The sequence below is a fragment of the Jaculus jaculus genome, chromosome 15 (assembly GCF_020740685.1).
Source record: "Jaculus jaculus isolate mJacJac1 chromosome 15, mJacJac1.mat.Y.cur, whole genome shotgun sequence".
Taxonomy (NCBI): domain Eukaryota; kingdom Metazoa; phylum Chordata; class Mammalia; order Rodentia; family Dipodidae; genus Jaculus; species Jaculus jaculus.
Window position 1 is genome coordinate 15,470,425 of NC_059116.1, and position 288,358 is coordinate 15,758,782.

General features: G+C 38.9%; 1 protein-coding gene and 1 non-coding gene across 14 annotated transcripts; one reads left to right on the forward strand and one right to left on the reverse strand.

The window, feature by feature from the left end:
• Positions 1-23,141: 23,141 nt before the first annotated feature.
• Positions 23,142-225,007, reverse strand: Neto1 (neuropilin and tolloid like 1). Of its 13 annotated transcripts, none has more exons than XM_045135136.1 (11): positions 224,572-225,006; positions 222,368-222,421; positions 221,952-222,089; positions 213,991-214,239; positions 144,753-144,794; positions 144,509-144,636; positions 132,305-132,533; positions 110,337-110,450; positions 104,507-105,065; positions 103,199-103,266; positions 23,142-23,160 (listed from the first exon to the last, which is right to left on the reverse strand). In XM_045135136.1, exons 1-10 carry the CDS (start codon positions 224,597-224,599, stop codon positions 103,206-103,208), a joined length of 1,602 nt encoding a protein of 533 aa, XP_044991071.1. In that variant the 5' UTR covers positions 224,600-225,006; the 3' UTR covers positions 23,142-23,160; positions 103,199-103,205. The 13 variants fall into 13 exon arrangements, 11 of the variants coding, with proteins under 11 accessions (XP_044991071.1, XP_044991070.1, XP_004654872.1 ...); XM_045135135.1 differs by lacking the exon at positions 23,142-23,160 and adding an exon at positions 100,066-101,688; XM_004654815.2 differs by lacking the exon at positions 23,142-23,160 and adding an exon at positions 100,066-102,112 and having other exon boundaries at positions 224,572-225,005.
• Positions 225,008-285,335: 60,328 nt separating this feature from the next.
• On the forward strand, positions 285,336-285,442 carry LOC123455250. Its single transcript, XR_006633787.1, has one exon. It is a non-coding gene; the product is annotated as a U6 spliceosomal RNA (small nuclear RNA).
• The last annotated feature ends 2,916 nt before the right edge of the window (positions 285,443-288,358 follow it).

Consider the following 288,358-nt stretch of genomic DNA (forward strand, 5'->3'; position numbering starts at 1 on the left):
TGATGACTGTGGTATAGTGTGTGTGAGTGTGTATGTGTGTGAGTGTGTGAGTTTGTGTGTGTGTGTGTGTGTGTGGTGACTGTGGTATAGTGTGTGTGTGTGTGTGTGTGTGAGTGTGTGGTGACTGTGGTATATGCACACGCTCACCTGCAGCAGGATGCCCTTGGCCTGCAGTGGCCCAGCAGAACATGGGGTGTCCAGCTCCATTGCTCTTCTGTTTTTATCAGAGCAGGAACCTTTCTTTTGTTAAATACATACATGTTTTAGAACCTGTAGGTATTTTGTAACATATATGGTGATAATGGGTTTGTTATCTTAAAATAAGTTCATTAAGTTTTTAGTTTTGTTTTTAAGGTTTTTTTTTTTTTTTTTTTTTTCCTGAGATAGGGTCTCACTGTAGTTCAGGCTGACCTGGAATTATTTCAGGGAGGGCTTCGAACTCTGAGCAATCCTCCCACCTCTGCCTCTAGAGTGCTGGAATTAAACCTGGCTGGCTGATTTTAAGTTTTGTTTATTTGTTTGTTTTTCAAGGTAGGTTCTCACTCTGGCCCAGGCTGACCTGAAATTAACAATGTAGTCACAGGGTAGCCTCAAACTCGAAGAGATCCTCCTACCTCTGCCTCCCAAGAGTGCTGGGATTAAAGGTGTGTGCCACCATGGCTGGCTTGGTTTTAAGTTTTAGTACAGCAATAGCAATGGACCACAAAAGCAGAGGCTCTTTGAGTTTCTCACTGACCACAGAGTTTACTTTCTTCCAGGAGCTCCAGCAATTCACCGATGCTCAGGTCTTTGTTTCCCACAGGACGGGAGTTACAGACATATGTGGCCACACTCAGCTGCTCATGGGCATCCTGCAGCTTGAAGGATGCAGGCGACTCTCAGGTCTCAGCCCTTATTTTTTCACAGGAAGTGATCTTACCTCTAAGCCATCTCTCTAGCCCCACATGCTCCTTTTTACATGGATGCTAGGGAATTGAACCTAGACCCTCAGCATCAAACACCTTTAACCTCTGAGCCATCAGCTCAACCCAACCTTCATGTTTATTTTTAAAAGTTCATAATATTGTAGTCTTTAATATTGGATCCCAGAAGCCAGGTGTGGTGGCACACGCCTTTAATCCCAGCACTCAGGAAGCAGAGGTAGGATTATCACCATGAGTTTGAGGCCACCCTGAGACTACATAGTGAATTCTAAGTCAGCCTGGACTAGAATGAAACCCTACCTTAGAAAAAAAAAAAAAAAAAAAAAGTGGAGCCCAGAACCAACCCACTTGTCTCTTAACAAAAAGACAGATAGGGAATTGTTAAACCAATGGTTAAGGTGCTATGATGTGAACAGGAAAAATGTGTAACATGATGTAGTTTTATGCATTTTTAATTGCTTAACCAATCTCAAAACTGAAACTATATGAATTTCATCAATGTGGGTTCATAATCTTTTCATTCCTGAGAAAATTTCCAGTACCTTAGAAAATGTTAAATGACAATGGACATCACTTTTAATGTCACAAGGTGAAATATCAGATGTTGTCTCAATAAAGGACTCAAGTGTGAAGAAGTGAGGCATTTAGGGTGGTGACTGGGCCCTGAAAGTCAGCTGTAGGAAAGTCTTGAGGCCTGCCATCTCCACTTTGCTAGACATCAGAGAAGAACTGGATTCTCATATGTCTTGCCTAATCTGTATTTTACATAAATAACCTGAGTCCCTCTCTGGAAGGGAGTTCCCCTTTCCTAAAATTAAGGTTTAAATCTGATCCTGGAATTCTGGTTGGTTAAACTCTGTCTTAAACTTGGCAGCATAGCTGGCCACATCTTGAGCCAGCCCCTAGACCAGACCAGTCAGTCTTCTCTAAGGCTCACCTGAGCCTGAAGGTCAAGCCCACCACAATAAGGTCACAGATAGATGCTGAAAGGTGGGCAAGCTCTCTTGGGCGGCTTTTCATCTCTCCTGAACTCCCAGGTTCCTATCCATGTAAGCCTCTCCTCAAGGGTAGATCCTGATTCCTACTCCTGCCTGGGCTCTTGACCTGATCCTGCCTCTTACCCAGCAGAAGCTCTGCACTTTCTTTTCTTTCCTCCCTGAATCCCTTGTAATGTTTCAGACCAGTGCTCACTCCCTGTATTGACTGTCAGATCACATGGGTGTATCTATTTCTTTTCCATACTGCCTTGAATAAATGTAATAATTTAATAATTATCCTCTTCAGTTTCGTTTTATCCTGGTTATTTGGTAAAACAGATTTGAGCTGAGAGTTTGGAGTTTAAGGGCTCTTCCTGAACCTCATAGGCACCATTACAGAAGGAAGAAGAATGTGAGGGGCTGAGAAGGATTAACACACAATCATGACTTGCTCTGTCCTTACTTCTACGACTCTATCTCCCAGTATTTTAACTGCCTGATTCTTCTGACCTCCCCATTATAGTGTTAACTTACCAAAATCAGAAATATTTTAACGCTAATTTTCCTAACAGAGGATAGAGGGAAAGAAAACAATTGATTGAGTGGTTATGGGCGAATGGGACAATGTTTATTGCATTGTCCCAACATGCAGACGTGCACACATACATACTTGCTGACTTTTTACTGTCCATCCAGGATATTTAGCTGAGTCATGGGAGGACATCCAGAATGGGGCAGATATGAGCATAACAGGTAATACCCCAACTTCGAGTCCCATGCTTTTCTGAAGGCGCTGCACTTTCCTCTGCTACCCCGTTAGTTAGTATCTCTTGAATTCATTTGCAATTTTTTTTTTTTTTTTTTTTTTACTGTGGACTCAGAAGACAACCCACATCCTCACACTAAAATTGTTTCTTCTAATTTATTCACGACCATGAGAATGAAATGGACGCAAGCCAGGTCCATGCTACGTGTAAACAGTCCTCGTTGTGTTCCCAGCCACAAAAAGGATGAGCATTTATGAAATGGCTGCTGCCTTGCTTCTGCCTGAAAACTTACTAAGAAAACATGTTACCTAACTAACCCTTTAATCCTTCCCCCTTCCCAGGAAACTCCATTAGTAAGCAGGAGAAGTGGGGCATCATGTTCTGGGGAAGATGTCTGGGACACAAACTATACTAAGGAGATTAAATACCGCAAACTTCTAGGAAGTGGCTGATTCATTTTTCTTTTAAAGCTAATATTTCTGGTCACTCCAAGTGGAATGTCCTAAAATAACTTACACTCCCATTCAGGACTGACGTGCTCACATACTACACAGGCCAGTTGTACTTTGGAGAAAGATGGGAGTAACAACCAGAAAGGGCTTTACTCTGTGTTTGTCCATACTGCTGATAAAATGATATGCCAGTTCCACATTCTTAGAGTTGCAAATTAAAACGTTGCAACCAGGCCTGATGTGGTGGTGTGGGCCTTTAATCTCTGCTCTTGGGAAGAAGAGGCAGGAGGATCGCCATGAGTTGAAGGCCACCTTGAGATTACATGGTGTATTTCAGGTCAGTTTGGGCTTGAGTGATACCCTACCTCAAACAGAGTCACTGCAACCAGATTGTATACGTACTAGGTACTAATTGGGAACTCCAGAGTATGTTTTTAAAATCTTTCCACAGTTTTTCTTATCTTAGCTGCAACTATGCTGAATATCCATTTCACTTCTAGAAGATGTCTTTGGAAACGTGTTCTTGGAGAGCATGACAAGGGGACATCAATGTCACTAACGGCGTCACAATATAGGACATGGAAGCAGCATATCCTAAAGGTTTATGAAAGTTAGGAGTAGAAAAAGTGGAATTCGAGTCTTAAAGGCATCATTTTCCCAAACCCACTCCATGCAAAAGCTCTTCAAAAAACCATGCTAGCAATAGAGTTGCCAATATCCCTCTGAATTTCTGTCATGGAACACAGAGCAAACTTAAACCAACTTAGAGCCCAACATGGTGGTGCATGCCTTAAATTCCAGCACTTGGGGGGCACAGATAGGAAGATGGCTATGAGTTTCAGGCCAGCCTGGGATTACAGAGTGAATTCCAGGTCATCCAGGGCTAAAGCAAAATCCTACCTAGATAACCCTCCCCCCTTAAAAAAAAATAAAAGTAATGGAGGCAGTTCCTATCAGCAGCTTTTAATCATTTATATGAATATTTTAAAGAAAATAATATCAATTGATAATTTTTTTTGATCAACTATAATACTACTTTCTGGATTAAATGTAGCCCTCTCAAGTTTACATGGCTTCATGATTTCTTACCATTATATCATATTAACACATTCCAAACCCAGACACCACTTTTTAATGAGTAAATGAAGAGAACCCCGTCTCTTCTCTTCCAAAGGTGTCTTTGACCAGGCAGGAAGGTCCTGAAAGACAGGCCTCATAGTCCCCATAACTGATACTGCATTTGCTATAAAATTTGAATGGATTAATAGATCGATAAACAAGAAAATGAATGCCATGTGATTTCAAACAACCCATTGACTGCTCTAGCACTCTCTTGTTCCATCTGTTAAGCAGGAAAGTAGTCTTCTGTTACATAATTTTAAATAATTGTATTCAGCTTGGCATATGGTAAGTATTCAAAAATCAATAGCTATTGTTACTTTTATCACTGATATATTATAATTACTTTTCCTCTCCTTGGAATGATTGTATCCATCTGGAAGAATCAGCTCATTTTACAGACTTGTCTAAATTTCATGAAGCAGACATAATTCTCTTAGCATCTGTGTTGTTGAAACATTATGGTCATACCTTTAAAATTGTTTTAGCACGTTTTGTTGCACATTTATATTCACATGACTTTTCTTTTACTGTGCTCTATTTCGAGGAAGAGAGGCTCTGGGTTACTCAACATTTCTGCCACACATGGCTACATTTGACACATCTGAAAGCATCCCACAGTACTTGACTACAAAGAGACAACAATAGCCGTGGGGCAGCTGGCACACAGAGCTCCTGCCTCTGTCCTGTGGCGCGGCCTTCCACTGTAGCTGGAGGACATACCTAGGACAGAAGGACTTGAATGAGAAGAAAGAGATTCCTGAATGCACGACTGAAATCGTTCATTCACTTAAAGTTGAATGTTGGAATGAAACCACTCAGAGTCATTAGTTCTTAAAGATAAAATTTTTGACACCCCTTACACTGTTTTGTTAATTCTAACTTGATAGTACACACTTTAAAATAATCTAAACAGGTCTATAGCAAGACATGTTAGTTGAATGGATCTAAACTGGAATCAAATTTTGTATACGGACTGTTGGCCTCTAAATTTATCACTTGTCATGAAGTGACAGATTAAAAATTATTATTAACTCTAAGAAATTATTATCGATTCTATTTGTGAATCTTGATGAGCATTAGGTAAAATATTTCAAGGTAATTCATATTAAAATACTAAAAAGTCATTAGCTTGGAAACTAACCCATAAATTTGCGACTTGGAGAAAATTTAATTTATTGTTATATGCAACCTTCTCATTAAAATATTGTGAATTTTTTTACTGACTTTAATTGTTTTGCTTTTAAAAAAAACATTTTTATTGACAACTTCCATAGTTATAACAATAAAATGTGATAATTCCCTCCTTTCCCATTCACAAATCCACACTCCATCGTATCCCTTTCCTCTCTCCGTTCGTCTCTTTTAGTTCGATGTCATCATCTTTTCTTCCTGTTATAAGGGTATTGTGAAGGCAGAGAAAGGCACTGTGAGGTCATGGATATCGATGCCAAGTTCTGTGTGGACAATTGCACTGTAATCCATCGTACCTTTACTTCAGCTCTCACATTCTTCCTGCCACTTCTTCCACAAGGCCTTGAATCTTGGAAGGCATGATAGAGATGTTTCAGTGCTGAGACCTCATCTGTCACTTGTAAGTATTATGGTGCATTTTGGGTCATCTCAGTGGCCTCTGCCATCTGAAAAGAGAAGCTTCTCTAACCAAAAGTGAGAGTAGCATTAGTGTTTGGGCATGAACTTTAAGAAAAGTCCTTACAGGGCAGTTTGGTGAGCACAATGTACACATTTAGCAAGGCAAGAACAGGAGTTACACTCCTAAGACTCATGGCATGCCTCACCATATGTTTTGATTAGGTTTTCAGTTCTAGGCATGTATTCCCTCCTATAGAGCATGCCTCCAGTCCAATTGGAAAGCACATGGTTTCTACCATACCACGCATGCCATTATTGCACATGTTCAGGCATTTGCCCTGACTGTTCAAATTTGAGGCATGCAGTGTCCACTATTTTCACTGCTGATGTCTTCTGTCTCCTATAGGGCTGCATGCATTTAAACTTTTTCCAGCTTTTTATCAGCTCATCTTCATGGAGGAAGTTGTCAGCTGAGTCCCAGCTTGATTTCTTAGTGTCCTTGCAGCCCAGGCATGTGGATCTTTCAGTAATATGGTCTTAGCATCTATTTTTGGTGGAAAGGCAAGAGCCTTGACAATAGCCTGTAATGTTTTTGGAGAATCAGGGGCTTCCCTGGCCAACAACTCACTGGAAGGTATCCCATCCCTAGCACTGAAATTTTTCTAGTAACATTCTACGGCTTCTGAGTGTGCAATTATCAGAAAAAAGTAAATTTTCATACGGCTTATTCACAATCTCTTGAAATTTGACCCCTCACCCTTATTATACTCAGTCTCTTCCCCTGACCTCACTTAGGCCATTACACCCCCAGAAATCTCCTTGTCTAATTATATATATAAATGCCATTCCCTTAAGTCCTCCCCTCTCCTCCCTTCCTTATAGCCCTTTTCTAGTGTACTGGCCTCTGCTACCAATGTTTTACTCCAACTCACACACAAGTCTAAACATTTGTATCTGGGATCCACATGTGAGAGATAACATGTGTCATTTGGGTTTCTGGGCCTGGGTTACCGCATGTAGTATAATCCTTTCCAGCCCCCTACATTTCCCTACAAACTTCATAATTTATGTTTTCTTTACTGCTGAAAAGAACCTCATTGTATAAATATACCACATTTTCATTATCCATTCATCAGTTGAGGGACATCTAGGCTGGTACCATTTCCTAGCTACTGTGAATAGAGTGGCAATAAACATGGCTGTGCAAGTTATCTCTAAGGTTGTGAGAACAATCCTGAGGATACATGCCTAGGAGAGCCATGGTTGGGTCATATGGTAAATCTATTTTTAGCTGTTTAAGGAAACTCCACAAATGATTTCCACAATGGCTGCATCAGAATACATTCCCACCAACAAAGTAGTAGGGTTCCTCTTTGTCCTCATCCTCACTAACATTTATTGTCATTTGTTTTCTAGACTATAGCCACGCTGCTAGGAGTGAGATGGAATCTCAAAGAACTTTTCATTTGCATTTCCCTGATAGCTAAGGATATAGATTTTTAGTTGTTTATATGCCATCTGTGTTTCTTCTTTTGACTATTTAGATCAGTAACTCATTTTATAATTGGGTTGTTTGATTTCTTCTTATTTAGTTTTGTGAGTTATTATATATTCTAGATTTGGTTCCACTGTCAGATATATAGCTGTCAAAGATTTTCTCCCATTCTGTAGGTTGCACCATTGCTCCATTCAGAGTCCTTTGCTGTAGAAAAACTTTGTAATTTCATAAGATGCCAGTGGTTGATTAGAGCAACTGGGGTTATATTCAGAAGGTCATTGCCTATCCAATATGTTGAAATGTTTCCCCTGCTTTTTCTTCTAGCAATTTTAGACTTTCAAGTATGATATTAAGGTCTTTGATCCATGTAGACTTGATTTTTGTGCAGGGAGAAAGATAAGGATCTATCTTCATCCTTCTACAAATATATATCTAGTTTTTCCAGCACCATTGGTTAAAGAGACTGTGTTTTTTCCAATGAATATTTTTTTGCATTTTTGTTGAAAATCCAATGGCTGTAGTTGTCTGGATTTACATCTGGGTGTTCTCTTCTGTTACATTGATCTACATGTCTGTCTTTGTGCCAGTACCAAGCTGTTTTTGTTACTATGGCTTTGTAATATAGTTTAAAATAAGTAAAGTGATACCAACAGCCTTATTTTTGTTGCTTAAAATTGTTTTGGAAATTCAAGGCTTTTTGTACTTCCAAATAAATTTTAAGATTATCTTTCTATTTATGTGAAGAATGCCATTGGAATTATAATAAGGATTGCTTTAAATGTGTAGATTGCTTTTAATAAGATTGCTATTTTCATAATATTGGTTCTTCCAACCCAGTAATATAGAAGATCTTTCCGCTTCCTAGTGTCTTTTGAAATTTATCTTTTCAGTGATTTAAAGTTTTCATCACAGAGATATTAAACTTCCTTGGTTAGGTTTATTCCAAGGTACTTTAGTTATTTATTTATTGAGGCAATTGTGAAAGGGAGTGATTCCCTGATTTTAGTCTCCTTGTGTTTGTTCTTAGTATATAAGATAGCTACTGATTTCTTTGTGTACATTTTATATCCTGGTACACGGCTAAATGTGTTTATCAACCCTAACAGTTTTCTGGTAGAGTCTTCAGAGTTCTCTATGCACAGAATAATATCATCTGCAAATAACGATAATTTTATCTCTTCATTTCCAATTTGTATCAGGTTTATGTTTACCTCTTGCCTTATTGCTATTGCTAATACTTCTAGTGCAATATTAAATAAAAGTGGGGACAGTGGTCACCTTTGTCTTGTTCCTGATTTTAGTAGAATGGCTTCAAGTTTTTCCCTACTTAGTGTATGTTCATTGTAGGTTTGTCATAAATAGTCTTCAGTATGTTCAGATATGATCCTTCTATTCCCAGTTTCTGTAGGATTTTTTCCTATGAAGGGATGTTGGATATTGTTAGATGTCTTTTCTACATCTACGTGGATGATCATGTGATTTTTGTCCTTCTGTTTATTTATATGGTGTACCATGTGTGTATGTGTGTATATATACATACATATATACATACATACATACATACATATATATATACATACATATATACATACATACATATATATATGTATATATATATGTATGTGTATATATATATATATATATATATATATGTATATATATACACATACACACATATATTCTTTTTTGGTATTTTGAGGTAGGGTCTCACTCTAGCTCAGGCTGACCTAGCATTCACTGTCATCTCAGGGTAGTCTTGAACTCACAGTGATCCTCCTACCTCTGCCTCCCAAGTGTTGGGATTAAAGGCATGCACCACTATGCCTGGCCTACATTTATTGATTTTCAGATTTTGAACAATCCTTCATCTCTGGGATAATGCCTACTTGGTTGGGGTGAATGATCTTTTAGATATATTCTTGTATTTTGTTTGCCAGTGTTTTGCTGAGAATGTTTGCATCTATGTTCATGTGGGAGATTGCGCTGTAATTTTCTTTTTATGTTCTGTCTTTGTCTGGTTTTGGTATCAGCGTGATGCTGGCTTAATAAAAGAAGTTTGGTAGCACTCCTTCATTTTCTGTTTTATGGAAAAGTTTGAGAAGCATTGGTGTTAGTTCTTCCATGAAAATCTGGTAAATTTTACCAGTGAACCTATTTGGGCCTGTATGGTTTTTAGTTGGAAGATTTATTTTTATTTTTTTTTTTACAGTGGTTTTGATCTCTGTACTTATAGGTCTACTTTATCTTGATTTAATTTTGGTAGGTCATATAATTCCAGGAAATGATCCATTTCTTTCAGATTTTCAAACGTAGAGGAGTTCTTAAAATATGTCCTTATGATTTTCTGAATTGCTTTGGTGGCTGTTGTAAAGGTGACTACTTCATCTCTAATTTTAGTAATTTGCATCTCTTTTCTCTTTCTTATGGTCAGGTTTGCTAAGGTTTTTTCAGGTTTTTTTTTTTATCCTTTCAAAAAACCAACTCTTTGTTTTATTGATTCTTTGCTGATTTTTTTTTTGGGGGGGGGGTGTTATTTCATTACTTTCTGCCCAAATCTTTATTTCTTCCCATCTACTGATTTTGGTTTGACCTGTTCTTCTTTGTCCAAGGCCTAAAGGTGAGTCATTAAGTTGTTTACTTATAGCCTTTCTAATTTCTTAATGCAGGCACTTAAAGCTGTAAATTTTCCTCTTAGGACTGCCTTCATTGTGTCCCAAAGATTTTGGTATGTTGTGTTCTCATTACCATTTCATTCTGTGAGCATTTTTTTTTATTTCCTTTTTGATTTCTTCAATGACTCATTCATCATTTGATAGTGTACTGTTTAGTCTCCATAATTTTGCATTTGTTCTGTAGTTTTTATTATTGCTGATTTGTAGTTTAATCCACTTTGAGATCAGATAGAGTACAAAGAATTATTTCAATTTTCCTGTATTTGTGAAGATTTGCTTTGTGACCTAATACATGCTCTATTTTAGAGAATATTCCATGTGCTGATGAAAAAAAATATGTATTCTGTAGCATTTGGATGGAATGTTCTATAGATATCTGCTAGGCCAATTTGTTTTAGGACATAATTTAATCCAGATTTCTCTCTATCTTTTGTGAGCATTGTCTGTGAATTAATAAGTGGGATGTTTAAGTTACCCACTAAAACTGTGATTGGTATTATATGTGACTTAAGTCTAGTAGTGTTTGTTTAATGAAATTGGGAGCACTGTGTTAGGTGAATGAATATATGTTTAGAATTATAATGTATTACTATTGAATTATTCTTTTAATCAATATAATGTAACCTTCTTTACCTTTCCTCACTAATGTTGGTTTGAAGTTTATTCTGTCAGATATTAGGATAGCAACACCTACTTATTTCCCAGGCCCATTTGCTTGAAATAATGTTTTTCATCTTCTCACTCTAGGATAGTGTCTGTCTCTTATGGAGAGGTGAGTTTCTTGGGGGCAACAAACAGTGGGATCCCGCCTTTTAATCCTATCTGCAAGCCTGTATGCCTGTGTCTTTTGGTTGTGGCATTGTGGCCATTGATATTAAGAGTTATTTTTGAAAGGTATATATTTATTCTTGCTATTCTTCTTGTTTTGTAGTGCTTCCTGTTTTCCCTTCACTGTCTTGTATTAACTATTACTTGAGTATGGTTACCTTTTTTTCCCTCCTTTTCCTCATGTGTATGCTTTGCTTTCTCTTCAGCATGAAGGATCCCTTCAAGTATTTCCTATAGTGGTCATATATTGCTTTTTAGGCTGCTTTTTTGTTGTAAAATGTCTTTCTTTTTCCATCATTTTGGATGGAAAGTTTTGCTGGATAAAGTAATCTTGGTTAACAGTTGTTATCTTCCAGAATTTGGAATACATCATTCCAAGCCTTTCTGGCTTTTAAAGGTTGTGTTGATGTCGTAGAGTCAACTGCTCTTATCCTAATGGGCTTGCCTTTAAAAGGGGCTTGCTTTTTCTCTCTGACTGCTTTCAATATATATATATATATATTTGGTTACCATGTTTGGTCATTTAATTATAATATGCTGAGGAGAGGTTCTTTTCAGGTTTTTGTCTGCTTGGTGTTCTAAAATCTTCCTCTATCTCCAATGGAGTCTTTTCCAATTTGGGTATTTTTTTTTCTATGATTTTGTTGAAAACACATGCTATGTCTTTGGAGTGAAATTCTTCCCCTTCTGCTATACACTGAATTCTTATGTTTGATCTTTCAATACTGTCTCAAGTACCTTGAAAGTCCCATTCATACCTTCCTGTTAACTTGTCTTTCTCTATGTTGAACTCTGTTAGATGTAACACCTGGTCTTCTAGTTCAGATATTCTGTTCTATCCTTCATCCATTCCATGGGTAATACTTTTTTTATTTGCCTTACTGTGTTTATCATTTCTAGTAGTTCTGATTGCTTTTTCTTCAGTAATTCTATTTCTTTACTTAGGTCTTATACTACTCTCCTTCTTTCATTAAATTGGTATGCTCCTATGTCTTCTTTGACTTCTTTGAACATATCTATAGTCATTCTTTTGAAATGGTTCTTAGGCATTTCATCTAAATCAGTCTCACTGGAGGCCATTTCTGATGGATTTATAACTTTTGGTAGGGTTGTATTGTCTTGATTTTTTTGTGCTTCTTGTATTATATTATAGAGATTTTTGCTTCTTTGGTTAATTTGACTTTAGTTTTCTAATTCTCTGCAGTATTCTTAGAGATTCAAATCCAATGTTAATTATCTTCAGGGTATGACCTTAAGGTGCCAGGTGTAGCTCTTAAATGACTCTCAGAGTAACAGCAGAAGTGTCCCTAGGTGTTGGGCTTGACTGCTATGTGAATATTTTTATAGGCTGGGTAGAACACAATATAGGCAAATTCCAAAACTTAACTGAATAATATACATATTCAATCAAAACAAGCATGGTGTATTTATGTAAGCTTAGGTATTAGAACAAACAGATCATCTAAAAAAGTAAAAGTCCCTTAGGATGCATGCTGTCCTACACACTTATTCCTGTCAACTGGTTGGCTGAGATCTCTGGTCTGTAAAGGAGTTTAGGTTGGCCTATGGCTGAGTGAGACCCTGCCCCTGTGAAATACAGAAGAAGAGACAAAGACAGAACAACAACAACAACAAAAACAAAAACAAACTAAAAACTAAACACTAAAATTACAGACCAATCCCTTACATAAACATAGACGCAAACATTCTCAGCAAAATACTGGCAAACAAATCAGACCATTCATCAGATTCAGCATGTAACCAGTCCTAGCATGGAAGGTGGACTTAGAACTTCCAAGTCACCTCACCTGGCTTCTCCTGTGGCTCAGGCAGAGCCTGGCTGCCCACGGACCAACTCTGCTGCTAGAGCCACTTCTGCCTGCCTCTGAGGTCTCTAGAAGCTCTGGGTTTCTCTTACTTCTTTACTGCGTTTGATAATTTCCTTACCCCTTCACATTTTGGTAAAAAAGTGTACTTTGCTGGTTTCCTGCTTATCCCCCAGCCCAGATTGCTATGGTATGGCTCCTATAACATCATATTACCTGCAAGTTCTTATTTTGTTTTTGTTTGCTTGATTTTGTTGTTGCTGCTAATTTTTCATTTTAAATTTTTAAAAATGTTATTTATTTATTTATTTATTTATTTATTTATTTATTTATTTATTTCAGAGAAAGAAAGAGGGATGGAGGGAAAGAGGTACAGAGAGAGAATAGACATGCCAGGCTACCAGCTACTGCAAATGGACTCAAGATGCATGCACCCCTTGTGGATCTGGCTTATGTGAGTCCTGGAGAGTCAAACTGGGATCCTTTGGCTTTGAAGGCAAATGCCTTAACTGCTAAACCATCTCTCCAGCCTATGTTGTTGCTGTCTTAAGATTGAGTCCTGTGTAACTCAGGCTGGCCTATGTAACTGAGTATACCCTTGGACTACAGATCCTTCTGCTTCTACCTTCTGAGTGCTGGCATTACAGACACGCACCACAACAGTTACCTAAATACTGTGAACTAGAAAGATAATTTTCAAAATAACAAATAATTTTAATAATCTGAACAACAGTGGACTGCATACATAATATGGATGTATATACAAACAGAATATAGCCTTTTGTGATTTAAGATCAGGTAACAACTTGACAGGTACCTCGTGCTCATTATCTCAAAATATGAGAAGGTCATTTGTTTATTTACTTATTTATTTACTTATTTATTTTTTAATTGACTTTCCTAAATTAGTTTTCCTGTATCCCAGGTTGATCTCAAACTCACTATGTAGCTGAGGATAACTTTGAACTGAAGACCCTCCTTTCTTCACCACTCAAGTTCTGGGATTCCACATGTGCCCCACAAGTCATCCAAAACATATGGTTTTAAAATATTTCTATATGCACTGATGTTATAGGAAAAAAAAACATGAAAAATGCTATAAATCTACTCAAATAGGTCAAAAAATATTTAACACATCTGCTTACATTTTCAGTCATTATCCTTATCTTCCATTATGGTAAACAATAGAATTAAATCAAATATCATTTACTCTTTATGTAATGTGCAAGGTTAGATTGACATGTATAATGAGGAATGGAGCTGGATAAGTTGGATACAATGTTGATAACTGAGAACATTATAAATCTGATTGAAGGTAATGTTTCAAATTCCCATTTCACACCCCTGTACATTCATTCACGCACGCATTTTTCTCCCTTCATATTGACTTAGAAGCATATAATATTTGTCCCTAGAGAACATAGAGAGAATGGGGCTTATAGTGATTGAGATGTAACATGCATGTAGTAATATATACATAGGTAGATAGAGCCTAACAGGAAGTGTGATATACAATAGACATAAATAAATAATTGATGAGACTATATAAGGGCCAACACAGCAATATACTAATGTTTTAAATTGGCACTACCTTTCATGGTAGGGATGCATAACTGCAACCACAGTGTCCTCCAGTGGCCATAAGGTAGTTCTGCAAAATAGTGACGTTTGCTTCTTTAATAAGATGTCACTGCTTCTTCATACACTTTGACAGCTCACTTTACCGTACAGAGAGTGACAGGTAAGTGACCTGGGATTGCTTCTATTTATTATGTTTCCTACACCAAATAGTTCCTGGGCGTGATGGCACTGGCCTGTCATCCTTGCATTTGGGAGGCAGAGACAGGATAAATACAGGTTCCAAGAGTATACAACATGAACCTGTCTCCCAACAAAGCATAAAATTAATAGAATTGCTTTTGGAGATTCAGTAATTCTAACTGAATAGAATGAAAAAAAGAAAAACTAGATCCAAAAGGCATTTATTTTCTGGACACATCAATTCCTCATTCATTATACTGACCAGATATGTTGGCTTCCTTTTCCTGTGTCTTCCATCCTTTGTTTGCTGCTGTGGGTTTCTGAAGCTTTGTGTCGCCTCTTTGTTGTGTGGGTAATCCCTTCCTACTCACCATATGTTCCTTAGCAGAGCTCCCAGCTGGGCAACTGTCAAATGAGTCAACTCAGCTCACTTGACATGGGATGAGCCAAATGATCTACTTGAGTGTGGGCCTCAGTGAGCATTAATGGCAAACTGAAAATAAAACCAATATAAGGACTCTGAATGTAATTCATTCACTTTGGGTATCTCATAGGCAAGGACCTCAACTTGTTCCCAATGCATTTATTCAATAATTTCTTTGGCCTCTATAAATTTTTCATCACTTAGTATGATACACACAGAAGGAACCAGGTTTCAAATCACTTTATTTTTCCTTTCATTCTAGACATTACACTGTGGTAAGCAATGACTGTGTGTCATAGCAAAGGCTGTGAAGAAAGAGACCCTGTTTGGGAATGTAGTCACATTTTATAAAGTATAGTGTGGGCAAGACACCATCTCATCACATGTTTTTCTCTCCATAAAGATGTATCTTCCTTTTTCCTTTTCTTTTAATTTTTATTTTTATTACTTTTCAAGGTAGGCTCTCACTCTAGCCCAGGCTGACCTGGAATACACAATGTAGTCTCAGAGTGGCCTCGGACTCTGCCTCCCAAGCACTGGGATTAAAAGCATGTGCCACCATGCCCAGTTACTATCGTCCTGTCTTTGAGGGTCAAGTAATACTAATGTTTTCTAGAAGATATGTGGCAGATGCTTTCAAAAAAAAATATCAGCCATAATTAATTTAAAGTCAAGTTAGAAGTTTAAAGAGGACAAGAAAACAAAATCACTCAAAATTCAATATTTGAGCCAGGAACTATAGTGCACAGTAATTCCATCACTTTGCATTAGAAGGAAGTGAGCCAGGGCTACATGCTCTACACAGCAATACCTGGTCACCTTCCCCCATCCCACCCCCGCACACGCCCTGCATGACTGGGGGGGGGGGGCGGGGGAAGGAGGGAGACAAACCAGATATATACAGAAATTTAAAATTCTTACTAGGTTGGGTGGAAAGGCACTAGGAAATGAACAGCTGAGTTAAAATTTAAAGACATAGTATTTCAATCCATATTTAACCTGTCACAACAGAAAGTAAAGTCTGAAGTAACAAAAGGAATGGTTGAAAGCTAAAGGACGAATATTCACCTTACATCACACATGGACAATTCATTTTAAAACCAACCTACAGAGAAAGATAAATGAATAGCTTTGCCTTAAGTCAAACAAGCTACTTAGTTTTTTTAAAATTCGATGTCCATTGTTTGTTTGTTTTTTAAAAATCATTTTATGCTGGGTGTGGTGTCTCATGCCTTTAATCCCAGCCCTCAGGAGGCTGAGGTAGGAGGATCGCTGTGAGTCTGAGCACAGCCTGAGACTACATAGTGATTTCCAGTACAGTTTAGGCTCGAGTGAGATGCTACTTTGAACCACCCCCCCCAAGAAAAAAAAATCATTTTATCCAGTTAGAAGATTCCAAATAAAAGAACCATGCCAAAATAAGTGGTAGTATATATTCTGCTTATCTTGGGAAAGATTCTAACATATTTAATTTTTGTTATAAGATAAAAGGCTATTCAAACATTCTAGAGGAGTCAGATGCTAAGAATATAGTTCTTAGGTACAGACCTTCACACTCTGTTATTTTTCATAAGCAGCCACTCCTTTTCTCTCTCTTATAATGTAACACACTGCACTGCAAAGCAGACCTAGTAATATAAAAAGTCACCGGGCAGTAAATGAATCACCAAAATCAATAAAATTCTGGGAAAAAATAACAAGTAGGCACTTGTGTCCCACAGGGCAGAATAGTATGCATGGACACTTTTCTGGGATGGAGAGATGGCTCAGTAGCTAAAGGTACTGCTTTAGCAAGCCTGAGGAGGTCTGAGAAACCACTTAAGTTAGATGCCCATTCCTTACATTACACTGGCCATGGGCATACGCATCTGAAACCCCAGTCCTGTGCAGAGCACAGACTGAAGCATCACTGGGCTTTATGAGAAGTCTGTAAGCTCCTAGGTCACTTGGAACCACTTACTCTGGTAACAACAGGTGGAAGAGCAATGGAGCTGGATACCTGATTGTCTCTGCCCACCACAAGGAGCACATTCTTCAACAGACAAGCACAGGCACACACGTGCATGCGACACACACACACACACACACACACACACACACACACACCACGAAGAAATAAGAACAAGCACTAAAAGAGAGAGCATAGTGTTTTTTTTAAAGATTTTTTTTCACTTCTTTATTTATTTATTAGAGACAGAGAAAGGGAGAGAGATAGAAATAGAGAGAGACAATGTGAGGGCCAGAGCCTCTAGCCACTGCAAACAAACTTCAGACACATATGCTGTCATGTGCATCTGGCTTAGGTGGGACCTGGAGAATCGAACCTAGGTCCTTAAGCTATACAAACATGCACCTTAACTGCTAAGCCATCTTTCCAGCCCAAGAAGAGAGCATTGTTTTGTTACTTCTCTTTCTGAGTCAGTATTTCTAAGCACACATGACACACAAATGTGCTTGTAGCAGACCCACTCTGATCCGAACTTTCCCTTTTCCTGTGACAAATAAGGATTCTTTAGGTGGTCTGCGTTCTTATTTCCTTAAAGGCCAATAAAAACTCAGACCCAGTGTGTATGAAGTCCAAATATTTTTTGAAGAAATAATCATCACGCAATAGGACAGTGCACATTGTTTTTTTTTTATGAAAAGTAGTCATAAGGAATAAAGACACATTTTAGAATCACTGACATGAAACATTTAAAAAGAGAATTTATTCCCTGATCATTCTTACTACTGATGCACTTTTTTTTTTCATTTCAAATTTGAGTTTCACACATGTAGAAGTGATTCCAGTGGAAAAATACCTTAAGCATTGATCCTATTTAGGTGGGTAAATTACGATTGTTCGTAACTGATTCATATTGGAAACAAAACTGTAACACACACAATTATAGTGTCAAAACAGTTGATGCAGCAAAGAGCTAAATATGAGTTAAAGGGAATTCTATCATTTCACGTGTATTTTGAATTTAGGCACTAATTCTAAATAACAAAAACAGATGCAGAAATATTTTATATTGTTGGTACAGTGCTAAATACTTGCAGACAGTACAAATGTAGGAGATCATACCACACAAGGAATGTAAAACAATATTGCACACTCTCTCTCTCTCTCACACACACACACATATACATACATACATACATATATATATATATACATACATACATACATATATATATATATGTATGTGTATGTGTGTGTGTATATATACACACACACACACACACACACACACATACACATACATATATATATGTCGGATGAAGTTGGTTACTATAAACCAGGCTGCACCAACCACTCATAATGCATCCAAGGACTGTGCAGCATTCAACTTGGTAAGAGCAAATAAGAATCCCAAAGCCTCTGGTTCCTGTCTCCAAGCAGAGTCAGAGCCCTGACACCCCCACTGCTGGTGTGTTGTGTTTTTTGTTTTTTTTTTTCCGGGGCACAGGCTGGTGTGAATAGAAAGTGACAGCAGTGTGCTCCCTGTCACATTTGAATGAACAGCTAGTGTGACAGGAAGACTTTTCCTGTCAACACAATAACGGTGGCTCTGTGAGAGCCCAAGTTATGTGTTATTTTTCCCCTGGAGGGTAATTGGTACCTGATAAGTAAAAACTTCCTTCAACTTATATTTAAGTGCCTCCTGTTGCCAGCCATGGCGAGAACACCCCGAGATTGACAGGCAAGGCAGATCCCCACTTCCCTGGCACTTTCAATCCCTGGGAGAAATCGGGAAGAAAGGCATATATACATCCGACACGCAAATACAGTGACTTCAAAGCGTGATGTGTGACGTGAATAGAGCCAGAGAGAAATGGGACAAGGAGGCCCCGGGATCCTAGGCGGCGTGGATCCTGGTGCACAAGGTTCTGATGCAGAGAGGGCAGCTGACACGCTTCTTCGATGCTTAGCAATGAGGCAGAGTGGTCCTGACCCAGGCGTGAACCTCTGAGGTCTTTGCAACAGAGGCTCTTGGAAGAAGATTTACAGAAAACTCATGTGCAGACAGAACCCTGCTGTTTCCTCCTGTGTGGTGTTCCGTAAACAAAAGAAACAGACTCTGCAACAATTGGGCTGGGTAAATGGTCTGGGACTGCCAGTAAGTTTTACAGGAATGTGTGGCACTAAGAAGGTATAGGGAAGTAAAGGTTTGGGGTGTTTATTCATCAGGGCTCTCTAGAGGAGCAGAAGTGATAAAATGAATGTGCAGCATAAAGGGGATTTATGATCAGCTTGTAGTAGAGGAGCATACAGCAGTTGTCTGAAGTCTGGAGAGTTGGAGAACCTAGTAGTTGCTCAGTCCATGAGGCTGGAGGGCTCAGCCATCCCAGTCTGACAGTGAAGCCCTGGAGAGGTCTCGGCGAGCCGCTGGTCTTCAGAGCACACTGGAAGGCTGCGAAGCTGGGTTCTCATGTCTGCTAAGAACTGCAGCAACAGCTTAGGTCCACTGACCAGCAGGTAGGACAGGAAGCTAGGCAAAAAAAAATATTCCGTGCTTTCTCAGAGATTCTTTCAGAGTTCTAAAATACTTTATTTATTTATTGGAGTAAGAGAGAGAGAATGGGCACAGCAGGGCCATCAGCCACTGCAAACGAATTCTAGATGCATGTGCCACCTTGTGTATCTGGCTTGCGTGGGGCCTAGAGAATCGAATCTAGGTCCTTAGGCTTCTCAGGCAAGTATATTAACCATTAAGTCATCTCTCCAGCCAAGAGAGATTCTTTATATACTTCCCAGCTCGAGGAAAAGGTCCCCCTCCTCCACCAATCTTTCCTGGAAATGCCCCCAGAAAGCCACCCCTATCGTGTCCTTGCCATATTCTAAAAGCTTACTTTTTTCTAGGCTCAAATGCCTAAATTCATTCTAGCTTGAAATATGATCATGTGGCCTGCCTCATTCCATTCCAGTCCTCTCCCCAGTTGAAAATCTATCCTAGCAGATGTGGACAAATGTCAAGTAAATCCAGCTTTCCCGTCTTGCTCCATTTAGTATCAGCACATGGCATTCTCGTTAAGTGCAAGCTTGCCCATGGACACGAAGCCCCCTCTCTGCACCATGTACATTTATGCTCATGATCACATTCCAAGTGGCCTGTGATTCATTGCTATTTCCCATATGTCTATTTTAGACTTGCCAAGGGGGGAGAAAAAAGTATTGCTGAAATATGGTGTTCAAGCACTATTCTTTGAAAATGACATGTGCCACCATGGAAAATCTGAGGCTCACTTCCTGTGCAAGTCATATCCACTACTGACGAAAACATCACTGGTGTACTATTTGGCCAGAAGAACTCACGCAGTCCATAAGGAAGCAGTGCTGGGAGAAGGTAATTAAGGCCTAGTGACAGTTTGGGGATGTTGAGAGAGGGCATGACACCATTCCCAGCATGCCACTGTTCAACGGGTGCTTCCCAGACACATCAAGGCATCAGATGCTTCCACAGCGCAATGCCAGACCATAGAGGCAGACAAGCTCTCAGATCAGACGGAAGGCACTGCAAGAGACTGTGTCTTGTTTGCAAGGTTCTGTCTCAAGCGTATCTTATCATTTTTGGAAGAACTGGCCAAGAAGCCAGGGAAGGACAGTATGATGGCATGAATCATGGCCCTGCCTTCACATGTCAATCAAATCTCTTCTCAACCTTGTTTAAAAGTGGATTCGGTTTAATTACGAGCTGAAGAGATGGTGCGATGGTAGACAGTTATTACATAAGCCCGAGGGCCTGAGTTTAGTCACCGACACCTTCTGGAAATAGCTAGATATGTCCATGCAAGTCTTTCAGCCCAGTCCTGCGGAGACTGGAGGAAGACTGGCCTCGTTGCTCAGCTAGTCAGACTAAAACCAGTAGCTTTAGGCTCAGTAAGAGACTGTGTCTCAAGGAAACAATATGGACCAGTGGTGGAAGAAAACACCACAGCACTCACAGCTGGCCTCAGACAGTATACAAATGGGGCTGCCCTGTGTCATCCAACATGTGCATATTTCACGCCACCACATGAGATGCGCACCACGCATAATATTCACACACCTTCAAAAATAAGTCTTATTAGCTGTCATCATCAAATTATTGAACTGAAATTGCTTGTTTGGTTTTGTCTGCTTATCTGAATTTTGGTGCTGGGTCTCACTTACTTGGCAAACATTCCAACACTTTGTCACATTCACAGCCTCATATAACTCTTTTAACAAATTATAGCTTGTTGACACATTGATCCTTGGAAAAATGGTACTATGACAGGATTGTGTGCATGTGCATCAGAAAGTGACATTCAAGGGCTGGAGAGATAGCTTAGTGGTTAAGCGCTTGCCTGTGAAGTGCTTAGGCTCTATTACCCAGGACCCATGTAAGCCAGATGCACAAGGTGGTACATGCATCTGGAGTTCATTTGCAGGAGCTGGAGGCCCTGATGTGCCCATTCTCTCTCTCTCTTTCTCTCTCTCTGCCCTTCCTCTTTCTCTCTCTGTCTGTCACTCTCAAATAAATTAAAATAAATAAATAAATAAGAAAGAAAGAAAGTGACATTCAACATGAAAATGATATTTGAGGAATCATATGCTTCCCCCAAAGGACATACGAATAAAAAAGTACACCTAGGCTGGAGATTTGGCTTAGCACTTAAGCTCTTGCCTGTGAGTCCTAAGGACTCCGGTGTGAGCTTCGATTCCCCAGAACTCACATTAGCCAGATGCACAAGGGGGCACATGCATCTGGAGTTCTTTTGCAGTGCCTGGAAGCCCTGGTGTGCCCATTCTCTCTCTGCCTCCTTCTCTCTGTCTGTCGATCTCAAATAAATAAATAAAAATAAACAAAAAAATTATTTTAATAAAAGTACACCATATAACAATGATTGACAATAAGATGAGCTTCTGAGGGAATGTGTTCAGAGAGGAATGAATAAATAGGCGAGATTGGCTACACCCAAAAGAGGGAAGAAGAATCTAAGGGGAGCACTTCAGAACAATTATGAGGGCCACTGGAATAGAAAGGAGAAGCAAGGTCACTAAGATGTGAGCCTGTCTCCGAGGAGGAGATAAGCAAGAAGACAGTCATGCAGAGTGCCAGAAACGCAGAGCTGTCAGGGGGAAAACAAAGACTGAGCAAAGGCACTATTTATAAAACCCTCTGCTGCTGCTCACACTATTCTAGTGCTTTCTTGATAAGCCCTAGTTAATGACTCTAGCTATCACCTGCAATACAACAGATCTATTCCAGAATCCCATTTAATACAGTTAAAGGGACTGACATTTATCACTCCATTCACCGGAATGCAGAATTTACTTAAATGAAATATCTTGACAGTGGGAAGAATAGGGAAACAGGGACACTAGCTATGAAAGTTTAAAATGTGACATTTATTCAGAAAGTTGTCATAGCATGGTATAGATACCTACCTTTTTTGTAAAGGTAGCTTCAAGAAGCTCTCTCCCTGAGTAAGGACACTTCCTACTGTAGCTCCAACTGTGCAAGGAGGTTTCTATTTATGGAAATAATGTGGATATTCACCCCAGGGGAAAGAATTATTCTGCTCTTTCTTATTTCTCTTCCTGAGCTGAGCACGCACTTGCCCCCACGGAGCAAAGGCACACAAAAAGCACTCATGCCACAAGCCATTGTCTAGTTATTTAAATCTAATTCTGCACTTCAAATTTCTGGAAAGCAGTGGACAGCCATCACCATTCTTTATGGTATTGATCTGTCACATGCCTTTAACATCAGTCTTATACCTCAGATCTGTCACCTTAGCCATGCTTTATGTTTATCCTAATTCTGTCTGTCGCCAAAACCAACATGTTTGCCTTCATTTATGAAATATTATTTTCTGTAGCACTTGATCTGAACCTATGTTTTGCCTATTACATCTTTCTTTTTAAATATTTTATTCATATTTATTTATTTGAGAGAGAGAGACAGACAAAGAAGTAGGGAGAGAGAGAAAGGCAGAGAGAGAGAGAGAAAAAAATGGGCATGCCAGGGCCTTCAACCACTGCAAATGAACTCCAGATGAGTGTGCCCCATTGTGCATCTGGTTTACATGGATCCTGGAGAATTGAACCTGGGTCCTTTGGCTTTGAAGGCAAATGCCTTAACCACCAAGCCATCTCTACAGCACCTCATTACCTCTTTCTTTTCTTCATCTCTGCTGCTCTTCTTAATGACTCCTCCTCTATTTCTGAATATTTACAGTAATTTCCAAACCGTGTCTTTAAGCTTCATTTAGTTGTTTTGTCTCCGTGTCTCTGTCTGCGTCTGTGTATGCTCCACTCCACAATGCGCACACTGGCTCCCTGTGTCCCATGCTGTGTCCTAAGAAAGGGCTGCAAAAAGCAATGGCTAGGTTTTAATTTACTTTAATTTTAGCTCTTTAGGACTTGTTCTAAGTGGTATCTAAATGTTGCTGTATTCATTCTGCATCCAGTAGCAAGTCTATTATGTTGACATTTTCTAAATTTGATTTTATCCATGTCCCAGAGATAGACTCAATCAAAGGAAGACCTTCCTTTGTGGGTTGATGAGAAGTTTGAGAGTTGAGTGTTTCCATTCTAGGAACAAACATCATCACAAGGTTTTTTAAGAGTAAAGAAAGAGGTTAATTATGGTTATGTCTCTACCAAGATATAAAATTGGATAATTTGCTCTCTTTAGTACAAAGTAATGTTTAAAAACACAGCACTAGTTTTAAGTAATAGAGAATCTCTTCTGTCATCAGCACTGGGATTTACTTTAGAATTCACACTGTGTTTTCTGTTAAAACGGTGTCCTGCAATTGCCTTGTGGGTCTAGGTCTCTACTGCAGCATAAGCCACACTTATCACATTTGAAAGTGAGATGCTCTCTTATTCTAAAGTCTAACCCCCATCTTCCAACTGACATTAGGGAGGAACATATTTCTGTCATTAGAAAATACAAAGATCAGGGCCTGGAGAGATAGGTTAGTGGTTAAGGCACTTGTCTGTGAAGCCTACGAACCCAGATTCAGTTCCCCAGTACCCCTGTAAGCCAGATGCACAAGGTGTACATGTGTCTGGAGTTCATTTGCACTGGCTGGAGGCCCTGGTACACCCATTATCTCTCTGTCTGTCTACTTCTTTTGGTCTCTCAAATAAATAAATAAATAAATAAACTATATTTAAAAAAAAAAAAAAAGAAAATAGAAGGATCACTTCCACAGTGGCTATCTTTGGGAAGTATTCCTGAAAATGGCTCATGTCATTCATATCTTCCCATGACAGTATTCATGTGAAGCTCCATATTTTCATGTTCTCTCAAATGCTGGCAGACAGATGTCCAAAACTCTGTGTAGAATGATCTCTAGATTTACCTGCCTCTTGCGCTCAAACCTTCATGAATCATTCATGGTTCATTGGTACCACCTTGCTGTACGTTACAATGTCAGGTAAGGCATATCCATAGCCAAGCTTATTGTTGATCCCTCACCCTTCTCCCACCTGGGTCTTTACAACCTTGAATTTCAAGTTTTAGATATTGCTATCACACTTTTACCCTGGTTTAGAATTTCACTCTTGTCTTTAGCTTATTGGTGCATTGGCTTATGCAATCCTTTGTTTATGTCTCCTTGGTACATATTCCTGAGATCAAGGCTTTCATCATGCTCAGTTCATCAGAACTTAAAGTTCAGTGGAGTCCAACTTCTAATTATTTTCAACTAAATTTATCGAATGCAACACAGGAGCAGAATCATCTACCCTTCGAGCCCTATTCATATAGCATTCTTGCTCCAAAGTCTTTATAGGCTTTCATTCGCTTTACAAGAGCCTGAACTGACATAAAAAAAGAATAAGTAAAATCCAGAAAATTCAGACCAAGTAAGTATACTTTGCAGGCAAATGCTTTAACCACTCAGCCAGCCCTCCAGCTCCAATTTCTGTTTTGAAGGTTAGTATTAATAGACTTACACTTTCTCTTAGACCTTAGCAGAACCTCAACTTTTAGGTTGGTTGTGCTTTCATTTTCATGTGATTATAGGATTTTTTTAAATCTTCTTACCTGATTCCTTAAATAATCAATTGTTCATTAAAAAGAATTATTTTTCCCTCTCCAAGTTTTTGTGTCATCTCTGTGGTTTTGAATGATACTAACACTACTGTCAGTATATAATGACTTGATAAAATTCAATGAATTATTCTAATCCTTCTGTATGTGTTAAGGCTTTCTCAATAGTCAAGGATGGGATGAATTGTAGAAAGGGTCCATAAGACTATGAGAAGGATATACTTGTTGGATAGCATTTTCTGTAGATAGCTGTTGAGTTCAGCCATTGATAGTATACTTTAGCTCTGGTTACTGAAGACCCCCGTAATTGCTGTATCAGGACTTATCTGACTTTGGTGCCTTTTAGTGTTTGCTTTGTATAATTTGGGCCCCAATATTCTGTGCATGTGTCAATATTCTGTGTGTGTGTGTGTGTGTGTGTGTGTGTGTGTGTGTGTTATATCTCCTTGAAGAATTGTACAACCTATTAATATGTAATGACCTTCTTTATCTCCTTTGCCTGAGCTTAGTATGAAGCCTACTTTATCAGACATCAGAATAGCTATAAAGTTTGTTTTGAAACTTAATTTTCTTTATAGGGGATTTCCACTTATTGGTTATTTTTTCTAATTGGTTGGTTCATCCTTGTTTATACTCTTTTCCCCTTTCCCTATTGGATTACAGGTTTGAAGACTGCCTGGGTTGGACATGACTCATTCCTTCCTTGATTTCCTTAATTTGGCAATCCCTGCCATGAAATTCATTTTTTTCCTTATGCTCTTATTGTCTGAAATTATTCAGATTATACTTATTACAATTGGCAGGTCTTGTCAGTGCACTGGTAGACTTTAAGAAGGAGAAATCTCAGGCAGACTTAGGAGAAGTTAGATCTCCCACCTAAGCCTTTATATTCAAGGTTGGCTGGATGAGAAAGTTCTCAGGAGGGAGGAGGGCCTGGAGCAGAGATCCTGTCCTCTTTCCTGGCTTAAAAGCTTGTTTCTATGACTAGGAAAATAGCTAGACCCTTAGGAGAGCTTTACTGTCCAGCTAGGCAAGCTTGCTTCACACTGTGTTGCTGAGGCAACTCTCCCTGAGACCCAGGACTATCTCAAATTCTTTCTCCATTTGTTCATCACAGTCACAAAGTTGTTTCCTAGGCTGGTAAAGGTGGTGAGCTAATGCTAGCCCAACAGGCACTCCTCGGGCATCTCCCTACCTACCCACCTTTCCCTTGATAAATTAAGGGGAAATGATTTTTTTTTTTCCCCATAGTAGCTAACTTCTGATGTATATAGAGAAAGAGAAGAATGTTCTGGCCAACCAGAAACTAACGTATCATTTTGGTAGGTTGGAGTTACTAAGAATTATCTCCAATTCTATGGAAGAGGCTTAACACCAGCTTATGGAAGGACTATCAAATAAACTGTACATATTCCTCAAAACCACCACAAGCAAGCCAAGCAGTCCATATGGACAGGGGGAAGTATGGAAATATCATTGACCATCTAGAACCTATAGAACAGGCCATGTCAAGCAGAACTGGTGCTGAGCTTGATGACTTGGCAACTATAGAAAGATGTTCTTGCAGGAGAGCTGGCAAGAGAAGAATCAACCTTAAATGCAGCCAGTTATCAGGAGCAAGGGGCATCTTTACTTCCTAGAAGCTATTCCACTGAGGCACCGTTAGTTGAAAAAGAGAAAACAAAGGCTCTGTGTTGTCCGAAGGTCGGATATCGTGAGAGCTATTCCATATGCTGTTACCTTTACCAACCACAGCTAAGCAGTGTAAGGAAAAAACAAGAGGAATTATCTGAGTTCCGAAGATGTGAGGGGATATGGAAAATTCTAGTCATTATCAGAGGATACAGGAAGATCCCTGGGAATGTATTGATTTATTCCACAGAGATTCATATCTGTCACCCATCCAGAATCATCAAGAGGTAGGAACCCTTCCTTCCTTTTGGGTGTCATGAGCCCACAAGAGCACCCATTTTCTAAGCCCAGACTAAGGATGAGAATGTTGAAAACCCTTGAAACACCTTTATGGAGTAACAAATCTTTGGTTTTCCATCAGGCTGAAGAGAAACTAAACTTAGACTAGTTGGATTGTGTGTGTGTGTGTGTATGTGTAAAAGAAACTGTCAAACAGGAAGCATCTTAAGCTTCCTAAATTCCCTGGTATCCAGTGGGACTGAGCTTGCAGGCTAGGACTAATCAAATACAGAGTATAAAAAGTTACATTGCATTTCCTCTGTACATGCTAATGTAAATTGCTTTTTGACACTGCTATGATGTATTCACATTATCATATGCTAGGAATGCCTTGCATATAGAATAGAATCAATAAATATGTATCAAGTTTATCCATGAAGGATTGCAGAAATGTGGAACAGTTATGAATATTCCAAGAGTGAATATATATTAAAAGTTACCCATACCAAGATGTGTTTAGACAGGTCAAGAGAGGAGCCCTTCCCTTTTCATAGTATAAAATGGCTCGGTATTGGCTAATTTATGTGACTGTGTGAATGGGTGTCTTTTGCCTACTTTGGCTTGTACATTCCCATCACTGTTCTTCCTGCTGCTGTGCATTTACTCTGCTCTGCCCTTAGTGACCCCAGCTGCAAATGCCAGTCCAAGATTCCCAACTGCTCCTACTTAAACTCTAACTGATCTGCTGGATGCTCTGATGACTTCATTGTCAGTGCACATTTTCTTTTACTCTCATAAAGAAATGTGCAACTTTTGCAGCAAAAAAAAAAAAAAATACTTCACATTACTTAGCTCCAAGAGATGATCTCTTGCAATGGAAAATTCTTAGAACTAAAATATAGATTTTTCTAGGTTGAAACTTTCAGCAGCCTTCCTTCCTTCCTCCTAATGAGATCGGCAATAGTCACACCCACTTCCTTCCTCCTAATCAGTTACCACCCCATTTCCTCCTCTAATAGGATTGACTAGATACAAAACTTTCCACTCCCCAAAAGCCTACTTCCTGATTCCTAAGGGCCCTATAAAGTCCCCAGTCTGTGAACAGGAATGTGGAGACTGGGGACTTGTATTCTGTTCCACAGATCTTTTCTGCAATGGTTCACCCAGAATAAACCCCATTCTGTGGTTGAGTGACTCTCCTTAGTTTTTCTTTCTTCCTCCTCAGTGCCAAACTTGTACCTTGCCCTTTGCAAAATCCCATTTCCAGTTTGGACACTGGATACTCTTGTGCATCAAAGTGGCAAAATCTTTTGTAATTTCTGGCCTCAGCAAGAGATCCTAGCTCTCTGTATATAGTTCTCTGTGTCTGTTGGGTATTGAGAACACCAGCTACTTTCTGTGCATCTGAATTTTTCCCCTTAAGTTTGTTTTCATCAGTTTAAGCTAGTACATACCCCTGCCTCAAATTTTATCATACAACATGTCAAGATAGAAGCGGTTCATTTTCAGCTACATAGACTTGTAAGTGGAGCCTATGGACGCAGTGCTTGCAGGTTTGAAGAACTGAAAAAAAAATGTGAATTGTTCTCAGGTAAATCCCTTCTACTTAAATTCACTTTCAATGACTTCAAATGGTGACAACACAGAGGTATTTGTCAGTGTAGTGGTGCTGACTCTGGGTGTTTATTCTTGAGCTGCAAAAGGAAAGGAAAGAACTCATTCAGGAGGAATGTAAATGCATTTTCTAGGTTGTGGAGGAAAGGTCAGTGTCAACACACCATTCAGACTTCCTCCGTGATCCATGTTTGGGTTCATTACTGTGGAAAGAGTTATAATTTAAAATGTCTCTTGCATTCTGTTTCACACAGTCAGCCTTTAGGACAGCCATGACAACACAGGATTTCTACCATGGGTATATGCTCAGAGTTAGTTCACTTGATTTTCTCAGTCTATGCTTGAAACGCCACAGTAAACATTAGGAATCAGTTCCATTTGCAAGATTATTTTCTCTAACTTTTGAAACTAAATAAACTAAACTAGATAGACATGGTAAACAGAGAGGAGAAAGAACTAAGGGTGGGTAGGACATCCTCTGAGATATCCTAGGCAACAAATGAATCCTCCAAAGGAAGCTAGAACAATCAGTGTGACCCACTCTCTGATAATAATATATGAAAAGAAGACAAGTGGACTTACGGAATCTCATGACACACACACAAGATCCAACGACAAATGGATCAAGTGTTTGTGCCCAGAGCTAGAGAGCGCCGTAGATAACAAAACTTTCTAACAGGGGAAAGGAGCTCGCTGACGTTTGAGCTAAAATCCGTGTTTGAGCAAGACTTTCTCACCCCAAACTGTATCCTATAAGACATCAAAGCTAGGGTGAGGAACCTCAAAACAGCAAGCCAATCTAAACTCACTGTGAGGAGGAAAGGGGACAGTGTTCTACACAATAATTTCTCCATTAGTTGGGCCCTAGAAAAGAACCTCACAGTTTTAAAATATACACATACAAACAAAAGGCATGACTCACTACAAATGTCAAGACCTGTCATCTTCCAAGTCACCTGCTTGTATTAATCTCAAACAAGATCTTTGATCTTAATTATGGTTATGTATCTTCAAATCAAAAATAAGCAAGGGCTGGAGGGATGACTTAGTGATTAAGGCATTTGCCTGCAAAGCCAAAGGTCCTAGGTCTGATTCCCCAGGACCTATGTTAGCCAGATGCACTAGGGGGAGCAAGCGTCTGGATTTTGTTTGCAGCGGCTGGAGGCCCTGGCACACCCATTCTCTTTCTCTCTCTCTCTCTCCCTCTCTCCCTCTTTCTCCGTCAAATAAATAAAAATAAAATAATATAAACAACAAGGGCTGGAAAGATTGTTCTGCGGTTGAGGCACTTGCACTTGAAGCCTAATGACCGAGTGTAATTCTCAAGTACCAGGTAAAGCCAGATGTACAAAGTGACATATGTCTGGAGTTTTGTTTTGTTTTTGTTTTTTTTCCCCCAGTGGCTAGAGGTCCTGGTGTGCCCATTCTCACTCTCTCCACCCCCAACACCCCATGGATTGGTAGCACATGCCTTTAACCTCAGCACTTAAGAGGCAGAGGTAGGAGGATCACTGTGAACTGTAGGCCATCCAGAGACTACATCGTGAATTCCAGGTCAGCCTGGGCTAGAGTGAGACCCTACCTCAAATAAAGAAACAAACAATCAAATCCCCAAACCACCATGAACAACAAAACAAGCTGCCTCATAGATCTATATGGATACTCTTTAATGGTGATAAAATATGATAACAGTTTTACTACCATTTAGAAGCAATGACATCTTTCTACACAGAAGTGAAGGTCTTTGAGAGCAGAGTTTCTAATTTATTTGCAACACCCATAGTATCAGAAAAGTGTCATAGAAATTTGTATAATAGCTGATTTTCTTCGAAGTAATACCATTAGGAAAAGTTTACTACCTGCCATGGTTGGGAAAATTGAAAGAACAACTGAACATAAAGAAGGTCGTTGCCCTAATACTTGTTCAGGGTAGAGAAGACAGACAGGACCAGACACTGCATACTTTTAACTCACATCACATTGCATAGCCTCCATCAATGTAATGCAGTTTAATGCAGAATCAGATTGGAGTTTGAACACTGAATAATTCATGTACAAGTTACATAAATTTATTCTCATTTGCGTTACATTGTGCACATTTTAGGTTAACTTGAGGTTTGGTTCTTAACCCTTAAAACAAGTCATTCACTAAATTAAGCATGAATGTGTTATTGAAAAATGGACATGGGATCTCATAGGTGAAGATTTGGTGCCTTGGTGTGACTGTGCATTTAGTCAGGTTGTTTAAAATATTTTATTATTTATTATTATTTATTTATTTATTCAACGGAGAAAGAGAAGAGAGAGAGAGAGAGAGAGAGAGAGCGAGAGAGAGAGAGAGAGAGAGGGAAAGACTGGGCACACCAGGGCCTCCAGCCACTGCAAACAAACTCCCAGTGCTTCTGCATTCTATTACTGTTGCTCACTTGTTCAGAATTGAGTGTCTCTCTTAGAGATGTGGTGGGTGAGTGGGTGAGTGGAAGGCGCTTGGGTGGGTTCTAGAAAATGAGAAACGCACTGAAAATTTATGAAAGGCTGCTTAGAATGGGATAAACCATTCATTTCATAACCACTATATAGGAAATTGGGGATATGACAAAAGCCAAGAAATGGGAGTAGAATATAATGGCAAATACAAAAGAAAGTATTTTGACCACACACATCACATAAATCTAGAAGTTGGTCATCTTGGCTAATGTTGAGGCTGCCCTCTATCCTCAACACTCAGGCAGTAATTATTGATTCAGCCAATCAGATCACTTTGCAACACACACATTTCCATCTGCATTCCAACCAGTGACAAGAAAGACGTTAATGGCAGGAAACAGCCCTTGTCAAACTGATCATGCCTATACTATCTCCTAAAGACCATTTGTTTAAATCTATCTCATGTATAAGTCTATGCTGAAAGAGGGAAATGTCAGCCTTGTTTCTTTATGCTCCCTACCTAGCAAAGACCTGCATGATGAATGGAGTCGTATCATTGTTTCTTCCATGCTTACGTTTTGACACCATTGGCAGGTACATTTCTATGCTTGAAATAATTGTCTCTGTCAATCAGTGAAAACCACTGTTACATGCACAGCCTCTCCACTCCCATCTGCCCCACATCCACACTTCCCAAGCATAGCCCTGCTTAGACAGCCCTTTATCCTGCAAAGGACAATTGCACTGAGCATTCCACCACAAAGGTCTACACCCCAAGAAAGCTGCCACTCTTTTTCTTAATTAATAAAATGATCATTTTTTTTAATCACCAGCTATTTCAGAGCTGATTAATATAGACTGCCCTGACATAGGAAATTCTTCATTATGTAAAGACACAATAAGTTGTTTGTCACTAAAAGATAGGAAGGCAGATCTATCTAATTTGAATCAAGTTAAGTTTCCTGGACAAAGGATGGAAAGGCATGTCTTGTAGCATCTCTCTGTTGGCCCCATCTAGGTTCAGAATGTTGTGCTTAGGCAAGACAGTTTATCTCTGTATTTCTAGAAAGTCACGCTGGCCACCGGTCATGGGCTATTGATTACGAACTGGAGATCCAGAATAAGCATAAGATCCCAAACATGATCTTTGAAAACTGTCTAGAAGAAAGCCTCTAAAAAGAAAAATATGCATTCCTGTGGAAAGGAAGCAACGTTCCTTCTTCCACTTCCATCCTTAATTTCCTTCTCTTTGCTGCCCTTTCTTGTTCTTGGGGTATGGTTTTGACATAAAATATTGTCCATCAGTCTCATGTGTTCAAACACTTGATTCCCAGATGTTGGCACTATTTTGGAGAGATTGTGGTAGCTTCTATTCTGTGTTGTATGTGTTGTGATGGGCTTGTGTGTGCATGTATATCTTTGTGGGGAGGGAAGCATGAGTGTGTTTGTGCATTCATATGGGAGCCATGAGTCAATATCAAGTGTCTTTCTCAATTATCCCACCTTGTTTTTTTCTTTTTTTAAGTATGGAGATTTTTTTTTATTTGTTTATTTGAGAGTGGCAGACAAAGAGAGAAAGAGGCAGAGAGAGAGAGAAAATATGGAGGCACCAGGGCCTCCAGCTACTACAAACAAACTCCAGATGCATGCGCCCCTTGTGCATTTGGCTAACGTGGGTCCTGGGGAATCAAGCCTTAAACCGGGGTCCTTCGGCTTTAGAGGCAAGGACCTAACCTCTAAGCCATCTCTCCAGCCCTCCCCTACCTTGCTTTTTAAAAAATAGATTTATTTATTTACTTGAGAGAGAGAAAAAGAAGCAGAGAGAAAGAGAGGCAGATAGAGAAAAATGGGTGTGTCAGGGCCTCCAGCTGTTGCAAACAAATTCCAGACACATGTGCCACCCTGTACATCTAGCATACATGGGTCCTGGAGAAACAAACCTACATCTTTTGGCCTTGCAGTACCTTAACCACTAAGCAATTTCTCCACCCTCCCTTTAAATATTTTATTTGCTTATTTGCATGCAGTGAGAGAGTAAATGGGAGCACCAAGGCCTCCAGCCCATCTTGTTGTTTATTTATTTATTTATTTATATTTGATACAGGATCTCTCCCAGAACCCTGGGCTCTCTGGTTCAGTTGATCAGTGAGACCTATCCCCATCTTGTTTCTCAGTTCCCAAATTGTAGGTACAACCACATCTTGCATGTTATGTGGGGGATGGAGATCCAAACTGGGGGCTTTTGTGTTTGCACAGCAAGCCATTCATCTTCAGTCATCTCAGCCCCAGGCTGTAGAACCTTTAAGAGGTGGAGCCTCAGTGAAGGGGCCATGAAGGAGGTAGGCTTTGGAGGTTATAATCAAGCCCCACTTCCCACCCCACGGCTTTCTCCTTCTTCTTCATAGTCACACAGCTAAAGCCACCGACTACCATTCCTTCCCAACCAACCTGGGCAACAGTGAGCCTGAATAAAACCATCCCCTCACCCTTATGTTGCTTATTTTGGGCATTTATAGTGATGAGAAAATCAGAAAAAAAAAATAATAAAGTGTCCTGCCTGACATGAAATGATTCAGCCCTTGTGGAAAGCAACCAGGCTTCAGAGAAATCTGGGGGAGGAGACCTCCCGGCAATCATGTGACTATTTTCCTCTCCCCCTCATTCTTCTCTCACTGCTTCTTTCAGTTGTGTGAGGTGGGTGGGAAAGTGGGGTCACTTAACAATCTTCATAGCAGGAATTGAAAGACACTATAGAGAATATTGTCCTTGCTTAGTACCCCTTTACGTCAGATTTGAATGCCAGCCATGATCAGCATTGCTTCTTTATGAATTTTTCAGAGAAGTGGTCAAGGGTTTTGGTGGTTGAATAGCAGTTTAGTCAAGTGGTTAAGCACAGTATTGATTTACTTTTAAATTCAATGGTGACCTCAAGAGAGTAAATGGGAGCTTCACTGAGAATTAAACATAAAGATCAAACTTACACTGACCCTCTGCCTGCATCCCCACTTCATTCTCTCCAGCGTAGGAATGAGCTGTAGCACGCAAACAGTGCGTGCACACACACGCATGTGCACACGCGCTCGCGCGCGTGCACATACACACAGACAATTAAATCAGCAGTAATAAGTATTTAGAGATACTTCAGCTTTCTAACTTATAGCTCAGTTTTTTTTCAGCAAGATAGCCTGAAGTTGCTTAGGAGGAAAAAAAAAATATTCTTTTGATTTTGGACTTCAGATGACCCATCTGAAGTTCAAAGATGACATTAAAAAAAAAAAAAAATTCTAGATACACTTTAAAGGGATGCCCTGAGGAAGAGCAATTACCTTGGAATTGATTTTGCTATTCAAGTGGCTTCTCACTTTGGAGAAACAATTAAAAGTTGTCCACTTCTGGGCCTCAGATACTGGCATAATTGGGTATCAACATTCTCTGAGATGTTCTTGCGGGATGAGGGCACGATGGTCCCGCAATGAGTGGCTGTACACACACATTTCATCTTTGTCACTCCGCACGGCCCTCGCAGTAAGGAGACTGAATTACAAGCTGGTTTGCAGCCACCGGAGTCCTGCTGGCTTTAATGGCAACACGCACATTTCAACACATTTCGTTCAGTGTTTCCTAAGGCTATGTAGGCTTGATATCTGCAAATCCATAAATACCTACCTCATGCTGAAGCCCTGGCAGAACTAACCGGAAGCAGAGAGTGAGTCCCCATTCTGAGAGATGCGGGGTGTCAGTTGACATAGAAATTGTTAAATACAAGGACTAGCAGGAGTCAGAATCAGAAATCAGACAGGGTTAGCCTTCTAGCCTTGCATTTTGGAAGTATCCGCCCATCAAATTCATTTTCTTTGGTCCCTAGAATATAGAGATAACATATCTAGGGCCAGAAAACCTTTATCAAGATAAATAGGTGAATTTCTGCATTATCTCACAACAATCAGGAGCTAGGTGTCATTGACAGACAATAGAGAGAAATATTCTGTCTACAAGATTATTTATTCCTCAATTGAAATTATCATGCATGAGTTACTGAAGGTAGTGGAATTAATCTTCCTCTCTGAGGTTTGGGGTAAATATTAGCATAAGCATTACTCTTTTTACAAAATTCTATTTATTTGTTTGCAAGCAGAGTGATACAGAAAGAGAGAGGAACGGAGCTGCAAACAAACTCCAGATGCATACACCACATTGTGCACCTTGCTCCTCATGCGTATTTTATTTTTTATTTATTTAATTATGTGAGAGGGAGAGGTGGACACACAGAGAGAATGGGCACACCAGAGCCTTCTGCTGCTGCAAATGAATTCTAGACGTATGCACCGCCTTGTGCATCTGGCAAATGTGGATCCTGGGGAATCAAACCTGGGTCCTTTGGTTTTGCAGGTAATCACCTTAATCACTAAGCTACCTGTTCAGCCCAAAACAATTCTTTTAAATATCAAAGGCCACACCATTGCTTTATCTTGTGCTAAACATAGCCTGTGCAGGAGCTATGTGTGTCCCTGCTAAGGTTCTGGTCTCCCCTGGTACTTAGCTCATCCCTCAGTCTTCCTGTATGTACCTGTTCTTCACACACACACATGCAGTTTCCTTCCCCTGGCTTCAGAGCCCTCTTCCCTCCAAATTCATGCCTGCTACAGAGATAAATATCATTCCTCCATGTGAACTATTTTCATTTCCTGTGCTAAACTTGAAACTGTCTTTCCGAATCCTCCTTAATCTGTGTTTTATTTTGTCAAAATACCTTATCTGCTTAATTACTTTCAATTTGGTTATTAATTAACCCTTAGTACCAATGTGTGTAATGCAGCAAGACATACAAAGACAGACCCCTCTGTTAGTGAAGTTTTGTAGGAATGTTCATGACCCCTGTTTGATCCTCACATGTGATCCGCATTGGAGTATCTGAAAGTAAATAAATGTTTACATGATGCCAGCAGATATGAGTCCCCAGAAGCCACATCAAGAAGGGAAGAAAGGAAGGAAGAAAACTCGGCTGATAGAGAAATTTTCAGAGAGTTGGAACTCATATCATTATACATAGAACATATGACAGAGGAGCACATTAGAGAAGGCAATAAATATTCAAAAATTGGAGTTATTGGAATTAAAGCTTTCTTCAGCCACTAAAAAAAGATTTTGAAACTATTTGCATTCTTGAACAATTAAGAGGGGGGATTCCTTGAATGTATAATATGGGCATTGTGGAACTGACGCCTCTAAGTGCTTGGATCACAGAACTGACTAAGGTAATTTAAGGGAGGAAGGTTATGTTGGCTTACAGTTGGAAGGGATGCAGCTCGCCACAGTGGGGATGGCAAAGCACCTATGCCCGGTACATCAACAGTCAGGAAGCAGAGAAAGATGAGTAGTGGTGACCAACTCGCTTTCTCCTTTTAATTCAGTCTAGGAAGCCAGCCAGCCCATGGGAAGGTGCTCCCCACACTGAAGATGTTTCTTTCTTTCCTCTTCAGTTAAGCCTCCCCAGACACCTCCTCACAGACACAACCTGAGGTTTGTTTCCATGGTGATTTTAAAGCCAGTGAATTTGATCATTAAAACTATCCATCAGAGTCTCAGCTTCTTTTGTGTGTGCACGTGTGTTTGTATCGAGCCTGTGTGGTGTGGCATGTCATATGTAGCATATGCATGTAAATGCATGTACATGGTGCCTGTGGGTTCAAAGACCAGAGAAGAACTTGGGGTGCCCTTCCCTAGTGCTTTTTTGCTCATCATCATTCTTCCTTGCTACCGGGCCTGTCCCTGAACCGAGAGCTTTCGTTTTTCAGTCAACAAACCCCACAATTTACTTGTCACTGCCTCCCCAGCTCCACACACTTCGGGTTACATATATGCATGATCATGTCTGGCTTTGTATGTGGGCTCTGGGGAGTGGAATTCAGGTGGTCTGATGCCTTCCAGAGCTTTTTCAGTTCTTTTTGCTCAAGAGGCTTGTGCTTTTTAATTGCAAGCCATCTCCCCAGACTACTCGTGGTTTTGGCTGTTGATTATTTATATGTTATAACCTTCTGCAAGATTTCCCTAAACTTAGAAAGATAATTTATAGGGCTGGAGAGATGGCCTAGTAGTTAAGGCATTTGCCTGTAAAGCCAAAGGACCTTGGTTAGATTCCCCAGGACCCACATAAGCCAGATGCCCAGCAGGGTGCATGTGTCTGGTGCTTCTTTGCAGTGGCTGGAGACCCTGGCCCTCCCATTCTCCCTCTCCCTCTCTCTGTCTCTTTCTCTCACAAATAAATAAATAATAACAAGGTAAAAAATTAAAAATATATATATAATTTAGAAATTACATATGTGAAAAATAAACTTAAAATATAGAAATAAATTATTGACCGCTATTATACATGTACATTTTCTTTTATTTATTTAGTTTTTTGAGGTAGGGTTTCACTGTAGTCCAGGCTGACCTGGAATTCGCTGTGTATACTCAGGGTGGCCGCAGACTCTTGGCAATCCTCCTACCTCTGCCTCCTGAGTGCTGGGATTAAAGATGTGTGCCACCATGCCGGGCTACATATGCATTTTCTTCTCTGAACTTCTGATAAATAGATAAAATGAGACAAATTCAAATAATTTCATCTCTATATTGCCAGAAGCTGGCTCATAAAATAGTTTGAAAATAAAAATAACAAATTCTTGGAAGGGCAACATTTGGTCTTGATTTGAAACTTTTTAATGTAAAGAATAAAGTGAGAGCTCACCTGGCTTGTGTTGCAACATGTCAAAGAGAACACCATGGTGTGATCAGAGAAGTGAGAGGCAGAAGGATCGAATATTGTCAGTTAGGATGAAATGAATAATAACCGATTTTTTTTTTTTCCTGACTGACAAGGCAAAAGTCTTGTCTTTTGTAAAAATAACAATATTTTTTTAAAGTATAATAGACCTTTTATTAAAGGAACTTACTTTGTTTCATGGTCACGTTATAGTCATCCTTAGATTTTAGTCGACATGTGAGTCTGGCTTCTTTCAATGACCGTCTGTGGCCTTTAGGGCATATTTAGAATATACTCTGATTCCAAAGCAGAGATAAAACCTCAAAATTTCAACAAAGATTTTCACAGACTTAGAAGGCACTTACACCCCCATTGATCCACGGATTTTTCCTAAATATACTGTTTTTTAAAATTATTTACTTTTAGATTTTATTTTATAGACTCTAGCATATTATATTCTTTTATCATGTTGCACTTTTTAATATTTATATTTACTATGTTTTCTCTTCCCTTTCTTCTTTTTCTGTCTCTCAGATTCTTAGGTTCCCTGTTGTGGCTATTTATTCAGTTTTGGGATTTGAGACAGAGTCTCTCTATGTAGCTCAGAGTAACCTAGAACCTCTGTGTAGCCTAACAAAGCCTCAAATTGTGATGATTCTCCTGCCTCACCTTCCTTGGTTCTGGGATTACAAGAGTAAACGAAGCCAGGCTATGTCTCAGATTCTTTAACCACAAACACCAGGCTCCTCCCTATATACCTTTCTAAAATCCTCTCCACTTTGCAAGAAGATGCTTAGGGCAAATTAAAAGTCTCTAAGTAGGGCTAGGACTGGCTCCTTTTGCCTTTTAAATCATTGGAGGACATTGATTTGTACCATGGAGTTAGAGTAAATTGAAATGGAACCATGGTATTCACAAACCTCACAAAATAATTTAGAACATGATGGGCTGGAGAGATGGCTTAGTGGTTAAGGGCTTGCCTATGAAGCCTGAGGACCCCAGTTTGGTCTGAGGCTCAATTCTCCAGGACCCACGTTAGCCAGATGCACAAGGGGGCACACGTGTCTGGAGTTCGTTTGCAGAGGCTAGAGGTACTGGCTCACCCATTCTGTCTCTCTCTCTCTCTCCACCTCTTTCTCTCTGTCTGTCACTCTCAAATAAATAAATAAAAATAATAATTTAGGTCATGACAATGAGACATTCTCATCTATTGATAAGGACAACTAACTGGCCTGGATCCAAGGCAGGAACTAAACTTCATCATCAGGTTAACACAGGAGGAAGGTTTATATACTTCTCAGTCACACCACACATCACAACCACAAAAAATGATTTGCAAACAAAAGGGAGGAAGCAAAAGCTAAATTAGAAAGACAAATGAGTGCTGGAACTGTGTTTGTTCTAGCTCCTTAGTCATTGTTCTCTAGATAAAAATGCCAATTAGGGCTGGAGGGATGGCTTAGCTTTTAAAGCACTTACCTGCAAAGCCAAAGGACTCAGGTTTGATTCCCCAGGACCCACAAGAGCCAGATATACAAGGGAGTACACGTGTTTGGAGTTCATTTACAGTGGCTGGAGACCCTGGCTCACCCACTCTGTCTGTCTGTTTCTCTCTGTAGCTGTTTCTGACTGTCTCTCAAATAAATAAATAAATATTTTAAAATACCAATTAAAAACACATCAATGATAACATTTCAACGTGACAATAGAAGGATTTAGAAGGCAAAAGATATTTCCCTTTAAATCAAATGTTATATATTACCAATAGAAATTTTATACATAATCTATCTACACCATCTACAAATCTATATCTATGTAAATATGTAAATATTTTATATTATGTATGTTAGAGAGATTGGCTATTAGAAATTAACTCCCATGATCATGGAAGCTGAGAAGTTCCACACTCTACATTGGTAAGATGGGGTGCTGGACAGCCAAGGTTTCATTCCAAGTCTAAAGGCACATAAACACCAATGTATGTATGTTATAACTTGAAGTCAACCACACAAGAGAGACTCCCCTTTAATTTTAGAGAGGATTGACCTTCCTAGAGTTCAGAAGAGTATGTAAAACCCAGTCATACTAGAGAGAAATTCTCTAAGCATGTAAGTGTAAATCTCATCTCTCAGCACCCTCTCAGGAAGCTTCAGGGTCATACTGGGCCAAATATCTTGAACGCTTGGGGCTCTACATCTTAACCCTTCACAGACAGGGAGATATTCTAGCTCCACTAGTATGCAGGCCACAAGTACTGAGCATCCCATACTACTGGGGCCTGCAGTGTCGGATATTATGAAGCCAAAATCTGTGTTTCATCAGGGACAGTGGGAACATGAGAGTGCAATGCGCATCTGTCAACAGCAATTTTAACACTGGGATTGAAGCAGTCTGAATTGCCCCGAGCCTTCTTTCAAAAACCCAGAACCTCTGGGCTCTAACACACAAAACACACTGGCATCCTCGTCCCAAATCCTAAGAAGTGTTTCATCTGTCAAAGAAGTCTGTGCCCTCTGCTTCCAGAAAGAAGAAAACCTGAGGATGGGGAAATGGCTCAGAAAGTAAGAGAAGCACTGCAGGCTGCACAGGAACGTCGGGAAAAATCTGGGTTTGTTCACACACACCAGTCAGTCTCGTGGGGAGCGGGCAGAGGAGAATCACTGGTGCTCATTGCTCTGCCCACTGACTGTAAATGGCAGCTCTGGGGTCAGTGTGACATGAGACAGAGATAAGCAATAGAGGAGGAGACTCGGTGTTCTCTGTCTCTGTATGTGTGTGTGCAGGGTCCATGCATCTTCATACGCATGCATGCCCCAGACACATATCACACCACACACACACACACACACACACACACACACACACACCTCACATGCCGCCACCACATATTCTCCACACACACATGAGCTTTAAAGAAAGAAGACATCCTTCTTGACTTGTGTCTTTTGCGAGAGGAAGAGTACATCAACTGTTCATAAACCTTCATTAAATGAATTCTCACCTCTCATCTAGTTGCTTGTTCTACATACATACACACGAAATTTTCCAGCTATACCACTGTATATTCTACATCTTAGTCTTGTTGTTGCTTTGATTTCCACACCAGTGACATTAAAGCCCGCAGCTCAAAACAGTTTTCTCATTGAATCGAGAAAGCTGACAGAAACTAGAAATGTGGAACCCACATTGGCTTAACTCTGTGTAGATGTGGTGATATTGTACATAACTCCTCTGGCTTGTATAGATGGAAATGGTAGTGAATGCATTAAGGAGAATCACGTGCAGAAAAGCCTAAAATTATATTAATTCAAATGAAATGAAATAAAGGGGTGCTTCACTGGATGGGTATTCATATTTGCCCCACATTTTCAGTTGCTGGACTCAATCACATCCTGCTGAAATATCTATCGATGAGTTACTGGGTCTTTTCTCTTTCGATTGACTGTGGAACACTCAGTTACTTACTGGATGATCAATCTCTACAGACAAACTGTAGCTAGTCTGTCTTCTGTTCTGCCATTGATTGGTTAGGGACAGGAATGATCTATTTAGTAGTATGTTATGGGTGATGAATTGGAAGTGCAATAAGGTTTTCCAGGTAGTTTTTTTTTCACTTGAGCCTAAGAGCCAGATGGACAGATGTTTGCAGTGTACTGGCACAAAGGAACCATTGCCGTTTCGTATTTAGTCTGCAAATTCTCAGGAGTCAGTGCTTTTGTTTAGGATTAGGGTTTGTGCAGTTCCCACTGTAAATCTAAAGGTATTTATTGGAACATAATAGTTGATCACTTTTTTTTTACCATTTCTAGAATGAAATAATGGAAGAAAGGTTGTTGGAACACAAGAAGGGATATTTATTTGAAACGTAGAAAGGAGATTCAGCCTCTTTGGGTAACAGAGCACATATACTCTTTCTAAGTCATAAACACTTTATGAGATATAAACTAATGCTTCCTCTCCTCATGTTCATTCCATCAGTTTTATATATTCTGAAATCCCTAAGTGGTATGCATTAGATATGGTATGGTCCCCAAGGCCTGTGCTAAAGGATTAGTCTCCATTTGCCATGTACGATTCTATTGGGATTTGGAATAATCTGTTGGCATGCCCAACCTGAGGTCCAGGAAAATGCAGCACAATACAAAAATCACAAAATTACTAGCAATATTATGAGGTATTTATTTAATTATTGTAAGTTCGTGGCATGGTCCTCAAACATGAATTTCATAGGTTATAGTATCTTCTCATGATGTCAAGAGGTCGGACAAGCCTGGAAGAAATGAATTCTGGTTGGAGATAAAATAGAGCAAAGAGAATGTGCCATGAAAGGCATATTGTGACTATAGCCTTTCTTTTGCTCTCTCTGCTCTCTGGCCATGATGATGTGAGCATCTTTGCAGTACTACATGCCCCCAGCCGCGATGTTGCACCACACCACTGTGCAGAAACAACAGAGACAGAATGAAACCTCTGAGACTGAGACAAAATATAACCTGCTCCTTTAACCTGGGTGTCTCAGATATCTGATCACAGCCATGGAAACCACATACCACATCACAAAAACCTCGGTGGCTTAAATAGATAGCTTGCTCTCCCAGAGTAAATTTAAAAAGTCAGTGCCTTCCTTATATAGGGGTCTGAGTACTGCAACATGGAGGCTCATGCAGCATGGATTTAATACCCACTTGTCCTTCACACTTCACATCTGTTTTCTTGGATCTTTTTTTTTGGGGGGGGGCTTTTATGAGGTAGGGTCTCACTCTATCCCAGGCTGACCAGGAATTCACTATGTCATCTCAGTGTGGCCTCGAACTCACAGTGATCCTCCTACCTCTGCCTCCCAAGAGTGCTGGGATTAAAGACATGTGCTTCCACACCCGGCTTGAATCTTTTTGACATTATTGCTTTCTGGGGTGAGGATCTGATGTTTCTGCAGGTGTCTCCCATCTCTGTCATTAAGCTACATGTCTGTCTGAAAGGTAATGCCTTGCTCAGGAAATACATATTTCTAGTCCACAACAGAGGGTGGCCAGTGGGATCTCTTTTGTGGGGTATCATTATCATCATCATCATCATTGTGATTTTTAATATTTTATACCTAGGGAGGTGGAGGAAGCACCTCAGATTGCTGACTCTGAAATGTAAACCTTGGGAGTTCTTGCTCACATTTCCAACCTGTGTTCACAGAGACACCAGGGAGAGAAAATCAGGAATGAGTTCTAGACAGGTATATTTTAAGATTAAGATCTTCATTTGTTCCAGGCGCAGGTACTCTCAATATTTTCTTTCCTTTTTCTTTTTTCTTTCTTCCTTTCTTTCCTTCTTTTAACCTTTGGGCAGTTCACAAATTTATCTAGTGTATTCCTATGTTTACTTTAATCCCACAGTCATGTTAACTCTAGTTATTGTTATATATATTGCTGTTCTCTCCACTAGAAAGTTTGAGACAATTTCAAAAAGACTTAACAGTGCCCATCTTTGAGCTATATTTCCAGGGAAAGTCTTCAGACAGCCACTATGTGTTTAGCACTTAGTATATACCAAAATCACAAGCATATTTTTATGTTTTATTTTTATTTTTTTATTTGAGAGAGACAGAGAGAGAATATGGATGCACCAGGGCCCCCAGATGCTACAAATGAACTCCAGATGCATGTGCCAACCTGTGCATCTAGGTTTGTGGGGACCTGAGGGATTGGAACTAGGTCATTTGGCTTTGTAGGCAAGCGCCCTAACTCTTAATCCATCTCTCCAGCCCACAAGCATATTTAAAAGTTAAAATCCTTGTTAAGTGTATTATCCTTTTGGCCTTATATATTATAAAACTGAAGCTCAGAAATGTAGGTAAATTTCCCAGGTCACTAAACAGGGCAATGAGGTTAATATAAAATTGCAGTTGAGGCTGAAAGTGGGGTTTCCAATGTGTTGCTATGAGGAACCTAGTAGACTACCTTCCTAATTCTAATCAGTCTCTTAACTTTTGTTTAGGACAGTCAATCTGAAGTGCTTTGCCTCCTGACACGAAGCTTACAGATCCTGTGAATATTCTGCCCAGTGGTCTGAGGAGCCAATCTCTCTCTTCCCCACCCAGCATGTGACGGTATTGGGGATGAAGCTTTATGAAGTCATAATGGTGGACCCTCACAAATGAGACTATAACCTTCATAAAAAGATGCCCCAGAGCTGTGTAGCTCCTTCTGCTCCCTGATGACGTAGCAAGAAGGTCCCACTTATGACCTTCCTTCAATACTGAACCCACCAGCACCTTCATTCCAGCTGTCCCTGCCGCCTAGGTTGTGAGAAATGCTTTTCTCTTGTTTATAGCTACCCAGTCAATGGCATTTTTGTTATGCAAGCCCAGATTAACTGTGGAATCTTTTCATAATAATTCATGGTAATTATATAGATGACAGCTATGACCAGAATTTTGAATTTCATTTAATTTTTACTTGTGGTAAGTTTACACATGTGTTAAATGTTCAAATAACAAGGGTCTACAAATACGTATTCAAATGAAACGTTTACATGCAGGCTGGTTAGTGTTTACTTGAAATCAAAATATATTTAGAAGGCCTGATAAGCACATCTGCTAGCATGTTCAAAAATAATTGTTGGCCACAGCAAGTCAGTACTATGTATAAATCCTGTAGTAATGACTTTCTAAGAAACATCACGTTTATTCATCTCATTGAATTGTGAACTTGATCCTTCTTTGGTCTCTCATTCTGAAATAGAAAAGTCAGTTTAAGATGTCGGGCTGTAGAGATGGTTTAGCATTTAAAGCACTTGTCTGTGAAGCTTAAGGACCCAGGCATGATTTCACAGTACCCAGGTAAGCCAGATGTACAAGGTGGTGCAGGTGTATGGAATTTGTTATCAATGACTATAAGCTCTGGCTACCCATTCTCTCTTTTCCTTTCTTTCTCTCTCTCTCTAATAAATAAGTAAATAAAGTATTTTTTTAAAGATGTCTGTCTAGTGGTAGTTGAGGGAATGGCTCATTGCAGAAAGCATTTGTCCCACAAGCAAGGGTATCTCAGTTTGGATCCTCAGGACCCACAGACACAGCCGGAATCTGTGCCTCTTTAAACCCAGCCAGCATGCTTACAGTGAAAGTGGAGGAGAAGCCAAGAGAATCTCCTGGAAGCTCACAGGTAGTTCACTTGATGAACAGGGCAGTCAACAAGAGACCCTGCCTCAAACAAGGCGGTGGGCGAGAATCAACATGTGAAAGTTATCACCTGACCTTGTCACGTGCACCGGCTCTCACACACATGCAGATGTGCACACATACATCCATGTATATTGACAACACACAGTAACTGTAATAAATGGTGCCTGCTTCATTCTCCGCCTCTGAATAGGTGAAGCCTGGGTCATGAACAAGGTTCTCTGACTCTGCCTCCTTCTCTAGGAATCTTCACCATCTCCTGAGGGACTCTCAGATTCAGGAACGCCTCTCTTGCTCATCCATCCTTCTCTGATTTGAGCAATGGGGTGAATCCTAACTACTTAGGTAAGATGCCTTTTCACTCTTTGTTGCTGTGGTTGGGCATGGTGGCAGACGCCTTTATGAGAGAACTGGTGCTCCAGCTACCGCAATTCAAGCTCCATGTGTGTGTGCCACTTTGTGCGCATGTGTGACCTTACACACTTGCATCACCTTGTGCATCTGGCTTATGTGGGACATTGGAGAGTTGAACATATGTCTTTGGGCTTGATGGACAAGCACCTTAACAGCTAAGCCATCACTGCAGCCCTACTTTTTATATATAATATACATATGTGAAACCTATTTTATTATATATATATATATATTTGCATATATATTTGTTATTCATTTTCTCCATTTTAAAGGTAGCTTAAAGAAATAACAGTATTTTTAATATTTTTTTTCCCAAAGTCCCATCATATAAACTCACTCACCCAGAAAAAGAACATTGCTATGAAAATCCATGGAACAATTTGGATAAATGAAGTGTAAATGTATAGATAATGATAGCAATGCCAAAAAGAGACAAATCAAAGTAGACATGATCCAGAGCTCATTTGATTTTGGGTGATTCACCCAAAAGACCAAGGAAATGTGCAAAACCCAATGATGACAAAAGTCAGAGAGGGCTGGAACTGGCAAGGAAACAATGGGTGGATATACCGGAGTATTACATAGACTCCCAGTGGCTAGTTGGAGAGGGTTTTATACTAGGTTATATGATAATAAGCATTTTTCTGATTATTTTGATGTTTCTTCATAGTTGAGAGAACTATCCTTAACAGAGAGGAATCACCCAGTGATTCAACTTTTGTGTGATCTGATGAAAGTGGTTTCTCCCCAGAAACAGCTGCACCTGCGTCATAAAAATTAAAGATCAATGTACTGATGATCATTTTTCCAAAACACATGCCAGGTTTTTTTGGGTTTTTTTTCCCCTTGAACATGACTCAGTCCCTGTTTTCCAGGTGTCTCAAGCTAATGGGCATGTCTGTTTTGATTACTGATAGTCCTTGGAGAACTTGACGCGAAATTGACAATCATTTTATGCATCTAGTTGAAAGGAATATGGTAATTGAACCACTAATCAAAAATCAGTTTTTTGGAATCTGACTAATTAAAAGTTGACATAGATATTAAAGACATCGTTTGAGCATGAAGCACTTCATTTCATGCGCACATGTGTTGGTGCAGGCCAGGGTCTTGAGTTTCATTTCAGTAACTGAACACTGATTCTGTCTGTTAGCCTAAAGTTTTATCATCTTTCATGAATTGCAGTGTCATTTTCTTTGATGTTGAAAAGAATTCTATACATTTGTGAAGAATTGGATTTCATGCTCAGTGTGGAATATTCCCATACTCTGAAAACTTAACCAGTATTTTTTTCCAATTACTTTTACCATAATTTTAAATCTCTGTGTCTCTGGGAGAAAAGAAGACGTTCTATATTTGTCTTCATGGTTGATCTTCTTAGATAATAATTGATTATATTGGGCTGGAGAGATGGCTTAGCAGTTAAGGCGTTTATCTTCAAAGGCAAAAGACTTTGGTTTGCTTCCCCAGGACCCAGATGCACAAGGTGGTGCATGTGTCTGCAATTCCTTTGCAGTGGCTGGAGGCTCTGGCGTGCCCATTCTCCCTCACTCTCCCATCCTGTGTCTTTCCCTTTCTCAAATAAATAAATAAATAAATAAATATTAAAAAAAATAATTGATAATATCATACCACCAGAATAACAAGTTCACTTTCCCAAGACTACAAATGTTGTCTTGAAGAAACAAAACCATATTTTGGTAAGCACACAAAATAAGCACAGGAGGTAGTAACTCTGCAATCTAGAAAATACTTCCTAACCAAGGGACATCATTAAGAAACATATGTTGAAAAATAAAATAAATAAAAATAATAAAAACAAAAATAATAAATAAATAAGTAAGTAAATAATAGAGGCAATCTAGGCTAAATGTTAATGTAGTAAAACGTCCTTTGTTTACTCCCATTATCATATGGCATAATTCCCTTCAGCTTTTCCAAGAGGCACAAAAGTAACTCACCTTCTGTAGGTCATACAGAGCGCATAAATGCACACATGGAAACAAGACCCACCTCCAGAGACCCAGGTTTCCTTCCTTATGTCAAGTCAGACACAAACCATTTCCTGAGTGTCTCACACTTGCCCAGTTCTGCACGCAAGCCGGCATAAGATGCATGTAAAACAATCAGCTGGCCATCTCTTGTCTACTCTCTCTTCCACCTCCTGCTCTCAAACAGGCAAGTCAATTATAAGTAAGTAGATTCTTTTTTTAATAACAAGAAGTTAATGCATCTACAAACCTGAAGTTAAGCATGAATTTTTAATCTGGCTTGGAAACAGGATGGCAAGATGTTTTTGCAGTAAGTGTTTTGCATTTTATTTTACTTCTGATCAATATCTTGTGGCAAATATGAGTGAATGTGGAAGGTAGGGAGCATTTCTATATGTTTGCGCATGTCTGGGCATTTTTCCCTTTAACACTCATCCTTATCTCTGCCTCAGTGGACACAGGAAAACAGGAACTGGTATCAAACAAGTTTACATTCAGCCATTAGTCAGAATTTTATAAAAATCAATTTCACTTAAAAATTTTACTTTACTGGATAATATCCAGCATTCAAAGATGTTGGAGCCTCTCCCTTTCAGAATTAAATCCATGTGAAATTCACTATCACCCTCTGGTGGCCTCTTGGAGTTATGACCACCATCCTCCAGAAAATTTTTGAGAGTACTAACTAGGGTTTCCATTAGTAGGAAGTTATTTGGAAGACGGCATCAAAAACACATTTTTGTTTCTACAACGTAACTTTATTTCAGAGGTTCATAAACAATTTACATTTGTACAAATCTAAAGAAAAATGGCAGGTGGCAGAAACTCCAATAAATTTGCTTTGTGTCAAAGAAGGCTATTATTTTTTTTCTTAATTTTATTTATTTGGCACAGAAGAGAGAGATGAGACAGAGATAGTCAGAGAGACATAGTGGGCACACCAGGGCCTCTTGCCATACAATCAAACTCCAGACACATGCACCACTTTGTGCATTTGGCTTCAGCTGGGAACTGGAGAATAGAATCCAGGCCTGTAGGCTTTGCAAGCAAGTGCCTTTAACCACTGAGCAATCCCTCTAGCCCCCTTGTGTGTGTATATATATATTTATCTTGTGAAAATCTGGGGACAAAAGCAAAAGTATGTCAGTAGCCATCTCAGACGCAGAGCTGACAATGCTGAGATGCTAAGACAGGATTCCCACTTTGTTGGTTCCAACCCGGTCAAGCAGAAGCTTATGTAAGTCACCCCCAAAAGCACTCAGATAGAAAGGGCATCAAAAAATGCACACTTCACGTGTTATGAAGAGCATAAGCACAAGTTTTAAGGAAACCTGAGGCCCCATGTGGCCTCATTCTCCCTAGCCTGCCAGTGAGGACTGGAGATGGACAATATTGAGAATGTCATAGCTATTACCTTGACATAACTGACGCTCACGCTGGGCACATGTGGGAAAACTGAAGAAACACTTGGCAGCTGAACTGTACGGGCATTATGCCAGGGTCAAAGGGCACAACTCATTCAAAGGTAGTCACAGAGCAATGACAGGATGAATGTAAGAACCTGTAACATTTGAACATTATTGTCAGGTCTTATCCATGTTTCTCATAGCAATAACAGGATTGAATCAGAGAAACATCCTCTAATAGAACCTTCAGTACTTGTAAAATAATGTTTTGCTATTTGAATCCAGTTCCACCATGTCATTGTAAGAGATAAGTTCACATCATTGGCTTTCATGTTCAAGCCATAGTGATTTTTCAATCACTAACTTGAAAGAATAGCTATGTTTGTAGCTGGGCATGGTGGCGCATGCCTTTAATCCCAGCACTCGGGAGGCAGAGGTAGGAGGATTGCCATGAGTTTGAGACTATGTAGCTAATTTCAGGTCAGCCTGGACCAGAGAGAGACACCCTACCTTGAAAAAACAACAACAACAACAAAAAAAAAAAGACAAAGACTAGCTACATTTGAGATGGTTCCCTGTTTGGGTTTTGTATTTCCCTAGTGGTCACTGAGTTTCAATTTTTGTTCTCCGTTTGCGACCAAGCATATCGCTCAAGCGTTGTACCAGTTTGCTAAGGGCCTGTTGCAGTCTGGTTCGCATTGCTGGCAGAAATCACCCAACCAAGAGCAGCTTGTGGGGAAAAAAAAAAAAAAAAAAACGGTTTATTTTCACTTACAGACTTGAGAGGAAGCTCCATGGTGACAGGGGAAAACGATGGCAAGAGCAGAGGATGGACATCACCTCCTGTCCAACAACAGATGGACCACAGCAACCGGACAGGGCGCCAACCACCAGCAAGGTGACACTGGCTGTAACACCCACAAGCCCGGCTCCAGCAATACACTGCCTCCAGGAGGTTTTAATTTCCAAATTTCCGTCAGCTGGGAACCTAGCATTAAGAACACCTAAGTTTATGGGGGACACCTGAATAAAATCACCACAGGGGCACTCCCAGCTCTATCAAAACTAATTTTTCGGGCTGGAGAGATGGCATAGCGGTTAAGCGCTTGCCTGTGAAGCCTAAGGACCCCGGTTCGAGGCTCGGTTCCCCAGGTCCCACGTTAGCCAGATGCACAAGGGGGCGCACGCGTCTGGAGTTCGTTTGCAGAGGCTGGAAGCCCTGGCGCGCCCATTCTCTCTCTCTCCCTCTGTCTTTCTCTCTATGTCTGTCGCTCTCAAATAAATAAATTAATTAAAAAAAAAAAACTAACTTTTCTAAGGGTAGAGAGATGGCTTCGCAGTTAGGTACTTGCCTGTGAAGTTTTAGGACCCAGAGTCGATTTGCCAGTACCCACATAAGCCTGATGCACAAGGTGGCACATGTGTCTGGCATTCATTTCAGTGGGTAGAGGTCTTGGTAGGTCCATTCTTTCTTTCGCTGTTTGTTTCTCTATCCCTCCCCTCCTCCTATGCCTCTGTCATTCTCTCAAATACATAAATATATGAAATATTTTTTAAAAGAAAAAAATAACTTTCTGGGCTGGACAGATGACTCAGCAATTAAAGGTACTAACTTGCAAACCTGCCGCTTCAATTCCCCAGTCCTCACCCAAAGCCAGATGTCCAAAGTGACACATGCATCTGGAGTATGTTTGCAGTGACAAAGGGTTTGGCATGCCTGTACTTATCCTTTCCCTCTCTGTTTGCAAATAAGTAAAAGAATACTTTTAAGACTATTTTCTTAAGAATTTGAACCTGGATTCACAGGTTTATGAAATAATTAAGACCTAGAGGATTTAGAAGGAAACGGTATATATTTCCCACGTACTTGTACACAGATCACACCACTTGTGCATGGAAACATAGAGCATGGGTTGGGAAGGTTCTCTTCATCTGTGAGCAACCTCATACACCTGCATCATCTATTCCTGATTATGTAGCCAGTGGTTCAAGTCCTTGATTTATTTAAAGTATGATGGTGAGGTGACAATAGCAGATTGTTGCGAATTTAATTAGTTTTGCTATTGGTGGTTCTGCAAATGCACATTTCTAAGGACGTCCCTGAGCCAACGGAGTCCTCTTGAGTTGGAAAAGGAACAGCGATTCGACTATACCTCACCCTCATGTGACCTATCTTTCCCCATTCAAGAGTGACCTACGGGAAAATCTGTTCTTTGGCATACACAAACTAGAGTGCTCCATTCCTTCAGTTAATCCAATATCAATAGCATGACATCTTCATGCAAAATCAGACACCAAGACAGTGAGCAAGAAACTTTCCTCCAGTGCCATGACATGAAAGGAGACTGCTCATTTAGCAGTGGTGCTTATGAGCTATGAAGTTTCAGAAATTGAAAGTTTTCTCAATTCCAAGTTTTTTTAGTCTCTTGGCTCCTCAGACATCACCATGAATTCTCCCAGGAGCATAGCATAGTTACTTTACCGAAAGGTTTTAATCTCTGGTTCTGTTTTTGTTTTCCTTCTCCCCTGTATCAGGCACCCTTACATCTTTTCACTTTGACAGCCTCTCAGCCTCAAAGGGTGCCATAGCTAAAGATCTGGCTCAAAGACAACATTCCCAGTAAGTGAACAAAAGCAAGAGAGCACAGACATGCGGCTTGTCATCTTTTGTAGAGCTCTCATCATTGCTTTCAAAGAAAATATGTTCTGTGATGCCTTGAGAGCCATTTATAATAATACATGCTATCTCATGTCATCTAAGGGGTTACTACAAATTTGACACTAGGATTTACTCATTAAAACTTGTACTTTGTTTGTAATAGGTGGAAAGATTCACCGAGGCCTGAAATTTTAAATGAAGATAGAATAACTCATTTCTCTCAGTCTCTTCCTCTTGCCAGTAGAATGCTTGGCATGTAACTAGTAATGATGGACGGCGTGTAGTTGAGCACTGAGCTGGTGTGCACTGTACTCAGTTACTCTGTCTCAGATGACTCACTGGCGCAGTAGAGAAGAACACACTTACAGGAGTACACGAACATCTGCACAAACATTCTGACACACCTCCCCCCACACGCACCCATTTTTATCACTTGAGGCCACAGAGAAAACCTACTCTTTGATTTTACAATGTCACCGAATCATAAAACCTGAAGGGACAGAGAACCTTCATCTGTCAACTAGCTGTCTGCCCTTCGATCGTGACAGGGTGATGTCAAACGTTTCGGCTTATCGCCCTCTTCTCTGACATTCAGTCAAGAGGACAGAGATGGCCCCATTTCCACAAGCTAGTAAATAAGTCTCTCTCTAAATCCCAGCAAAAAATAAAAATAAAAATAAAAATGTTTCCACATTGAATATTCGTTTGAAAATAGCTGCCTCCGTTTCAAATGGGAGAACGGGGAAAGTCGGCGGGACGAGGGCACATCCCTCAGCGGCACGTGCCAGGCTGAATTAACAGTTGGCTTCTAAAGTGTAGTTTGGGCTGTGCTTTTAATTAATTATGAAGACTTCTGGAACTAACACTTCTGGACTCAATACTGTCCAGTTGTGCATTGCTTAGGGTCTCACTGCAGAGGTTCTGGTTATACGTGCTCAGCCGGAGGCTCATTGTCTTCCCAGGATTGTTGCTGCTACCGGGAACCACACGTGCAGCACTCAGCCCACAGGAAGCGAGGCAGCTTATTCAGGCCAGTATCACAGGACCAAGAGAAGGCCCTCATGACAGCTATCACGTTCACATCCGTGCAAACACGTGTTAGGCAAGAACATTTGAGCCATTTTCTCACAACCTACCTTGTACTGTCTACAATAGCTAATCAGATCAGAGAAAAATCTGGAACTTTCCAGACAATATTCTCCTAGTCCTAACATTTTTTTTTTTTTTTTGTAAGTTGAATTTCCAAACATCGCTTCTGATTTTGTTTGCTTTGCGAATTGCTGGAAGCTGTATTCAATGCCTTCCTGATCCTGGCCCGTTTCTTCTGGTTAAGGATAATCCACTATATGTGCAAATGGACATTCGTGTCTTCAAAACCTTTGTCAGTCCCTGTCAGTGAGCTGTCACTTGTATTTTCTGTCTCGCGTATTCCTACTGGTAGGCAAAGCGTTTCCATGTCTGTTCGACCTCTACCCTTCCTCATGTATATCAACACTGTTATGCTGCTTTTTACTCGTGTTTTTTTTTTTGTTTTGTTTTGTTTTGTTTTGTTTTGTTTTTTATGGTTAGGACACAAAGATATTCCTATGCGTTTTGTTCTTGTTGATTCTCCTTCCTCTAGCTCCCTTCCATTCCTTCATCTGTGTCATCATTCACCCCTCTTCCTCTTTCATACCATACAGATTCTGTCACCCACTTTTCTTCTCGCAACCTCCATTAAGACTTCTTTTGCCCCTCTAATGCTCTCCTTTCTTGTTTGATGACCTATACTCACCCATTCTGCACCAACGCATACTGGAATCTCGGATCCATGTATGAGAGAAAAAGATGTTTATTTTGTGGATGTATGCTACATGACCTTTATGAAGAGCAAGTTAAACTCTCGCCCTTCTAATTTCATGGCCGTACACAGCTGACAGAAAAGAAAAAAAATGTTCCAGTAGTGAGTCTCTCAAGAGGGGAATGTAGCGGAATACCTTCTTAACTGACACGGCTTACCTGGTCACAGCTGTCTGTTCTCTGCACTCACTTCATTTTCTTCTGCTGCCAGATTCAGATTTGCCACAGAGTGTCTGAAGCAAGTAAAATTCTACTCCATTTTTTATGAGAGAGAGAGAGGTGAGTTGGTACACAAGGGCCCACAGCCATTGCAATCAAACTCCAGACACACGCACCACCTTGTGCACATGTGTGACCTTGCACTTGCATCAACTTGTGTGTCTGGCTTATGTGGGATCTGGAGAATTGAACATGGGTAAGGATCTTTTCAGGCAAGCACCTTAACTGCTAAGCCATCTCCCCCTTTAAACTGTTTTAAAAATGTATTCTCTCCTTCCCTGTACAAATTGTTTTGGAGATAATACTCATTTACTTGTAAGAAGTTGAGAACATACTATAATCTCTCCTCAATCACACAGACGTTTATATGCCAATATGTTTGATCCTTGCCATTATTATATTTATAGGCTACTGAGAGAATGAGTAGAAACATACCAGACATACACTTTCAATGATAAATTTTGAAAAGTGTTCAGAAGGTAAATATTTAGCGAGGAAGTCACATGGAGGCACCAGGTTTTGTTAATAAAGAATTCCTGAGCTGAAAACTTTTTAATTTTTATTTTATATAAACCATAACAGGCTATACTCTTTTAGTCCCATTGCCCTGGCACCCACTACATTGGTGAACCTCCTCAGTGTGTTTTGATATTCACTATGGGGCATAAAGGCCTCACTTAATTACTGTAGAGTAGCAGTGTGTGGGAATGGGGCATGAAAAACGTAGATATGAAATTTGAAGGGAAGATGTCAAACTTGAGCGAGAGGATAGGAAGGGGAGGGAAGGAAAGGAGACAGGGTGAAAATATAGGAAGAGAAAGAACATGCATGGTTTACCAATATTCTTCAGAGGACTCGAACCAATATGGGAGAATTGGAACAGACAGACAGGCCAAAGTAGCACTTTACTTTATTATTTTTTTTCACACTACATGCAGAGCAATAGATAATGAAAGCTAGGTCTATACAATCAAGAGGATGGACTGCATGATTATTTACAAAAGAATGAATTTCAAAAATTTATGTTTTATCTTGAAGTGTTGACTTACTCCCGAATATGAAGGATAGCAAACTATAAAATTTGAATAGATATACATTAGGAAGTGCTTTCAGGCTGTGAATTCATTAATCCTATTTTTTTTTTTTTAGTTTTTGTATTTTCATTGGTAACTTTAATATATGAACACACTATAAATTGGCTGTATTCCCATAAGGTTTTCTTCTTTTATTCTATCTTCACTGCCTGCATTCCACTAAGGGCCTTCCTTAGCTGAGCTATTGGTAATCACTATAAGGTCAAGAAGTAAACACTCTACATTAGAGTAGACATCTGACTCAAGATTGAGGATAACAAGGATAATTAAATAGAAGAGAATTTCTCAAAATTGAGAAGGTATTTATCATTAATTGCTTATAATATAATTTATTGATGTGGTAATCTTTCTATTTATATTTTAATATTTTATTTATTTGCAAGCAGGGAGAGAAAGAAAGAGAGAGAGAGAAAGCATTACAGGGAGAGAGTAAAAGAGAGAGAGAAATTGAGAGATAGAGAATGGGTGCACCAGGGCCTCCTGCAACTGCAAATGAACTCCAGATGCATAGCCACTTTGTGCTTATGGCTTTACCTGGGTACTGGGAAATAGAACCTGGGTCATTAAGTTTTTTAGGCAAGATCTAGCCCAGATCTTTCTTTTAATTTTAAGGAAGAATGTTTTATTTCTTTCTCACTTATCTGAAACAAAAAAATCCATTCTTTAGGCCCTTATTTCATAAATAGGAATTAAGCATTTTATATCATGTTGATTTTTAACTAAACCTCAGACCTTAAAAACCCATATTGGGCTGGGGAGATGTCTCAACAGTTAAGGATACTTGCTTGCAAATCTTTCTAGCCCAGGCTCAACTTCCCTGTATTTACAGAAAGCCAGATGTAAAATGGACAAAGTGCTGATGTTTCTAATGTGTTTAGAGTTCATTTGCAGTGACAAGGGGATCTGGTATGCCCATTCTCTCTCACTTTCTCTCCAGATAGATGAGAGATGATTGATAGATAGATAGATAGATAGATAGATAGATAGATAGATAGATAGATAATTGATAGATAAAAACATAGATAGATAGGTGATAGATAGATGATAGATAGATAGATATAAAAACCTGTACTGTTTCTCTGTATTTCTTTTTTTCTTAATTTTTTGTTCATTTTATTTGTTTAGTTGAGAGAAAGAGGCAGAGAGAGAGAGAATGGGTGTGCCAGGGCCTCCAGCCACTGCAAACGAATTTCAGATGTGTGCGCCCCCTTGTGCATCTGGCTAACGTGGGCCCTGGGGAATCGAGCCTTCAACCAGGGTCCTTAGGCTTCACAGGCAAGCGCTTAACTGCTAAACCATCTCTCCAGCCCTCTCTGTATTTCTTATGGCAAACTCATTACTTGTTCAGTAATATCTATATATTTGGCTAATAAATAGCTGAAACATACTAATTGTTCAACAGCATTCTTAGAGTTACATATTTGAGAATAAGTCTTCCCAAAACATATACAAACTGCTACTCTGTATATGAATCTGCCAGTGGTGTGCATCACCTGTCACGTAGGTAAAAGAAAGGGAACAGACCTGAAAAGTATGAAAATCGGCAGCTTCAGGGTCAGTGATCTGCTCTGTCTCAGGGAAACACCACAGTGAGCAGTGAAGTGTGAAACCCCTGTTCTTCCCTGGCCTCGACATGCACGTACATGGGGCAATGGGGCATGCTCATCTGCACACACACACCTCACATACTGTACCACCTGTATGCTACACACACACACACACACACACACACACACACACACACACATACACATATACACACACACACACACGGAAGAAGGGAAGGGCAACGGTGGACAACTAAGCCTGATACTACTTGAAGAGAATCTTTGAAAACATAATGAGTGTGTATCCTGAAAACAAAAAGGATAGCTGTATACAGAGGCTTATTCTGCATGTGAAGGAGAAAAAAAAATGTATGTGAATGCTCAGTGAATAGTCAGTGTTTGAAATCACTTCTGAAGTAGCCAGCAAAAGACAAAGGAATTTGGCAGACAGCATTTATCTAATAAATGTTTATTAATATCTATCATTCCTTAAAAAATTCTCACAAATTACAGAACCATACTATGTCTCAATAAGTCCAATTTCGGTTATTCTTCTAAGTATGCAAATTGATAATAACAGCTAATGCTTAGTGAATTTGATAGCTTGCTTTCTGCAGATTTTTTGATATTTATTTATTTATTTTAAATTTTTAAATCTTTATTAACATTTTCCATGATTATGAAAAAATAAACGTGCTTTCTGCAGATTCTTAAAAATTAATTTCATATTTTTTATTTTTATTTTTATTTGAAATATAGAAAGAAGAGAGAGAGAGAGAGAGGACATGCCAGGGTCTTTAGCTGCTGCAAACAAACTCCAGAAGCATGCACCACCTTCTGCCTCTGACTTAGGTGGGTCCTGGGAAATTGAACCTAGGTACTTTAGCTTTGTAAGCTGGTGCCTCAACCACTAAGCAATCCCTCCAGCCCCTCTCTGCAGATTTTCAATGCTTTCTGTGTACTGGTCAGTTCATCCACACAACTAGACTATGAGCATCTACTTCATCCCTGCTGGTTTTCTTTCCCCAGCAGTCCTGTCTCTCTTTGCTCACTTTGGGAAGAATGGTGTTGCACTTTTGGAATTCGGCATCTGTTTGGTAGCTGACCCTGACACAAGTGCTTCTGGGCCCTGAGTAAAATACTTCTCAAAATAATCTTAGTTCTGGGCTGGAGAGATGGCTTAGCGGTTAAGTGCTTGCCTGTGAAGCCTAAGGACCCCGGTTCGAGGCTCGGTTCCCCAGGTCCCACGTTAGCCAGATGCACAAGGGGGCGCACGCGTCTGGAGTTCGTTTGCAGAGGCTGGAAGCCCTGGCGCACCCATTCTCTCTCTCTCCCTCTATCTGTCTTTCTCTCTGTGTCTGTCGCTCTCAAATAAATTTTAAAAAAATAATAATAATAATCTTAGTTCTAAGGAGAGAGAGAGAGATAGGGAGAAACTGAATTGATTCTATGATTCAGTAATGACTCAATGTGACTTTCAGGTGGGTTCTATGTTGTTTTCAAAACATTGAAGGACTTCTACTGAAGACTTATTACAGGAAAATATATGATCATGGCTCTCATGCTATTACAGTAGTAAATGTGGACCAAAGGTTTTGAAAAGCAAGTTGTTAAAACTTGTTCAAAGGAAAATTCAAGGCAAACATATCTATAGGCAACCAGAAATGTTGAAGATAAGTAAACATGTCATGATTCACAGATCATAAAAGCTGTGATGTTAGAAATCATCTCCTCTAAAGAGTAAAAAAAAAAAAAAAAATTCAATTGATTTTTCCCCTTCATGAATTGTAGCTGCTTCTCTACATATAGGAATAAACTGTTCCTATTAGCCTTCTAGAAAGTCAATGAAAGACACAGATAACTCTAAATATCTGCAAAGTAGCAACTTGATTTTTGTTTAAAAAAATCCAGGAATAATTTTGACTAACTTATTTTTTTCATATTTGACTCAGTCAGTGTCCTTTTTCATTTGATTATAAAAATCCAAAAGAATATATCCTATTTTACACAGCAAAAGTAGTTCACTGGTTTATTTTAATCATTTACAAGCATGTGCCCAATCCCTCTGAACCTAGTGGTTTCAAGTTGCTCCTAGTTTATGTCACAGTCTCTCTCTCTGGGATTTGTAGCCTCAGGACTATGAGTTTTGATCCTCCACAGTAGAGTTCTCCACAAAGCTGCAATCAAGGGCTAAATGCTGAGGCCTCATCTGAGGACTGTGGCTGAGAAAACATGCTTCTAAACTCAGCATTTGTGCTCACAGTTCAATACTACTAGGCTTCTAAAACTGGACACTTCCCTTTCTACTTGTCTCCTTGCTAAAATTTGTCCACACTTCCTTGCCATGTGAGGATCTCCACATGTATGCTATTCATGCAAATGTGCATGTTATGAACACAAAACAGAATCTTCCATGACACTGGGTGCTACTGAGTCCCATACTGCAGTCACAGAGGGAATGTCCCAACATCTTTTCCCTAGCCTGTAAGTAGGAAGCCAATAAGCTCACAGGAAGGTGTGAAAACTAGATAGTGATCCTGATTAGGAGCAAGGAAGCTGCAAATGCACTTGGCCACTACTCGCTATTTACAAGGGGGCTAGGGAAATGAAACCCAGGGAAGCCCAGGTCCCCTCCGGCCCTCCCGCGAAGCCATGACCCAGACCTCTCTTACTACTTTTGCTAATGCGCCCTCTGCTCCACTGGGAGGCTTGCAGCATGGTTTGGACTGAACCAGGTACAGCATGAAGGATTACAGTATCCACAGGCCATGGTGATTCTGCTGTGTGTTCATTCCATCTACGGCTGCATTAGACGTTCTTGTAGATCTATGGTGCCGCAGGCTCATACAGAGACTGCTTGTTCAACACATCTGTTATATATCCACACCTTATTGATTCCCCTAATAAACCTGATATGTTCTACTGCCATCTCGATACCCATTACTCGTGCAACTCCTACCTGTGGGTCAGAGAACAGAGCCAGCATCAGTGAATGATGATGCCAGATGAAGCCAATAACTGTGACCCATACACGCAGATCATCCTACAAAATCATAAGACTGAATCAAGGACTGGACAGAAATGTCATAGTGGTAAAGGCACTTACATGCAAAGCCAAAGGACCCAGGTTTGATTCCTAAGTACCCATGTAGAGCCAGATGCACAAAGAGGTGCATGGATCTGGAGTCGGTTTGCAGTGGCTGGAGGCCCAGGAACATCCATTCTCTCTCTCTCTCTCTCTCTCTCTCTCTCTCTCCCTTCCCCCCTTGCAAATAAATAAATAAATAACTGAATCAAGTATCTTCACATATCTAAATACATTGTCTGTTACGTGCAGACTCAAATCCAGCCTTCTTAATCCAAGTAATATGGACATAAAGAAAAGTACAGATTCATGGGTATGCACATGAGAAATTGCCATCCAGCTGTCATCAAGTTCAAACAGTAAACTACTAGGAACTTTGCTGCTGCAGTTTTCTTTCCTCTCCAGGACTTTGAAAGTGGGGAAAAAAAGGTGTGAACCTAACACGATGAGGCAGGAACATGTGGATGTGAGCGTTTCCGTGTGTGTTAACAAGAGTCCAGTACTTAGATAACGGCCTGCAGAGATCAAACACTTATTGATCTGCACTGCCTGCTTGTTCAAAGTCGTACTGAGAGGACATGTTAGTTCATCCTGTCTTAATTATGAAGGTCACCTTTCTATTTAACTTCTATTAAATTATTCTTTTTGGAATATGAAACTTTATCATTGAGACCACATAACATTTCACATAATATTGCATGGTTTCTGTCACTTAGCATGATTTCCCTTTTGAGATAGTAACTCATTATATATCTCAGGATGGCTTAGAAGTCAAGTGCCTCCTGCTTCAGCATCCTGAGTGATGGCATTAGAAATGTGAACTACGGGCTGGAGAGATGGCTTAGCGATTAAGCACTTGCCTGTGAAGCCTAAGGACCCCGGTTCAAGGCTCGTTCCCCAGGTCCCACGTTAGCCAGATGCACAAGGGGGTGCACGCGTCTGGAGCTCGTTTGCAGAGGCTGGAAGCCCTGGCGCGCCCATTCTCTCTCTCTCCCTCTATCTGTCTTTCTCTCTGTGACTTTCGCTCTCAAATAAATAAATAAAAAAAAAAAAGAAATGTGAACTACCATACTTGTCTTAGCATAATTTTGAAAGTCATCTATTTTTTGTACATACAGTAATTTGTTCTTTTTATTTTTAAATATTTTTTTTTATTTGCAAGGGGAGAAAGAAACAAAGAGAGAGAGAGAGAGAGAGAAGGAAGGAAGGAACAAAGGAGGGAAACAAGGAGGGAGGAAATGAGCATGCTGGGGCCTTTGGCCTCAGCAAACGTGCAGGTCATAATCCATGTGTAGAGGTGAGAGTCAACTTCAGGGTATTGGTTCTCCTCCTCCATCTTCCTGGAAGCACAGTCTCTCGTAGTTTTCACTGCTGTGAAGGGTAGATTAATTGCCCTGTGTGATTACTGATTCTCCAACCTCTGGCTTCCACTGTATTAGGCTTGAGGCCTGTACCTTTGAATTTGGCCTTACTCAGTGCTGGGATTTCAAATTCTATTTGAAAAGCTTATGGAGCAAATGCTGTATTCACTTTTGGTGGACAATTGCTTAGTAGCATTAACACTGGAGTCCAAGGTAGGTCTATGCACAACTCAGAGGGGACTTTCAAACTTCTCATAGCTGCTGTGAATCCCCACTTAACAGTATTGAGAGATCCAGCAATTCTGTTACCAATACAATGGCTTGCCTTGCCTGCTATTTGTTTTCATCTTCCAAAGTGTTTCCTTGAGGTTTAAATTTGCATTTCACTTATGTTCTTATTTATAATGCACATAGGTACCATTTGCATTCAAATTTGATTAGCCAAGTAATGTTGAGCTCTAATGGTCTATGTTTTACTTTTTTTTTCTGGATTAGCTCTGGCTTTCTTAGGGGTTCATAGGAAATTATAAGGTTTTAATCTTAATAAGGTTATCAATTTTATGCATTTATTTGTCATATTTATTTGTCTGAATTAAGGTACACTTTTTTTTTCAAGATAAGCACCTTCATCACTGAGCTACATCCCTGATTAATGCACATTTTTCTATTCTTTTGTAAGCTGTATGATCATGCTTGTATTCTATTAGAAGTAATATGACCATTTCTCCATGTGTGTAAACACTTTTTGGGGGGGCAAGGACTCTGATCTATATCCTTTTCCCTAATGAAGGCACATTTTTGTTTATTTTTTTAGAAGCAGATTGGTCTTAGCTTTCACATTTAGGCAATTATTCATTTTGACCTAAATTGGTAAGTCAGATATGTTAAAGTAAAAACAAAATAGTTTTTTTTAATATATAAAATGAACTTTTTCTGGCATGATTTTTGGCAAATTCACTGAAGGTTTAGGGTAAGTCTGTATCTCAACCTAATGTCGAGACTCAAACTTTATCAGATTTATTGAGAAAGAGCTACTCTGTGAGGCTCAAGCATCAAGCAGTGAATTATGCCACTGTATTCCTTTGCGAATAAGAAGTTAGCTGGTTTATCTAATCTGCCTCAGAGGATTGATTCATGCCATTGCTGCTTCTGTAATTCCAATCTTTGAGAATCTCTCTGCTCCTTCAGCATTGCAAATCCTCCTTGCTAGTGATGGCCTTATATGACTTACAATACCCCTCAAAGTCTAAAGCAGCCCCTCACTGGGGATCAGGGTCAATAAATAGTTTCCTGTTCCAAGGATGCCAGGATGCTGCAAAGATTACTGAAAACATAAGAAAAAGAATGGCTTGGGGGAAAATCCTTTCCTTGTGTGTTGATATAGACTCTCCAAGCAAAGATTCTCTCTCTGGAGGGGCAGATGTGCCAGCTGGTACATCAGTTGAATTCAGTTTTAACTCCCCATTAATCTTCCAATCCATCCTGTCCATGTTAATTTGTGGGCATTAAAGAGCATGAACACCTCAGATTCTGCACAGTTTCTAACTCCCATAATATTTTATTAGGAAACATTGTAGCAAACTTTTCAGAAAAAGAAACATATTTATTTGTATTGTTTGAAATTAAGTCCTTGGTAGACAAAGTATATACAGACTCCTTTATAATCATGATCTAAAGAGTAATCTTAATCAGTATCATCATAACTTAAAAGCAATGCATAGGAGTTGTAAAGAAAGGTTGATTCCTAACAAACCTTTAAAAATAGCAAAATAATACATGTGTGCTTTCTATAGAGACATTTGGTCTAAACATTAATGCTGAATCCCCAAACTTATACAGATAATGGGATCATCTGCACATATCATGGAGAAATTAATACAAACATGAAATCAACTGGGACTAGAGAAATATGAATCAAACTGATGGATTATATCCACATCAGCATACTGACTGGGATATCAAAGTTTTGAATGTTTCCATTGGTGAAGGCAGGCAAGTTTACATATAAATTTACAAGAGATCTGTTACTATTTTCCTGTTAATTTCTTATAACTCTATAGTTAGTTTAATTTTTTTATATTTCAGAATGTGCAGATATACTTAATCAAGGTCTCTATATTTTTATCAATCATATGCCCTTTCATACTGAGATTATCAGATATAATTTGAATTTACATAACATACATTTTAAATACCCCAAATGTAGGTTCTACTATCATCATCCCAAATCAATTGGTACATGTTGTTCTATTCTATTCTATTATGTCATATTTACTCTATGTATAGTAAGGTTCAGAGAATGTGCCAATGACATTTGTTGGGGTTAGTTGACCAAAAAAAAGCACACAGTGAAGGGGAATATCTGTATCTTCTGCGTGTTGTAAACAAGGGGGGGGGGGATTGATAGTCACATGACCAACATATTGTCCCCCACTTACATTCAAGGACACATATATGAGGAACTATTCCCAGTTCATTTCTATTAAACATGATGTGGTAGTAGGTCTATTTCAACAAGTTTGATATTAACTGTTAGTCACTTAGAACTGTCCAGTCATAGTTGCTGCAGTTAGTAGAGAAAGCCCTGTTTGGAAAGTAGCTCCACTCTTAGCCATGCCTGCTGAATGCCTTTCTCATGCACCATTTAGAGAAGCAACACCTAGTTCCTGTGCCTGAGTGCATCTGTGTACAGCTCTCCGACCCAACTTCGACTTCTGATAACTGCTTGTGTGCTGCTCACTTTCATTCCTAAAGTGATTTCTTTAGCTATAGTGATATGCTCTGAGTTCTATGATATAATGTCTATTGCAGTCAGGTTCGCAATGCTGACAGAAATCACCAGACCAAGAATAGCTTTTGGCAAAAAAAAAAAAAAGAAAGAAAAAGTTTATTTTGGCTTACAAACTCGAGGGGAAGCTCCATGATGGCAGGGGTAAACAATGGCATGAGTAGAGGGTGGACATCACCCCCTGGAAAACATAAAGTGGACAATAGCAAAAGGAGAGTGTGCCAAATACTTGCAAGAGGAATTGATAATACCCATAAGTCCACCCACAACACACTGTATCCAGTAGGTGTTAATTCCCAAAACTCCACCAGCTGGGAGCCTAGCATTCAGAACACCTAAATTTATGGGAGACACCTGAATTAAGCCATCATATTCTGCCCCATTCCCCATAAATGGATAATCATATAGGATAAAAAATACAATGTACTCAGTCCAACTTTAAAAGTCACCATAGTTTGTTTTTTTTTTTTTTAATCAATCCCAATGATGTTCAAACATACCCATAATCCAAGGGCTTTAACTGAGCCATAATAACAAAAATAAACCAAAAAACCTATAATGACACAGAGTAGACATTCACACTGCAAAAGATGGCATTGGACATAGTAAAGAAATATTCAACCAGTACAAGATATAACCAAGGCAAACATCAAACTCCGTAGCTCCATCCAAGTCTAAGAACATTAGTCAGTGACAAATCTCCAAGTCCGATAATTCTAGCCACTTACTAATCTCTGGAGTTCCAATTCTGCCCCTCTAGCTAGGCTACTCATAGTCCTAAAAAAACTTTATCTGGGCTGGCAGGTCTCCATAGCAACCATCTTGTGGTACTGGCATCTCCACTGGGTCTCTACTGCAACCCGTGGTCCATCCTCACAGCTCCATTGGATCTCCATGCAGGCATCCAAAATACCTGCTTCACACTGACCATGGTTGATTCCAAAATACAAGACCATGTTGAAAATTCAATGACCCTCTCTTTCCTTCATTTCTTATACTCCATAATACCAGATAGGGTGCCAATTTGTTAGAACAGGAGTGGGGGAATAAAGCAGACTTTGAAGAACAGGATACTCCTTGAGCACTCAGGACCCCTAAGAAATCCTACATTTTTCATGTTGCCCTAGTGCAGATTAGCTGACCCACTGCCAAGGGTTGTAATCTAATATATAATTGTAATATAATTGCAGCTGAACAAGCAGAAGTTTCAGCCCAAAGATTTCATTTCTATACCATAACCCTCTGCTCACACCAGTCCATTTCTATGCAAAGTAACCCTGCACAAATTCTCACTACATGGGCATAACATCAATCCTCTCACACAAACTAGTTCTAGCCCAGTCCAAGCAAAGCTCTTTCCTACCCTCATAAGCCAAACTTCATAGTCTGTAGTTCTTACTGCATTCAGGTCTGAGTTTTACCAGAATAGTTCACCAAGCTGTACTTAACAGCATGACAAGGTGTCTCTTAAGCCAAGGTCTCAAATCTTTCCACATTTCTCTTGAAAATCAGCTCCAAAAGCCCAAAGCCACACAGTCAGGGGTCTATCAGCAACCTCACTCCGATGGTACCAACTTTACTATTGCTGACAGAAATCACCTGACCAAGAGTGGCTTTTGGGGAAAACAGGGTTTATTTTAGCTTTCAGCATTGAGGGGAACCTCTGTGATGGAAGAAGTGAGCAATGGCATAAGCAGAGGGTGGATATCACCCCTTAGCCCCCCATAAGGCAGACACCAGCAATAGGAGAATGGGCCAAACACTGGCAGGGGGAAACTGGCTATAACACCCATAAGCCCACCCCAATAATACACTGCCTCCAGGAAACGTTAATACACAAATCTCCATCAGCTGGGAACCTAGCATTCAGAACACCTAAGTTTATGGGGAACGCCTGAATCAAACCACCACAATATCTTAGAGCCATGGAAATATACCTATGTTATGTTCCGTGTAACTAAAAACCTATCTGATAATGAAGCATCCTCTGTTCTCCCAGCAGATGTCCCTCTTCTACTTCTGCAAGAACCTAGGAAACATATCTGGCAATGATTTTATTAAGCATAATTTTGTATAGATAGTGATATACTCCATGCTCTTTGTGCTTTTTGGAAATCAGTGTCAACAACTTTCTACTGTGTACACATGAATTTAAGCAACATTTGAGCATGAGTCTGGTCACTTCAAGCACTTGGAAGACCTTGTGGTTGTCATTAATGTTCACCAAAACTGGTATTCTGATGTCTGCTCTTTGTGAAGCTGTTATAGGGGTACAAGGCACCTAGCAGCAACTTGGGGGTCACACTGAGGGGTCATTGTTGTGACCTTTCTCCACTTGAGTCTTGTCTACTCTATTGGAAGTTGTTTCCCTTTTTTTTCCTTTTCTTCTTGACAAGTGTTGACTGAAATGATATAAAAAAAAAAATTCAAGGTGCTCTTATGACTACAGCCTATCACACACATCTGCCAACTTGATGATGGCATTCTCATCTTTTTACCACTCAGCCAGAAAATAGGATGAGTATTTACTGAGAGAACTAAAGTCACATATCTTTTATTTTAATATATTTTATTTATTTATTTAAGAGAGAGAAAGAGATAGAGAGAGTGTGTAAGAGAGAGGAGAGAGAATGGGCATGCCAGGGCCTCCAGCCCAGTGCAAACAAACTCCAAATGCATGTGCCTCCTTGTGCATTTGGCTTATGTGGGTCCCGGGGGAATTGAATTGGAGTCCTTAGGCTTTGCAGGCAAACGCCTTAATGAGCTAAGCCATCTGGTCCAGCCCTAAAGTCACATATCTTTGACTGGAAATTAAAAACCACTTCCATATCTCTTTGTAATCAAACTGTATATATTAAAAAAAACTCTGTTCAAAAACCCAAATCTATGATAGCTATAACTGTTTATCAAATCTATGTTTTTTATAGTAAGGTTCCACAGGGGCATGCATCACATATACTAAAGGAGACAAACACTGAGGTTCAGGGAACATTGCAGAAAGGGGAGCAAAAAGAATGTAAGAGCCATAGGGTGGGAATTGAGGCACTGTCCTCCCCCTATGGCCTGATTTGATTAGCACATTCATGACCTCACTGTGAATACTGATAACCCCACTGAGAAGGGTCCTCAGTGGTATGGGGATGGAGGAGAGGAGGCATAAGAGAATCAACAAATGGGACATTGACCAATTTGCAATATGTTCATGTATAATGCTCTCATTAGACATTTCTTAAAAATCAAACCATTTGTATGACTATCACTTAAATAATTTACCTAGGTTTTGTCAAGCCATGGTTACTGAAAAATGTGTGAATTAATCTTTTTCAAAATGTAAACGTGAAAATCAAAAAATGGCAATCTCCTTTATCTTCCAGGAAAAATTTGAATGCCATAAGAAACCTTCAAATCTAAAGCATTAAAACAGTGTTGTTTGAGTTTTAATATGTCTTTCAAGTTAGATAAATAGAATAAAATTCCTTTGAAAACCTCTTCAACTGCCAAATCTGCTCTGAAATGCTTTTATAAACAATGATAAAAGGGACAACAGGGAACCAAAGTGAATCAAATGCTTCTAGATAACGGAGGCTGAATCTTGATGTGTAAAATCCAGATACTCAATTCCCTTCTATAAAAGTGATATGCATCTAATATGAGATAAAGTTGTGGGAACCTACATCAATGTCCAAGGAGAAAAAATAAATGTTTAAGAAGTGAGCTGAATTTTTTCATGTTAAGTAAATTGTACAGTCCTGCTGTATTAAATAGTGTATATCAAGTTGTTACCTTAGCAAGAATAACACAATAAGCAGTGAGTCAGATCAGTTGTAAAAACAGGATAGAATGATTTTTGACTGGTGCTTTGGGAAGTTGTAGAAAGTAGTTCAAAGATAGATAGATAGGAAAAGTCACAATAATAAAACCTATAAAATATTGTGATCAAAAATATATTCAGGTTACATTTCTTTGTTTTCATTTCAGTCATATATATGCTCCTGAGTCATAACATAGGGGTACAGGCAGGGGCAGTTTTTTCTTACTAGCCTGTATGTAACCTGTCTTCCATTCATTTTCTTTTTTACATAGTCCTTAAATATTCTTGCTATCACTGAAAGACATTAATTGTAATACTATTCTTGGACTAGCCTCATGACCTATCTAAAATCTTGTCTGTGGGAACAACCCTATAATCATTTTAAACTGGTCAATGCATAGGACTTGTGGCCTTTCTAATATGTAAGAATTTTGTGACTTTCATATGTTTAAGGAAATGATAAATAGGTAGATGTAGATATAGATACAGATACAGATAGATGGACAGATAAATGAGCTAGAAGAACTTTGTGAGCTAAGTTTTAGTAAAATTTCTGGTGTGGGGGAGGAACTAACAGGATGGTATTATGAATATGTAAGTAGAAGAACAGATTAATGGGGATGAAAAGGCCTAAGTAAGGTCAGGGGAAGGGATTGAATAAATGAAAGGTAAAGGGAGGGCTAATACAAAATCTAAGAGGATATAAACAACTCATATGGAAACCTACTTTTTTGAACAATGGAACACACAGGAGTCATAGATTGTTACTAGAAAACTTTCAGTGCCAGAGATGTGATACCTTCCAGTAAGGTATTGGCCAATGAGGTCCCTGATATATCCAAAACATTACAGGCCATTGCTGAGGCCCTTGGTTTTCCACCAGGAATAGATGGTAAGACACTATTGCTGAAAACTCCACATCTTGGGCTGCAAGGTCACTGACAAATCCTGCTGGAACTCAGCTGAAAACCTCCCCCATGTAAACCAGCTGACAGAAAGCTAGAAAAAGCCATGCTGCATGCAGTTCAATGGGAGAGAGAACAATCACCAGTGACAATAATCAACAGTAGACACTGCAAGCCAGGCCAAATGAGCCAGTGGGTGCGATAGTGGCACAGCCGTTATGGGGGAAGCCACCTGCCCCCTAATTTGACCGGAGGCCCACTCCATGGGAAGAAATACATCCCTGATACTGAAAACCGACCACAGGGGTAGTCATGAGCCCAAGGGGTATAATGTCTGATGCTGTCTGGCTAAAAGTATATACTATGATCACTAAATTGCCCAGTAAGCACTTTGCTTAATGTTCATACCCATATATTAATGCTACTCTCATTTTTGGGTAGAGAACCTTCTCTTTTCGGATGGCAATCACCTTGGGATGACTCAAAAGGCACCATGGTGCTGAGAAGTGACAAACGAGTACTCATGACTGAAATACCTCAATCACCCCTTCCATGGATCAGGGTCTATTGCAGAAGAGGTGGCAGAAAGAATGTAAGAGCTAAAGGAAGGGTAGGACTTCTTACAACATGCTCCTCCAGAAACAAAATGGCCTGGAAAGCCATGACCTCACAGTGCCTGACACTACCTACATATGACCATCATAATAGGAAGAAAATATCATGATATCAAAATAAAAGAGAGACTGATTGAGAGAGGGAGGGGATATGATGGAGAGTGGGATTTCAAAGGGCAAAGTAGGGGGGAGGGAGGAAATTACCATGAAATGTTATTTACAATTGTGGAAGTTGTCAATAAAAATTTTTAAATTAAAAAAATAAGCATAAGAAGACTCCAATTGTAGAGAAGAAAACAGATCAGCTTATAACACTGAAGCCTAATGAAAGAGCCCGCAGTTAGCTCTTGAATATTATTTGGCTATGCATATCACACACATAAAGAATTCTACCAACTATCCCAAAACGTCAGTGAGCATTGGAAAGCAAAAGTCCCAATAAAAGTCAACTTCCTCTGGCCAAAGAAATAAGAATGTGATAGTTTGGGACTCTGGAAAATGTTAGTGTACCATATTTACTCAGATGAACTTCAAAGAAAAAAATATATCTATAAAAGAGAGACCTTAATTCCATTGCTACATCAGTTGAAAGAGGAAGCTTAGATTTTCACTTTTTTTTGTATGCTGTTGCAAGGAACCCCAGTGTCCAAGGCTGAAGTCTGCATGAACAGTAAGGAGGCACCCCATGTCAGCACCCTGTGAAAACACTGTAGACCTCCACATCCTCCCAGCAGTAATGAGATTGCCACCTACCTTCCTGCTGCATGGGGAACAGACTTAACTTGGAGAGAACTGTGACCATAACTAGCAGTCAAACAGAAGGTACAAGTGAGCCCAAATACTTTCCCCATTCCCCAGAGTCAACAGATGCCATGGGGAGCAGTGAAGAGGACTTCTGCTTCTCCAAGCTGTGGTTCCCATGAATGGCTAACAGAAAGTCCTAATTGTCATAGCACTCAACAGCCAGAGTAAAGTTCCTCCTCCACATTTCTTGCCTACACATCCTGAGAGGGAAAGAAGGACTTTAGACAATACTGCTCCCTGAGGACTGACAGGAGGTGAAGGCAGATAAAACAGAAGATGGAGGAAGGTCTAGAATGTTCTATCATGGCAATCACAGAAAACACCCTCTTCTTACCAAAAAGTTGGAAAGACATTCCATTCATCTAGGAACATCCAACTAACAGACTGTGAATTTCAAAATGATACAGATACTAGAATGCATTAAAAATATGTATTTATTTATTATTTGCAAGGACAGGGAGAAAGACAGGGGAGGAAGGAAGGGAGGGAGAAAGAGAAAGACAGAGAATGGGCACACCAGGGTCTTTTGCCACTGTATTACCAACTCCAGATGCACATTTCACTTTGTGCATCTGGCTTCAAATGGGTACTGGGGACTTGAACCTGGGTCATCAAGCTTTGCCAGCAAGTACCTTAGCCACTGAGTTATCTTTCTATTCCTTGTCTGATAAATTTTAAGAAGACCTAATAAAATGCTTCATTTTGAGTGTCCCTGAAGCAATATGGTGAAGGTAGACTTTCCCAAGAAAGCTACAGAGGTTACAATCCAGAACTAAGTGGAAGTGTTAGAACTGTAAAATAAAGCAAAGTAAAAGTCACAGTGGTTGAACTAAATAGTGAATGAGAAAACTGAAATCCCATGACCATGAAGATAGAAAAAATAGGGGTGTACCGTGCTTAGAGAGAGAAATGAACTAATCAAATGCACAGAGCAGCAGAGGCCTGGGTAATTGATTATAACTCAAGATCTAAAATGCCAGCCATTAGTCCTAGTTGGAGAAAAGATAGAGGAAAGGAATTAAAAAGTAATAAGAAAATCCATGTCTGAGTAGTATTCAAGCTTAGGAGAAAATTAATTCTAAGTATTTAAAAAACATTGCAAACCTATGGCAAGGAACATCATACTAAAATTTATGAAAACAGAATTGGGGGGAAATATGAAATCTGGATTAAATCATTTTACTTTTAAGGGGAAAAATTCTAATAGAAGGATATTTCTCATCAAAAATTAATATCTCCAGAGACGTTTCTTTTACTGAGGATATGTTTGGATATCCAAGGCCTGCTGCCATTTCATAAGAATTTTGAGATCATTTCTCTATCTCTGTAAAGAATGATGCCTGAATTTTTATTGGTATTGCTTTAAATTTGTATATTGCTTTTGGTTCAATTGCCATTTTTTACAATATTAAGTCTATTTATCCAGGAGCATAAGAGGTCTTCCCATCTTCTCAAGTCCTCTTCAATATCTTTCTGAAGAGTTTTTATATTTTCATTATATAGGTCTTCCATATCTTTGATTAGTGTCATTCCAAAGTATTAATTTTTTTTTATTGCTACTGAAAATGGGACAGCTTTACTGATTTCTTTCTCTGTGTATTTCTCCTTTGCATATAAAAGGACTCCTGATTTTTGTGTATTGATTTTTTTTATCCTGCTATATTACTGAAGAAAATAACCACCTTTAGAAGTTTGATATGGAGACTTTCAGGTCATTTATGTGCAGGATCATGTGATCTTCATACCTCATTTCTTTCTCCTGTCTTATTGCTTGGGCTAGGATGTCTAGTCCTATGTTGAAGAGCAGTGGTGAGAGTGGACACCCCTGTCTTGTTCGCAATCTCAATGGGAACTCCTTCAGTCTTTGCCCATTAAGTATTATTTGGGCTTTATGTGCTTTATATATAGCCCTTATTGTGTTGTGATATAAGTCCTCCATGACTATTCTTTGCAACATTTTGAATATACAGGGATATCACAAAGGGCTTTAAAACTCTAGATGAAAAGGACTGTTCACTGCAAATTCTATACCCCATAATAATCCCTCAGTAATAAATGGGAAGTCAAGACAGTCTCAGGTGGAGGAAATTGAAGAATATGTATTTGCAAACACATTCACCCTAAAAGGATGCTTGATGACTGCTATACAGACATGAAGTGAAGCATTAAGGGACTTTGAAATGCCAGAAGGAAAGGAAGAATACCTAAATGTGTATAAATTTGGTGAACTTCCCAACCCATTATAAATGGAGAAACTAAAAGGCAAAAACAACATAGTGTGATGCAGGATTCAATGAATGGATGTAAAATATTTAAGAAAATTATCTTATAGAGAATGGCAGAGGAATATAAAAGTAGCCAAGTTTCAACATTTCATTCAAGATAGAAAAGTACCGACACAGGTAAGCTGCCCAATCTATGACCCTAGCACAATCATGAAAAGGTGTGCAGAAAGCTTTATCGTCAATAGCGTAGGCAAATTAAATAAATTCTAAAATAACGTTCAAATAAACATAGGAAGACAGAGAAGTGGAAGTCACAATGAATGAAAGTTATAAAAAGAAAACCTAAATCCTAACATAAATAACTGCATTGCATTTAGATGGTCAGTTAAAACTCAGAGATTTGCATAATAAAACAACAATAAGAAGAAAAACATGAAACAAATCAGAATATAAAAGACTAAAAGCTTGAGGCTGGAGAGATGGCTTAGTGGTTAATGTGCTTGCCTATGAAGCCTAAATACTCATGTTTGACTCCCCAGGTCCCACATAGGCCAAATGCACATTGAGCCAAGTGTTGTAAGGTTGCACATGCTTACAAGGTGACACACACATCTGGAGTTCGATTTCAGTGGCTGGAGGCCCTAGCACACTAATATTCTCTCTCTCCCTCTCTCTCTCTCTCTTTATATCTCACACACATGCATACACTCTCACTCTTGCTCTCTCACGTACAAAAGTGCCAGTCTGTTGGGCTTGCCTCAAAAAGCAAACAACGACTAAAAGTTTATTTCAACTATAATAAAATGAGTAGGTTGATAATAAGAAATAGAAGATGGTAGCCAGCAAGTATTCATTGAGAAGAAGCAAAAGAAACTCTACTAAAGTTTAACTTCAGAACAACGAAAATTTCCTGAACAGGAAATGTAGAGCATCAGAGAAAGAGGCCCCTGGGCTGGGGATTGGACCAATACTGAGTGTGTATGCAGCAAGCACAGGCAACAAACAAAAATAGGCAAGGCAAAAGCAGACAAGGGAAAGGCGGAGTAGGCAAGTTGACCATCAGAGCTGGAGCCTCCAACAACCCCTTCCCACCAAGGGATTGAACTACTTACAGAAAACCAACAAGTGTTTAGAAGCCATCAACACCAATCAGCAGACAAGTTGTAAGTAATAACTACAGGTTACATCAAGCAGGTTCCTAATATATATTGTCTACAAGTACTCTGGTCCAGTACCCAAGGCTTACCATGACCTTGATGACCTTGGTTAAAGAATAAACCTCCATAAACTTCAAACAATTCACACACACACACACACACACAGTGTTCCTTTGACAGTGAAATCAATCTGAAATTAAACAAAAGAAAAATAAAAGGAAAAAAAAAATCTCCAAACACATGGTAACTAAATCAAATATCTAAAAAAAGTCTTTTGATTAAAAAGGAAACAAAGAAGTTAGAGAATTATTTAGCACTGAATGAAAACTCATAGAACTAAAGACATGCATAGGATATGGAACAAATCATTGTTAAAAATACTTTTAAAAAATAATTTGTTACAGAGATAGAAAATCATTGGGGCACGCCATGGCCTCTTGTTCTTACTTGCTACCCATGAACTCCATATGCATGCTTGGGTACTGAGGAATCAAATTCCAGCTCTCAGCTTTTGTAAGTAAGTGCTTTTAACCATGGATCCATCTCTCCAGCCACTACAGTTTTTATAATTAACATTATTTCCAGTTGTAAGTACTTGTTGCCAATAAGCTAATTTTTAGAAAATTTATGTTTTAGTTAATATTTGCATAAAGAAGAATTTAAATGATGAAAAAGAGGGCTGGACAGATTGCTCCGTGGTTAAGGCAGTTGCATGCAGAGCCTCACAACCTGGATTCGATTCCCCAGTACCCATGTAAAGCCAGATGCACAAAGTGGCACATTCATCTGTAGTTCATTTGCAGTTGCTGGATGCCCTGGCACACCCATTTTCTCTGTCTGCCTTGCATCTCTCTCTCTCTCCCCCTCTCTCTTACTCTCTTCTTGCAAATAAGTAAATAAATAAATATTAAAATGTGGTGAAGACCACATCACAAAAGCCATTCAACTGATACATCCCTGTGACGATGCATCTACCTTATGTTACTACCTTTTTTTTTTTTCAAGGTAAGGTTTCACTCTATCTCAGGCCATCCCGAAATTAACCATGTAGTCTCAGGGTGGCCTTGAACTCACAGCGATTCTCCTACCTCTGCCTCCCAAGTGCTGGGATTAAAGGTGTGCACCACCATGCCCGGCCATTGTTTTTGGACTCACTATCCTTCCAAGCAGTGATAAGGATCAATCAGCAGTCAATCCTTGATTATAAAAGAACAATTCAACCTCAGAGAAGTGAGAAAATTTTTTTATGTATTTTCAAATCATATATCAAGGCATCCCAACACACTGGGTCAACCTGTTGTGAGAGATATAAAGAAAGTGTCTGTTTTTCCTACAGTTTTGGGATTGAAGGAGGAGTTTATTTCAGTTTAGGAACAAAAGTCTATAATAAAAGTGATGGTGGAATGCTCTGAAATTTTGTCCTGGTCCATCTTCATTTACTAGTGTGGCAGACAACTTAAAATTCAGCAAGCATTTGTTATATAAGGAAAAAATAAAATCAAACTCCATCTGTTCTTTCTAATGACAAATGAACCACAGAGCTCTAGTTAATACTGTTGATATAAAATTTAAAGCACATGTTATAAACCTTCTCCTTGACAGGCAGAAACACACTTCAAACTATGTTTAAGATCAATCAATACGATGTGCAACTTTTGCCAGCCAGCTGCTCCCAGCAGATAAGATGAATGCAGAGAAGCAGCAAGATCAAGGCCAATAATAAAATGACTTTTCCTGGAGCCCTCTGCAAGGGAATAGGCAGCTGTTTTCCTCAACTGTGTCCACAGTCAACCTCCGACAGCGCAGCTCAAAGAAGAAAAGGAAACAGGGTAATGGAATAAGGACTGAGTTATGTACACAGGTAAGTCAGCAGTCAATTCAACAGATAGAATGATTAGTATAATATTGATCTGGATGAAGGGAATGGAAGAGAGAGAGAGGACAGAGACAGAAATAACAGGTGTTAAGTTGCCCTAGTTTATTGTTTAAAAGTAATTTATTGGGATAATGAACAATATATTAATGCTTTCAGGCAAGTAATTTAAATTTGAAATAGAAACTGGATCTTCACACTAGAGGTATTCCAGAAATCATTTAATTTCTTTGTTTTATGCATGGGGAAATTCTGAAAGGATCTTATTCGTTAAAGGTCCCAGCAAGTCAGCTGCGGATTTGGTCATAGAATTGTTTCCACTTTTGAACTGCTCTCCGTGTTCATAAGATACTGCTTTGTCTTCTGTCAGGAAATCACACTTATTCTCTGTGCCTCACTACACTGTGAATGATAATAGGACCATCACCCAGTGGTTTTTCTTGCTCATGACAATGCATTTCACATACTTACTTTCCTAATGTATTAAATGTCTGAGTATATTTTTAAGGAAGTTTTATATTACATTATATAAATTCACATAACAGCAGTCCTGTCATGTATAATCTCATAATGTGCTTTGATTTTTTTCTAATAGAAACTCAGGATGTAACAAAAGCAAATTTTTTTTTTTTTTTCGAAACGTTTTTTAAGGGAGGTTGTAACTTAGAAAGCAGTCAGCTACATTAAAAGAAAACACATCATTTGCTTCCCACAAACTCTGATTTCCCTGAGTGCTTTAAAATATCACTTGATGTATACTGAATGTTTTAGGGCTATGGCATTGCATATTTAGAGGTGAAAGTTCAGTTTGTAGGGGTGTCTGAAAGAAATCGAATTTCCTTAGAAACTACATCAGTCATAGTAAGTTGATAGTTCTGTAAAATTTACATGTTCCCAAAATTTTATTTTCAAATATTAATTCAGATATGTGACAAGTGGGTGGTCATATATATAATTTATAGCAAAAATAATTTCAGTAGATGGATTTATTGTGTTGGATTTTGTGCTTTAAAGGGAGAGAAATATTGCATTTTGTTTGGGTTTCTATATTGAGGTAGAGGGTAGCTGTTGTATACACACAAAGCAGAGCACTGATAATAGACAAAGAAACAGTTCTACATGACTCTAACTTGCTAAACCAATGACTTTGTTCGGTTTAATTACAGGAGTGTGCGTACTGCATAGGAAAAGCTGCATTGCTGGAACTCCCTAGTCAATGTGAAGGTGCAGGAGGCTGCGGGGGACAGCCTCCCTCTCCAGCAACTGGTACTGGTTTTGTAAGCATTGGAGGGATCTGGTAATTCTTGTAGATTGGTGATCATTTTGTGCTTTGTAATTATCATTAGCTTCCTGAGTCTTAAGAGCCTCCCTCCTACCTCCAGAAGTAAAAGTTTCAATTTGGAGGAAAAGCTACAAAACAGAGTCTTACTATGTAGCTCAAGCTGGACTTGAAGTCACAACCCTCCGGGATGCGAAAAATGGAAGGATAAGAGTTGAACATAGAGCTGGAGTGAATGAGTCGGCTGTGAGAGATGTCTTAGGCAAGAGCTGCCCAGGAAGCAGGACAGGGATTTTATGTTTTGAGTAATTACAAGAAGCCCACGGTTGTGGAAGAGAAAATGGTTAGGAGCTGAGAAAGATTGTGTAGCAGCTACTGTGATGGTGATAAAATACAAAATAATCATGGTCATTATTCAATGGCTATTTTTAAATTATTATGATCTGCTTTCCATTCTTCTTTATTTACACCAACAAATGCATAGTAGCATGGTTATCACAACACTTTAAAGATCATGTGATTAGAATAAGAACAATGAGTTCATTGCTGCAGAAGTTAAAGGGACCCTTAGCAGTTTCCCATGATTTTAATGACAAATTATTAATAACAGGTAATTCACAACCTCCCACTACAGTTTTATAAGTATTATACTTTCCATTTTTTAACTTTCTAAAATAATATTTATTTAGTTATTTATTTGTGTGTGTGTGTGTGTGAGAGAGAGAGAGAGAGAGAGAGAGAGAGAATGGGTGTACCAGGGCCTCCAGCCACTGCAATCGAACTCCAGACATGTGCATCCCTTTGTGCATCTGGCTAACATGGGTCCTGGGGAATCGAATCTGTGTTCTTTGGCTTTCCATGCAAGTGTCTTAACCACTAAGCCACCCCTCTAGCCTCATTTTTTAACTTTTATTTATGTTTTTATTTTAGATGCAGAAATTAAGTACATAGGAAAACTGAAGTTTCCTGAGAATTTTTTTTTTTTTTCCCAAAAAACTTGGCTTACGGTTTAGGTTTGCTTACTTGATGCCAAGTCAATAGGATGGAAAATCTTCATCCAGAACAAATGCAGTCCCTCAAGTGTCTCATCATACACAATGTCACGGTGCAGCTTGCAAATCATAGAGTGGCAATCACAGGCTTCGTCTCTTGAGATTTCCTGAAACATCAGATGGTTATATGTGGACTTCAGATAGAAGGCTCAGCTTCATCAAGCCAACATCAATGATGAGGCTCTTAGAGGATCATGGTATTTATATTAAGCAGAAGTATATAAAATGTCATGATATATTATCACCCGATCCTCAAAAAGTTGGCATATATGTAAAGAAAAGCATTACAGGGCATAGAGGTAAATGTCTTGTATATTTTAAATGTGAAAAAGAACCTAGTAGATTTTTTGTTTTAGGAAAACATTGTTGATGCTGAATCTATTAAGCATGGAATTTCACACAGATGGGACCAGTACCAACCAGACAATCCATGACAAAACATTTAAACCAATTCTGCCTCAGGGTCTTATCTTTAAAATGGGAAAATAATAAAGCTTATTTCCTAAGGCTGCAATAGACAACGGGGAAAATTTTGCTTGTAAAGTCCCCAGTTATACTAAGTATCTGACAATGTTTATTAAAATGTGTTTAAAAGATTATATATATATATATATATATATATATATATATATATATACATATATATATGTGTGTGTGTGTGTGTAATGCAATTTCAGTAATAATCTTTTTAGACTCAATTTATTTTTTTGAAATAATATTTATTTGTTTTAGTAAGAAAGAGTATTTATAGGCATAACAGGGCCTTCTGACCCTGCAAATGAACTGCAGATGCATGTGTCGCTTTGTGTGTCTTTCTTGACATGAATGCTGGGGAATCAAGCCTGGGCTATCAGGTTTTGCAAGAAAACATCTTTAACTGCTGTGCCATATCTCCAACCCTAAATTTAATTTGAACCTTTTTTTAAATAAATTGTTATATTTAAGATTTACACTTGAAATAGTAACACTCAATGACTTAGAGTTCTTGATAAATAATTCTGTATTTATATGTGATGCCAGAAGGTGTTCTTATTTATATATAATGTTGAAATCTGCTCCGTGTTGAAGCATTGGTCTCTACATAGCATTTCATCATGGAATATACCACATAGGGAAAACAAAACACATGAAATAATAAATGCTATGGCTATAAAAAACATTTATTGGGCCGGAGAGATGACTTAGTGGTTAAGCGCTTGCCTGTGAAGCTTAAGCACCCCAGTTCGAGGCTTGGTTCCCCACGACCCACGTTAGCCACATGCACAAGGGGGTACCCATGTCTGGAGTTCCTTTGCAGTGGCTGGAAGCCCTGGTGCACCCATTCTCTCTCTCTCTTTCTCTCTCTCTTTTTGCCTCTTTCTCTCTCTGTCTGCTGCTCTCAAATTAATAAGTAAATATAAACAAAATTTAAAAAAAATTTATCTACATGTTTTTCAATATTCTTTAGTAAAATGAAGAAAACACGATCCACACGATAGGAAGGATACTAACGTGACTGACTACAGACATCCATGTTATTTGTATGAAGAGCAATTTAAATCCAAAGTTATTTCCTAAGCAATGAATGCTCTTCAAATTATGACCAATTTTATAGCTAATAAAGAAAAACTGGTAAAAAAAAAAAATAGCAAAACAATAACTTACCTGTAGCATTTGACTTCTCATTTCTGGGACAGAATACCTGACGAGAAGCAGCTTACAGGAGAACAGGATTTATTTTGGCTTACAACTTTCAGAGGATGTTTCATCATGGCATTATGGCAGGCAAAGTATGACATGAGCAGGAAGCTGGCTCACATCATCACAGTTCAGCAGCAGGGAGGAGGCAACCTAAGACAAGCCTTAGAGCTGGGCCTCATCCACCCAAAGCGTGCTCCCAGTGACACACCTCCTCCAACCAAGCTTCACCCTCCCCAACACCCCACAACTCTCTATGTTGTTACCAGCTGTGGAAAAAGTAGTCAGAACACATGGTCCTGTGGGGAGAGGGGTATTTCATTCAAACTACCTGATCCAGGCAGCTTTACATTGCTCGGATGAAATGCCAGACACAGTTCTGGGAGGAAGGGAATTTACTGAAGCTTACAGATCCAGGGGAAGTTCCGTAGTGAAGAAGAAACCGGCACCGTTTCAGAAGTCCATGCAGTGAGAAATACTACCACCAGCACCATACGTAAGCACACTTCAGGAAGCCCACGCAGAGCCCAAGCACTCTACATATCTTTATACTGGAATTCCATCCCCATCCCCATACCTTAGGGCTAAACCCACAACCCACAGTGACACCAAGTTACAAGCTTAAAAAAAAAAAAAACTCCTGAATCTACTGGAGGACATCCACTCAAGCTACTTAATCAGAGGAAGGGAGAGGCTTGTTAGGATGGAGTTGGAGTCCACCTTCTTGCATAGATTAATGATTATGAGAATTTTATTTTATTTTACCTATTTATTTAGCTGTCTAATATTTTATGGAAAGTAGTAAGATAAAGCAAATACACTTTTCATCTATTCATGTTGATAAAATGAATATTGATACTGATTCTGAAACAGAATCTTGGGGGCCTAAATTTTAGTGGTATTTCACTCACATATATAGAATATGAGATCTATACAGGATGCTTCCTGCGTTTATTCTTGATGTTGCTTCTACGGACAAATCAAGACTAATTTAGCCTAAAAATTGTTAGCTGCTGTGGTAGTTTGAATATATGACCCTCATAGACTCAGGTGTTTTACTAAAGCTTGTGACGTTGATCTCCACTGCCTGGCTGGAGGAGGTGTCCCTGGGAGAGATCCTGGAGTCCAAACCAGAGGTCTATCTCCAGGTGGTTCTGAAATTCCAACCCGAGCTCGGGCAGGGTTCCTGCTGCTTGCTGCTGGCTCCTGCTTGCTGGTTTTGGTTTTCATGGACTGTTTGGTTGCTTCTCTCTTCTTGGACATATGGAAGCAGCTTTCCCTACCACTGATGGAACTTCCCCCTGGATCTGTAAGCTTGAAACAAACCCTTTCCTCCCACAAACTGTGTCTGGTTTGGATGTCCAGCCAAGTAATGTGAAGCTGTCTAGAACAGCTGTATTCCTGCTCCATCTTGAATGACTTCTTTTCATTTGCTTTCTTTCACTCTAACCATCTCCAGCTAATTTTCCTTGCAGGGAAAGGAACACTTTACAATGAGTTATCATGAAGCATCTCAGGGGCTGGTGAAGTACACAGTGTTATGAGATTAACATGTGAAAAAACTTTTGTTAGAGTACAATCCTGGTCTTTCTGTGCCATTCTCACACTCATATTCTGGAAAAGCATGGTATTTAATGGCATAGCTGCCACCTTGTGGAATAGAAAACTCATTTCCTGAATGAATTCACCACAAAGTAAAGGGAGAAAGCAGACATTTAAGACAGTATAAATATAGTTAAAAATAGGATCTAATTTTGCCTTAAATATACGGAGTACAAATTAAGATTTGTCATCTCTTAAAAAAAAAAAAAAAACAAAACACAATGCTTTCAACAACCAGCAGCTCTCTAATTGTGTCATTATTTGTTGTCTCAGAAGACTAAATTTATAATTTTATTGCTTCTTGACATTATATAATGACCTGAGTGTTATCATTTCTCTTCAGGAGGTAAAAGACTAGTGAGATAGAGAGACATTCACAAGTAAAATGCTTTCTGAAGCTATCTGATTTTCTCACTATGGAACACATAAATGACTCTTCAAAAAGTCTTTACAGGGATGGAGAGATGGCTTAGCAGTTAATGTGCTTGCCTGTAAAGCCAAAGGACCCAGGTTCAATTCCCCAATACTCATGTAAGGCCAGGTGCACTAGGTAGTTTGTTTGCAATACAACAATATTTAAAATAAAAAAAAATAATCTAATAAAATTTAAAGAAAAGCAGAGGGACAAAATCCTGGCTTTGACTTGGTATAGTTATTTCTAAAAGAAAATGACAAAATATTCTTCATGAGATAAAGAAGGGTTTGTGATAAAAGTTTTAAAATGTAATTTTGTAAGAACCAAAGAAGAGTAAATACATACAGAAAAGAAACAAACAAAAACAATGGAAAAATAGGACAATGCTGTTTCATGGAAATGTCAGTAAATTTGAGATATTTGCGGTGATCTAAGATTACAAAGCACAAAAGTGGCTGCCATATGATTTTTGAGTGTGTTCAATAACTCCAACCCTTTCCTGAGTTCACTGGGATGGAGAGGGGCTCCTACTCTGCAGTGTTATGTGGGATGGATGTCTGGGTGCTGGGGCTGGGGAGGACAGGCTGGACTTTTTTCACCCATAGTTTCAAAGCAGTAGGTATAGTAGTTACTTTCTTGTAATTGAGATGATATAATACTTGCACAGAATCAGCCTAAGGAAGGAGAATGTTTATTTTCAGCTTATACTTTCAAGGGGAAGTCTCCTCTTTGCGGTGAAAACATGGCTTGCCAGAGGAAGAAGTCTGTGTCACATCTTGGGAGAGGAAGAGAGCTGGGGAGGGAGAAAGGAGATGAACTGGCAAGTCTGGCTGGGCTCTAAAGCCTGCAGTCCCTCCCCCACGACGCACTTTCTCTAGCAGGGGTCCATGTCCTGGAAAGTTTCACAGCCTTCTTGAATACTCCCGAGGACTTGAGCAGCACCACCAGCGAAGGATTAACTTAATTCAAACACGAGTCATGACATGAGCAAAAGAGGCCAGTGAAATACGATGTTTCCACACGCAGTATTTCAGGCTGAGATAGACATGGAGCTAGGGGACCGAGATGGGGCTGCTCCGTTGAACATGGATTTCCGTTCTCTGTTCCCATGGGCAGCACAGTGCCATCCCATTCGTCTCTGGCAGGCTGTGAACTGCCACCCTCGTCATGGGGAATTCGTTATCGTTAAACTAAAATGATCCACTTCCACTTCAGGGATCGAGTCTCTAGTCTGAGTAGGAAGAAATTAAAAAAAAAAAAAAAAAGTTATAGCATGGCTTAATCCTGTTCTTTTTAGTCAAAAGCAACAATATTCCTCAAAAGTTTTCTTTCAATCACCTTCCAGTGGCTAGAACTGTTTCATAGAGAGAGTCCCACCTGGGAAGGTAAGTACTTTATTGGGCACATTGACACTCTAGACAAAATTGGGGTTTTGCTAATCAGGAATAAAGGGTGGATCCTGTCACGGCGGTAAAGATGAGAGGAGTCTGAATCTGAAATGCCATTTCTCTCATAACAATTCAGTAGCTTGAAAAAGGCTAGAGTAGAGGTACAGAGAACGGAATTCTCATTCGCTCCTGAATCTTAACAGTCCGCTAAATGCTCCCACTGACCCTTCCATCGGGTTGATGTAAATATGACATCCCTGGAACTGCTTCATTATGTAAACCCCAAACGGACGTCAGGACCTGACGTAAAGAATCAAAGGAAGCAGGCTGTGTTCAGGCACTACTGCATTAATGAGAGCCCATCTGGCCGCATGAAAGGCCTGCCCTCGGGGAGAGTGCCCGTCTTCGGCAGTGAGCCAGGCAGCCGCTGAGGCTCTGCGCCCGCTGCTCCGCTGGTGAGGATGGAACGTGGCTGCGTGCAGCTTCCCTCCGCGCACGCCTGCACATGCTCCGCTCCTTGGGCATTGCAGGAGATCGTTAAGGTCTAGCAGAACTGAACTTTTGTGTTTTAAACATGGGGCACTATTTTCACTTTCTAGATTTTTCTGAGATTTTTTTTTTTTCTTTCTTTCAGTTAAACATATTTCAGTGGTCAAGACTGCTTGGCAGATGCATTGATGTCTACACTGTTTCTCTTGACCTTGTTGATTTCAAGGATGGGTTAAGTTCTCTGATAAACAGCTGGGATGTTTCAATTCGAACAGAAAGGATGTGGTGTGGTGTGGTGCCACATGCCTGCAAACCACGGTTGGGACTCTTCAGGCAGGAGGATCATGAGTTTTCAGCCACGTGGGACATAGAATGAGACTGTCTTAAAAGAAAGAAAGAAAGAAAGAAAGAAAGAAAGAAAGAAAGAAAGAAAGAAAGAAAGAAAGAAAGAAAGAAGGAAGGAAGGAAGGAAGGAAGGAAGGAAGGAAGGAAGGAAGGAAGGAAGGAAGGAAGGAAGGAAGGAAGGAAGGAAGGAAGGAAGGAAGGAAGGAAGGAAGGGAGGGAGAAAGAAAGGGAGAAAGAAAGAAAGAAAGAAAGAAAGAAAGAAAGAAAGAAAGAAAGAAAGAAAGAAAGAAAGAAAGGGAGAAAGAAAGAAAGAAGGAAAGAAAGAAAGGGAGAAAGAAAGAAAGGGAGAAAGAAAGAAAGAAAGAAAGAAAGAAAGAAAGAAAGAAAGAAAGAAAGAAAGAAAGAAAGAAAGAAAGAAAGGGAGAGAAAAAAGAGATGGGGGGGAAGAGAAAGATGAGGGAAAGGAAAAGGGGAGGAGAGGAAAATGGAGGGGGAGGAAGAGATGGAGGAAAAGAGAAGGAACGGAAGGAGCAGGAATACGAAAGGGAGGTAGTATTGTAAGATCCATGAAAAGACCATGAGTTAGGAAAGTGGCACTTCTCACGTGTGAAGGGACTTGGGGTGCATGACTCAAATTTCTTCCCAGGAGAATTCTGGCTGTCTCCTTATCTTAAAACTGTCACTCTTAGTTTTTTGTTTGTTTATGACTCTCTTCATACTCTGTAGGTCATGTGATACAGTTTTCTCTTGGTCAATATCAAGCACTTCTTTGCCTTCCATTTCCCATCATTCCTAAAGAAAATGTGGAAGACAATGAAATCTCAAGCACAGCCAGAAGTTAAACATAGCATTGGAAAGTTGGTTCACATCTGGATGTGGCCCTGATGGTAACAAACTAACTTGTCACACATAAGTTCATTTTTTCAGGCTTAGCTGTTAGATCACTACACTCACTGATTAATGTGCAAAATAATATACTTATGATAAGGGACAGAAAATAAATTTTAGAAAATGCATTACACATATGATTTTTATACACAATAGCATAACATATGTCACGATTCTGACAAGGTAACATGAACACGTTGGGACATGGAGGACAGGATATTTTGTGTGTGGCAGTTGGGGCAAGGCACATGAATGTGGCAGAAAAAAAGCGTGCAAAAACAGGATAATGAGTGGACTAAGCTTAATAATGTAAATTAATTAAAAAGCAATCACTGCCCTTCTAAAGCAGGAAGTTGAAATTAAAGTCCTAGCAACTGGATTCGTATTGCAAGAATTAGGTTTTGGTTTAGTAGAATTTAGAGTCTGGCAAAGAGAAGATTAACAAATTAGGACATTAATGAGAAAAAAAAAAATTAAAGAAACAAAGTGTGTTAAAAAAAATGGAAAATACAGAAAAATGCAAACAAAGCAGATTAAACATGGAGAAATAATGGCCTAAAGCACTTCTAAATGATCAAAGAAAGCCACAGAATTAAGTATTATAAACCCGGAAAGAGAAACGTAAAGAACACTATACTCAGCACTGTAAATGTGGACAACTAAAGACAAAATTTAAACCATAAAAGCAGCCAGAGAAAGAAAACTTACTGTTGAAGTTGGAAGAATTAAATTAATGGTTTCTATTAAATGTGAACAAAGAGAGCCATAATATAATGTAATGAATTCTATAATAGCTGAAAGAAAGTTGCTGGTTGGTGGAAATATTAATTAGAAATCAAGATGAGGTTCTCGTGCAAGTGAAAGCTGAGAAAATTTGGGCATATATTCAAGTAAAAAATAAATAATGGAGGGAGTTGAGCATGAAACCTACAATTTTAGCACTATGAAGGCAGAGGCTTATATATTGTCATGAGTTCAAGGCAGCCTTGTATATATCAAGACGACCTGGGCTGCAGAGTGAGACCCTGCCCCAAACACACACACACACACACACACACACACACACACACACACACACAGAGACACACATAATAATATGAATATAATAAAATGAAAGAAAGAAAGAAAGAAAAGAAAGAAAGAAAGAAAGAAAGAAAGAAAGAAAGAAAGAAAGAAAGAAAGAAAGAAATTTCTAAGGTAATGGGAATCAGGACAGTTTAACTGAAAGGTACTTGAAAGAACAATGAGCCAGTGAGCTATATTAGTATATAAGCTTAAAATCTTGGGGTTGGGCCAAAGGTCTCATAACCCTGATCCAATTGAGGGCATTTTTAGTCAGAAAGTATTTTATGCTAGACAGAAGCATGGAAATTCAAGGAGATAGTTGAGTTGTTTCATTAAGTTGTAAGCATATGCCAAACTTCCAGTGAAATACTACTTTCAGGTAATCAACCAGTAGAAACAGAAGTTGATTGTCCACAAAAATACTTCCATATGAGATTGTGTGTGTGCCTCTGTAGGTCTCTGTGCGTGGTGCATGCTGGGTGTGAATATCTGCTTGCCTATGGGATCAGGACTCTGCACATGTGCGCAGAAGTATGCAGATGCCAGAGGGTGATGCCAGGCATCTTTCTACACTGTTCTTTACATTATGTTGAGGCAGGGTCTCCCGCTTGGCCTGCACTTTACCAGATCATGTAACCCACCTTACCAGCAAGCCCTAGGGATCCTTCTGCCTCTGTCTTCCCAGGCATTATGAGCATGAGCCATGGCATCCAGCTTTTATGTGGGCATTTGAGTTCTGATCTCAGGTTCTGGGACTTCACTGCAAGTACAGGGCTGGAGAGATGGCCCAGCAGTTTAGGCGCTTGCCTACAAAGCCTAAGGACACAGGTTCAATTCCATAGTACCCATGTAAACGAGATGCACAAGGTGGCACATGTGTCTGGAGTTCATATACAGTGGCTGGAGGCTCTGGTACACCCATTCTCTCTCTTTCTATCTGTCTCTCAAAATAAGTTAATGAATTTTTACAAAAGACAAAAAGGCAGGAAAAATGAGTCTCATTTCAACTGTTTTGTTAAGAAAATAAATCCAATCATGAGTATGAACCCTCCTCACTAAATTATTTTCTCAAAAGCCCCATCTCTTAATATCATCACCATGATCTTAGGTTCTAGTATAGTAATTGTTAGGTTGGGAGAGGAGTCACTCACACTGTAATACATCATAGAACGTAGGATATGAACTTGGCATTGCATTATGTGAATAACTGTCTTCCACGAGTGGAAGAGGAAGTCAACAAAATCCTATAGTCTCATAGTCCGAGAACATTTCCTGGTGGCTCCACCATTGTCTCTTGAGATATAGTATCTGCTCAACAACTTGAACTTGACTGGAAAGAGACTTTGAGGAACAAATATGGGATTTGCAAGAAGACAGGCTCAGCAGGACCCACAAGACAAAAGTGAGAGAGCCTGGTCTTTATTACCTGTCTAGGCTTCTAGACCGAGAACACCTGCAACTCCCTGGTCCCTTCCACAAATGCCAGAAACTGCTCTTCTCCTGGGAAGACTCTTGGAAACCTTCTACACCTGGATAGCTCTGTGTTTTGTTTTTTTTCCCCCTTTAGCTCTAACTTTAAAAAACAAAATTACTATTTTCTTGTTCTTGTAGCTAGTAAATTATTTTGAATGCTTGGTCTGAAATTATAAATCTGAAGTAATTAAGCTTTAGGGACTTTAAAGTTTTAAAAATATTGATTGATTGATTTGAGAGAAAGAGAAAGAAACAGGCATATACATATAAGGAATGGGCACTCCAAGGCCTCTAGCCCCTGCAAACAAACTTCAGACACATGCACCTTCATGTACATCTGGCTGACATGGGTTTTCAGGAGTCAAACTTAGGTCCTCAGGCTTCACAGGCAAGTGCCTTAACCATTGAGAAATCTCTCCTGCCCCATAATGTCTCTTTGAAAACCCTGAAACTTTGGCTGGAGAGATGGCTTAGCAGTTAAGATGATTGCCGGCAAAGACTGAGGACTCAAGTTTGCTTCACCAGTACCCATGTAAAGCCAGGAGCACAAGGTGGCACACTGTCTGGTATCCATTTACAGTGGCTTCAGGCCTTGGCTCACCCATTCTCCCTCTCGGTCTCTCAAACAAATAAATGTTTCTTTAAAAAGAGAGGCATTATGTATAAACCAGCCATGTCAATATCAAACATGGATGCATGAAAACAGCATCTTAATTAATAGCATGGTAAGTAATTCATAAATATTTAGTTACAATATTAAACCACAATTGAAAGATTATGTGAACCCACTATAAGTATTTTGAATATAAACGAGAAAGTTTTATCTTGAGTAAAATTAAATATGCATCACAAAAATCTATAATGTATATATAATGTGTGTAGCATATGACACTTTAAATATCTCCCTAATATATATTTATTTGCTTGTAGCCAGAATACATTGTGTTATTATGCACTTGATTTTTTTTTACCAACACCTCAAGAAGTAGAACAAAAAATTGTCAATTGTCAGGATGCCAAGTAAAATTTGTGTGAAGAATTCCTTATATTTGTTAATTTTAAAGTTTTGTGTTCTGATTTAAGCTTAGATTAATTCTTCAAGAGAAATCTGTCAAATTATTTCAGGTTGGGAGACATGATAAACAGCAACTCTATTGTAAGATGTTTTGAAAGAAAGAAGGCTGGAAAGAACAAAGGTCTTCTCTAAGAACAAAATCAAAAAGTCAAGTTTTTGTCACTGGGCTCCATCTGCCTAGTTTTCAACCTATGAGCAATGGTCAGGCATAGCAAGGATGTGCCACAGAGAAGCTGGGTGTGGTGGCGCATGCCTTTATTCCCAGCACTCGGGAGGCAGAGGTAGGAGGATTGCCACGAGTTCAAGCCACTCAATGGCTACATAGTGGATTCCAGGTCAGCCTGGATCAGAGTTAGACCCTACTTCGAAAAACCAAAGGAAAAAAAAAAAAAGTGCCCCAGAGAGAAAGAGCAGTGAGTGTTGTTCAGGAAGGACTTTGTCATGGTCACATTGCCACTTTGAAACAAACTCCTACAATGTTCTCTTGGAAGTCCTTAGGGGTGTGTAGCCCTTTAGAACCTGACAAGATGATTGAGCTGTCAATTTGCAACTCATAAAGAATGCATCAAGGAGATGTAATGGCATTTGACAAAATTCCAAGTTTATTGATTAGATTATACTTGCTAAAACTGGAGGAGAATATAGATCTCTAGCCCCTTTCTCCCTCTATCATAAATGGAAGAAACATGGAAATGCTTCTGATTAAAGAAACTGACAGAAAACCTTAAAGGATATACTCCAGTTGTTTTACAGCTGCTAGCACTCTGGCTGTCATTCATCAGTTTTAATTCCAAGCTAGGCATTTGTTCTCACCTCCTGCCTGCTTTATTCAACACTTCCTCCAGTAACTAAACCATCAAACTTAAATCATCATTGAATGTGAGGAATTGCTCTCAATGCAGACCTTCTCATATACTCCTGGCCACCTTGTGACACATTAGCATCCAACTGAACCCATGATGACTCCCTTTATTATAGAACAGCTTTTCACTCAACCAAAATGCATTTATTGTGCTTTCAATATAGTCTAGCAATAATGCTATATTCCTGGGATACAAGAAACAAATGCCCACACGAGGTTTAATTCTCCTGCTTCCTGACAATACATTACAATCCCACTGTCTCTCACTTAGAGCAATGCTTTCGTTTCTTAATTCTCCCTGAGATTATGGACAGGCCTTAACAAGGCAGACAGAGACAGCTGGGATGAGGCTGTGACATTCCCTGTGCTGCTGGTGCCCTGATGACCTTGCACATCGGTCCAGTCAAGCTTACTTTTTCAGCAGTGTTTGATTTCCCCTACCTGGCCTCAGCGTCACACACTTCTCGTTTCTCTCACCAAATGCTATCATCATGTGCCTACCACCTTGTCTTCCTTGTGTGTGTGTGTGTGAAGCCTGCTTCTGTTGGAAAGCATCTTCAGAGAGATAAAGAGACAGAGAGAACGAGCATACCAGGACCTCTTGCTACTGTCAATGAAATCCAGACACAGGCCACATTGCGCATTGGCTGTATATAGGTACTGAGAAATTAAAACCTGTCTGGCAGGCTTTGTAAACAAGGACCTTTAATCACTGGGTCATCTCCCCAAGCTGAGCTTGCTCCATGTGTCAGGAAATCATTGTTTTCAGGTTTGGACATAACTCACGGCGTTACTTCAATGACAATGTTGTACAAACGACACAAAAATCATAGATATCATATCTCTCACTGTTCCATATATTAAGACTCCACTCTTCAATATGCCTTCTTTTTAACAAGTCATGATAGCAGCACATATGTTGATTATTTTTGTCATTTGATCTTTATTGATTTCTTTCATGTAGATAGTATATAATAAAAAGACAAAATCCTGTGACTAAGGAAAGCTACAGACACATGCATGTAGTGAATGTGTATTTATCAAATTGTTGTTTTCTGAATAAGTTAGCAATGTTTAACAGACCCCCAAAGCAACACCAAAAGAACATGTACTTTCATCCTTGAACTCGTTCTAAATTCTGAATTCCAAGACAGTTTGAATGCTGGATACTTCTTGACAAAAAAAAGAAGGATCTGATATTTTTCCCTCAGTCTCAGCACACATCACAAACCTCTTACACAGGGTCAAAAACTACCAGTAGCTCAAAGCACACATGTGATCAGGAGATGTAAGTGTGGCTTGTGGGAGGATAGTATTGCAAACATCGATCTAGCCCTTCTGTGATAGTTTGAATGTGTTTCCTCAATAGACTCAGGCATTTAAAAGACAAAAGCTTGTCTCTAGCCACCTGGCTGGAGGAGGTGTCACTAGGGCTGAATCTGTTTTCCCACCTAAGGTATGCAGAGTGAGCTCTGGGGATCCAGCTGTTGCAGGTTCCTGCTCTGGCTGAGTGTTTGTGTCTCTGCTTAGATCTGTGACAGGGAGGCAGCCTCTTTCACCATTATGGAGTTTCCCACAGGCCTATAAGATTCAAATAAATCTGGTTTGGAAGTTCATCCCAACACGGAGCTGACGACACCTTCTATGGCTGCATGAGGAATGCGTTGACATCTGTCTTGGTAGCAGTTCTCTAGATGATGCATGCACAGTGCCACTTACACAAGAGAAGACATTTCAGGTATGAAATACTGCCATCTTTTACTCAGAGAGTCACCAGCTGACTTTGTCAATGTCTTATCACATCTTATACCAAATATCTTAAATTCTCAATTTATTTACCATAAGTAATCCGCACCAGCCAGATGCATCGTACTAAAAGCATCCCATACACAAAGATTCCATCAGGAATTTCTGTGAGCATGTTTTGTCAGTATCTTTGTGCAAAGTGGGAAAAGGACATTTCTTCTATGCGGCCACACTGAGAAGAGGTGTAACTGAAGAGGTCCGGGGACCCTGCCCACTCTATTCTCCAGGCTCCTGACGTGAAGTTTACAATCTAATGGAATGTAAGAGCTATCAACAGCTAAGCAGTCCTGGGCAGGGTGTAATCCCTCACATCATCAGTCTCTGGGCTTCTGCATCTCTTGCAAGGTGGTCTGACAAACTAAAACCTCTTTCTCAGAGACAAGGTCTTTCTCTGGCTGCACCAGGCTTCAGCCTTTTCCTTTGCCCCTCATGAGATTCCTGAGGAAATTGCAATTTCTAGGGAGTGTATTGCTTCAATATTCAGCCAGAGGAAAGGACACAAGTCTATCTTTACAATGTATTTATTCCTGTGAAGGTGGTTACAATGAGCCTGAAACAAGAGGATCATGAGTTTGAGGTCAGCCTGGATTTCATAGTAAGACCCTCTCTCAAAGCCAACAACAATGGGAGTCACTTGTGCTAGCCTTTCCACAGTGAAGAAAGCCAAGAAGTTCGTTTTAAAAAGTAGCTCTTGGGCTGGAGAAGTGGCTTCGTAGGTTAAGGCACTTGCCTGCAAAGTCCAAGGACCCAGTTTTGATTCTCTAGTACCTACGTAAGACAGATGCACAGGGTGGCACATGCATCTGGAGTCCACTTGCAGTGGCTAGAGGCCCTGGTGCACCCATTATCTCTCTCTATCTCTCTCAAATGGATATTTTTTAAAGTGGCTCCTATGTGTGGTTTCCTGACACTAACTGAATGTCTCTCTATGTTGACTCCTACCTGTTCATGATATTTGTTTCTGGCATAGGCAGGTTCCATCTTTGAGCAATAATTCAAAGAGAAATTACTGTGGTTTTGCCTGAGTTTCTAGGCTCAGAAAGGTAGTTAGTAGGCAGTTCTTGGTTTCCCACCTGTTCTAGTAGAAAAGTGGTGAGAAGTCATAGTGTCATAGTCTGTATCCACATTCCCAACTTCAAATACAACCTGATTTTTTTTAACTTATTTATTTATTAGAGAGAGAGAATAGGCATGCCAGGGCCTCTAGCCACTGCAAACGAACTCCAGATACATGTACCACTTTGTACGTTTGTGAGTACTGGGGAATCAAACCTGGGTCCTTCGGCTTTGCAAGCAAATGTCTCAACTGCTAAGCTATCTCTCCAGCTCCAGCCTTAGGATTTTCTAGTGCATGATCTTGGGAGGGTTATTTAGCTGTTTTAGACTTCACTTTACCACTTATAAAATATAGTTGATAACTATTTTATAATGTTGTCATGAGAACTAAATAAATAAACAACTGTGAAGTCTTAGAACTGTGTCTCATATATGATTCACATTTGCTAACAGGTGCTAACAATAAATGCTTTGATGCAGTGCTATTTTACTCATTGTCTACATTTTAGGCTCAAGATTATTTTTCCTTTACTGCCTTCAGAGTTAGCTAAATTGAGTTTTAAAAATTACATACATGTCAGTATTCTGTAAGAGTACACATTTTAGAAATGTCAAGGCTATTTTGTATAAAATGACTTTGTTCATAAGGAGCTATGATTTCATTTGATTAAGCTATGAAATTACTCTGCCCCCCCCCATATAATCAGACTGTAAGGAATGGCAATTTAATCAGACCATAGAATGAGTCAAACATCATTCAATTTTGTCAGCAGTACCTGATTGTGTTTGCTTAAGATAAAAGCCAGATGGTGGTTGAATCCAATAGATTAAAATGCTTTTCATTGAGTCCTTTTGTAAAATAATTGAAGTTATATGTTTTTATCTTTCCAGACTCTGGTTGATTAGTTATATTTAAGTTATTAAACCTCTCAAAAAAAAAAAAAAAAAAAAAAAAAAGCTCTGAAACCTCTGTTAGACCAGGGTTAGGATGTCAGTAGCTCCTACAGGCTAATAATTATAACAGGGAAAATTTAGAGGCACACCCATGTTCTTCATAAACAGATCAAGAAAGTACATAAGGATTATTAGCCAGAAAGATGACATACTTTCATATCAATGTCTTTTCATTATAATTATTTATCCCTCACCATTTCCATGACATTAACAATTCATACATGGGAAAAATATATATGCTCTGTAAAATCACTTATTAACATAATAGAAAATGTAATATCTCATGGTACACAGTTAATATTCCAGAAATAATTCAATATCTAGTAAAATGCTTCTTTCTAGTGGAAACCCTATTTAGGCAAAGTTGTTATACATTAAACAAACTTTCTTTAAGGAGCATCTAAAAATATCATAGGGGGGTGCTGGAAAAATGGCTTAGCAGTTAACATGTTTGCCTGCAAAGCCAAAGGATCCTGGTTCAATTATATAGGACCCAATTAAACCAGATGCACAAGGTGGCACATGCATCTGAAGTTCATTTGCAGTCGCTGGAGGCCCTGGTGTGCCCATTTTCTGTCTTACTCTCTCACTCTCTGCTTCTTTCTCTGTCTCAAATAAATAAAATATGTTTTATCAAAATATCATTGGGAAGGAAAATAATAAAATCCTTCATAATCCTCTGTTCTATAAAAAGTGGATATACCAATAGAGAGATTGTTGAGAAGTGAAATTATTCACATATGTTGAATAATTAAAACAAGTGGGAGGCATTAGGGTGTTAATGAGATAACAAACTGCACATGCTCTAATTGTCCTAAACATGAGGGAGTATGCAGGAGACATATGGGTTGTTCAGAACATAGATGCTTGAGAGAGGTGACTTGTGGGGTATTCTAAGTAGAATGTGCATACTTGGGCTTATTCTTGCAGTGACCAGGTGTAACCACAAATGCTTAGGGGTTCTACTGAGTCAAGAAAAAATCTGCTTTTTGTTTTCATGAACTTTTTAATTTTTTTTTTTTTGAGAGAAAGAGAGAATGGGCACACCAGGGCCTCTAGCCACTGCAAGTAAGCTACATATACATGTGCCTCCTTGTGCATTTGGCTTACGAGGGTTATGTGGAATCAGACCTGAGTCCTTGGGTTTCACACACAAGCACCTTAACTGTTGAGCCATCTCACTAGCTCTCTTGTGAACTTTTTAATCTCCCTGTACTGTCCTCTGATCTGACAGGATATTCTAAAGTGTCAGTTTTCAAGGGATCAACTGATTTTAAGAAAGAAAACAGCTATAGAGTCTTTGTATGAAAATTATTCTCATAAGTGCTGGAAAGGTGTCTTAATAGTTAAGGCATTTGCCTGCAAAGCCAAAGGAACCAGGTTTGAGTCCCCAAGACCTAGATAAGCCAGATGCTCAAGGTGGCACATGTGTCTGTAGTTTGTTTGCAGCAGTCCTGGTGTCCTAGCATCCTGTCACACACATTATCTCTCTCTCTCTCTCTCTCTCTCTCTCTCTCTCTCTCTCTCTCTCTCTCTCACACACACACACACACACACACACACAACTGCCTCTTCCTCACTCTCAAATAAATAAAATGAGTGAAGTTAAAAAATATTCCCATAGAATAAGCTTTAGAAATGATGCTGTACTCAGAAAGCTGTCCTTTGTAGGTACATTTAAAAATATTTATTTATTAGTTGTGAGCAGAGAAGGAGGGAGGGAGGAAGAGAGAGAGAGAGAGCAAAAGAAGAGGAGGAAGAAGAGGATGGGAAGGAGAAGAAAGGGGGAGGGAATGGGGAAGAAGAAGAAAAAGAGCCAAAAGGGGTGTTTCAGAGGCTATCACCACTGCAAATGAACTCCAATGCATGCAACACTTTGTGGATCTGGCTTTACATGGGTATTGGGGAAGTGAACCTGGGCCATCAAGCTTTGTAAGAAAGCACCTTTAACCACTGAGCCATCTTTTCAATCCCATTTGTAAGTACTTTTCCCTCATAAAGCTAGTATATATGAGAAGGTAGACACGCAGAACGACCTTTAGCTTCTACGCATAGAGAACTGACATGCCCTTAAACAAATTCAGTATAAACGCTCCTGTACACTCACTGTGCTTTATGGCTACCAAACATTTTGCTTTGTTATGTTTTGTTTTAAATATTTTATTTTTGTTTATTTATTCATGAGAGAGAGATAGAGAGAGGGAGGAAGAGAATGGTCATGCCAAGGTTTCTGGCCAAGGCAATGAAACTCTAGACACATGTGCCACCATGGGCTTATGTTGGTACTGGGAAATTGAACCTGGGTCCCTACACTTTGCGGGCACGTGCCTTAACTGCTAAGCCATCTCTCTAGCCCTTGTTTTGTTTTGATGTCAAAAACACAGAGCTTCATAATTCATTTAAAAAGGATTTATTATTTTAAATGCACAATTTATGGGCTGGATTGTGCTAATACATCTTATACAGAGTGCAATGTAATTATAGCTTTTAAATTATTTTATTTTTTTATTAACACAGAAAATGTGCATGAATTCATGAAACAGGATGTGATAAATGTGTCTGATTAAGTTCAGGTAGTGAATATTTCCATCTCTTTATCATAATTTTCTTTTTCAGAGCCACTGAACTAGAGTTTAAACTAATTTATATGGATTTCCTTTATGTCATGGCATTCTATCTTTTCTTCTTTATTTTTATGTAGGGTGTCACTCTAGTCCATGCTGACCTGGAATTCACTATGTGTCTCAAGGTGGCCTCTAACTCAAGGTGACCTTCCTACCTCTGCTTCATGAATGCTGGGATGAAAGGTTGTGCCACTATGCCTGGCTTTGTAATGGCATTCTTATTCTTCCAACAAAATTATTGCTACAGATACTACTCAATAAATGGTTAGAAATGTATAACAAATAAGTTTATAAAATGTGTAAATTCACATATAAAATTAGCATTGCTAATATGTATAAAGTAGGTATCAAGACATTTGCTCACTTAACAGACACATATCGGCTACAAAGTATGAACAGGAAACTTAATGGTTATTTTACTAGTTACCCAGAATTGGTCCCAATGGTTGTCTTTAAGAATTTATATTCTAGAGCTGGAGAGATGGTTAGTGGTTAAAGCACTTGAGTGCAAAACCTAAGGACCCAGGTTCAATTCCTCAGTAACCATGTAAAGCCAGATGCCCAGAGTGGCACATACATTTGAAGTTCACTTGCAGTGGCTAGATGCCCTGGAATGAATGTCATCCCCTCCTCCTTTCTCTCTCTCTCTCTCTCTCTCTCTCTCCCTCTCTCTCTCATAAATAAATTAATTAAATAATTTAAAAACTCACTTTCTAGAAATCAGCAGTTCTCAGAGTATAAGGAGTCTATCTTTGTTAAAGTTCCTTCCAGTGTTGTTACACCTGCTTACACTGTGTGGAGGCACACTAGGACCTAACAGACCATGCCAGCCCTTGCCGTTGTCCAGCTAATTAACCACTGTGCTCCTCCCAGCTCCTGCGTTGATAAATTCCCAAAAGCTAACATCATACGTTTCATGTCTTTAAAAGGGGAGGACTTTCTTCAAATAGTCCAAACTCACTGGAATCACAGTGGTTGAACACAGCATTGCATGCATCAGGAATGCCGGCTTCACAGATGTGCATCAGTTTGGAATAGAGGAGATTGTCCCTTCTCTGGAGTACAAACTAGTGAAACACCGAGGCAAGCCCCACAGCCCTGTCTTGTGCAGTGACCTCATGCTGCTTGTACCGACACACCACTGGCAGCTTTTATGGGCATCTTATTTCACAGTTTCACCCTCTCTGTTTTGTAAGTGGGACTCGGGCTTCCACCTATGTTTTAAAGGCGCATGCATACTGAGAAGCGCGGCTAAAATTTGAACTGAAGATTTCACTGCCGTGCACCACATTGATATTATAATATGGTGAGGAGACTGCATTTACCTTTTACAACTGTTTATTTACCTATAAACATGTCCCAACAATTGTGTGTGACTGAAAACATTATATCACTGTGAAGTGTCCCTATGTCTGTGTACATTTAATAATTAGGGTGCTGGGCAATCACTTAGGAGTCCTGGCATCATGGTAAAGAATGCATCCAGGAGATGATAAAATAAGCCTTGGATGACATGACATTCAGATAAGGCTAGTACCACCGTGTCCTGGAATCCGTGTGTCTCACTTTGGATGCTGGAAGCTATTCTTTGCGCTGTTCTCTATAGCTGTTGCATTTGCTCCATATTGACTAAGAAAAGAAGTCCACACGTGATTTAAGAAAAAAAAAAAGATTTATTTTTACAATGCATCATATAATATAAAAAAATATCTTCCAGAGCATGTTCATTTGATCCTCAGACACTCTCAGGTGAAAAGAAGGTTTTATCATACATTTTATTTTTACAGAGGAGGAAACACAAAATCATGAGGCTCTGTGAGAAAGTACCCACTTCTCTCAGTGAAAGGTAGCAGGCTGGATAGGAATAGGGTTGGATTGCACATTGGTGAACAACAGCAGTTGCCTTAGGGGGTTTGTCATTTTGGCATCAGGACTGAACTCATTGCTCTTATGCGGTCTTATAAAAGTTATTAAGACGCTTCAGTTTCCTCATCTGTATAGTGGGTGACAATAACAATAAATAGTATTGAAAGGCATTGTATTAGAATTACTAAGATGGCCAAAGGAAAAATTACATGTAAAAGACTCACAATAATGCTTGTCAAGTGAGTGTGCTAACTAGTCAACCGTAACTTGCAACAAGAAAGCGCAACAGAAAATAAATAAATAAGGAGGCAGGACAAATCATCTTGGAATTTGAATCCATCTCTTACTTTTAAAATATAGTTCTCCATTGCTTTCATTCAACCTACTGTTCCCTCTTTATTCGATTTACTAAGCATGCTCTCTTCTCAGAGGACTCCAAAGCCATACTTTCTCAGGAGACATGAGGATCATTTACTTTAAACAAAAGGCAAACCCCATTGAGTAAGCATCCAATGTACTTAGAAATCATAGTGCCAGCTCCATCCTGCTCTTCAGACTACGTTGGCACAGCTCCGCCCAGCTCCCCTACATGCAGCCAGCTCAGATCAGTGGTTCTCAGTCTTGGAGCTGCTCTAAGTACCCTGGGTGCAAGTAGTCCCTTGCATGGCGAGTGGTCATAGTCTCCTCCTTCAAGCTCTGCCTAGAAAGTTGACTCTTCGTGAGGATCTTCTGATCCTAAGGACACACTATCCTCATTCTTATACTGCTAAATTTGTGATTATGGAATAACATCTGAACTGTGTTCTCCTGACCATCAAGCATGTTTTATATTCCACAAGTGATGGCAAACAGGCCCAGGAAAGTTCACTCTTATTTCCAAGGTGAGCAACCTTAAAAATTTCTGACTATAAGTTTTATAATATATATAAATTACATCTTACATAATTCTCTAAGCACTATTTCTACATCAGACTCCATAATTATATTTCACCCTCAATTCATTTCCTGGTGGTCATCCCTGAACCACTGAGGAAAAGTTTAGGCATAGAGGAGATAGGGTAAAAAAAAAAAAAAAAAGGCTGTTTATATGTTTATACTTGTATCAAATGTAGTTAAATGAAAAGTGAATAAAGAATACAAATTATATAATGGAATATAAAAATGTATTATTTTAAATAATTTGTACACCATACGTTCTGGTTGGGTTTAAGTTGTGTTTCAATATCTGTCTATTAAGAGAAGGACCCCAAACAACTTTTCAAAGAATTGAAAACTATAGAATACCATTCCTTCATGTGTAGAGAGAGGGTAGATACAAAGGGCAAGAATGAATGTGTTGTCTGCACTGTTATTGTGGACACCAGAAAGAGAAAGAACTGTCTGATGGCAGTTTAGGCATAAGAAACCAGTGACCTAAATGACACACATGCAGACAAGGATGAACTTAATTATTTTCCTACCTTGATAAATGAGAGGCATGTTAGCAGAAGATGGTTCTCTTTAATGAAACACAAGTCATTACAGAATCCAACGTTACAAGGGAAACGATTTGCTCAAAATGTTTGATGTCAGTGACCTAGATTTTTTTGTTTCTATTGCCCTACACCATTTATATGAATAATATTAGTTAACTAAAGTTTAGTACAATTCATATGTGTTAATAAAATAAATCTGAAGAATTCTAAATTAAAAGGGGCTTTAGATTTATTAACCTGGACGACTAATAAAAATACATTTCTGGTCATTTTAACAATATGGTTTTTTACTCTCTTCAATCTTTAAAAGGTGCACAGAATATTAATTAAATACTTAAGATATTAGAAGTTAACTTGTTTCACATCTTTTATTCTATTACCTATTTTATGATTTTGTTTTGGTCTGGGTCCTTCATTTCATATTGCCATAGAAATGATTTTAAAAAAATAATGTCTACACATCAACTAACCATTTTGTGTACTGGAAATGACTTGATGATAATTTTAGGATAAATATAAAATGATTTCATTTACTTAACTTCCCTTCAAAATGAGAACTAGATATCATTCATGTTTGATGGAAACACAAAACTTCATAAATAAGATGGTGTTTTTATTTCACTCTCAAAATACTAATGCTTTACTTGCCATTACTTTACTACAGGAAGTAGGAACCAAGATCAAATTATTCAATTTGTTATAATGTTCTGAGATCAAGGAAAACCCATTTGTGGATTGAAAAAAAATCTATAAAATAATGAGGAAAACCTCACTTAATAAGGGAAAATATAGAAAACGTCATTGCAGGAGATAAGGACAGAATTCATATTGTGTCAAAGATCTATCTTTGAAAACACTAGAACTCAGAGGTTTTGAAGCCAGTTTATTTTGTAGGAAAGATGTGATATGGAAATGCAGACTGAATAACTGCATTAAAGAGGAGTGCTCTTTGAAGACTGGATGGTGCTGACCTCTCAACATTTGCAGCCACAGTTTAATTATCTAATCAAATCAGAATTATGGCAAATAATAACCCATGTATCTTTAAAATGATACACAAAATTAGCACAGGGGTCAAAACAGATACAAAAAAAACTCAGATTCCTAACTCAGGACAATGATCTTGAACTAAGTAACTAAAATAAACTTGGTGAGAAGTACAAGGCTTGGACTTGGGGCTCCATAAGTATTACATGTCACTATGATATGCCACCAAGATTCTGAAAAAAACTGAATTCAAACACTAAAACACAAAACGTGCATTTCATAGGCTAACTTCAAGTTTGAAAACATGATTGAATTAATACAACTATTATACTGATATATCTTAATATGCTTTAAGACCAAAATATAATTAACTTGCAAATTAGCTGTATTTGGAATCTTGAAACCTTGTCTTCTTTCAATTACAGGTGTAATCAGCTTTTGAAAATTGGCCAAAGATTGATATTCAGGTGGTAAAGTCTAATGTAGTTATTCGACAGGAATTTTTACATATTGATAGATTTTAGTATTGGCTTTTAAACAGGTGCCTGTAAGGAGCTCCTCAGAGCACCTTGAAGCTTTGCTCGATGCCTGAATTCTATGATCAAGCACCTAGAGTGACTGCTGAATACAATAACCATCACAACGCTCCAACATTATCAGCATCACCTTTGCAGATGGGATGGTACCTATAGGTTATTAAATATATAATTACCTTGAGAAGGCCTATCTTTCATATGAAGTAATTTTTTTGGTTTCTGAAGGACTTACTAGGTTTTAATATATGTAAGCAATCAATACTTAATATTTACTTAATTAGGTTTGGTGTTAAAAATGGAGGTATCTATAGGTGGCTTTAAGTTTCAAATACATTTTATGTAGATAATAAGCATGACAGTAGCACATTTTATATCTCTAAAGAAATTGAAAATGTGGGCATCTTATGAAGAACAGATTGATGATAATTTACTCACCTAATGTATTTTCTTACATTAACTGCTGTTAGAAATAAAAAGTTTTGGGCTGGAGAGATGGCTTAGCAGTTAAGCGCTTGCCTGTGAAGCCTAAGGACCCAGGTTCGAGGCTCGGTTCCCCAGGTCCCACGTTAGCCAGATGCACAAAGGGGCGCACGCGTCTGGAGTTCGTTTGCAGAGGCTGGAAGCCCTGGCACGCCCATTCTCTCTCTCTCCCTCTATCTGTCTTTCTCTCTGTGTCTGTCGCTCTCAAATAAATAAATAAATAATTAAAAAAAAAGAAATAAAAAGTTTTGACATATATATGTACATATAGATGTATGTGTCATGTTATTATGATTGTTCATTCAGAGATAAAGATGCCCAATAAAGATTAACAAAAAAAGAAAAATGAGAGAAATACGGCCAATCTTTGAAAAATAATCCTCATCCTAATTTAATTAATGGATTTTAAATTAACAATAATATTAAAGAAATCAGCCAAACAGAAAAGTATATACTTTTATCATACATAATGTGTTTATAAACTCTATAGCATAGTAATGAAAACTATTTATCACGCTCAATGTGTTTGTTTTCCAATTGGCAGTTGATGACAACTCACAGAAGTTATCACTTTTGTAAGGTGATAACTTTTCAAATTTTTCAGATTTTGCAATAATGATGTTGTTTTCCAACCCATTTTAGAAGCTTTTATGAAATACACTTCTTATCAGGATATTAGACAGTGATTTTTCATTTGGAGTGTAAAAAAATGCTCAAATTATAGTAGACCAGATTTTTTTGCCATTTCAAAGTTAGAAGTCTTTTAGTCTGTAGGTTTCAACAGTTGGGGAAATGTTGATAACCAGATTTAGAGTAACTGTAGTTGCTAAGCTTAAATTTTCTAACAGTAGAAATTCAGTACTTGGGAAAGCACTCAGTCAAACTTTACAGGGTGTCTGTACAAGCCAACAGGACTTATCTGCCCTTACTGCATCTTATGACATTCTGTGTGATACACAGCTCCGTAGCCTGCAGGTGTCATTGTGTGCTGAGTAACTGAGTGACGCGGTTTGGGTCATCAAAAGGCTGATGATTTTGGAGAACTTCAAAAGACATTTTGATTCCAAATGGAGAACATATTCATGAAATTTCAGAAATCAACTAATTGAGAAAGTAAACTGCAATATTAAAAAAATTCTGTACTCTTAAGAGGTGGGAAGAGTTGATATAACTAAATTGTGTTCTCATGTAACATGATTTTTTAATCACTCCAATAGAAAAAAAAACATTTCTCTTAACTCAAATTAGAAAATTATCATACATTTTATATATATTTATATAAAAGTTACAAGTAGCAAGCATATGACACAAAGAAATGGAAGAGTAACAGCAATATTTGAGAATGCATGCTTTTTACAATGTGTCTAATAAAGAGGGTATTTTACCAACTTAAATATCCAGTACAGACATGCAAGGAAATTTTCTCAAACTGTCAATTCAGTCATATTGCTAAGTGCTTAATCAAACACATTTCTATTGTAGGGTGTGGATGGTAAAACACTTGATTCCAAAAAAAAAAAAAAAAAAAAATCTGAAACTCAGTATCTTCCCATGATATTAAACAAATAAAATGAGGGATATAGAAAAAAGAGCAAAAACTGAGATTTTCTTATTGCAATCTAGTGATGTTTTTATCATTACTTTTTGCTGCATTTATCCATAATAAAATAACAGATATGTATAGTCCATAGAACCTCTAGCTGGTGTTTCCATGGTCCACATTTTCACTTTTCACTGAAGTATGTTCAAAATCACCCAGGAACGCACTATTCTCAAGCAGTCTATATAATGAAAACAATGTACATATAACACAAGGTTCATCCAAAGTTGTGGATTTTTTGTTGTTCACAGATCACACCATGTACAATTATATCACAGAGACATAACAACATAGAAACAAAAGTGAAACTGACAATAGAAATAACATTGGGGTAGTCTTATAATCAGGAACTAATTTCTTCTTCAAGTTTCCAGTAAATCTCAGAATGTATTTAAAAACTAAGGCGCACTTGGTGACCAGCAACCAAATTACGAAATGAACATATCATTGTGCAGCGGGGATGTCTTGCTGAAGGAATAACAAATGTCTGTAATTCTTAAGTTTGAATAAAGGCAGTGGAATGAATTTAGAAATATGTCCACTTTTCACAAATCACTATAGAATTTTCTTTTCACAGTCCCCATGTTTGTATAAATAGTTCTTCTCTGAAAATAAAACACAGTTAAAACATTTTCTCCCAATGAAAAAAATGCATAAAAACACACCAATTTATCAAGGTAATAGCATGGAAATGCATTCTCCTACTTCAAGAATAGTTGATAGGCTTGAAGAGCTTTGAAGAGATTAGCTGTGAAGCAAATTTAATTGGAGACAAATTAGGCTAATATAAATATAGGCTATCAAGAGAAAATGTAAAGCCATTGTGATACTTGGTGACAAACAGTTGCACATATACACAACTGGAAGCTATGAGACCTTTATATTATAAAACAGTAAATGTTAAAAAATAATGTGATGCATTTAGTTTTAATGAGATAAACTACTTATTCATGCAAAAATAAGAGTAGATAAATTGTATGCACCATCAAACACTTAAGTCTCTGAGTTCTGAATAGAATGTAGCCAAATTATGTCAGCAATTACCAGATAACTATATGCACTTACATTAATAATTAATATTGCAATTTACTCTGCAAAACTTGGGTTTCTTGTGACATTGATTTAAGAGGATAAATTACTTTGAGTGTTTTTTAAATGGATAATTTTTTTCCTTATCAACTCAATATGCTTTGCAATAATATTTTAGGACAATGCTTGATAAAAATATTAAGATCTGCTTTTCAAGCTATGTATCTTAACAATGACCCCTCCCTTCACACTATATTATTTAATTCCTAAATATGAAAATGTTGTAGAACATATAGTTTAAGAAATAATGGATAGGGCTAGAGAGATGGCTTAGCGGTTAAGCGCTTGCCTGTGAAGCCTAAGGACCCCGGTTTGAGGCTCGGTTCCCCAGGTCCCACGTTAGCCAGATGCACAAGGGGGCGCATGCGTCTGGAGTTCGTTTGCAGTGGCTGGAAGCCCTGGCGCGCCCATTCTCTCTCTCTCTCTCTCTCTCTCTCTCTCTCCCTGCTTGCCTGCCTTTCTCTCTCTCTCTCAAATAAATAAATAAAAATAAACAAAAAAAAAGAAATAATGGATAAATACCACTTTCCCCGGAGGACTATAAGACAACACAAAACGGAACAGAATACAACGAGGTGGGAGAAGGAGCCAAGGATGCTTACCTTGAACTTAGACCCTAGTTGTGTTGTACTCAGATTCGTGTTTGCTTAGAGACCCAATGAGGCAGAACCTGAAATGTTACGGCTATTTCATTCAACACAGTCATATTTGCACAAAAGTAAGTATATAGTTAAAGAAAGAAATATTTACTAAAAGCATTCCTAAAGTTCAAAAATCTATGGAAATAGCTCTCTTCCATCAGCATGCAGTATACCTATTAACTTAACTTAAATATTTAAAATGTGTTGTATCACATATAATAAATAAAGTATGTAACATATACATAATAAACTATCTGCTAGTAAGCATGCAAAATAAGAACAGCCTAAGTAGACTAGATGCTGCAAATTATTATTCAAAAATAAACTTTTTCTAAATTGTCTGTTCTTAAAATTTTACTCTACTTAGACTAATCACATATAAAACAGAGAATGGGGTTGGGGAGGTGGCTTAGAGGTTACCGTTCCTGCCTGCAAAGGCATAAGATGCAGGTTTGATTTTTCCAGTTCCCCAGTATGAAGCTAGGTGCAAAAGGTGATGCAAGCATCTGGAGTTTGATTGCAGTGGCTGGAGGCCCTAGCATACCTATTCTATCTGCCACCTCCCCCCAAATAACTAAATAAATAAAAATTTAAAAAGATAATTTTACATATATATATATATATATATATATATATGGGAAATAAATATATTACTACTAGTTGTTGATATATTTAAATGTTACAGTCAATATTTTAGCATATCATGCTGTCAAATGAAAATTTTAATATAATTACTGTGTAATATGTGGAAGAAAACTATGTTTCATACCAAAATAAATACATCATATTGCAAAAATATCTTATTTTTTGCATTAAAATTATTCAACAAGATGAGTTAACCATCTTGGTAATAAGGCAAGAGTTTCTACATATTATTTTTCACCTTTAAATATTAAAATATTGCTGAGAGCAACATTCATGACCCTGTGAAGACAAATTTCTGATATTATTTTTTTTAATAAATGAAATTCCATGGCTTTGTAAAAATAAATATTTTATATTTATAGTAATAAACAAAATATCTTTGGTCTGTGTGTTCATGTTCTGCACATTCACACTCATATACATCCCATGAATGTGTATGATGTTTAAGAAGAGTAAGGGTAACCCCCAAAAGGAAATAAATAAAAAATAATAATAAAGACAAATACTGGTGTAAACCATCACTTAAAGGGAAGGGAGATGTGAAGACCCACTGAAACACAATACTGCAGAAGAATTTCAGTCCTCAGGTTAGTAGCTGTCACCAAAAAATCTATGGATACTGACCGCTGGACGGCTTTATCGTGTCTGGACAGCCTGTGGCTCGTCGTGGGCACCTCCTCTATTTCGTCAATGTCACAGGCATCTGTAGCATCTTGGGAGTAATTGTGTTTCATGACGAGGATGTTTCTTCTGTTCATGGGAGGGATGAGGGGCTTGACCGGCTGCGCGGGCATCTCTGCCAAGATGGAGGCGTCCCTTGTGCTGAGGTTACTGCGGCTGCCTTTTGCGCTGGATAGTTGGGATCCACAGTGGTGGTCATGAATGCATTTGGAAGACGACCTCCGCAGTTTATGGTAATTGTCAAAGTCTTCAGCCACATCTGTAAAGTCAGCTGTCGCTGCGGTCCCTCTGAGCGTGCATAGCTCATAGTGAGGAGGCTCAAACACCTCCTGGAAAACGGTCTGGTCAAAGTCTGACTTCCTTTGCACGTATTTTTTACGGGGCTGTTTGATCTGCACAATGACAGAAACGATAATAAGGATGATGACAATGCAGGAAGTCACGCCGATGACAGTCCCGCTGGTGTTGGTGAGCTGATCCAGCAGGCTCGTTTTCCTCTTCTCTGTAGGCCGGGAGAGAGTGAAAACAGACAGACAAGACGAGACAACCCACCACAGTTAATATCACCGCCAAAGTGTGGATTCAAAGCTTTAAGATGAATCAGGCTGAACATGGAATTTTCACAGGCTCAAAGTAGCATTAGACAATGTTTAAAAATAAAGTCACTGTTTTCACAAGGGCTTTATCTTTAGCCTTAAATCTAATCCTTTAATCCTCTCATTTCCCAACCTCCCTCTCTCTCTATGTATATATATATATATATATATATATATATATATATATATATATATATATGTAATGTGTGTGTGTACAAATGTACACACGCACACACATACATGTTGAAAGCATTTAATTTATACAATATGGTATGACAAAAGGCCTTAGATATCCAAACATATCCTCAGCAAAAAAAAAAAAAAAGAAAGAAAGTTTTAAAAAAAAGAAAAAAACGCCTCTGGTGGTATCACCATACCCAATCTAAAGCTATATTACAAAGCCTTAGTGACAGAAACAGCCTGGTACTAGAATTGAAAGAGAAACATAGATCAATGGAACAGAATTGAAGACCAAGACCTTACGTAAAGTAACTATATACCTACTTGATCTTTGACAAAAGTGCCAATAATGTAGACTGGAGAAAAGAGAGCATCTGCAATAAATGGTGTTGGACAAATTGGATGACCATATGTAGAAAAATGAAATTAGACACACTCATTTTGCCATACACAAAAATAAAGTCCAAATGGATTAAAGACCTCAAAATAAGACCTGAAAATCTTCAGCTACTGGAAGAAAAAAAAAAAAGAGGCACTCTCCACAACACAGAAAAAGGAAGAAGACTAGAAAAAGACTTTCTGAACAGAGCCCCAGTAGGCCAGGAAATTAAGCAAGCACTCAACCAATGGGATCTCATGAAACTAAAATACTTTTGCACAAACATACCATAAGCAGAGCCAATAGATCACCCAGTGAATGGGATAAAATCTTTGCCAGTTATACCACTGAAAGAAGCATAATATCTAGAATCTACAAATAACTCAAAAAAAACTAAACCATAAAAAATCAAACAACCCACTCCAAAATTAGGATAGAGAACAGAATAGGGAGTTTTCAGAGGGAACATTACAAATGGCCAACATACACTTAAGAAAATATTCAACATCCCTAACTGTTAGGGAAATGCCTATTAATACAACTATGAGATTCCACCTTATCCCAGTAAGGATAGAAAACATAAAAAGAAAAAAATCAAATGAAAACAAATGTTGGCGAGGCTGTGGAGAAATAGGAACACTCATTCTTTGTTGGTGGAAACGTAAGCTGGCACAATCCCTATGGAAATCAATATGTAGACTCCTGAGAAAGATGGATATAGAGTTACCAACAGACCCTATTATTCCTTTATTGGGCATTTACCCTCAAAGCTCCACACCTCAATTCAGAGACATTTGCTCAACCACGTTTATGGCTGCTCAATTCACAGTAGCTAAAAACTGGAATCAACCCAGGTGCCCATCATTGGATGAATGGATAACCAAGATGTGGTATATCTACATGGTGGAATTCTACTAAGCAGTAAGAAAAAAAAAAAAATGACACATTGAACTTTGTAGAGAAATGGTTGAACTGGGAACAGATCGTTCTAATCATCATTCTAACATCATTCTAAGTGAACTCACACAATCACAGACAATCGTCTCAAGGTCTCACTAATCTGCAGTTCCTAATCTGGATCAGCCCAAGGTGCTGTTATACCTCACCTCACATTTTGAGGCTTGGACAATAGGGAAGGTAGGGCTTGGGGGAAAGGGAATAATGAAGGAGGGGCTGAAAACTGAACCCAAATTGGACTGGTTCCATGGAATCCTATATCCTTGAAGTCAGACTAAACGGGAAGACCCTCAAGAGGACCTTAGGGGAGTACCTGAATTGATGGGCCCTGGAGAGGGTGAGATGAAGCCTAATCTCAAATTTATCCTGTTTATCTTACTTCTCTTTTTTTTTTCTTTTCCCCTGCTGCTGGCTTGTAACTCCCTATACCAGGATGTGGTTTACACTCACAATGATCTGTTGATCAGAGAGATCAACAAGACAGACTTATGTTAGATTCCTTGATTATCAACCAGAAGTTAATGGTAAGACCCTATCATTGAAGACACCATACACCATCAGCAAGGACCCCGGAGACCTGTTTGGAGTCCAGTATAGAGCCAGTCCCCACACAAGTAGTCCATCTAGAGCTGGAAGGCACTATATCAGCTACTGGGTGAAGTGGCCAACATCTGTCCAAGCAACTCAAAGTCCAAGTGACTGAGAAGCAAACAACCTGATGTCATGCTCCCATAGCCATGGTAAGTAACCTACTGCTCTTGGATTGGCTATCTGGTCAGTGGAAAGGAAACCATATCTGTAACTGGGAAACAAGTCAGAATCATATCCAGATAATGATTCTGCTTTGCATTGTCAAGCTCCCAGTAATCTTGGGCCTTAAGAGGGTCTACACCCTTTAACTTCTCTCAAAATTAATAATGGTTATCCCATTTAACTGGTGCTGACTTCACTCTCTGTTGGTGAATCTGTTTCTCTTTTTCAGATGGCAGCTGGACCTGAGGTGGTAAATGACCCAGTACACTCCAGCCTGACCCCAGCTGAAACCACAAATGAATTGGGGAGATGGGCAAGAGTGCTGCTTTCTTACTGAATCTGATATCAGCACAAGGATGAAGGAGATAGACACTGAGGACACTCAACACCTACCAAACCAGAGATACAAAGGCTCCTAAGTGCCCATCACTGAAGTAGACTTTAATGCACCCAACATGGATCAGGGAATTTTGTGGAAGATGAGGCAGAAAGACTGTTAGAGCCACAAGTTGGTATATTTTGCACAGATATTCCTTCTCCCCCATAACTGACTGCTGCCCCCATAATGCATGACCCACAATCCCCATGGGGTTGACCTGCATCCCCAACAAGGGAGGCTTCTTCAGAAAGGGACAGGGAAGATGGAAAGAATGGTACCAATGTGTGTTGTTTTATATGTCCATATCTAATAAAACTAAATTAAAAACTAAATTCTGGTTTACTGAAGTTATATTATATACAGTAATGATGAGTGTAATGGAGTTCTAATATAGTTGTAATATAAGAAAGCAATCGGGCTGGAGAGATGGCTTAGTGGTTAAGTGCTTGCCTGCGAAGCCTAAGGACCCCGGTTCGAGGCACGATTCCCCAGGTCCCACGTTAGCCAGATGCACAAGGGGGCACACGCATCTGGAGTTCGTTTGCAGAGGCTGGAAGCCCTGGTGCGCCCATTCTCTCTCTCTCCCTCTATCTGTCTTTCTCTCTGTGTCTGTCGCTCTCAAATAAATAAATAAATAATTTAAAAAAAAAAAGAAAGAAAGCAATCGATAAGAAGAATGGAGCTATTTATAGGAATAATGTCCTCAACAGAATTGTTGATAAAAATATACAATATAATCTGATAAATTGCATTGTCTTTCAAAGGCTCTAATGTAATCAGGGAGAAAGTAAAACAATAAATCATTGAAAGCTCACTAAAAAGTAAAATATTACCATAGAAAATATCCTCAGTGCATGAGAGTAAGGGGGAAGTTGAAACAATATATAAGACATAGAGAAAAAAAAATCCTGTGATGATGGTGACAATTCCGGCTATGGTAATTATAGTATTCAGTATGAACACACTAAACATCCTTATTGAAAGCCAGAAATTGTTAGAGTGGATGAAAATCAGGATCTAACTATATATGTTGTCTATGGTAAACACTCTGTATTCAAAGTCTAGTAGGCCTAAACAAGAATCAAGTAATTAAAGCTGGACGACTGCACAAAAGTCAGACAAGATGCTTCAAGACTAAAAAAAAATGAGGAATGCTAGTTCATTTGGTGATGACAGGGCAGTGGGTTAACCTACCAGGAAGACATGACTGTTCAAACATGCATAAATGAAACACAATACTACATTAAACATGGGCTTTACAGGCATGGAGACAGAAGACCATTCCAGCATATAATTCAGAGATCACAGTACTTTCAAGTCTGCATGAAACATGAAAGATAATCAAGTAGAAAAAGAATTGTCCATTGATATAAAAACCTACTAGACATACATAGATACATACCTCCTATAATAACCCATTCAAACTCAGAAAATATTCTTTTCAAGGACTTACAAGACATTCACTTTTAGTCTGAGCTGTCTAGGCTATAAAACTAAACCCAATTTGTGTTCCAAAGAAGGAAGCTCTCCTGTTGCAAGACAACAAATGAGAAATGCAATCATGGTTTTTAATCTCTGAAGAAAAGAACATGCTCTGGCAAAGTGCACTTCCAGGCATACCTCTTCAATTGCTGCCTCAGTGCTTTTCACACTCATGGATCTCAACCAACGTCTCACAGCCGAAGCCAACGATGATGGCTACGTGTCAACAGTGAGGGACAAATTCAAAATATACTACCCTCCTATCTATTCCCAAGTGGTTCCTCACCCCACCATGAAATGAGTTAATACTAACTAACTTTTCTTATTGACTCTTAAGAAACAATGGCCATAAGGCAACATTTTCCTAATTCTTTCTTTTGATTTCCAGAGTTTGTATAGATAGTATAAATCTTTAACCAAGAAGGAATTCCTTGCTTGCTTATCATTCTTTGCAAAATGCTTAGTATTGGATCTGAGCAAAAGGAGTTGATGTGGTGTTTTCAAATGAACTAAAATATAGCGTAACCCAGGCAAAAAGTCCAGTCGTAATTAGGAAAACCTTGTGAAGAGGCTAGCCAAGTGGACGGGGGCATGTGCAACCACTTTGTTTGCCAAATAAGTAAGCATTTTGGTAGCAAAATTGAATGGGCTGCAAGTGACTTGAAGTAATTGAAAGTACAAATGAGACCTCAATATATGTTATATCTAGAGTTTGTGGGCAGAGTACATTGAAAATAAACGATATGATAGAATACATTGACGAAGGTGCACCAGGCATGCCAGAGACACGAAGCACTCGGTCAAACTATGTGTCTGTCCACGTGGCTTTGCAGGCCCACATGAGATGCCTTTAGGAAGCAAGTCCCCTGGAAATTTGACTATCATTGCTATTGATGAATCCTCTGGACAGAACAAGGAAAGGCAAGGGGAAATGCTCACAAATGACTATGAGACATCCAACTGACTTTTTTTTTTTTAAAGGTGGATATGGGTACACTTCCCACTCCATAAGCAGAGATGTTGCAGATGGCAAGGGGTCAGGATTACCTTTACAGTGATTTTCATCCCAAGGGTACACACAGTTCTGGAGCCCATTGCAGACCAGCGTGTTGTTAATACACATGTTGCTGTGGCAGAAGAAGGTGTTGCCTTCGCACGGAGCTACAAACAAAAGAGAGGAAGAGAATCCATCTTACGTCCCTCTATTCATCACTGCCAATGTAAACACAACCAAGATTAGGGGGCGCACGTGTCACGCATTTGAAATCAGCAGTATCTCAGGAGATTCTTGAAAGGACTGTGACACTTGTGATTACTCCAGGGGTCACTAGCAGGCTGGAATTCCTCTAGAGGCTCAGTGTAACAGAACAGCATGGTGTCAGCCATCGATAGGGTATTATCCTACATTTTATTTTTCCTTTATCACTGCCATACCTCACCAATACCACAGCAATGCATGAAGTTTTTATTCTTTAACGGTACATGTAATTAATTCCAGCTAACTCTCCCCTTAGGTGGCTCCCTGTCCTTGTCCACATTATCCACATTTTTTTTAAAGTTGGTACATTCATGCATTTAGCCAAACTTATATGATGTCCCTGAATGTATGCTAGGCTGTACACAGAACTTCTATATGTATAAATTTAGTTTTACTTGGCAAAAGCATTAGGTCAAATACCGAAACAAATTTCAAATACATATGCCAACTACCACTGGAAAAAAAAAATACACAATAAGCCAAACTGTAAAACTTCTGGTTATAAAAAAGTCATGAAACCCAAGATAAAATTAATCCTGAACAACATGAGAAAATATATATTATACATACACACGCATGCATGCATGATAAAATGTAAGGTTAACATTCACTTAGTTCAGTAATTATCCCATAATCTTTTCAGATAGTCATTCTTGGAAAGTGTATAATACAAATCATGTAATGTAAGGGATTATTTAGTTCAGCAGTAAAGCTTTATGAATGACCAATATAATATATATACTGTAGTCCAACAGAATTTCTTAGTGTTTTCAAAAGCATGCATTTTATAGTATTAGATTCTTTCCTATGCGTGCTGTGCTATGCATACTAGCCTGAAAGATTTTTTTCTTAGGCAACTTAGTGTACTTTGTTCCTCCTAGAGAAATCCTTGTAAGGAAGACATTTAAATCATGAAAATAAAAAATGAAGGCTAAGTTACAGGTACCTCAAGTAATTGCCTGGAAACCCCTCCTCAACCCTCCCCATAAACAAGTTTCTTTCCTTTATGGTCTTGACTCTAGCCTCTTTATTTAAAAAGTAAATGACAGTAGTCAGTATGGAAAAAGAAAATAGTAGAGGACATGTGGCAGCCATTCTGAATCATGCCATGCTTAGCACTATATTGGACTATGGGTTTGCTAAGCTCTACGTAAACCTGCTATAGGGTAAAACTTAATGATGCGATATATTCTTGAAAAAAATCCGCTTTTTAATATGGGACTAAATTTGAATTTCTGTAGCTGAACATAATGGTTTTTGTAGAACTGATATGGTCTGTTACACAGATGAGTGTTGTCAAAATTTGTACGTAGAATATAAAAGAGATTTCTGCAAACCAGTTAAAATACCTCAAAAATATGCATGTATGAAGCATCACTAAATAATTATAGTGATTTTGAAGGAACAGTTATCCACCAAGTATAGATTTTAAGACTTGTACATATTTATAGACCTTCCATAATGACTTGTAAAACTTATTGCAATAATTACTAAATAGGATGAGCTGGTTTAAAATTTTTTAATGTATAAATACAGATACTACTGCATCCTGAATATGAATGAAATGCAATAAAGCCCTGGTAACAGTGCATAGACATATTTCAAATAATCCAAATATGATTTCATTTATTGCCATTGCTTACTCATTGTGAAACTGTCACTCAATGTGCTGGCATCTGTTATTATATGTTGATTGTTTTACTTAGAATTCAACAATCAAGAAATGCCCATAAATCACATCCACATGATATTTATTAACATTGAATAACCAAGCAATTACTCGCTTGGTTGGAAATCACCTGTTGCTAGTAATATTCCCAGTAATGTATGCTCCATATCTTTCCTCCCTTTTGCTAATACTCCTAGGATTACTGTGCAAACCATAAATCAAAGGGAGATACCAGGACAAAAAGGAAACAAAACCAGCCATATCTGAAAAACAGATTATCTTACACACTGGGGATAAAACAATTTTGGAAGAGTACTAGGGGACAGTGCCCTCTGGTCATGAATCCACTGATGCATTCATGACCTCACAGGGATTGTCATTACCCCCACAAACCCTGTACGATTCTGTGTCCATCAACATTTTGACATAGAGGACAGGAACAAAAAAAGATTGAGCATCCATGCAGAAGAAAAACTACTTGGAAAAAAAAAAAGCATTTTCAGGGGTTTAGGGGTGGGGAAAGAGGGGTAAAAGGAGCATAATACGATAGAAATAGGATCAAGTATCAGGGTATTCACGTGTTAAAAATTCTCAGTAAAAATGTTACAGAAAGAAATCAAACTATGCTCTGTTGTGTTCAGATTATTGTTTTATTTATTTATGACTGAACCCAAGGTCTCATACATATTAGGAAGGTGCTCAAGCAATGAACGCTATGTTCAGCTAGGTCACTCTTTCCTTTCTCTTTCTCTTTCTCTATCCCTCTCCCTCTCTCATTTTGAGACAGGAACTTGATTGCCAAGCTTGGCCTAACATCCTGCGTCAGCAACTTTAGTATCTGAGATTTCAAACCTGCATCACCAAGCAGTTTTGTTCTGTTTTATTTTTTAAATATCGTTTGTCCAAGTATTATTCTCATAAAATCCAGATATGCAGGGGCCCATTAGGGATTCTCATTTCCATTCTGCTTAGGAGGTAGCAGGCACTTCCAGCCACCACCTCAGAGTACATTCTTATTGCTTTTGGGGGGGGGGGGTCTGGAGAGCATCCTTTGAACTTCTCCCAATAATTCCACCTCACTTCTGCCAGGATTCATTAACCTTCACCACTTAATGATTAATGCCTTAAGTGTATACACCTTCTTTCCTTAAAGGCAGAAACTGACATAGTGAAATAATCTTAGTCAAAAGGATGTCATGGTGCAAAGTGTCACTATGTTTAAATAATTCTTTTAACATAGAAAGTGGGTGTTACAGCAACTGCAAATGTGTCACCCCTTACTGTGGTCTCTTCCTTGCAGGGTGAAACCATAGACCCTTGTGCAAAGGGCCCTTTATAGTGATGGAGTAAACTGTAATTTGGGGAAAAACTTGAAGACTGCTTCTTCAGACACACCTGCCTCCCAGCCTGAAATTGAGATGCCCAGTAGCTGGAGAAAAGACAGAGCTTTAAGGTGGCCTATAATACATAATGATCCTTAGGGACGTGTTGGTTTGGCCTGGAACTCAATCTGGAGGTCTGTGCGGGGTAGAACACAGTGACTGAGTTGCTATCAAAACCTGGCAGCCTGTGACCTGCTGTCAAAATCACAGCCCTGTGTCAAGCCCTTCACCACTGAGCTGGATCTCCTGTGAGTTTCTCAGCTACCATAAGATGGGCTGATGGTTATAGTCTCCTCAGTATGATTCCATTAGGCATGAAATATCCCATGGTGTCAGCTCCATGGATGTGAGTATTAGCAGCATCCACATGACCTGGAATTGGGGACAAGGTTCAATGGTAGAGTATTTGCCTAATGTGCATAGGTCATGGTACCATTCCCAGCACCACAAGGAAAGAAAAACAATTATAATACTTGACGGAACCTGTTTTAGGAAGGTATTGCATTAAGATGTCTGATTTTGAAGAAGGGACCACCACTTCTCAGTTAGGTGACCTTCATCTGATGTTCTCAAATAGTTCCCCTATAAGAAACCATGGTTCCCTTAACCACTACGCAGTCGCAATAAAATGTGAGAACCTGTGAATGTGAAGCAGGTGTGTTCTGTCATGTGGTGCTTGGTAAATGTTGCCTGATTTTGAACTATTGTTTCACTGGGATAGTTATGAGAAATAAAACAAGACTTGCATTCAGCGCTGGAGAGATGGCTAAAGTAGTTAACTGCTTGCTTGCAAAGCCTCATAGCCTGGATTCAATGTTCAGTTCCCCAGTACCCACATAAAGCCCTATGTACAAACTAACACCTATGACTGGAATTTGTTTGCAGCTGAGCAGGAGGACCAGGTGCGCCCATTTGTATATTCTCTCTCTTTCCTTCCTTTCTTCCTTCCCTCCTTCCTTCTCTCTGTCTCTTTCCTTCTTTCTGTCTCTCTGTCTGCAATAAATAAAAATATAAAAATTAAGAGCTTGCCAAGCAGGTATGCTGAACATGTCCATAATCTCAGCACTTGGGGGTAAATGTAAGAGAAGCAGGAGTTCAAGGTCACCTTGGCTATATGGTGGATTTGAGATGAACCTAGCCACATGAGACACTGTCTCAGGAAACCAAAAGCTAACTTTCTGTAATGTATGACTCAGAAGTTAAGAGAACTGATAATTCCCTAACAGGTGAATGGAAGAGAGCTATTCCACAAGTCCCTGACTTACATGAGAAGACAATGCATATTAGAATTTCTCAAAGATTTCTTGGCTGTTTTCTTATCTTGGCAAGTAAATGTCCTTGTTGCAACTACACCCAGTATAAGACATCATGCTTTAATTCTAAGGGAAAAATAATGCAGAAAACAGTAAGTATGCATGTTACATATCATAGCAAATGTAGATTTTAGCATCTGGGTATTACTTATTAAGAGTATAGAGTTCGTATGACATTTAGTTTTGATATCCATTGGTCTCACCTTAACAATATCACCAAAATGAGATGTATATTCTAACATTGAATTGCAAAGACAGAAAATTCAACTCCATCTTTAAAAGACAATATAAGAAATATCTAGGGCTGGAGAGATGGCTTAGCGGTTAAGCGCTTGCCTGTGAAGCCTATGGACCCCAGTTCAAGGCTCGGTTCCCCAGGTCCCACGTTAGCCAGATGCACAAGGGGGCGCACGTGTCTGGAGTTCATTTGCAGTGGCTGGAAGCCCTGGCATGCCCATTCTCTCTCTCTCCCTCTATCAGTCTTTCTCTCTATGTCTGTCGCTCTCAAATAAATAAATAAATAAATAATGAACAAAAAAAAATTTAAAGAAATATCTAGAGGAAGCACAGCCTGACCTTCTGCATCCAGTTCTAAAAAACTGTTTTCCAAGTTGCTGACGCCCTGTAAGGTTGAAAGATAAAGGTGACAGGGTACTCTTCAATTTGTAGATAAAATTTCTTTTCAAAATTTCCATAAAATGAGTCCACATCCATCCATCCAGGTTATGAAATAGTTTATATGTACTGCTAACTTCAATTTAAATTATGAAATTTAAATTTTATTCACTCAATATTTATCCAAATATCTCATAATCAATTCTTTGGAAGCACAAAATTTAGCTTTAAATCTTTCTTAGGATGAGCTTTTTTGTTGTTTTCTTGTTATTATTATTATTATTATTTTTTTAGGTAGGGTCTCATTCTAGTTCAGGCTAACCTGAAACTCATTAGGTACTCTCAGGGCGTCCTTGAACTCACAGCAGTCCTCCTACCTCTGCCTCCTGAGTGCTGGGATTAAAAGTGTGCACCACCACGCCCAGCTAGGATGGGTTTTATTTGATGATTGGAATGGTGGTTCATTGTTTCCCATGACCCTTGGTCAAGCATGATCTGAAGGAAATAGAATACTTTAAAGCCAAGAACCTGTTTACATTTGTTTGCTCTAAGTTTTTAATTAGTTTATCACTTAATCAACAACAAAAAACCCATAATATTTAAATCATGGAAAACATTTCCCTAGTGTTCAAAAATCGTGACAGTAACATTTTTATACTGAAGCAAATACCCAGTAGTGTGTGTTTATCCAGATGTGTGACGGTAGAAAATGAGGATATACAGATCATCTGTACTTTTCTACAATTATAAATAGCTAATGAGGACTAGAGAGAGTGGCTCAGAGGTGAAGGCATTTGCCTGCCAAGCCTAAGGACCTAGGTTCAATTCCCCAGAACCTACATGAGCCAGATGCACAGGGAGGCACATGCGTCTGGAGCTCATTTGTAGTGGCTAGAGGCCCTGGCCACCCATTTTCCCTCTCTCTCTCTCTCTCTCTCTCTCTCATGTAAGTAAATAAAAGTAAAAAAAAATAAAGCTAATTAATAAACTGTATTTTACTATAGTCATTGTTCTACTGGAAGTCGCTCACAGGTTCCCATTCTATCCACAAGGTGGCAGGAGAACACCAGATTTCAGTTAAACTCACGGCTGCCATTCATAGGGTTGGTATGGGTAACAAACCCTGTCTACACCTACATATCAAGAAATTTTAAAGAATTGAATCATTTAACCAGAGGTAACAAAACTAATTTTCACTATGACTTTTAGTATATGTTTTGTTTTGTTGTTTTTTTTTAAACTTATTTGGGAGCGAGTTGAGTATGAGAGAGAGAGAGAGAGAGAGAGAGAGAGAGAGAGAGAGAATGGGCCCGCCAGGGCCTCTAGCCACTGCAAAAGAACTCCAGACGCATGCTCCCCTTTGTGCATCTGGCTTACGTGGGTCCTGAAGAATTCAACCGGGTCCTTAGGCTTCGCAAGTAAACGCCTTAACTGCCAAGACCTCTCTCCAGCCTTTCAGCATGTTTTTAATTCGGTAAGGGAAGGCAAAAGAAAGCCTGATAGTCACTACATATAGTGTACTGTTCAATCATCATAAAATGTGTTTTATAATGTTATGGTCCACCATTTTTCCTCAACATTTGTCCTGTGTGTTAATAAATACTCCTTAATTTCTATGTTTAAGAACCTTCATATTGGTCATTTATACTATGTTGCCAAACTCACTAACAGCAAGTCTATCAGGATTTTTTCTTTCTTTAAATAAATATAAATTCAAAAATGCATCAAAATCAAAACCATCCACATTTATTTCTGAAATGCTGGTATGTCAGTCATCTGTGTTGTGATGTTAATGAATCTACCATTTGGAAGATGACTCTATAGTCAGTGAATTCATCAGGGCACAACAAAAGAATCTGGAAACAGCATGCTTCATAGCGTGCTTCTGAGACTCCATTCAGCATCTGGGCGTGTATGTCCTTGTGGCATGGCTACCCATGTATTCCACTAGTGTCTTGCTTCCTTCAAATTCTTTCTCAAATTCTGTATTCTGAGTTTCCCCAAAACTAGCATCACTCTGTTCTTATGTGATAGTTGTGGCCACACACATGCTCATCCACACTCACACCCCTCAAACCCTCACTTGCTCACTCCCACACAAACAAGTACTGCACACAGCCACGCCCACTCTGTTGGGATCATGTTTTTCCTGCTTGTAGCTGTGGTTGATGTTTGCCCTTTCCTCAATGTTAAACTGGGATGGAAATGCTCACAGACCTGGGTGGCCGAGAAGGAGGAGGAAATTGCTTGCTGCATACTTGCATCTCTTCACTGTACTGCTTGAGATCAACTTTTTAACCTTGAAGGTAATGGTTCATTAAAACTTTCCTTGAAGATTTACAAAAACTAGACAGTGTCTGATCTTCTAGGTGTTTTGGAGCCCCTTGTCCTCTTTGATTGACAAGTAAAGACAGACTTTTACTTTGTTATGAATATATAAATGTGATACATCTCCATTATAAAGCTAGGTAGTGGATTCATACTACACGGATACTTGAAAACTCGATTGCTTCCACTCAGTAACTACTCTGATAATTTAGGCGACAAAGATGATTTTCACTCCTCCTCAGGCTGCCACGCTGGTGCCTGTAGACATCTGTCATGTGGTTCTGGAGGACTCTGTAGCCCCTTCTCTTTCCACATCCTGCACAGCTCATTGCTTTCAATAAATCCTTTGGTTTGTTCACAATTCTGAGCCTTAACCATTGACCCAGGGATGACCCTGAACTCTAAAAACTGTGTGAAAACAAAACTTGCTTTAAGCATTCATATTACCACTCAGATTCCCAAGTAGCATCCTACTAGAATATGGACAAATGGATTCATGAACAGTGAATTTCACACTCCTCGAAACCAAACCTTGCTACTCCTCAATTCCTTTTTTTAAAAAAGTATTTTATTGGGCTGGAAAGATGGCTTAGTGGTTAAGCGCTTGCCCATGAAGCCTAAGGACCCCAGTTCGAGACTCGATTCCCCAGGACCCACGTTAACCAGATGCACAAGGGGGCGCACACGTCTGGAGTTTGTTTGCAGTGGCTGGAGGCCCTGGAGCACCCATTCTCTTCTCTCTGTCTGCCTCTTTCTCTCTGTGTTTGTCACTCTCAAATAAATAAATAAAACAAGAAAAAATATTTTAAAAATATTTTCTTTTTATTCATTTATTTATTTGACAGAGAAAGAGGGAGAGAGGGGGAGAGAGAGAGAGAGAATATGAATGGGTGTGCCAGAGGCTCCAGCCGCTGTAAACGAACTCCACACACATGTGCCCGCTTGTGCCTTTGACTAATGTGGATCCTGAGGAATTGAACCTGTTTCCTTTGTCTCTTCAGGCAAATGCCTTAACTGGCAAGCCATCCCCCCAGCCCTTCAATTCCTTTTGAAAACTATTTTCACTTTTATCGTTAAAAATGCATTAGCATGTATTTATCATACAGAGTGACAAGTTACACTGTGACGATGCACTGACCTATTCCCCTTTTCTCGTTCCTGCTAGTCACCTGTACCATTCACAGGATCACCAATGAATGCCTTGACAACATGTATTTAAATAAATTGGAAAACATGGAAGGAATACATATATTTCTAGACAGATATGTCATATTAAAATTAAATCAAGTGGATATAGACCACATAAACAGATATATAACAAGCACTGACATTGAAGCAGTAATAAATAGTCTCCTAACCTAAACAAACCCAGGGCCTGATAGGTACTCTGCTGATTTTACCAGACCGATAAAAAAGACCTAACATCAATGATCCTCAATCTATTCTACAAAATAGAATGGGTAAAAGTACTACTGATTTTTATGAGTCTTGTAGTACCCTGATACCAAAACCAGATAAAGTTACAACAGCAAAAGCAAAACAAGGCTATAAGTAAGGTTCCCTAATGAACTGGAATAAAAATATTTTTCAATAAAATGTTTACCAACCAAATTTAACAATATATCAAAAAGATCAAAGACCATGGGCAAGTGGGTTTCATGGCAGGGACGCAAGGACATTTCAACACATGTGCATCAATCACTGTAATACACTACATATACAGACCAGAAAAAAAAAATCACATGGTCATTGTAATCCCTTCACGTAACAAAAGCTCCAAAAGAAGTTGTGTAGAAGGACTAAACCTCAAGGCAATAAAGGCTATGTAATAAAAAGCTGTAACCAGTTTATAAAATGAAGAAAAACTAAAAGCATTTCCTCTAAGATCCAGAAAAAAGAGATGTTTACTCTTTCCTTTCCTATTCATTATAGTGTTTAAGTCTTAGTGGAGTGATAGGATAAGAAAAATAAATTTGAAAAGATGTAAATAGTAAAAGAAGTCACATCATTCCCATTTGTCAGCAATACAGTTTTTATACTTAAGAGACCATATATAACCTTTACATCTGATTAACACTGACAGCAAGGTAGCAGAAGGCAAAAATATTATAAAAATGAGTAGCTTTTCTACATATCAATAACAAACTTATAGCGAGGAAAATCCAGAAAATAATCCCATTCAAAACACCTTCACAACCCCACAAAACCTAGGAATAATCTATTTCCATTCTTTGCACCCACATCTGCCCAGCATTGATAAGAAGGTACAGCAGTCCCTTGGCTATTTGGCCTACAGGTTTGGAATGGCATGGAGTCCTGTCTCTCCTCCAAGCCCTCCCACAAGCTGCTCTAACTTGTGTTATCTCTGTCTTTGTCCAATTCCTATTATAGTCTCCTTGCTACCAGCAAGCCAAGGCCACTTTACATCTCTGTACACAGATTGTTGTACACAGAGCCATCAAAGTTTGCCACTGGGAAATTTTAATCTGACAACATTTCATCTTGTTAACAAAACTCTAAAATCCTTCCTGGTAAAGTTAGTTTAAATTCCAATCTTATCTTGATCAGCATTACTGCGAGTGAATTCCAAGCCATCCAGTTCCTCTAAAGACACAGATGTCCTCAGCACACACATAGCGGCTCTGCCTTTCCATCATCCTTCCCTATTATGTGGTCTAGGTTTTTTGTTTTTCCCATACTTCTTAGGATTTGATTTTGCCTCTTAAAGTAAATTACTTGCATATTGTTTACCTCCTTGTACAAAGAAGCTAAGGAGGGCTGGAGAGACGGCTTAGTAGTTTAGACCCTTGCTTGCTAAGCCTAAGGACCCAGGTTCAAAGTGGCGCATGCATCTGGAGTTTATATGCAGTGGCTAGAGGCCCTGTCATGCCCATTCTCTATTTGGCTGTCTCCTTCCCTCCCTCTTTTTCTTTCTAAAATAAATAAATACATAAAATTTAAACAAGAAGCTAAGGAACAGGCATTGAATTCCATGTGCTAAGTATATGTTCCTGACAGACCACATAGCAGAATAAAAATTCCTTAAGCGGCGCAAATAGAAACAAGTTGTCATCTTCTTGCTGTTATCTGACAATACTTTCAACTTCTAAGAGATTTCACACTTAGTCATATTGATGGGGAGAGATTGAAATGTTAGGAAAAGTAATTAGAAGTAATCAACTGAATATGAGATTTTTAAACATCAATAACTGGACTAAAATGAATAATTTCTTTCCAACTGTCATTTTTAATTGTAGTCTTGTAATTAGAGAAACAGAATAGTAAAAGTTATAAAACGCATGAAGCATCAGCATGGCTCCCAAAACACATCTTATATTTGTCCCAAAGCCAATAGAAAAAAAAAAATTACCCTGGTACCATTTTGTAAACAAAAATAGCCAATAGAATTTGTAATTAGAAGAAATAATATTTTATTTGAAAACTTCTGACTAAACTGACACCTAAAATAGATCTGGGTATCCTTGCTTCTTGCCCTTTTTCTTCTCCATGTTTGCCTTGAACTCAATATCTGTTCCCAAAATTCTCTGTTCTGATGTGGCTAAGCAATAGTTCAGAAAGATCCAGCATTATCAAAGAAACAGCTTTCTTGACATAATTTTAATATTAGAAATTCTTTTCACAAATATCAACTTAATTTTATGCACGATTATTAGATTCCTTCCCAATCTTGTACTAAAATAGTGAAATTCCATAGTCCTAAAAGATAATGTATTAAGGGGTGAAAAGCACAGCTTCGGGCTGGAGAGATGGCTTAGCGGTTAAGCGCTTGCCTGTGAAGCCTAAGGACCCCGGTTCGAGGCTCGGTTCCCCAGGTCCCACGTTAGCCAGATGCACAATGGGGCGCACGTGTCTGGAGTTCGTTTGCAGAGGCTGGAAGCCCTGGCGCGCCCATTCTCTCTCTCTCCCTCTATCTGTCTTTCTCTCTGTGTCTGTGGCTCTCAAATAAATAAATTTAAAAAAAAAAAAAAAGCACAGCTTCATGTGAAAATTATATTTTATAAGAAAAGACAATTTCCTTCCTCTCCTAGGGTGTGAATTACATTCACATGAAATCTACATCTTTTATTCCAAGATTTTTTATGAATATTATGCTATCATTATGTCTGCCTTGAGTCAGCTGTGGCATGATTTATTCATTGCGCAATTAGACATCACAAATATAATGGAAGGATATTGGATTGCTTCTGTACTCTGACTATTAATAGGCCCTGCACATTTGGTACAGGGTTTGTTTTGTAACTGATTTATGCATGTCTGCAACAGTTGGTGAGTTTAGACACATTGTTCTTATAAATGTACAATATTTGCCTTCATTGTTTAACATGCCAACTTCCAGAGAGGAACTTGCAGTAAACAAGGAGTAGGACCCAGCCTTAACAGACTACATTAATCCAAGCTGGTGATCATACTATGCTAAAGGCTCACAGTTGAAGGTACTAATTTCCTATCTCCATTTAGCAAGCACATAGCATACATTTTCAGTGATGGATAAAACTACAATGGCTGTAACACCAGAATCATGGCAATCAATATATATTCTCATCAAGGATGCTATGTTTACTTTTTATGTATTTTATCAAGCTATGTATTAACACACATGAAACTTCCCTAGTGATTTCAATTACATGATAAAGTTAATAACAAAGATCCACCAAGAATATATTTAGGGCTGGAGAAGTGACTTTTTCGTTAAGGTAGTTGCCTATAAAGCCTAAGGACTCAGGTTCAATTCCCCAGTACCCATACTAGCCAGATGCAGAAGGTGGCACATGCTTCTAGAGTTCATTTGCAATGGCTGGAGGCCCTAGTGTGCCCATTCTCTCTTCATCTGCCTCTTCCTCTCTCACTCTCTCATTCTCTATCTTAAATAAATAAATATTTTTTAAAAGAATATGTTTGAATGTCAACATATTTTGGCATTTGTTTCCTTTATCACATAATTGGACCCAAAGATAAGTTCAAAATGAAGAAGGTAGGAATGTAGGAAAAGAGGAAAGAGATGGTAAGGAAGGAGGAAGAAGTTAATCCCTGATAGAACATATAATTTCATGTTACTTTTTGCCACAATACAGTTTCAAGAAAATATTCCCAAAGTTTCAGTATGTCATGGATCATGGTAACAGATGTAACACTCACTATATCCTCTTTACCACTTTCTTGTATCTACAATCATACATTTAAACCTTTCGTCTATCCTGCAATGTTTCTACCATTTCCTGGAAAGGATACTGTAGACCACACTATAGCAATTTCACATGGCAAAGTGGCAAATTTGATTGGCTGGCGCTAAGCACATGCCATTAAATATTTGTTATTACAGATGTTGTTTAAACACCAAGCCACGATGTGATTTTGGTTTATGCAAACATTTGTTAGTAATTTTTAAAATTTTAAACAAATATCCATCTGCCTAAATTATGTTTTATGATAATGCTCTCATTTGTAATTTTTCTATAACAATAGACATAGACTCTTTTAATCATATGTTACAAAGATGAGCTTGTGTTTAGATATACTAGGATCAATGAATACATACATACATACATACATATATATATGTTTCAAGTCAATTCCATTATTGTTTTCATAATTGTAGGTAAAGCAAACATTGGTAAAATATATGAGTCAAAGGCAAAATATCAAATCTATTGTTTAAGTACTAGCTCCTAAGATGTCTGCACGCTAATTCTCAGAACTTGCTTAGGCAATCTAAATGTTTAGGCACCAGCTTCCTGTGCTTATCCAGAATCACAAGAGGACATAAGTAGGAAAGAAAGAACGGGGTATGAGAGATAACAGTTTTCAAAAAGAACAATCTGTCTATCCCTATGCTATTATTGGCCATGAAATGTGCCAAGAGTAATACTTTTTTTCTAATTTTAATCCATCTTTGAAATGTTATAACAAATTTAAGGATACACTCACTCCTATCCAGTGGGAGACAAAATGTTTATGTCACACTTTGTCTTATAAGTACGCTATAAAAAATGAAAGCTTATCCATCTGAATTTGTCACACAGAAAGTCATCAGCTGAGGGTCTTATGATTAAGTGACAGAGAGATTTTACAGCACTGAATTCGTATGACGATTCATTTGGCATGAGCAGCCATTACATAACAGTGTGATACCCTCAACTGTTATATTTATGCCACACTGATCAACTATTTCCGATATCGTAAATGAGTCTTAGTTATTCACCTTTACAATATGCTATAATCTTATTTATTTATACTTAATAACTTCTTTCAAACTTCTAGCTTTAGAGTTTATTATGAAAATACATGATCATTTTAGAAAAGGGAAAAAACATAATTTCAAACAATAATTTGTAAAAAGCTTAATTATCCTGCCTTCTACACATATATTTGGATATATGATTGATGCAATATGTTCCATTTCCCCCCCCCCCCCACAAATGTTTACAATAGCATCTAGGCAATATGCAGGTCTTATATTTATTGCTTGTTTTGGCATATAATTTTTGTTGTTGTTTACTATGATATAGGGTCTCACTCTAGCCCAGGCTGACCTGGAACTTACTCTGAAGTCTCAGGCTGTCCTCAAACTTATGGCAATTCTCCTACCTCTTACTACTGAGTGCTGGGATTATAGGCATGTGCTTGTCTGGCTTAGCATCTTATTTTTAATATTTGATAGAATTATGAATCTATCATATTACCTTAATAATCAGTACATATATAATTCCCAAACAACTATTCCACTTAAGAACATCCCATTTTGTTTTCATCTTTTTAAACTTATCCATTACTAAGAGGTAATTTTATAGGTAAATATTTTAGATTAAAAGATATTTTCTGAATTTTGATATGAGATGTTAAATTTATCCTTGGAAACTTTCATTTCTGTTGGGAAACACAAAGACTTTCATGACATAATGCCATATCCTAAGTAGGTTCTTCATACTTTAAATCAAATTCATAGATTAAATGGAACATCTTAGTGTTTGAGTGTGTGTCCCCATGTAGGCTTACTTGCTACACAACTATCCACATCTACCTCTTATGATGTGCTGCTCAGTGTATTTGTCTCTTTTTCCAACATATTTTCTTATTGCATTATTTGATTCCTATTTATGATACAATAAAATCTATTTACGTGTTGCCTACTTTTTATCTTGCCATTTGCTAGTCCATTTTTCTCTCCAGCTACTTTTTTTTATAACAATAAACATTTCAAGTATTATATGTTTAAGTAGAGTGATATTTTTCTTATCCTTACAGTTTTATGTCTACTTTAGTAAGACCTGCCAAGATATGACACATATTCAGTAATACCCTAGCATGTTTTGTGTACTGTTGATATTTACATCTGTGTCATCTGGTATTTATGTCCCTATATGACACACACAAGCAAATATTTTCTACAAACAACGTGTTTTTAATCTATGGAAAACACCCCAATTCATCATAAGAAAGTATGAGATATATATTAAAAAACATAATTTTCACTTCAGTCCATGTCAGAACTGGTAACATTGATTCTCCACTATGTAAAATTTAGCTCATGAATCACAAAAGGAATGTAATTGCCTTTTTCTCTCAGTACCTACTTAGGACTCATCATTAATTTACATATTTGTAGAGAAAAATGTACCACAACAAGTATTATTGTTGCAAAATATTAAATAAAATTTATGACTTTACTTGCTTGTCATTCACTAACCTAAATAAAAAATTATAAATGTATTATTTTCCCTAAAAAATTAAGTATAAAAAATTTGATTTTCCCTTTGTTCAATGTGTTAGAAGAAATAATTTCAAGTACTGGTGTTATCATATTTGTGTCTATTTGTGGAGCTTTACTGAACATAAATATTTATACACTAGCATTTAATTTATGATCTGTATGTTTTTATAGGATTCCATAAGTTTAGTTTGTTAAATTAATATGGCTATTTTACTACGTTATTTCAAAGTTAAGAATTATCACAAACTGGGTCTTTATAACCAAGAGGCAGGTGTGAGACCATACTGTATTCTTCATAGGTACATGATAAAAGTAATTTCTGAAATCATAACCCATCAATGGTAGATGGGGAAAAAACAAACTAATATAGACAAATGCTGGAGAAAATGAGTTAGCATTATATAATACAAGGCTTCATTGAGCAATTTCCTGAAGCTAATCAGAGGAGAACATAAAACAGACATACAAGATAGAAATTAACACTTCCTGAATCAAGTCCCTCTTGCACTGGGCTTGGATGGCTTCAATAGGGCAGAACCATGGGAGAAGCAGCTATCTTATTTGGCTTGGACATCAGTTCCTGGATGTTGATTTACTGAAGGAATGAAGGAAAGAGTGAGAGAAGCGAAAACACAATACAAAATTAACCATGAATTGGCTAAGAAACAAATAGTGGCTGCTCCACTTTAAGTTCATGTTGATGTTGGAGTGATGACTTTTCTTTTTTATTCCATACTGATAAAGGCATGCAATGTCATATTCTAAATGACTTAACTCAGAAATAATAATATATTAGTGGTTTTAAGAATTATATTATACTTGACACTTGGATCATTACAAACTCCCACCCATATCATTTCAATAAGGGTATGTACTAGTTTTGTATTACTGAGTGATACACTCACTAATGTACTTATTAGCTTAATACAATATGCATTGACTGCCTCACATTTGCATGTCAGAAGTCTAGCTAGGATGTGGTAAGATTCTTTCCGTAGACACTGACCAGGCTTCAGTAGAGGAATCAGCCTGAGTTGGTGGCTCCCCAGCGTGTAGAACCCTCTTTGAAGGTTATCCAGGTTGTCGCACGGAGGCCCCTGCTTTCCTGGTGTCTGACAACTGCAGGGCACTCTCAGTTCTCAGTTCTCAGCGGCCATCTGCACGTCCTGTCACAGGCCCCTCTGTCTTCTTCACGCAACACAGGGGTATCTGCCATACAGTAGGATCTTTCTGCTTTCTTCCACTCCCGGCTTGTAGAACGTTTCATTTAAATGAGACCATCTGATTTGGCCAGGCATACCTGGAAAGTTGCCCTCTTAAAAGTCCATTGAAGCCAGGCGAGGTGGCGCACGCCTTTATTCCCAGCCTTCGGGAGGCAGAGGTAGGAGGATCACCGTGAGTTCGAGGCCGCCCTGAGACTCCATAGTGAATTCCAGGTCAGCCTGGGCTGTAGTGAGACCCTACCTCAAAAAAAAAAAAAAAAAAGTCCATTGATTTGTGACCGTAACTGCACATTCAGTGCCTCTTATCCATCTATATGTTGTGAAATGATCGTGGAGAGAGATCTCATCACATTCCCAGGATCTTTCAGTACTCCAGAGAAAGTCTGAATACAAGGTTGGAGATGGGAGAGAAATTTGGGGGTCAAAACAAAAAAGTTTTGTCATAGTTGTTTCTGCATCATTACTTCTCCTCCCTCACAGGTAAAAAATGAATTCACTTTTCTCAAGGTTCCCAAGAGGCTCAATCTATTAAAACATGGACTCAGTATAAACATTTGCCAAAACTTTATCAGCTCAAATTCAAAATTCATGTCTTTTTTTTTTTTTTACTTGTGTGTGTGTGTGTGGGTGTGTGTGGGTGTAAATGTGCATACTCACATGCAAAGGTCAGAGGAAGACACTGGATGGCTCTTGTAATGTTCCTGCACCATAGTTCCCTGAAACAATCTCTCTGAACTCAGAGTTCACCACTTCCTTTTTTTTTTTTTTTTTCCCCAGGCTGATAACTAGGGATTCCCAGTGATCATCCTGTATTCACCCATCTCCGCATCCAAGTTTCAGGCATGCACGGTCCTGCCCGGTTTTACGTGAGTGCTAGAGACTGAATTCAGCCTGCCGTGGCTTGAGCAGCGGGGGCCTCTTACTTGCCAGTCACTTTCCCAGCTCTTTCTTGTATAAATTATATCTGAATCTGATGTAAATGTCGCTCCCAAGTGTCCTGTCCTCCTTGGGCACCCTGAGGGCTATGGCCGGCTTCAAAGTCTTCTCCGTGTGTGGGATTATGAGACTAGAGGCACTGGTACTCTGTCCCCAAAACTCCTCATACACAGAAAAAGGATTAGGCCTGAGATTCTAGTTCAAAAGATGTATTAATCATGATTCTCTAGAGAAACAAACTGATACAATATACTGAAGAATTTATTGGATTCTATATTAGATATATTAGATTAGCTTACACTGTACAGGCTGGGTAGAATGACAATAGTTATATGCAGGCTAGAGGGTCTGAGAACCCAGTAGCTTCTCAGTCCACAAGGCTGGGTGCCTCAGCGGTCTCAATTTGATACTGAATATCTGAAGAATCACTTGACAGCCACTGATCTTCAGTCCACACTGGAGGGCTGAACAAGCTGGTGCCGGGTGTTTCTGAAGGACACAGCAACTGGGTGGATGGATGCACGAGCAAGCGGCACTGAAAGCCAGGCAGAAGGCACTACTTTTCTTCTAGAATCTCTTCATACGTAGGCTACCACTGGAAAGGCTCCCCATCCTGGGGCAAGGGCTTCCTCCCTTTGTTAATGCTTTCTGGAAACGGTCTTTATAGACCCACCCATGATGCTTACTTATCTCATTTTTGATTCATTATCTTGAAAATTTGTCAACAGAAATTAATGATCACAAAAGGAGAGAAATGAGATATGTGTGAATACATTAGCAGGGGTTTGAATGTAAATATTTGTCCACCCATGCCTTGGAATATTTTTCACTAAGCTTACAACTTGAGTCTCCAGCAGGCTGACAGCGGGTGTGCCCCTAAGTTGTATTCCGAGGGGTGTGGGCACTGAGTGTGTTTTCTGGCTGTTGTGGTTTGTGAGTGTTGGTTTTTCTTTTTCTGCTGTGAACGGATCTCTGGCAGTGAGACAACTTCTTCCAGCGTTAATGGTGTTTCCCCTGGATTTTATAAGCCTGGAATAAATCCTTCCTTCCCATAAGCTGCTTCTAGTCAGATGTTTGTTCAGCAAGTTGAAGGAAACTGCAGCACTGTCAAAGTATTGTTTTTTAATCCAATAGGGTTAGTGCTATATTTTCTTCATTAAATTTTCAAGCTCTGATATCTCCTTTTCTCAGGACAGGTAATATATGTGGCTGAAACGTCTTATCAGATTGCTTCATGATATTGGGATTTCAGCATTATTTGTTTCTGTTTGTGTCCCTTTTAGTCCATGTAAAAAGGCCTATCTGCAGAAACAAGGTTCTCAGGGATGTGGAGGCTTTGCCTGAAAGTCAGCGAGTTTTGCTCACGTAAACTGAAGTCTTCGTGTAAATCAATTTGAGATGGTCTTTTCTCTTGGCACATGCCAAGATGTCTGAGGAAGGGCCAGATCCTTAAATCCTGTAGGAGGCCCCTACTTTCATGTGAAGAGTGTCAAGACACTCCTAATGTCTCTGAAAAGGGTATTCTTATAACTCAATACTGTGTCCTTGGATGACTCCCAAGGATTATTCATACTTGCACAGGCCACCAGTTCAGGCTTTCTTCTGTGCTAGACATTCAGTCGTCATTTCTGACTTTAATGACTTTAATTTTTTTTCTTTTATCAATGAAAGAGGCTGTGATTTCAAAATGATGCAGTCTTCATGTTCTTTGTTTAATTGTTGTCTCTTTCATCTATTTCTCCTCCTCACATTTTATTAGAATCAGCAAAAGGAAGATAGCTGATCCTTACCACATTGTACTCAGTAAACTGACTGCAGCCTATGCTGCCATGGATGATGCTTGCCACGCTACTTTGCTGTGATTTCTATCATCATAAAACAAGTATATTCATTTCCTTGAGCACTGGTGACCAGAGACACTAAGCTCCACTGTCTCTCACAGGCAGGCAAAAGTCTCTTTCCTCTTCTCTGAGGTCAGCAGCTGCCTTAACTCAAGTTTTGCTTGTTTTGAGAGTTACCGCCTAGAAATATATCATCCCCTAAGATGGGCTCAAGATAGTTTCCCTTTTGGTCAACTAATGGTGAACTTATTAAGAATGTTATTCACATCCTTAGGATAAATTTTGTCATAGGCTATAAATTAATTACCAAATGATGTCAGAAGCTATTTTATGGTGTCTCCATCTTACAGTGGAGTAGGAGTATTACAGGAAGCTTCCACACTCAACCCTTAACCTTTCCTTCATCTTAGCTTTAGCTCCACTCCTCCTGAAACCCAAAGGCTATTGTGTGATTTTATTATTAAATAACTCTGTAGCATAGACTTCATGGTCTTATAAGCTACCAACTTAAGCAACCCAATTGTTGTTTTAACTTAGCAAGTTATTTTAATTTCCACGAGACCTTAAAACATTCGGTTTTTAAATATCTTTTTACTGGCTTTTCTGTTCACAACAGAAAGAGCCTTCTCTTCTACCAAGGACAGACAATTCAGCATGCAAAAGCTGAGAGAGCAGAAAAGCAGCTGAGCTCCAAAGAAGTCAGAACTATGGCTCCCTGTGGTGAAGCTCCCATCCCTGTCACTGGATGGACTCAGGTGTGAAACTCCGAGCAAGAAGGCTCCATAAAGAAAGCAGGTAACTCAACTGAACATGCACAATTCACTAAGCTCTTTATTTTTCCCATACTGAGCCATCAGTTAATCTTACACATGTAACTAATTCTTTGCAATTGGCCAATTATAATTGCATCCAAAATTCAAATTTAAATTCAAATATAATCTTTTGTTTTCTGAGGTAGGATCTCATACTAGCTCAGACTGGCCTGGAATTCACTATGTAGTCTCAGGGTGGCCTCAAACTCACAGCGTTCCTCCTACTTCTGCCTCCCAATGGGATTATAGGCGTGCGCCACCACGCCCGGCAAAATATAATCATTTTTAATGTAAGATGATTCTTAAAGGTAAGGTCAGTGACATCATAAACAGTAACACAGGGGCTGGGGGGATGGCTCAGCAGTTAAAAGTGCTTGTTTGCAGAGTCTGATGGTACAAAATAGATTAGCTAGTGCCCACATATAACCAGATGCACAAATTGGTGCTTGCATCTGGAGTTTTACCACAGTGGCTGGAGGCCCTGGCATGCCCATATTTACTCTCTTTGTGTCTCAGTCTGTCCCTCTCTCATATAAATAAATAAAAATATTTTTTAAAGTATGAAAATATATTGAGCCATATTATTATGAGACTGACACACTGCCTCCTGTGCTGACGAGGCTCCTTGGAACCATGTTATTAGAGCAATCTTTGGTAAATAAAATATAAAACACTTTTGGAAATTCAATGAAAATATTACCTAATGTGGTAGCCACCTCTATGCCCAAGTGGATTATTTTCTTACTTACAAAATAGGCAGCAATCTCATTACTGATTTTCAGATATGTAGTATTTGACTCCTGGAAATAAATGAGTTCCTAAGAAGCTAAATAACTGTACTACTATGTTCAGATTGCATTTAATTATTAGATAGGTTAGCTTTCCTAGAGAATAAAAGCCAACTCTTCCATTTTGGACCACCCATGTGTGTGACATTTGACTAGTGGGCAAAACATGCTGAGTACTAGAAGTGAGTAACAGCATACATGATATTAAAGATGTTATAACCTGACAAAGTAAAAGTGTCTTTTCCTTGATAATGCAGATTGGTTTTTGTCATGCTTCCGGATTTTAAGACCACTCTATCAGATAAGCCATTCTTCTGAAGGAAAATTATATATAATTCCTCTTCGCCATACATAGGAGTGAAACAGTCCAGTACACATGGGTGTTACAAGATTTAGTAGAAATGTGCAATGTACTTTACAAATAACGTTGTCCATGAGTCCTCATGCCACTTTAGTTTCTGATTTTTTTTTTTTTTATTCACTGTTTTCCAAGCAATTCTCTTTATTTCCCTACTTCAATTGTGACTCTGTGTTCATACACCTACTTGAACTAAGTTGGACTGCAAGACAAGGTTATTAAAGAAAATCTACCACATATATTTCTGCAGTTCTTTTTCTTTTTCTTTTTCGAGGTAAGGTCTCACTCTAGCTCAGGCTGACCTGGAATTCACTATGGAGTCTCAGGGTGGCCTTGAACTCACAGCAATCCTCCTACCTCTGCCTCCCAAGTGCTGGTATTAAAGGCGTGCGCCACCACGCCTCCCACCCCCCTACAGTTTTTTTTTTTTTTCTTTTTTTCCAATTTAAACTCAAGCTTCATCTACAGTTGCTGTGCCAGTTCCACATGCGTCATTCTAGCTAAATCAAAGACAAAGTTCCTTTCCTGCCGGCGTCCTGTGCACTCTCTTAAGCAAGGCGGTGTGCTCATGCTGAAACAAGTGCTCTTGTCTCTGGACCAAAATGAAGAAACAGAAACCTCAGTGGTGCTAACGACTTATTAGGGAGTGCCCTGCTGGGCTCATGCTGCATGGAAGAAAAAAAAAAAAAAGTAACAGCTTCTAAGACTTGCATCCTCATCCTGGGACACATTTGAAGGGCAACATCAAGTGAGGGAACCTTACGTTCTTGAAAGGATGTGAAAAGCATCTGGAATCGGCTGTTCCTGCTGCCCTCGTCCGCCCACATGCGGACCACGCCGAGGCCTGTGCGCAACATCACGTCGTTCGCTACTGTGCTGCAGAACTTGGCTTTCAAATCCTCCACCGAGCTGCTGCCGTCGTACACAGCCACAAAGTTCCTCTTGCATTCGTTTGAATTCTGCATCTCGTAGTCCAAGAATCTTAAGTAAATCTGTGAAAGAAAGATGAAACAATTTGCCCACTTCAAAAAAAAAAGTAAAGTAGGAAGTTCTAGAACTTCCTTTCTCTTGAGAAGGCTCACAAAACAGTCCAGATTGCAATCAATCCTATTATTTCCCCCTTTTGAATATCAGGAAGATGTACAAGCAAGAGGAAAAAAATTATGTTTAATCGTTTTTCAAACGCTATTACTGTTCTTTTTTTTTTTTTTTTTTTTTTGGTTTTAAGAGGTAGAGTCTTGCTCTAGCCCAGACTGACCTGGAATTCACTATGTAGTCTCAGGGTGGCCTCAAACTCAGGGCCATCCTCCTACCTCTGCCTTCTGTGTGCTGAAATTAAAGGCATGTGCCACCACACCCTGCTCTCTATTTTTTTTAACTTAAATGCAGTATTTCCCTGAGCTGAGTATTTCTTTTCAAACAATCTTGATGGCATCCAATAATTTACTTGTAACCCATTATGAGTTTGCAAAACTTATGTACTGTTTTACCTTGGTTAGGAAACTGTCTGAAGAACCCCTTGCACATTCTTGTTAAAGATAGACTATTTTTTACTTAAAAAAGATCATAGATGCGAAGAAAGAATGTGCATTAATATTAAAGAAAAGCAAAAAGTATACTAAAATAGCCTCTGGTTTCAGGCTGTTTAAATTATTAAGCATAACCACCCCATTCCATGTCTGAGGTGGAGTATAGTGATAATCACATAAGGCCAAGGTAGTGTATGACCATTCGTGCCATACTTATAGCCAAGCCCCTGAGCTAGATAGACAAAAATGAAAGTTAAATTACGCTCAGTGAGTGAAAAGTCCTGGTCAATCTACTTCAAAAACCATTTTTGTAAGGGATGGGAAGATGGTTCATCAGTTAAAACCCTGGCTTACAAAGCCTAAAGGCCTTGGTTCTGGGTTAGATTCCCCACTACCCAGGTAAAGCCAGATGCACAGAATGGCACATGCATCTGAAGTTTGCTTGTACTGCCAAGAGGCCCACTATCAATTCTCTCTCTTTCTCTTCTTACAAATAATAAAGAAAATCAAAAACACCTTTACAGCAAGTCTGTGTGCCTCAGGAGTTGTTAAAGTCAGATATGCCAACACAGGCGTACATGGCATAAAACGGACATCAGGCATTTGAGACCTCAGCCTCTGGGAGTACAGAAAACTTCCCCGAGGCTGCCCTGCTTCAAACGCACTGTTCTTGATCAAGGGACAGACATTATCTGACTCTGTTCCAATATGAATTCGGAGTCACAAGTAATCAACTGAATTAGAACTGAGTCTGTAAAGAAGGCGTCTGTTCATTCATCCATTCATTCAGCAGCGTTCAGAGCCTGCCCTCCTCACTGGTTACCAACACAATTCTAGGCATTGAGGAGATAATGGGAGGGAAAATGGAATGAAGTGCTGACAGTCGGCATCAGTTAGATCATGACTCCAAAATATAATGTGAAACCATGGGAATTGTTTAAAGAAACATCAAGAAAAAAACAAAAACACTTTAGCACCAGAAGAGAGGTATCTGGAATAACTCTGGATTAAAATTGACTCCTTTAACACAATAGTACCTAAATGTTTTCTTTTTTTTTCCTTCTATTTACTATTGTAGCATGCACAGCTATAGGCTATTTCTTCTTAAATATAGTTCCTTTAATCTAGCATACATATAAACTGAAGATATATACCTTTATTTATAAATCTATTTTATATTCTTCTACATGCATCTTTTTTTTTTTTTTAATTTGAGAAACTATAAGGGTTCAGTGGTTAAAGGTGCTTGCTTGCAAGCTTAACTCCGGAATTTAATTCTCTGCACCCACATAAAGCCAGACACAGAGTGGCACACATCTGTAACCCCTTTGCACAGATGGCAGTGGAAGGAAAAACCAAGGGAAATGGGAAGCTAGCAAGCCACAGACTGGTGCACGTGGGAAAACAAAGGAGACCTTGTCTCAAGCAAGGTGGACAGAGAACACAAACACCCCGAGGTTGTCCTCAGCATTTCACACATGCATTGTGAATCATATATATACATACAGATAAAATAATAGATAAATAAATCAACTGTGAAATTCACGGAACAACTTTTTCCCATGTCTGGTATGCCTAATGCCTAGCCCAAATTTAAAATGTGACTACCTCAACTAACAGAAATGCATCATTTGTCCTCAATGTCATGATCAAATTAGGCCCTGTTCTATGTTAATTTCACCTATGAAACAGTTATCTTTCCCGGTCTTTGACACAGAATATGTTCAGTGACAGAATTTTTTCAGTCACAGAATACATTCAGTCTCATAACTAGCCCAGGGTGCTTCCACAGTTTAGTTTCTGCAGTTAATTTCATATCCCCCAACCAGTCAAAGTACCAAATCAATAATCACAGGCTTTTAGCCTAAATCTATAATGCTCTTAAAGCCCATCACCTCACATTTATTTCCAAACACCATACTTGGCACACAGGTACGACTTTCGCATAAAAGAGCCCATCCCGATCTTCTGTGGCAGTCCATCCTGGTCTGTCCAGGGCTCACTTTAATTACTACTGCATGCCCAGGGCAGAAATCCCCACTTCTCCCACTCCACCACCTTCACTGAATTATTCTCTACTTAATTATGAATTTGAACATATTTTAATCCATAGCTACTATGATATCTCCTTTGTGCTGAACTACTTGCTCCTGAAAAGATGGGTAACACTTCGATAGCTCCATATTCTAGCTCCTAAGCTAAGTTTGCCATGTATTAAGGACTCTATCAACATTTAGGCATGGATGTAATGACATATGATTAACTATGTGGAAGTCCTATTTTCTTTATTGACCTCATTTCTTCAGCTTTCATCAAATATCACAAGACTTTCATATGCTATTATCTTAATTGTGCTAAAATAATGATTTTCATGTACTGCAAATTATTTGAAATAGCTTTTTTAAATAAAGTATGGTATAGATGTAAAAGTACAATATTGTATACACTTGTAGGAAGCTGGAAATAAAATATAATCATCCAAGAAAGCATACCTTGAACTAATTTTGAGAAAGAAAAATAAAACAGAAAACTATGAGGTAATGAATGAAATTTAGTAGTGGAAAACTAGTTGTATAATGCTTCTCATATAAGGGGTTTTCACATCTAAATTATCTGTAACATTTCAGTTGAAAGCTGTCTTAAAATTTCAAACTTCTGTTATGCTGATTTTAAATTAGTTGACATTGTCACCACCTGTGAGTCACATACCTTAAGAAAGCCTGTACTGCCTCAGGTAAAGATTATTGTTTAGCCGGGTGTGGTGGCACACACGCCTTTAATCCCAGCACTTGGGAGGCAGAGGTAGGAGGACTGCCGTAAATTCAAGGCCACCCTGAGACTCCATAGTGAATTCCAGGTCAGCCTGGGCTAGAGTGAGAACCTACCTTGAAAATCCAAAAAAAAAAAAAAAAAAAAAGATTATTTTAGATTATTCCACCAAAAGCTCAACTATTACTCTATCACCCATTTGGAATATCCTCTTGCCAACTGTAGTGGTTTAATTCAAGTGTCCCCCATAAACTTGGATGTTCTGAATGCTAGGTTCCCAACTGATGAAGATTTGGGAATTAATGCCTCCTGGAGGCAGTGTATTGTTGAAGATGTGCTTATGGGTGTTATAGCCAGTTTCCTGTTGCCAATGTTTGGTACACTCTCCTGTTACTATTGTCCACCTTGTGTTGGTCGGGGGTGGAGGGGTGATATCCACCCTCTGCTCATGCCATTGTTTTTCCCCTGGCATCATGGAGCTTCCCTCTTGAGCCTGTAAACCAAAGTAAACCTCTTTTTTATTTCCTCCACAAGCTGCTCTTGGTTGGATGATTTCTACCAGCAATGCTAACCTGACTGCAACACCAATGTAATACTATGTTCTCAAAATTATTCATAGACTTCCTGTATAGTCTCTATTCAGAAGAAATACATCTAAAAACTGCTGCCTTTAAGTTTTTACCATCTACTGCACTTTTTTTTTCTGTCACAATATTTATTTTCAAAAAGGAGAGGAATTTTTTTTTTTACATAACTTTAACTAGATACTGAAAAAGTACAAAATAACTTACTTAAGAAACAAGCTGGTATGGGTGACTTAAAGAAGATTAAAATCTTTGACTCCATTTCTTTTTCTGCTTTAGTCCAGGCTGACCTGGAATTCACTATGTAGTCTTAGGCTGGCCTTGAACTCAGTGAGATCCTCCTACCTCTGCCACCCAAGTGCTAGGAATAAAGGTATGAGCCATTAAGATAGGAATTTGGGGATCCTTGTGTGCTATTGTGCTGATAATTTTGGGGTGTTCCTGAATTTTGGTCCAATGAATTTAAAGAATTTAATCCATGGACCAGAGGATAAGATTCAGAAAGATTTGATTATAGTTTACAGCTTAAGCTGGGTGAAGAGAAGGGGGGTTAAGCCTAGAACATGCAAACTTAATCTGGAAATTTTTCCTGGAGGGTGTAACATTCAGGTTTCTGTAAGCTTAGTGACATGCCCTGCTTTTAGCCAAGGTATATAAAAACTTCTTCACTTTTCGGGGTCCTGTTACCCTAGTTGACTAGCCAAATTCTGTCTCCTGCCACAATCACGGCTGGCTTGGCTTGATTTCAATGATCTTCCTCTCATCCTATCACTTTGCTTTCTCCTGAATAAAAGACAAAATTCTGACAATTCTACAGCAATTCAACCAAAATCTAGGTATTCTTGTATGATAACAAACTTTTTAATTATTTTATTTTTATTTATTTATTTGAAAGAGAGAGAGAGAGAGAGAGAGAGAGAGAGAGAACGGGCACACCAGGGCCTCCAGCCACTGCAAACGAACTTCAGATGCATGTGCCACCTTGTGCATCTGGCTAACGTGGGTCCTGGAGAATCAAGCCTGGAACTGGGGTCTGTAGGCTCTGTAGGCTTCATAGGCACACACTTAACCACTAAGCCATCTCTCCAAAATTACTAAGCAAGAGATACATCACAACTTATCAACTCTCAAAATATGAAATTTCAACAGAAAATACAATTTTACCAATGAAACCAACCCTGACTTGGTTAAGTGACACAATGTTTTCCACATTTTTGAAGTGCAGTAGAAATAATTCGACTTCTCAATAAGTTTGCAACATTGTAAAATCCAAATACTATGCTCACAAAAGGAAATATATTTAATGAATGAAGGTCTCAATTCAGTTCCAATAATGAGAACAATATTGTGACCGCAACTAGTACATGAGGTTTTCTTTTTACATGTCTGTATGGTTAGCATGTGTGTGTGTGCACGTGCGCCTGTGTGTGTGCAAGAATGTTTATATGTATGTGGGTACATATGAGTATCCAGGTGCATGTGTACATGTGTATGGAGGTCAGATGACAACTTTTTTTTTTAAATGCCTTGCCACCTTGCTTAGCAAAGCATTTTTTTAAAAATTTTTTTTTTTTTTTTTTATTTGAGAGCGACAGACACAGAGAGAAAGACAGATAGAGGGAGAGAGAGAGAATGGGCGTGCCAGGGCTTCCAGCCTCTGCAAACGAACTCCAGAGGCGTGCGCCCCCTTGTGCATCTGGCTAACGTGGGACCTGGGGAACCGAGCCTTGAACGGGGTCCTTAGGCTTCACAGGCAAGCGCTTAACCGCTAAGCCATCTCTCCAGCCCCAGATGACAACTTTTGTTGTCATTTGTCAAGTGGACTTTCCATCTTTTGTGAACAGGGTATCTTATGGGCTGGGAGGCTATTCTAGCTGATTAATAAGACCCACAGATTCTCCTGTCTCCCTCTGGGGGATACACTGTGTGCAACACTGCACCTGGCATTATTACATGGGAACTAGGAATCAATCCTAGGCCCTCATTTTTATAGGGCAAGTGTTTCGTTATCTGAGATATCTCTCTTGCTCTCATTTATATTTTCTTACACTGAAAATAGAAACATTGTAGAAATAGTAATGTGTTATACAGAATAGAGAGCTTACATGAAATATTGACACTAGGTCTTAAAACTGTTGATATTTTATGCAGTTACCCCAAACAACAATTAGTTAGTGTTATCATAATTAAATATTAAGAAAAATAACATTAAGAATACGTCACTTTTCAAAATAACCCAAACATTTTAGCCCTGAGTTGGCAATGTACTCAGATCTCCTGACTCCCAACTACCATTAATCTCTCTAGAATACTGAACATTATAATATCACAGAAACTCTGGGAAAAATGTTCACTGTCCTGAGAGAATGTTATGATCTTAAAGGAAACCAAATTAAGTATAGAAAGAAATCAAACCAGGATAAGCAAGCATAGGGAACTACTTCCATTATTGTCAAGAGACTTGGTAGAAAACACACTGACTATCATGAAGTTCATTGATAATAATGGATCTGCATAACATAACCAGCCATCTTAAAATCCTTTAAAAATAGGCTTATTTTGGGAAAGGGAGATGGAACAATGGTTAAAGGCACCTACTCACAAAGCCTGAGAGCACAGACATGATTCCTTAGTATCCACGTGAAGCCAGATGAACAAAGTGGCACATGTTCTTGGAGATCCTTGGCAGCTGCAAGAGGCCCTGGTACACCCAATACTCTCTCTTTCATCAGATAAATAAATAAAAATGGAAAGTTAAAAAAAAAAAGGTAGCCTTTCTTTAAAAAGCAGTCCTATTTTATATTAAAGTGATGTGATCATTAGAAAGTCAGTTTGCAAACTAGGCGTGGTGGCACACACCTTTAATCCCAACAGGTGGGAGGCAGAGGCAGGAGAATCTCCTCCAGTTTGAGGCCACCCTGAGACTACATAATGAATTACAGGCCAGCGAGGGGTGCAGCGAGACACTACCTTGAAACAACAACAACAACAAAGTCAGTTTGTCTATCTGGTCTGTCATCTTCCACTGAATATTTCTGAAGCATGTCTATGATCTCCAAGAGGTGACTGGCTAGCTCATGACAGTTAGGGTCTGTCATCTAAGTTCCCTCTGCATATCAAAAGCATTATTGTTGGGCTGTAGAGATGGCTTAGAGGTTAAGGTATTTGCCTGCAAAGCCAAAAGGATCCAGGTTTGATTCTCCAAGACCCATGTTTGACAGATGCACAAGGGGGAACATGCATCTGGAGTTCCTGTGCAATGGCTGGAGGCCTTGGGGCACCCATTCTCTCTCTCTGTCTCTCTCTCCTTTCTTTCTCTGTCTCTCTCTCTCTCCTTCTTTTTCTCTCCCTCTTTCTCTCTCTCCCTCTTTCTCTCACTAAAATAAATAAATAAAATATTTTTTTTTAAAAAAAGCATTACTGTCAGATTTTTTTGGAGGATGTAAACCCATATCTTCTAAAGGAACTGTGACTTTTTAAATTCCTAGTTTTATATCTTACAAGAAGCACACTAGCAAATCACTCAGTTCACTAAAGCCAAGCTGCAAGGGCAAAAGTTGAATTCTACCCCATAAAAAGTGACCAAATTTTCTGTCATCAGCTCCAGCCTGCTATGCATAAAAGTCTTCCTCATGCTATGATTAGAATGAGTATCTCATCAGCATAAATCCTGTGCCACAGTAATGCTAAGTAAAAGAAATTAACTGACAAAGAGAGAAAAGAAGAAGAAAGTATAAAAAAAAAGAATGTTAGGAAGAAAAGAAGGAAGAAGCTCTTTAGCCCTCCACTAAAGCAAAGAAGATGATAAACAGAATAATATATAACAAGAGAAAGAGACAGATTGGAATCTCTTCTCAGTGCATCATGTTGATGCATTCTTCTTTTTAATCAGTCAGAAAGAGCTGGAGCTGACAAAATGATTTATTGAAAAAGACATGGGAAACTGCTGATCATAGAAACCATTTTTTTGTAGTATCTGTTGTTCAAACCACTTTAACATGGAAGACAGTCTCCTTGTTTATATGCAAAACAACTACACTGAGTTAAATTTACTAAGTGATGCTTTTACATACAAAATTTAATACCTAGTGCTCACAATGATTCCCCCCTGAAATCATGATTTTGTGCAAAATAGATACTAAAGCAATTATTTAAGACTTTCCTTAGCCATTTACTCCTGTAAAACTCACATTATGCAAATGACCTTTAATTTTTAAAAGGTTGAACCATGACATTTTCGCTGATTGTTAGGTACTTAGTTAGAATTCTCACTGGGCTTATTTAATTGTATTTTCATGTTTAAAGATAATAAAAGCTGTCTTAATCCTAAGAACCACTGATATCTTTTTACTTGTACTCAGTTCTAGTTATTACCTTTAGTTTATTATATTATTTTCCTTTAGACCCATAAGAAACAATCTCAGATGTGTCAGCTATAAATATGACCCACTTGTTGTCCACAGACTGGAAGCACTCATTTCCGACACTGGAAAAGTAAGGTCTGGAAGTTCTAAGACAAACACCTCTATTTTCCTGATAGCTTTTATTTTATTTTATTTTATTATTTATTATGGAAGGAGGAAAGAGACAGAATGGGTGTTCCAGGGCCTCTAACCAGTGCAAATTAACACGAGACTCATATGCCAGCATATGCATCTGGCTTACTTGGGTACTGGGGAATTGAACCTGGGTTCATAGGCTTCACAGGCAAGTGCCTTCACCACTAAATCATCTCTCCAGCCCCCTGATGGCTTTTAATCAGGTGCCAGCAAACCTTCATACTCAGAAAGGTTCTTGGGTCCTCTGGTTCTCTGACTCTCCTTTTTGCCCACAACTAAAGAAAATTCTGTTTTAAACGGCTGTATGATCACATCAGGCTAAACTAACACACCTCACTTCAACCAAGGTCAAAGGTATGCTAGTTTCACTGGAATCCCCAAACACCCTTTGCCAGGTGGTTTCATATAATCAGAGGTATGCTACCTTGACATGTTCAAAATGTAAGCTGAATGTCCTTCTACCAACTGTTATGTTGATGTGGTTCCTAAATTGACTCTCAATATTTTTGAAATAGGTAAAAAAATTAAAATTATATTTGAGATATTAAAATTATATTCAGAAAACAAATGTTAGAGTTTCATTCTACAAAAAATATTAATTACCTTCCTTGTGGCATTTTATTAATTTTTTGACTCATGTTTCATATCATGTTCCAACAAACTTGATCATTTCCCCAAATATAGAGTTTTTGTGATGTTAAACTGGCCTCATATAGAAGCTATCGCTCTTGCTCCAGCCACATTACTAATTAGCCAAATATTTCAGCAAGTCCCTTATCATAGATTCATGAGATTTTGGATTTAAGAGGACTTCATAATATGATCTCTGCCAAAAAATTACTGGATTTTTAATTATTATACAAAATCCCTGCCAAGTTCTGCTTGCATTCCTCTCTGGGAATCTCATTTGATCTTCATTATTAAAACAAAAATCCTCAGTGCAGAATATTGAATTAAATGTTACATATCTCTATCTTAAAAATTAAAATATGCTACAGCCCTCCCATATGTGCAGATTAAATATTATCCTCTTTGTCGACAGCCCTTCAAATGTTTGAAGAATGCTCCTATGTCTTTCCTCTAGAGAAAGATCAGTTTATATTTTCCATGAGTTAATGGAGTGACAGACACTTTTCTTGAGCTGGATGGTCTACAGATACCTAAGGTCTAGCCTGGCATTCAGGTGCCAGTCATTAGTATGGTTTGGTTTCCTGTCATTCCATGTTGGTGGATCTTTTCTGGACCAGACCCATGACTGGACATGCTGATGCCCTTCCCTCGCCACTGCTCTCATGTCTAAATGTGTCCAATGTTTGCTCACAGAAGTAAGTATGTTTCCTTACCACATGGTCAATTCAGAGATTACCTTGCTATCCTGACTACTTAAATGATCCCTTCAGTAAGCAAATTCCAGCATTCATTTTGCTCAGATTTTCCATAGCCTAAAAATTATGGACTAATCATATTTCTAGTTAGAGGGGACCATCTCCATTAATAAAGAAAATATCAAATATTACGTTATTTTCTGTAAACTGCAATTCTGATAAAGCAGTTGCACCTCTTCATACAAGGCCGAATGGATTCATCGAACTTCTGTGATTGTAGAGAGATGGAAAGTTGCAGGATCAGAGCCAAATTATCTCAGGTTAACCTTTAGTCCTTTAATAGCCACTTATTGGCCCCCTCTGTGTTCCACCTAACATCCATCCTTGTGGCTATTTGGTGATCAAATGCAACCTTTTTGGAATGTACTAGCAGATCATCAGCTTCCATCATCCCAAAGGCTAAGAATGTCATCAGATAACATCTGAACCTTACAGCAGAGCCTTCCCTGCCTTACTGTAACCCGCCTACCTGGTGTTTCCTCCAGTGTATTTGAAAAGTGCCTCTATTGATGACTTTTTTTTTTTTTCTTTTTTGGTAACCATAAAATCTTCATGAAATTGTTAACACATTGGACCATAAAACTTAGGGTAACTTAGATCCTATGTTCCCCAACCACAGTCACTCATATTTGCCTCCGAAATAAACTATCTCTTACTCCCTTTGACGTGAGAGCTGTGCTTTGCATGGACAGTGCTTATCACGTGCCAAGAAGCAATGTGTAATTTATATCAATCCGGAGAAGCAAGCAAGCTATTTATCATCTTCACTGCGCTGTGTGCTTCGTCAGGACGTGTATCATTCAAATGTTCACAGCAAGCCATTTCCAGTTTAAACTTGTGCGTTGATAGTTTCCTCTCATAAACTGCTATGATCTCCATAAACAGGAAGCCCACATAGGGAGTTATCCCCCTTCCCACTTTTCTCTGCAGCATTCAGAGCAGCTCCCTGTCCTCTCACCTTTAATTGAACACAGGAAGTCTGTCACAATAGAGCCACCTTTCTTGAGCTCAGTAGGCAGCGTGCCCTGTAGGTCATGGGCTGCCAGACTCAGTGACAGACAGGTACCCTGGGCATTGTTGTTCTGGGCTTTCACAAAAGACAGCATATTAACCAGCTGAGAGAAAGAGTCGTGTGTTTACACTGCTCTTTAACACTGTTTCCACAACACGTTGCTTAAGGCATCAAGGTACTGGGCACCCTTTTCCTTTGATATGAGTAGCCTTTTAAAGTAAGTTTTTCCTTCTTACAAGTAAAGAAATATAGCAAGCACCTACATGTGCCACACATACTCTATGAGCTAATTTAAGCCCGGTGATCATCAAAACAGGTGCCTATGGTTTTCTGTTACAAATGTCAAATAGCTTTTTAGTTTTTCAAAAAAATGTATATTTGTTATTAAATGTTGAACCTTGCACATGTTAAGCAAGTGCTCTATCATTGATCAGTATGGTTAACCTTCTCTTTTATTTATTTATTAATTTATTTTGAGAAAGTGTCTCTCTAAGGTGTGTGTGCGGGCTCAGCTATAACTCACTTGGTAGTGCAGGCATTCATTGCTTTCATTACTCTTTCACAGTGCTTGAAGTTTTACAGTCACTAAGTCAATTAATCATTGGTCATGGTAGTCACATGATGGTCAAATGAGCTTAGTAGGCAGTTATAGGCTTGTCCCCTTCAAAGGGGTACAAGCTTTCTTAGCTCTTAATCACTACTGAGATTTGTCACACCTATATTTTATATGCGAAAGATAAATGATTCAGTAAGCCCTGGTCATTTCTTTCATAGATATGACTTTTCATTGAAAACAAACTGCAGATATTCCCAAGATGGACAGAACTGTAATTTTACTCCTAACCAAGGTGCTCGCCTAACAGGTTGATTCATGAACCAGAGAGGTAGACTTGCATTAGGGTCTCAAATGATCTCTTCAGCCAACTTGCCATATTTCAATTTGTAGTACAATTAAATGAGACAGGAAGGAAAATACATCTCATTCCAAATCACAACAAAATGGTAGCCTATGCTAACACTCTGACACATGTCAAGCATTTCTAATCTCCAGCTTCTTCAGGGCCAGGTGAACACTATATGCTGCTCAACCCCATTGTTCACGGGCGTCTGCACTTCACTGCGGACTGACCTTGGAACGCGGCGGGGCTCGGATGTACCACTTGCAATCCACGGCCTCGCTGGCAGTAGCTTTTCCTTCCTTCAGAATCTGTATGGACTCTACAATGCCTTCAGAGCCGCCCATCTCAAACTCACACGCTAAAGGAAAAGATGCCAAACACACACAAAGATAGAGCTTGAACAATAAACCCGAAGTATATTTCATCATAGAAAACAAAGGCCTCTGAACATTATTAAATTTCTATTTTACCAACCTGGTAATGGTTTCAAAACGCCAAGGTCCTTAAAGTCAGGATCTTAAAAATTGAGAAAAAGACAATTAATTAGTTCTAGTCTACATATGTTTATTATAATGATGCTGTGTGCTTTATCCTGGAAGCAGCCTAAAACACATTAGGAGAAAAAAAATGTAAAGTCAAAGGTATGTGACAATATTCAGACTGAAATGTTAAATTCATCTTACAGAAAACTACTATTAGCCTATTGTCACTATAAAAAGAGGTTGACATTCTAATGTTATTCCTGTATCTACTCTATAAACACAGTGGGGTATACTTATCCCTAAGTCCACAGATAGGAAGTGGATGTTTTTATACATTGTACCCATAGGCCATTCATAATAGTCAGTTCTATATTTTCCAGATATAATTCTTTTTTGTCTGGTTCAAAAGATGCTGAGAAATTATTGGAATAGTTTTCACTGCAGGTTTTAGAAGCACAACATTACAGTGGAAGATCTAGGGCTTCTCCCCTTTCTTGAATGAACTAAGCTGTTTTCATACATCTCCATTTCATACAATGATAAATTTCACCATATTGCTCAGTTTTCTACTTTTGAAACATGATATCCACTGTTTCCTATCTTCTTTGTAATCCCAGGCCCAGGAGTCTTTACCTTAATACTTGTTTGTTTACATGTTTCTGGAGAAATGTCCTTGATCATGAGACTCAGAAGAGCTCTATAGTTTAAAGCCAAAAGTGATGGACTCCTTCGCATATCCCAGATTTGGCTTTATGGCAGACATGCTAACCATAAAGTATAAAGGTGAGCCCGAAGAGGGCATCTGAGATCATTTTTCTCATGGAGCATTTCTGGAATGTCTGGTGATCATGTTATCGCAGATGCTTTAAAATCACAAACAATTCTGGTGTTGGCTAGTGCTAACGCGAGTCAGGCTGACTCTGATGAAGAGAAGAATGAAGCACGGACAACCCAGGTCCTCTGGGATGCCACCCAGGCACTATGGAAGGGCACTTCCCTGGATCTTTGATGCCTTGAAGCAATAAATGCATACCCTTACAGCCTTGGTCTCTTTGAACTGGATTTTCTTTTACCTATGGGTGGGTAAAAGCATCAGTCTCTCTCTCTCTCTCTCTATGTATCTATATCTATGTCTGTCTCTGTTTGTGTGTATCATGGTATGCTATTTCTGCAACAGTTATTCTCTAAATTAAGTATTTTTTACAGAGTTGGAAGTATCTTTTAAAGTCACTGCTCAAAAGTGATCTTGAATTACAATATGAAAAGTTACCCCTCATTCCAAAGGGAATCAGATGTAGATGGTAAGATTATGTGAACTAATATGCACATATGTATCTCAGTGTGCTTGATCCTGTGCCCATGCAAAGAGATACACTCTTCTTAGAAATGAAGACTTGTGTTATCTATATTGAATGTTGTTTTCTGTTTAGTAAAATAGTGATATGAACATATATACCATGGTATGCCCTGATTATATCAGCCATTTTACTCAGTTTATTATAGGTACTACTAAGATATACTTGCACAGTTTGAGTTAAGAGATCCATCATTTTAACCATGAACGAAATTATTTTCTACAAAACAATTTTGAAAATCATTCTTGTGCTTTTATGGGACAAAAGAAATACCTGTAAATACTTTCAATTAAAACACATACACACACACACACACACACACACACACACACACAGATGGAGAGATGGCTTAGCGGTTAAGCACTTGCCTGTGAAGCCTAAGGACCCTGTTTCGAGGCTTGATTCCCCAGTACCCACATAAGCCAGATGCACAAGGTGGCACTTGCATCTGGAGTTCATTTGCAGTGCACTCATTCTCTCTCTCTCTCTCGAATAAATAAATTAAGAAAATATCAAAAACTCCTTGTATTTGTTTCACCAATAAGCTTTATATGGCATAGAGAAGGATCACTCATACTTTCCTTATTTTGAAATCCACCTTAGGAGGCAGGCACACTAGCTAATGTTTGTAATTCTGGCCCTTTGGTGGAAGAGGCTGGAGCCTCAACTGTGTTTGAGGCCAGCAGTGTCTACAATAGTTGTAGGCTGGCCAGGGCTATATTTTAAGATACTGTTGCTAACTAAGAATCAAATGAATAACATAACATGGCTTAAGTTCTATTGTCACCTTGGTCAGGGGCATGCTTCCACTGAGTCTTTGATGGCATTTCAAGGAAGAATTGATGCACTGAGAGGGATCGAGGGAGGGAGAACTCCTTGCTAAGCGGTGATCCTTCCCTTCACTGGCTGCCATTCTACTTGCTGACATTTACGGCTACACTGTTCTTGCTCTGCTTTGTGGACATCAGAACGCTGCTTCACCAGCCTTCCAATGCAGACTGGAAAGCTGTGGCTGTCCAGGAATTCTTCAGGCCTTTAGTGCCAGATCGGGACTAATGAGGCTTCCACATTCATGGACTGAGCAGCTACTGGATTCTCTAACTATCCAGCCTGCAGGCAGCTATGCAATCCATATTCTCCAAATGAACCTAACAGATCCATTCAGTCAATTTTGTTCATCTACAGAATCCTAATACCTAGCAAACATGACATGACATAACAACCACAACCCAACACAATACAACATAAAATATAACTAACATAACATAACATAAAATCAAGCTAGTGGATGGAGAGGACAGCGCACTGAAAGATCACTTGTTTCATACTGAAGTGATTCACAGGACCATCTAAAATTAAGAAAAAAAAAACAACTATATAATTAATAAGCTTTCACAGCTGAAGTATTTATTTCTTTATTCATTATATATTTTTTCTATTAACTCTATTGTTTAATTAAATGCACTATTTTACAAATCATCACCTTTAGGATAAGAATGTCTTAGCTGTACATGTTTTGCCATATATATTAATTTTTTGTGAAAATTAAGCAGCATTCTATTTTCAACTTCGAAGGGTAACATTTGTCATTTTTATAACTCATGCCAGACACGGATGAGATAAATGCCAGTTCTGAGAAGAGAAAAGTTATTTTTGAATTTGAATTAATAGTGATAGTACTGATGGCTTAAAAAAAAATCCTTAGTAAACTATTGTTTTTACAATTCCACTTGTATTTACCACCAGGAATATAATAGTTATATATTTGTCATATTACCTGCCAATAAAACAACAGAAACAATTTTGAAATAGCCTAAATGAGCTTAGTAGTATAAAGTTTGATTCATTGCTCAAAGTTATTCAATTGTATAAATGGCTCGGTATGTGTACCATAAAACTGAACTTAATAATTAGCTTCATGCTATCTTGATGTCTCCCAAAATCCATTCTCTCTCTCTCTCTCTCTCTCTTTTTTTTTTTTTTTTTTTTTTTGGTTTTAAGAGGTAGGGTCTCACTCTAGCCCAGGCTGACCTAGAATTCACTATGGAGTCTCAGAGTGGCCTCAAACTCATGGTGATCCTCTACCTCTGCCTCCCAAGTGCTGGGATTAAAGGCGTGTGCCACCACGCCCAGCTCCAAAATCCATTCACTATAAATCCACCTGAATGATTTTTTTAATTTTTTTTTCATTCATTTATTTATTTATTTGAGAGCAACAGAGAGAGAGAGAGAGAAAGAGAGAGAATGGGTGTGCCAGGGCCTCCAGCCACTGCAAACGAACTCCAGATGCGCGCGCACCCTTGTGCATCTGGCTAACGTGGGTCCTGGGGAATCGAGCCTTGAACCAGGGTCCTTAGGCTTTACAGGCAAGCATTTAACTACTAAGCCATCTCTCCAGCCCGGGTTTTTTGGTTAAAATACAAGTTGCTTATGGAACTCACCTGGATTTCTATTTGCCCTTAGAGTCAGTTCACGGATCACCAAGCCTATGATGCCGGCCCTGCCCTGTCTTCTTCATTCACAAGTGTGGACCCAAATATTATATTCTCAGAAAAGTCCTTCCATGGTAGCCCTCTGAAGCCATATCACAGTCCACTTTCTTCTCTCCCTTGTAATTTCTTACAATTTGTAGTTGTTTTGCTTTCTGCTTAGTGTTTTACTAAACACCTATTCCCACTCATCTGATAGGAAGAGCCTTATGATTTTTGATTCCTTGTATATTCTGAGCCTATGGTAGATGTGTAATAAATGTTACTAAATTAAACATAATTCACTGTATTCAAGGGAAATATAGCACTTTATACCATCGTGATGTTCCTATAAAATGTTTGTATTTGCATGGTTCCCTAGTTACACTTCTCCAATCCCCAGGCTTTCACAGTGAATACATCACAGTAGGTGCTCTTTTTCGGAAGCCCTACTGCTGAGCACACAGTAGACTTTGTCCCCCAATCTGTCGCAAGAGCAGGTTTTCCATCTAACCACTCTGGCCAAACAACAGAAAAGATGAATGGTGGAATTTGGTAGGGTGAGAATATAAAACCATCTTAAAAAAGAGCCTACCACAGCCACTCTCTGAATACCACAGGTTAAACCTATAGAATACAGTGAGCTTCACTTCCCCAACTGATCTTTCAGTCAGAACACCTTGCTTCCTTAAGCAAGTAATTAATGTCAGAGATGTGAAATGTCTGAGAACTTTAAACTTCAAAACTTTTATTATGATTATACCCTTCACTGAAAAGGGTACCTTTCATGGACCTTAAGTAGTAGTATTAAAGTGTTGTTTACTTTTGGCCTTCTTTATCCCCCAAGAATTCATCTCTCTGTGTCCGAAAACTCAAATTTTATGTGATCACATAAGTTAATCTAGATAAGGAATTATTTGCTTGTGTTGTATAGGCTATGGCACTAACTAGGAGAACACAAACCAGGGCAAGAGGTATCAAGAAAGGATGGGGTGGAAAACAGGACTCTTGTAAAATGGAAGCAAGGCTATTGTCAAGAGAGGATGTGTTGGGGAGAGAGTATGGTGAAAGAAGGGATAGGAAATAAAATAATTGGTTTGAAAAATATAATAAAGAAACCTAATTCAGGGCTGGAGAGATGGCTTAGCGGTTAAGTGCTTGCCTGTGAAGCCTAAGGACCCTAGGTCTAAGATTTATTCCCCAGCCCCATGTAAGCTAGATGCACAAGGTGGCACATGCATCTGGAGTTCATTTGCACTGGCTGGAGGCCCTGATGTGCCCATTCACTCTTTCTATCTCTGCCTTTTCCTCTCTGTCTGTCTGTCACTCTAATAAATAAATAAATAAAAATAAAACAAAAAAATTAAGGAAGAAATCCAATTATTTGTATGTTGCTGATGTTTAATAAAACTCAAAAAGGAATATTTAAGGTAGAGCACTTTATAAATGAAATGAATTTTGATCAGCTCAGGTTGTTTTCAATGCTTTCATGTACACTTACTGGCTATTTTCAGTTCTCATCAATGTTAACACCTATACCATTATTGTGGTCAATGATTATTATGATTTCCACTGATTTGTTGAAATCAAACAATTTGCCTTGAGTTTGTATGAACGCATAGCCAGTGTTAAACACATTTTGTCTTGTGTTGTAAATCTGCGTCTCCTACACACATGATATCATCTTACATATCTACCTAAATTTATATTATTTTATTTTTTAACATTTATTTATTTATCTTATGTTGAGATAGAGGGAGAGAGAGTGCAGGTAGAAAGAATGGGCATGCCAGGGCCTGTAGCCGCTGCAAACGAACTCCAGATGCATGTACCACCTTGTGCATCTGTCTTACATGGGTACTGGGAAATTGAACCTGGGTCTGTAGGTTTCACAGGCAAGCACCTTAACCACTAAGCAATCTCTTCAGCCCCTATATGTAATTTAAAATTTTGTATAAGTGCTTAAATTTCATCTAGAGAGATAACCATTATAAAAGTTAACAGTATCTCTCCTTATTTCTACTACATTTTGCCCTATTTCTCCTCTGGTAAATGATGGTCACTTGTCTTATAAAGATGAGATTAAAAGACTCAGTTTTGCCCCCCATAGCTACATTGTCTATTCAAAGGGGCAAAGAGATGAAGCAACTGGAATTTTGTAGATATTTCTTATTTATGGAAGGAAGGTATTTTTTCCACATAAAAAAAGAAAAACCATGGACAAAGAAGAAAAGATAAGACAAAGTATATCTCAGCCTCAGCTTTATGGCTATTCCTAGTAGAGTTTACAATGATCCAGAGATAAAATATCTTATAATGATTTATGTCTGACAGTGTGATCATAGCAGTATTTTGAGTCAGACAATTAAGAGTTCTGAGAAACAGTCCTAGACATTTTCCACACAGACACCATTGCCTCTTTAAAAACCAAATATCACTTTTCTGACTACAAATGGGGAAGTCATTGAAGCATCTTACAGGTTTAGCTTTTGTACTTCACAAAGAACTGAGAGACTAATAAAGCCACAGCACCTGCCTTTGCTGAATGCCTGCTGGATATAGGAAACCAGGACACTGCCAATTTCCACCAGATACTCATTCCCGGACTAAAAAATTCAGCTTACAGAAGAAGATCATACTGAAGATATATATATATATATATATATATATATATATATATATATATATATATATATATATATATATACACACACACACACACACACACACACACACACACACATATATATGCACACAGTCTGCAAAATTGCTCTTGTCCACCATAGGAATGTATATACAAAGGTGGTTGCCAGTCCTCATTTGACCTGAATTAGACCAGTATCTCTGGAGATTAGAAATCTAAGAGCATTTTTTATGTGAATTCATGGCAGTAAGCACAAGCTACAATATTGAATATTATTGGGTAACATTCAAACCTTATGGTTTATACCAAACATCAAAGCAGACATTCCTATTGATGGTATCAAAGACATTTAGCATTAAAACTGTAGATGCTCATCAGAGTCAGAATTATATAGCCCAACTTTAGCAGCTAGTTTTCATAGCAAAATTCATAGTCATGTATGCTCAGAGTGAGAAAAGAAGATTTTAATTAGAATCTCCCTGACTAAGGGCAGAAAGAAACATATTTTATTTAACCTAAAATCTAGAAGAAATGCATTAATATTATGTCAGATGGAATGGTAAAGTAACACACCATTTTAAAAAAATATTTTTTATTTATGTGAAACTATGGAAAGAGAGTAAAAACAAAGATAGGGAAAAAGAGAGACAGAAAGAAAAAGAGGAAGAGAGGAAGGGAGAGAAAGGATGGATGTGGTGCCAGGGCCTCTTTCACTGTAAATGAACTCGGGATGAATGTGTCACTTTAGGTGGGTACTGGTAGATGGAACTGTGGTCAGTATGCTTTACAACCAAGTGTTTCTAACCATGGAGCCATTTCTCCAGATCTGAATAAGGCACTTTTGCTTCAAACAGACTTTCATGAGGGCTTGCTGAAGAGAATGCACGCTTTTACAATTGCTCAAATTATGCGCTGAGTTGCCCACTTTGTTCATGGAGAATTATTTTTTTTGCTTTGAAAGGCAAATTTCAATGATTCTTATTTGTCTTTTCAGCAGATTTTTTTTTAAATGTATTTATTTCAGAGTGACAGACAGACATAGAGAGAAAGAGGCAGAGAGGGGGAGGGAGAGAGAATGGGCACGCCAGGGCCTCCAGCCGCTGCAAACGAACCCCAGACGCTTGCGCCCCCTTGTGCATCTGGCTAACGTGGGTCCTGGGGAATCGAGCCTCGGACCGGGGTCCTTAGGCTTCACAGGCAAGTGTTTAACTGCTAAGCCATCTCTCCAGCCCTCAACAGATATTTTATTGAAAATGAACAAAACAAATTCACTGACTTCAAGGAAACAAGTGACAGAGTTGCCAACACTAAAATTCAAGCTTTAAGCAAAGAAAATGTATTTGAAATTGTGTGAGTGTGTGTGACAGCCTCCCAATATTTAAACAACTTTAAGTGCGATTGTTGATGGTCTGAGCAAATGGAAATTTTGATGTTTCATAAAAAATGTGTCAACATAACTGTTTTGCATAGTTGAGATGCAAAACATGATCAATACATAATGCGTGGTCCTCATCATCCACCCGACAACTAACAGAAGGTCTGGGTCAAAAAGTCAGTGCATTGGTGCACTTTTTAAAATGCTAGATTACAGTATAGTTGTTGGTATAATTCATATTTCTCATTGTAATTATCCACTAAAAGGACCATCTGGTCTGATGAGGCATGTGTAGTACAAAACAATAACCACTGTTATCTGAAAATACATTAAGATGTTGTTCTCCAGGGAACTAGATTCTCTCCATTTACCTACACCATAGCATGGACAACATGCCCAGCAGATGTGGGTGTCCAGCCATCTTCTACTAGGATGAAAAATAATTAGCAACAATATTAAATGTCATTATTCCGATTGGTATTTTAATGTCTCTTAATATAAATGTTTCAGTTAAGCAACCTATGTATGTCAACTTGCACTTGATTTTCTGGTCTGAATTTTATATTATATATAAATAGATGTTTAAGATGTTCTCTGTTTCAGTGAATAATACAGAAAATGCTGAATGATACATATGTTTTCTGTCTGCATGTTGAGGTTTTCCATAATTTTCAGATTAGGGAGGGGGTTTTGATCCCAGTAAGGCCCAGAACTTATCTCAGCAGCCCATCTGCTTTCTTCCAACAGGTCTGTAGTCATGACTGAGGCTGAGGACGACAATAATGGCTTAACCTAAGAAGTTGCACCCTGGGACCCACGTTGTAGATAAACTTTCTGGAAATCTCTGCAGAACAGGCTGACTCTAACTGATCATATTATAGGTATCCTCATTTTGTATTTGTACCAATATGAACCAAATGAGTCATGCCAGTAGAAATCAAAAAAAAACATTTTTTTTAAGTTGTGTTTTCTCAGTGTTATTTCTAAGCATAAATGTGGCTATGAGGATCTCTTCTATGTTAGAGTCAAAAAGCACAGTAAGGACACAATGAAGATATTTAAGGAATGCAAAAGTAGCTCTAAGATGCAACCTATAATTCCAGAACATTTGAAGAGCCTTAGTCCCTTCTAAATGGAGTTGGCACGGCTTCTAATTGGAAACACTGGGAGAGTCCTCTGCTGGTGCCTTTGGCAAGGACACCAGAGCTTCTATGCCAGGCACTAGCAGCATGCATGGGCAGGTGGAGCCATCATGAAACTGGCATAGACTAGCAAATGGCAACCACCAAGAGCTGCTGCCACTGATAGAATGGCATGGGAGTGGGCATAAGACACCTCTTGATTAAAAATCCTGGTACCAGCACAAGGATGAAGGTGATAGACACAGAGAACACTCAACTCCTACCAAACCAGATAGCCAGATACAAAGAGGCTCCTAAGACCCCATCACTGAAGTAGACCTAAAACAAACCCAACATGGCTCAGGGAAATTTGCAGAAGAAGGGGCAGAAAGATGGTTAGAGCCACAAGTTGGGACATTATGCACAGAGATATTGCCTCCTCCCCATAACTGAAGGCTGCTTCCCACAATGCACAGCCCACATTCCCCAAAGAGGAGGGACCCTGCACAGAGGGAGGGAAGGCAGGAAGCTGAAGTTTGTACCAACATGGCTATATATACACTGTGTACATAAATAATAATAAAAAAATATCCTGGACACGGTTATGGACTCACTGAATGCTTTGAAGAACACATATTTCTGTCAGTCTGGAAGAGGGACTGAAGTCTTCACACTTATATTTTATTTATTTTTATTTTTATTTCAAGGTAAGGTCTCACTCTAGGTCAGGCTGACCTGGAATTCCTCTGTGGTCTCAGGGTGGCCTCAAACTTATGGCAATTGATCCTCCTATCTCAGCCTCCTGAGTGCTGGGATTAAAGGTGTGCACCACCACTCCTGGCTTATTTTTATTTTTATTTTTTTATTGACAGCTTCTATAATTGTAAACAATATCCCATGATAATTACCTCCCTCCCCCCATTTTCCCCTTTGAAACTCCACTCTCCATCATATCCCCTGCCCCTCTCAATCAGTCTCTCTTTTATTTTGATGTCATGATCTTTTCCTCCTATTGTGATGGTCTTGTATAGGTATTGTCAGGCACTGTGAGGTCATAATCGTCTTTTTTCATATGACAGTGAGCTTGGGATAACTCAGAAGGCACCCTAGTGCTTAGAAGTGACAAAGGAGTACTCATACTGAAATATTGCTATCACACTTTCCAAGGCTAAGGGTCCATTGTGGAAGAGAAGGTGGAAAGAATGTAAGAGCCAAAGGAAAGGTAGGACTCCTAACAATAGGCTCCTCAAGACACAAAATGGTCTATATATCCATGACCTCACACTTTATCTTTAAAATCATTGTGTCCCAGTTATATTTCTGCCCCCCCCTACACACACTGCTGGAGATCGAACCTAGGGTCTCAAGCCTGCCAAATATGCTCTACCATTGATCTGTACGGCCAGCTCCCTAACTTTGCAAATCACAACAACACTCAGGGTAAGAATCTTTACTAAGGTTAAAACCTCCAAATTCTAGCCATCTTCCTGCTTTTCAAGCCTACATGGAATCCAGCCCTGAACTTTGGACACAAAACACACATGACACAATGTCGAAAAGGTAAAATAGGACAAAAATTACACTCCATACAAGTAATAATGTTTGGAACCCTGTGTTACCAGGTTATATAAGAGAAAATGGACCTACATGTAAACTAAAATGTTGAATCAAAGGAAGGAGAAATACTTAATTTACTAAAGAACAGCTCACCAAAAAGACTTCATGTGCTGACCACATGTATACATTTACATACTTGAAGAAAGAAGTCCATCTTCTAAGGTTTCAGTTGTCTCTTTTCTAAAATATTATGATTCAAGAATATCAATCTGGTTTGTTCTACAGCAGAACACTTCCAAATACGAACGACACCATGGATAAGCTATAGATGAGTCACAGTGTTATGCAAATATAAATCATCCAATGGATATGCAATTTGGAATCTGAATTCCTGTTTGATAGGTAAATAGTGTTCATTTCTGTTTGCCCCAAGTAAGTGTTGTCTATAAGCCAGAGGTCATTACTATAGCCTGTTAAGCCATCCTACACTAATGTTTACCCAAAGACAGTTAAATCTGTGCACTACTCAGCGGTCATCTTCGCTTCTTCAAATACTTTGGATTGGTTGAGAGATTGTTGTAGACAATTTGGAACACTTTTAAGTTTGTCACAGATAGGCAAGTTATACCAGGGACTCCCTAAGTGCCCACCTTTTCTTTATCATCACAAGGGTTGGGGAGATGTCTCAGTGGGTCAAAGCACTTTCCACACAAGTGTGTATATCTGGGTTCAATTCCCCAACACCTACATGAAAAACTGAGTGTGGTCATGAGAGCTTATATCCCCAGTCCCGAAGTGGTTGGAGATAGTAGGTTCTCTGGAGCTTGCTGGGCAGGCAGACTAACTGGAAAGGGGTAGCTTCAGGGTCAATGCAAGACTCTGTGTGAAGAGAACATTACAGAAGAATGATACAGGAGGACACTGATATTCTCTGTCTTCTACCTACATGCAGACAGGGCACACACATGCACACAGACTATATATATATATATATATATATATATATATATATATATATATATATATATATATATATATACACATACATACATATATATGTGTATAATATAATAATATTATATATATTATATAGTAACATAATATATATATATATTATACACATATACAGTATATATATACTGTACATATATGCACAAGCTGCACACATCACACTACACCATGCATACATGAAAAATATAGATAATTATCATATAGTTCATATAGTAGTTATGAAAATCCCTATTAGAACCACTTGGCCTAAAAGTCATATCCATATCATGGATAAATAATAAAACTAAGCTAATTTAAACAGGGGTGAAGCAGTTCTAAAAAGCATGTATCTAGGAGCTGGGATGACAGCTCAGGGGTTACGAGTGCTGCCTTGCAAAGCCTTCCATTCCTGATTTTATTCCTCAATACCCACCCAAAGCTAGGTGCACAAAGGGATGCTTGCATCTGCCTTGACTGAACTTGGTTTCTTCTATGAGACACACCTCTGGGTGTACTTGTCACAGCATTAAGAGAGAGGCATAACTGCAGAGAAAGATCCACCCTGAATCTGCCTACATCATCCCACGGAGTGTGGTTGTGACCCAAATGGAAGGGGAGAAATGTCAAAAATGGGTATGCACCAGCACTTTTTGCTCTCTGCTTCCTTCTGTCCAGACATGAGGGAGTCTGCCCGTGATGCCCCACCACCATGAACTCATGAACTCCCTGCCATTCCTTCCCCATATTGATGGAACACGAGCCACAGTAATCTCTTCCTTCTTATGTTGTTTTCTTGACAGGTATTCCTCCAGAGCAATGACAAGAGCAACCAACAGAGGTAGAGAGAAACCAAAGATTATCCCAGAATCCAGATTCAGTTCTTCCTTCTCCATCACTCGTATGTCTTTGGGTCCTTTGACCGTGTGAATGGTATGGATTCAGGTTTGAATGGGTATTGGAAGCTGAAATTTATGACTGGTGGTCCACTGGTGATGAGATGTGATGCTGGATTTTCTACTGATCAAGTCCGGGAAGTGTAGCTTTTGTCTGGGGAAACTGGGCGGAACAGTGTAGCCGAAAGCTGCAGACAGAGCTGAGTTGCCAGGGTCAGTGTGTTCCCCAAGCTACCACCATATGCAGACTGGAATAAGCAGGGACCGTTCCCACTCACATCCAAACACAACCCCAGTAGGCACTGAAAAAGAAGGCTTGGCGTCCTTAACGGTGCTCTTCTTCACACAAGCATTTAAAAACATATGTAGTTCTGAAATGACATTGTGTTTTGAATGGGCTTTGAATGTCTCACAGGCCTTTGGACTGAAGTTTAAAGCCCAGTTGCTTACACAGATGCTTGCTGAAACTGCAGTCCTTTTGCTCAGTTTTCCATCATTCAAGTACAAAAGAAGTAAAGGTGATTTCATTAACAGCACAAAAACAATGCAGGTCCCTCTGTCTTCCAGTGCTGGGAACTTATCTTGTTGATACCCAGATCTGAGTATCTTGCTTTCTGCCTGTTCACACTGAAACTCACCTACCTAGTGATCCAGAGCTCAGCAGCAGTGCCTCGGCCCTCATTTGATCCATGATTCCCCTTATTGTAATTACTGTCATATTTCCCAAGGGCAGCCTTTTCCCATCTTGGTCGGTCTCTTTGCTCCTGTACACCAAAGGTAATTTTCACCAGGCATGCAGATGATTGTAACAACTTTTCCTTTTCATTTTTTGGTTTTTTGAGGTAGGGTCTCACTCTAGCCAAGGCTGACCTGGAATTCAGTATGAAGTCTCAGGGTGGCCTTGAACTCATGGCAATCCTCTTACCTCTGCCTCCCGAGTGCTGGGGCTGAAGGCATGTGCCACCACGCCTGGCTAACTTTTCCTTTTCTTTCCCAAAACTTTCTTCCCTCAAGCTTTGCACTGCACACTGCCTTTTGTCTCTCTCTTGTAACTTCAAATAAAAGAGTAGAATATTTAATTTCATACATAGAAAATTAATCTACAGTAAATCCATAAATTTGAGTGTTGAGATATTTTTGTTTTTCTGATGCTGACCTCTCTTTAGCTGTTCCATTTACCCTCGAGCTTTTGGTACTAGTTTGACAAATCCCAGTTCAACAATGCATGGGGACTTAAGTAGGCAGACCTGAGCACAGTTACTCTTGAGAGAACTGGAGCTCCCAAGGTGACAACAGCCATACCAATATAACTGTAGGTCTCATCCTAACAGTTTGTGGAGGGATTATTATAGTTAGAACTGGACAGAATAAATTGCATAGCTTTTACAATGTGAAATACAATTATTCTCACTGATAACAAAAGAGAAAGAAAGACTAAAGCTCTCACATGAAGATACAGAGCTACTAAGTGGGTAACTCTACAGGCAGCATTGGAGTCAAATTTTATTGAGTGCACAGCTATTCAGAGCTGCCATCCACTGTCACCTATCAGGACCTTCGTGGCCAATCTATCTTTCTCCTTTCATATCCCATCTGATTTCTCTGCTTGAATAGGACAGCTTCAAGTCAGATGTTGTGGCACATGGCTGACTAATACCCTCAGCACCCAAGAGGCTGAGGCAGAAGGATCGTGAGTTCAAGGTATCAGCTTAGGATACACATAGTCTTAAAAAAAAAGTAAGTCTATCCTCAAAGTAGTCCAAACAGGAATTATAAAACTTTGAGCATGCCAAGATTCTTAATTCACTTTCAAGAAAGATACTTCGGAGAAATACATCAGTACTTAATGTATACGTCTAGCAGACCCGTACTTCCCAGACTTCAGTGTGCCTAAGCATCCCAGGATGAGGACATGAAGGCTCATCACGCTACTTCAGGTGCAGGAGTTCAATGTCAGAAGAACTGTAATTAGGGGGGCATTAACATATAACTCATGAGGACTTGACCTGCTTATGTATCAAACAACAATTATGGTTCTGATATAAAATGTCAATCAACAATTATGGTTCTGATATAAAATGTCAATCAACAATTATGGTTCTGATATAAAATGTCCACCCACCACCAAGGATAATGTAATGGAAGCTTGATATACAGCTGGTGAGAATGCTGAGAAATGATTGGCTCTTGAAGACCATAAATACAGCAATAGCTTAATCCATTGATGGTTTTATAGCTGGGACTATTGGGAATCAGGAGGTATCACAGGGGGTATGACTTTAAGGCTATACCTTGTTCCCAGATCTGTTCTCTCCTGCTCACGCTTTGCCACCTGTCTGTCATGCAGTAAACAGATCTGTGTCCCCACATGGTCGGCACCATGAAGTTTTAGCCCACCGTGAACTGACTCAGAAGTCATGGAGCCAACTGACCATGGACAGAATCCTGTCAAATTATAATCCAAAGTAAAGACTGCAATTATTACCACTTTTCTCTAAAAATTCAAGTGAGTTACATCAAGGGGAAGTAGCTATTAAAAGAAATACTATCACTAGATCCAGAAGGAAGTTGAAAAGTCTAATCCATTTGTGAAGAATTTTACATATTTGTGCTCCTGGGTCTAACCTATGCAGGAGGCACTTGTCTTGCAGATAAGTTTAAAAAAAAAAGTCTTTTTTGTTTGTTTTTTAAGCTGGAGGTAGAGTTTCTTAGGTCACAGTTAATTGTACATGCTCAGAAAGGGTGCCAAGACTGGCATTTGATTTCAGCTCTTCCTCCAGCAGCCTATGAGACACTGGAAAGTGGCCTAATCCTACAGTAGGAGCATTTCCTCATCAGAAAATTGGACTGACAGTTATAATTCTAGAGATTAAATAAATTGGTATTTGTAGAAAACATGTAAAGATTATTCATCAATGTTATAAATAAAAATGTATTTTTCTAGGTGATAAATTAGCTAGCATCTATATTGTATATGTGCACCCCTAACAGCAAATGCCAAAAAGTCATTAAGTATTTACCTGCAAGCCTGACAGAATTTTTAGAAGTAAGCCTACATACATCTCCAGTAGTCCATCAAAACCCTCAAGTTGAAGAGGACAATTGAAGTATCAACATCACAGAGATTAGAAGAGAATCCACCTCATCTTGCGTGACTTCAAAAGTCCTTCGTGTACTATAATAATGATACAACCCCCACATACTTACAGAATTAAACCTTTTGTTTATGAAGTCAAGTGCTGCCTCCTGTTGCTTTACAAATCCTAGAAATCTGGTTCTCCATATGTTATCTCCTTTCCAAATATGCTTAAAATATTAAAAATATATTTTTATAAAAGTCCCACGTTTTTCAAGATACAGGAACAGTACCAATGGAGTTTCATTTCCAGGAGCGTGGTGGATGATGTGGGTATAGTAGAGCCCAAGAACCTGCTTTCACAAGGACTTGGCAGACGGTAATGGAGACTCTGACTCGGGCTAAGGACAAGGCCATGTGGCTTGTGGAGAAAAATGCCAAAGACAATTATGGCTTCCTGTCTCCAAGCTGGGACTCCTGGTTAAGGACGTTGAGATCATGTCCCTGGAAGAGAGCTGTCTCTCAGGATATCATGTTAAGAATATGTCCTGGAAGAGAGCTGTCTCTCTGGATATCATGTTAAGATCAAGTACCTGGAAGCGAGCTGTCTCTCTGGATATCATGTTAAGATCATGTCCCTGGAAGAGAGCTGCCTCTCTGGATATCATGTTAAGATCATGTCCCTGGAAGAGAGCTGTCTCTCTGGATATCATGTTAAGATCATGTACGTGGAAGAGAGCTGCCTCTCTGGATATCATGTTAAGATCATGTCCCTGGAAGAGAGCTGTGTCTGGATATCATGTTAAGATCATGTCCCTGGAAGAGAGCTGCCTCTCTGGGTATCATGTTAAAATCAAGTCCCTGGAAGAGAGCTGCTTCTCTGGATATCATGTTAAGATCAAGTCCCTGGAAGAGAGCTGCTTCTCTGGATATCATGTTAAGATCAAGTCCCTGGAAGCGAGCTGTCTCTCTGGATATCATGTTAAGATCAAGTACCTGGAAGAGAGCTGCCTCTCTGGATATCATGTTAAGATCAAGTACCTGGAAGAGAGCTGTCTCTCTGGATATCATGTTAAGATCAAGTACCTGGAAGAGAGCTGTCTCTCTGGATATCATGTTAAGATCATGTCCCTGGAAGAGAGCTGTCTCTGGATATCATGTTAAGATCAAGTACCTGGAAGAGAGCTGCCTCTCTGGATATCATGTTAAGATCATGTCCCTGGAAGAGAGCTGCCTCTCTGGATATCATGTTAAGATCAAGTACCTGGAAGAGAGCTGCTTCTCTGGATATCATGTTAAGATCAAGTCCCTGGAAGCGAGCTGTCTCTCTGGATATCATGTTAAGATCAAGTCCCTGGAAGAGAGCTGCTTCTCTGGATATCATGTTAAGATCAAGTCCCTGGAAGAGAGCTGTCTCTCTGGATATCATGTTAAGATCAAGTACCTGGAAGAGAGCTGCTTCTCTGGATATCATGTTAAGATCAAGTCCCTGGAAGAGAGCTGCTTCTCTGGATATCATGTTAAGATCAAGTCCCTGGAAGAGAGCTGCTTCTCTGGATATCATGTTAAGATCAAGTCCCTGGAAGAGAGCTGTCTCTCTGGTTACCACAGAGACTGAGATGACTGAATTTTTTTTCCGGGGGCCAGGGTGCCTTCTAAGGATGAGAGTTAAAGATCATGCTAGCCCAGAAACTGACTCATTCTGGCCAGCCGACCAAGTTAACAAAGCCTGTCACCACTGGGGCCTGGAGTGGTCTGTGCTGTCAGTCTCATAAGTTCTCCAATGATGCATCCATCTGCCACTTGAGCGACATCCTCTTGCCCAAGCAAAACCTTGGCCCTCTACAGTCAGTTAAGGATACAAACCCATCCAAGGTACAGGCTGCTGTAGCTCTGTGGCAGCGCACGACATCCTACCCCCTTCCAAGAGGTGCTGCCATTGTGTCAGCCCCTGTGACCAAGAAGCTGAAAGCCACTGTCGAGGCTAGCTATGCTCCAATCATGATTAAGCCTTGCTAATCTGGACAACTTATCCAAGACCACTATGGGATGTACCTTCTCATTGCTACAGCAAAACACCTTGACAAAAGAGGCAAATAGAAAGAAAAGGTTTATTTCAGATTAAAGACTCAAGGGGAGGTTTCATAATGGCATGGCAGAGCCAACGCTGGGCATCACATCTTGCCATAGCATATGAGAGGCAGCAGCAGAAGTGAGCTGATCTCTGAATACCCAGTGAGTTAGACTCATACACCTGAAAGTGCTCCCTCCCAGAAACTCACCTCTTCCAGCAAGGCTCCACCTCCCAGAGGCTCTGTCCACGGGGGATTCAGTGTGAAGCTTAATCATGAACACATAGCCTGTGGCAGACATTTCACACTCAAACAACCACATCCACCTGTAATGCTATCTCCAAGATCCTCGAGCTCTGAAATAGGACTCCACTTTCCAAGTTCCACTATCCAAATTTCATCTACCATCTTCTGAAAAACCACCCCAGAGTTTCCTGGCAAAGGTCCCAGGTTCCAGGACCCAGAAGAAAAGTTAAAAGAATTCAGCTTGTTAGAAAAACATAACAGTGGAATGATTTCCTATCTAATATTTAAAACTACAGGCATGCTGATTATTAAGGTATATGTATACATTATATAACAAATGAAATCACAACTCATAACCCACAATTCCCTGGTGGATACTGGCAATCCCACTAGGGAGGACCATCAGGGAAGTGAGGACAAGGAGGATGGAAATGATGGTACCAACATATGCAGTGTCCATACAGAGTTTCTACTAAATAATTTTTTTAAAGAATATATGTATATATGTATATGTATATACATCTGTATATATATATATATATAGTATATATATATATATTTCTCTCTCTCTCTCTCTCTCTCTCTCTCTCTCTCTCTCTATATATATATATATATATATATATATATATATATATATATATGATTTGAAAAGCTGGGCTGGAGAGATGGCTCAGTGGCTAAGCACAATTCCTATGCAACCTGAGGGAACCTGATAATGCCTTGTTCAATTCCCAAAATCTCACATAACCTGCTAGGCATGGCCATACACACTTGTAATCCAGCCCCTCAGGATAGCTGGGATCCTAGAATTATCAGAGCACCCAAAGCTCTCAAATTCATATAAGAAGGAAAGAGGCTCCATTTCAAGCCATGACCAAATCGAAGAACACTGGAGCAGAACACCCGATGTTTCAGTCCAGCCACAGCAGAGCAGAGAACGCTGCTGTCAGGGAACATATGAGGCACCGCAGGGCACATACGTGTGCATCCACCACTCACGCCTCACTGCACTACACAGACAAGGACACACAGAAGAAAAGACTTTCATTTTCTGGCTCTATTAATTTTTTAATAAAATTAAGTATAGGCGCAAATGAAAGTAACAGGCACCTGGTAAAAACAAATATGTTTCTATTTTTTAAAGTAATAAATAGAATTGCACCATTAGTAACAGAAAATGTAAAAAAAGATTTACTGTATCATCACTTTTGACAACAAGTGGGATTTGGATTTGAAAATGGTGGAAAATAAATATAAAGTAGAAAAGTTTTCATATGAAACAATACTAGGAAATATGATACTTCTCCTGAAAAAAAAAAAAAAGTATCCAGTATTCCATCATGTCAAATTGCTCATACTGAGATAATCTGAAGAAAATCCTTTCTATTATAATTAATCCCCACTGGGTTTACATCCTGTGTAGTCTGGGCTACAGGAAACCTTCAACTTGGAGTTAGATCAGTTGGTAAAATGGTCAGACTAGGGCTGGAGAGATGGCTTAGCGGTTAAGCGCTTGCCTGTGAAGCCTAAGGAACCCGGTTTGAGGCTCGGTTCTCCAGGTCCCACGTTAGCCAGATGCACAAGGGGGCGCACGTGTCTGGAGTTCGTTTGCAGAGGCTGGAAGCCCTGGCGCGCCCATTCTCTCTCTCTCCCTCTATCTGTCTTTCTCTCTGTGTCTGTTGCTCTCTAATAAATAAATTAAAAAAAAAATGGTCAGACTAAGAATGGGCAAAATCAAGTCTAGGTTCCATTCATTCACTGTCGGGCTGCTCCCGATGGCTGTGTATGTGAGGGGTGGAGGTGAATCAAGATGACATTTTCCATGCTGACAAGTCCCCAGTCTCCCACAGAGTTGTGACACTCTCATTCCATCACAGCGTGTATCCACAAGAAGGCTACAAAGCCACCCAACTTCCTGAATTACCTTTCTACCTCAAAGCCATGACCCTGCTTGTCATTTGGTTAGTCACAGGGACCATAAAGAAATAATGCCAAGAAAGTTCCAAAATATAGACACTGGAAAAATATTGACCATTATTGATAAAAGGTTTAATTGAGTTTGTGAAATTAATAGCAACAGGGGACTCACCAAAATTAGCAGTGAAATGAGGAATGATGAAAGATGTGGAGTGAGATTATGATGAATAATTATCAGAGCATAATAATAGATAGCATGGCTCTGGAAAAATCAACACAGAGTTACAGCTGGCAAATAAGCATTGCAAGGCTCATATAGATAAAATCAGCTTTTAACTATTAATAGACAATGAAAACATTCATGTTGTAATAACAGACAAAGCTCTTTCTTATAATTTCTAACCGCCTATTTTATCTTTCTGCTAAAAAAATCAAACACTCAAATTTCTGACCAAAGGCAACAAATTCCTGAAATCCTGCACTCCATATATATTATACTATCAGACTGCAAAATAAAAATAACATGAGATTGAAACAATCTGTCCAAACAAATATGCCATCAAAAAATTTTTGAATATATACTGAAAAGTACATTAACATGTTGATTGAAAGTTCAGCCATTCCACTCTATAATGCTTTTCTTTAGTAAATTATCACTATATATTCTTTGTTATTGAACACATAATTTTCATTTTGGCAAGTGTGGATGCTTGTGGTTCCAGAAGTAGAAAAATATATATTGATACATTTAGCTTTCAAGCACTTATTTAAACTTTTAGCTTCTAAAAACATCTGATCTGAAGTTGTAAGCCAGAGTAAAATGAAGTCAACAATAAGCTGTCCCCATCAAAATATTTTGTGGCTTAACTACTTTTTCAATTTGAAAAAAAAAAAATGCAACAAATAAAAGAAGTTCTAATTTACAATAACTGGGTGAAGAGGAAATAATAACAAATGAGGAAAATGAAGAGTTAGATTTCTCCATTTACAAACTGTTATATGTGCTTCAGGAAATAAATGCTAGAGGGTTAGAGAGATTGCTTAGTGGTTAAGGTTTGCCTGCAAACCAAAGTTATCCTGGTTTGACTCTCCAGGACCCACCAAAACCAGATGCACAAAGGGGCACAAGCATCTGCAGTTCATTTGCAGTGGCTGGAGGCCCTGGCATACCCATTCTCTCCCCTCACCCCCTTTCTTTCCCTCTCAGATAAATAAATAAAATAAAACATATTTTAAAAAGAAATAAATACTTGAATATAAGCACGATGTATGAAAGGTGATATAAACTGTACAAAATGTGCAATATTGTTAATCTTCATGTGGAAATTGTTTAATATTTATAAAACATTTCAATAATACTTCTATATTGCAAATAAAATAATTGATAAATAATACATGCCAAGCATTAAAAAGGGGAGCTGGAGAGACTGATCTGTGGGTAAGATCATGTGTTACATAAGCATGAAAGCCAACAAGAGCCCGAGTTCAATCCCAAGAATCCATTAAAAAGCCTTACATGGACAACTATACCTTTAATCTCAGTACTATAAGGCAGGCAGACTCAAGAAAATGGCTGGGCATACCGGTCATCTAATCTCATCAAAAAATGACAGCTCCAGAGTCAGTGAGGGCTCCGCCTCAGGGCAACAATGAGGAAGAGTGTAGAGAACGCCCAAGGATCTCCTTTGTTACTCTGCAGAAATGCACATGGTGCATGCACTCCTGCACGCACACACACATGCATACTTACACAAATACCACATCACACACACATACATGCACTGCATAAGTGCACACATACACACAGAAAAGAAAGAATTAGAAACAGCAAAATAAGGGCTGGAGAGATTGCTTCGTGGTTAAGGCACTTGCCTGCAAAGCCTAAGGACTCGTGCTTGACTCTCCAAATCCCATGTAAGCCAGACACACAGTGACACAAGCGCACAATGTCACACATGTGCACAAGGAGACACACTCATTTGGAGTTCAACTGCAGTGGCTGGAGACCATGGCGCTCCAATTCCCTCTGCTCTCTCTTTCTCTCTCATTAAAAATTGCCAGTCTGCTGTACTTGACTAAAAAATAGAAATAGGAAAATAAGACCATGATAACAAAGCAATGGTTGATATTTTGCCTCTGCAAAATATCTGGCAACAAAAATAAAACACTATCTACCACCTTTGTGCTACCCATCCAATTTCAGAGGCTATGTCCTAAGGCAATGTGATGACAAGTCCTTAGACTGTGTATGTGCTATTTTTGTAATGCTTCATGTCCCTTGCCATCCCTCAGAAGACCAAATCTAGGGGTTAACCAAGGTTGAGAATCTGAGGAAAGAACCACTGTCTATAAATGTGGACCAGTGACATGTGCAGCCAACTAACCTGAAATCAAACCAGGTGGTCATCAGGCCTTTCTAAAATTCCATCCCACATTCTTAGAAAAATAAAATAAAATAAGCATGTAAAATGAAGAATAAAAAGTACATCCAGGTGCAGTGGACTATGCTTTTAATTCCAGAACACTTGGGAGGCAGAAGTAGAAGGATTGTCATGAGTTTGGGGCCAGCCTGAGACTACATAGTGAATTCCAGTTCAGCCTGGGATAGGGTGTGAATCAATCTCTCTCTCTCTCTCTCTCTCTCTCTCTCTCTCTCCATATATATATATATATATATATATATATGTGTGTGTGTGTGTGTGTGTGTGTGTGTGTGTGTGTGTGTGTGTATGTATGTATATGAAAAATAATGTATGCTTTGTTGGTCATCAGTGAGGGATGAAAAATTGAAAATGAACACATTTATCCCAAATTTTTATTTGTTTACCATGGAAAATATAAGGACAGATTTTATACAGATAATGTTCCTACTGTAAGGTACATAACAGAAGATTTTTTAGCTCAAATAGACTTTAGCTGGATTATCAAAATACTATAGACCTTGTATTTAAGATAGAAAGGTTTTAAGTAGACATATATAGTGTCAGACCAAAAGAAATACAGCTATTTTTTATAAGAATACTATCTCTTCCTAAGTCCTTAACAATTCCCAAAAATATTTTTCTCCAAAATGTCTACCTTTGTATTTAGGAAAAAAAAAACTAAATAAAATGTTAAATCTAGAAACATGAGGTCCAGGAAAAAAAGGGATAGAGAAAATATAACAGAAAAAAAGAGCTTGAAAGACTTGAGTTCAAAGAACAACTATACATAGACAACAAAAGAACTACGCTATTTTTACCATGTGTTAAATAAAGTTGAAATAACTAGTTTGAAGGTGCAGTGTCCAAGCTGGTTCATAAGTTTGTGATTAAGCACCACCTTCAACCCCTTTCTTGTGGCAATCTGGGATCTGGAGACTTGCTGGAGGAGGTGTGCTGCATGGGGCGGGCGTTGCAGTGTTGTACCCAAGCCACCCTTGCCAGAGCAGGATCAGCAAGCAGACTGCTTCCTTCCCCTGATGTCTTGTTCATGACAGGCTTTCCTTGCCACAATGAAGCTTCCCCTAGAAACTGTACGATGGTCTGAAGTTTTATCCCAGCAAAGAAAAGAACTGCAGAAAATATCCCAAATAATTTATATATTTATAAAATAATGGAATAGATTTTAAAATGCAGATCACAAAAATTGAAAATCGGCTACTCGGTGCACATCTATCCTTCAGAACACCAAAAGACATGTTCACATGCATAGTACGGAGAGATAGAAGAATGAAATATAAAAGAGAAGTTGAAAGGTCAGAGTAGGAGATGAAAATCTTATCAGATTTCTACCAAAGGGAAATAAAAAGATGAAAGCCTGTAATATTTTTAGAGATAATTAATGCGAGTTTTCAAAACTTTTGAGTTAAGGATCATTTTAAAACATCCAAAGACAAGAAAGAGCAAACCCAAATCAAAAGACACTCAAATGATTCATTCTGTAAGCTTAGAAGACGGCACCTGCCTGAGGTTCAATAACTGATCGAAACCTTTTCAAAGATGAAAGCAAGACAAAGGAGTTTTCAGTGAAAACTGAGATTTTTTTTTCAGACTCTCTTTTCACATTGGGAATTTCTTTCTGGTGTTTGTGTGTGTGAGAGAGAGAGAGAGAGAGAGAAAGAGAGAGAGAGGGAGAGAGACAGGGAGAGAAAGAGGATACTATCCAGTATTTTAGCCTTCTTCCTGAATTATCTCAAAATCACAAAAGGATAAAATGCACCATATTAAAATTAAGAGCATCTAATCTCCAAATAAAAGCATAAACAAAACGTCAGCATCATTAGACATTACACGGAAAAAATAGAAGTCAGATTGAGGATACAGGAGATTGTTAAATTGTGGAACAAGAGATTCTCATTGCTGATGCTCAAAGTGGATACCCTTTCTGTTCTGGGAGGAATATGGGCATCATCTTTGGTTTGGGGAAGGTCTGGGGACCCAAACTTAACGCTATGAGCAGTAGCTGAGGGAACAGTTTGGAAAGTCTAACTGGATGTAACCAAAGGCAGTCATGGTGTACAGGGGCAGAGCATCCGGTACAGTTATGTGGGAGTAAGGAAATCCCTGACAAGATTGTACCTTTTACCAAAGAGACTTCCAAATGATGCTTACTGTGATACACAATTTCTGTTAGATGCTCATGATTAGGGGCAGATAGAAACTAACTTAAGCAGGGCTTGTAGTAATCAGAAGGAGGGAAAACTTTCCAACGCTGGGCTCATGTGAAGGAGAAGTACTTTGTGGTACTGCTCAGCCAGGCTTGAAGGAGTTCAGCACATCGTCCCAATGCATGCTGCAGAATGTCTAATGAACCTGATTGTGCTGCGTTTCAATCAAATCCACGTTCTCAAGATCCTTCAGGCTCGCTATAATTCCATGGGAGACACACTCAGATGGCAAGAAATATAGATCTTTTCTTACACCAAACATAGACAACATATTTGGCTTTATCTATACAATTTCAAAGCTCAAAATGATAAACTCTTGCAAAACCATTTTATTGAAGTCTGATACGAGGATAGGAGGCCCCTAATGTTCATTTCACTTGTATATAGAGGAGAGAGAGGATAAGTGGCTTTTACATTTTACATTTTAAGAAAGACAAAAGGTAGATGTGTGTGCACAAGCAGATGTCCGCACTCATCATAAGATTTCTCGATGTTGAGCAATTAAACAAACAAGGTCACGTGTTGGAATCCCCACACATAGAAAGTAGAATAAATCACAGGCTATATAAGCTTGTGTTCTCTTTTTGACGTCTTCACTAACCTTCTCTCTTCCTCTCAATGCCTGTCCCTTAACTCTCTAGACTGCAATTCTGTTTGGTTTCCAGACATCTGGTCTCTTACATCACAGTTTAAGAACTATGTAGCATTCTGGGGTGACTCATTTTACACACCACTTGAAGGGACCGCTAGGGGGCGACCGAATACACGGGCTAACATTACCATGGGCTTCCAGGGTAGTGGGTTACTGGATGAGCAGAAATGTGAATCAGTAGGCTCAACACAGTAGATTATGCTCTACATAGTGGGTGGGCCTAAGATCATCAATGGAAGACCTGAACCGAACAATTAGCGGAGTAAGAGACCATCTCTGCCCTTTTGGATGCTTAAGCCCACAATTCATCCTTTGGACTCCAACTGAAAAAGTGAATTGCCTTGTCTCTTGAGTCTACCAGCTTTTATAGTAAAATACATTACTGATTTATAGATCCCTACAGCTTTCAGGATTCCTGAGGCCATGGGATTGTGAGATGAGGCTGTTTGAGTCAATTCCCAATGATAAATCTCCCTTTAGAAGCAGAGTCACCCATTCAGAACCCTAACTCTCACAGAAGGCACAATGGCCTCTGTGATATGATGTGCACCTCTCTTGCTTATCAGTTGTCTGATAAATAACCCTCCTCTCTCCAGCTTCTTGAGCTGGAAATAGTATCGCCTCCCTAACATGTTACATGTTCTTGTTTTCTGAGCCCCCTGTTTCACATCTGTCCACGGCATGTCCTCTTCTCTATTAAATAGATAAAATGCATGAATTCCTTCCAAAAGAATCATGGTATTTAGTAAGCTCCTATTATACTCCATGAATCGTGATAGAAGTTCTAGCATTGATCACCTCATTAATCCTAAAAATAATGCCTATTCATTGCCTCCCCCCCACCCCAGACCTACTGGTACATCGATGACCCCACAGTGAATACCAGTGATTCCACTGAGGAGGTCTTCAGTGGGTTGGGTGAAGAGAAGAGGAGAAATAAGAGTATAACCCTATGGGAATATGATCAATTTGTAATAGCTTCAAATATTAAAGTTCTCCACATATACATTTTAAAATTAATGCCTGTGGCATAGCGTCAACCATTGCCAATTTCACAGTTAAGAAGGGGAGATTTTAAATAACTGAGAAAAACTGATGATGGTCACAGCTTGGTTTGTGTTTTCCTTCAGCCTACAGCTTATGTCACAGTGTCTTTTGAAGTTTAAAGGAATCATAGCAAAGAATCATGGGACATCATTTTTCCTTACTCATCTGGGTCACATCCTCACCTTCCTGCCAAAAGATCCCCATGTCACTTGCCAAAAGATCCCCATGAAGGTGTGAAGTGTAGAAACAGAAGAAGGAGTCAATAAGCTGATGCTCTGTTTCCCTGTGGTGTTTGATGAATGAAGGGGCTTCCTCAAGACTGCTCTGATCACGGGGGACTAGAACCAGCCTGAGAGGACTGTTGGTGGCCAAAGCTTCAAAGACCTGGCACTTTACATCACAGGAGGAGGATAATTTGTCTTTGAAGTTATCTGGGAGCTCCAGTGGGGCTTCAGTCTCCCTGGCTGCAGCATGTGGCAAAAGATGACATCAGTGGGAGAAACATCAACAACCAGAGCAAGCGGCCAGAGCCAGATGCTGGAGGCTACCCAGTTTTCCCAAGCCGGGGAACTGGAGAATGTGCGGTGCTCCTGGGAAGAGCGTGCAGGAAGTATGGGTCGCCTACCAGGACAGCACCCGTAACAAGGATGCCATGGTCCGAAAGGCTGTTGCTCCTGAACACTTGCCGCTGAACCCCTTGTTGGGCATCGAATGGCAGAACAGGGAACAGGAGACATTCTCAGAGACTTTCAAGAAATTGCACTAATTGGGTCTTAAATCTGACATTTAACAAAATAGGAAACCTCATTAGATAAGATTAAGTTTTCTAATGTCAAACAAATTGATGAGCTGGGAGTCAAGAAATTATCTTAGCTATAAAAGAGAATGACATTTTTATATCCCTGGGTTTTGTGCATGCTGTACCTGTAAAATATAAACTAAATGTGCTACTTTTATCAAAACAATGTGGTTGTCAGGGAATAAACTAGAAGACTTATTTTTTAGTAACTGCTGTTATGTCAGCTGATTTGTGAATCATGAAATTTGCATATATAATTACATTTCTATAAGAACAGCAGCAACCGTAACAATAAATTCACTAACCTCCCCCAAAAGAAAGAAAAGAAAGTGGAGGTCTACCTATAAGGTATATACTGAATTCTTCTCTTATGTTTTGAGAAGAAAAGACTATGGAAAAATTTAATAAGCAAGCCATTACAAATACCGCAAAAAAAGTTAGATGATAAGACGGTTGTAAGGTTTTTAATTTTCCTTCGCATATCTGAATTTTTGGACCTTATAAAAGCATGTATTATCTTCATACTAGACATACAAATACATTGTTGTGTATCTCCTTGCATATTTAGAATGTCCTTACTTTCTTTTTTTTCTTATATATTATTAATAAAAACTGATTGAGAGTTTCTATGTTCTAAGAAATCAATATGTATATATTTAATTCAGGACTGGAGAGATGGTTCAGCAGTTAAGGCATTTGCCTGAAAATCTTAATGACCTGGGTTTGATGCCTCAGTACCCACGTAAAGCCAGCTGCACAAAGTGGTACATCTCTGGTGTTTGATTGCAACAGCTACAGCCTATGCCACACCCATTCTCTCTCTCTCTCTCTCTCTCTCTCTCTCTCTCTCTCTCTCTCTCTCTCTCTCCTCCTCTCTTTTTGCTTGCAAATAAATTTTAAAAATATTTTAAAAGTTTCAATCATAATGTTAGCATGCTGATAAAAAGCATTAGAACAAAATATCTACCACTACCTGGGCTCCAGCCCTAAGGTGTTATTGGGGGCAGATCTGAATTCCAGCCTAAGGTATGCAGATTGCTTGAGCTCTACCTGGGGTCTGGAGAGTGCATGCTTTCAGTGCAGTTAGTGGTCCTTCTTGCCTCATGTATTTGGTAAAGGGGACCAGCTTCCTTCACCATTATGGAACTTCCCCTAAATCTGTAAACTTCAAATAAATCCAATATCTCTGATAAACTGTGTCTGGTTAGGAAGTTCATCCCAGCAGTATGAAACTGACCATGGCAGAAAATGTTACCAGAGAGCAGGTTGTTACTGCAGGATGAGTCTGGCCATGTGGACATTGGTCTTTTGAAACTCTTGTTCTGGAGTAATGGACATGGACTTCTTACTTTCCTCTGAAGACACCTTCACATTTTATGGACTATTCTGGTGAGAGTTTGCAAAAGCTACATGCAGAGAGAATTGTATTTGGAGGCTTGGCTTATGCATTTTCAAAAGGGAAGGAAAGAATGCAGAGAACTTTGTTGGAACTGGGACACTGGCATAAGGACTGGCTGCATTCTGCTGCCCATGCCCAGAGAGTTTGATCAAGGTTAAATTTGTAGTGGACTGATATGCTTGGCTAAAGATAATGGAACTGAGAGATATAAGATTCAAAACTGGGGAAATTCAAACAAGTTTAAGGTTAGTGGCTCAGAGACTGGTTTTAGGTCACTAAAGCTGCTATTGTCAAATACAGTAAGTTAGCATGTGGAAGGAAGATGGCCCAACTACTTTACACTGAAGTAATGGGAAGATGCCTGAGGAAAGACTAAGTGGTAGGAATGCAAATCCATCATAGGGCAGAAAAAGACTCTGAAATAAAGTGACCTTTTCGGAGGCTACATGAAGAGGAATAGTTGTCCTGAGGAAAGCAAGAGGAAGGCTCGGAGAGGAGCACGTCTCAGGACCTCAAAGCTGCTTCAAGGACAAGAGGGAACGAAAGTGGAATAGTGTGGCAAGTGTCAGGAGTTCAGAAAACAAGAATAAGGTACAGAGAAAAAAATTATGGCAAGGAAGGCAAGTTCTGCCTACCCATTGGTTATGTGTAACTCATGAGCCAAAAGTGATTTTGCTCTGTTAAATCGATGTTATAAGGAGTCAACAGAAGAAGATTTTGTGACATGAAAACCAGGTATGGAATTCTACAAGTTTCAATGGAAATAACATCCATTTGTACCCACTTCTACTTTCCTAAAGTAATGCCAGACAGAGCTGAGTGCTGCTACAGAGCTGGAGTGTGGCCCCAAAGGCAACATATTAACTGTTTGGACTTTTGCACAACAGAAGTTTTCCAATGTCCAAGCATAACACTAGAGGCAACAGAAAGAGTGTCCAAACATGATATGGGAAGGTAGAAAAGTAACATGCTCTGACCTATGTTTTTGAAAACCTCATGCTGGCTGCTATATGGGAAATGTTCTATCAGGTGCAAGAGCTTATTTTCACCATATAAGTGTATGTGTTTGCCCTAGCAGTTTTTTTTTTTTCTAAATTAATAATGTTCACACATCCCAGACTTTTAGTCGATGGAATATAAATGTTAAGGTAAGTTGAATCGTCTGTTTAAATCTCAGTAAATATGGTTCTCAGAATTTCTAACATTTAGTGAGCACTCAACAAACTTACTTAAGTACTAACACTGAAATCATAGGTTGGGATTTGCCTGCTGGAAAACTCATTTCTAATTATCTCTTCATAGCACTCTATTACTCATATGCTTTTATTTTCTTCTTGTAAAATTTTTTGTTAGCCACAATCTCAGAATTGTCCTCTTAAATGGAATTTGTAATTATCTGGCTCTGTGTACTGGGTACACATGAGTTAGAAGTCCCATATGAACAATAAAAAAATATTCAGAGAGATTCCCATTAATGGCTGAGAATTTTATCTCATGAGAAAGGCTAACATGCAGCCATTTCATTTTTTTGATTCTAGCAAAGCAGCTTAAATTAGTATAAGGAGAATCTGAGATTAAATTAAAAAAAAACCCTTAATTTTAATTTAAAAATATTTAATTTTTACTTATTTATTGTAGACAGAGACTGAGAAAGAGGCAGAGAAAGAAAGAGAGGGAGAGAGAGAGAGAGAGAATGGACTTTACAAGGCATCGAGCTACTGCAAACAACTACAGATGCATGCACCACCTCGTATGTCTGGTTTACATGGGTCCTGAGGAATCAAACCTGGGTCCCTTGGTTGTGCAGGCAGGTACCATAACCTCTAAGTCATCTCTCCACCCACCTCCACTATGCTCTTAAATTTAGAAAAACAGAATTTAGTTCTTAATTGTTCTTTTGGAAGTTCTAATTAAAAAAAGTATATCTGTAGCCATGGACCAGCACAAAATATAGACATGGAAAGAGGTCATATGTTAATGGAGACAAATAAATGATCACAGATTAGAACAAGAAGTTGTGTATGAGATCAGAAAGAGTCAGTCCTGTGGGCAGCCTCGAAGTGTCTCTGGATGGAATGATCAGGAGGGAATCCGTGGGAAGGGTCTTCTGATATTCTCCTCCAGGAAGCTCTCTCTTCCATTTTGTTATTCTTATCTAGGTACTTTTTCTTTGTAGCGACATGAATTTTAAAAGTATTAGAAAGCTGAAATCTTTTTGTGATGTGAATAATTTGGTGTTCTGAGAAGCAGTAGGCAGACACACGTTCACACCACACGACACACACACACTCATGCTTCCCCAACAGTGGTCCTCACAGGGCACACGAATGCTGGAGAAGCCTCTTTGGTCTCAACCATGTACTTGTGAACACAGAGCATCCTGCATAGAAGCCTGGGCTGGGGCAGTTAACTGTAGCTAGGGAGAAACACTTATGTCAGCTTCAGGGAAAAAATAAATTTAGGAAACAAGAATATAGAAAATGTCCCTGAATGCTTAGCAAGGTGCAAAGAAGATCTGATCCAATGTATAGTTCCAACACAAATGCATCTCTGGGAATATGAACTCGGGGGGGGGGGGAGAAGAAGGTGGGCCATGAGATCTTTCCCAAGACGAAACCAGCAAAGATGGGGGTGTATGCTTCTGGCAGAAACAGAGCAGAGGCAGAACATGGCTTTTCTGAGAGAAATGCTTTCAGAAGCAGTCAACATAAAAAGGGATGGATTCAAAGATCAAATAAGGAGCTCAGAAACAATATCATCATGCACGAGAGCCAACAGAAACAACACACAATGCATTCTTGCGTCTACAGTAGTTAAATATTAAATTCAGGGGATGGGGAAATGACTTAGCAGTTAAGATACTTGCTTGGGAATCCTAAGAATCCATGTTCGATTCCCCAGGACCCAAGAAAGCCACAGCACAAGGAGGCACATGCATCTGGAGTTTGTTTGCAGTGGATACAGGGCCTGACATGTCTGTCTGTCTTTCTTTTTCTCTCTCTCTTTCCTTCCTTCCTTCTTTCGCTCTTTCTTTCTTTCTTTGTTTCTTCCATTCTTCCTTTCTTTCTTTCACTTTCTCTCTCCTCCAATAAATAAAATAAAATAAATATTTAAAAATACTAAATCCATTCTGTAAATGGACATGCACTCTTTTGAAAAATAGTTGTCACAGAAATTAACATACTGATATGAACAGAGGTAAAAGGCAAATTGCCATGCTCATTAAAATATAAATAAAAAATTTCAATATTAATAAGTCATATCTAAAAGCTTGTCATGAAAACATGAAGACAATGATCTAGAAACTATAGCATGCTTTATACACACACAAAATAAACCAACACCACACACATACTACATGTGGCAAGGAAATGAGTAAACACAGAAGATGAAGATCAAATCTTGAAGTGATAGAGAGAAGGCCCTGACAATGCAAAAAAAAAAAGAACAGAGTGATTTCAGACACTTCAATAGCACAGACTATGCCAGCAGTCAAATAGTGTATACTGAAACTGGCAGAAAATGCATGTCAACCTAGAATTCTCAGTCAGCAAAATGAACTTGCATCAACAAGAGGAAATAAAGATATTCAGGTAGTGAGTAAACAATGAGGGAAGTTATCTCAAGAGGCCTGTTCTGAAGGAGGTTTTAAGAATGTAGGCAAAAAGAATGAACATAATCTGATAACATTTGCAAAAGCAAGAAACACCAGTGAGGATATGAAACAGGAACAAAGAGCCTTTATACATGACTGAGCATAACAGTCACATTAGACTTTATTACCAAAGATAAGTTAACTTTTCAGATAAATTGCAAACTCCCATCATTATGAAGGCCACAAAACAAAATAATCTTGATGACTTAATACATGTTTTAATATCCAGCTTCTACTTCTCTTTTTTAAAACTGTGATACTTTAGGTTTGCTTTTGGGAATACGAACATATTATTTGCTTCACTGCTGAAAGAAAAAGTGGTAAAATAAAGATGGAGACCCTTAGGAAGCAATGTTTGGGAGATAGTTCTCACATTGATGGAGGTACAGTTTCCTCATGGAACTTTTGGTTGGGAGAAAGAAAGACGGAATCTACCTTGCTTTAATGTTTGATCACATTATTACAGGTGTGTGTGTGTGTGTGTGTGTGTGTGTGTGTGTGTGTGTGTGTGTGCGCATGTGCACATGTGTATACTCCTCTGCACATGATATGCAGAGGCTTCTTTAACAAAATGTCTCTCATTGAACAAATTGCCATTATTTTCTGTCAACCTGGATAACCAGTAAGCCCCCCCCAAATTCACCTGTCTTTACTGTCCACTGGACTGATGTAAACAGGAATGCATGACCACACCCAATATTTTTATGTGGTTCTGGGGATCCATTTCACATGGTTTCAGGCACTGTTGCCTCTCATATTTACACAGGAAGTACTCTTAACAGCTGAGCCCAGACCCACATCAGCACAGTCTTAATAGCTATACATCCATGGAAAACTATGAGCACTGCCTTATTCTAGTCAAGTCTGAAACTCATTGACCCAAACACTGAGATACTTCCAAACATATCTGAAGCTTACCTACAAGAGGGAAATATTTAGCTTCCCCCCAAAATATTGCAGAACATATATATATGAGATAGCAGTTATTTTTTTTTTTTTTTCATTTTTTATTCTTGGGACAAATACTCAACCAGAAGCAGCTTATGGGAGGAAAGGGTTTATTTCAGGTTGACAGATTTAGCAGAATTTCTACCAGGGCAGAAGAAGCTGGCTCACTTCCGTATAGCAGAGAAACACCACAAGAGCCAGCAAATGTAAACTGCCAAAGATCAACCTGCTCTCTGGACACCTTAGGGGTGGACTTCAGATCTGCTCTCAATGACACCTCTTCCAGCAGGCTACTGGAGACTAAAATAGAAACCTTAAGTTAATCAAAACTTCCTAAGGCTATTGGGAACATGCATTTTCATTAAAACCACCACATTCTATCTTTGGCCCCCATATACTCATGACCACCTTGCAATACTAATTGCATTCAATCCAACCTCAAGGGTCCCTTTTAACCAACTTGAACATTGATCAAAAGTGCCAAGTTTCATCTGATATTTAAAGGCATGGTGGCACACACCTTTAAGCCCAGCACTTGCGAGGCAGAGGTAAGAGGATCACCATGAGTTCAAGGCCAGCCTGAGACTACATAGTGAATTTCAGGTTAGCCTAGATTACAGTGAAATTTACCTCTAAAAACCAAAACAACAAACAAGCAAACAAAATTATATACTTACAACACATAATGGCACAGTGTTGTAGTCAGCTCTATAATACTGCAATGAACATCCAACCAGGAATAGTTTGGGGGAGGAAGGAATTATTTCACACCTACAGATGCAGGGGAATTCCCATCAATGTTAGAATAAGCTGGTTCCCTTTCATAGATCAAATCAGAGAGAAACCACCAACAGCCAACAACACAAACAAGCATAGCCAGTCTTCAAAGTGCTCTCTCCACACCTTTCAGCTGAATTCAGATCCACCTCCAAACTCACCCTACAGGGTTAGAATCCAGGATCTGCCCCCAGGGTCATCTCCTCTAGCCAGGTGGCTGGAGACACATGTTACACATTTAATTTTAATGAAACATCTGAGACTATACATTTATACTATCACATTCAAAGCATCACACACAGAGTAAACACTTCCATTGGAAAAGAAATTATAACCAGGTGAGACTTGACAAATGCAAAATTGGTAACAGCCAGGTAAACATCAAGTATCTGCAGCTTAAGCCCAACATCCACAAGCAGAGACAGAAGTCTCTGGATTTTCAATTCTGTCCCTCCAGAAGGGCTGAGAAATGCAGAGAAAATTCCACCCAGAGCCAGCAGCTCTCCATGGCAGCCATTCCCTAGTCCTAGGATATCAAAACATCTTCAGGTTTTCACTACAGCAATGTTGCATCTTCATAGCTACATACAATGCTTTACTTGACCTCATATAAAGGAAATTATAACCTGCTTTACTTTTCCCAGGCGCCATTTCAAAAAAAAAAAAAAAATGAAGAAAGAAAGAAAGATCAGAAAAGGAAAGGGATGAAAAGAAAAAAGGGAAACACAGACAAACAAAAACACATGTTGCTTATTTAATGACCCATTTTTTTCCAGCATTTGTTATACTTTGTAGCCCCCCCAGTGGGATAGAAAATTTATTACTCTAGGGGAGAATAAATCTTAACCTAGAAGAGCAACACAGTCCTCTAGAATTCTTCCTTTAAGCCTCCAACTTACAGAAAAATTGTTTGTATTCTTAGTCATGTGGGCCTTCCATGGGAAAATTGAGCTCTCAGACACCTTTTCTGTTGTCCCAGTGCAAAGCAGTTGGTCCACCCATAATCGCGGCAATCAATTTAACAATTACAGCTTAAGTAACCTAAAACCAGTCTCTGTGCCAGTAACTTCAAGCCAAGTTAAATTAGGTATCTATCTTATCTTCCCGTTTCATACTGTCCACCAAGCACACCCGTCCATGGCTTCAAAATTCAACCCTAAGAAAACTGTCTGAGCATGGGTAGCAACCTATCTGCCAGTACCTCAGCTCCAATACTTTTTTTTTTAGTTGCCATATAAAAGTTCATAAGTCAAGCCTTCATAGTGCACAATTCTCTCTGCATTTAGCATTTTCAAACATACTACATACACAACTCAGTTTTAATGTCTTTAATTACTTCTCTCCACTTCTTTTTCAGTTTCGAACATTGCCACGGCAAGAAAGTTGTGGTACAGGGGTTCTCAGTGCTTTCTAGTTGCAAAATCTAATTGATATCTGGTATGAGTATCACATATTCATTCAACGGAAGTCTGCCTCTTCAAACTGCAGCATCTTCAGTTCACGTTGGGCTGGTAGCCACCCATCGCATAATTTATTTTAGGCACGGAGAACAGCAGCCTGTCTCTTTTCTTTCCAGTACACCTACACAAATGTCCTGTCTTTATCTTTCTTGATATTTCTTTGCTGAGCAATGACATATACACCCATGGTTTCTACCACCACCTCCATATCGGTGACTAATACTGATTCCACACACCACTTTTCTTATGATTTAAAGGTCAACTCAACATGTAAAGGTCCAACGATGAATTAAAATTATCTATTCATAGAATCACATTGTGGTCTGTCAGCTAATAAAAGTTACTGGGTTACTTCACTTCTATTTTAAGGTACCTGTAACTGAAGATGAAACAACAAAACTCATGATGTCTCTACCTCACACACAATAGAATATGCTATAAATGTCAACTTCTACTAATTCCTTTTATTTAAATATGTGGAAGATGGGCTTACCATGGTGCTTGTGTAGAGATCAGAATACCTCTGAACACTTTACCTTCTTTGAGACAGGCTATCTGTTGTTTTATCACAGGAAACATCACATGCTTTGAAATGCTCCTGGCTCCAACTCTCATTACCATAGATGCCTTGAGATTTCAGACAAATGTGTCGCCTTGTGTCTTGTTTTGTGTGGGTCCTGAGGATTCCACTTGTGCAACAAGTAAACACCTTTACCACTGAGCCAGCTCCCCAGCCCAACCTAACTATTGAGTCTGTGTCTCTGATCATAGCTGGTTGTGACCATTAGGACTTGTGTAAATTGACCAGAATGCCTTTGGCAGCTTCACATCTCATCAATAAAAAGTCCCTCATTGTCTCGGGTTTACTTTGCTTCTGGGGCTCTGACAGCTGTATCTATGTTTCAAAAATGGTTACTTTTCACTCAGAAAGTCTTTTGTTGGCTCCCATTATTGCAATGCTAAACTCCATCGCTTAATATCCAAATCACCAGCCCTCATCTTGGATAATTCTTCCACGTCTGCCATTCATTGTATCCTTCTCATAGCCCTTATTCCAACTCTGCTAAATCACTCCCAAATTTTCTGGAGGAAAAGCAGCAGAAATATTTGTTTCTGGAACCCATGTTTCTACATCTTGGAAGGCTTTTATTATTATTATTATTTTTTTATCTTATTATTATTTTTTTTTGCCTCTCCCTGAGTGAGTCTTCTAAGTACTTCACATCCAACACTGTGTTGCCTCTTTAAATGAGGCATCATGATGCTGAGAAGAAGTGACAGAGGAGTGCTCAGCACTGAACCATTGCAAAAGAGGTGGCCGAAAGAATGTAAGAGCCAAAGGAAGGGTAGGACTCCTTACAAAGTGCTCCTCCACACACAAAATGGCCTGGATAAGCATGACCTCACAGTGCCTGACACTACCTACACAAGACCATCATAATAGGAGGAAAAGATCATGACATCAAAATAAAAGAGAGGCTGATTGAGAGGGGGAAGGGATATGATGGAGAGTGGAGTTTCAAAGAGGAAAGTGGGGGGAGGGAGGGATTTACCATGTAATATTGTTTACAATCATGGAAGATGTTAATTATAAAAAAATATTGCTTAATCATTCAATCTAGTTTGGATGAAAAGTCCACCTTTTGTATGTGTACTCCTTACACTCCAGATAGGATCTGAATTGCTCTGAGTTTCATTTGTTATCTCCAGTGCCTAGCAGACAAATAATGGTGGATGAATGAGATGCATTTTTAACATTCCTGCTAGCTCTTCAATTTCTTACTTCTTAAATTTTAGTGGACTATAAAACACTCCATAAATCTAAGAAAGTGAGACAAAACTTAGCTCTGTAAATTATAAATATTTTAGTATGATTCAAAACATTTTTTCTGGAAGGAAATATTGTTTGAAAAAGTTAAGTCTCAAGACTGTAATTAAAGTGGCTTGCTTCATACTCATGAGGAACAAATTTCTTTGGGGAGAAGAATAAATACTTCAGGTTTTATTTGCTTACATTAATCATTCAGGAAGATCTGCCTCTCAATTATATGCAAATGAATTACAAAAGAGCCAAGGAGTCTTCTGTAGAACTTAAGTAACCCATACATCACAGCAGGCAGATCTGATAACTGTCTTTCAAGCTCCTGGGTGGCACCTGGTTTATGTTTATTAGCCTATTCCATCTGGCTTTTCAGTGTCAACCAAGGGGTTTGAGTGTGACCAGAGTACCCTAATCTATTCCACCAGCTGATTTCTTTTATAGGCTCAGTAATGCATAAACTGAACTGGGGCTCATTATAATTCACTTTCTGACATAAAACTTTATGATGTTGATATATATATGTATATTATAGCATGATAAAAAACCTCTTCTTGGAGCTGGTGAGATGGCTCAGTCATTGGTGGAGAGGACTTGCAGGGCAAGCATGAGGATCTGAGAGGGTATGAGTTTGAGCCCAGCACCCATGTAAAAAATTTGTCATGCCTGGGTGTTGACACACACCTTCAATCTCAGCACTGGGGAGGCAGAAGTAGGAGGATTGTTGAGTTTGAGGTCACTCTGAGACTACATAGTGAATTCCAGGTCAGCCTGGGATAGAACAAGACCCTACCTCAAAAACCAAAACAAACAAACAAAGTCACTGTAGCAGGCATGGTGGTATAAACCTTTAATCCCAGCGCTCAGGAGGCAGAGGTAGGAGGATTGCTATGATTTCAAGGCCATCCTGAGACGTAATCCTGAATTCCAGGTCAGCCTGGCCTAGAAAAACTAAATCATAAAATAAAATAAAAATAAAAACTAGTAACTACAGTCCTGTGCAGAATGGAGACCAGAGTCACTGGAGCTTGAAAGTCATCCAGTTTGACCAGAAAACATCAACAAGATAAAAGAACACATCAAGCTCCATTTTCAGTGAGGAACTCCATCTCAAAGAACCAGGCAGTGAGTGGCAGACACATGGGCATACGTTATACATAGACTCCACATATAGACATGCACTCACCACACACTACACATAAATAAAGAAAAATAATTATTGGTTCTTAATCTTGCCACATTTGTTTTTTTTTTTTTTTTTTTTGAGGTGGAGTCTCTTTCTAGCCCAGGCTGACCTGGAATTCACTATGTAGTCTCAGGGTGGCCTGGAACTCACAGTGATCCTCCTACCTCTGCCTCCTGAGTGCTGGGATTAAAGGTGTGTGCCTGAGACCCCACCGCAAACAAAAGAAAAAAAAAAGGTGTGCGCCTTCACACCTGGCTGTCTTGCTATATGTTTTACTAGGAAGAGATACTCTATCATTCTTTTTATTTTTGTATGTGTGACTTGTAAATCAAGAAGCTTTTAGCTGGAATGCAGTGAGCAAGGACTAACAATGCTCCTAGCTACAATTGTGTTATGTGATGGGGTGCGGCATACCCCTAGAAATGCATTGCTAGGAACGGCGGCTTTGTGAGCATCACAGAGTGTCCATACACAGCACGCAGCCACTAAGTGGCATCATACGTCACTGCTGTCATGTGTGGCCTGCCGAGAACAGAAGCATCATTTAGCCATGCATGCCTGTCCTTGAAAGCTGGTTAATGGAAACACTTGCTATGAATTTAAGACTTTTTAGAAAGAGAGTATTCTGGGGTAGGGAGATTACTCAGTGGTTAAAGGTACTTCCTTGCATAGCCTGCCAGCATAGGCTCAGCTCCCCAGTACCCACTGAAAGCAAAGTGGCACATGTGTCTGGAATTCATTCACTGTGGCAGAAGACCCTGAAATACCCATACCCATTCTTTGTTTTTCTCTCTGCCATACTTTCTCTGTCTATCTCCCTCTTAAGAAAATAAAATAAATAAAAAATACTTCTTAAAAGAAAGTGTTGATTCTACTTTTTTTTTCTCCTGGTAATCAATCGATAATCATTGTTTCTAAAATATGAACAATATCTACTGTATAAAACACAGCCTCCTCAGAGTGACAGAAGTAAATGATACATCAACCGAAAGCTTTTTTTTTTTTTTTCTCTCCCCGCGGTAGGATCTCACTCTAGCCCAGCCTGACCCAGAATTCACTATGTAGTCTCAGGGTGGCCTTGAACTCACTGTGATCATCCCAGCTCTGACTCTCGAGTGCTGGGATTAAAGGTGTGCACCACCATGCCCGGCTAGGAATATTTAAATGAAAATAATATGTGATAATGTTATTCCAAACATGGACACTCATGTGAAAATAATATAATAAGTAATGTCATAGGTGAAGGGAGTTAGTAAGAGAGGGTGTAGGAGAGAGAAAGATCAGGATAAGGGATAGAAGGAGAGAGGGGAGGGAGGTCAGTAGATTGGTTTAGTATGGTTACAGAGATTTGACAAGGAAATAGTTTTCAAAGTAGAATGTTTTCTTCTGACAGGGTCAAGTGCAGGGAAACTGCACCTTTAACAGTTAATGATAAAGTGTCAGAAAAGAAATATGTGTTGAAGAGTGAGGGGATGCTCACAGAAAACAGAAAGTCCCACTTGCACCCCTTCACTGGCCCTAGTATTATCTCCTTGAGAACCATAAAAATTAAAACCTAAATTTTGAAAAATGAATTAAAAAATGGAACATAAGACATGCAAATCATTTCATTGAATAATTATTCAAAATAGTAAATTGAAAACTTAAGTGCCATATCTGACTAAATGTAACACTAGGGTTTTTTTTTTTTATCTTTCCCTAGAGATTACATATCTCCCTGCCAATTATGTATGCAAAAGTTTCCATGTACTTTACTTTAATTTGCTGCAAAAAGGCAGGATAGATGGCTTAGGAGTTAAGGTACTTGGCATTAAAGGTAAAGGACCAAGGTTTGATTCCCCAGGACCCATGCAAGCCAGATGAACAAGTAGGCACACATGCACTGGGAATTTGTTTTCAGTGGCTGGAGGTCCTGGCGTGCCCATTCTCTCCCCTCTTCCCTTCTCTCTGACTGCCTCTTTATTTCTCTCTCATAAATAAATAAATAATTTTTAAGATGTCACCACAACTCTCTGAGTTTGATACTGTAGTTCCCTTGCTATGAGTAAGAGAAGGCTCCTGAAACCAGACCTCTGTCCTACCCTTTCATAAAAGCCATGACTGCATGTGGAGAAGGATTTTTGACTAAACTCCCTGAAATGAGACACTCTACACTGAACGACCACTATATTTTATACAGACAAAAAATATTCTCTGGAGCAGCATTGAGAAGGTTCTGAGCACCAGTCACTGTATGCCAGATTTGTAGTATTTAATTCCAACTTCTACATAAAACAGTGGGTTATAGAATAATAGATTTATACATCCATTAATCTTAATCCCATTTCCTAAATAGCTACATAAAAATTAACAGAATTTTTCCTAAAGTTTTGAAAGTAAGACTCACGTGATATTGAATTAAAACTGTTATTTCCAAAATCAATGACTTTTTTGTTTGCTTTCTTTTTGCTGTTTATTTTCGTTTTAGTTTAGAATGTTTAGCAAAGTCTCTGTTGAATGATTTGCATATACTGGGTCCTCACTAAAAACTGTTTTCATAAATTAATGATTTTGAAATAATCCAGATAGCTCTATGAACTTATTGGTTTCGCGAACTACTTAAACAAGACGTGGATGTGTGTGTTTTCCTAGCCCATTATATTGTTGGCAATCATTAATAAAACTCAAATCTAACACTGAGGGCTGTGAGGCTTACTTGGTCATCTCTAAGCAACTTTACCAATATATGATTTGCCTGTATTTAGTTGCTGGACCTATGGTTATTCCTGACGGTTTGGCCTTTGCTCACTATCCATCTGTAAGTGCATCTTGGGTTTGCATGGGGGCTTGCTCTATCCTCCAGATCATTGTGTTACAGCTTCTATTGTCCCCTATGTTGCCATAGCACTGTTTTAGGGGACTGTTTGAGGTTGGAATTGTCACTCCACTTCTTTATTTGCTGGCGCTTAGGAGAACCCTTGCAAAATATGAGTTCAAGTATGAATAAAATAGGCAAAACAGTTTTAGTGAAGGAACATATCATGTTATTGCAAATCACTAATCTGTAATCCCCAACACATTTGCCACACTTATGTCATCCCATACCTCAATCTCGGGCCCAACATCACTATCTTCTCGGGTCCTCAGGACTGGGAGGAATGGCATAGGAATGGCCATGCAATGTATGCTGTTCACATATCTTTAGAGTTAAAGAAAAGTTAAAGAGAGAGAGAAAGGGAGAGATAAATTGGGGTGCCAGGGACTCAGCCATTGCAATCAAACAACAGACCCTTGCACCACCTGGTGGGCATGTGCGTCCTTGCACTTGCCTCGCCTTTGTGTGTCTGACTTACGTGGGATCTGGAGAGTCAACATGGGTCCTTAGGTTTTACAGGCAAGCACCCTAACTGCTAAGCCATCTCTCTAGCACGTATCTTTAGAGTTTCAAAAACTGGTTAGTGGCTTGTTTGGGTGCATCCAAAAATGGTCTCCCTATCAAAATAACTGCACGATTAAAGACCCCAAAGCATCACGCAGTAAAATAGCTGCTTCAGCAACCCTGCACAAAATGTGATCACAGCTCTCACCAGCCAGCTCAGTCCTTTTCACATTAAAAACTATCCACACAAAGATGCTTTCTACCACTGCAGTGTCATTTTGTTAATATTTGCAGGTCGTAGGTTAATTTAACATTTTCACAATTTTTCACAGGGCACATATATTTCCCTTTAAATATTTGCTTTATTATTGACAAAGTACTTGACTTTGTTTCTTGCATTATTGTATTGGGAAACTGTTTAAAATCAATGTCATAATATTTGGAACCACAAAAATTTTGTGCACAGACTATTTTAATATTTTAATGAAATATAAGATTATGTACTTGCTAGCAAGCACTAAAATACTTACTGTATTGCTAAATAATTTTTCACTATAGTGAGATAAGATTGACTATCCCTATAACAACAGAGATATTGACAGAAATAATTTTATAAATAATAAAGCTATAATTTAAACAGCTACTTTTATGAAGAAAACATCGTTAAATAACAGGCTGTGGAACAAGATAACATGGATTTAATTTAGTAAAGGAATAATGAATGACTCATTAAAATAAAAATATAAAAAAAGCATGCTTGAAGCCCAAACCTATTTTATTTTTTCTTTACTTTTTTTGTGTGTGTGTGTGAGGGAGGGTCTCACTCTGGCCCAGGCTGACCTGGAATTAACTATGTAGTCTCAAGGTGGCCTTAAACTCACAGCAATCTTCCTACCTCTGCCTCCCAAGTGCTGAGATTAAAGGCATGCACCACCATGCCCGGCTCCTATTTTATTTTTAGTTCTGTCATGTTATTAAAAGATAATCACCTCTTCTAAGCATTAATTATAATTGATATTAACATAGTGGAAATAAAGTCAGATCTAATTTCACAACATTATTTGATCACATTATGATGATTTTATAGCTATAGGAAATCCTTTATTTTGACTGAATTTATTTCTGGTCCTAACTCATTCAATGAATGGTGTGATATTATTTTCAACTTTGATAGTACAGTGGCTGGAACAACGCTATTTTAAATATATGATTATTCCAACTTGTTACTAATAAGAAAGTAAGTCACAAATCTTCAGTTGAATAGCTTACAAACTGTGGGAAACAGTTGCTACTAACATAATAATAGATGCATCATTACCTGATATAAGAATAACTGAGATAAATATCACCTCCATAAGGTGAAGAGAGGAGCCCCAGGAGAAGTGTATATCCGTCTTCCTATTAAGGAAAGAGCTGCTAATTGGTAGGTGGGACAATCTGAAGAACTTCCTCGGTATAGCAAATAGCATGTCAATGGCAAAAGTCATGATGTCATATGCGGGCTGGGTGGGTCAAAGCTATTTCAGATCAAAGCTTAGGAGCTATATCATTCACAGATGAGATGATGGAGAAGTTGAACAGTCATGAAATACTTTACATGTGTGCGCTGGAGACAAGGAAATAAATGAACAAACTTAAAACTCCAGGGGATGGAATATGGGAGCAGCAACTCTGAAAAAAGGAACCAAAGTTAAAAATCTGGTACAGGTTAGACAGGATTGATGGTGACACATACCATTAAACCCAGCACTCAGGAGGCAGAGGTAGGAGGATTTCTATGAGATCAATGCCACCATGACACTACATAGTGAATTCTAGGTCAGCCTGGTCTAGAGTGAGACCCTACCTCAAAAAGCAATAAAATAAAATAAAATCTGGTACATTTATTTTGGGTGTGGTGGCTCATGCCTTCAACAAATATTACTGGAGGCTTAAATAGAAAGGCACAGAGTTTGAGGTCAGCTTGGACTGTAGAGTGATTTCCAGATCATCCTGGGCTGCAGTAAGATCTTTGGTCAAACAAACAAAAACAAAATAATAATCCTTCGTAGCCACCCAGGTCAGAAATCTAGAGAGCCTTGAATTAGCTCTGAAGTAGAAGAGTTAACAAAGACTCAAGGTACAATGAGAAGACATTTCTGTAAGCTCTGTGGGTTAGGAGGAAAGAGTGATGAGTAGCTTGGTTTCTTGTATAGAGGATGAGGGACTCGGAATACTATTACCACACAGAAATAACACATATTTTTTTTTCCTACAAATGACCTTAAGCTATTAAGCTAGCAATTAAAAACAAGAGTAGGTTGAGAAATACATGGGTGAAGAAAGTTATACTTGAAGTACATTCTTCCATATGCTGACACTTTGGTTAACGCGCGGAGAGCACAAGTGAGTCACAGTCACTTCCTCAGAATTCTCACAGTTCAGCAGGAGAAAAATACGTAAACAGATAATTACAATGCAATGTGAGAGAGCAACAAGAGAGCAATGTGTAAGAGTAAGGGCTCTGAGTCGAGGGAGGGGAGGGATTACTTCAAAGGAGTGACTAAGAGAGTGGTATGAAAGGATAATTCATCAAAAGTAAGTAAGATTTTCTCAAGCAGATCATCTTTCCATATGGCTATTTACACTGCTCGCAAGGTAGCCATAACCCGTCTTCAGTCCTCAAATGCTTTTAACTTTGAACTTCTACACAGCTTCTGTCTTTCACCTTGAACAATTATCCCCCCCGCACCCCGGCCACTAGCCAGATTATGATCATTTTTCCACATTGTGGATCTACATCAACTTGAAGTTTCCATTTCCATAAGGTCATAACTCCACCATATAAACAAAGTTCCTGTTATATCTTCTTTATAACATTCTATTTTTATACCATTCATTTTCTAAATATACATAGCAATTTAGATACATATTACTTAGTATCTATAACTAGTGTTTAGTGTCCCTGAGACTAAGTTCCACATGGGTGTAGATTATAACCAGTGTGCTGCCAGTGCCCAGAGCCATAGAGCCTTACAGAGAGCAAAATGTACAATACTCATTTGGATAATAAATGAAAAAATAAGATATTGCAAGCAAGATGCCTATGAATATGCAGATTCCATGTGCAAGTAAGACAGTCATTTCAAAAGAAGAATTATGGAAGGATAGTAAATATAGGGCCAGAATGAAAGTCATGTCAGTAGGAACAGAGAAAAGAAAAAGCACACAAGAAAATTTACCATACAGATTCACCAACACATGGTGACTGATGGTACTTGACAGAAAAGAGTAAGGTCAAACATCTTTCATTAAACTTCAAAAATAAGTCTGCATTTTTTTTCAACCATAGTGGTATTGATCAATAGCAAGTAGACTTCTATATTTCAGACATCAGTAGAAACTAGAAATTGGTTACAGACAGATATTTGTGGCTGCATCATTTTCAGCCTGTGATTGTTCATTTGGAGATGTTGAGTTCATGGGTGGGCAACATAAATATCATATCAAGTATACCTCTTAGGAATGCCCAGTAGGTAGCTATAGAGGGAGAGCTGAAATTCCTTGTAGAATTCAGTAAATGGGAAAATAGTAAATGGTCTAATTTAAGAACACACAATGACTTTATTAGTCAGCAAAGTAAAGACTGAGTCAGAGAAGTATTCTTGTTTTGTGTGAAAATATCTATGTCTAACTTTATTTTATCATCTAAATTTTCATAGGTAGTACTACATAGAAGTTAAGAACAAGTGTTTAGGATCAAATGGCCTGATATTTAATTTTTTTTTACTACAATGTGAAAATTGGGATCACCAAATCTCTTAACTTCTCTGTTTTCACTTTCTTCTTTCTAATATATGAAAATATATTCTATATCAAATTATCAAATTTATTTGACCTAATCTATGGGATCCAAAGAGGAATAATTGATTATACATATTTCCAGCTATAGCTTTTGAATGATACAGTTGTTCCTGTCCCTGTTCTTGAATGAAAGTTTGGAAGACTTTGGCATCCCTCAATTGTAGTAATACACTGTCACAGGCTTCATGAACTCACATTCATATATTTAGTCTGCTTAAAATAGAATAGCTAACCATCACACTTTAAACAAAAAAAAAAAGGCTGTATCCCTCTCCCATCCCCTTTATTATCATTTATCTAATGATTTTATTATCATTTATCTAATTTATTGTCATTTATCTAATGACAGGTGGCATTATGAGGGTTCTGCCAAAGAAAAGTGTGCAGAAGTGTCCTTGCTTATCCCGCTGACTTTTCTTTCACCTTTGCAGCTGCCTGTTTAGGTAAAAGACAAAAGCAAAACACAGGAAAAGCTCGTGTCTTTTATGGTGTTCTTTTTAGTAGCTCAAGTTCTTAAACAGTCACTCAACCATTGGGATCATATGAAGCTGAAGAGTTTCTTTACAGACAAGCATATAATAAGCAAAGCCAATAGAATACCCACAGAATGGGAGAAAATATTTGCAGGTTATCCAACTGATAGAGGCCTTATCTCTAGAATTTACAAAGAACTCAAAAGTCTAAACAATAAGAAGACAAATATCCCACTCACAAAATGGGGCACAGAGTTAAACAGGCAATTCACAGAGGAAGAGATACAAATGGCAAACACACACCTAAGAAAATGTTCATCATCCCTAATCATCAGAGAAATGCAAATTAAAACAACTATGAGATTCCACCTTACCCCAATAAGGATAGCCAACATCAAAAGGTCAAATGAAAATAAATGCTCAATAGCTTTTGACGTATACACTCTAGTAGGTGTGACAGTAATTCTCACAGAGAGACCGTAGTTGCTCAGCACTTGGCCATAGACTTTCTTTTCTTTTCTTTTCTTTTCTTTTCTTTTTTCTTTCTTTTTTTTTTTTTTCTTTTTTTTTTTTTTTTTTTGGAACAACTCCTTTGACACCACTTGTTGGTATTCCACCAGGATAAACAGGTTCTATCTAGAAGTTCTCAGTGGTGAACACTTTGCCTTCAGGAACACAGACCTTCTTACCACAAAGATATGCAAGCACAAAGTTGACCTTTGTATAACACCTTCCAGACCCACACTGCTATACCAAGCAGCTGTCTCCAGATAATCAAATACACCTCCATAGTGTACAGGCAAGTCTAAATCTCTCTGGAGCGCTCCAGGCCTCATCACAACTTGGTGTCTATCTGCACTCCTGTAGAAACGTACCATGTCTAGACTGGCTCTTAGACACAACCTGACCAGAAGGAAGTTTTTGCTAGTTTCTGAATTTTCATTTCATAAAGGCTACTGGAAATCAGGTGAGAAGTATGAAGTACTAGGTGGATCATTGAGCTCCAGATGAATATATTCACTACCTTCTCTTTAGAATATTATATTTTTTATTCTCATTACTTATTTTTAAAAACTATAAAAGTTTCACACAAATTTTGAAGTTAAGGTAAAAATTATACCCTGTACTATTCACACAAATTATACTTAAGTTTCTAGACTGTTTTGGAGATTAAAGGAGATAAAAAATAAAGGACATAAATAGATCAGGCCTATTGATATCATGTTTTACCAGACATTTAGAGCCATTTGACGTTTTATAAATTTTAAGCTTAACACAAAAATAATATTACTGCAGTGCCATGGTTAAAAAAAAAAAAAGAAAGAACAGAGTATCAAGGAGAAGCTCTGAATATATGAAATGAAGTGCTTGAATCTGTGTACTCCAATTTGAGTAAGGCAGGCACTTTAGGAGATGGCCCTGGAGTCAGCCAGAGTGGGCTGGAATGTTAGCTCCTGGAGTGTTGAGTTACATTACTCTGCACCAGGTGCTCAGCCTCCAAATTACAAAAGACTCATTTCTATATAGGGAGGTATCACAAACAGTGCAAATCTGCTTTAAAAACTCAAGGGAACTCTGCTTCTAAAATCAGTTTTAATGGATTACTGAAGGAGTCTATAGTTTGGTATGTTGAGGATGCCATAGTCTTGGACAGAATTGAGTTCTATGCAGTTAACCCTTCCACATGGAGGCTACCACAGTAAAGGACTTTCCTGTGATCACATGGCCGGGTTGTTAGTCCTGATCCACAGGGACCGCAGTGTTATTCAAGTGTCTGGAAAGTGTAACAACTTCCTCTTCTTTCAGTACAACTCCTCAAATGCCTTGAAAAATGCTAAATTGCTTTATCTCTTGTCACAACAAAGGTATAGACTTTCCCTAAGGTATGTGTAAATAGTTCAATGTTACCCACATTTAAAAAAAAAGGACTTAAAAGAGAGACAGGTTGATTTTTCCTTTGATTCAAATATTCAGGCATATTTAAGAAATGTTATCATACATTTTATATATATATATATATTTTTTTTTTTCAGGGCAGTAGAGATGGCTTAGTGGTTAAGGTGTTAGCCTGCAAAGCCTAAGGATGCATGCCAAATTTTCCAGATCCTACTTAAACCAGACACACAAAGGTGAGGCAGGCATAAGGTTGCACGTGTCCACTAGGTGGTATGAGCACTTGGGGTTTGATTGCAGTGGCCGAGGACCTGGTGCGCTAATTCTCTCTCTCTCTCTCTCTCTCTCTCTCTCTCTCTCTCTCTCTCTCTCTCTCAAAACATTAAAAAAATATTTTAGCTATAACCCTTTGCGTTTGCCATAATTATGCCATTCATCTCTGATTCCTGGACCAGACTTTCTCCAGGACCTTCAACCTGTGTTTCCCAGTGCGTACTTAGCACATCACCCACACTCAGTGAGTGTTCTGCTAATGAAGATGCTCATAAGGGGCTTTAGAGGCTTTGCAATTGGCTGAGGACCCCAGCTCAATGCTAGATTCCCCAGGACCCACGTTAGCCAGATGCACAAGGGGGTGCACACATCTGGAGTTCGGTTGCAGTGGCTCGAGGCCCTGGTGCGCCCATTCTGTCTCTCTATCTGCCTCCTTCTCTCTCTGTCTGTCACTCTCAAATAAATAAATAAACAAAATAAATAAATAAAAATGAAAAAGAAAGAAAATGCAAGTGGCCCTGGCCAAAGTGAACAAAATTCCTCATCAGGTGAAATTTCTCTTCAGTAATGATAGGTTTATAAGGTGATTCTACAATGAAGGTGATAGCTCAGAATGAGTATCTAGAGACAGACACACTAGAAAGACAGTGAGATAATGACTGAGGGGGAGAAAGGGATGGCATTATGGATGGAGTCAGCTAGTGCCCACCCAAAGGTGTTCATAGGCTATTCACAATACCATAGTACCATTTTTGTCAAGGACTGATTTGCCTTCCACTACCACAAAAAGATACTGCTGCTCTGAACATGCATGCTTGGTCCAGCCATGTCCAACTGTGGTCTGCAGGTATCCATTCACCCTAGACTAACAAGCCCTCATGAATACAATAAAGACAATTGAGGAACCTGAATAAAACATCCCATGCATGCCAGCCAAACACTTAAGTTTACAAGAATCATACTTTCACTGACACAACAAAAGGAGAAACAGTGACTGAGGATGATTTATAAGAGATCTTAGAAAAATCTCTTAATGGCTTTGAGAAGTTTTCCACAAATTATGCATTATACATATTGATATGAAATCTCCCGTGAAAAACTCTGAGTTGAAAAAAAAAAAAACTGAGGGAAGAAACAACCTCTTAGAAATTGTGTCCTGAGATTATTTTTTAATAATTTAATTTTATTTATTTATTTGAGAGAGAAAGACACAAGGACACACACATTGAAAGAGAGAGACAGAGAATGGCCTCCAGCCACTGCAAACAAACTCCAGATGCATGAGCCACCTTATATATCTGGCTTATATTGGTCCTGGGGAATCGAACCGAGGTCCTGAAGAGATGGCTCCTAAGCCATCTCTCCAACCCCTGAGATTATTATTAATCGTAATAAAGATATAAGAACATAGCTGACTTAAATTTAAATGAAAGTAAATCTCTGGTGGAACCAATGTTTGTTTTAGGGATTTACGCAGAATGCTCCACAGTAGAACAGTTCATAATGGTAAAGGAAAGCATAAGAAGCACGAAATGGAGCAGATGGCTGCTGCTTCTCGGATTGGTGGGACCATTTGTAAAGAGCCTTTCAACCCATTCAGTTTTAAGAGCCATGCCACCAATTCATTTCCAAAGGGTAGAGCTTCTCAGTCTCCTCAGGCTGTCACTGAGACTCTGCAAGGCTTTGCCAACCCTTTTTCCTCCAGCTGTTGTTCCGGGGGTATAGAGAACAGAGAGGAAGGACTTAAGAGCCACTTGGGAAAACTACTCAGGAAGCATGACTTCTTATATTTGAAATAATTGTGTAATCTAAGGCCTGAAGCAACTTTTAGTTAAATGCATTCTGTGGATCCATGATTTTTTAATGTATTTATTTGCACGTTTATTATGGTGAGTGAAATTTTTCTAAGATGAAATTGTAAACAGGACCAAAGTAAGAGGTAGAACAGGGCTGGAGAGATGGCCTAGCAGTTAAGGTGCTTGCCTGCAAAGCCTGAGGATCAGATTCCCCAGTACCAATGTAAGCCAGATGCACAAGTTTGTGTCTGAGTTTGGAGTTCATTTGCAGAGGCTAGAGGCCATGATGTACCCATTCTCTCTCTTTATCTCTATCTGCATCTCTCTCTTGTTCTCTCAAACAAATAAAAATGAAAAATTAAAATATTTTTTAAAAAGAAGTAGAACATGAATGAGACTTTCAAACAGGTTACATGTAGAGTAATATATTTAATTTTGAAAACTTATTGTAAAAAGTTGATAAAAGAATCTCTTAGCAGATGAGTAAAGTGCAGACTGGAATTTTGTTTTGTTTTAATCAGCCAGATAGTACCCTATTTGGCCTGAATATTGGTGAACCATACTTCCCAGACAGGCATTCTATTAACCACAGTTGAATCTAAAATTCCACTTTTAATCTGGTCTTTCAGACAAAGCTGTGTGGTCTTTCACAGGGCTAGCCAGCATCTGATGGTTATTGAATCATGCATTCACTGCCAAGTAAATGTGGTTAAAGAAAAGCACATGTACTTCCTTCTGAAGGGTAATGAAAATGTACAGTTGACGGACACCATTTGAAACCATCCAATGAGATACTTGCAGAAAAGTCTGGCGAAAGTGAGGGAAGATATTTGTACCATGCCTATAATTTGCCCATAAACTTATCATTTTAAAAGTAATGTTATGAAAGCTCATGGAATGGTACAGCAGTGTCTGTGAGTAAAAATACTCAAAATGAAGAAGACTGGACTGGAGAGATGCCCAACTGGTAAGATGCTTGCCTGCAAAGCCTGATTACCTGAATTCAATTCCCCAGGACCTACATAAAGCCATATGCACAAAGTGACACACACATCAGGTGTTTGTTTGCAGTGGCAAAAGGCCTTGGTGCACCTGTACAATCTCTCTCTCTCTCTCTGTCTTTCTCTGCTTTAAATAAATAAATAAAATGTATTTTAATGAAGAAGACTGAAGCCAATTATTATTTCAGCATTTGGAATTGCTATTCAATGTTTTCTTGAAAACATTGGTTCAATTAGTCATTTTTCTTATGACATATATGTATTTATAGTGATAAATGTGAAATTTGTTGTCATGGGTTTGAAATGATAGTACAAGATTCATGTAACAAAAATAATAAGTTGTGGCATTATTAATATCAATGATTAATTTGATGATAATACCACCAAATGGTCAATGATAAAAAATGGTATTGAAGTTATGATTTTAAAATTGCAAGGAATATGTAACTTAGTGAAACTATAATGCAGAAAAGGATGGTGAAAGGGAGGGAAGAAACTTTGATGCAAAATTTTATTCTGGTCATAATATAGGGACAGAAATGTTGCTGTATGAGAATTATTCAAAGATAAAAAGATGGCCTTTCGTGAACACATAGAAGAGGCCCCTAGTGAAATCACAAAGGCTGAGAGAAATCAGTGCTGTGGAGCTGCTACACCTGAAACAATGAGGCATAGGCATGCTCTTGTTGAGCATGGATCAAGATATGCATAAAAATACTCTGCATGTCTTCAAATATCAGCTTTATAAGAATTACAAACCCATGTATACAACCATTTGAAGATTTTTTTTCTATGTACTGAAAAGCTTAGCTGAAAGTAATATAATGCACCTTAGAAGAGCTATAAAAATCTTGTAAGATAATGCATGCAAAATGGGTACTCTCATACGTGGGATATAATAAAATGCAATAATTCATTAGTTTTATTAAGATGAATTTCTTATAATGAGATTTTTAGAAAGCAGAAATCACTGCCTAATTATACCATATTTCATTGGAATTAATTTTGAATGACTACATTTATCACATTATTCTGCTGGACAATTTTATTGGGAATGTTTTATTTTTAATGTTTTATCTACTGAATAAAACTGAATACCTCTGATGCAAAAAAAGTTATAAAGTTATTTAGGACATGTGTATTAACATATTATCCAAAATATTCCCCCCCTTTCCTTAATTTAACATGTAAATTATAGGCATTCTCAAGCATCCTTATTTTGCAGTTCTAGCTCACAATTGCAATTAGTCCCAGTCCTAACACAATCAAAAACAGCTAAAGAATTAAAGAACATCTTGCACAAATAACAATACAAGCAATAAAAAAACCATTGGCTCTTCCACGCCACGTCAATATATTTCTTTTTCTTTTTGTTTTGTGGTGTGTGTGTGTGTGTGTGATATGAATGTGTGTTATGAATATACAGTGGGGTGCCATTGGCGTGCATGGGCCAGAGAGCCCTGTCCGATGACCACCACTTCCCATGTCTGTGTTATTGCCCTAAGACATCGTCTCTCACTGAACCCTGGGCTCTGCACTACTTGTCAGACTGGTGGACCAAAGAATCCCATCAATACACCTGTCTCTGCTCCCTTCAGCACTGCGCTGCGGGCATGCAAAGCCCCATCCAGCTGTCTTTCTATGTGTACGAGGGATAGAATTCAGGTCATCATGCTTTCACGGGAAGTAGTCTTACCCTCTGAGCCATTTCTCTAGCCCAGATGTAGTTCTAAAAGCCCTGTGAGTCACTTGGAAAAAAATTCTTGATAATATATATGCTATCATTTCAAATACAGGGAGAAATAATGGAGTATTTCTAAAAGGAAAAATGACACAGCTTTACAAAGGAAAATTTGTCATAGGTAACTGACTATCACGGTCTTTTTTTTTTTTTTTTTTTTTTTTTTTACAATGGGCTTGGTGGAAAACATCCCCACAATGAAATCGCACTGCTCAGAATAGAAATCATTCTGCTGCCTTAGGGCTGTAAGCCATGTACATACTCACACAGATATTCATTTCAAGTGCACTTTTCTTGTTTATTAATTTTTGTGTTATTTTTATTTATTTATTTGAGAGTGACAGGCAGACAAAGAGGCAGATAGAGAGAAGGAGAGACAATGGGCACGCCAGGGTCTCCAGCCACTGCAAACGAACTCCAGATGTGTGTGCCCCCTTGTGCATCTGGCTAACGTGGGTCCAGGGGAATTGAGCCTCGAACCGGGGTCCTTAGGCTTCACAGGCAAGCACTTCACCACTAAGCCATCTCTCTAGCCCTCATGTGCACTTTTCATATAGACTCTAGACAACCATTTCCCCTTCACATACTCATTCATTTATTTAGAAGTTATACATTTCCATTTTAAATTTCTTCTATTTATAACTCTGGAGTTTAAAATCAAACCTTGTTATTTTCCTATCATGGTCATTTTTATGTATGACAGTTCCTAGGTGCCCCAGGCCTTTCAGAGATATCTCTAGGAAGCTTCCTTTTAGGTAATCAGTCTTGAGAAGGTAGTTTTTTCTTCTGTTTTCTTTCTTTCTTAAATTCCTTCTTTCTTTCTTTCCTTCTCTCTTTTCTTCCTTCTTTCTTTCTTTCTCTCTCTCTCTCTCTTTGTCTCCCTCCCTCTTTCTTTCTTTCCTTCTTTCTTTCTTTCTTTCTTTCTTTCTTTCTTTCTTTCTTTCTTTCTTTCTTTCTTTCTTTCTTTCTTTCTTTTCCCACAACTCAAAGAAACATTTCTACTTCCACGAAGGCTTTAAGCATGGGAGAACTGTCCCTTAAGCTGAAGCAAACCTTAAGACTCCCAGTACCTCACTCCCCATCCCTGCCCCCAGAGAAAAGGTGATGCCAATGGAAAATAAAATGTACAAGGAAAAGAGGCCAGGACTGAACTAAGTGTAAATTCCCAAATAAACAATTTTGTCTTTTCATTGGTTAGGACAAGCGCATTGGCTGAAACTCAGACCATGTCCCATCTTCACATATAGAGGTCACAATTATTTTCAGTTTTGCTTTATTCTCTATTAAGCCTTCACTATCTCCTTTCCTGGCCACTCTGTCATCTTTGGTTCTAAATTGCTACCATGACTTCCAAGACATCTTACTGATTAAACCCCCTTCAGCATCTTTGAAAGTAAGCATAACATTTTGTAAACGTTGGTTCCTCCAAATATTTTTTGACAAACCTAGTCACCCAAGCAGCAGCCGATTCTTATTCATTTATTCCATATATTCTTGACTTCTCAGTAACTTTTACTGATTCTAAATTTGATTTTTCACTTCAGGAACACGGACACATGATTCTTGGTCTTTGCATTTCCTGCTTCTGCTGCTTTCACTGATCAGTTTTTTTTTTTTTTTCCTGGGTTTTCTTTCTCTCTCCACCCATCGAAACATTCACCTCCTGATACATTATATATATAGATATATACACACACATATATATATACATATATACCTATATACACATATATATAGACATATACATATGTGTGTGTGTGTGTATTTTAAAAGTCTCAAATATAATTCAACTAAAATATGATGATATTTCTCACTTTGGATGTTATATGTGATTCATAGGCCTGTGTCCCCAAGTCGTTTGTCATCCAGTCTTAATCAATCTTAACTTCCCCCCTTTTCAAGTCACATATCTATTTTCTAAATGTTCATGACTCCCAAACACACATGAGCACAATAGCAATTCTTTTTAAATATGGTGTCTCACTATGTTCTGCTTTTTAAAAAAAATATTGAACTTATTTTTTGCTTCATTAACTCATTTAGAAACTCATCTGGATCAAATTCATCAAACAGTAACTGTTGCTAAGCCCCGGTGAGGCCCGTGGACTCCAGAGATGTAGAACAGAGTTTCTTCCCTTTAAAAGTCTGGCATTAGTCACAGGAAAGTATATTTTTATTGTAATTATCTTCACAAAGGCTTGGGGGAGTGATGAAAGAGTGGATACAGAAATAGTTCACCTGTCCTGAGGAGGCAGGGGCGCTTGTGTGAAGACATGCAGATCTCAAAGACGTATTGAGGGGTGTCCCCACCTCTCCAGGTGGCACACACATTAGGCACATGCCATCGTCAGTAATCACCTAGTTGGATAAAAGCATCTATTTCTTGCAAAATGCTGTTAAGTTCCTGAAGAATAAATGCTGCATCTCAAGAAACCTCACATGTCAGCATGTAGAAAAGGAGTCTGAGAGAAATGTGGCTCAGCTACTTCAAGAGAGGACCCACGAGAAAAGGAATCTGGGCTTTTCCGTGTGAGCTTATGTGACTACACATGAAGCCAGGTCTGTGATTTTGTTCCCACGTGATTCAGTAGTAATATCCGGTAGCTCCCTCTAGGTGCTGATCTCAAGAATTCTGAAGGGTTTGGCCGGTTTACTAAGTGGCAGCTACCCAAAGCTAAATAGTGAGGAAGATATCTAAGCCTGAAGTGAACTCGGGCCATCTGGCAGAGCAGCTTAAGGGGATGTTCCATGAAACCATGGCATGAGTGAAGATAGGGAAGTGAATAAACATATACGTTATAAGGAACCATGATGTTTAATAAATGAGTTTATGCACAGGAAAAAAAAAACAAAACTTGAAGCCTAGCCAGAATGCCCTTACCAGTGATCTGTCACACTGCCGACCGAGTGCCAGAGCACCATTACGTGTGCTTTGAAGGTGAGCCCACTAAAATAAGCTCCTTCTGGCTAATGGTGTATAATAAATGATGGCCTGAAGTGATGGACAGGGTAACAGGCATCATAGTGAAAATCACTGGGAATCGCTGAGGCCCACACTATCGAGTGCGCATAAAAGAAGATTTCACCGATAGACCATGAGGAAAACGTACATCTTCCTTGAAGTTAACAGAAAGGTGTGCTTCACAGTGTATGCACCTTGTGATCTCAACTAGAACGTACAAGTTGTTGTTAGGGGCAATGATTATTTCCAATGCAAACTAGACCATGAAAAGTTGAGCAAGATGGGCATAAAATACTAGTACAGGCACCGTGCACAGGTACAAACATTCAGTTAATTCAGAAAACATTGCTACATGCAAAGTAGTATTTATGAAAAGTCCAGTTGTATGTATATATGGACTTTTTTTTTTTTCTCTAGAAAATGCAGTGGAAGATTAGAACTATAAAAGGGAAGCTGGCAGAGTGAAGAGACGTGATATGGATTCAGAACTGAGTGAAAGGACCAGGCTGAAAGCCGTGAGAAATTGTATGACTGGAAGTTGGTAAGGTAAGGCGTGTGAAATCCTGGTGGGATGCAAGAAAGCTGCCAGTTCCCCAGAGATAAAGCTTGGCATAAATAGCATGGACTTATACTGAAGTGATAAAACGGTTAAAAACAGGAAATCTGCCGGGCGTGGTGGCACACACCTTTAATCCCAGCACTCGGGAGGCAGAGGTAGGAGGATTGCTGTGAGTTCGAGACCACCCTGAGACTCCACAGTGAATTCCAGGTCAGGCTGAGCTACAATGAGACCCTACCTCAACCCCCCCCCCAAAAAAAAACAGGAAATCACCAATATTTCAAAGTTTTACTGACCCTTTTCATTTTAAAATTGAGATACAAACAGTACTTTAAAATTATTATCAAGGAAAACCTGAGTTGAAGAGATGGCTCAGTGGTTAAAGGCACTTGCTTACAATGCCTTCTGGCACAGGTTTGAGTCCCCATTACCCAGGTAAAGTCAGACATACAAAGTGGCACATGTGTCTGGAGTTCATTGGCAGGGGCAGAAGCCTCTGGTATGTTGATTGTTTCTCTGTCTCCTCTCTCTTTCCTCTCTTTCCTGTCTATCCTCTTTCTCTCTGTCCTTGCAAAAAATAAAATAAAATAGCATAACATAAAATAAAATACTTTAAAAAGAAAACCTAATGTGCATAGTTTCAATAACAGTTAACCAGTTATTTACAATAGTGGAGTTCTGCATGGCCCGTGCTTCCAAACAGTCTTTGCTTTCAATATTGTCTCTCATTGTCAAGGCAACTCTCATCTGTGCCTTCCTCCCCCATTGAGCCCAGCCACTGATCATTCTAAATGCCGCTTTGCCCATCAGATCTGCCATATAGAAAACTGTCTTCCTTTCAGAGTGCAAGTTAATACTGATTTCTTTAATTTCTCTATAACACTGCATTTTCGTCTGAATCCAAACATTAAAAAAAAAAAATCCTGATGAGATGTTCTGTGAGAATAGAAAAGTCATCCAAGTTTGCATTATTACAGAACGAAAGTGACATATTTATGACTAATGTGTTTTCCTGCTGCAAAAGTCAACTGCCCTTCTGGAGGCACACTTCTTACTGATTGTGAACTGTAACACTAGTTTACAATCCCTCTGTAGCTCCTGAGTTAGGCTTGCTGGAGAGGGCTGTCTGGAAGTGGCTGGAAAGGCAAGATGGAAAGGGAAGATGCCGTAAGGACACGCTGAAGCAGAATTTCAGGCAAGTCAGCATAGCTGAGGAGGAAGGGAAGTTTGCCAACTGGGCAAGCAAGAACAGACAGCATAGCTCTTTTGAAGCAAATGCATCAGGCAGAGATGCTATGAAGAGGCAGAGGCTTAAAGGGTGCCAGATTTCACAAATAGCTATTATTTGCCACAAACAAAAATACTGCCATCCCATGCAGATCTTTGAAAAGGACTGCAAAGCTATTTTGTGCGAGGTTCAGCCATAAAGATGGAATTAACATACAATCAAATGATGTAGAAAGAAAATCATTTGTATTGATGTAAACTATTAACTTATATATAAAATTGAGGCTGGGTAAGAAGACTTTGCATACTCTGCATTTTGAATAAGGCAATATTTGACTGGCTCATGAATTACGATGCACTTCACCCAACAGGTGAATTCTTACATTTGTTGATCTCCTGGGTCACTTCTCAGATTCTAGCACATATATGAAACATTTAATTGCATGCTATATTAGTTTCCTTCGACTCCTACAACAAATTACCACAGTGCTAGTGCACTTACTAAGCAAAATCATTATTTTAAAGAGCTAGAGTCATAAGTCCAAAACATGCTTTCTCTAAGCTCCCTTCACTGTGTCGGAGGATCTGTGTTCTGTTTCTTGCGGAGTGTTTTATAGGGAGAACCTTTAATTGCCTCCTGACTTCTCAAGGCTGCCTGTATCCCTTTCAGTGTCACAGGTAGCCATTGTCATCTGGGCCTTCTGACGCCTTCTTCCATGTTAAAGGACCCTTGTGACTACCCTGGGCTGCCCCAAAGAAGTCAAGAGAACTTCCTCATTTTAAATTCAGCCAGTTAGCAACATTAAATCCGATGGCGACAGTTTGAATTTTCCTTACCCATTTAACATGGCATGTTACAGAATTGAGGATGTTGGCATCATTGAGGAGACTGTACTCTCCCTACCAGAGTCAGACTTCTGACTCATCACCACAAATGCACAGTGAATTCCACCGTCCAAGGTACCTATATTCTCACTTCATTACAGTTCTAAGTCACACACACACACACACACACACACACACACACACACACACACACACACCTCAATTCTATCAAGTTAAATGTGTCATCTCTTAGCACCTCTACCATTTAAATCAGGTCTTTCCAGGACTTCTAACTAGGAATCATGCTCAGGTCCAATTTTGCTCCATCTCTCAACCTATAAAATTCAATAAATATGTGACCAGGCCCCTAAACACAATCGTGGATGGGAATAGAATAGCCCATACATCCCTGCTCAAAGAAGAAACAAAAAAGGAAAAAAATGAAGTCTCAGTCTTGTGGAATTTTGTTTTGTTTTGTTTTTTTCATTTTTGTTTTTTCAAGGTAGGGTTTCACTCTAGCCCAGGCTGACCTGGAATTCACTCTGTATTCTCAGAGTGGCCTCAAAGCCACGGTAATCCTGCTACTTTTGCCTCCCGAGTACTGGGATTAAAGGCGTGTGCCACCACGCCGGGCCTAACCTTAAGAAATTTTAAATCTGCCTGATGGGTTCCATTTTGTTGTGATGCTTGGCAGCCATCTCCAAGTGTCGCTTAGCTCTGCCTTCTCAGCTGAAGAACCCACCCTTTTACAGTTGTGCCCTCAGGGTCAGCCTTCTTTCTCCATGAAAGCCAGCACATGTTTACATGTGAGTGGTAATCATAGCATGTTTCTTGATATAAATACTGGAAGGGTGAAGGGGAATGTCTGGGTTTTTTCATTATTATTTTTTGAATCATCTACCTTCTTCTAGTTCAAGATGAAAATGTTCTTGCTGACATGACACCCTTAAGAACCATGGGTACTTCCTTTGTAAGTTACGGGATTCACTCCACTAGTGATAACTTCCCTTCATGGGTCTTTTCTTAACATTCCAGTGTCCAATGTTGGCTTCTGTATTTAATAAGAAGATTCATCAACCACATCCTGAATCACTTTAAAGAAACTTTTGTGAGATTGAATATACCAGTCTTCTGACCTTATTGTGCAGTCAGTAAAACAAGGCTCATCTTGTTTGCTTTCATCATTACTTTTTTTTTCCAACACCACCCTAACAGCTCCTACATTTTAATTGACAATGAATTTCCTTATGGATGTTTTATCTTATTTTATGTATATGTGTGTATGGGTGGTGTGCATGCCTATGTTTGTGCACCTTAGTATGTGTATGGGTGCACGTGTATGAGCAGGTCAACATGTATGCTCAGGTACACATGTATGTGTGTGGAGGCCAGGGCTAGACAACAGATGGCTTCTTCAGTTGCTGTTCACCTTAGTTTTTGAGTGTCATTCACTGAACCCAGAGGAGCTTAGCAGTTTTACTAAGCTTGCCTTCCAGAAAGCCACACATATGTTCCTGTTTCTGCTTCTCCGGCACTTTGATGATGGCTACACTCCACCACAGTTGGCTTTTCCATGAATGCAGGAGCTCCAAAGGCATGTTTTCAAGCCAGAAACACTCAACCCTCTGAGCCATATCCCTAGCCCTCAATCTTCTTAAGATTCTAAGTAAATTGGTCAAATTCTCTGTTTTACATGTGACTTAGGAAAAAATGACTGGATTAAGCTTTCTCATTTAATGCAACAAGAATCCCTTCCTCTCAATTCCCAGCTCATGTTGCTGGATTTCTACTGAGATTTTTTTTTATCATAAATGGCTTTAGCTTTCATATTTCCAAGAATAGTCTACTTATAGTAATTTAGGTTTTCTTTAAGGTGTGGGAATTTTCTCTACTCTGAACTTAACTTCCTCCTAAGTCCATACTAGTGAGCAGTAGTAACATTCCTATTTCTTCTAATAGTCCACTTACGGTAATGCATACATTTTCTCTAGTATACTTCTCAAAATTCCTCCAGATTTATCCATGGCTAATTCACAAGAACATTTCCACATGTTAAGGGACATATTTATAGTAGCATTACTCTTCCAAGAACTAAAATTGGTATTTGTCTCATATTATTTCTGGAATAAATTACCACCCACTTCGTGGTTACAGGTATCATGAATCTGTTATTTTACATTTCATTTGCAGTGACTGGAGGCTCTGGAGTACTCATTCTCTCTCTCTCTCTTTCTCTCTCTCTCATAAATTAATAAAAATTAAATATTAAAAAATAAAAGGCTAAAGAGAAGGTTTAACAGGTAAGGTACTTGTCTGCAAAGCCAAAGGACCCAGGTTTGATTCCTCAGGACCCATGTCAGCCAGATGTGCAGGGTGGGGTGGCATATTCATCTAGAGTTTGTTTGTGGTGGCTGGAGGGCCTGGAGTGCCCATTCTCTCATCTCCTCTCTCTCTCTCTCTCTCTGTCTCTCTTTCTCCCTCATAAATAAATAAATAAATAAAAACATTTAAAAATATGTTCTTTGGCAAAGTATATGCAAACACATAATTTGCAAAGCATATTGGTCAAATATGTAGTAATAAATTAAATGTTAACCAGAAATGTGCAGAAGATTATGCCAATAACTATTATACATGGACAAACCCAGAAACATGAAAATTCAAAAGAACACAGAAGACATGCATTATTTCTCTGTTTTATTTTTGGTAAGTATGTTGAATGTTCGATTTGTCTAAATGTTGTACCTTTTCTATATAGCAATTTAAATGAAAACTGAAAGTGGTGGTTCTTGTGGTTTGGATGGGCAAGTACCCTCATGACCATTTAAGTCATGATTTCCACTGAGACTTTCAAACATCTAACTAATCCCATTTCTGAACCTAAACCTACTCCAGGAGAGCTGAGTATACTGTGTCTATCTCTGTCTATCACTCTACTAAGTGTCCCTTAGGGACACAGCTGCATACAGAAGCCCAGACTCGAGGGTTGCTGGGTAAGGTAACTGATAGCATTTGACATCATGAGGGAAAAAAAAGAAGTATGTAAAATACTGAACAAGAAAAATTGAAATATCTTTTATATATGGTGGTACTTTGAATATAATAATGTAAATGTATGGCCTTACAGACATAGGTATTTTATTAAAGTTGAGTTTGCAACTTCAGACTCTAGCAAGCAGCTTCCAGCTATGGGGAGAGGGGGTGTCACTGGGTGCAGATCTAAATCTCAGCTCAAAGGTGTGTGGAGAGCAGTTTGGGGCTTTGGGGATTGTATTTGCTGCTAGTTGGTGTTTGCTTATAGCAGTTGTTTCATGATTGACGAAACTTCCTCTACATCTAGAAGCTTGAAACAAGCTGATTCCTCCCATAAACTGCATCTGGTTGGATAGCAACATGGAGCTGACTGCAGTACCTTGAGTATTTTTAATGTGTGAGCCACAAGTTTAAACCAAGGGCTCTGTGAACAGAGAACATGTCAGCAGCAACAGGTACGGGAGAGAAACATGAAAACATTCATCTTGTTCATGCTTAGATGGTCAGAGAAGGCAGGAATGTGTATAAGAGAAAGGAAGAGAGGAAGGGGGGGCACATGATAGTATTTGGGGTAATATTGAATCAAAATATAACGGTGCCCACTCAGGAAAGGGGAATTCTGGACTCATACGTAAGAGAGTGATGAAATATGGATGATATAATGTTACTTCTTAATTAAATTTATTAATATAACTGTCCTAAAGTACCTGCAATACATAATTGAATTTCAGCCATAACCATCACCCTTTGGAGAATGCGCATCAGCAGGTTTACATAATGGAGAAACACGCTGTCGTTCAAAGTCTGGGCAGTTCACCAACCAGACAGCACACTCTCCCTTATCCTCTGGCTTCACCTATGCACAAGTGAAAGAAACCCCAAGGTTTCTTTTCGATCTAAACAAGATGCACATCTATAACAGGAATCAGTCAGGGACCCCTGTGGTCTTACCTAGAATGTTGCCATGAGCAAAGCACAAAGTCCAGCAGTGACTCATTAAATAACCACAAACCCCTGGACATTGCCATGGCCCATCCCCAAAGCAAGGAGAAAGCCCTCTTATTGTTACAGAAAACTTCTCAACCATCTTCCTTTTCCTTTGCTATTGCTTTCAATATCCTCTGCACAGATGGGAGCTAATCCTGGAAATTCTCTCTCCCACTCTCAATTTCTCTCCTGAACACCCACCTAGACCAAGCTGCATTTTTTTCCTTTCTTTTATTTTTCTTTTATTTATTTATTTTTTTTTTTTGTTTGTTTCTCTGACTTTTCCCTCATCTCCCGGCCTGAGCAGTCTGTGTTACATGGGTGAAGTCAATGGGTTCACTAGTCTTGGTGAGTGAGGGAAAAGAATGACAGGAAGAAGAGAAGGCATTCTCATGTTAATATCTCTGGCAACTGCCACATGTTAAAAATGTTGTCTCTATTGTTTTAAGTTTTCATTTGGTTTCTTGAAAAATATGCCTCAGGAGAAAATTTGATTTTAGTTTCCTTAAATTTTCTATTGTATAATCTTTCCTGAGGCTAAAATGAGAATATTTTGAGTCAGCCATATAGATTTAAAAAAAAGGAAAAAGACAGCACTAACTATGTAAAATTATGTGGTCTTTTACTTACACAAATCTCTTTAACCTTCGCATTGAAAACCAGAATATTGTGAACTTTTAGATAAAATGAAAGCTAAGCTTAAAACATACTTTCTCTTCTTTTTTCAGAGCATATGTCAGAACATTAATTTTTCAGCTAAGAAAATGTTAAAAGGTTTTAAAGTGATTAAGTATATATGTCTGAGCATTTCTCACAAAAAGGAGAAAGTACTGTACCAAGTAATTAAGATGACATTAAATGCAAGGCAATATTTTACCCAAATAATGTGCTTCATGTACCAGGCATAGAAATATTTTTGAAACGCTCGGATTGACTCTCTGCACGGCAGTATACTCCGCGATGCCTTTGAAGTCAATGAGCATGCAGTTTGAGAGGAGGCTCGGAACTGGGCAGAATGTCCCTAAAAGACTTTGAGCTCCTCAGATGAAAGGTGCTATTTAAGTACAAAGTATCATAATAATTCCAATATTTTAAAAACTCCACTCACTTCAATGAGACTGGCTAAGTCGGCCTCACCTATCTGTTACTTTGAGGTGTAGTCCTGCAGTTAACTTCCTCAGTAGGGCGGGTGTAACTTCCTCTCAAAAATAGTACCGAAAAGCACATCACCCCAAAAGGAAGATTCCATAAATGTCCCATGCCACATCTGAAAACAGCAGAAACATCTCTTCATTAGAAAGCAATGTAAAAGCTTTGCAAACTGTATCTGTTACTGGAGGGAGAAAAAGATTACCCCCCGCCCCCCGCAGAAATAAACATTGTGGATGTTTTCCTAGACATTGATGGCAACATCCCCCGGTAAAGCCAACATCCTGGGAAGTGCAGGAGTCACTGTAGTTCTTTTTTTTCCACTCTGTAGTTTTTATTTCCTAGTAGCCTCAGAAAGAAGGCAGTTAATTGTGGGGATCTGTTCTTCCCTGATCAAAACAATCTCAAATTGAATTTGAATAACCAAAAAAAAAGGTTTAGTACTGTGGACATGGCTTAGGAGTTAAGAGCACTTGCCATGCAAGCTGAGGGGCAGACAGTGTCATGTTTGACTCCCCAGAGTTCAGGTAAGGAGCCAGGGATGAGCATGCAGTTTTGAGAATCTCTGAGGCTCACTGACATTCAGCAGCTCGAGTTTGAAAGAGAGATCCTATCCCAGAGAAAAAAAAATATATACATACACATACATTGTATATATAAATATATATATATAACATATATACATACATCATATATATATACATATATATATGTATATATATATATGCACACACACACATATATATTGATGAGGGATAAGAGTAGCACACCAGACATTCTCCTCTGGCCTCCACCCACATGTGCATGGGCTCACCCACTTGCACACACACACATACACACACACACACACACACACACACACACACACACGAGAAATGGTATTGTCCCTTGTAAAAACTCATTTAAAATGTTCAACTACAGTGCTTTATATTTTAATCTGAATTTATTTACACATGTAATGCCAAAAACATACGACGAGCATTACTGAGAGATGAGTGAATTCTATTCTAACTCCAGTTTTTACCCCCAAGTCTCTGTTTCTATCCTGCCACTCCATGCCTGGGATACCCAATGCTGTATGTTTGCTACATATTGTTATCATTTTATTTCACGCCTTGTAAGTATTTGCTAGTCTTTGAGTTTCTGTAATAGTTGTGGTTTAAATATTTTTAAAGGAAGTGCCTTGTTAAATAAGATATATATACATGACAAAACATGGGCACTTTTTTATTACATATATATACATATACATGTACATATTTGTTGTTGTCTGTGCACTTTCATATTTCTAAGGTAGCTTTTAGCATTTTCAGTGTTCTGAGCACTTATCTCCATTCTTGAAACTCAGAGAATGTATGGCTGAGGTCAACTTGTAATAAGATGAAGGGGAATCTTATTTTAGCCACCCTCGATTTCCTCTGGTCTCTTTGAGTTCTTTAAGTTATAGCCTTATACTTTGTAGGCCCCAAGATTTGAACTAGCCAATTTCTCCCTCATCCTCACAAACCTTCTTGTGCATTCCAGTCTATAATATGAGGTGATGCACCCCTGTCCTCTAGATCTGAGTGATGGCATGGGATCCAAAAATAGCCATCAGTGATGTGAAAATTAAAGAGACATCAGCATGTGTAGAAGAAGCAAAAACAACCCTTCTTTAACTATGGGTCCTCTGGCTCTGTCTTCCTACCCTCACTGTCCATGGATGACCTCTGGCTGGCTGGTTCCCAGGGCATCACTGCAGTTCCTAAGTACAAGCACTAGGGACAACAGGAGCTGCTGATTCGAAAAGAAACTCAGACAGTAAGATGTTAAGGAATAGGAACAATTTTGAAGATACGTGTTGACATAGATTAGCATACCACTAAGGCAAGATGAAAGCAAAAGGCTAGAGAAAGGAGGTGGGAGATCATAGGGGTTTGAGAACTAAGGTGGCATTGGAGAAACTAATCTACATTATGGCTGTACACCACTGAGTAGCTTAGCTCCGTGCTATTAATCATACATATGATATAATTAAATTTCAGAGTTCGGAATGCATAGACTGAGTCTGTAATTGGAATGCAAATTTTTCGTCACAGTTTGGCTCTGCCAGGTATATTTTCATGTAGGAAAAATTATACTTGGTAGATTTCAAGAATTATTCTGCAACATGCATTCATGTGTATATATATGCATGTGTGTGTGTGTGTGTGTGTGTGTAATTCATTTTGTTAGTAACAAAAAGGATTTTTTTTTTCCCCAAAGATAGGTATACTCTCAATTGTGGGTGAAGATATCAACTTTCTTGGGCTAAACTTAATATCCAGATTCCAGATTAAGGTAAATTCATGGAAATAAGAAAAACCACATGGCTTTCCTTTTCCTACTTCTGCCTTGATGTTTGTGATGACTTCCATCAGCATAACTATAACCCCCACCTGGGAATCCATCAAAAAATATATAATGCATATAAGGTTCAGATGTGCGGTAGTTTGAGTGTGAAATGTCCCGCTACCCTTATATTTTAAATGCTTGGTCCTCAGCTGGTGGCAGTTTGGAAGGTGAAACCCTTGCTGACAGAGTTGTGTTACTGGAGGCCTGCTAATGGGTATTACAGCCAGCTACCCCTTGCCAGAGCTCTGCTCAATCTTCTGATTTCTATGAGCTGCTTGAACAAGATGCCACGTCCAGCTTCTGCTCCAGCATCATGGCCCTCTCAAGATGAAACTGCCCCTCCAGACTGTAAGCAGAAATAAACCCTTTCCTTCCCTGGTCTGGTGTTCTATCCCAGTAAAAATAAAGCTAATTACAACAAGGTGTGGCTGTTATTTTCTTTCTTTGTTTTTCTTATTCTTTGCTTTTCTTTTAATTTTTCTTTACCTTAAAAGTGTGCAGAAGAATGGTTCTATTTGGAAAACTATCTAAGATACTTGTTTTCTTGCAATAGCCTATGTCTAAACTTCCTTACTATAAAAGAACACATTATCTGATTTATTTAAAAAAAAAATCTCTGTGTGTATAGTTGAGATCTCACAAGCACTTAGAAAGTTCAAATTCTGCCTAGAGAGATGGCTTAGTGGTTAAGGTGCTTGACTGTGAAGCCTAAGGACCCGTGTTTGCTTTTCCATGTCCCACGTAAGCCAGACACACAAGGTGACATAAGAGCTCAAGGTCGCACTTGTGAACAAAGTGGTGGACACATGTGTAGTTTAATTGCAGTGGCTGTGGCCCTGGTACACTACTCTCTCTTTTTTCTCTCTTTCATTCTCTTTTTCATAAAGGTGTGTACCACACACCATCAAAGTTCAAATTCACAAATCTAGACTGTTTGACTTGTACTTAAGAAAATTCTGAGGGCTGGAGTGATGGCTTGGCGGTTAACATGCTTGCCTGTGAAGCTAAAGGACCCAGGTTTGATTCCCCAGGACTCACATAAACCAGACGCACAATGTGATACATGTGCCTGGAGTTTATTTGCAGTGGCTAAAGGCCTGGCATGCCCATTCTCTCTCTATGCCTCTTTATCTCTTTCTGGCTCTCTTTCTCTCTCTCAAATAAAATAAAATAATAAAGTGTTTTTTAATTAAAATTTTTGAGATTGTCAACATTACCTTTACTTTTAAAATATGCTGAAGGATAGAATATGATGAATTGTATCTTCTAAAGTCTATAGTGTGAAAGGCAGAAAGCAAGCTAAGCCCAAAAGCCCAGGATGGCTCAAAGTCCATGTCTTTCCTACATGTTGACTAGACCAGCCCTGGTGTAGTGAGCAGATCTTTATCTTTCTACCATGCATGGTTCCACTTGGGCTTCCAGGTGGCTTCAGCAATATTTTATACGTTGAATCATGACATCACTTGAGGAGCTCTTCTTTCCTGAAGTTCTCCAGGTCAGTAAACATTAAAACAAACACGAACTCGGGCTGGTGAGATGGTGTAGCGGTTAAGGGCTTGCCTGTGAAGCCTAAGAACCCCAGTCCAAGGCTCGATTCCCCAGGACCCACGTTAGCCAGATGCACAAGGGGGCGCACGCGTCTGGAGTTCGTTTGCAGTGGCTGGAGGCCCTGGCGCGCCAATTCTCTCTGTCTCTCTCTTTCCCTCTCTGTCTTTCTCAGACGATCTTGAGACGTAGGCAGGCTGTGCATTGCTGAAACCCTAGCTAAGCTTTCATTGCCGATTTCACTGACGAGCCGAGTTCTCAGCAACACCCCTTTATGGCCTGAGTTGTCACACATTCAGCCATGCTGGCACTAGCATTGGGCCATATAACATGATCTTTCACCATCACCTTTGTGTTTGTCCTCTCTCCCTCCCGTATCCTGCGCTGGTCCCTCTGTAGTCATTCTACCTAGCCCACCACCAGTTTATTCTACTTTGCATGGGATCATTTCCTCAAGGTTCCTTTCACTTAGTTGTTCCTGGAGATCAAATCTTATTCTACAGATGAAGGAAAGTGGCTCCAAGGGAACCAAAAGCAAAGAATGATGTTTATGTCAAATGGACCCAGAAGGAAGAGAAGCGTTTCTGTGTTTATTATGAAAGGGGCTCACTAATTTTACATTCTTTAGGAAACCATGGATTTAAATCCTGGACATTAAGTTCATGATCAGAAACACCAAAGGGGAAATGTAACTTGTAATATTATGCCATGTGTCCCTGTTTTAGATCCAAGTTATATTCAAAACAAGCATTTATGAAACAAAACAAAACAAAAACACATGCATTTACAACTCCAGTACTAATAATACGCTTGGCAAAATAATTAGGTGTCTATATCTTTCTGGAGCATGGAAAATTAGTTTGACTGTACATCTGATCTCTGTGTGAAATTCAGTTTTAGAAAAGTGTAATCCAAACCACAGTTCCTTAATGACATGAAACATTTCAAATGCTTATGGTTAACTCATGTGGTATATTTAACATTTGATGTATTTAACTAATATTATGTCATAGTGACTGTAATTGTAAATCTCGGTTCAAGTATTGTTAAATTTTAAATCCTTGTTCAGCATGTCCTGTTTATATGCTTCCTTGATAATGAAGGATTTATTTTTTTACCCCTTTGGCAGCCCTCGAAATGGAACTCATGCTAGCCTATCACTCCACCACTGAGCCAAAACCTCTATAATAAAAAATGGGAGGTTCACACATTCTGCATTTATCCCTAAGTCTCCTGTTTCTCAATGAAATATAATCCTTTCTTTCTGTCTTTCTTCCTTTCTCTCTCTTTCTTTCTTGTTTTTTATTTTTTAATTTTTTTGGCTATTTCAAAATAAAATGGCTCATTTTATCAAACTTCAATTGATGAGTGTAAGATGCCTTTTCAATGTCATAATGTGGTAACATTTGTATTGTAATGAATAATAGCTTTTAATAGCATGAGCCCACCAACATCACAGACTAGAATATCAGCATGTTAGAGGGAAAATGGTCACTGCTGAATAATTTTATAATTACACCTAATATCTTCTAGGCCTTGGAAAAACATAGCTGGCTGCCACAGGTCTCAGCTTTCTTTTCATATAAGGAATTTGCATTTCTAAAAAGAAATTAGTCTGCTTTATAGTAGGATCCATTTGCCTTAAAATGATAATTTTCAGAACAAATGAATTCAAGTTCTCCAAAAATTATTTTAATGAATACATTTTATAATGCTACAATTTAATTTTCAAGTATATTGAGATCTGTGTATAGTTAGTCTCCCTACTACGCACTGTCTTTCGAGTTATACATTGCAGAACAATTGAAGTTAATTTAAGAAATTGTGTTGCTGCTGACCACATAGACATTTGAGTTATTCTGCTCTACCTGCTTAGTAGAAGCTAAATTTTAAGGATTTTGTTTTGTTTTCTTGAAAAATTTATGAAATATAAAGAGAAAGCATTGTTGATTTGGCTTTACACAAAACCAGAAAATCCTTTAAACACTTTTATCACATCACAAAAGATTATGTGCTATGAAGATAGAAAAGCAGGGCAAAAGAGACAAGTTGAATTAAAAAAAAAAACAAAAACAAGCTTCTACTTACCCGGCGTGAAATTATATCGAGCCGAAAATCCCATAGATTCTAGCTCTCCATCAGCAAAAAATTTAATCCATAGAAATCTCCCACTGGATTTTATGACAGGTGGATTTTGTTGTCCACAGAAACGTCCAATTATTGGAGAAAAGCCAAAAGGTCCATCTCGAACTTCAATGTGATCAAATTTGCACTCCCAAGAAGGTTCAATAGAGTATTTTTCATCAAAGTAAAGTTCAATGCACTGCCTTGGGGCAGCTGTAAAAAAAGAAAGAAAAGAAAGAAAGAAGAGAGAGAAGATTTAGTCATGAAGGCCAGTTCTAAAATCTTCAGGCTGATCTTTTAAGTTCTATGTCAGACTGTGTCTGTATGCATTTTATCGAACTCTGGGGATGATTTACTTGGAAATGTAAACAATAAAGGTCATATATATTCTAGGGGCTATTTTCATAAGAAATGCCCAAGGGATGATTCTGAAAATTTATGATGTTGGTCCAGTGCATAAAATTTTTGTAACACAAACAAGAAGACTTGAGTTGGGTTCCAAAAGCCAGGCTTAGAAAGGCACATGCTTCAAACACTGGTGAGTTGGAGGCACACGGATCTCTGCGGCTGGCTGGCTATCTACCCTAAAAATCATTGAGTGCTAGGTTCACTGAGAGACCTTGTCTCAAAGAAACAAAGTGAAGAGTGATTGAGGAAGATACGCAACCTCTGTCCACATCAAACACACACACACATGCAAATGGAGCTGCCCATACATAGGAACAAACACATATAAACACATATATGGTATACACACATACATACATTTATATTAAAAAAAAAAAAAACAGCCAGGCGTGGTAGTGCACGCCTTTAATCCCAGCACTTGGGAGGCAGAGGTACAGGATCACTGTGAGTTCAAGGCCACCCTGAGAATACAGAGTGAAGTCCAGGTCAGCCTGGGCTACAGTGAGACCCAACCCCGAAAAACAAAACAAAACAAACAACAACAAAAAATAACAGACCATGTTACACAGAACATGATTGGGACATTATAGTTTAAATGGACCTTTTCATGTCTAACACAGAGCTAACCCTGGTGAGAAATGCATGCTAGAAGACAGATGATGGTGGATTGCCTTCTAGATGCTGAAGTGATCAGGCTTCAGGTCAGAAAACAAGATAGCATTATTCAGCAGGGAGTTAAACAATCACTCAAGCAGTTTCAACTTGTATCTTGATCTTGATTAGGTCCACGTGCAAATACAGGGGCAAGGAAGCACTCTACCAGCAATGAATGCTAACATTAAAAAAAAAAAAAAGCCTTGAGGACATCCCACTTTCAGAGTTTTCAACTCAATGTAGCATAAATTCAAGCCACTTCAAACATGTCATGTAAACTAAGACTGCAGGTTCTTCCAGGCTGGTGTGCAGTTGTCTATTTCCTTCCTTGTCTGTTTACCTACAATTTAAGCCCATGTCTGTCTGCTTCTATTAGTACTTCTTTAAGCCCAGTGCAAATGCTCTACCACTGAGCTACATCTACAGGACTCCAAGAAAATATTGTTTACTAAATGAGCCCCCTTCTCTAAATATGTTCATGAAAAAATCTTACTTGCCATTTTTTTCTCTGTACCTGAGTAAAGTCTTTGTCTTGAAGCATTCAAAAATGGATTATGAGGGTGGGAGAGATGGCTTAGCTATTGAGGCACTTGCCTGCAAAGCATAAGAGACAAGGTTTGATTCTCTAGCATCCATGTAAGCCAGATGCACAAAGTGGATTATTTGCAGTGGCTAGAGGCCCTGGCACAACCCTTCCTTCCTTCCTTCCTTCCTTCCTTCCTTCCTTCCTTCCTTCCTTCCTTCCTTCCTTCCTTCCTTCCTTTCTTCTTTTCTCTTTCCTTCTTTTGTATCTTTCTCTCCCTCTTTCTCTCAAATACATAAATTAGCTAAATATCTTAAAATGTATTATGAGTGAATTACAAACTGATTTATCTTCTTGCTTTCTACAGTACGCTAAATGGTCATGAAGGAGCCTGATAGGATCACCAAGTTTAGACACCATCGTACTAATGTGTGTGCAAATGTTCTTTCTCTTTTCACTTGTCATGACCAAAATAGTTCAAATTCATTTGATATTGAAGTTTCAAAATAACCACAAAATATGTAGATCAGTTCAAATTTACTCAGGCTAATAAATACCTGTTGCCTTGGGCTCTCTAAGAAGTTTCCTATTACATGGCCCTCTGCAGAGCTACTTCCCTCCCAACACTTCAAACTTAACACTGTGTGGCACAAAAGAGCCCACTGGCCATGTATTCGGAATGGCTCCTAGCCATGCTTCCCTAATCATAAAATATGAACTGATCACTGCCCTCAATGGGTTGAACATTAAACTTTTATATGCACTAATGCCTATAATTTATGCAGAATGGGAGACACTTAATGATATAGAAGTGAGAGATTTTCAGTAAAATATAATCTTATTCATCTCAAAGTATAAAATTAAAAACCAATACATAAATGTTTAGTTCTCATTCAAATAAATATTTTTGTATGAATGTTTTGCTTTGTTTTTCTGAGGTAGGGTCTCATTCTAGCTGAGGCTGTCCTGCAATTCACTATGTAGTCTTAAGGTGGCCTTGAACTCACAGTGATCCTCCTACTTCTGCCTCCAGAGTTCTGGGATTAAGGGCACGTGTCACCACACCCAGCTTGTATGAATGATTTTTAATCTGTAAACTATTTCTGACATGTTGGATACTATAAAGAGACATTTGTAATTCCTATAAGCAAGATAAAACATTAGCTTATGCATCAGTATGTGCACAAGTTATGGTAGATAATGAGGTTTGAAACAGTTTTCTTTGAATTTTTGAAATCTACAAAGTGGAAATCAGCCTAAAAGAACTATCTGAGAAACCATTTTTCCCCTACCAATCTTACTCTAAAATCAAGAACTTTGACCTGTTTATATGCATACAAGTAAATACAACAGTTGTTTCCATTATTAATCTACATAAAAATTCTACTTGATTATTTATTCTTTGATATCAAGCCATGAAGTTTTATGAGACAATAAGTTATTTCAGAGCATGAAATAATTCCCTCAGATGCAAATAAACTATGGTTATGTAAAAGTAAAGTCATAAGGACAGTCTTGTGATAATACACTTAGAATTCTACCTATTCGCTATGAACATATGCCCATCTGTTTCCCCTATTAGGAAATAGATGGGAATTTTATTTGAAGAATTCATTCATTTTATTTTCACATCCCTTGTTACTTAAGATCTGTCAAACATACATAATCAAACCAGTCAGTGTTCCTTCTGGAATCAAGCCATCATCATGGCTTCTGGTGGACCACGTTATATAGGAACAATTTACTTTGCTTTCATCCAGCATGTTCAAACTAACTGCACACATATCCATAAACAACACTATATAAATTTTATGAAGTAATAACATTAATTTTTAGATAAATTAAATATGACATATATTTATTATATAGATTGTAAAATGAGTTATTATGATAGAAGTAAACTGAAACTATCTGGATCCAACTTCTGAAAGTTACATTTTCTTCACCTTCAAGTTGTCAAGTGAGCTGCTGCTTCTCATGTCAACATTGACCCTAAGCTGATTTTGACCAGAACTGAGGTTCCTTTGCAGCTTAGCCATTTGAGAATCTTTGAACATGCTATGTACACATTCAAGTGAATGGTAAACATACATGAGATCTACTTTTCCATTCTGAGGCTGGTCACCTGAAAGCTATAGGACTATTCTGCTTTCCAGAAATTAAACTTTACCTGTATTCTTTTTTTAACATTTTATTTTTATTTATTTATTTGAGAGAGAAGTGGAGGGGGGAGAGAGAGATAGAGAGAGGGATGGAGAGAATGGATATACCAGGGACTCTAGCCACTGCAAAAGAACTCCAGACACATGTACCACCTTGTGCATCTGGTTTACATGGGTCCTGGAGAATCAAGCCTGGGACCTTTGGCTTTGCAGTCAAGGGCCTTAACCAATAAGCAATCTCTCCTGTCCTTACAATATTCAGTCTATCAATATTTTGACATGGATGATGAAGGACGGTTAAAAGAAAGAGACATCAGAATAAAACCAGGACTAATTGGACAGCAAAGGAAGTTAATATAATGGGGAGGATGGGGATGAAAATGGATAATATGATCAAATTATACTATGTACATATAGGAAATGTATCTATCTATCTACATACATACATACATACATACATATATATATATATATATATATGTATGTGTATATATATATATATATAATTTTTACTTTATATGAGTGTGTGCGTGAGAGAGAGAGTGAGAGAAAGAAACAGAGAGAGGGAGAGAAAATGGGCACACCAGTGCCTTCAGTCACTGCAAATGAACTCGAGACGCATGTGCCTCCTTGTGCATCTGGCTTACATGGGTCCTGGAGAGTTGAACTGGGATCCTTTGGCTTTGCAGGCAAATGTCTTAACTGCTAAGCAATCTCTCCAGCCCAATTAATATATTTTTTAAATAAAAAAATATAATCTGGGCATGGATTGGTATGTCCGTTCAGCACTAGAATGGCAGAGACAGAAGAACGCCTGGAGCTTCTTGGGTGAGTTTTAGGCCAACGAGAGAGTCAACCTCAAGAAGAGGTGACCAGTGTCCCTGACAATAATGCCTAAGACTATGCTCTTGCCTACACACACAGGTGCATACACATGCACATGCACTCTCATGTGTGCCTGTACATGCCAATGCACACACGTGTGTGCACACTACATACACACGTGTGCCAGGCTCTGCCAGCGGGCAGGTAGTGCTGAGGGAAGGACCAGGCCTGCTGGTTCCTCCCAAGGGGTTGAGGAGGAAGATGAGCGTACGACAACTCAGAAACCTCTCCTGGGGCCACCGGAGAAAAACCACACTGAGTCAGGAGTCTTTCCAAGCAGGAACTCACAGGAACTCGCTTTATTGCTATGAGCAGTTGCCTATATCATGGTGGGGATGAAGGCGGGGATTTTAGGACTGGGCGGGGGGGGGGGGGGGGAGTGTGGAGAGGTAAGTGCCAATAGTAAACTGTAACTACTGAAATGGTAATTACAATTCCTATGTGGAAGTAGCAGGCCAGAAGCCATTAGGCATCTTGCTGAGTCCCAGGTGGCCAGTGACAGGTCGCCAAACTTTAGCTAGGCTCAGGAAGTTCCACTAGGCCTCACACCTGGTCCTTTCAGGGCCCAACACATGTGAAAGTGAGTTTAATGTCTCTGCGGCACCACCTTCCATGGAAATCAGAATTCTAGGGGAATTCCCAGGATCTCTGGATTTTATAATTTAAAACATAGTATTCTAATTTGTTTGTAATAATTCAATTATACTTAATCCTCTTTAACAATCATTGTATTTGCAGCTTATATTATACAAAATCGGCCCAGAGCTCCCTGTGGAGCTATAGATGAATGGACCCAATCTCTTTTCGAGGCATCTCCAGGGATGCTCCAATGGCATACAGTACATTCCCATTAAACTTTTCTTTTCCCACCTATATTTCCTACCTAGTATAGCAAATTATAAAAGACAAAGGACTGGAATGGTTCTAGAATCCTCTGCTTTCTCATCTGACATAAATCCATTGTCAACTCAATTTCTCAAATACGTCTTGTTTCTTTCATTTGCCACATCATTCATGCCAGTTTCTTGAGTTCAAATTATTACCACATTTTATTTGCTCTTTTACAATAGCTTCATAGTTCTTTTGTTATTTCCTTCAGCTCCTTCCTCATCAAAGATCGCTTCATTTTTCTAACTTATTTCCTTGGTACTTTCATTGCCTACAACCCAATGTGAAAACTCCCATGGCTGTGGCAGATGTCATACAGACCTTTGCCTGACACCGCCACCTCTTCTCCTGATACACTTCTACTATGCAAAAATCTCAGGTATCTCCAACCCATAATATCCCTCTACTTTCCCACATGCCATTCTGTCCAAAAGATGATTGTCACTTAGATATCCTTCGATGACGAAGGCCAGCATCTTTGTCTCACAGTCGACTCTTGTCATCTTCCTCTAGCCATCCTCTGAGAACCCTGAGGTTCCGTTAGATGGCCAACTGGAAAAGCCAGATTCCTTAGGCCATGTGTCATAAGTGCTGTGTGTTTTGCACAATACTCTGTAACCTGTATCTAGAATAGTAGTATTAATGCCAGTTAAATAAATGTATGCAGTGTTTCAAAGGAGTTCAGGAATATGATTAATAATAAGAGGAGCTTCTATCCATCCCTTTCCACATGTTAGCCTTCTCCTCCACATAAACACAAAAATAAATGAGATTATCATCATTAAGGCACATTCAATGGCTAGTAGTACTTCTAAAACTACCAAAGTATTACATAAGAATTCACAACTAACAGTCAAAGGTTTGCTTTTGAATTCTCTTTGAAACAAGAAATCTAGCTGATTTCATCCTTTTAAAGTAATTTATAATTTTTAAAATACTGTGGTTTCAAATTACAAGTAATGTCAATTTAAACAAGTTATTTAACTTTCTTATGCCTCAGTTTCCTGATTAACAAAATGAAGACAACCTCCTATGAATAAGTGTTTTAATACATGCTGTTTTCCTTAAAAGCTTAAATGTTATTTTAACATACACAATTAACAGATATGCTAATAACTTGATAGCAATATCAACTAATTTAAGCAGATAATCTATATGTTTCAATCTTCTAGCAATCACAATGACAAGATTTCCATTTTAGTTAGGTTTTGTTTTATACTTTTAACCTCAGAGCTTATGTATTTCAGAATAGTTTTGTTAAAATGTCTACTTTAAGGAAGACAAAAGGAAGGCAAAGTTTCCTGATTCAAAATTTCTAACAAAAAAGAAAATATAATGAGGAAAGAAATCACTTCTAAATAGAGACCATCACACAGGCATGGTTTACAGGTAGGTACTGAAGAGCCATACCTTTCTAACTAAGGGAGTTTATATTCAAATGTACAGGTGAGATGGGGTTGTAAAGTTCTAGGTTATTTGAGGCCATCACTTAAAATTTCCAAAGCTTTCATCACTAGAAGAAATATTCATATATTTTAAAAGCTATATATTTAACAGAGTAGTGGCTCAAGGTTAGCAGGAATAGGAAATGGTCCAAGAAAGGTGAATCTTTTTTAAGTACTATGTGTCCTTCCAGCTGGACAAAATCATGAAAGAAAGTGTCATAAATACATACTCTCCCTTTGACCTTAAAATGTTAGCATGTCATTTGTTAGCACAAAATATGCTAAATATCATTCAGATTGTTGTTCAGAAAGCATAATCGAAGACACTCTTTTGGCACTGACAAGGTCCCTTTTGTTTTATAACATTAAAAACAATAAAAGAGGCTGGAGAATTGGCTTAGTACTTATGGCATTTGCCTGCAAAGGACCCAGTTTAGATTTCCCAGGACTGATGTAACCCAAATGTACAATGTGACACATGCATCTGGAGTTTCTTGGAAGAGGCTGGAGGTCCTGACTTGCCCATTCTCTCCCTCCCTTGCTCTCTCTGCCTCTTTTTCTCTCAAATAAGTAAATTAATAAGTAATGTTTAAAAACACTAGCAAATGTATAGGATATTATAATTATCATTAAACTAAGAAAGGATACTAGTTTTCCAAATCATCACTTATTAAGGAATATCATGGCAACTAAACTTTAAGTTCTAAATCACTTAAAGAAACTGCAAAGTAAGCTCTTAAACTGTTGACTTGTTTCATTTCCCAGAATTGTTTCTGCATACACCATTGCTACCAATTTCAGGCATAAGCATGATCTTGGAGTTTACAATTATCTACTTCCCTTAGAGATGTGTATGTCCACTGTCAATTCTGTAAAGTCCCTATGAATTCTATGCACACAGAGCAATAAGGGGACCAGATTTTGCCCTAGTGCTCAGCCCTGGGCTCTCCCCACTCTTACCTTCTATGATGTAGACACACTCCCGGTCTGGAGGGTACTTGCTGGGATAATTGGGAGAGGTGAAGACACCTCCCTCGGCATGTTTTGTCCAAGTTCCACACTGCACTGATTTCTGTGTTTCTGGGGTGGTTTGCTTCTCTATAAGACAAAAACACAGCAAAAAAAAAATTTAAAAAGAACCATTGTTCAATTTGTTATAGCACTAAAAATATAGAGGGTATTCTTATAGTATCCATTAGTAAATTAATTTTGAAATACTCTTCTAGTCAAACCCAATAAATTACACACACCATAAAATTTTCAGCTGCTATGGATTATTAAAAGCATGGGGAAAATAGGAAAATGCAAAATAATTATAGATTTTCACTAGCATTCCTCCCACTGCCCCCCACACCCGCCACACACAGAGTACATACCTGTACCTTTCTTGATTGCCCCAGACAAATGGAGAATGATTAAACTTGCTACAACTGAAACAGAAAAAGGGAAATTAGAAAGAAAACAACACAGGAAAGGTTATCACATTCTTATAAATCCATAAGAAAACTTTAAAGATAAAATGATACCAAGGCAGATTAATGTTGTCATTGTGACCAGCCAGTCTACTTGGAACTTGCAAAGTCCAATCGGAAATCATTCAACTTCAAGGAAAACTTGTCATTAGCTTAAGGAAGTCTTGCAGCTTTAGAATGGATTAGACCCAACTGCCAAAGGTAAATACTTTAAAGTGAAGGGGCAGCATTGTAGTCTTTTCATGGCACACAGACTATGGTAGGCTTTCAGGACGCTCCCTCTTATTAAATGATCCTTTGCTGGAGGAAGTGTTGTCAGCATCTTTGAAAGTAGGGAGGGACAGCTGGTAAATGGAGGAAAAACATTGAGGAAAAGCTTCCTGATTGACCATAATATGATGCCAATGTGGTAGGATTTTAGAATGCAAACAATCTGCAAATCCTACTGAGATGGGGGAGGGAGAAGAGGAGCGCAGATTAACTTGGATTGCAGGCACTCAACTGCATCAAAAGAAGGTTTTTGTTGGTTGATTGGTTTGTCTTCACAAAAAATGAGCTACCAAGGAGCCCTGTCCACAACATCCTAGGCTGTGAAATTCCATCGTGTGGAACCTTAACTTTCACTCAAAACGTACTGGCCACCAGAAGTAGGTGATGAATTAGAGAAAGCGATTTCTAGAAGTATTAAGAGACTCACTGTTTAGGCTCAGAGAGCCTTGTCTGTGACTTAACAGTGAATCTGCACGGCCTCTCTGATCTCAACTTCTGTGGTCTTGATTTCACACAACACTTAGAAAACCTGGAACTAGCAAAGGGTTAAAACCACCTAGTTTTCGTGGCTCCTGGCATTTCTTCTGCTGTTTTATTTTCACTATTTGTTTTGAAGCCCAATTACATTTAAAAAAAAAAAAAAACAACTACATTCACTTAGTTTCACCAAAAGTGAATTTGGGGATGAGCAAGCATAATTATTAGGTATTTCCTAATCTCTAAATCTTACTACACTTGCTTATCTTGTCTAAGAAAATTGCTTCGGGGGCCTTGGCATGATATTTGAAGAATTTTCAGTTGTATCAATTTGTATCCTAGCATGGCTGTGCAGCGCATCTACTGTTAATATTGAAAGATTGATTTGTTTGCACACATACACACACACACACACACACACAGAGGCACACACATTTCTTAACTTAAGATTCCAGATTCCACACTCCCACCCCCACCACACGTACGCACAGGGAAGCATGCTTGTCAACCTTACATACCAGGGAGAACATTCCATCTCTGTTTTTGCTTCCCCTGATGGGATGGGAATCACACCACCGAACGCGTACTACGTTTAACTGACAAGCGAGGCAGGTCTCCTAACTGCGTGGCACAGGTTGAACCCTCCAGCCTTTGCTTTTCCGGGGCGACTTGTGCACCTCGCATTTTCCAGTCATCGCCTCTACTTAAATGAGTTACCTGGGTTGCTGTTTTCCACTTCTCCCTAGCTCACCTCGTAGGCTTTAGCAAGCATACTCAGAAGCAGTATGAGCTCCAGGGAGCAGAAGCCTGGCAAACACCTATCCAGACGCTTCGTGGGAGGCTGGTTGGCGGGGGGGGAGGGCGGGGGGATGGAGGGTGGTATTCGGGTGTGCCATGCCTTACCTGGTGAATGCGAAGTGGGGCCCGCCCAAGCTGCTGAATCCCAGGAGATGAGGAATGGCCCCTCTCATCCCACTAAGAACTCCTCCTCTCCCCCTTCCTGTTTCACCCTGGGTCCTCACTTGTGGACATAACACTTGCCCACCTCTGAACTACCATCTAGACAGCTCCCTCGCCCCCGGGGTTGGGGGGGGGGGTTCCTGCCTTTGGTAAGACTGTTTTCCCTGACCCACTCTGAGGTCCAGCGGCACCTCACTAGTGCGCCGCCCCCGCCGGGCTCTCCCAGCCTGCAATACACAAAGTTTACGTGTGCCCCGCACTCCGAGGGACCGCAGGGTCTGGCTGGAGCCTGGTGTTGAGCTTTTCCTAGCGCTTTCGTCCAAAGAGGATGTGGAGGGGGTGAGGGAGGTGGCTGTGGACGGGGGAGGGTTGCAGATTGGCGAGGCTGCGGAGGTACTCACTGTGAAACAAACTGCGTCCATGGATCATGTCTGTGCGCTACACCAGAGGCTCCGATCTCCACTAATTCCATTTAGAGACGGGAAGACTTCGGTGGTGGGGGAGAGGATGGGAGTCCAAGAGATTTTTAAATATGCAAAAAAAAAAAAACCACGAGCAAAATATACGGAGGGGCGGGGAGGTGAGGAGGTGGGGAGGGTGAGGAGGAGAGCGAGAGACGAAAGAAAGCGATCCGAAAACTGGTCCGTCTTCCGCCCCTGGTTCGTTGTCACCGTCGCTCGCTCGCTCGCTCTCTCTCTCTCCCTCTCTCTCTCTCTCTCTCTCTCTCTCTCTCTCTCTCTCTCACCGCCGCGATGCCAGCAGCATCCCCACCATGACGCTCACATCACACGAGGGCGCCGAACGCCACCAACCGCGCCGGCACCGCGGCGGGCAGCGCCCTCCTTGGCTTCAGCAGGACGCGGCGGGAGTCGGTGCGCACGGGCGGCGGACGCGGGGCGAACCCCGAAAAGCTCCGGAAGCCCAGGAGTGGACCAGGGTCCAGTGTGCGTGTGTGTGTGTGTGTGTGTGTGTGTGTGTGTGTGTGTGTGTGTGTGTGTCGGGGGTGGGGGGAGATGAAAGGCGATGGGCAGCGCGCGGCTGGGGCCCCGGGTCCTGACGGACGACAGCGACGGGGCGGTCAGGGGCTCGCTCAGTCCCCGGTCTCATCCACCAGGAGCAGCAGGTCGGCGCAGCGTAGCCAGGAGGATGTCCAGCCGCAGCCCTCCTCTCCCCGGCTTTGGGAGATCTTCCGCTGAGGCATTGAACCCGGGAGGCAAGGGTCCGTCATGGGCTCGCCGGGCTCCACGCCACCTCTGCGATCTTGAGGGAAGAGATGCTTGGAGGGTGGGCGTCCGGGTTGGGGGAAGGCTCCGGGGTGGTGGAAGGGCGGGCGAGGGGAAGGGGGAGGGCTAAAAGACGGAGGGGAAGGGAGGGAAAGGGAAATCTGGAAGATGGGGAAGAGTTACCAAGTGGGCGTCTTAGAGCCCTGGGCTGCAAAAGACCCTCCGAGATGCCGCCGAAACCAGGGCGAGATCCCGCAGCTGCGCGAGGCTGGCCCCCTCGGGGCGGTGCGCGGGGCGGAATGGGGCGGCGGCGACGGCAAGGACATCACAGTGGCTGGGATCTGGGGGAGGAAGGGGGTGGGGATCCGGCTGGGATCCGTTCACTCCACCAGTCCTAGGAGAGAGGCAGGCTAGCTTGCGGAATTCCACGCTGGCTATCAAAGATGCGGAAAGGGGAGGGGCTACCTCGCCAAAATGCCCTCTGGGGTTTGGGTTTTTCACTTTTTTTATTTTTATTTTTTAAAGCGTCAGAAATTGCAGTGAGTCTGTGCCCGAGCCCTTGAACTGGCATTTTCTGGCGCCTTCTGGTCTCCAGCGTGAGGCTTGGCCCTTAAACCAGTTAGTCTGGGAGAGGAGACTTGGGCGCTAGAAGAAAAAGGCGAACTGGAAAAGTTTCACGATTCATCACTGTGAGGGATACTGAAGCCGCCCACACCACTTTATTCCAGCAAAGACACAGCTTTTCCCTTGAAATTTACCTTTTCTTTCTTTCTTTTTTTCCACAAAAAGAAACAATTAAAACCCGTCCAAAGGTAAGCAGGGACCACCCCACCCTCAAGACACACAAATGCGCGCGCGCTGCGCAGGAAACTCGAGAAGGAAGGAGTCGCTGGAGAGACGGGCCCAGTGTGTAAAATGAGAACATTTGGATACAAAAGAAAGGTGCGCCCAAAGAAGCCCCGCGGGGGCCTGGAGGCGGGCGGGAGAGGGGAGGCCCTCCAAAAGCGCTGCAAAGGCTGCCCTGCGGTTCTCCCCACCGGATCCCGTTCGGGTCCCACTCCCCCTCCCAGGCCCCGGGCAGGTGCGGACCACAGGCGGCCGGATGGTGCAGCGTCTGGAGGTTGGCGACCCGCGGGCGCTCGCTCCTCGGCGCATCGCGCTCGTCCGCAGCGGAGACTGTGCCCCCAGCGGAGATGGAGGCATCTGCGTAACCGAGGGTGGACGGAACAGAAGGAGGCCTGGGGAATCTGCGATCGCGTCTCTAAAGGCCAAGGATACAAGACGCATCCTTGGAAGGAGATGGGAAAGCAGGGGCTTGTGGCCTGGCTCTGCCGCCGCACCTGCGGCGGTGGCCCCGTAACACCCACGTGGCTGAGCACGAGGTTTGGGGTGTGGGTACTCCTTCCAGTCCCGCTCACGTGTTCCCCAGCATCGTACTGGGAGAGGGTTGGGGGAAGGTGAGTTGAGATGAGGGATCCAGTGACAACCCCCCACCCCCACCGCCCATGTCCAGTAAAAAAATCCTTGACATCCACCGTCAACCTGAAAGATTCCTGCCGCCAAGCGTTGGTTCCTGGATCTCCAGAAAGTTGCAAGTCTTTAAAAGTGGGGTAAAGTGACTAAGTAGAATGGTGTGTGTGGGTCCATTCAGGGCGAGTGTGCAAGATATCACTGGAGAAGACTGGGGAAGAGGATGTTAAGGAAGGAGACGAGAGAGACAGGCTGAGATAAGAGGAAGGGAGGGAGGGAGAGAGAGAGAGAGAGACGGGGGGGGGGGGGGGAATCCATCTCCTCCTGAACTCGGGCCTGCGAGAGGAGCTAAGAGCTCAGAAATGGGGAGGCTGAGAGCATAGACGAGACTATCCAGTGAATCTCAGCACAAGTATCTACTTGCAAAGGCATCCAGGGGACACCCCACACAGGTCTCACTGAAGTTCTGTTGACCCACATGTAATTCTTTGTACCAGTTTAGTGTTGGTAGGAGGGGAGGCAATGAAGGGAATGGAGCTGAGGAAGAAGCCCCTCAACTGTCAAGCAGTAAAGGCAAGCTAACAAGACCCCCGTGAAGTATATATGAATCTGGGTCTCCTCTCTGGGAGAAGGTGGTCTTCTTGTCAAACGAACTACGGGCTTGAGATGGTAGTTGAATCTTGGGAGTATTTCTTGAGATTGGTTTCGTCATTACTTGTGATCCAAAACGTGCCATCTTTAAGAAAATGACAAAATTATTCCAAGAAATGGTTGCTCTGTTTAAAATCGATGTAGGTAAATCCGATGGGTTTCCCCCAAAATAAATTGAACACAGAGGAATGAAAATTCGATTTTATGCTAACACTCATCCTTCTTCCTTTTTGACCAGTATATTTCCCAAAGATCTTTATGAACCAAGCAGGTAAGTGAGCATTACAGATTTTGCAAGACGGTTGATCCTTGCATCAGTAGCAATACAGGAAAATCAGCAAGACTTCCTTCTGAGGAAGGGAGATAAGACCCCAGTGTTCAGGTCTTTCTCCTAAATAGTGGCCTAGCTGGAATTGAGGACCCAAGCTCTCCTGAGAGTGCCTGCATACGTGGAGTCCCACACCCGCTCTAGTCTGGAAGCTGAGTGCGTGAGCTTTATAGCTCTTCCCAAAGCTGGACAGAGGAACGCTGGACTCTCTCCCGTAAGATGAGTGAAGACAGATGGCCAGGTGGTGTTTCTACTCCCCTGACCCTCTTACTGTGAAGGTATTCCCCTTTCCTTGAATATTCCATTCCTTTTCCTTTGGCACACACGCACGCATGCTCTGGACCCTCTATCCCATCCTGCTTGCTTGTGGCTTCTCATTCTTGGATCCCTGAGTCACCCGTTGCTGAGCACTAGCTTCCTCCCAGGGACCAATATATTCTTCTTCTTTTTTGTTTTTTATTTTATTTTTTGTTCCTTTCAAAGAAGCAATAACAACATATGGGGAAAGTTCAGCTTCTCCAAGGGAAGGTTAAGAGCACATATGGGCAAATTACAAGATGTAATTATTGTGAAAAGAGAACCTAAGAAACTGATAACTTTTGTAAGTTCGGTATGTCACCAAAACAAAGGCACTCTGCCATGGCTCTCCAAGGTTAGAACACAGTCAGTCTCCCAGAGGGCACAAACACATGATGTACCCATACAAATATGTCATTAATAATAATGAATGAAGAAATAAATAAATAAATATAGCACAGCCATGAAGACAGTGCAGAATCCAAGCTTCTTGATTCCAGGTAAGTATCATTAACTGGTTTCTTTTTATTTATTCGAGAGAGAAAAAGAGGGAGGGACACACACACACACACACACACACACACACACACACACACACAGGGCTAGAGAGAGAGGGGGCCTCCAGCCACTTCCAATGAACTCCAGATGCACGTGCTACCTTGTGTGTATCTGGCTTATGTGGGTCCTGGGGAATCAAACCAAGGTCCTTTGGCTTTGCAGGCAAGCACCTTAATGGCTAAACCATCTTTCCAGCTTCCACTGGTTTCTTTTTTAGCTTGCACCTTTATATCAATCAAAGGTACAAAATATTCCCCCACACCCCAAACAAATTTGCAGATACTCTCACAGCTCAAATGAATGTTTATTGTTCTATAAATGTTTCATATTTTACTTTTGACACTTTCAAAATATGTATTTGCTTTACTTTGGTCATATTCGCCCTCCACAATAATCTCTTATTCTCCTTTCACTACTTCTAAAGCTCCATCTACTTCCCAAAGGCTCCCCTTCCCACTTTTAAGTATTTTTTTGTGACCTAGTGAGTTAAATTAGGATTGCTTGCATAAGCATAGGTGGGGGCTACTTAACAGAGTGACTTGCCAGTAACCACGGCACTGAAGAACATGTCCCTCGCTCCTCCACCAACATCCTCTGCTAATTGCTCCCCTGGGATGAGTGGGGACTCTGGTGGTTCTTATCAATCCGTGATGGGATGTTGGCACACTCAGTGGTGTGCAGCAAATCACATCCAGAAGACAGCATTCCACAGCACTCCGCTCCTTCCTGAAGTTCTGACACCTTTTCTGCCCCCTCTTCCATGTTGCACATTTTCTCCACATGTCCGTGACTTTTTTTTTTTTTTAAGTAGAAAAGATGGAGTTGCAAGCACAATCGGCCTCTTTAATTAATTTCATATGCAGTACTGGCAACTGAAGGTTGGCATTTTCTTGATAAAAAAGATGGTGCTATAATAAATACATAAATAAAAGTGTTTTGGACACATTCCATTTCATGTAAATATTTTATTGCTAAATAGCATTTTATCCACTTACATATTTATGACGTACAAAAGGTTAGTTACACCCATTATGTTAACTCATCAATATACAAATTTAGTAATTTTAGTTTCTTTTTATTGTTGTGACACAATATCTGCCAAAGACAACTTAAAGATGGATATATTTGATTCATGATTTGAGAAGACACACTTAGCCATGGCAGGGCATTCATGGTGACTGAAGATTACAACAGCTAGCCACGTCATATCTGCCATGAGGAAGTAGGTTGGATGGATGCTGGTACTCAGTTTTCTTTCTCCTTTTTCCCAGTCTTCATCACACAGGATGGAGCTGCTCACATTCAAGGCATCGTTTTCTTAGGACCTTTGTAGATTGAGTTTACCATTTGAGGGAGTACCCTCAGTCACGGTGAGGAGATCGTCATGGTGATAGGAGCTGATCACATTGCTCCCATAATCAGGAAACAGATGAATGCTAATGCTCAGCTCACTTTCTCTTTTATTTTATTCTTATTAATTCTATGACCTCAGTCCATAGGGTGGTATATCTTTAGGCAATTCTCAAGCCATTCAAGTTAACAATAAAGATTAGTTATCACAGTGGGATCTTTATTAAAAAAACAAAAAACTAGTAAAAACAAAAAAGGTGCTATGCACTGCAGTGTTCTTGAAAATTATCTCTAAAACTAAAAAGAATCTGATGACTTGTAAGCAAGTTTGATTATATCGTCTCTTCAATAATCTGTTAATATACTTTGGCAGGGTATCCTTAAAATAAATGATATGCCAATGATCTTTGGAATATTATATGCAAACCACGGAGGATAAATAATATAATGAATAGGAAAATATGAAATACAGCTTCCTTAGAAGTACACATATGTTGGATTGTTAAATAGCACAATTACTAGTCTCTTGAGGGCAAGGACCTCCAAGAACTGCTTTATCCAACCGATATTTAGCCCACCAGAACATTCTGATACATAGTTGCTATGAGTTTTGCTTAACATCATATAACCATTGTGTTCCATGGATTACTAGTCTTTTTGCAGAAAGTATGAAGGCGGCAAAATTTATGCTAAAGTTTTGGGAGGTTAGTCTCTTGAGGGCAAGGACCTCCAAGAACTGCTTTATCCAACCGATATTTAGCCCACCAGAACATTCTGATACATAGTTGCTATGAGTTTTGCTTAACATCATATAACCATTGTGTTCCATGGATTACTAGTCTTTTTGCAGAAAGTATGAAGGCAGCAAAATTTATGCTAAAGTTTTGGGAGGTTATTTGCATTTTAATCGATAGTTGACAATGGCTTATAAAATAACTTTTTTTATTTATTTAACTTATATATTTGAGGGCGACAGGCAGAGATAGAGGGAACGGGGCACCAGGGCCTCCAGCCACTGCAGATGAACTCCAGTTGCATGCGCTACCTTGTGCATCTGGCTCACATGGGTCCTGGGAAATGGAGCCTGGAGCCTCAAACTGGAGTCCTTAGGCTTCATAGGCAAGTGCTTACCTACTAAGCCATCTCTCCAGCTCTAAAATAACATCTTTTTATTTAAGTTCGACATAGTGGCATAGGTAGGCCTCTAACCCAACTATTCTCAAGGCTGAAGCAAGAGGATCACAAGTATGAGAACTCCCTAAACCACAGTGAGTTCATGACCAACTCAAACTCTGTGAGATGCTATCACAGTAATAACAGGAAAAGGTCTTGTTGTGTAGCTCAGCAGTGGAACATCTGTCTATTGTAGTCAAGACTGATGTCAAGCCTTGTTGCGGAAAAAAAAAGTAAATCACAAACACCCCATCCAACTCAATAGTAGCTCAGTATAATAGAAGTCAAAACAAACCAAAGAAGTATTTAAGAAGCCATATCCCCAGTTCAGAAGATGTGATTGCTCCATTAGGAGGACTATATTTGCTCCATCATATCATAACATCCCCGGTACAAAAAGAGATTGAATAATACTTGGAAACTAAGTTAAGCTAAAGATTAATTTTATATGCTCTATCAAAACATCTATTAATTAAAAGACATAACTTAAAATTGCTAAATCATTATTGTGAATATTATTCATGAGTTTGACACATCTTTATTAATTAAAAAATTTATTATTTATTTGAAGAGAGAGAGAGAGGGCACATCAGGGTCTCTGCCACTGCAAAGAACTCCAGATGCATGAACCACTTTATGTAGCTGGCTTTATGTGGGTCCTGGGGAACCAAACCAGTTCATTAGTTTTTGCAGGGAAGTGTCATAAGCACTGGGCCATGTCTTCAGCTCCACATTTTTTTTTCTTATAATTGATATGGTATTAGGAAACACTTTAAAACATATTCATTGACATTTCAAAGACAAAGAAACAATATAAAAATGATTATTTTAATGTTGGTGTAGAACTATTTACAGAATATTGCAATTTCAAAAGTTATTCATTAGATTTTGAGTGAACATAAAAAGTAGGGCTGGAGAGATGGCTTAGCGGTTAAGTGCTTGCCTGTGAAGCCTAAGGACCCCGGTTCGAGGCTCGGTTCCCCAGGTCCCACGTTAGCCAGATGCACAAGGGGGCGCACGCGTCTGGAGTTCGTTTGCAGAGGCTGGAAGCCCTGGCGCGCCCATTCTCTCTCTCTCCCTCTATCTGTCTTTCTCTCTGTGTCTGTCGCTCTCAAATAAATAAATAAATAAAAATTTTTTTAAAAAGTAACAACTTTCATTATATGCTCATAGAAAATTTGTTTTTATTTATTCTTATTCTTGACCTCCCCCCACCATTTATATGCTTCTTCCTGTTGGTGCTCTTCCTTTCAGTTTTCATGTTGTGTGATCCATTACCCTCCCCCCTCTAGGATGTCTTCCCACTTCATGGTCACCTTTGTAGTTTTATGACCTTGGCATACACACACACACACACACACACACACTGTAGGATCTACATATGAGAGAAAAACCTGATTTTTTTTTTTTTTTTTTTTTTGGTAGAGACTAACTGTAGCCCATGCTGACCTGGAATTCACTATGTAGTCTCATGATGGCCTCAAACTCATGGCAATCTTCCTACCTCTGCCTCCTGAGTACTGGGATTAAAGGCATGTGCTACCATGCCCAGCTTTTTTCTTTTATTTCAATTTTAATTTTTTTTTTTTTTTTAATTTCAGAGAGAGAGAGAGAAGGAGGAGGAGAGAGAAAGACACAGATAGAGAATGGCAGTCAGGGCCTCCAGCCATTGCAAACGAACTCCAAATGCATGCTCCCCTTGTGCATCTGGCTTACATGGGTCCTGGATAGTTTGAACCTGGGTCCTTTGGCTTTGCAGGCAAATGCCTCAATGGCTAAGCCATCTCTCCAGCCCCTGGTACTTTGATATTTGCTTTCTGTGTAAGACTTATTCCTTAAGATAATGACTTAATATTCTGTTCACTTCAAATACTTTCTATAGAGGTCCCAACAGCACAGGAAATAGCCTCAAGATTTGACAAATAAGATTTGCATGGAAATCAAAGTTTCCAGTACAAGAAAGGAAATAATCACTAGATTGAAGAAAGAGTTTACAGCATGAGAAAAAAATCTTTGTCATCTATGCATCAGACAAGGGTTATTGTTCGTAATATATGATGAACTGCAAAAATTAAACATCAACAAAACCAAACAAATCATCCAATCACTAAATGTGTTAATGACCTGAATTGAGAATTTCCCAAGGAAGAAGCACAGATGGCAAATGCATATTTAAGAAAGTGCCAAACATCCTCAGTCATCAAGACAAATGAAAACTCAAGAAGCTTCCAGGTTCCATTTCACCCTAGTCAGGATGACTTCCATCTCCAATGCTCAGGGAATGTCTGTGAGGGTGTGGGGAAAGAGGTATTGCCTGTGGGAGTGCACGCTGGACAGACGCATGGAATATCTGTGAGGGTGTAGAGAAAGACGAACTTCTGGTGGGGATATAAACAGTTGCAGACGCTGTAGAAGTCAGTGTTATTTCTCAAAAAAAAAAAAAAAAAAAACACTTCAAAGCTCCTATGACATTTTTAGCATTATCTTTTCCATGTAAAGAAGAGTCTCCAGAGATTTCTAGCCCAATCCCCAAGCCAATATTACCTACCATTTCCTGTAGCAGTTTCTTCTCATTCCTGAATACCATGGTGTTGCAAGAACTTACCCACTTATAACAACCTTCTCCAAGGCAATGCTTTAAACTACACACTAATGTGCCGGCATGGCTTGATTCTGGCCTGGCTGGGGTCCAGCACATCTTGCCCTTTTTTCTTGCTCCATCCATGCATCCTCCTTCTCCCACTCACTTTCTGTCTTTCTTTTTTTCCCACTCACTTTCTTATGGTGACTCTCATCTTCCAGTGTTTTCTGAATGGCTTGGCTTCTCACAGCATGGTACTCTTAGATTGTTTACTTTTTTGCTGGTGTTTCTGACTCATCAGTAACAGGAAATGCAAGCTGCAAGGCCACAGAAGGAATACAGTTAGAACTGACACTTAAAAAAAAAAAAAACACAAAAAACTTCTGTCTTATTCAACTGATAATTGCAGTCCTCAAACTCCTTCAGAGTCTAGGGGATGGAAAAATATAGAAGTTACTCTGATATTACATTGGCATAGTCTTATTAAACAAGAGCACTGTGTGTTTTAAGGCAAATTCCCCTCATTGAAACCAGTAAACAATTTTTGCCAGTTTTATCAAAATCAGTGAGTCAAATCAGAAGAGATTAGACCTGTTGACAACTAGAAGGAATTGTAATGGGGAAATCGGGGTTCTAGGGTGCTTCTTGGAACCCCAAGCCCTGAGTTCATATCTGCAAACTAACCAAAGTATTAGTAATTCCAGATTCAAGAGAATCTTTTTTAAATATTTTCTTTTTTTTAATTTTTAATTTATTTATTTGAGAGCGACAGACACAGAGAGAAAGACAGATAGAGGAAGAGAGAGAGAATGGGCGCGCCAGGGCTTCCAGCCTCTGCAAACGAACTCTAGACGCGTGCGCCCCCTTATGCATCTGGCTAACGTGGGACCTGGGGAACCGAGCCTCGAACCGGGGTCCTTAGGCTTCACAGGCAAGCGCTTAACCGCTAAGCCATCTCTCCAGCCCAAGAGAATCTTTTTCTAAAACACCACATTTTATTCAGATTTTACAAAGGAGTGTGGAAAGGAGAAGGCTGGGAGGTAAGGAGAGATAAAGTGGGGAGAAGAGCGGTATACCAGGTGGAGCCCAAAACCCCACGTGGGCCACCTGTAGCCCAGGAGTCCATGTGGCCAGACGGATCTGGGAAAAAAAAAAGGGTGGAAAATAAAAGGAAAGTTGAAGTAGCTCCTGTCATGTGGGGAGCTGGGAGGAGACAAAGAACCCATGTAGAGAGCAAGGGCAAGGGGCCCTCACTAGGCCTGAGCTAGGTCCTGGGCTGAGCCCCTCCCTGCTGGGTTTGGGCCAAGCCAGCCCAGGCCCAGCTGAGGGAAAAACTCACCCACAGTTGAAAGTTCCCAAGTGACCAGAGAGTGAGAGAGAACCTGCCCTCCCCTTGAAAATGTATATATAACCTTAGGGTGGTGGGCTGTCTTTTGGCCCAGATGAACCAGAGGGCCAGCTGGTTGGTTAGGGGTGTGAGCTCTCTCAGAAAAAGATTAGAGTTCTGAGGGCTGAACTTAACCACCCACAATGTTTAAATCCTATGAAAGACCTCCCTCCTAGGAGGGGTCCTGACTGTGGAAAAACAGCTATGTGGAGCTAGGCAAGAGATATAAGTAGTCATATGATCTTGGATTTTTAACAAGTGTAAACTTTCCAGCCTTTTTACCTTCAGGGGTCCAGTCACCTTAATTCTACCTGCCTTCAGAAGGATGTGGGGAAGATGGGTAGACTTTCACCTGAAATTCAGCTGCCCCTGTATATAATGATGCATGAGGTCTCAGGGATTCAGGGTAGTAAAGGGTAAAAGATCAAGGGACTGTGGGCTTCATCTATGTAGATACAGGGAAGTTGTCATCTATGGTCAGATGAGCCTTGTAGATATTACAGCTGCTTTGCGGTGCCTTTGCTCTGAATGTAAGCACTTTCTCTGAGGCTAAGGAAGGAGGGGGAACATTGCTTCATCAGAAGTAATAACTGGTTCGGGTGCAATCCCCTTTAGCTCACTGTCTGTGTCCTGTCTGGAGATAGCAGACATGGGTTCAAATCTTCCCTAGGGAAAAGTTTCACACATCAATGAGGAAATAGGGATAGTATAGAGGATCCGTATAAAACAATCTACTTCCCCGGGATTCAATGCTGCCCTTGAGCTGGAAGTATGAGGGTTAGTGGAGTCTGAGTGTCAGGTCAGGGGATAGCAGAGTGTGGCAGTGGTGCAGATCGTAGAGCTAATGTTCATCATCCTCCGTCACCCTCTTCTACTCCCTTTAGGGCAGAATGAATACAAAGGAAGTCAGGAGCTCCGCAATACAAACAGCAGCAAAGACAGGGCTATGGTGGAATTGGATATAGGGATTGGGTACAAGAAAACTTTAGTGCTTCTACACTGAGGCACATTCCATACTCTTGCTCCCTAAACCCCAGCAGAGAACAAGCCAAGACTTGAATATTTGTTGTTCTTGTTTATTTTATATAAGCACCAGCGCCAAGGTAGTTCAGCCAGTTTCATGGGCCCAATGAATTACTTTGAAGTTATGCAAGCACTCTGGAAGGAAAACCACATATATTTTCTATATATACATGTAAAAAAAAAATTCTCATCAAAATGAAAGGTTATTGAAAACCCCATGAAATTATTATAAAGGTGTGACAAAAAGTTCTCACTCGTGGCTGAAATAATGCTTTGTTCCCTCTCTGTATGCTCCTTTACGAAATGATCTTGAAAGTCCTCCTAAAAAGATATTGCAATTTGCCTCCCTACCTCCTAAATCTCGGTTTATTCATGGTTCCATTACACTGGCCAATGTAACCATTTCAAGCACGGTACAAGTAGAGATTTGTCAAGTGCTTGCATAGTGGAGTTTCATCAGTGCTCTCAGAGACGTCAGACATAGCTGGTTGGAATATGACAACCAGCAGAAGCACGGGCGAAGCATGCCAGCAGAGACATTCTAGTAACAATTACCTTAGCCAGCTGCTGTTGCAATCTTTCCAGGGATCTCAGTAAGATAATCTTAGCCGTGCAGACCACATGAGACCCTCCCATCCTGATATAGCTGCTGAAAGAGCACCCCCGGCTATAGTGTTATCCAGCTGAGACTAGTACTCAACCCCAGTCCCCACAAACCACGAGGAAATAAACTGGCTATCATTCTAGTCACCAAGAAATACAGTCAGTGTAATGGAAGATGTCAGCCGAAACAGAAAGACATCTTCTTCAGTGTTGAGCCCTTGACTGCCTCTTATTTTTCTGCCTTGGGGAGGTTTGAGTCTCCTTGGTGTCTAGTACCTTTTCCACAGAGAACTTCCTCAGAACCCATCTCTAACCTTCTGCAAGAGGCCCTTCCCTGGGCCATGGTAGGTTAGATAGACATAACCCTTCTGGTCATTGTGATGAGTCTTGTGTGTTCCCAGTATTTGTTGACAACTGTAAAAAAAAGAAAAAAAAAAAAAAAAAAAAGCAAGTTCTCTAACCACAAGGGAAAATAGCATTAATTGAAGGGAAAGATGATGAAAAGTGTAAGATGACAAAATGGATGAATGTCGACCTTGAAAGAAGGTCCTCATTGAATGAGGGCAATAAGGGAGAGGGGCCAACAGAGAAGAACAAGATGGAGACACAACTAAATTATAATATATTCAAATAGTAAAGGTTCCCATAAAAAATTAAAAGAGTGCTTTCCAATTACACAAATATTTAAATAAATTTAGTACATTATGTAATATTATGGTAACAGAAAATCTGAAAGCAATTATTGAAATAAACATGACCATATATGGTTAAAAGCATCAGGGGACAGAGTGGTTTTGATGAGAAATCATAGGAGACTCATCCACATATTGGTAATAGGTACATTTAGTATGGATATAGTCTTATTGATGATAAATGGATGCTAAAGCTTGCCCAAGATCAAATAATTTTATAGGGATGACAACTTTATACTAAGCAATAAAATGAGAACCAAAGCAATCACAAGGAAAAATTGCTATTATATATTGTGAAAAATTTATACAAGACAAATATAGAAACCCGAATTTAGCTGTATCTACACAAATTATTTGGGTTGCTGTATCTCACCAGTGTAAATATATAAACAACTGAATGTATGAGTAAAACGTAAATGAGAACCTGGGTGAGAATATATTATACTTAATGATTGCTTTATGAGAAAAAAAAAAAAAAACATCCTAGTTTCAATTCCTACAAAGACATAAAAGGGGAAGTCCTGTCTCTGTTTTGAATGAATAGAATTTTTACCTGAACCCAAGAATGGATTTGATCATGGAATCTACCCTCAGTATTTGGATCTCAAGCTGACAAATTATAAACCATCATTATTTTCTTGAAGCCAGAGACACTCCAGTAAATAATTAGTAATTTATCAACAGTAAGTTTTTTCAGCTGTCCTTCCCAACCATTAAACTCTGACTCACAAGAATGTCCTCTGTGTGAATAATCTTTTTGTGGTGTTTGTAATTTATTCTCTTGCTGGTCCAGAACCCGAGATATGTTAAAGCAAACAGAAGCTGTCCAATATTTTTGGTGCTTTGCTGTCCCAGCCTGGGACCTGCTGACTGATTCCCAGGTCACTTTCCTCTTTTAGTCTCTAAACCATCTCAAGACTCCCAACTTTGAATATGGTGAGCTTTAGGCCATCATTGATCTAGATTTTGTAAAGGGAGACTGAGAACGAATTTTAAATCACAAGTTATTTGTTACCTTTAATTGAGAGATAAGTCTTTTTTTTTTTTTACTTTATCTGAGTAAATATACCAATGTTAAGAGTTTAGATACAAGGGAGAATGACCTATTCTATGAGACATGGAATAAATGGGCTACTATATTCATGCTCATTTCTCTTTTACCTCTATAAAACTATTCTTTCCAATTTTTATGACTTATTTTGGTAAAACTTAGACAACAACCATGTTGATTCTACATATGCCTTATATGCAATATGAAAAATTTCCTCAATTTTTAAAATAATAAATATATTTTTAACAGATATTAAAAATTTGAAAAACTTCAGCACAGAGGGATGATCTCCATGAACTTAAAGATAGCCAAATTAATATCAAATACATTACTGAATGACTTTATGGTGAAGGCAATTTTGTTCTTGAGTAAGTGTTTTTTTTTATTGTTTTTGGTGTTCCTGCAATTATTTTGCAAATGAAAAAGCCCTCTAGAGAAGAACAAGGCTCTCAATGGAAGCATTGGATTTTTTTTGGGGGGGGCAGCTTTTGTTTATTGCTTTTCAAGATCGTTTATTGAATAAATAGTCAATTTGCGAGCGAGTGAGGGAAGAAGGTCAGGTTGATTCATGAAGAGCGAGTGTGCTGTTCTCAAGTAACTCTTCATGTACAAACACAGAATGTTTTGTGCACTATGGCCAACTCCACTGAGAAATATTGTCCACAGGGTAGATTGCTGATTGAAAGAACAAAAGCATTACTATCAAAAAATTGGATCCAGTAAAAACATAGGGCCACCTCCTCATTAGTATAGGTGATAAGTAAGTAACCCCAAACATCGTGTGGTATGCCGGGATTCCATGTCCTGATAGGGAGGACAGTTATGGGGATGGAGAGATGGATCAGTGGGTTAAAGGCATTTGTTTATAAAAATCTTCTGGCATGGGTTCAATTCCCCAACACCCACAGAAAGGCAGATACAAAAAGTGGCCAAAGCATCTTGCTTTCATTTGCAGCAGCAAGGGACCCTCTTCCCCCAATACACACATATGTAAGGAAATAAATATATAATTTAAAAAATAGTAAAAGTGGTTTCCCCAAAAGAGAAAATAGGCAGATGATAATGATGATAGATAAATGATAACTACAAGGCCAGATGGTAGCAGATGACAGATAATAAACCTGATCAAGGGTCATGTTTTGAAATGTCACATCTTATTTTTATTTGTGTGACATTTACTTTTAAGTGTGTCTCCATCTTTTTTCTCTTGCTTAAGAGAACTTATACAACATTGTAAAGACAGAACACATTATTCTTGTTACCCTTAGCAATAAGGATTATTTATAATGTATTCTTAGTATATACCTTTGACTCATATTCTTGTATTTTAGGCATACGACTCAGAATTCATAACTACATACATATGGATAGAGGTGCTTAGAAAGAAAATCTGCTCTTCTGGAAAACTGAATGTAAAATTAAAGTCAGTCACAGCAAGCAGAACTGAGAGAAAAGAAAAAGAAGATGAAGTATAGCTTTTAAGAGCATAAGTAAAATGTAACATGTGCATTTTGCTTAAACAATAAAATAATGCCATTGATATGCCTTGAATTCAGATTTACTTTCATAAGCTACCTTGTGATATTTTACAGATAGACATTAATAGAGGAAATAAACTCTTTTATATCTTATCTTTTATTTAATGATAGTTCTTTTTTTTTTTTTTTTTCCATGCTGAATACTCTAAGACTCTGGAATCATGACATTTACTGGTAATTCCTAAAGTCATTATCCTCAGTACTACTAAGCATAAGTTTTACTATGCATGGAAGTCAGTTAATTTACATACTGAGATGTATATTTAACTGAAGATAGAATTTCTACTTACTTGATTATTCTATGGAACATGAATTTGCTGACAACTTTCTGCAATAATCTTTTTCAAGATGATTACGGGCACACTGGAGAGAAAGCAAATAGCGAGAATCAGGGTGGACTGATATGTCTAAAATGTTCATTTTGAAATTTTCGTACATGTAGATAATGCACTTTCATCGTAACTTCCTTCCATTCCCTTGATTGCCCCCTTCCCTTCCAACATTCTCTTCTTGCCAATTAGACCCTCCCCCACTTGCCACCCCTGCCCCAGCGTGCAATCAGGAGTGCAGGAACCACTGCATATCCAGAAAACAGCATTCCTACCACTCTTCTTGGTCCTCTGATTCTCAGCATTCTTCCCTGCAGTGTTCTCTGAGCCAGGGACGGTGTGGCAGAGATGCTGCATTTGGCACTGAGTGCCGCACAGTCGCTTACTCTCAGCACTTTGAGGAGCTGTGAGACTCTCCAGTAGCCAGTGCGCTCTGCAGAAAGAAGCCTCTGGTACTATAGTGAGAGCAGCCCTAGTCAGTGGACATAAACGTAAATGTGTAGAGGGCAACTTGATGGACATGACATATCCATTTAGCAAATATCAGATGCAGCTTCCCCACAAGGGCCTTTGACTTTCCAAGACAGAGGCTTCCCAGTAGGTTTTCAGTACCAGGAATGAATTGCCTTAGGTGGAGAAGGCCTCCAATTCAAACTGTGTCGGTGGTAGTTTGAATGTAGGTCCCCATAGACGCAAGAGCTTTGTTGAGCTTATGACTTGAATCTCTGGCACCTGGCTGGAGGAGGTGGCATTGGGGGTGGACTCCGGCAAAAGGTGTGCAGAGTTCTGAGCTCTGAGTGGATTCCTGCTGCCTGCTGCCCATTCAGGTTTGCTTTTGTTGTTGTTGTTGTTTGTTTTCATGGGCTGTTTGGTTGTTTCTTTCTTCTTGGATGTATGGAAGCATCTTCTTCCTCCACTGATGGGACTCTTGCCACCCTCCTCCCTGCCTGGGTCAGTAAACTGGAAATAAACCACTGCCCCCGCCCCCGTCCCCTGAACTGTATCTGATTTGAATGTTCATCTCAGCAATGTCAAGCTGTCTACAACAGTACGGATTTTGTTTTTGAAAAAAAACCTTCATTTGGTAATGGAAATTAGGACACATACACATTCTCTCATAAATAATCTGAGAAATTATCAACAGAATGAAACATGAGACATTTGAAGTCAAACAAAAAAAAAAACAAATTATTTTGCTACTTCGACTCATGGTGAAATGAAGCAAGTGGACTTCAATATACCCCAAAGGTGATCTGGGTAAAAGTCTTTGATTTACTTCTAGAAGTTGTGTGAAGCTGTCAGCTTTCAAAGATCACATCTTATTTGGTTACGAAGCTACTTAACTTCCTCACACGATGCCTGCTAACCACCTGCTCTCCTTTTTGAGAAAAGACTAGGCCATATTTGTAACCCAAGCTGCTTAGTGCTGGGGTTACAGCCATGCCACAATACCAATTTTAACTATATAGGACCAACCAATCATTTAAGGATGATAAAAACAATACATTTCATGTGAAAATGCAGTTCAGTTAAATTATCCATCATCATAAACAATGCTGTTATACTCTATAGCTTAATAGAAACTTTTAAAAATTTCATCCAATTATGCAAAAATTTAGTATATTGATTTTCTCCCAATTTGCCAATGTAGTGTCTGAACTAGCAGCTATTTTTTTATATACCCTATAAAAATCAAGTAAATTTCTTTAGATTCTATTTCTGAAAATTGCCACATCTACTATTAATTTTTAACTGAAAATTTTGCCAAATTCAAATGTAATTCTATATGAGCAATTGTATCCCACTAGGACATTGATGTTACCCGTTGCAGTTCTGATACCAGCTGTTGACAGTTGTGCTATACCGGGCGCTAAGGTTCTGTTTGCACTGTCCCCTCTTGGGTGGATTTTGGGACATGCTCAGTTTCATTTATAATGCAGGTATATCACTTACCCTTTAATCCAAAAAGTCTGCATTTTCCAGGTATAGAAGAACAGAAAAAAGAGGGAGGAACAAAAGGCCCCAAGTTAGTTAATGTTGTTGAGCAGGTTTTTCCTTATCTATATTTCATTGTGCTTGATAGTTAGCATATTAGTGTGGTGTTGGAAAAACAAAATGTAGTGATAAGCAATAAGAATCCATTCATTAGAAAGTGTGTCTGCAACAGTTTCAAATATTTCATCCCAATGCAAGTTGCTGCCCTTTCCCATAACTCATTGGTGAGGACAATTGTTAAGTTAAGGTACTCAGCATAGAGTGGAAGTGAGCTCTCTTTCCATCTCTTTGGCAATGATTGAATTACATTTACCTGTCCAAATCCATCTCTGGCCACATAAAAAATGAGTTGCTTTGTTGACAAATCAAATACCTTCAATTAAGGCAGGGGACTTTCCCACACTTTAAGACAGGAGCTGAAACATGAGAGCAATGAATCCTTATTGTGTTTTGTTTCTCATTCTTAATTTAATGGGTGATAGATTCTGTTTGGGTATCCCATCCCTTTGGGGCAGTTACATAGTGAATGTATTGGGTATGGATGTTATCTTACAAACACATGATAGAAAGAGAAATTCTAGGCTGGAGTGATGATGGCTCAGTGGTTAAAGGTGCTTGCTTTCAAAACCTGCCAGCCTGGGTTTGATTCCTTAGGATGCACATAAAGCCAGATGTACAAAATGGTGAATGCCTCTGGAGTTTGTTTACAGCGCCGAGAAACCCTGGTATACCCATTCCCTCTCTCCTCTTCCAATTAAATAAATATATTACAAATAAATAAATATATCAAAGATAAGAAGAGGAAATCTGCATTAGTTGAAACAATCTAAACATGGTCACAGTATTTTGGCCTGAAGCCAAAGCAGAAAAAGGGAGAGAATGGGATGTTGGGGATTTTGAGGATTAGAACATTTGTCATACATCATGAGATATATTTATATAGATTTAGACAATATAGATAAGATGACATATATATAGATTAGATATAGCAAAATATATATATACATATACATAGAGAGAGATTTAGACAATATAAAGATGTCATATATATGTATATATGTGTATATATACATATATATGTATATATATACATATATATACATATGTATATGCTATATATGTGTGTGTGTGTATATATATATATATATATATATATATATATATATATATATATACATACATACATATACATATACTGAAGGGTAAGAATGTATGCAATTAGGAACTTATAAATATTTACATAGCATAGTGTATGCTTTGTATACTCACAGGGGATTGCTATGCCATCATCAATTATTCACTTTTTATTGAGTCAACTCTGATTGCGTGTGGGCATTCATTTACTTGCTCAGATTTTGTCACAGACAGTATGAAAGTGATGATGCTGGTGGCATCAATGCTCTCAATGATTGCTTAGAATTAAATTGATTTTGGTAGAAAAAATTCTACATTGATCTTAAATAAATGAAAGAAGAAAATACTGAAATAATTATTTTTTTAAAATTTCTGCCATACTGTTATAAACATTCTGCCACTGTGGCTGTTTCAACAACAGCCACACTATAGTTCTCTTGTGATTCTGAATTTAAAGATGCAACCCACATACAAAGGGGAGAAACAAGCGGACTAGTAGACATTGATAGATTGATAGCTGCTTGGGGAGAAGCACTAATACACTTGCCCTGTAGGTGGGTGCTTTATGAAATTGCATCATGACAAGGCAGCATGATTATAGGTCCCAAAGCCAAGGTTTCATCTGTGAGGAGCAAAGGCAGAAGTCCCTCTGTGTGGGCTCATGGGTGTATGGGTGTGTCTAGGCATGCAAGAATGCAAGTAGACAATACACAAAAGAATGGAGATAAAGTTTTTGTTCTTCAAGGCCTCTAAGCAGTGCTCTACCTTGCCACACTTTGCTGCTCATAGGAAGGCACTAGATAAGACAGTTATTGAGGATTGACTCTGCTCTGGACTCTAAGAGAGGTCAGAACTTGGAGCCCATCTGTGTGGTTCTGGAAGGCTGCCTTACTCCTAGAACTCTTGTGATACATTCTTATCATTTCCCCCCTGTGATTTAGATTGTGATTACCTTGTTGTCTTATTTTTGTAGCAAATGTCTTTAAATATGATCAACCAATAAATTAGTGAGAAAACATGAGGCGCATCCAGGCAGTATATCTGTTTACCTGCCATATGGAAGGAATACTGCAGTTAGAGACACTGTGGATGAGACAATTGTAAGGCCAAGTGAGACAAGTTAAACAAACCAGGCCCAGGGCCTTAAGCAGCCGCATATTCACTTCTCACCTGGCATATCTCACTGCAGATGAAGTTAGAAGAGGGGACACCGCAAGCTACCATTATGTTTCTTTCAAATACACATTTAGATGGTTTCTTCTCAAAGATTATGTAAGTAGTAATGTAAATTATTTTTGGATAAATACCCAACAGTGAGTTTTCAAATCTTATGAAAGTTCTATTTCCAATATTTTAGGAATTGTATTGTGTTGTCTATAGCATATGTACTATTTAAATGTCCACCAAGAGCTCATGATGGCTCCATTTTTCCATGTCACCCCCAACACTTTGTGTTAATGATGTTGATCCTAGCAGATAGGAGGGAGCATCTCAAGGTAATTTAGATATGCACTCCTGTGATAATTATTAGGAGTGAAAATCTATTCCTACATTTGGTCCATTTGTATAACCCCTTCTAGCAAATGTCTTTTCCAGGTCCTTTGGAAATTTTTGGTTGATTTTTTTTAAAAGTTGTTTTTAGCAAGAATTCTTCACACATTATCAGTATTAACCCTTCCTCAGATGAACTGTTGGCAAGATGTTCTCTTCACGGTGACTCCCTTTTTTGGGTGTAGGTGTTTAGTTGATGGAGTCTTATTTTTCCTCATTTTGCTCTTGGTGCCCATATTTTTTCTAGTCATACTTAAATACATAAAGGTAACAACACTAAGATTTTCATATATTTTTATTTATTTTGAAAAATATATCGTAATTGGGAGTCATGACTTCTGAGCAGTTACATGTGTTACTATACAAAATTGATAATCCCACTAGGTTTTTGCATTTTGTCTTTGCTGCTCAGATTAAGTCATATACTAGGAATTTATTCATAGACAGTACTTATACATAGACAGTTTTGCTAGAACCATGTGTATTAGTCAGAGCCTGTGGTGGTTTGAGTCAAGTGTCCCCCATAAACTTAGGTGTTCTGAGTGCTAGGTTCCCAGCTGATGAAGATTTGGGAAATAACACCCAAGGAAGGCAGTGTATTGTTGGGGGCGGGCTTATGGGTGTTATAGCCAGTTTCCCCATGCCAGTGTTTGGCACACTCTTCTGTTGCTATTGTCCACCTGATGTTGGCCAGGGGGTGATGTTCACCCTCCGCTCATCACACCAATTTCCCCTGCTATAGTGAAGCTTCCCCTTGAGCCTGTAAGCCAAAATAAACCTCTTTTGCCCAGAAGCTGCTCTTGCTTGGGTAATTTCTACCAGCACTGTGAACCGGACTGCAACAGAGCTCTCTAGAGGAATAGAGTGAATAGAATGAATTATGTTAAATGGAGGGATTTATTGGATTAGTTGATGGAAGTCCAACAAGAGCAGTCTGGAGGCCTGACAGTCAAGGAACTGCGTAGCTGCTCAGTCCACATCGCTGGTTGCCTCAGTATTCCCCATACAGCACTGAAGGCCCAAGGCTTCCTGGAGAGCCGCTGGTCTTCAGTCCATGCTGGAAGGAAGCAAGCAGTGCTGGCAGCCAGGGGGGAGGAAAGGATTCTTTTCTCTTAGAGCTTCCTTAGATAAACCCCTGCCCCGCTGAGAGGGGCAGCCCACTCTAGGGAAGGTCTCACTCAGCTGGAAGGACTTCCTCCTTTAGTGAATCCTTCCTGGAAGCAGCCTCTGAGACTTACCCACAAGGAATGTTTATGGATTCCTAACTAGATCAAGTTGGCCACAAAGCTTAAACCACACACCATGTTTAAACATTAGGCCATTTTGATTATCAACTAGTGATACATATTTAATTGAAGAAGCAAGTGACTGTACCAATGTGCATATGAATTCATCATTAAATGAAACACCAGAGTGCTGATATAGTCATAGATACAAAAGTCAGACATGATATGTATCTCTTTACATACTCATTTACTAGGATTGCCATTTAAAAATGTTTTGAGACTAAACAGTTACTTTAACGTGTTGGGGTAACTAAAATATCTGCTTTATACATAGGATATTCCATCATTTGCTTATATTATTTAAAAGGAAAATGTATCATCTCCAAGTCAGAGCTGTTGACAGATAGTTGTTTTGTTTCATAAGGAAACCCAGCATGGAGTCATAAGAAGATGTAGTATGGTTTTGATTATAATATTGACACGAAAGCACCCTCACAGCAATTCTAAGCACTTTTATTTAAATCTTTATAAAATCATATTTCCTGGGGGCACATAAAGAGACGGCCCCATGGTTACTTTGAACTTGAAAGACGATGCTTAGGGCTAAATTTGATGTGTGGAGGATAGCAATGTGGGAAGATGATTATTGATGGAGCCATTACACTGTTAAAATTATTCTCAGAATTTCCAGCAGGTAAACAGTATCTGCTTCTCTCTTTTCATTTTATTTTATTTTTTACTTTTTAAAATGCTCATTTGAGCCATTTTATTACACAACACACCACATGAAAATTTTACAGTTTTAAAAATTTTGTGTTTCAATTTATCTGTATTTATAATTCAATATTGATAAAAAAATATTGATAATATCTTAAGGAAGTAACAGATGCACAAAGTAAATGCTATAGCAAAAGCTTCCATTGTGGCTAAAAATGCCAGAGTTACAGCCACATCCATCCCCTCCCTTACTAGCAATCTGTTTCAAACAAAGTGGCTTGGATGGGTGGACATGTGCTGCAGGTGGGACGCTGCAGGGTCCGGCAGGGAGAGGGACCAGAGGCAAAAACAGAACAGGGGGACATGAAGGAGCCAGAAGCTTCCAGTCAGGAGCAAAAGAACCTTCGGCCTCCCCCTATTCAAACTGGTGAGCACACCTTCCCCTCAGCAGGTTTTCAGTGTCACTTTCAGGCTCAGTTTTTATGACACGTCTTCTGGCTTCAAAAAAAGCTGCTAGCTCTATGCATTTGAGGCATATTAGACTGAGAAAGAAATGAAGGGAAGCAGTTAGATGAATTTTCATCTATTTTAGGTTTTCCCCATCATTGTTGCCTAAGGACAGGATCTGATATCTGGTAAGAAGATGAATGACAACCTGAGTATTTGTCTCATTTTTGTAGCCAACCCAAGTCATGCCTGGACTGCACAAATGAGATAGCACAAAGTTCCATTTGCCTATCGCAGTTTCGAAGATGAATCGCTGATCCGTGGCATCCCATCTTGGACCAGTGCTAATCAGTGCCCATGCTGGGAACAAGGTGTGCGTATAATTCGTGGAAGAGAATGGATATTTGGTTTCCAAATCACTTGCTGCCATGTTTTATTTATAAGGAAAATGGAAAACAGAGAATTAGCTCTAATTATTGAAATCTTCATGCAGCATTCAATAATGATACTGTGACGATAGACCCATAGAGATGCCTTCAGCTTACCTTTACAAAATGCACTTAATTTCACACACAGAATTCATCAACGTGGGTAAAATAAAATACTCATGATAATCTTTTAGTGGGGAATGGCTTCCATCTTCTTTTCTCCACTGCCTCGACCTCTGGGTCAATCGAAACTCTTTCCACTTTGCCTTTTCTTTTGAGAATCACATCCATGTCTTTCCAGTTCCACAGACTGCTAGAGACAATTGTTCCAAGCTGGTGCTACCTGTTTAACAATAGGAGACTTCACCAGTATTTCACCTAATTTCCTCTCCTGCTCTCATCCTTTGACTGCCTGTACTCCGCAGTGTGTTTTAATTAAAAATAACAATTACTATGCAGTGATTACAGGGACATGAAGATGTGAGTCATGCTCACTGGAAATCAAAGGGCAGGTTGTGATTTCATTGCTTTCATTTTAGCAAGTGTTTTCCACTGGAGCCTCTTATGCTTTTTATGTATTCAAAAGTTCTTGTACAGTATAATTGCTTTTGAAAGGCTTGAAGTAGAGGACCTCATAAGGAACTTTCCTGATTCTATTCTCTGATTCCCGATTGACTCAGCTGTACCTGGACTAACAGACTTGGTACTTTAAACCACCCACTTGTTTCCATATTCTTACTATATTGAGCAATTTTCTTTAGTGCCCTTCTTTTGTCCATTTCCCTCCCTGACTGTATCCATGACTATCTTTTTCCAGAAACCATTTCATCCTCTTCTCACATTAAGAGATTTATGTCCTCATAAACATTAACAGAGTTGGTATAGTTTACTGTTCACTCTAGCTGATGGCCCTTGATTTGAGTTTGTAAAAGTGACTAGTTTGGGAGAGGAAAATTGAGGCTTTTTAGCCTATTGGCACATGTATCTGTGGCAGAAAACTCAGCTTGCTCTCCTATGACTACGAGGCTAATATGAGATTATATGGCTATTTCTTCCAAATTGCTGAAGGATGCTTACTAAGATTCAGGAAGTCAATAAATCTTCCAAATTTAGGAAGCTCCTGAAAGTTAAAAATTCAAAATTTCCCTTTACAAGGTAACAAACATGGTGACAATTGTTAGGGAAAAGAAGCTCTCCTTTTTTTCAGGACCAGGGAGGTACCTGATGCCCCCAAAACATTATAGGCCATTGCCTAGGCCCTTGGTTTCCCACCAAGATTAGATGGTAAGACCGTATTGCTGAAGACTCCACATACTTGGGCTGCAAGGCCACTGAGAAATCCTGCTGGAACTGAGCTGATAATCTCCTCCATGTAGACCATCTGACAGAAAGCTGGAAGAAGCCATTCTACCTGTAGTTCAATGGGAGAAAGAGATACCACCAGTGAAGATACTCAACAGTGGACATATCCCTAATACTGAAAACTTAAAACAGGGGTAGTCATGAGCCCTAGGGTTGTGACATCTGCTGATGTCTGGAAAAATGTATATACTATGCATATCAAATTGCCCAATAAGCACTTTTCTTAATATTTATACCTTTATATTAACTAATGCTACTCTCAGTTTTGGTAGAGAATCTTCTCTTTTCAGATGGCAGTGACCTTGGGATGACTCAGAAGGTATCATAGTGCTGAAAAGAAGTGACTGGAGTACTGAGTAATATCTTGATCATACCTTCCAAGGCTCAGGGTCTAATGCAGAAGAGGTGGCAGAAAGAATGTAAGAGACAAAGGAAGGGTAGGACTCTGTACAATGTGCCCCCTCCAGACATAAAATGGCCTGGATATCCATGACCTCACAGTGCCTGACACTACCTGCACAAGACCATCATAAGAGGAAGAAAAGATCATGACATCAAAATAAAATAGAGACTGATTCAGATGGAGAGGGGATATGATGGAGAGTGGAATTTCAAAGGGGAAAGTGGGTGGGGGGAGAGAGGGTATTACCATGGGATATTTTTTTTAAATCATGGAAAATGTTAATAAAAATTGAGAAAAAAAGAAGTTCTCATATAGAAAGAGTTCTGCAGAGATGAGCTTTAGTGAGTTGTTATGCCAGGTATTTGCTTTTGAGTCTTCTTATTCATGTAAATATCCCAAAAATCTCAGTGGTACAATATCTTGGAGGTAGGAAAACCATTTCTTAGGTCTGGAGTGAGTAGGCATGTGCTCATATCTTAACAGAAAACGTGGTACAAAATATGATGCTGCTTTGTTGTTGTTGCTCAAATGTGGTCAAAAGAAGACAGAGAACCAAAGGAATAGTTAATAAGGTGGGCAGAGCTGAAAGAAGATGAGAATTAACTGGGATAGAATCTTACATTTTAGAAAACCTTATACTTGCCCTTACATTTTACTGTTAACAAATGAATAAAGAATATAATCCTTGTTTGGATAATAATGAAGATAATGATGAAAAAGATGAAAATCTGCTATGAGAGCCAGTATTTAGATTGTAACTACTTTTAAAAAGATTTTATTAACTCATCAAATTTTTTCTCTAATACTCTGGCTACAGGATATTTACATGAAATAGTTTAAGAACTTTTTGCTAAGAAAATTACCTGAGTTCCTCCATGTCTGGCTATTTCCTTCATTAAAACTTCATTTAATTTCTATTTGTTTAGATACAAAATGCCTAACAGAAAATATTGTGAGATCATTTTGAGTCTGCTACTGATAACAAAACCTAAAAAATGAATTATGAGACACGTATGTAGCTTAATGGCATTTCAGTTATAGAAATGCTTAAAATGTTCAACTAAAAAAAATATTTAAAAGGGGCTGGAGAGATGGTTAAGGCACTTGCCTGTGAAGCCTAAGGACCCTGGTTCAATTCTCTAAGTCCCACGTTAGCCAGATGCACGTCATGGCACATGCGTCTGGAGTTTGTTTGCAGTGGCTAGAGGTGCTGGTGTGCCCATCCTCTCTCTCTCTCTGTCCCTCTGTATCTAATAAATAAATAAACAAATAAATAAACAAAATGATAAAAATTTTAAATGTTCAACTTTACCTGATTTCCTGAAATTGCTGAAATGAATATTAGTAGAGTTTAGGTTTATTAGGCTTTCTCGTCACCTCATTGCATGCTTCATGTTGGGACCCTCCTCATGTAGTAATCAATAATTTTCTTTATATTTATTTATATATTTATTTATATGTATTATATTTATATATAATAAGGTAAGTTCAAGATAAAGACCATAGGTTTATATGGCATGGCTATGATCAGTCATGCTTTAGAATGACTGAACATAAACTAAGCCGCAAGACCTTGAGCGATAGCAAATTTCCACACTCTAAGTAGATTTAATTGTCATGGGCATGAAACCCCCATGTTTGGGTAATGAGGCGATGCCAGTATTCTCAACAGTCCACAGCTGCACACATCAGATTGAAAAAAATAATCTTCTTTTGATCACACTCATCCTTCTGTGTACTTTGAATCTATGGCACAAAGTAGAGTTGAAAAGCCATACCTCCATAACAGATGCTGGAAGATTGGATGGAAAGGCTCAGGAGCTGAGGTGGACACAAGAGATAAGGATATATGCATGATGCCATGGGTTATGGATTAAGCTTGGAGAAGACCCTATAAACTTTCACTGAAAGAAATGAACTTGTGCTGACAGAATGCTAGAAGAAGCCATTCTACATGTAGTTCAGTGGGAGAAAGAGATACCACCAGTGAAGATACTCAACAGTGGACACCACAAGCCTTATAATTAACCAGCCAGGCCAAATGAGCCAACAGGTACAATAGTGACATGTCTGTCATGGTGGAAACCAACTGCCCTCCACTTGGACTGGAGGCCTGCTCCATGGGGGGGAACATATCCCTGATAATAAAATCTTAAAACAGGGGTAGTCATGAGTCCTGGGGTTGTAACATCTGCTGATGTCTGGATTAGTGTATATACTCTGCTTATCAAACTGCCCAGTAAGCACTTCTCTTAATATTTATAACATTATATTGATGCTACTCTCACTTTCGGTAGAGAATCTTCTCTTTTCAGATGGCAGTGACTTTGGGATGACTCAGAAGGTATCATAGTGCTGGAAAGAAGTGACTGGAGTACTGAGTAACATCTGGATCACACCTTCCAAGGCTCAGGGTCTAATATGGAAGAGGTGGCAGAAAGAATGTAAGAGACAAAGGAAGGGTAGGACTCCGTACAATGTGCCCCCTCCAGACATAAAATGGCCTGGATACCCATGACCTCATAGTGCCTGACACTACCTACACAAGACCATCATAAGAGGAGGAAAAGATCATGACATAAAAATAAAAGAGAAACTGATTGAGATGGGGAGGGGATATGATGGAGAATGGAATTTCAAAGGGGAAAGTGGGTGAGAGGGAGGGTATTACCATGGGATACTTTTTATAATCATGGAAAATGTTAATAAAATTGAGAAAATAGGGCTGGAGAGATGGCTTAGTGGTTAAGCGCTTGCCTGTGAAGCCTAAGGACCACGGTTCGAGGCTCAGTTCCCCAGGTCCCATGTTAGTCAGATGCACAAGGGGGCGCACGCCGTCTGGAGTTTGTTTGCAGAGGCTGGAAGCCCTGGCGCGCCCATTCTCTCTCTCTCCCTCTGTCTTTCTCTCTGTGTCTGTGGCTCTCAAATAAATAAATAAATAAAAATTAAAAAAAAATAAAATTGAGAAAATAAATTAAAAAAAAAAAGAATTGAACTTGTGACAGAAGCTCCATCATAGTGGGCATACCTATGAGACTATGCCCTTTCAATGCAGGGCCAAAAGGTAAGAGTGTTTTTCCCATCTAAGTCAAAGCGGCCACTTCTGTTAAGTCAGAGCAGCTTACATTGGTGGGTTCTAGAAATCCACATTTCTTATTGATGACCTGCATTCTGTCAACTGAGATGACACTCGAGTTAATCTTCTCAACATCCATGGAAATGATGCCCTTCACCTCAACAGGAAGAGACATGATACACCCTGATTAGGTAATTTCCCTAACGCCTTTCAGCCTTTCCTTCTAAGTCTTGAAACAAGGTCTTGTAGCACTGCTGCTGGCCAAGCTTTGTTTCTTTATTTTTATTGACTTAGTTTGTCTTTTTGAATGGAAGAAAATGTAGTTTTTAAATCCAGCCACTTACATGCTATATGCCTCATCCCCCGCCCCGGTTTTTTTTATTTTAACTTTCCCTTATTCCAGCCTAGATTTGCAAGAATAGACAGGCAGGAGGTTTGACATCTGCGAAAATACAAATCGCCCTGTGGTCTGAGCCATGATTTTGTCCTTAGGCTCTCAGCTGCAGTTGATAGGATTTGGGACCACATTTGTGACATGCGGACTGAAAGAAAGTGTGTGGCTTTTCTCTTCCTGTGTCATCCAGACAAAGTCTTAATTTGGAAACAAGAACATTTGATTCTGTTGATATCATGAATTTTCTTAATGTTCTATTTATTTTGAGTAAACCACAATCACTTTGATGTGCATAAGGCATACAAGGAGATCTCTCCCATATGAAATAATTCTAATTAAATGCAGTTAATTGAAAAAAAAAACTGAACCAAGATTTTATTTGGCAGATTTTATGACTACAGCATTTTAATTAAGTAGAATTTCTAAGGGATATTGATAATGGTGTTGGGTTTTAAATTGAGGATGTAATCTCTTCACCAGAATGACAGCAGCATATAGAGATGATATTTCTTTTTTATTAAAGAACAATCATGTTGATTCTGTTTAGAAAATGTATCTATGAGACAGATGATGTGTGTATTTAAGTCATTAGCCTCAGAAGTCACGAGATGATTTCTGGCAGGAACAGAAGGAAGACGCTAGTAAGGAGTCGGCAGATTCCATTATGCAATAAAGCCTACAATGCTACAATTTCTTCTGTCAGATCCTGACTCCACACCTGTATGATAGGAACCTGAGTATTCACCATAAAAATTCTTAGTCACTGGCTTTTGGATGTAGATGTTTCTTTGCCTTTGTTTGCTAGATATCTGCTATATTATTTCCTTTCCCTCTTTAGCTGAGTGAAATTAATTAAAATTGATAATATGCAGTGATGTGCAATCAACAAATTGCAAAACGTACAATACCTCTAAATGTTTTTTTTTTTTTTTTCATTTTTACAGTCTTCCTTTAAACATCTTTGCCTAAGAGAGGTCAACCCATCCTGTGTCATCTTTGCATTGTCAATGTTTGAAATAAAGATTGAAAAGATAAGACTTAATCCTGATAGACATGGAATTCGTGAGGAAGATGTTGAAGGGGACATAAACTCATTGCCCACAGAGTTGAGATATGGGAAGGGGAGATAAAAAAAAAAAAAAAACATACCACCACTGAAATAATATTGCTCAATTCACTTTCAGAGTCATAATACCTAAGAGCTAGCAAGGTTTAATTGTGTTACATTGGTTTGGATAAAAAAAAATTGGGTGACTTAGGGAAAAATAAAATCACATAATTACAAAAAGGTAAAATTTATTAAGCCAAATATATATTTTATATCTGACAAGACCACCTAGGACATCTAGCATTATTATACATTTTCAGTATAAAAATTTTCCTGTTCATGAGTTTTTATTTCATGCAGTTTGACAGTAAAGTCAAAATTGTTTTTATGGGATGATGTATTCAGTGAAAATGATACTATGTCAGAATGCTATAAAGCTCCCCTTTAGTGTATTACATGTAAATAAACTAAGCATGCTTCATGCTGTAACTATTGAGACAGTCTTGCTTAGCACAATAATAAAGGGTATTTGAATATCAAGGAAATCTATCTTTAAGAATATGTTCACTGCACAGTTTTCTTATCTTCTGTCAAGAATGCTACTACGTAAATATTGATAACTAAATCCATAACCTTTCTTAGAATTATACGAAATGGCTCTTGAGACAGTGCTGTGTATTAATGAAAATTACAACAGAAAGTTGTCTGAGCCGGGTGTGGTGGCGCACGCCTTTAATCCCAGCGCTTGGGAGGTAGAGGTAGGAAGATGACTGAGAGTTTGAGGCCACCCTGAGACTACATAGTTAATTCAGCCTGAAACAGTGAGACTCTACCTCGAAAAACTAAAAAGGTTGTCTGAAACCAAGAATTTGTAAAATTGATGTAGCTATCTTAATATTTAAAATGCACCAATTAACCTAATATCCATGATTCTTTAAAAATAAATGGTTTTTTGTAAGCATGTTTGCTCATTCTTTCTAAAGACTTTAAGTAGCTTACAGGTTAGGTATAGAAATAAACTAGTCATGACTACATTGTTATGACTGGATTAGCATTTAAAGTGTAGGGCATCGATTAATATGCAGCATGTTTCGTTACAGGGGATGATGTATCATCTAATTAAATAACACAAAATACTAATTAGTTACATAGTTTCAGTGACATTGGCCCACAAAAGATGAAGAATGGCCACCTACCTTCCAGTTACCTCTTGGCTTTCTCTTAGGCTGACCTGTTCCTTAAAAAGTTTTCTGCTATCTCTTTCACTTATATGACATATTCTTGATTTTAGTTACTTAATTTTATTTAATGAGTGTCCAAAATAGGAGTCTTTGTTTCTGGATTCCTTGTGCCTTCTCAGTTGAGTCATCTGCAGACCTCTTTGCTGTCACTTCTCAGATCTGGGGCTGCTCCAGGGTGTCACCTTCCAAAGGTGTCTGCGCACAGCCCTCAGCAGAGGGTGTTTCTGGAGAACCCCAGTCAGGGATTGTCTTTGTCTCTCTACCACTGGCTGGTGTGAGCTCTAGTCAACACCACTCCCCTGAATTATACTGTGCCTGATTGACAATGCCCAAACTAGTCTTCTTTCCTACTTGGCACTACCACATGATTAAGTGGAAAATCCCAGGAACCATTTGGTTAAATAAAAATCGATGGAAAATTTAAACTCATTGTCCTTTCATTCATTTAGTCTGCAAATGTTGTGACACCCTAAGGCTGAAGAGATGGCTCACTATTAAAGGCACTTGCCTGCACAGTCTAGCACCTGGGGTTCAATTCCCCAGTACCCATGCAAGGGCAAACTCACAAAGTGGCACATCTGGAGTTCAATTTCAGTGGCTGGTGGTGCTCTCTCTGTCTTTCTTTTCTATCTGCTTGCAAATAAATTTAAAAAAAAAAATTAAAAGTAAAAAAAATTGTGACATTCTCTTCAAATTCCTTTCACAGTGTTACTTGTCACCTTCAACAGTGTACTGATCTCTCTCATCATCTCTCTGAGCTCCTGCTGATATAATAAGCTGCCTCTTATGGGCGTCACTGATGTCGAGCAATGTCAGTGAAAACCATGGGTTTCTTAACTGCCCACAACTTTCTCCATTTGATCCCAGTTCTCCAAGCCACACGCTGGTCCCTAACTTTTCTCTCCCTTTGCTGAGCAAACTCCTGTCACTTCCCTGTTGTGACCTCTTTCCATTTTCTCACATCATCCACTTCTTTCGACATAACTGAGTTACACCTTAGGCCCAATGCATGATGGATGACTGTCAAATCTGCCTATAAATTCTACCTCTAAGGAAGGTCCTATGCTATGCATAAATGATGACTGTCAAATTTGCGTGGCCTTAAATTCTGCCCCCAAGGAAGTCAAGTGTCTTCCTCCCTTGATTCAATTCCCCCACTAAATGTTCCCGGTGAAGCTTGTTAAAACCATCCATAATGCAAAGTCAGCTCTCTGCATTCTTCTTTCATTCTATTTTTGATTTTCCACAGGAGTCCTTTGCATTATATGACATACTGTATATTTACTTGGTCATTCCTGGTGCCCTGACACACACACACACACACATACACAACACACAAACACACACACATGAGAGAGAGAGAAAGAGAGAGAGCACTCAGTGAAGCATGCATGAAGCTAAGGGTTGGAGCAATGACTACCACCAGAGTGTCTCACACGAGACAGTCTAAGGATATATCTTGAGTCAATTGTTGAACCTAAGGTACGGTGCAGAGGATTGATTGCACAGCTTCTAGACACCAGACACCCAGTGGCATATGTCATGCAATGTGAAAATAGAGAAGTCTAGTTCTTTGCACAGCTTCTGCCTTGGTAGCCCACAACACCTACACGGTAGCTCTCACAGACCCGGACCCTCCTGCTTGGCTGCACTCAGTGGTACAATGAGTCCCTGCTTCCATGAATACATCTTAAATCTCTTGCTAGCTTCGATTAGTATAGCCATTTCCTTGTTAGGTATATTTTCAAGAGACAGTGGGTGAAATAGCAAAGATTCTTTGTATCTCCATTGCTTTGAGGCATGCCAGGTTGTTCCCAAGTGGAACCAAACTTCAGCTTTCTCACGAGGCCCAGAGCTGTCCCTCCATGTAAGCCACTTCTGTTGTTGGTTCATGACAGCTGCAGTGTTCAGGTCTTCAGGTTTTCAAGCTTTCGTCCTCAGCTACAGTCTGAATTAAGTATCTGGCAGTAATCTGCAGAATCGGAAGACAGACAATATACCATTTGATGTGCCCATCAAGGATTTAGGGGGCAGTTTGACTAATTGTTTCAATCATTATCAATTTCTTGCTAGAGAGTAAGCTTAATACATGATGACTATCATCAATTTAGAATCCATGTAGGGGTGCATCTTTTAACGTCCAGTATATATAACAATATGTGATTTCAAACAAATATTTGTAGTCTTTTACTTATCTATTGGACATAAGAAATGCATACAACATTTTTTAAATATTTTATTTATTTATTTGAGAGTGACAGAGACAGAGAGAAAGACAGATAGAGGGAGAGAGAGAGAATGGGCGCGCCAGGGCTTCCAGCCTCTGCAAACGAACTCCAGACGCGTGCGCCCCCTTGTGCATCTGGCTAACGTGGGACCTGGGGAACCGAGCCTCGAACCGGGGTCCTTAGGCTTCACAGGCGAGCGCTTAACAGCTAAGCCATCTCTCCAGCCCGTATACAACATTTTAACCAGTCTCGATGGTATATTTTGTCATCATATTTGAATTGTTAAACATTATGAGCTTAATTCTAAAATGTGAGATACAAGCTAAAATATTATTCAGGTGAAAATTTTTATTGGTTTTTAATTGTTCACTGTTTATATATTCAAAAACATTCTAAATTCACTAAACAAAAATATTGCTATATACATGAAAATATGCAAATGGCTCAACCTAATTAGTGAATTTATCTTCATTTCCATCACCAGAATGACACAATTTAACAGGTAAAATGTTCCTATCATTTTAACATTTTATTTTTTGGAGGAAATTATAAAATTTTTGTAATAATTTTGTTTACAATAAATTATAAAAGTTTCAAGTAGATTATGACCACAAATGACTAATTTCTACAATAGATATCTATAAATATATAACTTTGATATTGTCATCTTTTGTAAATTTAAATTGCAATAATTTTAGACTTATAAATGAGTTACAAGATTGTTTAGTCTTCTCTTACACCCAACGTACAGTCTCTCTTAATGATAGTCTTATATATTTCCTCAGTCACTTATTATAATAAAGAAATGAACATTGGCGCATTTAACCATATATTTTTCTGTTAGTTATTTTTATATTTCTTTCAATATCCAATCTATTATTATCCATTGCATCTGGTGCTTGATCTCTTAGTAAACCAGTTCTCATGAGCAAGCTTAAAATGTGTAGGAATTCATATAATCGACTATAGACAAGACAACATTTTATTGTGAGCAAGTAAATGTCTGGAAATAAAATTAAAGCACAATATTGTGCAGCAAATTGCCAGTGCTTTCAGACGCCACAGTTTTTAATAGATGCCAGCGTTCTCATCTCCTTGATTATGTATATAACATTTTTCTCCTAATCACATTCAGATTTGAAAGTCTAAGAAACAATTTTTAGAACATCAGAAATGAAACAGAAGCTACATTTTTAAAAACAAATGCTTTTTCTACCCAGGGGTTTTTGAAAATATGAGTGATGTTAAAATTCAAGGAGCACGGGCTGGGGAAATGGATCAGAGGGTAGTAATGCTTTCCCAGCAAACGCAAGATCCCGGCACTGCCTCACGTGCCTGATACCCTGATCTGTGAAGAGAAGGTGGCAAGATACCTGGGGCTCTCAGTTCAACCAGACTGACTGAGAAACGGCAGCTCCACTTTCTTTAGGAAATAAAACTCAAGGTTGAAAGGGGCAGATGCCCAACGCTCTGCCCTGGCCTCTGTACGCATGTACACTTGATGCACACACGTCATCCACCCACAGTTGCATACCTCAAACCATGAAATAAGGCTGACACACACAAAAAAAAATCAATTGATTTCAGCATGATCAGATATGAGATCCAAGAAATGAATGTGAGCTGGTTGAAAGCCTCTCATCAAAACGAAAAGCAAAACCAAACATATGAAATGATAGATCTATTATAATATAAAGTCACCAGGTCCATATTTCTGTGGTTGAGTTATTTTCCTATTAGCCTCTGAGCATTCCAGAATTGAAAACTTTTTTTAAAATTTTATTTATTTATTTATTTGAGAGCAACAGACACAGAAAGATAGATAGAGGGAGAGAGAGAGGATGGGCGCGCCAGGGCTTCCAGCCTCTGCAAACGAACTCCAGACGCGTGCGCCCCCTTGTGCATCTGGCTAACGTGGGACCTGGGGAACCGAGCCTCGAACCGGGGTCCTTAGGCTTCACAGGCAAGCGCTTAACCACTAAGCCATCTCTCCAGCCCTGAAAACTTTTGTTGCAAAGAGGTTTTAAATTATTAATTTTCTAATTCGCCTTTGTTTTATAGAGTTGCCACTTTGTTGTAATCAACAATAATTTCTAAACACAGTGAAAATTGTAGATAAGGCTACATGGACTTAGATCCTCAATGCCAGAGCTGGCTTACACTGAATGATTGACCCTGGACATTTGAGAGTTATCTACAAATATTTTATTTCATAATTATAGTAGAACTACTCAATTTGACAACTGTTTTGAATTTTAACATAATTGATGTACTTTTTTAATCCATCACTCACTGCATAATGCACATTTCAATCTTTCCTATCTCAGCTTCCTGTGATTTTATTTTGATACAATTGTCTGGAATAGAGAATTCTGACTGTAGGTCAATACATGGCTAATCCATGGTATCTGCTACCTGAATATTTGTGGAAGATAAAAACATTTTAAGTAAACATGCCTCAGCACCCATGCCTCATATAGAGATGACATAAATAATATTAATAATAATGATAAAATGATATGTATTTGTAATATCTAAACTTACACTTGGGTTTGCATTTTTGAAGGTAATACACACTTTGGATGAAGAAGCAGCTTGTGAAACAATGTGTTATTATTAGTGTTTACTTGCAATTTACTTAATGGTGACTTTGGCTGAGAAACAGAGACCAACTTAAAATGAGCCAATGCCATAATAAGCCAACTGTGTTGAGGTTTGGTGCTGTCTTAGTAGAATAATTTTAAAGAATTTAGGGGATCAAATAATTATCTTTTTGTATAATACTATTCTTAATGATAACTAAATAGCCTGCAGGTTTATGTCCAACATATATTTTGCAATACTATAAATAGCTAAAATCATTTTGCTAATAAATCATGACCTACTTAAGATTCTGAGCAATGAATCCAATGTGGCTGAGAACTGGCTCTGCACTTGGCTCTTGGATCTCATGGACACCTTTAAAGTTTACTTTGCTATAAATGATTAAGTATATTTTACATCTTTGGTTTTTGTTAGACCTTTTAAAATATATATATTTATTTACTTATCTATTTGTAAGCAAAGAGACAGAGAGACAGGGCCTCTAACCACTGCAAATATACACCAGGTGTATGTACCACTTTGTGCATCTGGCATTAGGTGAGTACTGGGGAATTGAACTCGGGTCATTAGATTTTGCAGGTAAGTGCCTTAACTGCTGAGCCACATCTCCAGTCTCTTGTAGACCATCTAGCATAATACCTTTCAACTGGTTATATTTGCTTCTATTTTATTTCTATTTTTATAGAGAAATTCAATATGTGAACATACAGTAATATGATCATGTTCCTTTCCCATTTCCTCTTTTGTCCCCTCTCCTCTGCCAACAATTCCCCTAGGCTCCTCCCTTTCTAAGGCTGTCCTTCCTTGGTTTCATTGTGTGCTTCTTTTCTTCTGTTTTCATCAGAATGGCTTTCTAATAAAACTTGAAATCGGGTCTGGTGATACCACTAACAGTATTCTTTTCTTAGGAATTTTTTTGTTTATGTGAGGCCTTTTGTGCTTCCATATGAATATTAATTTTTTTTAAATTTCTGTGAAGAATGGTGCTAGAGTTTTGATTGGAAGTTCATTTAGTACGTTCATTTGCTCTTGGTATGATGGTCATTTTCATGATAATAAAGCTCTAATCCATGAGGATAGGACACACTTCTATCTTCTTGTGTCCTGCTCATTGTTTTTTGTTTTTTTTTTTCCCCCCTTCTGTGATTTAACACTTTAATGGTAGAGACATTTCATTTCCTTGGTTAGGGACATTTACAGACATTTATTACTTTTTGTGGCTCTTATAAAAGGATCTGTTTCTGTATTTTTTTTCCTCAGTATATTTGCCATTAGTATATATGAATACTGATTTCTATGTATTAATTTTGTATACTTCCTCTTTGCTGAGTTTATCAGCTCAAGCAGATTTCTGAGTCTGCCTGACTGTGACTAACACCCATTAAGTTCATAATTGATTTTTTCAAATTTCATATGATTTTGTTTAATACTGTAAATTAAACATTGCCAAATCTGCATGCTTTTCATGTGAATTTTAATTTTTGTATACCATACACCAAGTTACACATTAAAGTGAGTATTTTTAGTGATTGATAGTTTAGAGAAAGTTGCTGACTTCAAACACATTTTTTTTTTTTTTTTTTCGAGGTTAGGTCTCACTCTAGCCCAGGCTGACCTGGAATTCACTATGGAGTCTCAGGGTGGCCTCAAACTCATGGTAATCCTTGTACCTTTGCCTCCCAAGTACTGGGATTAACAGCTTGTGCCCCCACGCCTGGCTCAAACACAGTTTTAATGCACATCTGTATAGGTGTAAATGTGTATGCATGATCCTGTTTGCATCTGCAATTGTGTGTGCATGTGGGGACCGGAAGACCACCTCAGGTGTCATTCCTCAGGAATTCCTTGCAACTTTTTGAGACAGGGTCTCTCATTGGTCTGAAGATCTCCAGTTCAGCTAGACAGAGAGCGTCAGGAATCCTCCTGTCTTCACCTCCCAGAGCTGAGATTTTAAGAATGTGTCACCACACCCAACATTCTTAATTGGCTTTTAGGGTTTTTATACATGTGAGGCTAGCCTTTTTCTAACTGAACTGTTTCCACAGTCCTAATGTTCTTTTACTTCCTAATGCTTTTGCTGTTTCAATTTTATCCTCCTGAGAAAAGTGAATCTATATTACTTATTACAGTACTACTTGAAGTGAAATCTAGTATATAAGCTGTGATTTGAACTCAGGGCCATGATAAGAAAAATAAGAAAGATCTCTACTACTGAGCCACATTCTGAACTCCATTTTCAAGCTATTTTGAAAGATAAATGTACTGCTTATTATTTTATTCCTAAAATGTATCTGCTCTCATGACTATTTACACATGTCGACCCTGAAATTATTTAGTACAGCAGTCATGTTAATAGCTGGCACAAATAGGAGTTATATGAAATCAGATTTAAATACTGTGACTCTCATGTACATCACATGTAGTACACAGCAAGATACCACTGATACCTCTAAATTGAGGTCTTTTGGTGTAATCAAATATTCTGATTACTCATATTTTTGTTTGAAAGCAGGAATAAAATAATATAATGTGTAGCCTACTACATATGAGGCACTTGAGTGAGTATTTTCTATCACAGCTCTTCCGCACAAGCTAGGAAACAGTGTCACTGGGTTACTTCAAAAAAGCCACATTGGTTTTGCAAACACACATATACCAACCAAAAGTGTGCTTATTTCCTAAGAATGATTCTGACTCTTTAGTGATCACATATAGCTACTAATCAAGAGATAAACTGAGTTGTCTCTTAGGTTGCTTCTTTATGATTTGACTTTAAAAACATTTTCTTGACTAAAATAAATGAGAACATTGAAACAGGAATTTTCTCTAGTATTTGGGGTGAGTTATAAGGCACACAAACAAACCACAGAGCTGATAGCTCTTATTGTACTCTGCTTGGAATTTCTACAATATATTTATTTTAAAATGGTTTGGTTTTTGCTACAATCTTTCCTTGCATTTTTTTTAACATTCACAAAATAAAAGGCCAAAATTAAGTTTTCCTAATATTTAAGGTTATTGTTCAAAGCCATAATGAGAATACATGCTGCTGACAATTTTCCTACAAAATAAATCCCAAGAGAATAGGATGCATGAAGATAGAGTCCATTGTAATTGTGTTTCATACAATTAATTTCCTTTAAGTCTTGCCACATGAACATTTATTATCTTTCATTTTTCAAGTCACCTTTGTTTGTGATGACCCACTTACCTGTGTTAACAAATGCACAAAAGCCAGTTAATACCAGAGTAATCAATGTGACATAAAATACGACTTTCAATATTTGCTTTGCCTTGTGAGATACTATAAATAGTTTTTATGTTGCTTGACTATCTCTGCAATGGTGATACATCTTTTTTGATAATGCAGCCCATTCAGAGTCATTGCATTTTCACCATTTCTTCTTTAGGAGTGCTCTTCTACTGTACTCTCCAGAAGGAGTAAGACAGATTGCTTCATGACGATGTGCTTGCTCTGTGTGGTGTGGGGCTCAGAAGCCAGCAAGCTTGGAGAATGGTGGGGGAAACTACAGTACAGCTTTCATTGAAGCCCATTGATAGACTGCTTCCTGTGCAGAATGCCATGCCTGATCTTGCACATCCTTCCATGTGAAAAGTGTCATTTCATTCTGTTTCTGCTCTCCCTTTAGTGTTCTGGCCTCCGAATTGTTAAAGGCTGTGAGTCCAGAGTATTACTAGTCAATTTTCTGTAATTCTATGTACACTATTATGGATTTCCTTAAGCACGCATTCATTCTTTACATGTGTTATATAGTTTTTCTCTGGAATCTTAATTGTTACAATAACTTATAATAATACAAAAATTGAGAATGTATAACTTTTACTACAAACTTATGGAGGACTATATGGCTGGATATTTTAGGAGATTGTGTCCTGGAATGTTTTATTTTTTTTTCAGATGATAGGACAAACTCAGGTCACATTGAATTATGCTAATTATTATCATTAATTATATTATATTAATTAATATAATTAATATACTTTATTATATTATTATAATTATTACATAATTGTTGAATAATTAGCATAATTCAATGTGATATGATTCTAATAAGTATTATTATATTATGATGTATAGCATATCATCATTGTATGCCAATTAAGTTTAAGCAAATAAAGTGATATCAAAGAAGATCACAGAAGTTAATTTTCAGTTGTGAAATCATTACAGAGATGTCAAATTTATAATGAATATCAAACCTATAGCCCCCAAAATAATTTTCATTGTTGAAGGAAATGTGAGTCATAATTTCACATGCCACTGAGATAGAAGTCATAAATATTTGATCCTTTTAAATCTTCGTAAAGTGTCTCAAAAAAGGCACTTGAGTGAGCTACTGCAATTGTAACATTGCTTTTCAATGATTAGCACATTTTAGGTCATCATGAGTTATGTGTATGCTCACTGTATTAACATATTAAAGTATATAGTGCAATTTTTACACTGAGACCAATGAATCACTTTTTTTTAATTGAAGAATAATTTATAAAATAATTGGCTTGAACTGGAGAGATGGCTTAGCAGCTAAGGTGCTTGCCTGTGAAGCCTAAAGACTCTTCTTCACCTCTCCAGGTCACATGTAAGCCAGACACACAAGGTGCCACAAGCACACAAGGTTGCACATCCACTCAAGGTTGTGTACATGTCTGGCGTTCAATTGCAGTGGCTGGAGGTCCTGGTATGCCAATTTTCACTCTCTCTTTCCCTCTTATAAAAAGGACAGTCTGTTGGGCTTGCCTCAAAAAATATAATTGGCTTATAAACTTAAGTCCAAAAGTGTTAACATCATGAAAGTCATGAAGAGACTGGAGAATAGTCCTCTGTTGGTGGAAATTAAAAGATACAGCAGTTAACTCTAACACACTACCCTGCACTGAGTCCTTTGACTATGAAAAACACAATGTAGACAATTAGCCAAACCTAAATGGGTATGTCTGTGCATTAGATGGTAGTAGTTTTCGGTGTGATGTTTACTGAATTTAAGTGTCTGTGCTATGGTTAGGTTTTTATTTTATTTTTTGAGACAGGGTGTCATATATCTAGCCTGGCCTTGAATTCACAATATAACTGAGGAAGAAATGCATTCTCCCGCCTCCACCTTTTGAGGGATGATATTATAGGTATGTGTCACCATGCCTGGTTTTAATGAGATTCTGGAATTGTACCAAGTTCTTACTGCATGTAAGACCAGCACTGTGTCAGCTCAATTATATCTACAGACCCATAGTACAACTCCTTCTTTTACCTCTTTCTTTATGTTTATGTGTTATAATATCCATTGTGCATTTAGCTCTCCAAGTGGATTTTCTTACTGCAGCTTCAAAATGTGAGTCCTGAGCTCAACGCCAGTGTTTTTGCTCTGGCTCGAGTGCCCAGGTATGGGTACTAGTCTGTCTTCTTTGTGGAGTAGTAGTAAGAGAGGATGGCACAAGCGCTAGTGGGTGACACTCTGGGTGGGTCAATAGAAAACTACATGTTTTTCTCCTGGGTCCTTCGGTCTCTGATGTTATTTTGATTCTATACTTGGTTTGCATTCCTTACCTCTGAATGCATAATCATGCAATCAATCAATATCTTTATTATCTTTCACTTGTATTTAAAGAGGACACATGATATTAAATTCAGGGTCAAAATATATTTTTACTATATGTTATTGAAGTGTACATTGATATATATGTATTATCTTTGCATAGCCATTGATAAGAGTCAGTTAACATTCCTGTGAAAGACTGGGTCCTAATTCTGAACCAATAAAACTTGGAGATGTTTAAGAGTATAAGGCTTAGGTATAATAAGAAGCCCATTTATACTAGGAAGTAAGTGTAATTTAACTAGCTTTTAATGAACAAATCTGGCAAGATAGTTTAAAAAAATCACAGTTTAAAAAAATAACTACATAGAAATGTGCAATATAATACAGCTACACAAATAGGTGTATCTTATAGACTATATATGCTACATAGGATTCTTTGGGAAAATTGTATATACATGTATATGTAAATATACTGTGGATTTAAGTTTCCTAGCAACTGAGGCAAAGAAAGATACTTTATAATTTAGTTAAAGAGAATCACAGTGAGTCATTTATGGCAAAATTTTTGTTCTGGGTTTTCTTGTGAAGAGGAGGAATCAGATGGTGCTTCACTTTAGTTACACTATGAAGAGAGAAGAAAAAACATTATGCATTTGAACTGTAAGGTTAGAAATTGGCTTCCTTGTGCATTTTACACATTAACTACCTAAAGAAAGTTATCAGTAAGTCAATGAGCCTATTTCAATATCTTAAATCTTTACTAGACTTGAATATAATAATTTACATTCTTTTGAAATTGCTACTTAACTATGTAATGCCACCAATTATTGCCCAGTGTCATTTAAGAATCCATTAATATGAAAGGTTAATGCATCTGTTACACATGGTAGAAAGTCTGAAATAGAATCTGGGTTCAGCTTTAATTTCTGATAATAACTTTGATCCCAAATAGCAGGAAATCAAATTCAATTCAGGTTGATGATCACAAAACCCACAGAAATTGTGGTCTACCTGACTGTGATGGGTTTGATGCTGACAATTACATTTAGAAAGAAAAGATTCTGTGGCTAAATAAATACTAACCAGGATAAGACTTGTTTCCTTATTTTCTGTCTTTCATAAAAGTTCATGACAGGGCTGGGGAAATGGCTTAACAGTTAAAGCGTTTTCCTGTAAAGCCTAAGGACACTGGTTCAATTCCCCAGAACCCACATGAGCCAGATGCACAGGAGCCATATGTGTCTGGAGTTTGTTTGCAGTGGCTAGAGGCCTTGTAGTGCCCATTCTCTGTGCATCTTCCTCTCTCTCTCTCTCTCTCAAAAGAAGAACTTTATGACAGTGCCTCCATTTTATATAGTAATATATATACTTCTATGTAAAATATATTGGAATAAATGAAGATAAAATAACCCCACTGTAGGGATACCATGTCATCCAAGAGTATACGTCCTTGGATATTATCATGATAATGTTGGTTTATGCAATGAATTATAACTCCACTATTTAATGCTTAAGAGTAAGCTACTCTTCACTCTGTGGATGAGTTTTTTAAAAATATTATTTATTTATGCATTTATTTAGGAGAGAGAGAGAGGCAGATAGAAATAGAGAATGGGCATGTTAGGACCCGAGGGGGAGTTAACCTGAATGGAGAAGGCAAACAGACACAAGAAAGAGACCAAGCTAGGTATTTGTCAAGGTCTTGAGATTTTATTTTTACACATAGGTTTATATAGGTTTGTAGGGGGAAGGAGTCATATTCAGGCCAGAGACCACAGAGTTACTGGCTAAATGCAATTTCTTTGTTTCATCATCAGTTACAGGCAGCACCAGGAAAGGCTATCACCCAGGGGTAATGGCTTCTTCATTTCTGGTAATAGATCATTAGATGAAGAAATAGAAACTGAACTTGCTATATGGAGGTTTCTGTCAACATGGCTGAGGTTTGGTTCACAGCTCCCAACACCCCACCTTGAGCACCCAGCTTTTCATAGGTACTGGGGAAATAAACCTGGCACCTTTGGCTTTGCAGGCAGGTGCTTTAATTGCTAAACCATCTCTCCAGCCCTATTGCTGACTTGTGGTATTGGTTTTCCTTATGTTCTTCCTAATGCTGCCTTGGCCATATCATCATATAGCCACTCCCTTCAGCTGGGGACTGTCTGAATTTCTGGGCTCTTTCATGGATAGTAAGGAGGAAAGGCAAAATGTCCCATTTATTTCTAGAAGTTTTAAGTATATTGCCTTGGTATTTCTTTAAAGATGATAGAAAATCCTGTTTCAACACAGTAACATTAGCTAATTTGTAATTACTAGAATGATTGATGTTCTAGGTCCTTAGGTTTATTTCAAGGCATAAAGGTAATGACAATATAGTGCATGATATTCTTGGTTTCTCAATAACTGAAGCAATTAGCTCAATTTGTAGAGTGAATATCTGAAATGCATGAAGACCTGGATTTGATCCCTTGTACCACATAGCTGGGCATGCTGTTGCATATCTGCAGTCCCAACACTTGGGAGGTAGAGGCAGGAGGATTAGAAATGAAAGGTTATCCTCAGCTAGGACAGAGTTTGAGCCATCAAAGGAAACATGCTCTCTCTCTCTCTCTCTCTTTCTCTCTCTCTCTCTTTCTCTCTCTCTCACACACAAAATACACATACACACAAATGCAAATAAACTCTTAATTTCACATGAGAATCAACAAATATTTTGACATTTTGGTCTTATATTGAGAAAATTTCATGCATATGTGAAATTTGAAGAATTGAATATTTGAATAAATAACCCCAAAATTCAGGCCTGAGATATTAAGAATATTTAATGAAAAGTTATTGTTAATGTGAAAACACTATGCATCATTAAACTAATGGCCATTGGCATTATGTACCTATATAATGAGTCAAATAAGAACTTTGTCATAAGAGATGTGATAACATGAAGGGTATACTAAAAAAAGCAGGTACAGGAAACACTGAATCACATACAAGTTAGAAATGAACAATGAAATCTATCAAAATGTAAAGATATATTTTCAAATCTAGGGGAAAGATTATGATAAAAATACCACCAAGAAAATTTTCTTAGAATTTAATAAACTGACAGTGAAACAATTTTTACCTCCTGAAAGTCATTTTTAACATGCTCATAAAATCAATACTATGTGGTAGTGAAAGCTGGAATGAACCTTGATATAGATTTTAGAGCTGAAGAACCATATGGATAATATATAAGCAGAAAAGCATTTGTTTGTCTTCAAGAAAATAGTCAGAGATGACAATTAATTCCTGAATAGTACTTGCTGTGCTCTCACAAGTTCCATCTTATGGATTTTCACATGGCTTTAAATCTAAGATCTACTTAGATCTATGGGAACAAGAATAATTATTTCATCTACCCACCCTACTTATCTATACAATCATGCTTTTGATTAAGTGTTTAAATACATTTAAAATGTTTTTTAGCTTTTTGCACTGTCTTAATGAGTCATATATCACAGCATGATGAATTTGTGACCCGGGCAATTACCTCAAATACTAGTGCTTGCTTTCCATCCCGTTAGCAATAACTAGTAATATATTAATTGATGCAGTAATCATGAAATAAAATGTAAATGGTTCACTTTCACATAGTATTGTTGACAACCGTCCTTTTACAGGAGTAGTGTTGTAAAAATGAGACAAAAAGCAAAGGAAGGAAAATAAGAATTCAGGACTTTCTTCAGGAAAATTGAACATTAAGATGATGTTGCTGGGGCTGGAGAGATGGCTTAGCTGTTAAGTGCTTGCCTGTGAAGCCTAAGGACCCCGGTTCGAGGATCAGTTCCCCAGGACCCACGTTAGCCAGATGCACAAGGGGGCACACGTGTCTGGAGTTCTTTTGCAGTGGCTGGAGGCCCTGGGGTGCCCTTTCTCAATCTCTCTCTCTCTCTGTGTCTCTTTCTCTCTCTCTGTCACTCTCAAATAAATTAATAAAAAATGAACAAAAAAATTTTTAAAAAAAGATGATGTTGCCATAACAAATGACAAAACTTATGGGAGTTTTATAGAATTGGTGAAAATTTAGAGATATGAAAGTCAGATGTCATGTGTATACCATGAGGAAAATCTTTTATCAAGTAATTTTGAGACAATGAGGATTTTTCATATGGCACCCTGGGGGGGGGGTAAAATTTAGTAGCAGTTCCACAATTAATTTTCTCCCATTATCAATACAAAGCCGCCAGGAAATTTTTAAAAATGTGAGTGATCTCCTTGGATACAATCCATGGTCATACATTCTGAACAACTAAGACTTTTTATTAGTGTTCTATTCATAAAAAATGCAAATTTAAGCCAGGCGTGGTGGCACATACCTTTAATCCCAGCACTCAGGAGGCAGAAGTAGGAGTATCACCATGAGTTCAAGGCCAGCCTGAGACTGAAATCAAAATGATTAAAGCTAGAAATTAACAACAAGAGACACATCAAGAACTCCACCAGGTCCAGGAGACTAAACAACACACTTTTAAACAATGAATGGAAAAAAAAGATAGAAATTATTAAATTCCCAGAGTTGAATGATAATGAAAACACAACTTACTGAAATACAAGGGCCACATTGAAGACAGTTTTGAGGGGAAAATTCATAGCCCTAAATACCTCATTACACAGACAAAGAAATCTCAGATTAATAATCTTACTATCCACTTAAAAGCACTGGAAAAACAAAATGAATTCAACCCAAAGAGCTCCAGATGGAAAGAAATAATAAAGACTAGAGCAGAAATTAGTGAGTTGAAAACTAAGAAATCAATTTTAATAATCAATGAAATGAAGTGGTGGCTCCTTGAAAAAACTAAATAAGATTGGCAAACCCCTGACCTATTTGATCAAGCAAAAAGAGAGAGAGAGAGAGAGAGAGAGAGAGAGAGAGAGAGGTCTCAACTTAACAAAATTAGAAATGGGAAAGGAGAGATCCCCACAGATATCAATGAAAATGGAATAATCATAAGAGCCCGCTTCTAAAACCTTTACTCTAAAAAATTAAATAATCTGGAAGAAATAGATGAATTTCTAGGCACATACCACCAACCAAAACTAAACTCACAGCAGATTAATCTCCTAAACAAACCTATCACATCCATGGTAATTGAAAAGGTGATCAAAAACCTCCCCATAAAGGAAAGTCCAGGACTAGATGGCTTCTCAGCTGAATTCAGTCAAACTTTCATTGAAGAACTGAACCAATTTTTTGCAAACTGTTTCACATAATCAGAGACAAGGGAATCCCCCCATCTCCTTTTATGAAGCCAGCATCACCCTAATACCAAAATCAGACAGAAATGCAACAAGGAAAGAAAACTTTAGGCCTATATCCCTAATAAACTTAGCTGCAAAGATCCTGAACAAAATCCTTGAAAACAGAATTACACAACACATGAAAAGCATTATACACCATGGTCAAGTAGGCTTCAACACAGGGATGTAAGGATGGTTTAACATGCGGAAATTGGTTAACATAATATACCACATAAAGAAACTTAGGCATAAGAACCACATGATCATCTCAATTGATGCAGAGAAGGCCTTTGACAAAATACAACACCATTTCATGATCAAAGCACTGGAAAGAATAGGTATGGTGGGTGCATATCTCAACACAATAAAGGATATATGTGTATATAGCTCCTAAAGCCCAAATACTTAATGGGGAAAAACTCAAGGAGTCCTTACTGAGATTGTGAAAAAGACAGGGGTGCCCACTCTCACCACTGCTCTTCAACATAGGACTAGAAGTACTTGCCCAAGCAATAAGATAGGAGTAAGAAATAAAAAGGACTCAAATTAGAGCTGAAGAAGTGAAGTTAGCCTTATTTGCAGATAACATGATCCTATAAATAAGTGACTCAAAATTCTCCATCTCACAACTACTAAAGGTGATATATTCCTTCTGCAAAGTGTCCGAATACAAAATCAATGCACAAAAAAATCAGTTGCATTTTCATATACAAAGGGCAAATATACAGAGAAAGAGATCAGTGAAGCTGTCCCATTTTCAATAGCAACAAAAATAAGTAAAAATTTTAGATTAACACTAACCAAGGATGTTAAAGACCTATATAATGAAAAGATATTAAACAACAACAACAACAAACAAAACTCAAGAAAGGAATTGAGGAAGACTTGAGAAGATGGAAAGACCTCCCATACTCCTGGATAGGTAGAATTAATATTGTAAAAATGGCAATTTTGCCAAAGGCAATATAGAGATTTAATGCAACACCAACAAAAATACTAGCATCATTCTTCACAGAGATTGAAGAAAATGATCTCAAAATTCATATGGAATGGCAGAAGGCCACAGGTATCCAAACATATCCTCAAAAAATAAAAACCTCTAAAATTCCTGAGTGGGGACTTGAAAGAAATGATTAACTGTGGACTCACTGTTATTCCCTTAATTCTAGAAGAATGATGCACACCAAGGGTTGTTTTTTCCTGTATAGAGGGAGCATCTTTTGGAAAGGAAGGAAGAGCATTATGCAGATCAAGCCTGCTTCATAGAAAGACTGGATAGAGACACGATGGAAAGAAGTAACTATCTTTGTCACATGACTATGCTTTGTGGCTGCTTTGTTGTGTGTGTGTGTGTGTGTGTGTGTGTGTGTGTAAGTATATAATATAACCCATATGAATTAACTAACATTGCATACTTCATAGTGACTTTCTTCATTTTGACAGCAGTTACACATTTTTAGTTTTATTGAAATGAATAAATTCCATATACATTTTAATTTCAAAACACTACATATAAAAATGTATGCTATACTTAATATGCATGGAAATTTACTTGTATGCATGTGTATATAATTCTGAATTTCTTTTAGATAATTATTTTGTTTTGTTTTTCCAATTCCTTATTCCCCTCTTGGTCGTATATTTTGTTTTCTATAATTTTATATTGCTTTCTGAATGATTAATCATTGAAATTATTTGTTTTAATTCTTTTCTCTGTGATTAACAGGAAATGGATTGCTTCTCATTTACAACCAGGTTATTTTGGATGTGTTTTACAATTATTTCCAATTTCAGAGACTTGTAGCTTTAAAATGTAAGTATTTGAAATTTTGCATGAGCAGTGCTTTCAATAAATGGTAAACATATAGACATGCATACATTCGAACATATGTTCTTTGAGATAGTGCCTGTCATTGACAGAAGGTGGTCAGGACACTGTAGCTCAGTGTGCAGCACCATGAATGAGTCTGCATCCCTGACCACCAACACCAGCCCTGGGAGATAAGACTCTTCAGGTATTATTGGTTCTAGGTTGTTGTATGGCAACTTCCTTCTGCAAGGATGAGGGAGGCCTATAATACTCAGGAAGTAATGAAAATGTACAGATCTCAGGAAGTTTCTGAGGCTAACAAGATCCATAATGTCACTACTCACGGACACATAAACAGTCACAAATGCTGGGAGTTTCTCCCACACAAGCAAGGCGCTTACAGTTATACAGGGAGCTGTAAGAATGCAGTGTTCCTGAGTCATCTTCCATGCTGCAGGTGGGGTGGAGGGGTGGGTGTTCAGGTTTGGTGGTATAGCTGCCTTTGAATTATCCATGCTCCTGGAAATCACAGCTCACCCATGAGTTGAAGTAACCACATCCAATGCATTGGTTCATCAAGTTGGACTTTGGAAGAATCTTTACTTTGGGCTGTTATTGTTGCCATATGAGGGGTGAACAGATGTCTGTTTGCATATCCCCAGGAAAACTCAACACAGCATAGGTCTAGCTATCTCTTGAATCTCTAACTTTAGTGTCTGCACACATGCCCATCACAGAGTGAAAAAAAAAAAAAAAAAACAACAACTGGAGTGGGGACTTGAATGATTAACTGTGGACTTACTGTTATTCCCTTCATTCGAGAAGAATGATGCACACCAAGGGTTGTTTTTTCCTGTATAGAGGGAGCATCTTTTGGAAAGGAAGGAAGAGCATTATGCAGATCAAGCCTGCTTCATAGAAAGACTGGATAGAGACATGATGGAAAAAAGTAACTATCTTTGTCACATGACTATGCTTTGTGGCTGCTTTGTTTTTTTTTTTTTTTTTTTTTTTTGTGTGTGTGTGTGTGTGTGTGTAAGTATAATATAACCCATATGAAGTAACTAACATTGCACACTTCATAGTGACTTTCTTCATTTTGACAGCAGTTATACATTTTTAAATATCATATCTGAGAGACTGAGAGAGCATGAGAGAGAGAAAGAGGAAGACAGAGAGAGAGAATGACAGAGCCTCCTGCCCTTGCAAATGAATTCAAGGCTCATGTACCATTTTGTGCATCTGGCTTAATATGGGTACTAGTGAACTCTGATCAGTCAGGCTTTGTAGGTAAGTGCCTTAAACCACCATCTCTCCAGTTACAAATTTTTTAATATTTATCAGTTGCTATGTAAGACATAGAATCTGTATACCCTTCTAGTTTTACAAATACAGCAGTTAGTAACATTTCAAATTCTTTCAAATCACTTATATTTTTCAGAGAAAACTTGAATATTATTGATTTTCCCCTGGGGCACACACACACACACACACACACACCTTTCTACTTATCTTTCATAGTTGTCATTACTGAGTATTAAGAATATAAAACATTGTGATGTCACATGCATCACTAGATGTTTCCCTTATTCAACTAAATATATTGTTATATTTATAGGACTATTTGTTATGCAGATGATTGTGATGAATTTTGATATATTAAAAATGTCTTAAAATTATTGTTGTTTCATCCTTACAAAAAGCTTTTAGCTTCTATTTTTTCTTAATTTATCTATTTTTCTAGTGTTTTCATGATTCATCTTATGTTATTTGAATAATTATTCTCCTATTCCCCTTGATTCATAAGTATTTTGAGTAAATGCCTATGAATATCATACTTGCTGAATAAACTTTATCATATAGATTTAAAAGTACCCTGATATCATCTAGAGTTTGTGGTCTTTTCTTCCACAAATTAAAGAATTAAAAGAACAGAGAGATAAGCTAAAGCCAGAAGTGGAAGCAAGCATCGATACTGTCAGTAATCCAGTAGTTTTGTCCCCCAGGGAGAGCCCAGCTTTTATCTTTTGATAGTTTACTTTCTTTGAGCCTCCCTCTTCTTGTTCTCCTTGGCTTGTTTGTTGCCCACTGGGCCAATTCTAGCTCTCAATTGCATCTGACGCATGAAGGATCTGAGAGCTGGCCATAGCTTGAGTGCACAGATGGACTGGTATTTGACCTCTAGAGTTTTGTTCTTAGTACAGGAAAGAATTTGCCAAAGATGGGGCTTCTTAAACCACATAACCATAGGAAAGGTAATAAAGGAATCTTCTGATTAAGATCACTTGGGGTATTTTCTTGTTTTGAAACTTATGGGGAAATTTCCGTGCAATTCAGTTATGAAGGCATCTTATTTGAAATGTACAGTTATGGGCTGAGGGAATGGCTCGGCCATTAAAATGCTTGTTTTCAAAGCCTACCATTCCGAGTTCTGTTCCCTAGCACCCATGTGAAGTCAGATGCACAAAGTGACACATGCATCTGGAGTTTGAAGGTCAGCAGCAATTGACCCTATTTCACCATTCTCAATCTCTCTCTTTCTCTCTCTGCCTCCCTCTCTCAGTCCCTTTTCTCCCATAAGTATTTTTTAACACTTTTAAGATATAGAAAATTTTTGTTGAAGACTAGTTTGAAAAGAAAGAAAACAAAAACAAAAAAACTAACCTAGCAAAACTACTTTTCCCTCCCTAACTCCCCTGCTTAATAATTTAGTATCCTTAAAATTTATCTTAGCTGGGCATGGTGGCGCACACCTTTAATCCCAGCCCCCAGCACCAGAGAGGCAGAGGTAGAAGGATCACTGTGAGTTCGAGGTCACCCTGAGACTACATAGTGAATTCCAGGTCAGCCTGGACTAATGACCTAGAGTGAGACCCCACCTCACAAAACAAAACAAAACAAAGCAAAACAACAACAACAAAAAATTATCTTGATAAATTTCTCCTTTCTCTCTCCCTACTTCCTGCTTCTCAAGGTATCTGGCATCACCATTTAACTATATTAACACTGCAATTTAATACTCAAATAAAAAGGTCCCTGTAAACCTCAAACAGAAATGTAATATATTTGCACTAATAATGCAGATCCCCAGTTTAGGTCTTGTTTCTCTATGGAATGATCTGTTATTACTAGCTTAAATTTTACTGGCCACAGACATTGGGATGACACTGAGGGAAATTAATAAAGAACAACGATAGCTTCCACTAAACATCTGAACCTAATAAAATCTAATTATAAAACATATTTTCTTTTCTTCCTTATCTCATCACTTAGGAAACAGAAAATTTCTGCATGATTTTTGAATATGTATTTTACTAACAAAGGTTTAGATTGTTATCACTTAAGTATTTATTCCACAGAGTGAGCTTAGTAAAAATTGTTATATTCCTGTGTGACATCTCACAATAATTTCAATTCACAATGGCTTGACATTTACATTAAAATTTAAAAATCCAAGCAGAAATGAGCTCTGATTAGCAGATGGTACAGCTGTTGCTTGTGTATTGATTTCCTCCACAGGCAGCAGATCTTCCCCAAGAAATAAGCCCAGAGGAACTTCAGGAGTTTGGGAAATCAGAGGAACTTTTCTTGTGTGAATCGACCGTATTCAATACCATCAATAGGGTATGATTGCTTACTTGCATCAGAATGAAAGGATGGAAATCACATTCAAATTACTCATTTTTCAGACAACTGAAGATTCTCAAGTCAGATGTAACTGAGAATAAATATTGTTAGTCAAGCTTACTGCATCTGCCAATTAAAGCTGTATTCTAATTTAATTGAAGGATCCCTTCGAAGGGAAGGTTGTAGAGCTGCTTCCCTAAGGAAATACAATTCATGAAGGACAGCACTTAATTAGCTATAGCAGGCATGGGATTCTGGTCTCTGGAGGTCTGGAGGTCTGGGGTCTTGCTTAGAAACCTACTTCATGTTTCTACAGTGAAAGGCTGACTCAAGCTTCTTCCTGACCTACATGTAAACGAAATACAGGAGATCATCCTAGTAAAATGCTTTAAAGGGGCTCTTTCATCAAAGTATTTGCACAGGAATACTGAATATGTTACCTTGCCATCGAAAGGTTGGATTTAGGCACTAAGTAGAATCTTTTAACTCAAAAGGTCCTGCCCCTCCTTGACTATGACGACAGGACATGTCAACCACACTCGGTGGCAGGGTGTTTAGTGAGGCTTGATCTGAGCCTGTGAACTAGTCTCAATGGCATTTCTCCTCCTCCCCTATTTCCTATTATCCTAATTGTTATCTGCAAAAGACACTGGGAACATTTTAATGATATTTTATTTATAAGCAGATTGAGAGAGAGGAGGGAGAAAGGGGGGATGGGCACACTGAGGCCCAGTGCCAAGACAAAGAACTCCAGTCATATGTGCACTTTGTGCATGTAACATCATGTGAGTACTGGGGAGTTAAACTCAGGCCATCAGGCTTTCCAACCAAATGCCTTTAATCACCAAGCCACCTCTCCAGCCATCAACCAACATTTTTTTTTTTTCATTTTTATTTATTTACTTGAGCGTGACAAAGAGAGAGAGGGAATGGGCACGCCAGGGCTTCCAGACACTGCGAATGAACTCCAGACACATGCGCCCTCTTGTGCATCTGGCTAACGTGAGTTCCTGGGGAATCAAGCCTCAAACCGATGTCCTTAGGCTCCACAGGCAAGCACTTAACCGCTAGGCCATCTCTCCAGCCCGACCCCCAACCAACATTTTTAAAGAAAAAGGAAAACAACACAAGATGAAAGCCACAAAGTTAACTTCAGAGCCAAATTCCAAACTGCTCATGCTAGAAGGTAATTAAAGTTAATACCTTTCCATTGCTAGCTTGATATAAAAGTAGAAATTATGCCTTTATTTTCTTCTATATGTTCTCTTTAAAATGATGCTAATTTTACTCTTTCTCTATACCTATACCTAGAAGCTATTTTATTCTCACTTTATTTCTAGTATTGTGACAGGCTTTGACAACTTTTTCAAAAACATTGTTCAGTTGGCTGGGGGGAAGGGTTCTAAAACAAAGGCACTTTCTTGCAAAGCCTGCCTACCAAGGTTCAATTCCCCAGCATTCATGTAACACCAGACTCAAAGCATCAAATGCTTCTGGTGTTTGTTTATAGTAACAAGAGATCCTGGCACAAATGCATGCACACACACATACACACACACACACACACACACACACACACACATAAATTAAAAATATCTTTAAAAAAATCATGTGACCTTGCTTTTGAATGCGATCATGACTTATGTGAGCCCAGAACCTCTTGGAGGCAAGCCCTGTTCAAGACTTTCTGGTTCCTAGCCCAGCTCTGTTGCTCATCTCGGTTCTTCTGTCTTTACATTTGGTTATGAAGACCTAAGGAGGCCTCACTCCATTTTGCATAATCTTTGCTATCTAGTTCTTTTCACAGCTCTGTACTCTGTTGACTTCTCTGCTTATAATTCCAGATGGAGATTTACTGAAGAATGTTAAACAATATTGTGGTAGTTTGATTCCAGTTGTTCCCTATACACTTGTGTCCTGAATGCTGGGTTCCTAGCTGATGGCAATTTGGGAACTGAATCATCCTGGAGGCAGTGTATTGTTAGGGGCAGGCTTATGGGTATTATAACCTGCTTCCCCTTGCCTATGTTTGGCACACTCTCCTGTTGCTGTTGTCCACATGTTGTTGACCAGGAGGTGATGTCCACCTTCTTCTGTTCATGCCATTGTTTCCCCCTGCCATTGTGGAGCTTCCCCTCCAGACTGTAAGCCAAAATAAACCTTTCTTTTTTTTTCTTTTCTTTTGTTCCCCAAAAATACTGCTCTAGGTTGGGTGTTTTTCTGCCGGCAATGTGAACGTGAAAGCAGCAAATGTTTTCCCTGCATTTTCATGGGGCACAATATCCTTTTTTATCTTCTGTTTTGCGGTACTCACCATTTTCCAGTGCTGGGGGCACTTCTCCACTCAGCACCTTGCTTTGAGGGCACCCAAACATTCCATGTAAGCTCAAAGGTTCACTTTTGCTTCAGGAAGCTTAGAAATGGACTTGGAAACATTGTCATAGCTTCTGGTCCTTCACTGAGAATCTTGCATGTATGGAAAAAAAAGACATAAGCCAGTGACTCTAGGAGTCATACACTGTGAAGACTCTGCTGTGAGGTGGGGTTGACCGAATGATCTGAGACTGTTTGTTGGGCAGCAAGTGTGTTCTTTCAGAGCTGTGGTGACAAAGTCATCCAATACCTCTGTCAGTCTGAACTGGCAGGTAAAGAGAATGTGGAGTGCTTCAAATGCTCACAGGCCAGCAATTTCCCCAAACCAGCAGCCTTCTGCCTCTCATGAGTAGCACTTTCCATGTAACTGTTTTAATCCTGTGAACTTGGAATAAATGCTCTGGAAGCTTGCCAGGCCAGAGACAATGTACAACTCCTAATGATCCTGGAAGGTACGCCACCAGATACTTTTTTATAAGTAACCTACAACTACTGAAGTTAACTAAAAATGAGTAGAAGAGCAAGTCTTTGGGGTCCTTTTTTCCACATCATTTTCTAAAACAGCATTGGCTGAAAGGTCTCCTTCATAGTCATACAACGATCCTGGAAAGCTGAAAGGACTCTAGACACGTGGAGACAGAAATTCCAACACATTTTGCTATATCCTATTTCTGGTGTTGCATGTATAATCTAACCACTGTGAGGTAATATTTCAAAACCTGTTGCCTAAGCTTTTGTGATTAATAAGCAATGGATTTTTCTCAATAAACTCTGTGGGATTAGTTGAGATCTTTTTATTTTATTTTATTTATTTTTTTGACAGGTCCAAATCTGAAGTTTTCTTATTTTCCTCCCTGTGATTGGGCCAAAAGAATGACTATCTGGATTTGGAGGGAAATTCAGTCATTCTATGACATGGAAGACCATCTCCTGGGCTGTGGAGGTTTCTGAAGTTGTGCAAAGCTGCTTTCTCCTTAGTCCTCTAGAATGAGAGATTTTATGTTACTGTGATAAAGTCTTTCAATGCCTCAACTTTTCTCTCGTATTTAAACTGGCATATTACATTTTCCCATCACTAGGTAAAATAATTGCCAAGGGTGAATTTTGTAATGCTACAAATATTGTCATTATGAAACCATAAATATTTTATTTCACATGTATGTCATAGATGATAATTTTTCATGCCATTCACCACTCACAAGGTTCCTTCTTGAATGTGTAGGCAAAAAATCTTTTCTTCAACTTCCAGGAAAGTTATATTGCAATTACCTTTTTGAATTTCTAATTGCAGTTTACTTTCTCCATAGATGCTTTTTTTTTTTTTTTTTTTTTTTGAGATAGGGTCTCCCTCTAGCCCAGGCTAACTTGGATATCACTATGTAGTCCCAGAGTGGCCTTGAACTCACAGCAATCCTTTGGATAAAAGGTGTGTGCCACCACACCCAGCCCAGGATACGTTTTTATTGTTGGTATTTTTAAATTTTTAATTTATTTTTTTTTTAATTTTTATTAGAAAGAGAGCAAGAATGAGAGCAAAAGAGAGAGAATGAGAGAAAAAAAAAATTGGTGTGACGGGCACTTCAGCCACCCCAGATGGAAGCACCACCTTGTGCACCTTCCTGACTTTGTGTGCTTGTGTCACCTTGCGCATCTGGCTTAGGTGGGACCCGGAGGTTAGAACATGTGTCCTTAGGCTTCACAGGCAATCACCTTAACTGCTAGGCCATCTCTCCAGCCCCTCTATGGATTTTTTTTTTTTTTGTAATGACCATAATACTGTACTAAAAATATACACATAAGATACAAAATGTTTTTGTGACATTAAATTGCTGTTAAAAGTTTCTTTCTAGCTGGGGGCTGGAGAGATGACTCAGCAGTTAAGGTATTTACCTGCGAAGAGTAACAAAGCTTAATGACCCAGGTTTGATTCCCCAGTACCCACATAAAGCCTGATGCACAAGATGTCACCTGCATTTGGAGTTCATTTGCAGCAGCTAAAAGCCCTTGTATATGCATCTGCTCTCTCACTCTCTCTTTCTGTATTTGCTTGCAAACAAATAAATAGAAATATTTTTAAATGTTTCTTCCTAGTAGGTACCTAATTGTAATGGTTCTTTGTATATAGCTGTTCAATATAATCCATAAGAAACATATAAAATACATTCAGAGTGTTAATGAGGTGGGAGGAATAAACATACATCATCACTAAATAATATTTTGATTTTTCTGGCACCATAGAGAGCTTTGGTCCTTGGGACAATGTCATAGTGAAACTTAGTAGACAGGTTTTTGAGATGTATCACTTATTAAAATAAGAAAAGTAAAATGTTTAAGTAGTTTTGATTAGGAATATATCTGAAATTATATCATTTATGTTATTGAATTAGTTACTTTGTTCATCACGGTACTAAATACCAATAAGTGACTTTAGAGGAGAAGGATTTATTGTGGCTCAGGGTTTCAGAAAGATTTCAGTTCATCATGATAGTAACATGAGCAGTTCTGTCTGTAGCTTGAGGATCTTATAGTGGTATTGCTCACAAGAAGTTGCCCACAAGTCAGAAAAGACAGGCCAGATTCATGCAAGAAGGTGTGTTAGGACCTGAAAAATCTATACTCATGTCCAGAACATTTAAAGTCATACAATATATTCTGATCTGACAACATGATTGTGTGGAAGTGGGGTTTGGAGAAATAGTATTAGTTAGTACTCGGTAACTTTCTCCAGATAATGTGTTTATAGGAACAAATTATATGTAAAATGTTCATTAATTATTTTAAAATATGGTATTTAGTCTCCGTCACACAATAGTCAAAGTTCAAAATTGTGAGGCTAGGAAGTTGGCTCATAAGTTGAAAGTGCTTGCTTGCAAAGTATGTTTGCCTGAGTTAAACTCCCCAGACACTGACATATGTCAGACACAAAAAGTGGCACAAGATCTGGTGTTCATTCGCAACAGCAAGAGGCCCTGGCACACCACTATTCCTGCATATGCACAGACACAAAAATGAAACAAGTTTTTGGTGTTTATCTGCAACAGAAAGAGCCCCCAGTGGGCACTTGTGCACGCACGCACGCACGCACGCACACACACACACACACGTAAATATATAGAGAAAGTTTGGAGTCTGGAGGGATGGTTCAGTGGTCAAAGGCACTTGTTTGCAAAGGCTGATGACCTGAGTTCCATTCCCCAGAACCCATGTAGAGACAGATGCATTTGGGAGGAGGGCGCATGTTTCTCGAGTTCATTTTCAGTGGTGGGGGACTGTGGTATACCCATCTTCCCTCCGTTCCTAGGTTTGCAGTTCAAGTTTGTAAATTGTACCTAAATAGGACCCCAAAAGGTATCTCAGAATTTGACATTAAAGCTCTAGTTGTGTACAGTTTAACAGGGGTCAAAGGCCAACATAAAGCAGAAAATAAACTCACCGTGAGTCAAAAGAACAAACTGGCAGAATGCAAACCTTATTTATAACTACCTCAAGCCCATGAGTAACTTGAAAATGAATAACAAATTAGTATGATAACTCATATCATTGAAAATAACTTCTCAATAGAATAATGCATTCCAGAATTAAGAAATAGCAAGTATATAAGAGATATATTTATGGTTACCTTAAAGACAAATTTCTAAATCAGCCTGTATCCTTGATTCCTGTTTGTTATTTTATGTGTTTGATAAACCATGTTATTCTTAGGAGAAACTCATTTCCTGTTCACAGACTTCCACCTCTTCCTAGCGGAGTGTTTATATGAGAACCATGGGTGTTGTACGCCACAAAAATGTGCGTTAAGTTTTGCAAGTGTGTTTTAACTGTAATAACCTTTTAAAACTTAGTGTTTGTTGCTGAACTGCTTAGGCTTAATACAGAGAATTTAAAAATCCTTTTGTTGAGAGGTTCTCAAGATCATCTCTACACTTTATGAGATCATAGGGAGACTCAGATCTCACACAGTCTTGCAGAGGATTGTGACAGGCAGGCCAAATGCATTGCAGTGAAAGGACACAGAGTCCAGTTAAGGGCGAAGGGATGGGAGGCAAGTCATATGCAAGTCAGGAGCAACCTCTGAGTGTCTCCTCTAGAGACAACTGTTCTGGTTGCTCTTAAGCCCTTTGGCATCACACTGAAGTCAAGACACTTGAAGACACCTAGCTAGGGGCTGGTTGTCAGGCTTCCTCTCCTCAACACACCTCACAAGTCCACACAGCAAGAAAACCATTTCAGCACAGATCATACTGACTGCACAGCAAACTAGGCACAGCTACCTTCCTCATTAAGAAAGGTTGGGTGACCTCCTGAAATCCAAGTGTCCAGACACTAAAGGAGGACTGTAGGAAAACATTCCAAATACTGTAGCTATGTTAAATTTAATTTGCATAGTCACTTTGATCCTGGGGTCTTAAGTTCACTTGTGATTTAGGGTTGAATCACATGAGATATACAGATTTAGCTATTACACAATGGTAAAAATACAATAGAGATTTCCTCATATTGTTTTAGAGAATTTAGTTTAATGCTCCATGGAAAAGCTTTTTATATCTTTCTTTCAATTAGCAAAATATGGTATGAATATTTTTCTTCACACCTCGCTGATTACTGAGTTCTCAAAACCAAGAAATTTTATTCAAAACTACTTCAGCTGCATTGATAATTCTCTCCAGGTGGAAGAAAAAAATTCCTCCTCTGTATTCATTTTCAATAACTACCCAAAGAGTCTAATTTAAATGTAATATCTCTGTTCAAAGGTTTTGTGAAAACACATAAAGTATGGTTAGGATAATGATTAAATTCATATCTACCAGATTATTTTTATCACACAGAATAAATCAACTAGGATTCCTATGTAAATGAAAATTTTGAAGTATAGGTTTGTCATTCATTTATGTCTCATATTATTATGTATTATTATCAGGTTAATATCACAAATAATTCACATATTTGTTGCACTATCTTTGTATATGTGTCTCCTCAAATAAGGAGTTTATCTTTTGTCTCAACTTTTGAGTTCAGGAAAATCATTGAATTTAATTTTTCATCAGACTAATAAATTGTAGTGGTATTTATAAAACCAACATTAAGTACTTTCGCAAATTATATTTACTATATGAAAGCTAATCTTTTGTATATCTATTTTTTTTTTTGTATTGTTTTTTGAGGTAGGGTATCACTCTAGCCCAAGCTGACCTGGAATTCACAATGGAGTCTCAGGGTGGCCTTGAACTCACAGCGATCCTCCAACCTCTGCCTCCCAAGTGCTATGATTAAAGGTGTGTGCCACGATGTCCAGCTTGTATCTCTATTCTTAAGAATGAAACATAAACAACAGACATAAAGCTGGCTGAGAGTATGTATATGCATGATATTTTTTAAAAATATTTTTTGTTCATTTTTAATGTATTTATTTGAGAGTGACAGACACAGGGAGAAAGACAGACAGAGGGAGAGAGAGAGGATGGGCGTGCCAGGGCTTCCAGCCACAGCAAACAAACTCCAGACGCGTGCGCCCCCTTGTGCATCTGGCTAACGTGGGACCTGGGGAACCGAGCCTCAAACCCAGGACCTTAGGCTTCACAGGCAAGCGCTTAACCGCTAAGCCATCTCTCCAGCCCGCATGATATTTTTTGAATATACATTATATCAATCTCTCATCCTTAAACTATCATATAGATCTCATTAGTCAACTGGTCACATGACTGAATCCAACTTTGTAGAAGTCTGGGGAAATATAAGAGAGTAATTATAATACTTGCTGTGTGTGTGATCTTGCCTGAATTACTTTTCAATTTTCCTCTTTCTTTCCTTTAATATTAAGTGAAAACCCCTCCATCTCCTTTTCTGAAAATGTACATTTCAAGATTTTCATTTAGTAGTCATACAAACAAATAAAAAGACAATTTACCTGTTCACCATAATAATTGCCATGATAAAAATCTTAATTGTGTGAAAAAATATGGTAGATGCAGTCAGTTTTTATGGCCTAGTGAGGTGAAATGTTACATATACCAAGCTAAACTATTACATGGCTCAGTTTGGACAACTGTGTGATTCTGCTACTGTAGTCTGCTCCTTCACCTGTTATCGCCCTAGGTGTTTTGTATTCAAAAGCACATTTAAGGTGGGGTGTCAATTTAGAACATTCTTTCCCCTAACTTTATTAATTACTGAAAGCCAACATATATTTCAAGATTTTTAGAATGTCCATACTGCTCAGAGTAACCCTATATGACATACTGAAGCAACAATGCAACCCAAAATGTATTTCAGAAATTGCTTCTAAAGATGTCATGCTATGTAGGGTAATTGTTCTTACAAATAAATATCATCTCTGCTTGTCTGAATATAATACTAAACATTTTAAAGTAAATAAAAATGTCCAGCTGCACTATATTTTTAAATAGAGAATGCAGTGCTCACTTCGGCAGCACATATACTAAAATTGGAACGATACAGAGAAGATTAGCATGGCCCCTGCGCAAGAATGACACGCAAATTCGTGAAGTGTTCCATATTTTTCTCAAATAAATAAATAAATAATTTTTTAAAAAAATAGAGAATGCATTCATGCATAATTTATCAGTGTTATCTGCCACATCTATAACTCTATTGTCTGGCTATTGGTTCAGTTGATATAACTGACTGGTTTTAGAAAAATAAAAGGGCTACATCAAAAGAAATCAATGTGAGTGTGTCTTGTGTATGTGTGTGTTTTCTCGCAAAGACTTGTACTAAAATGTGCACAGTGGCTGCGGTGATCAGTTTTATTTTCCAACTTGACTAGATTAAGAAATGTGTGCAGTGCTACTACTGAGGCGTAGTCTTGAATGTGTTTGTGGAGGCATTTCCTAAGAAAGTTATCTGAAGCATGCAAAACCTTCCCTGAGTAAGGACAGCCCATTCCCCAGGATAAGGTCAAATATTAAATTTAAAAAGGGTGTTGCATAGCTCTTGGCTTTGCTGGAAGCTCATAAGTCTCAGGGAATTAGCCCATTTTACAAGGCTCAGGAAGCTCAAAAGTTATAAGATTCACAAGGCCCCTCCTCAAGGTCGTACGAGCAGTAAAACACTGCTTAGGGGAGGAAGCCCTCCAGTGCTACTGGCTGTAAGTTGAGCAGGAAACTCCAGGAATGCAGCTTTTGTAAATTTTCACCCACTTTGGTCTTAGCCATTAAAGAAGTAACTAACCCACAATAGCTTGACTCATGGTAACCATACAACAAGTTCGCACCAGCCCTTACTCAATCGAGACAACTAGGAATTAAAGAGTACTGATCATTAAGAACAGCCAACTCCTGACAGACCAAAGAGTATAGGTGACAATCATACTCATCATGCCGCTCAAGAGATGCCAGGCATAAAACAGTTCACATACAAGAGGTACATGTGTACATCATGCAAAATATATGACCTCAGTTACCTAGAGTGTAAACGAGCCCATAATATCAAAGTGCTGAACTATGAAAGCTTAAGGAGGGATGGGAGCTGTTGAGTGAATCTTCTTTGGTGGGGAGACCCTAATGCATATCAGTTCACCCCAAATAAAACGGAAATAACAGATCAATGCACAACTGCATCAAAACCAGTCTGGGTGAACCAATGAATTTATTGGGGTTACTTAGAGAGTAGGGGGTGAGAGGTCACTTACAGAAGCATGGAGAACCCCAAGCAACCATTACATCAAGAAGTCTCATTCTAGCTGCTTAGATGGAACTCATGGTCTCTTGATCTTCTATCTTCTACATATGCCATATTCCCCAGAGACCATGAAACCTCTTGTATCATTACATACAGCTGGAACAGGAGGCTCCTGAGATGTCAGGTGGGTGAAGGAGGAGGTCTGACAACCTCCTCCATGCACTCCCTTCCACTGAGGGCATGTCCACAGGAACAGACGTGGGAGTGTCTAATGAGTTGCCCTAGCTGCATTTCATATAGCCGGCCACAGCTTATTGCTCTCAGTTTGGAGTAACTTACTGTGGTAGTTGGATTCAGGTGTCCCCATAAATTCAGGTGTTCTGAATGGTACCTTCCCAGCTGTTGGAGGTTTGGGAATTAATACCACCTGAAGGCAGTGTATTGTTGGGGGCAGGCGTATGGTTGTTATAGCCAGTTTCCCCTTGCCAAAGTTTGGCACACTCTCCTGCTCCTGTTGTCCACTGTATGTTGGCCAGGAAGTGCTATCCATACCTTGCGCATGCCATCATTTTCCCCTGTAATCGTGGAGCTTCCCCTTGAGCCTGTAAGCCAAAATAAACCTCTTTTTTTTTTTTTTCCCCACAAGCTGCCCTTGGTTGGGTGATTTCTGCCAGCAATGCAGACCTGACTGTAACACTTCCCTTACAACAGAAGGGCAAACTGCAAGGAGGTATGAGAAATATTTCCCTGAAAACACTATACTTAATGTTCATATTCATATATAATTGCTATTCTCACTTCTGGCTAGAGAAGCTTTTCTTTTCAGATGGCGATGACCACTGGAGTGACCCAAAAGGCAACATAGTTCTGAGAAGAAGGGACAGAGGAGTGTCCAGCACTGAGACATCTCACACCCTCCAAGGCTCAGGATCCATTGCAGAAGAGGTGGCAGAAAGAATGTAAGAACCAAAGGAAGGGTACCACTCCTTACATACAACTGTCCAGACAGAAATTGACCTCAATATCTAAGACCTCGCAGTGCCTGGCAATACCTATCCAAGATTCTCATAATAGGAGAAAAAGATGATGACATCATATTAAAAGAGAGACTAATGGAGAGAGGGGGGATATGATGGAGACCAGAGTTATGAAGGGGAAAGCAGTGGAGGGGAAGGAAATATAATGGTTTGTTGTCTGTAAGTATAGAAATTGTCAAAATGTATACACACACACACACACACATATGTATATATATATATATATTTAAAGAAAAGAAATATTTGGATGGGTGTACCTAAAATGTTTTGTGTCTTGATCATAGTGGATATATTATAATAAGGGGATGTCTCTGTCAAAAATCACAAAACTATATACTGTAGACATGATTCTATTCATATGGAGCATCGCTCCTTCTACCTTGATGCAGAGGTAATTTTGCTAATGCATGGGGCACATGGTTCTTCCTGTCTAGGTCACTCTCACCCCACTGAGGCTCAGAATTATTACATTGCCAAGAGAGAGCCTCTTAGTTTTTCTAATTTAATTTTCAAACCAGTGTTTTTGTAACACACTGTGTGGATAATAGATGCTTGCTATGGCAAGCTAGATATTCAGTGGTAAACAGCAAATTCTCTTCCCCGGAGGAACTTGGGAACTATGTACTGTGTTCAGTGTACAGTCTATGAAAGACAGCAGATGGAAATGACTTTTCAAGGTGAAGCTAAAGCTCCACTTCATTTTTAAAAGCTTCAGTGAATCTCACAGGGGAAATAATTTTTCTCCTTTCAATTTTTGTAC

What these genes read in the sequence shown, in the direction of transcription:
- Neto1 (XM_045135136.1), bottom strand. Translation starts at nt 224,599, where the DNA reads ATGATCCATGGACGCAGTTTGTTTCACA. An exon ending in CGTTTTGAAACCATTACCAG is followed by an intron (nt 144,637 to 144,752) that starts GTTGGTAAAATA and finishes CTTTTCCTTTAG; the next exon opens with CGTGTGAGTTTGAGATGGGC. An exon ending in CACGATAAAGCCGTCCAGCG is followed by an intron (nt 103,267 to 104,506) that starts GTCAGTATCCAT and finishes GTAACATTTCAG; the next exon opens with GTTCTGCCTCATTGGGTCTC.